Source organism: Mixophyes fleayi, chromosome 8 (genome assembly GCF_038048845.1).
Source record: "Mixophyes fleayi isolate aMixFle1 chromosome 8, aMixFle1.hap1, whole genome shotgun sequence".
In the NCBI taxonomy this organism is placed as follows: Eukaryota; Metazoa; Chordata; class Amphibia; order Anura; family Limnodynastidae; genus Mixophyes; species Mixophyes fleayi.
Genome location: NC_134409.1, coordinates 13127655 through 13404242, shown reverse-complemented (window position 1 = coordinate 13404242; position 276588 = coordinate 13127655). Strand labels below are relative to the sequence as shown.

The 276588-nt window shown below is 39.7% G+C and overlaps 3 protein-coding genes across 7 annotated transcripts; 2 read left to right on the top strand and 1 right to left on the bottom strand.

Annotated features, from left to right (window-relative positions):
- Nucleotides 1-159965: 159965 nt before the first annotated feature.
- Nucleotides 159966-170479, bottom strand: TYW3 (tRNA-yW synthesizing protein 3 homolog). Of its 3 annotated transcripts, none has more exons than XM_075181917.1 (7): nucleotides 169991-170479; nucleotides 168729-169147; nucleotides 165483-165563; nucleotides 163913-164011; nucleotides 163570-163641; nucleotides 162401-162534; nucleotides 159966-161508 (listed from the first exon to the last, which is right to left on the bottom strand). In XM_075181917.1, the coding sequence occupies exons 2-7, from the start codon at nucleotides 169023-169025 to the stop codon at nucleotides 161307-161309; spliced, it is 885 nt and encodes a 294-aa protein (XP_075038018.1). In that variant the 5' UTR covers nucleotides 169026-169147; nucleotides 169991-170479; the 3' UTR covers nucleotides 159966-161306. The 3 variants fall into 3 exon arrangements, with proteins under 3 accessions (XP_075038018.1, XP_075038017.1, XP_075038016.1); XM_075181916.1 differs by having other exon boundaries at nucleotides 170043-170479; XM_075181915.1 differs by having other exon boundaries at nucleotides 168729-170479.
- Nucleotides 170480-170557: 78 nt separating this feature from the next.
- Nucleotides 170558-178601, top strand: CRYZ (crystallin zeta). Of its 2 annotated transcripts, none has more exons than XM_075181914.1 (9): nucleotides 170558-170664; nucleotides 172162-172278; nucleotides 173990-174142; nucleotides 174504-174667; nucleotides 175900-175951; nucleotides 176355-176504; nucleotides 176628-176729; nucleotides 176905-177000; nucleotides 178244-178601. In XM_075181914.1, exons 2-9 carry the CDS (start codon nucleotides 172168-172170, stop codon nucleotides 178403-178405), a joined length of 990 nt encoding a protein of 329 aa, XP_075038015.1. In that variant the 5' UTR covers nucleotides 170558-170664; nucleotides 172162-172167; the 3' UTR covers nucleotides 178406-178601. The 2 variants fall into 2 exon arrangements, with proteins under 2 accessions (XP_075038015.1, XP_075038014.1); XM_075181913.1 differs by lacking the exon at nucleotides 170558-170664 and adding an exon at nucleotides 171103-171188.
- A 2973-nt stretch (nucleotides 178602-181574) lies between these two features.
- Nucleotides 181575-255108, top strand: ERICH3 (glutamate rich 3). Of its 2 annotated transcripts, XM_075181911.1 has the most exons (15): nucleotides 181575-181762; nucleotides 196757-196850; nucleotides 197708-197833; nucleotides 201975-202046; nucleotides 203267-203392; nucleotides 207654-207815; nucleotides 210435-210638; nucleotides 212059-212239; nucleotides 213856-214042; nucleotides 215714-215988; nucleotides 217798-218034; nucleotides 225877-226338; nucleotides 248083-248214; nucleotides 249352-252413; nucleotides 254460-255108. In XM_075181911.1, exons 1-14 carry the CDS (start codon nucleotides 181743-181745, stop codon nucleotides 252372-252374), a joined length of 5301 nt encoding a protein of 1766 aa, XP_075038012.1. In that variant the 5' UTR covers nucleotides 181575-181742; the 3' UTR covers nucleotides 252375-252413; nucleotides 254460-255108. The 2 variants fall into 2 exon arrangements, with proteins under 2 accessions (XP_075038012.1, XP_075038013.1); XM_075181912.1 differs by lacking the exon at nucleotides 225877-226338.
- Nucleotides 255109-276588: the final 21480 nt, after the last annotated feature.

The following is a 276588-nucleotide window of genomic DNA, read 5'->3' as shown; positions in this document are numbered from 1 at the left end:
ACACACACACACACACACACACACACACACACACGTCAATTTTTGTTAGCAGCCAATTAACCTACCAGTATGTTTTTGGAGTGTGGGAGGAAACCGGAGCAGTCAGAGTGACAACATTTATGTGTTCTCTATTCTTAGTTCTCTTCAGTCAATAGGGGATGTTATTTCTCTGCTAAAGGGCACTCGAGCGAATCATAGAGAAATAAATTCTTCGAGTCCTCCTTCCAACCAGCAGAACAGAAGGGTTCCTTCTGGGGGGACTTCAGCAATGATGGGATCTCCCACCAGACCTCTAGTCACCGGTCATATTTGCCAAAGCACTTGAGCAATAGTGAAATCAATGTATATGGGATATCCAGTGGCGGATCCAGAGGGGGGCGATCGGGGCATTCGCAAAAAGCTAGGTCCCAGCCGCCGATTAAAATGGGAGGGGCTAAATGTGGGCCAGCCAATCAGAGTGGTCCCAGCCGGCGACCACAACGGGAGGGGGCGGGGCCAATCACGGGCGGAAGGCGGGGTTAACGCAGGCCAGCCAATCAGAGCAAAGGAGGGGCGTGATTATGCAAAATCGCCCCCCCTAAACATAAAGTCTAGATCCGCCCCTGGGGATATCTGCACATTATATAACAGGAGCAATAACATGACTACTACAGCTAAATACATACAACAATATCTCTGCAGATATCAACAAATTGGCCAGACAACACTGCGTGTGATCACCTTTGAGCACACCTATATATCAGTTCATCAGATGACTGTCATCCGCTTATGTGCCCCATGTTATCGCATGGCCTGCCCACAAAGCAGTGGCTCTATACCTGTTGCTTGTGCCTACGCTAGTGGGCCCAGGTGTCAGTCTGCGCTGAATGTACCCCTTGTACCCCAGTAGCTGCGTGGAGAGTTGTAGTGTTATCTGTTTGCTGTATTGTATTGTTATAACATGTATTGTTGTTTGCCCTCTGTACGGCGCTCCGGATCTCATGTGGCCCCTATAAATAAAGGTGAATATTAATAATAATATTAATTCTAATAATAATAATAATAATAATAATAAGTTATCTTATTAAGCCACAGTTGTCAATTGTCTTGGAGCATCCAAGTGGCAAGTTCAATATCATGGGACAGTATTCTATAGATAAGGTCAAAACCTTGCTGTATATCTCCTCCGCAGCGGCCTCTGATATTAAGATCCAATCAACTGTATCAGCTACTAGTACCAGAAAGCTGCAAGTAAAGTTCCTGATTGCTATATTCTTTTTTATTACTTATTAATTTTTTTTATTGAACTCAAAGTATATACAACATCTATTAAAAACATACACATTCCATGGTATTGTCATAAAACAAAAAAAAAAGAGAAAAGAAGAAAGAAAAAAACAACAATACAATCTAAATATATCAAACTTGTATCAACATTCCCACATGCACCTTATCCCTATATTATTATAAATTATAAATCTTTATAGATGTCAAATATCCATACTCCAACGTTGCCCTCCATCCAACTACGGTCTCGCCAATCAATAGGCACTGATTTCTATTTCTATACTTTCTATACTTTAATTATACAATGGCGTGACCCTTTTTAAAATACATATCATTAAAGAAACCCGCCGAATCGCACACAGTTGCTAGATTTGTGGGAGAGTTGACGTTGTTAATTTGTGATCTACTAATCTAGTACAATGAGCGGTCTTGCGTTTTATTATATACCAGATAGCCAGTAATTACAGAGGTGCTTGATGTGACGATTCGAGTCTATCGTATGAATAACTTGGAAGTTTCTTGTTGAAGGGTCACCGAGAAATCTGACTTCTCCACGACACTCTGGGAGTTTTCACCTGGTAATGGATAAATGTAATTACAAGCCGAGGAACCATCAATCATAAAGAACAAAGAAGGGAAAACAGGAGAGAGTCAGAAGTGCCCCTGAAATGGTCCATCCGGCTGCGGTGAAGCGACCTGTGGAACGGGGCAGCTGCCCTACAAGATGATTGAGACCTTTATGTGACAAGATCAAACTTCACTTCCACTTGCAGTTCTGGAGCAACTTATGTATGAAGATCTACGCTCAGGGTTGAAAGATTAAGTTGGTCGCACTTGGGGACAAAGTGATTTAAATGTGTGTTGCACGTGCAGCAGTTCAGGTTTCTACAATTACAGTGTTTATTTTTGAACAGTGTGTGTGTTACATGATACTTTGTGACACATGGAAAATAAAATTCTGTTTTTTTTTTTTTATCAATTTTTTTTTTTCAGCAAAACATTTTATTTATTCTTGAAGATTTTCAAATGTTTTTTTATTTTTTTTTTATTTTTTGTTCAGGTAAAATGATTAATACAACTCAATTTTTATTATCATTTCACAACTTGCATCTCTTCATGTGATAGTTTTTTTTTTCTTTTTTTAAGTTTTCTACACAAAATTTCTTTTGATACATAAGCATATATAGACCCAGGGAAGTATAGCCATTCATCAGAGATCTCTTTTTAATACGGGTAATTTATGAACTGGAAGAAGTGTGGACCCCTTATGCTTTTTTCTTATGTGTGTAACATCATCATCATAATGACCATTTATTTACATAGCGCCAACATATTCCGTACATGCCCAATTTGCAGCCTTAAGACTACTCTATGAAACCAATCTGTGCCTGGCTTTGCCGATCCACCTGGAAATGTGCACAGTGAAATGAGTTAAATGTCCTTTCAAAATTCAGCGTACCCCCACTTCAGGACCAGCTACTTAATAATCGCATTGGGTCATTCGCTCCATTCCAATTTTTGGGCAATTCCCACGTTTATATTTGTGTAAAAACTCATTAGAAATTTGTCAGTCATTTGGGTATATTTACTAAACTGCGGGTTTGTGAAAAAGTGGAGATGTTGCCTATAGGAACCAATCAGATTCCAACTGTCATTTTGTAGAATGTACTAAATAAATGATAACTAGAATCTGATTGGTTGCTATAGGCAACATCTCCACTTTTTCAGCCCAGCAGGTTTGTAAATATATCCCATTGACTCCACTATTTCATTCTATCATGTTGCCGCTGAGTTTAAAATTTTCTAATTGGCAAAACCTATTTCTCAAGAGCTAGCAGTACAGTGATTGTATTGGTGAAAGCACAACACCTGACAAACACGTGGGGAAATACACTAAAATGCAGCTAAAGCGCTTTTTAGTTTTTAGGCTTTTTGACCTATTTTACCTATGTGTGAATATGATAGCTAGAATCTGATTGGTTGCTATAGAAACATCTCCACTTTTTCAAACCCGCAATATACCTCTTAGACTTTTCAGTTTTGCTCCTAATACTGCTGAGTTCAGATTCCGTTATGGCCTAATCTAATCATGAGAACAAGGGGACACCAGGTGGTATATTGATCAAGCTGAGAGTTTTCTGGCGGGTTTGAAAAACCAATCAGATTCTAGCTATCATTTATTTAGTACATTGTACAAAATGACAGCTGGAATCTGATTGGTTGCTATAGGCAACATCTCCACTTTTCAAACCCGCCGGAAAACTCTCAGCTTGATGCATTTGCGGCTTGGACTGTCCTTTATTACATCTATATTGATGGAACTGCCACTAGAGATTTACATTCCAACAGATGTGCAATATGAAAGTGCAAAAAGCAGCCAATTTAAACTATAAGAGGAGACACCATTTGCTTTTCCTCTGAGGTGATGGAAAAATCAAGGGGTAGATTTGCTAAAACTTCCTAAAAGTGGGTGTGTTGCCCATAGCAACCAATCAGATTCTAGCTATCATTTTCTAGAATGTACTAGATAAATGATAGATAGAATGTGATTGGTTGCTATGGGCAACACCTTTATCCTTTTAGGAAGGTTTTGTAAGTCTACCCCATGTGTTGATGTGGGTGCGTGCCCTCCTGCAGAGCACCAAACACCCCTATAAATGCGCCCTCTTCACTTTTTTTGCCCTTGTTACTAATTCTACACTACATAACAATCTTATTTTTGCATGTTGGCCTAAACCAGTGTTGGCTAACCTGTGACACTCCAGGTGTTGTGAAACTACAAGCCCCAGCATGCTTTGCCAGTAGATAACTAGCAACTTGCTGGCAAAGCATGCTGGGGCTTGCAGTTTCACAGCACCTGGAGTGTCACAGGTTAGCCAACACTGGCCCAAACAGTAGGTGACACTAATCCACGCCTAATCCTTACTAAGGACAGAATGTCCCTCTTCAGCAAAAGTACTCACATTGAGCTGTGTAAAATTTTGTAGCCCCATAGAGGCAGACACCTCGTCCCACAAATCCATGCGTTGCCCCGAATAACCAGGAGCAAGTGTTCAAAAGTCGGCACAGGAGCAGTTGTGCAGCAGGTTTCTACTTAGGACCCTTCTTTTGTAAGTTGCATTAGATCTAACAAAGCTAATTGGTTGTTTGGTTGCTATGGGTAACGAGACACTGAAATTTTTGCACCGATATTAATATATAACCCGCAGTGTACGACATCTCCTCCGTTCCCACTCTCCTGGGTTGACAATCGTTACTTAATGTTGTTCTAGCGATCTAGGCAGCCTGTAAAGGTTGTCTTTTTATAACGACCGCGCAAGGCAAATAAAATGTTAATTTCCTCCTTCTAAATAAAGTTTGTGATCTACTTCATCCCTTCACCTACTAGTGAGTGAGCTGAGCCGTAGTGCTCATATATCTATTAATGTGAAAATAATGAAAAACATTACAACATTGATCTCATTCCTCCGTGTTTTCTTCAGGCCTCTTACAGTAGAACCTAAAAGTTGTCTTTGCTTATTTGTGCTCAGCACAGGGATATGTATGGTATTTGCTGGTCATAACACTGCTCTGTGCAGACTATGAGCAAACTCAGGGGATTGTATCTGCAACCTCTATGCCTGTTCTCTGTCAGACCATACCCCAAAGTCTGTGTGTGCCAAGTGTGTGCATTTTAATTTAAACTTATTTGTTTTTGCTTAGAAGTCAGGGGTGGGCACAGGAGTGTGGGTGCACAAGTCAGAGGAGGGCACAGGAGTGTGCGTGCACAAGTCAGAGGAGGGCACAGGAGTGTGCGTGCACAAGTCAGAGGAGGGCACAGGAGTGTGGGTGCACAAGTCAGAGGAGGGCACAGGAGTGTGGGTGCACAAGTCGGGGAGGACACAGGAGTGTGGGTGCACAAGTTGGGGAGGACACAGGAGTGTGGGTGCACAAGTCGGGGAGGGCACAGGAGTGTTGGTGCACAAGACGGGGGAGGGCACAGGAGTGGGGGTGCACAAGTCGGGGGAGGGCACAGGAGTGTGAGTGCACAAGTCGGGGAGGGCACAGGAGTGTGGGTGCACAAGTCGGGGAGGGCACAGGAGTGTGGGTGCACAAGTCAGAGGAGGGCACAGGAGTGTGGGTGCACAAGTCGGGGAGGACACAGGAGTGTGGGTGCACAAGTCGGGGAGGACACAGGAGTGTGGGTGCACAAGTCGGGGAGGACACAGGAGTGTGGGTGCACAAGTCGGGGAGGGCACAGGAGTGTTGGTGCACAAGACGGGGGAGGGCACAGGAGTGTGGGTGCACAAGTCGGGGGAGGGCACAGGAGTGTGAGTGCACAAGTCGGGGAGGGCACAGGAGGGTGGGTGCACAAGTCGGGGAGGGCACAGGAGTGTGGGTGCACAAGTCAGGGAGAGCACAGGAGTGTGGGTGCACAAGTCGGGGAGGGCACAGGAGTGTGGGTGCACAAGTCAGGGAGAGCACAGGAGTGTGGGTGCACAAGTGATATTCCCCAGACTACAATATAGTGATTTATAATATATTGTTATTATTTTGTCTTCTGTCTTCCAGTGGAAGCAAATAGTTCATCCGCATGTGCGGAACTGAGCTGTCTTTGGGACCTCCAGACTTGTTAAAGACAAGAAAAAAGGCTCATATATATAAAATAAAAATATGTTTTTCACCTATCTACTTGTGAGCTGGTGGGTCTAGTTGACATCCAGCAACTACATTTGAAAAACACGTACTAGGGTTTTTACATGCCCCTGTCAAGCAGGGCATGCTGGGATGTGTAGTACTACAATAGCTGGACGGCCACTGACTGGTCAAACCTGTTATGATGAATATGTTAAATAACAGCAAAATACAAGGAGACAAAAAGTCCAAATGATATACAACTCAACACAAAAGTATACCTTTACATCCAAACGTCAACAAACACCCTGCCAGTCGTCTCTCACCCCCCCCCAGATATCTGCTGCGGTTGTCCCATTCAGCTGCACCTTACAGTCTGCAGCAGAGAAGGACACCCGAAAGCTCTCTTTATTTTGTTATCTCTGAATACACCCCCCCTCCCCTGTGCCAGCCAAAGACAACACTGTGAGGGTCACTAGTATTTTGCCACATTCCTTCAGGCCTGACACACAGCCTTGACAGTTTCTCCGTATTGTTGGTTTTACTCTCTCTGGTTGGAGATGACACAATGGGGCAGCTGTTTGAGGCTCTGTTACCTCTGCTAGCGGTGGAATGTATGTAACCAGCTTCTGAAAACCAAGTCACAATCAGGAACTTCAGCTAAATAAACCTGGAAGGACATCAGCAAACTCCCAGCGGGACGTCATATTTCTGTGTTTTTTTTAATGTATTTCTACATTTTGCTTTCATTTTAATTGTTTTGCATACTTCTGCTTTGATGTTGCTCTACAAAACAAAATACACTTTTTTATGTAATTTCAAGGCTGTTGAGGTATAGAAGTGGATTGGATATGAAATGTCGACAGTCAAAATGTCGACACAATGATAAAGTCTTCATGCATAATGTGTATATGTTCATAACGTTGACAAAGTTAAAATGTCGATATGTAAAATGTGGACAGGGTTGTAAAGTAGACATTCAAAATGTTGACATAAATGAACAGATTTAAAACAGCAATACATGTGAAAAAAACCCAAAATGGCACTAGACACCTACTTAAACAACCAGCCAAGGCTCTTACTAGCAAAATCGTGGAGAAGAAAAGCAGGTGCCCCCGATTTTACTATTACCAGCATTAGACTGTGCCAGCCTGGGCTGGTGGCACTACAGCAAGGAAACCTACAGTGTGGGGTCCCCCTGCCATAATGCCAAACCAGCCCCAGGACGGGCAGTATGGGACTGGATGCCCCAGACCAGTGTTGGCTAACCTGTGACACTCCAGGTGTTGTGAAACTACAAGTCCCAGCATACCCTTCCAGCAATAAGCTGCTATATATTGGCAAAGCATGCTGGGACTTGTAGTTTCACAAACACCTGGAGTGTCACATGTTAGCCAGCACTGCCCTAGGGAGAGCAGGTCCGCAAAAGAAAATGCACTAGGGCTCTTCCCACACCCCTGGGGCAGTGGGTGTGGGGGTAATAATGATAAATTAAATGTATAAGTCCATTTTGTCCCTGGTGCACTACAGATCTCAGCATGCCCAGGCTGCCTTTAAGTGTTTGGGCATGCTGGCACTTATAGTGCACCAAAAAAAATGTAAATGAAAGGCAGACACAAGTGTAAAAAAAATAATTTAACTTAAATAAAAATACTCCTACACTACCCTCATTCATCTTCTTTATTTCTCACCTAGATCCAGGCTCTTCATCTATAATACATCCAGGGATCCTGGGTTTGGCGATATAAAAAACCCCTCATACGCGACGCAATACTAGCTCCTAAGTGCTCCTGGTGCAAAATGAGCTGTTAGCGTCAGTAGTCATATATATAACATGGTTGAGTTCAAGCCGTGGGGAATCCCAATGTTATATATATGACAAATGATGCTAAGAGCACATTTTGCAATGGAGCTCCACGATTTATCACCTTCTTCTGTCATCTAAACCCCCATCTAAAGATTCTCATGAGCTAGCATGTGAGGGAGATATGGGGGGAGACCCTCGAACTGGAAGCCTGGCCACACATCAGGACTAATATTACTACATCTTCCGCTTGAATACGCATCACGGAAAATACCACTAACATTTATCTTCCTTGGTGGCTTGTCCCATCGAGGATACACAAAATCTTCCCAGACTCCTCAAAACGTTGTTGGTGAAGCTGCGGACAAGAGTCTACCCTGACCAAGATACGGTGGACTTGCCCAAGAACAACGCTGTTGTGGAACGCATTTCACTGCCTCATTTTTAATATTACAGGTGTTGTAATGGTGCGATCCCTCTCCTATCTTCTCTTCCGCTGCCTGTACCCGACACCCAAAACATACGCCAAGGATAATATCGCATATCGTGAACGTTACCAGTTGTCAAATAACTTCAAGACGGAAAAAAAACTGATCCTCCCTCCATGTCTACCCTAGTACAGAGCGCCGAGTTTGTATATAAAATGGAACTTTTAGTTTAACTACTTTTGTTTACCTTTTTCTCTTTATATACCCCCTTCTCGCACATCTTTACTTGAAAATTCAATAAAAATTTTATAAAAAAAATAATAATAATAATAGAAAAAAAAATACTTTTTTTTTCAATAATATTGTATTCACAGTAATTAATGATGTAATCACTTTAGTATTTATTAGTAACACTTATATATTACAACTGACAATATTTACGAGGAATAATATAAAACATAATATACACTATAAGAGTATTAGAAATTACCCAGGAGTTCAGTTTGGAGCGTGAGACCCCCAAACAGGATTTCTTATTATTAATTTTATTATTATTAATATTATTATTACTATTATATTTTATTTGTTTAGAGCTGGCCTACAATATTATGCAGCACTCTACATTAAGGGGATCATGAATCCTACTAATTGCATGCAATGATATAAAACAGAAGGTAAAGATGGCCCTGCCCACATGAGCTTACAATCTAAGAGGAAAACACAGTATGGGAAATGAGCCCACGTCAATGACTTGGGGGGAAAGCTGCTTATTTAGACATATGACATAAAGCATTGCTGTAAAACAAATGGAAGCAAAAAATGTTGGTGTAAACTGAGCTAACAACTAGAGAAAGAGCAAAATTGCAGATCACAATGTACTATAACTACAACATATAAAAATATACATAATATATATATGGGCAGCACGGTGGCTAAGTGGCTAGCACTTCTGCCTTACAGCACTGGGGTCATGAGTTCAATTCCCGACCATGGCCTTATCTGTGTGGAGTTTGTATGTCCTCCCTGTTTGCACGTGGGTTTCCTCCGGGTGCTCCGGTTTCCTCCCACACTCCAAAAACATACTGGTAGGTGAATTGGTTGCTATCAAATTGACCCTAGTCTCTCTCTCTGTCTGTGTGTGTGTTAGGGAATTTAGATTGTAAGCTCCGATGGGACAGGGACCGATGTGAGTTCTCTGTACAGCGCTGCGGAATTAGTGGCGCTATATAAATAGCTGATGATGATGATATATATATATACTGTATATATTTTTCCAAAATTTCTTTTACTACGTTTGTATTTTCAGGTCCTTTGTAACAGTCTGAGCATTTCAGCTTCTGTTCTGTTCTTCCTACAGGCTTGCAGGGTATAATAAGGTTATTCCTAAGAAGTTTATGTTCTTTAAACACGGTTTTAAACACACATCCTGAAAAGTATTTAATTTGGCGTTGCTAGTCTACTTGTTTAAAGATGTACAGGATCAACAGTCAGATCTTTGGACCTGGTTTACTTAGGCATTAACACACTCCTTCACATTGTACGAAATATAGGAACACAAAATAGTACAAACAAACTTATGTTACACTGAGCTTTGTGTTAGCTGATCTGTCATTACCCTGAAAACAGCTCTGTTAGAGCGTAGTGTATTAATGTTGTGTTGAAGAGCTGCCTGGGTGAGTGTAGATACCATTGCAGATTAGAAGGCCAGGGATCACCAGGTAAATGCTTGGACAGCGATGGTCTTATCCGTCACACCAAGATATCCGTTTATTAATAACAACTTTTGGATGTATGAACTTAGTTTAATAAAGGAGTTAGTTTGACACTACAATCTTCCAGCATCATTGTCTTGTTGGAGAACCCTGTACCTTTCACTATATAACTCTCAGCTTGCGACTTCCTGTCAGCCACATTTCTCTGTCACATGAAGCCTTGTCCTCATGTGTTGCTTGATATATTGCAATGTTAACTCTCTTAAACCAAGTTTGGGACATAAAGTGGGAGATCTCTCAAAGGTCATTTTTTTGCAGAAGTTAAAATCTCCATGAATAATTCTCCCAAACTCTCCAATCAATTACAAATCAATTTATTTTACATTCAGGCTATTTGGAGTAATTTTCTAAGCAAAATCGCCACTTTTTACAATTAATTTAAATAGGCAATACATTTCAATGGGACAGAAAGCCAATTGAAATGTATTGCCCAAAGAAATGAAAGGGAAAATCCCAGCCAACCATAAACAAGGTTTGTATGCTGACTTCTTGTGATTGGCTGAGCAGGTGTTGACCTCCAGCTCCATTGAAAATAGCGACGAGTGTTCCACAATCATGTTCAAGCAGTGGCTTTCAGGAGCATTCTGCCATTCATTTCCATCAACAATGCGCTTTTATTGAAGTGAATAGGAAATCTCACTCATCTCATTAGTTTTTGGGGAGTCAAGATTGTTGGAAACCAATGAGATTATTTTGGTGACTTTGCCCTTTAATAGAATCCTCTTGCTCTACACTTCACAATGCAGAAATCAATTATTTATGTGATTGTCACATGTATACCTATTTTGTTGTGATTTACATGGCGATGTGGCGACCAATACGATTCTAGCTATCATTTTCTAGTATGTACTTCATAGAGGATAGCTAGAATCTAATTGGTCCTTCATTACTGTATAACAGCCAATCACAATACATTTAAAAACTAGGATGTGTCAGCATCTACACCATAGAGATCACTGGCAATGGACAACTGAAATCCAGAGAAATATTCAGCAGCGTGAACAATGAATTTGGGTTAATTCAGATATCATGAATTATGGTTCTGCAACTCATAATAATTTGTAAAGTTGTTTGGGTAGAAGTTTGGAATTATTTTGACTTGGGTGTCACAGGTTGTAGAAACTGATCAAGTGGAATGGACAGAACTTCTAAATGTCCTTGGTGAAACAGAGTCCTACTAAAAACTCTACCCACCAACCTTCTGCCTTGGGGCCAGTGCTCCTTTTATGTGTGTTTAATTAAGACAGTTTAGTTTTGTTGAAGTTTGCATGCTTTTCTAAATAGACAGTTGTATTTTACTACGAAGCACCAGGAAATAAGAATTGGGTTCTTGGTGGGTGTTGAAAACACAATGATGGTATCGACCAGGATACAGGAAGCGTAGTGGAAGTCAGAATAGGACATGGGAGTCATGTCTACCAGAAGCCCGTTATCTGAAGCGCCAATTTCCATTCATTTCAAGATTTCAATCGAAAAAAGCATGGATTGTAATCTGCACTTAGTAAAGTTAATTGATCGCAGCTTCAGAGGTGTTGACTAATATTTTCCTTGTGCCGTTTCAAGATTATCCCTCCCAAGAAGAAGTACAATTCAAACAATAGGTCACTGGTGAAAGCTTAGCCAGGGGTTTCAGCCATTTGGAAATGTTCAAAGACGAAAACTTCACAGATCTGATGCTCTTAAAACATGGAATTTTCTTTTGATTTTTTTTCATTCCAGTTAACACATTTCCCCTGTAAACTTGGAAGCTACACAATGGTTGAGGAACGGATGAAAATCGGATGCAAGTTTGCTTTTATCCCACACAGGCTGCAGAAAAGGAACATTCAAAACAAACATCTAAACATGGATAGTGCAGAGATCACAGGGGTAATTGCATGTACTGTGTACGGTTTCTTGGTTTTGAGATAAGTGCGGTAATGTATAATGATATTTGAATTTTGTGGTTCCATTTGGATTTGAGAAATATTTTCATAAAGGGTAACCACACGCATAACAAACAGACCCATTCATTGTTACAATATATGTGCATATCTTATTCCGACACCAGCCGTCTTATGTATATAACTGCAATTTGTTTTTTTTCATCTCTGAAATAAGAATTTGGGCAGCAGCCATTATGTTTGACAATACATCTCAATTGATGCTAACTGCATGAGTAGAGATGAGAGAATCTCCTGTACTTTGGTGTCAGGTACAAGGGCTCTTGTTATTAAAATGTGGAGATAAGGGTAATTTTCTAACCCTTACACTTATTTGGAGTAGTAAGTGTCAACTTACCGATACGCCGAGCCAGATTGTTCCCCCTATTTCAGAAAGGCGCGGATCTCAAGATACAGGGGCAAATGCACGATTTGTAGCTGGGGTTTCCACACCACACCACCAGTGGGCGTGATCAGCATGCATGGAGGCGTAGCTATAATTTTAGACAGTGCTTGGCTACTCTCCAACTCTCCCTATCCCCATAATACACATCGGCAATGCTGCGTGGGCTACTGTTAGGTGCACGCAGCTCTCCCTTTTCGAGCAGAGCCGTGTGAATCTGGGGCAGGGTCCATCCACCTCAATTATATAGTGCCCCAGGCTTGGAGGGGGGTTTCCAGGCACTAGGAACCCCCCCCCCCCCCCCTCGGTTTGCCTATGTGGTGATATCTATGCAGTAGATGGCTGGCAATGGGAATATTTGTGGAATATATATGTGGCAGTGAGGGTATCTCTGTGCAATACAGTGCAGGGATATAGGTCTGTGAAATAAATAAATGACTGTGTAATATATGACTGGCAGTGAGTGCTATCTCTGCAAGTCATGGCTGGCATTGGACGATCTCTGTACAATATATGTCTAGCAATAGGGATTATCTTTGAGCAATCTATAGCCGGGCAATGGGGGATCTCTGTATAACGTATGGCTGGCAATCAGTATATGCCCTCTGCATTGCTTAGTCATAGGATAGATCCTCATATTCCTAGACTAGGAATATAGCTATATTTATAGAGTTGGTATATACCTGGGATATCAAGTCATCATACTGTGTGGTTCTGCATGACATACCGGTGTCAATGTGATGGAGCTCTTCTTAGTACACTTATCACCAGATTATGGGTCTCTATAGTATACTGGTCACCAGATGTTAGGGCCCTGTGTAGTATACTGGTCACCAGATGTTGGGTCCCCTTGTGGTATACTGGTCACCAGATGTTGGGGCCCCGTGTGGTATACTGGTCACCAGATGTTGGGGCCCCATGTGGTATACTGGTCACCAGATGTTGGGGCCCTGTGTGGTATACTGGTAACCAGATGTTGGGGCCCTGTGTGGTATACTCGTCACCAGATATTGGGGTCCTGTGTGGTATACTGGTCACCAGATGTTGGGGCCCCGTGTAGTATACTGGTCACCAGATGTTGGGGCCCCGTGTGGTATACTGGTCACCAGATGTTGGGGCCCTGTGTGGTATACTCGTCACCAGATATTGGGGTCCTGTGTGGTATACTGGTCACCAGATGTTGGGGCCCCGTGTAGTATACTGGTCACCAGATGTTGGGGCCCCGTGTGGTATACTGGTCACCAGATGTTGGGGCCCGTGTGGTATACTGGTCACCAGATGGTGGAGGTGCATAGTATGTTTTCCACAAGATTATGGGTCTCTACCAAGTTTGCGGAAACCAGATAATGATGTTGCATTGTATACTGTTTTCTTGGTACTAAGTTGCTTTTGGTTGTAGCTATTTGAACTGGTCTTACATTCATTTCACTTGGTGTGCAAATATCACGCCATCTTCTCATCCATACTGTTTTTGTTCATAACACTTTATTTTATGTTCTAAACATAATTACATCCAGAAATTGAAAAAGGAGAGAAAAGACGAATTTATCATGGGCTCTCTATGCTCAGTGTTATCAGTGGAGGGCATCTTGTACCCTGGTCATCTGGCTATCTAGTCAATGGGACAATGCTTTAAAATAACTGAGTTCAGATGTCTCAACCAAATTTTAAGCAAAAGCAGGGAGTGAGGTTTCCACTACAATACAACCTGTTTTTTAACCTAAGAGAAAATAAATTTAAGTAACTGTCTTTCAGCTCCAGTTAGCTCCACTTCCCCCACCAGGCCACCTAGCAGACGTCATGGATCTACATTGAGCGGAATACAAAGGAGACCAGTCACACCCATTCTTGGTTGCTATATGCAATAGACCTTCGCCATTCTCGGCTCCAAGCCCTTAATCCGGCACTGGACGTTCATGTAACAGACCCTTTTCCTTAAACAAAGTTCATACATCTGTCTTTGAAGCTGGAGATAGAAAAACCTATAGCTACGAAAATCATCATAATGCTAACAGTAGCACAGAGTATTTCAGGCACACGTGTGCTAATCTTTATCTATTCACTCATGTGATTGTGTAATAGGGTTGCTTGTGAGGCCACGGCTGTGTACACACTACAGAAAACTTCAATGATTAATGATTGATTTTTACCAACGGCTGAGAAAAAAAAAAAAGTCCTGATCAGCAGCCGATTCCTGTGTACACACTGTACACGTTTTACACGATTTACCTTCAGATCTGTGCTCTTCATCTGTCATAACCATCGGCTGAAAAGATGGTGACTCTGCACACTCCATAGAGATCTACGGACACTGCCGGTCCTGAGCGCATACACGCTGCAGGATTGGAACACCATCGTTCCATCGTTCAATGAGATTTTTAGTTCGGTTTTGAAAAATCAAATGAAACGATACGGTGAACTTTGTAACAATACTCATTCATCATTGGAGCGTACACACTAATGCGATATCGGGCCGAACGGTTGTTCACCATCCGATTGGCCCTATAATCGTCTGAAAACCCTGTAGTGTGTACTTAGTCTAACAGCATCATAATGTGTATTATCACAAAAGAAACTGAAGATACCGCTATTGCAATACCAAAAGGAATATATTGAGCCAACTTAATTACACCTAGGCATTCTGCTAAGAAAATTGTTTCAGAAATAACTATTTGGGATAACTTGAGATACTAATTTGGGATAACTCTGGTTCCATCTATTTATCAGTCAATGCCTATGTCAGTCATGTATACAGCTATCCAACAAACTGATTCTCAACTGGATACATATGTAAACAATAATAGAGTATTCCAAATATTATCCCATATGGCTGTTGACAGACATAAATCGATCTATAGGTATATAATCAGCAAATATCATATGTATGGGAAAACTCTCAAATAATTCCACAATTTGAACAGATCCGCAACCAAACGGATTGATATATGGTTGTTTCTTGATATTGTGAACACAGATTCCGTTCCAAGTTGTTATTCTTCCAGTGGATTAGTTTGCTAGTTCTGATAATAATATTCCATAAAACAGATATATTGATGCATAAATTCGCACATGTTTTGCATATTTCTGTTTTGTAAACTAGTCATGCGATGTAAGCATATGCAGCTCATCCGCTGTATAGAAGGTTAGTGCGGCTAATATAGTAATCACCACTCTATCGGTCATAGATAAAAATGTAGAGCTTACCCGCCTCAAGAAAGATATAGATCCTGGACACCTATCCGGTGGTATAAGCAGCTTGTTAAAGTCCGGGCTGTGCCTGGGTATGGGCTTGTCTCCGACCGCATAAGCGGCTTTCTGATCCAGGCTGTGCCTGTGTGTGGTGTACATACTTTTTTATATATAAACATCATCTGCGCAATCTGTCTTTTGTATTATATGTGTGTTTTTAGAGGATTGGCATTTCCTCTATTGATCTGCTGCATTTGTTGTTTGTTTTATTTGTTCATATACCAATTAGCGCCGGAGACTCCATATATTTTACTAGTCATGTATACAGCCCTTTACATTCAACAAGTTGTTTCTGTGATGTTTTCTTTAATGATAGACAAAGCTGTCTGGAGAAAATGATATATATTACTTTAAGAGGATTAAGTCAATTTTATTTTCACGACTGAAGAACCTTGCCAACTTTTCTGCCGTTACCAGTTACAATGCGGTCTTTGATGACTTAGTACTTCTTCCAATGGAAGATTCTAGGTGTGCTGGGTACATGATTAAGACTTAAAGGGTTGTTTGTGTCATGATACGCTTGCTGAGTGACGAAGTTTCGGGTCCCCGGGAGCCTCATATGGGAATCATGATGTGTACTTTCAATAGAACCATTCATTAAAGTGTGTCGTTTGTCCTTGTGTGTAATTCGGAACCTAAGATCGACACTTGGTGTGATAGATTTGTGTTATGCTTGGATCAGCATCAACCGGTTCGCTGATTGTAACCGTTGTACTTGTGAGGGTGGTGTAATGTGTAATTGTTTGTGTTCATGCTGAAGCTCGGTGATTTAGACACCTGGAGGGAAGGAGCTGATTTGCTCAGACTGTCACTAGCTGTCTGCCTCCCAAAATCGACATCTCCCTCCACACTTTGCATTTGCAAATCATGCTCCCTTTTACAGTACACCTTCCTTAAATATTTTTTTCCACTGACTCATTCCTTATCCCTCAAATCCATTAGGAAGACAGAGATGACACAGAGCAGGCTGTGTGTATTCTCAGCAAGCGGTATGTAGTGTTACTAGGACTAATCATTGCAGTGTATGCTTACTGCTTATGCTTACTGCTATCCACTGACCCAAGGCTGGAGATGACATTCCTAGTACACCACCTCAACTTCGTGTACGCGGTATAACAACAGTTATTATCTTGTTACAATGGCACCTGTCAAGGAATAAATTAGGCAGCAAGTCAACAGTCAGTTCTTGAAGAATATCTGTTGGAAGCAGGAAAAATAGGCAAGCATAGGGACCTGAGCGACTTTGACAAGGGCCAAATTATGATGTCTAGTCAACTGGGTCAGAGCATCTCCAAAACGGCAGCTGTTGTGGATGTTTCCAGGGTGCAGTGGTTAGTACCTACCAAAAGTGGTCCAAGGAAGGACAACCGGTGAACCGGTGACAGGGTCATGGGCACCCAAGGCTCATTGATGCACATGGTGAGCGAAGACTAGCCCGTCTGGTTCAATCCCACAGAAGAGCTACTGTAGCACAAATTGCTAAAAAGTTAATGCTAATTTTTGATAGAACGGTGTCAGAACACACAGTGCATCGCAGCCTGCTGCGTAGCCACAGACCGGTCAGAGTGCACATGCTGGCCCCTGTCCACCGCCAAAGGTGCCTACAAAGGGCACATGAGCGCCAGAACTGAACCATGCAGCAAAGGAAGAAGGTTGCCTGGTCTGACAATCATGTTTTCTTTTACATCATGTAGACAGCCGGGTGCATGTCCGTTATTTACCTGGGGAAGAGGTAGCACCAGGGTGCACTATGGGAAGAAGGCAAGACGACGGAGGCAGTGTGATGCTCTGGGTAATGTTCTGCTGGGAAACCTTGGGTCCTGGCATTCATGTGGATGTTACTTTGACACGTACCACCTACCTAAACATTGTTACAGACCAAATACACCCTTCATGGCAACAGTATTCCCTGATGGCGCTGCAGAATAAGTGGCGCCATATAAATAAATGGTGATGATGATGATGATGGCAGTGGCCTCTTTCAGCAGGATAATGTACCCTGTCACAATGCAAAAATTGATCAGGAATGGTTTGAGGAACATGACAAAGAATTCTAGGTGTTGACTTGGACTCTAAATTCTCCAGATCTCAATCTGATCGAGCATCTGTGGGATGTGCTGGAAAAATAAGTCTGAGCTATTGAGGCCCCACCTCGCCACTTACAGGACTTAAAAGATCTGCTGTTAACGTCTTGGTGCCAGATACCAGAGGACACCTTCAGAGGTCTTGTGGAGTCCATGCCTCGACGGGTCGGAGCTGTTTTGGCAGCACAAGGGACCTATACAATATTGGGCAGGTAGTTTTAATGCTGTGGCTGACTGGTGTATCCTCTTAGTGTTTTTACTATGCCAAAGGAAACGAATAATGATGATCATCATCGTTTATTTATTTGGCACCGGACAATTTGCATACAGATACATGAATACAACATAAATGCATGAATACACATAAGTATAATAAAAATACAATTCAGCATAATAGCAGACGTGGTACAAAACCTAAGTATGAGTAATGTTTGAGCAATTACACAAAAGTCTGAATTCAGTGTGTATGAGTAAACAACCATCCTAGCGGTCACACAAAGTATTCAGGGTATGACATCACTGCAGCAAACGAGGTAGACAGACATAAGACATAGGGTAGAGAATGTGGGTGTTCCTTTTATCCACAAAACCCAAAGAATCTCCTGCGTAAAACACAAATGACAAATGATTAGGAACTAACAGAGAGGTGGACGATATTACCTCTTAATGAAGAATAAGACATGACGATATAATGCTATGGTGTCCCAGGATATCCAATTTTTTTCCGCCCAAAATTCCAATTTTTCAATCATTATAACTGTTTTACTGTATTTGTAACCTAAAAGATAGTATGGGGCAGATGTTATGGTCTGAACAAGCTTCTTATCACATGACTGTCCCAGTTTTTCTTATTAAAAATTTTGGGAGCCCTATGATCGTGTCAATTTGCCAGTTATAACACTGTGGTTAGTCTCCTACGTTGCTCAGAGCAAAGATTTATCCTGCTTACTGCGCCCGCATTAAACTGCTTAACACCTTTCTAATCCCAAATAATTATTCCATTTATGCCATAACAATGGTAATATCGAAATAACCACACACTATTGTAAACAGACAAAATACCCACCCATTGGCTCCAGCATTCTTTCTGTATTATCCATTCCCACACATTTTACAAATTCCCTGTTTTCCTTTTAAACCTCTTCTTCTTCCCTTCATTTCCCTCTCCAAAACTGCCCCGATGTCCCTCTAAAACATCTCTATATACTTTATCAGGCAACATAAGGATATAGCCCATTGGAGAAATTTAAGGATAGCCGTCACAGTCACCATATATATCCCTTTTTTTCAAGTTTATTTTTCACCAAACGTTCGGCTGTGGGAATCGATTATATGTGTTCTTCCCCAAGCAAGGACAGCCGATAAGAACTCTATTTGCCCTCGGCACTATGTAAAAACCATATTAACTCAAAAGCGACAAACCTTCTTTTAAATACTAACAAGTGGCAAGCATGGCCCTGTATATATACACTTGTAACTCCTCTGGCCGGAGAAGTAAATCATAGGCACACATCACCTATGAATTGTGTAAGAGGACGGTGACTGATTATGATGACAGAGTGATAGGAATCTGTCTAGTGCTATTTACCATTATTACTGTCTCATTAGGGAATCAATTTATCAAAATGCAATGTTGAAGCAGATTTTTTTAACGCCACCTACCAATACTCAGTTGCTCAGGCGATACTGGCCTGGAGTGGCGTGAGATGGCGATATCAGAACAAATATTGCAGTGCTTCAAGTACTGCAGAGATGCTTGTTAAATAAGCTTCCCAATGTGAAGGCATAGGGAAGTTTTTACCTGCAAAATCCGGGGAATCTTACTGATAAGCCTATAATGCATAGGACGAAGCCTTTCATATATATGCCCCCAGATCTCTGTAGAGATCTTGGCAAGAAGAGACCCTAGTCCTCCTAACCAGGGCCGGAGCCTAACCACCCCCTAACCAGCGGCGCCTTGGGTAACCGCCTAGGTTTGCCTAGTGATTGCGGAGGCCCGTCCTCCAGCTAGCACACTGTCCCTTAATTGTCAACCTTCATCTTGACCCTGCCCCTGGTTGTCCTACTAACAGTTTATATTGATGAAATGCCTGTGCAGGGGCAAACGCAGGATTTGTAGAGAGGGGTTTCCATGCCACACCGCCGGTGGGCGTGGCCAGCATGCATGGGGGTGTGGCTATAATTTTAGACAGTGCTTGGCTGCTCTCCAACTTTTCCTATCCCCATCATATACACGGGCAATGCTGCGTGCACTACTGTTAGGTTCACGCAGCTCTCCCTTTTCGAGCAGAGCCGTGTGAAGCAGGACATACCTCCCAACTATCAATACAATCAGGACAAAGTCCTGACTGAGTGTGTCAGAACAGTTAGCAGACTGTCCTGCTCTCTCCTACCTGTTCTTGCTGCTTTCAATACTTGTTAGGGAGAGATGGCTGTGAACAGTGCAGATAGAAACAATCTGCACACAAGCTGCAAAGTGGCTGGTCCCGGGGCAGGTTCCAGCCACATCAAGCATACAGTACCCCAGGCTGGGAGGGGGGTTTCCAGACACTAGGAAACCCCTCCTCTGTTTGCCTATACTGTGGTAAGTTCTAACAGCAAAATCAACACAATGCTGCCTTGTCGTTACTGTATACTAGAATGACAAAGTCCCTAATGGACGGAAAGCCTATTGAAGTCATAGCTCACATAATTAATTCTTGCTTTCTGATTGGCTCTTTTTTCCTGCTATTTGTTTTTGCGCCCCCTATTTTCATCGACTATGAACCATTAATATTCACTGAAACCGAGACGCTATTGAAGCATGTGCTCATCTCTATATAACATAAAATCTTAATTAATATAAGATTTGCAACAGCTTTTAACATGGTCAAGAAAAAGCATTGGTCTGCTTGGCTTTTACCAGCTTTGGGCTCAGACAAAAAGCATTTCCTAGTAATTGGAATATTTTGTAATATTTTGTACTCCTGTAATAAATCATATACATAGTTATATTAACTCTTTATTTGAAATTATGAGCCACAAGTATCAGAAGGGGGGTACACTCAGCATCTGTAACTGTTTGAGTTATCCATGGGTTGTATTGTATCACTTCCATTGTTTATAGTTTGATGTTTACAACCAAGTAAAGAGCTGTTTGAGTTGTGACCATGGCGACATCTTAAATCGAGTTATCCGTTGGTTCTATCCTATGGCTGTGGCTTTCTCGGGAGCTAAGATTAAGTGAATGATAAGTGTTCTGGAACATGTTTCAACAAAGCAAAAAGTTAAATGCATTACAGGGTATTTTTTTTTCCTTCTTTTATCTGTGATTTGCTCTCTGTAAACTTTTTTTCATCTGCTAACTTCTACAGAAGCAGAATGACTTTATCACAGTAAATATAAATTTAATTGTCATACAATTTGCCAGTTTTTTTAACTAATGTATAAAGTTTACAAACAGAATTTCTCCCCATTAAAAAGTGTATTATTATCTGATATGTTCAGTTATGTATTATTGTACAGAGTTACAGAACATTGTATTAATAAATAAAATACAGTATATTATTATCGTTATTAGAAGTAGGAATATATAGGATTTTCTTCTTAATATTAGTGTATTATTATTACTATTATTATTATTATTATTATTATTATTATTATCAGCAGTAATATTATTAATAAGCACATTGTTAATACTATTGTTATTAGTAGTAATAGTAATTAGGATATTATTATATATTTTATTATTAGTGCTAGTAATAATTAGTATAATGTTTTTACTATAGTTATTAGTATTACTATTAATAAGAATAATAATTAGGATATTAGTATGATTAATTTTAGCAGTACTGATATTAATAATTAGGATATCATTTTTATTTTTGGTAGTAATAATTCTAATAATAATAATGTATTAATAAAATGTATAATTTATTATTAGCTTTAAATTTTGACTTTATGTTATTTAAATTCTACAGATATGCTATGAAAATTCACATGTACAAATATGTATTTATTATATATGCTAATTTTCCTGGTTTTCAATATTTTAAATTTTTTAGTTTAGGGTCTTTCTTTTAAGGTAAATAAAAAAAAACCATATGAAATTTCCCTTGGGACTGTAATGGGTTTAGTCTGTGGGATTTCCTCCCCAGTGACATTATCAGGAGAAATTAGCCTGTATCATTACGAGTGGTCAATGAGGTTTGACAGGCCTCTTTTCTCCCTACGTTGCCTATACAAAGAGGTTGCACGCGATTTTTTGGAACAGGAAAGTGTTGTCTAGACTAGAACCTTTGAAGTCCGCTTTAGCTCCATCCTCAAGTCCAATGACTTGCTCGCTTTGTACTTCCCCCCGTTAGCCGGTGAAGCTGTTGGTGCACTTATTATAAGTATTTACTGTACTGCTCGGCACTTGTGGAAAGGAAACTGCTGTATGGACCTGGAATTTTAAGTGTAATGAGCTCCATTCAAAACATGGGTGGCCTGAGCTTGAGGTTTGACTCAATCAGAATGGAATTATGCAGACTGTTAGGGGCAGGGATTCAAAACATTTCTCATACTAGTACATGGAATTTTTAGGTTTTCGAGCAGCACAAAAACACAGCTTTTCATTTGTGATTGGAGCTAGTTTTGGATTTGCTAGCACAAATTCTGCACCAGATCTCCTTAGACCATCATCAGCAGCAAAGAACGGAAACTTGAGGCTATCCAGTTATTGTGGAACTACAAGTTTCATCATAGTTTGGATAGCTATATGTTGCCTAACCCTGGACTGATGAATAAGGACGTGAGAGTCTGGACCAAGACAATGCACTTTAAGTCTAACTTTGAAAAATAAATTAAGTATTTAGAATAATGCAATAGACTCTGCACCTTTTTGTACTAAAAGTGCATTATCAGGTGTTTAATAAAAGTGCCATTGTAATCCAAAATTGTTTAAATAGAGGTGCACATGTAAAATAAAAATATTGCTGGCGGCCCAAATTCAAAAAAATACAATCAGGTGACGGATATTGCCTTTAAACTCCATTAACACTTAAACGTGTTGATAAGTACAACTGGATGAAAAACACATGGAGGAAGTTAACATTTTCAATTTTCAATTTCCTGTCATAGAAATATCTGTTATACCTTAAAATCCAGCAACCTTTAATTAAAGAATTGCCATGAAAAAATAAGAAACAGCATAATAACTTTATTACAGCACACTAATATATTCTGAAAAGTGGCCATTATCTAATATCATAAATGGAAAAATATAAATAAGACTTTACTACAAACTCATATTCTGTCATATATAATTTTACAATTCTGATTAGGCAGTTGCTGGAGTCAGATTTTATGAACTCTTACACCAGCAACTGCTTAGTTGGAATTCTACTTAGAAGTATGCGTAGGGCTTTAATAAATGTTACATAAAAAAACAGACACCTATATGATTTGAAGTTAGCTCAGGCCAATACATCCACTAAATTATTAATTTCAAGTCCCAAATAGGGGTAAACAGTAATATGAATCCATGTCTACTTATCATCTACTTATCAAAAAGTAGGTTCATCAGATGTTTAAGTTATGAAAAAATGTAAGTTAAACATTTTAGGTTATAAAAGGGAACTATTCTGGAACATATGGGTATGCTGAATGTTGAGGGATTGAATTTTTTGAAAACTCTAATTATAATATCTTCTTTTCATATATTATATTAAATAATCACTAGGAGGCTATTTGTTTACTAAAATCTAGTGAAAAGAGCTGCTCTTTTATTATAACTATATATTTGCATGCCAAATAATGCTGATAAAATTGTGTCGTTTTTGGGGAAGCTAGAGGTTCTTGGTGTTTCCCCTTTTATAAATAGTTTCATAATGTAATCGTGTCTTAGTCTGATAGGTTTGCATGAGTAAATTATTACGTTGAGTTAAAAATTTATTTTATAAAAAGCTATTTTTTTAAAAATAATATACACTTTAGAAAGTTCTGCCTGAGTTAAAAATGGCTCAATCACAACCGAAAGATCAAGCAAAATGGCATTACCGCAAATGCCCGATGGCGTAGTGTAATGTTATTATATCTAAAATGGTTAAAGAAATATTTATTAATTTAAAAACTAAATAAATATTTTTTTTTTATATATAAACATATATGAAAAAATACAATTTAGCCCCTTAACAGAAAAAGTAACAATAGTGACACCAACAGGCTACAAAACAGACTAACCAAAAACTGCTAAAGAGGACCATAACAGCAACCAAAGTAATATAATGGACATATGTAATTTTCTTTAAAAACAAACAAAAAAGTTCAATTGTATTTAATTGGCACAACTTATTAAAATTGCTTTTTCTTCATTATATTTTTTTCCTATAATGGGCAAACAGATTTTGTTGAAAGCCTTTTATTTAAATATCTAATCAATATAATAGTTGCATTTTGCGGAATGCAGCAATGGTCTGGAGGAGGTCTATGTATGGTACAGCTTTGAAGAAAGATGAATCCAATTGAAATTCTGAAATGCTGTAGTAATTTTATTGGGGCCTATAGTGAGAGGAAATACTCAATGTAGAGCTCACTTCACTAACTCATCTGGTAGTGATTTGTCACTCACCGTGTTTCAGGCTTGTTGCCAGGGCATCTGCTGCCAAAACGAAGAGAGACAGGGGAATACAATGATTATCGGGAAGAGTCAAGGAAATTTAGTGAATGAAATAAACCAAGAGCGGCTCAAACTAAGGTTACTGTACGGGGTACATCTACAAACAACACATTGGGGGAGGGGGGCATTGTCTTAAGGAATTCTATCTCTTGAATGCTATTTGAAAGTTATTTTAATTTAATTTTTGGGGTGCAATGTATATACTTTTTTTTTTAAGATATTATCAGACATATGTAAACTTGCCATTGCTATAATGTATGCAAATTCATGGAAGGCAAAAAAAAATAAAAATTTATCCTAGTAATTTTCATACTTACGAAATAACCTCATAATAAGGTTATAGCAAGCGTATGGAAGCCCAGAAGATTCCTTGTTTCATGCTGTGAGTTCTTTTTAAGCATTGCATGAATTTAAAGTATTTAAATTGCAAATGGCTCCTAATTACAGAGGAAAATTAAACTTTCTTTTATATGTGTGTGTGGCATATGACGGGGGGGAAAAAATATCCCCTCTATTTTTCTGCTGTGAACTCATATTTCAGTTAAAAAAAAAAAACAAACCACAAAAAAAAACCAAGACATTAATTGTAAAACATAATAAAAAATGACCTTGATTAAAATATGTGCTACACTTTCTGTCAACTGATATTATAAAATAGGTGTACAACATGTACGACCAATATTGTAAAAGCAAAAAAAAATAATCCTGTTTATGAAAGAGATTTTCTTAACTACACCAAGCAGAGAAAATTAAAGAACATTCCTACCTACCGAACAGACCCCATTTCCATGTCCAAAAGGTGGGACTTTGTTATTTGGGAAGATGGTTTGCGCAGATTTGGGCTAGTCTAAGCTGATTGATGGAGGTGTGACCAATAAGGGGCTAGAGGTGGGGGCACTGGGCAGTGCCAATGTATCCTCCTGCATATGTAGGGGCATGGCAACATTCTTGATTCTCTGTGGTCCAGCGGCACTGCACAACGTGGGGGGGGGGGGATTAGGCTAACAGGCATGACAAATTGCTAGTGAAGTAGGCAGGGTCCAGGAGGCTACTGCTTCTCAGTCCTGTGCACTTTTGGTCTTATCACATATTTATTTAATGTCTGATGATTAAAAACAATCAGCGAGCAATAAAAAAACAAGGGTGTCATAGTTGAAAGAGGGGACATCTCTCTTTCAAACAAGGGTACTCCCAGCTTTCTAAGTGCTAGTGATAAGGAGAGAGGCTCTGCAAGTACCTCCCCCAATTCCCAGAGACATTAATTGACTGTGGCATTGCATGATGCTAACGGAGGAAAGGAAACCCCATAGATCACGATGGCAAGAGATCTGTGGGTTTTATTAACCCCTTCATCATCATCAACATTTATTTATTTATATAACGCCAGTAAATTTCGTAGCGCTTTGCAACTGGGATAACACCTTAAATGCAGAGGACGAGTGGGACTCATCCTTAGTACTTAAGGAGGTGGTGTATTTTCCCTTTGCATTTTTCTAATGTAAAAAGGGATAAATGTATGCACAAATGTATGCATTATTATGCTTAGAGAACGTTACCTATTTTGTATTTAGTACAGCTCCATTGTTTTTCTTCTCTTACCCTGAATCCTTTTTTCTCTTCTCAGAGCTCTCCTGTCAGTCTTATTGATATGTGATTATCCGCACAGTAGCATGACTTCCTTAGGGTTTGGACATGATATCATTGGGGCTTCGTTAGGACTGGAAAGGTCTGAGTAGGCAGTTACAAATTTGCTTATAGTTTACACAAAGGGATAACATAAAATATATATATAGCATATACAATCAGCTCGGCACACATAAACAATGACCATTTTTGAGGTTATAGCCCCTTTTAGTTTAAATGGAAAATTATAATATTTTTTTACTTTACTTGATTCAGTAGTAACTAAGAATTCCTCATTTTTAATTGTAGTAGTTTTCAATTGTCTTTTTTTCAATTTCAATTGTCTTTAGTTTTCAATTGCCAAGACCTGTCAGGTCTGAAGGGGTAAATAGCACGCAGTCAGCTGAATATTCCTGAGATCAGTAGTGTCCTTTCAGTTTTGGAAAGCCTAGCTGTGGGTTTGGCAGATACTTCAGAAAAAATGCCACAGGATTAGTCAATGTGTTTTTTCTGCACATTAAAATAGTCCATGATTTGAGAAGTGAAGATCACAACATATTTATGCTTCTCTGTCATCACACAGATCATGAAAAATTAGTCTTTAAAAGGAAACTTTTCCTCGTCAGGCCTAAGGGCTCCGTAAATGTTTTACTTGTGTTCCAATGACCTCCCCATAACTTGTCATGTTGGGCTTGATTCAGTTTAGGACATAAGTACATTTGCGCGCCGTGTCTTGAGTGAAATAGCTAAAAAATGGGTCGTACGCCAATGAATGCAACAGCGGGCAAGTCGTGTCCGAACACAAATGACACAACTGCCTACGATTTGAAGGGTAGAACGAGAAAGATGTGGATAAACGGAGGCGATGTACACTAAGGGCGAGCCAATTCAGATGCAGCCGATTCAAGTCCTGGGTTTCTCATATGTGTTTTCTAGCTGTATCATTGCACCAGCTCCCGGGCAGGTGTAAGTTGCCGACTGATGGTGATGCCTGGCACGGTATAGTCTTTGGATTAAAAACTACACGTATGTACACCGCTAGATAGCAAAGCACATTTGTATGCAATTAAGAGAGCTTATAATAATATTGTACTGTCTATACAGTACACATAAAGAACATCCAGATGTATGTATTTAATGTAAATAATAATATTTTTTTTTATTAAAACACATTTTTATTAATGATTAAAGTATTATTATGAGTTGTTAATTTATTTTATAGAATTATTTTTTTTGCATGTGATCCTGCACTGTGCTCTGATCAAATTGAAACGTATATTGAGATCTGGTTGTATTTTAATATGGCTGGAAATACGCTCAAGTTCCATGGTCATTTTTTGAAAGCAAGTTTCGCACATGTTGCGTCCGAAGATTGATCAAGCCCATCATGTTTAGGACACAGTGAACACCAGGGGCCTGATTAATCTGCTGATTTTGAGCATATCACAGGCAAAATCACTCTGCCCATGTCCATAAATATGTCAATGAATGTAGCCATGTCCTCTGCGTCTTCAAACACTAAGGACACTTACTACAGCCTACTATTTCAGAGAGTTAATGTTGCGGGGAAGGAGGGTTTTGCCATAGTTAATTTACAGTAAGGGCATGCCAAATTCAAGCTCATGTAGGAGAACTTGCCATCACATTAGCCCATAAATTCATGGGGTGGCTGTGAAGTATTCCTGGAAATTGGCCAGAGATGAGAACTGCTCCCGTTACAACCTGGGCAGAACACCAAGACTCCCCCTGCTCTGTTGGGCCTGCTTGACATTCCTTCTGCAGCTCATCTCTTCTGGGAACTCCTGAAGTGGGTCATCTCCAGAAATGCCTCAAGCTGGTCTCCTCCAGGAACTTTTGAAGAGGGCTTCCTCTAAGAACTCCTGAAGCTGGCCTCCTCCAGGAACGCCTGAAGCTGGTCTCCCCCAGCAACTCCTGAAGAAGGCCTCCTCTAGGAACTCCTGAAGCTGACCTCCTCCAGGAACTCCTGAAGCTGGTCTCCTCCAGCAACTCCTGAAGCAGGCCTCCTCTAGGAACTCCTGAAGCTGGTCTCCTCCAGCAACTCCTGAAGCTGGCCTCCTCTAGAAACTCTTGAAGCTGGTCTTCTCCAGCAACTCCTGAAGCAGGCCTCCTCCAGCAACTCCTCAAGCTGGTCTCCTCCAGGAACTCCTGTCTCCTCTAGAAACTCTATGAAATAATACTTACCTGACATAAATGACAGGCGAGTCCATCCATCGCTGCATTAACCCAAGTTGCGGTTGGTGATGACGTCATTTTCAACAGTCGGCAAGAGAGCGAGTCGTGATATGAAGCAATCTCCATTCCGGTAAGTAGTTGTTTTTACAGGTTGGTGCCCTATGATCGGACTCCTCATGTCGTTGTCTTCTCTGTCGGGATAGTCAGTACCGTGAAACTGACTACCATCGGCCCCAAGTAGGGTGCACAAGTGCAGCACAGTATTGCTGAAACATCCTGGGTGTTTAGTAATCTCCACACTACATGAAGTTTAATACAGAGTGCAAAGAGTTAAAATGAATCTGGTGCTGGGTTTAATCTGGATTTATGAGCTTCACTTAGGTTACATTTATTCCAGAGGGCAGTTCTCTGGGGAGCGACTCTCAGACAGTGTACATCAACAGCTAACCAGGGACTTGTGGACGATGCCAAAATATCTCTGTAACATCCCTGCATAAACGTCTGTTTATTTTAATGTTCACTTTCTGAGAGGAAGGAACGTCTCCTGTCACTGCGCCTTCTCACTGCTTGTTTCCAAAAAGCGCATTTCTTAATTGTTTACTTAGCAAACTGGTTCTATTCATCTGCTATTTTCTCATGTCAACATTTTTTTACTTACAAATGAAAAGACGGTCGTGGACCTTTAGAACGGGGACAGTCGTCGGCTTTAGAGGTTTGTTCCTGGTAATTTATATCCCGGGAAATGTCTCTCTATTTCGATATTGACAAATTGCACAATAACATTTTTCTTTTGTTACCTCTTAGGTGAAATTCTTACCATCTGTCCTTATTTTCCAGGCTCTGTAAGTTGATATTTATCGAAAAGGACTATTTAAAATGCAAAAAGTATGTTACAATCAAATGCAGTAAATATGACATGGTAGGCATGAAAGTTCTCCAAGGTCTACAAGGATAGTTTTGTGCATGATCTGTAGCGCCCCCTGTGGTGTGAGTGAGCGTCGCATCCCTTATTGTGAGTGATGAGTGTGTCGCCTTAAGGGTGTTGAGAGCCAAGTGTTTAAAAGGTGTGTAGTAACCCTACCTACTGGACAAACCTTTCTCCCTTATTTTTATTGCCCAGGTTGATGACTACACAAAACGAAACTTTGTTGGACGTATGAGGGTGAATATGTGTGTCCTTATTTTAATAATGAATGTTGACAGAGCTGCATCTAAAAATCAAACCCATTCTATTCTATTCTATTTGGGATGCTCTTTAATCCATCCGTGCATTCAAAGCAAGTGACTGCGCTTGGAAAAGTCCATTCATCTCTATAGGAGCATATTGTATATTTGCCCACTAGGATTTTACAAAAATGGTTACAATGAACCATTCATTTCAATAGGAGCTTGTGCATTTCCTGTAGAAACCCCATTGAAATGAATATGCCATTGAAATGAGGGTGACAAGCGATAGAATATATTATTTCAATAAAAGTTGGTTTAACAATCGTGTCTGTGTTTTATATATTTTAGTATAATGAACAGAGATCTTAGACTTAGCTCCTACCATTATATTGGGACCACTGAGACGGCAAAGTTGCCACTCTAGGGGTCCTGATATTACTTATTACCCTTGTCCTCACAGCCAAGGGGAGCCAGGAAAAGCGATTTTCCGTGCGGAGCTGGTAATCTATGGGAGAAGGTCTATGCCTTTTTTTGCAGGCTCTCTCCCAACAGAGACCCCAGCCCTACGCTGACCAGCCTGGGACTGATGCCCGCTATGACGGGGGACCTCAAACTGCAAGAAGCAGCATAGACTGTCAGGCTTGGGGCTAGTTATCACTATAGCGGAGGGGAGATGCAACGCCAGTGGGTAAGGGTCCTTAGGCTGCTTGGGACACCACCTGAAATAACAAATAACAAAACTATCATAAACATTTTTATACCAGTAGTGTGCATTGTAAAATACAATTATTGACACTGTAAACATTATTAGATATGCCAAAAAGGTAGAACCTGCTCATTTTCACCTTAGGTCACCACGTTTTACTGCCTGAGATATCTGCTATAAGTTTCTTTATTAGAGGCACACCCTAATGGGAGAGGGAAATCGAACGCCTCTCTACTACAGCTGCTGTGTACAGAGCACATTTGCATAGTAAAATGTCAGTTTGACATTTGGAAAAGCCTTGAGATAAAAATCAAGAGCTATGAATTTCCTCACCACTTATTCTGAGCTAACGGGCAGCAACTGCGGACGTGGTAAAATTCTGGCACAAAGAAAAGTGAGGATCCCAAGTTACTAAATAAACGAGAGTAAAGTGACTGTCTGTATCAATGTTAAACAATTGTGGTTGGTTTAGCTATGCAGGTATTTAGGTATAAAACCAAACCCAAAACTGTTCTACATTTATTCTTCAACTAAAGATAACGTATATCACCAGCTGACTGCCAATCAATCAGCACGATACAAGGATAATGAAATGCTGGACAACACACAGATTCAGGTAATAACGTCAGAGCAATGGTAATGATTTTGGTAAGACAACATTAAACAAAAGGCACCGGTACTTCATCAAATATTATTTGCATAATGAAAAACTTTTCAATACTTCATAAATATTGCAACACATGTTTGTTTAAATAAATAGAACACTGACTAATCGCTTATGGTGGGAAAAGGTTGGAGGCGGCTTAATAACGTTTAAATCTAAACAACTAATAATGTACCAATACTCTTGTGTTGCAAGCAAAGGTTGAATGCCTGCTACCTTTAACTTTATTCATTGTCCGTGTTCTGCCTTCAAGGTTATGAAGAGTGATAGGTAACATGAAGCAGCAGGGCCTTGTTTAGTTTTAAGCTAGATACACACTACAGGAAAAGCCTAATGTTTAGCGATTTTACCAACAACGGGAAACAAGCAATCCCGATAGTCATGCCCATTCATGTGTACTCACTACACCCGATTACCTTCAGATCTGTGCTCTTCACCTGTCATAACCATCTGCTGAGGGAGGAAGGAGAGTGCTGCTGCTTATCTAAATTGTCGTTCCAATTCTGCAGAGTGCATACACACTGCAGAATTGGAACGTCATCGTTCCATCGTTGACCGAGATATTTAGTTCAGTTTAACAATCTCGTTCAATAATATTATGTGCTTTGGAATGATACTCGTTCCTCGCTGCAGGTTGCACACTACTGTGCTATCGGGCCAATCAGTGGTTGATTGTCTGAATGTCAGCATTGTGATTGCCGACAGTGAAAAAACAGTCAGTCACAATGCCGACATTAAATTGGCAATGCCAGCGGGTCCAACGGCTGTGCATGGCAGTAAACAGTCTTAAAAATAAATACATAAATAAATGATAAAAAAGTGCCTCCCCTCCCCCAGTCATATTATCCCTAGTGCCGCAAGCCTAGTGATGGTTGGAGAAGAATCAAGGGGACAAACAGCATGGGCCCCCCCGACTCTCCTTCAACCAACCCTAGGCTTAGCCGTCCGGGGCTGGTGGCACTATAGCAGAGAAACCTGCAGCAGAGAGTCCCCCTGACATGATGCCAACCATCCCCAAGCTGGTCAGCACGGCCCTGGATTCCCCAGGGAGTTGGGGTCAACAAAATAGTGCTGACAGCACAAAGCTTCTCCCGCACCCCTGATTTAGTTTAGACAAATATACTGAATTTTCATTCGTTCTCCAATGCCAGTGTAATTTAATTAATTTAATATCACTGTGGATACAGAATGATAACTGTCTGCTAGACCAAAATGGACTGCTGGTTTTACCATCTACTAATATTAAAAAGTTAGTATAAAAACCCTGCATGCTGATTATCATCCACATTTGTTCTCAATGCTGTGCGCTTTGAATACTTGCATCTGCCAAAAACAGAAATAGACATTTAGTTCTTCACAGCTGTCCAAAAAAATGAGCCAGAGTTGAAATACTTTACAATATGCAACACAGCGTCCATAGCTTGTGCTTAGCAGTCACTTACCCTAGTACCCTAGGGGGGAATTCAATTGACCGCAAGATATTTTTTAACACCGTGTTAAGTCTTTTTAACGCTGTTTTTTTTTTATCATTTTCGAGCGGGTTAACTTTACCCGCGATTCATTTCCATTTTTAACGCTCAGTTTTCTTTACATGAAACGGTCCTCTTGCGCTCCAGTAGAAGGTCTATTGAAAGAATAGGGTGGTTGAGAGCCTGCCGCATTAAAAGCTATTCAATTGTTTTTTAACGTGGCGCGTTAAACAGGCCAATATGCTGTATTATCTCGCACCTCTTTGGGGTGTGCTAAAAATAAAAAAACCTATGACAACTATTTGAAATCATGTAATAATGAAAAAAAAAAAAGATAAACTCTGTTTATAAGTAATGCATAACATGTAAAAGTTGATTTTCTTGTGAAAAAATAATGGAAAAAAAAAACACATTAAAAGAATAAATAAATACAAATCACTAATTAAATATATTTATGTAAGTTTTTGGTACAAATATGTACTAATGTATTTTGACATGGTACAGATGATTCTATAGTAAAAAACAGTGAAAATAAAAAAATATGCTAAAGAAAGTACTGTAATGTAGATATTATCAAATAAATAGGTTGTTTAATGCAATTTTATGTATGAAAATGTATGGCAATCCTTTTTTTGTGTTATACATGACCAGTGGCGGATCTAGGGGGGGGCTGACGGCTGCACACTGTGCAGGTCCGTTCAGCATTGACAGTGTGCTGCCCGGCTGCTCTGATTGTGTTTTAAACACAATCAGAGCAGCGGGGCAGCACACTGTCACTGCCGAGCGGACCTTCACATACTGTGCAGCCGCCGGCAGCCTTAGAAATTAGAAAGGGGGTGGGGCCTAAATCGCCCCGCCCTAAAATCGCCCCTGGTAGAGCAGTTGCCTAGATCCGCCCCTGTACATCACCGCGTTAAAACTCCCCTTCACTCCCCCTCTTTTTCAATTGAATTGCACGAGTTTTCACGCTGCGTTAACTAAAAACGGTCACTACAGCAGTTAAAAACCCACGTGATTTTTTTTTTTTCTTTAACGCTGCAGGGAAAAAAAACAACTCGCGGTCAATTGAATACCCCTCAAAGTATATATCTTTTAGTGGCTATTGTTTCCATTAGATGTTCATAGTAATAAAGATACTGGTATCATTACACAGGTCCTTTATTTAATTAGGGGTTATTGATCATTTCAAATTCACAATATTCACATAGATATATTTCAACATTTTGTTTTACTTCAGCAGCTCATATGAGTTTAGGGGCTAGATTTACTAAACTGCGGGAAAAAAATGGAGATGTTGCCTATAGCAACCAATCAGATTCTAGGTGTCATTTATTTAGTACATTCTGCAAAATGACAGCTAGAATCTGATTGGTTGCTATAGGCAACATCTCCACTTTTTCAAGCCAGCAGTTTAGTAAATATACCCCTTGGGGTCTATAAAGGACGGGATGGGGATCAAGTGCCACTTTTTACCACTGCCTCTGGCTATCCATGGCCCTGCGCAATTCCCATCCAACCTTCCTAAAACGTAGAATAATTTCCTGATAACACTATGCGGAGGTTGCCAAATTTTTGCCTGCCAGACTCTGTTTACACAGCTTTTAAGAGAAAAAAGAACGTCAGACCACAGTCAACAAAACTGCTGAGAATGACTGTACAGGTAACACTACCTATTCACACTTTCAGTGTACATAGGGGAGGTAATCTGTTCTACGGTCAAATGATGTATAGAATTGTTGACAGGTGAAGGTAATCTTAGAAATACATCATTTCCCTAACTCTATAAAGTCAAACTCCTTCCAAGACTGAGCTGTGTTTATTTTTTGTCATGTTGCTAACAAAGGGTTGGTGGGTAGTTTTGTGCTATGATAACAGACTTCTGTGGACGGAACAGACATACAGTACTCCTAGAAACAATACGTTGCTTCGCCCATTTATCATTCTGACACAGAAATATATGAGAAATGTGTCTTTTCCAGTGTCCTCAATGAGAGGCAGTTGTTATTACGGTGTCAAGAGCACAGAGTCAAATGAATCTTTCACACACACAGGCGTTCCAGCTAAGTTACGTTTAATAACAAGACATTGTGACGTGACGTTTGGATCACACTGTAGAAACAGATTTCTTTCGCGAGTGAAGATGCATCAATCACTTAGGTTTTGTGTAGTTTGATGCTTGTTTTATTTTGATAGATTCACCCTGTGTGTTGTAGAATTCCAGGAACGACACCAGGCAGAGAGCGTGTTGAATGTAGTTATCAAACTTTAATCTTAGGTTTTCACATTATTCACTGGTAGGGAATTTAAGTGGATCTATCATTCTGAAATTGGTTTATTTAAAACCTCAAATCTACTTACAGAGTTTTTCACTTGTAGGTCCAAGGGTTGAGTGGCCGGCAGTGGTAGAACTACCGTCACTGTCCTGGGGGGTGGCCAATATGTGGTGTGGCTTTGAACAGAGCCATGAATTGGCGAGACTGTACTACTCTCCAGAGGCTCCTGCTCTGCTCTTCCTGCTCTCAGGCGCCGTCCCCGCACTGTGCATAGGTGCTGGGGACGGACGCCCTAGCAACCGGAAGTACTTCCGGGTCCGCCAGCCACGCATGCGCAGAAGGAGCAACTGGACACTTCTTTCCTCAGGTTTTGTCTGCAGTCAGGTGTTCCTGACTACCGCTATTATACTCCTCCAATTAAGGGCCTGGTTAGGGTGTATAAGGCACCTCCTCCCACATGTCTGCGCCAGAGTGTTGGTTTCACCTACTTCAGAGTGCTTTCTCCTTCTCCCTTGCTCCTGTTATTGTCCATTGGTTCCTGACTCCTGGCTCGTTCCTGACCACTCTCTCTCTGTCCTGCGATTTGGCTCCGTTGTTTCCTGGATTCCGACCTCGGCTCGTTTTCTGACTTTCCCTCTGGGTCACCCCCGTGTACTGCGCTTTTCTTGCTCTCTCCCGCTGCACTGTTAACTAGCTGGGAGAACTGCGACCTGCGCACCTCATGCAGCCAAGCCCCAAACCTCCTTGCGGGGGCCCTTGGTGAATACCGGGGGTGCGTTAGACTCTGCGCCTCCCTGTCTAGTAGTGTCAATATCAGTCAGCGGCATCCTCAAAGTCATATTGTGACACCTGCCCTCATCCAAATTTTGCTCTGGGGTCTATCAATGCCGTATTGTGGGAGACTAGTGAAGGCTGCTGATATGCTGTTATATTTAGGAATGGACATTATCCTTTTACTAAAGCATCTCACCTATTGAAAAGCATTCTACCTAATTATGGGTCATTATTGACCATGTGTCATTATGAATTTTCATTTTTGCTTCCAAAGTCAATCTGGGTCACCGACGATCTTTCAAAAGGGGCAATCCCAAAATGTAAACGCTGTTTTATAATTTTACACACCTACTTTTGAGAGAAAATACCCGTGTTTGAGAGTGTCTACGAGGGGGGGTTGTACTGGTTGATTTGAGGAGTTGGGCTAATTGAGGGCATTGCTTTCTAAGTGTGGATTAGGTGCACAAGTGCTCTTAGATTTGCACTGAAGTAGAAAAACTAGATTTCATTTTGAGGGACAAGATCATTTAATTTTGTTAAAGGGTAGGAGAGGGTGCATTTAGGGTGGAGCTGCTTTAGGAGGACGCACAGCCTTTACCTCTTTGCAAAAGGTCTTTAATTTTTACTTTGTACTTATACTTGGACGTACTTTTTCCTTTCCAGTTACTGTTCGATGGGAAAGTGAATTTCAAGAAGCAATTCGACCAAGGTAAAGAAATACCTTCAAACACACAAATGTGACACATGTACAATAGACAGTGCAGATGTCCCTTCAGTCATATAAATAATCAAACATTAGTCTGATCTGAGCAGTAGTCTATGAGAAAAACTAAAAGTAGAAGTTGAGTAGACTTAAATGCGTCATTTTTACCGCCATACACATTTTCTGGAGCATCCACAAACTCAAATATGTAGATTTATTTTACAGGGGTGTGTTCAAAGACCATAAGGTGAGTATGCCCCTTAAAATGCTGTAGGTGTGCAAGTAGGCAAAAAAAACAGCCTTACTGTGTCAATAAAGCTTTTCCTCTTTAAGTTTAAGACCTGGGGGTAAGTGTATCAAGCTGAGAGTTTTCCGGTGGGTTTGAAAAGTGGAGATGTTGCCTATAGCAACCAATCAGATTCTAGCTGTCATTTTGTAGAATGTACTAAATAAAAGATAGCTAGAATCTGATTGGTTTTTAAAACCCAATGGAAAACTCTCAGCTTGATACATTTACCCCCTGGTCTGTTATAGGCAAGGTTGGCTCTCCAGCGCCCCCTGCCCTTCACTGAAGCCTTCAGTACGCATATTGGCTGCGGTGCATGCAGACCGCTGGGATGTCCCGATAAGCACGGCGTCATCCCGCAACGCTTACCGGGCTTACAATGTTCCCCCGGCCTTTGTTATAGGTCTACTTCTGTCTAATCTCATAGGCAGGAGATCCACCTGATGTAAGAAGGAGAGAAGAGCCTATCGGGAAGGAAGAGTCTTAACATCTCCTGCCACCTGGGACTTGCAGGTAGGTCCACAATGACCGGACATTTACGTATTGTCTACTTCTGGTCTAAATCGGACTAAACTATGCTGTTTGCACCTGTACGATGAGGCTCCATGATGAAGGGTCTCTCCGATCTGTCAACGGACGTGACCACGGTTGAACCCGTTTACCTCCTAAAATTTAGAACCATCTTAAGCAATCAAAAATGTAAGAAATTCCATGAAATTTTCACATTTTTCTACCCAACCGCTTTGAGAAATGATTAGCAGATGGTTTGACCATCTCTAGTTAAGGCTTAAAGTTCCACAACAACTGGACTGTCACCGATTGCCTGAGACCGCTCTGTGTAGGAGATCAAAAGTACAACTCAAGGTGGACATTAGTATATACTGACAAAGGCACCAAGGAGGGATTATTAAAGGACAGACTTTCCTTTAGACAGACTTTGCATAGTTAGAGTCAGAAAAAAAAGATACCGGACCATCAAGTTCAACCATTCAAAAATTCTAATTGTGTTCATCTAGAGTAAGACAAAACAAAACCCCAGTGTGACAGAGGTAAATTTTTCCATGATCTAGGGCATTTCAGCTAAAAATGGGTAAATTCCCTTGTTCATTTTTACCCCATCATATCCTTTTACTCATTATAGCTACATATCCAATCCATTTTTAAATTCAGTTAATGTAAGGAATTCCACAGCTTAACTACCCTTACAGTAAAGAACCCTTTCCTATGCCGATACTGAGATAAATAGCTAATTTACTTGTATATTGTTTGTACATATTCTCCTGCTCCTAAACTTTCTATGTGCTCTGTGCTATAGCTAAGGTCAACAAAACCAAATAAAAGCAATTCATTTAGTAAAAAGTTCCAAGAGAGCATGTATGATCTAAAAAAAATACCTTAAACTATTATATACAGTTATCACCAGACCTTATAATACGGTCCCTTGTGCTATTGTACCGATGGAGCAGGGTTTCTTGCACCATGGTACCCAATTAGGTGCATGGTACAGAATGTTTTTTTACACTTAAGTCAAATATTCTGAGTTACTTACTAGTTAACTAATCAAAATACGGCCACAAGATATTAGACAATCTATTTTAATCTTTGCAATAATGCACTGTTGACTGTAATAAAGTCTCCTTCATCTGTATAATGTCACATTTTTTTTGTATTGTTATGTTATGTTCTAACGTCAATTTAGAGAGAACTTTCCAAGTACTTGATGACAGGAATATAAGTAGTAGAAGTGTTAGAATATCTACAAGAGATAATGGATTGTATATTTGTGGAACATTAGAAATCAACTATCAAGAACATTTTCGTGCTAACATCAACATTCTAAAACATTATAAATAGCATAAACAAATCAGAGCAACTGGAAACACATAGGAGAGACCAAGGGAGAGGCATTCACTGCTATTATGTTTATATGTATAACTGCACAGGGAAATAAGTGCAAATTATAATGTTTTTTCAATAAAATGTATTATATATTCTTCTATCTACACCTCTTTTATCAACATACATCGGGGGGTAAATGTATCAAGGTCCGATTTTTTCAGCGTTTTGGCCCCCAAGTCGCCAGATGTATTAAACTGCGATATTTACTCTGATCTTAAAAGTCGCTGGTCATCTCTTTGCTGCGATGTCAAACACTCCCGTGTTTAGCTAACGCTCCCGTGTTGTCCTTATCTAGCTGCGTGATTAGTAAACACATCACTGTTACACTGCCCTATCTATACAGCCAGAAGTCCGGCGGCTGTTAAAAGTGTAAAAATAGATAAAAACGAAAAAAAAAAAAAACATAGGGTCCCCCTTCCCAAGCACTATTAACCTTAGTGCTGCCAGACTACTGCTGGGTACATGAAAATTGGGGAAAATTTTTCATGGGGTCCCCACGATTTTCACATAACCACCACTAGGCAAACCAGCCGGGGTTGGCGGCACTATAGCAGGGGGACACTCGGCAGGGGTCCCTCTCCCATAATGACTAACCAATCCCAGGCTGTTCAGCGCTGGGCTGGATTCCCTAGGGAGTGGGGTCCGCCAAAAAAACAAGCGGGCCCCCCCTCTAGGAATAACCAGCCCAGTGCTGAAAGCACTGACACCGATGGCTGGCTGAGACATGTAGTACCACAAAACAAAATGTTTACAAAACCACTACACCCTCATTAAAACCACATACTTTTATTAAAAATAATAAATCCCCAATAAATACCCCAATAAATACAGTAAACACATCCTTTTCTGTACTGCAGTGGCCTAGCTCCGCCCCCTCAGTGACATCATTACACACCCGCGTAATGATGTCATCATTCTGCTGTTTCCTCAGCCGGCCCCTCCCAAGCTTATATGTATGATTTTCACCTATTTGAACTCCTCTCTTGTATTTTCACCAGTCGATTCCTAGTCGTCCTTAGCAGTGACAGGCTGAGAATTTAAGAAAATATGAATGAGGAACTTGTTTTGTCTTCAGCTAAGAAACAATTATCTAGATGATTGAGATGCAAATTGGTATCACAACCTGGCACTATGAAATATTTACCTATCTTTTATTTAGGAGAGGAGATAACTTTCATTTTAAATCAAACGACAAAAAATGAGGCGACATGTACGGGAGGGAGTGAATAGCAGGAGAATGTCGCTGTTTGTTTAGACCTCATAAAAGCTGTGAAATAGACAGCGGGGAAGTGTTGACAGTAATCTGGGGAATTATGTTCACGGTTAGGATAACAGGAAGGTGCTGAGACATCCCTGGCAGTTTACCTGTGGCTCTAACCTGAAACAGCTTCTAACAGTTTTCCCCAGTTCAACGCCAATGTTTAGAGAAGAATAACAGAGCGTGAGCTCTTTTGTGGCAAGGCTTCCAGGTAGAACCTTAATGACATCACCGCTTGTATTCTAACTGACAAATAGCTCTGTTCCCTTCAATTGAAAGCAGTTTCTCCAGTGAGTGATTTTCAGAAATGTGGAGAGTGTGAAAAGGCGATTTCAGGTTATGTGTTCTGCAGGTAGCGTGTGTAGAGCCTCACAGCTATGCGGACAAACGTCTCTTTTACCCACCGCCACCAATGCGGCCGCGGATAAACCCATCATTTTGTTCCTGTGGCTTTTAATTCATATGCTTATTTTATGATGGATACAAATTTCTGACACGTTGAAAGGTTTTGAAGGAAAGAAAAAAAAAAAAAAAAGCACTTTTTTTTTCCCCATTTTATTTAAACAGTTTTCACATATTGTGGAAAAAGAAATCAAGAAAAAATATGCCATGGTGTGTTATACGTAGGTAATACACAAAGTACTGACAGCGAAATAGTAATATACAATACATTTATAATCGAGAGACCAGCGCATAATCCATTGTACTTCAATTAATTCAGCGGTTTCGTACAGTCAGATGGTGATTTTGAAAGAAATGTAAATGATTACTGAGGATAATTAGTACTGATAAATGTGCCACTTCCATACGCATATAAACGGACGTAGCGCACAAATGAGGTTTTGCTTGTCGATATTAAAAAGGGGTGGAATCGTACTCCTCCATTTCACACTGGAGCATAACGTTTGGGCCAAGTTCTTAATAACAACTCTGAGATGGTCTCAGAGGGATGCACAGGCAGACATGGCAAAATTAAATCAATGTATTCAGGGGCAAACGCAGGATTTGTAGAGGGGGGGTTTCCACACCACGCCGCCAGTGGGCGTGACCAGCATGCACGTGGGCGTGGCTACTGTTAGGTGCACGCAGCTCTCCCTTTTCACACAGAGCCATGTGAAGCAGGAGCAGGGTCCAGCCACCTCAATTATACAGTGTCCCAGGCTTGGAGGGGGGTTTCCAGGCACTAGGAAACCCCCCTCTGTTTGCCTATGACATCACCGAAACCACGGCCAGGTCCATCCAAGCAATGCCTACTTTGAACGAGACAAACATCATAATTTATTTATAAAGTATCTCCAAATATGCAGCGCTGTACAGAGAATATTTGTAATTCGCATCAGAGAATATTTGTCATTCCCATGGAGCTTACACTCTAAATTCCCTAACAGGCATACAGACAGACTACGGTATATTGGATGGGGTGTACCCCCCACCCAAAACATATTTATTTCAGGAACTGAGTGTCAGATCTAGACTTAAGCATTTTTCAAAGCAAACCCCAAATGTTTAAATCACAATACTTATTTTCCCATAATTCAATTCCCCAAAGAACCCAAATTAGCATGACACGATAAATTAGGTTCATTTAACTATTTAACTTTATTGTGGACCTAAAAATGATAATGTGGTCGATTTAGGATGACATCACTGATGCACTTTCTGCTAGACTGGGGGTGATATCATTAATTCCTACTGAAAACAATGGCTGCCTCCTTAATTTGTGATGTCCAAGATGACAGCCCCCACTGAGTATAAGTTACGGGAGCTCTTATAAAAGTGCAATTTGACTTTTGGCAGCGGCAGCAAGCCATACAACAGCACAGGCAACATGTTAAACACATTTGGAAATCTTTGTGGACATAAAGTGACAATCGTTAAATAAAAGCAACTGAACTGCAATAATGACATAGTCTATATTTACCTTTTAATATACAAATCCTGGAAACCACACATATTTACTTAATACTGTTGATATTCCAAATGCAAACGATCAAAAACCAATAAATGATGACTCATAACGATGTACGTTGACACTTAGTAGTTTAGCATGCTGGTAGCTCTTTTATTCCCTTGCTATATACAAAGATGTCACATAAAATTGTAAATCATTTAACGAGCCAGTAAAGTCATCAATGAACAAATGCAGTGTTTCTAATTAATTTGGCTTTCCTGCTATCAGTTCCTTCCGTTGTTGAAAGCAAACCTGTTTAAATACCAGCTTGAAAGGGTAGAGTTTCTTTATCTGGCATCTCTTTGGGCAGAAGCCTGCTCTGCACACACACAAGGGTATGGCTGGTGATATCATAACAAATGTATCTGACTTGTTGTGCTTTGCCATTTAAGACTTTTGCCCTATGTCATTACGCTGTAAGCAGTTTCTGGAGTGCCGTGGGATACGTCTATTGTTTGCGATTGAGGCAGGAGGAAATACGCCATCACCTTATATTTTATAAAGCAAATTTCTTCTGGTTGGTAAAAGAAATATTAACAATACTTGGACAATAGTATTTTCATTTAATCAAACACAGACATTTAGTTCCTGCCTTAAACAAAAATGGTTCAGAAAATAATTATTTGTTCAATTTAATATTTCTGATACGTTTTGTAGAAGTTTTGTTGTTTAATTACATTCTAAACTACAGCTTTTTGCAATTCCCCTTATAAGACCAGTAAAAACAAAATGAATTGTTTTTGTTCCAATTTTCCCATCCCTCATCTTAAATTATATTTTCCTGTTTCCTTTCCTCTGTTGTGCCGAATCCATGTAGGTATTCCCGTTTTCAGGGCTGCACAATGAGAGAATTTGGCACTAGGGTTTGAGATTGGAGTGGGAGACTGGGGACTGGGGTTAAGGATGAAGTGTTGAGGTCAGGGATAGGACACTCAAGGTCAGGATTTGGGATAAAGAATTTGGAACTGGGAATTGGGGTTATAAATTAAGCACTTGACCCAGGATTGGGTTGAAGACAAGGAATCGAGCTCTGTGATTCTGGGATAAGGGGTTTCGGTTAGGAATCGAGGTCTGGGATGAGAGTTTTCGGTTCCAAATCGAACTCTGGCATGAGAGTTTCCGGTTACGAATCGAGCTCTGGGATGAGAAGTTTCAGATAAGACTCAAGCTCTGGGATGAGGGGATTTGGTTAGGAGTCGAGCTCTGGGATAAAGGGTTTGGTTTAGAAATCAAGCTCTGGGACGAGGGGCTTGGTTCAGGAATCGAGCTCTGGGATGAAGGGTTTGGTTTAGGAATCAAGCTCTGGGATGAAGTGTTTGGTTTAGGAATCGGGCTCTGGGATGAGTGGTTTGGTTTAGGAATCGAGCATTGGGATGAAGGGTTTGGTTTAGGAATCGAGCATTGGGATGAAGGGTTTAGGAATCGAGCTCTGGGATGAGGAATTTGGTTTAGGAATCGAGCTCTGGGATGAAGGGTTTGGTTTAGGAATCGAGCTCTGGGATGAAGGGTTCCAGTTAGGAATTGGGAAGTAAGGGATAATGTAAAGTATTGGTGACTGGGGCTAGGGATTGGGTTAAGAATATTAAAACAATACAAATACTTGGGCACCATATTTAAATATATAATCTACTCTGTTTGTGGAAAATAGGTCAAACATCTAGGGCCTGATTCATTAAGGATCTTAACTTGAGAAACGTCTTATTTCAGTCTCCTGGACAAAACCATGTTACAATGCAAGGGGTGCAAATTAGTATTCTGTTTTGCACATAAGTTAAATACTGAGTGTTTTTTCATGTAGCACAAAATACTTGATAGCTTATTTGTACACTGAAATTTAAAGTTGATATAAGACAGCAGGGTGGCAGGAAGGTATTCGGTGTAGGAAACAAGAGACCCAGCATCCACTGGGGGGAAAATATATAGGGAAGCTTAGGACCCACCCTGTGGATCTTATAGGCTGGGTATGCAGACGACTTAACCTCGACGTTCACATAAACACATGATTTTAAGTGTGTTTGGCTTATGGCCTCTCTTGTCATTAAAATCCTAGGGCCTGAGTCATTAAGAAGAGTAAAGCATAAAAAAGGAGTAATTTTGCACCTGGGTAAAACCATGTTGCATTGGAGGGGGAGCTAAATTTAAAATGTGGGGAGAGATTTATAGCTGGGGTAGGGTATGTCCTAGACCAACGTTGAATTTCAGAGTAAAAATAAATCTATCAAGTATTTGTGTGCTACATGAAAAAACAGCCAGTATTTAATTTATGTGCAAAATAAACTAATTTGCACCCCTTGCATTGTAACATGGTTTGTCCCGGAGAACATTTACTCTTTTTTTTGCCTTACTTTCCTTAATGACTCAGACCCCTAGAGGTTAATTAGTCAGATGGATCATATTTGCTGTTAATAGAGCAGGTTAAATATTTTGCTACATTGAATCTATATAGATGCCTGTCCCATCCTAAGAAGGTCATCAATGTAACTGCTGTGTTCTTAGCTGTGATTGTTGGCATCTGGTTAACATGTAACTAGACACAAGGGAAAAGGGACCTCATAGATCTGACCACTTATATGTGTCACCGCTGTGACGTTTTCTGCATCAGCGGGGAGATCTGTGTCTATGACATCCCAACTATAGGGGGTGCAGGGGTTAACCTTCTGATTTCATTTTTGAATCAATAGTGCTGTTCGGACATTGAAATAAAAGTAAAACTGGACAGTCCATCCTCTAACACAGCATATTTGATTTTGTTGTAGTTTTAGCGACATTTTAAAACCTATGTTTACCCCTTAGCACCAGAAACGCATTTTTGTCCCGCAGCATCTGACAAAGCCTACGTAGCTGTAGGTCGTAGTGGCCGGAATGTGTCAAACCAAAATTTAAAAAAAGCCTCAATCTTAAAGCAAGAAATTCTCTTCCAGTTCTCTTGACTATTAGTATTCAAATAGCAGTGTGATTTTTTTATTTTTTTTTAACCAGCGGAGATCCTTGGGGAGTAATTCAGTCTCGGATGGATGTGAAAATCCAGATTAATATTTACAAGTTCATGAACCAAAAACTCGCTAACCATCCCATTAGAGGAGCATATTAATCTGTTCCCTTGTCTACTCTAGCCCGAGGTACAGAAGTTAAAGTGGATGATTTTCATAAAATTAACTTGACATTCAAAGCAAGAAAAATAAATAAAATAAAATAAATAAAATTCTGAACAATTACAGAATTTTGAGTGACAAGTTAATAGGTATTTTGGCACAGTTAATCCTGTATGCAGACTTTTCTCTTGAAAGGCACATGCATTTTCACATTTTTAACTAATGTTATTATTAAGGGAGGAATATACAGTGATATTTTTGGTCCACTATTTTACCTACGTTCTACAAAGGTATTACTAACTCTAGTCAAGCTAAACTCTGCAAGCACAATACCACTGTTTTATAACTATCCCATAATCCTCTTATTCTCCTCTCAAAGACCTCCTGTGTATTTTATTAATGTGTGATAAACCTCTCACAATGCAGCACATTAACGCTGTTTGCCTTTATTTCACATCTGCTACAAACGAGTAAAGCTGGGTACACACTACAGAAATTTCGACCAACTTTTTATGCCGAGCGATTTTACATGCGACCGATGGTCCGATCGCTCGGTCCATGGACTGCATACACACTAGCCTTGTTTAGGACGATAAAGGGAAGAGCGGACGTCCCTTTAGCGACTTTTTACAGCCATGTTGTCGTGAGCAATGACTGTAATTTCGTACTCACTGTTGTGGATCGGTCGGAAACTTATACACACTACACAACGGAAACGAGTTTGTAACGAAAATATTTAACAGTAGGACCAACCAAATGAGGCGACAATCGTCCATTTGGGCAGACTTTCGACCTTCGTGTCACAACACACACTGACCCGACTTTTGAACGAGCGGTCGTATGTCGGCTGATTGAGCCGATTATTGGATGAAAACCGTGTAGTGTGTACCTAGCTTTACTGTACAGAGGGATAACTTAAAGCTGTGTCTAATATATGCACTAACATTGATAATTAAGTAAACTACATCTTTGGAGGCAGAAACCCTTTCTGTACCATCTAGGTGATGACATCTTTGTTCAAATGTTGATGACCGATCCTGATTCATACGGTTTGTGTTCTGCTCCCTGTGGTGTGTGAATCGTCACCATCATTTATTTATATAGCGCCACCAATTCCGAAGCGCTGTACAGAGAACTCATTCACATCAGTCTCTGCCCCATACACTCTAAATTCCCTAACACACAGAGACTAGGATTAATTTAGACAGCAGCCTATTAACCTACCAGTATGTTTTTGGAGTGTGGTAGGAAAACCGGAGCACCTGAAACAAACTCACATGAACACGGGGAGAACAGAAACTTTTATCAAAGTTCTGTTGCATTCAGTTGAATGGATGTATAAAGAACCTGTTATTGTAGAGTGACAAAGGGATCATAAATCCCTACCAAGCACAAAGCCAGCGCACACTGTTTTAGTAAACACAGATTCTGGACACTTCGTAGATCTTTTCGTCGTTGTTTCATGATCACAGTCCATTGTAATCTAGACTGTATGTTTCAGTTTATTACGCCGCATGGAAATTCTTCGTTACAGGAAAAATTATGATGCGTTATTAGTTACAGGCAAAAATATGTTGCAAAGCCATTTAGATGGGATTATAATGATGCTTAATAGCACACTATTATGTGTATTTTAGCATTGTGTGTGGTAGATTGAATTATTAATAGGAAATACATTACCATTTCAAAACTAAGCCATGAGTCGTAAAGTGGACTCTTCGGAAAATTCAAAGCCCCCGATGGGTAATAAAGTAATTTGCATTGTATTGTTAATGCCGTCCTATTAGAGGAGCATATTATTTGTACTCTTTCTACTCTTACTCGAAGGTACGGAAGTTAAAGTAGAGGCTTTTCATAAAATTAAGTTGACGTTCACAGCCAAAAAAGATGAATATAATTTCGAACAGCTACAGGATTTTGGGTAGGACTGTATTTCTGGTACAAAATAAGTATTTTCCAAAGTTGTTGTAGTTTTAAAGAATCGTAGACTGAGCTCTCTCGCTCCCCTCCATTCCATATTTACTGCGACAGAACTTGGCAAACATGTAAAACTATCGTTACAGTTTACATTGTTACAACAATGTTGTGGCTCTCAGTAAAGCATACACATGTACTGACGCAGAGAATTTATTATTAATAGTCATTTTTAACCATAAGGGAGACTAATTGGAGATTGCAAAATAAAATAAGTTGGTGTGACGAACTGAGTTTGATAACACTTTAACCAGCCTGTCCCTTGTTTCTCACATAATGTGGATTATAGCAAGTACTTTTTATAGCCCCTGCTTTTGTTCCCCAGCTCAACAGAGTACAACTGCAGTGTCTAATTGCATGTGGATAAGGGGACATTGTAGATCATTGCAAATAAGTATATTGTTTATTGTATATTGTTGATGTGGCAGTGAGGGTGTTATTCATTGTCCTTAAATTGAAGCCAGGTGGGTTATGGGTAGGGATCAGGTCGCAAGATACTGATGAGAGTAAAGGCTAATTAGTATCCATTGTTCTCACAAGACTACTCCAGATGTTTGGTCTACAATCTGGCAGGAGAGTTTCTGTGGAAGTACAGCTCATCTCCACTCCCCTCTCCAACTCCCTAGTCCAGGAATCACCAATGTTTAACAAGGAGAGACTCATAGGTTTGCCCAGAGAAGGGAAAAGACTGTGAAAATTTGACCCGAGATATAAGGAGCCACTCCAGGGGGGCGGAGGTGATGTTCTATCTGGGAATTGATGGCTGGAAGCTGCAGGGTGGCTGGTGGCTCTACCAGTGAAATACATCGACAGATAATGGGTTGTCAAGTCTGGACAGTCAGATTACTGTAACGCCTTAAACTAGTGGGGTAAGGGACAGGTGATGTGGTAAACCTGCTTGGCATTTATTTACTGTATGTTCATAATATTCTAGTGTTTTTTAGTGTTTTTGTTACAAATAATGTACTGTTGTACTTTTCTTACTGCATTTGCCTGAGTGACTAATAAGAACCTTAGAAGGTACTGGGTAGGCTTCCCTGGCCTAGAAAGGCAGCCGTGGGTGACCAGCCAGACTGAATTGGATAGAATTGGGCCAGAAAACCCGGAATCTTCACAGTTGGATGTATCAGTAACTGAAGGAGAATTGAATCTCAGAACAGGTACTAATATAAATGGACAGGATGGGTAGGTTGGGAGAGTGTTTATGCCTTGAGGACACTGGAAGACTGATATACTAACCAAGGAAATGAGTGACAACCAGAGACTAGCCAGATAAGGCAGACTCAGGCCAGAGCAGGCAGTCATATATCTAAGGCTTAAACTGAAACAGGTTGTAAGTCAGGAGTCACTATCAGGAGTAATAAAAATAAATAGGACACAGACACAGGATATCAAACAAGACTTGGAGCTGGATTAACACTAGTATGGGGAAGGAGGAGGACTTGTCAGCCAAACCACTACTGAAGAACATCATTCTGGTCACATGGGGCTCTTGGGCCTATAGTAGTCACCTTTTCCCTAAGGACTGCCCTCATGTACACAGATGGCCACAGAACATGTGGACTCCAGTTGGGGAAATGGAAGGTGACAGGACCAGGACAGAGAAATATGGGAAGGTAGTAACAAAAGCCAGAACAACGTAGACACAAGAAAGAGAAAACAGGATATACAAACACAAAGTGTAACAAAGACAGAAAAGGACAGCCAAGGACACAAGCTGTTCTGTAAACTGGGACAAGACACACAATTCTCCACCCATCTCCTCCGCACTAAAAGGCCTTATATACTCCTGGGGGTAAATGTATCAAGCTGAGAGTTTTCCGGCGGGTTTGAAAAGTGGAGATGTTGCCTATCAGATTCTAGCTATTATTTTGTAGAATGTACTAAATAAATTATAGCTAGAATCTGATTGGCTTTTCAAACCCGTCGGAAAACTCTCAGCTTGATACATTTATCCCCTGGAGTTTATACCACAGAACTTGCGCCAATGGACCAGAGGTTAATGGCCAAGTACTGAAGCGCAGAGATCCTGCTCTTAAATCCCAACACGATCCTACATGCAGTCCTGTCCTCACTAACATAATTGGAATAGCTCAGCACACTCATCTCCTTAAATACTCCCTACTGCTGTGAAGAGAACTGCCCCGATTGACTATAGGTTGTTCTATCCCCACACGCTTCAATACTGAAAACATTGTAGACATGCCGAAGCTAAAGGTTGAATAAAATAAGGTGCTCAGACACTAGGCAAATGCCCCTTAAATTTGAGTGAACATCTATAACTTAAAGGCCACCTCGATTTCCATAAAAAAATATATTTTCCTAAAATGTTTGGATCCTATAGGTAATTGCTAAAAATTACAAATAAAAGCAGATTATCATTATTGGCGCTGAGTGCTTGAAGACAAACAGTTGACTATCCAATCACTGTAAGCAATGAAGGGAAGGTTAGCCCTTTAGATAGATTCTTAAAGAGAATGGATCTAGTGAATGAAAGGAGACTTGCAAGACATTTGCAAAAAATGACTCTTAGGGTGTAGGTATCGTGAATAAATATATTCAAAGAAACATGACATTGGCCTTCAGTCCTCGCGTAAAAGATTAGAAATATCACCTCATATTTATGAAAAATGCAATTTATTTGTAATATTGCTAACAGCATTTAAAGAAAGTGAATCATTCAAGGTGAAATATTCTGAAAGAACCCTCAGGGGCTGAGTCATTAAGACACACATACTGAGCCCGCCGTGAAACTGCGCGTACATCGACTCTGTGTAGTACCAAAGTCAACAAGGAACGGATCTAAAGATACTTGACTATGACTGTGGGTGTAGGTCTACACTTAGGGATGAGCGCGCTCGGATTTCTGAAATCCGAGCCCACCCGAACGTTGCGGATCCGAGTCGGATCCGAGACAGATCCGGGTATTGGCGCCAAATTCAAAAGTGAAACTGAGGCTCTGACTCATAATCCCGTTGTCGGATCTCGCGATACTCGGATCCTATAAATTCCCCGCTAGTCGCCGCCATCTTCACTCGGGCATTGATCAGGGTAGAGGGAGGGTGTGTTAGGTGGTCCTCTGTGCTGTTTAGTTCTGTGCTGTTTAGTTCTGTGCTGTTTAGTGCTGTGCTGTTTAGTGCTGTGCTGTGCTGTGCTGTGCTGTGTTCTGCAGTATCAGTCCAGTGGTGCTGTGTGCTGTGCTCTGTCCTTCTGAGGTCAGTGGTGCTGCTGGGTCCTGTGCTGTGTCCTGTTCAGTCCAGTGGTGCTGTGTCCTGTGCTCTGTGCTTCTAAGGGCATAGTTATTTCCCCAATATTCCCCTGTGTTTAAAAAAATAAAAAAAAGTTTTTTTTATAAAATACCAAAAACTACTTTAATATTTTTTAATTACCACAAAATTTTCACAACCAATCCTGCAGTATAAGCCCATTGGTACTGCAATATTACCAAGTTCACACATTCAGCAGTAAAAGTCCAGTGGTACTGCAATATTACAAAGTTTACACATTCTGCAGTATCAGTCCAGTGGTGCTGTGTCCTGTGCTCTGTCCTGCTGAGTTCCGTAGTGCTGCTGGGTCCTGTGCCGTGTCCTGTTCAGTCCAGTGGTGCTGTGTCCTGTGCTCTGTGCTTCTAAGGGCATAGTTATTTCCCCATTATTCCCAAGTTTGTAAAAAATAAAAAAAAAGTAAAAAAAAATAAAAAATTAAAAAAAAAAAAAATATATATAATAATTATAACCAAATTTGCAAAACCAATCCAGCATTATAAGTCCATTGGTACTGCAATATTACCAAGTTCACACATTCAGCAGTAAAAGTCCAGTGGTACTGCAATATTACAAAGTTTACACATTCTGCAGTATCAGTCCAGTGGTGCTGTGTCCTGTGCTCTGTCCTGCTGAGTTCCGTAGTGCTGCTGGGTCCTGTGCCGTGTCCTGTTCAGTCCAGTGGTGCTGTGTCCTGTGCTCTGTGCTTCTAAGGGCATAGTTATTTCCCCATTATTCCCAAGTTTGTAAAAAATAAAAAAAAAGTAAAAAAAAATAAAAAATTAAAAAAAAAAAAAATATATATAATAATTATAACCAAATTTGCAAAACCAATCCAGCATTATAAGTCCATTGGTACTGCAATATTACCAAGTTCACACATTCAGCAGTAAAAGTCCAGTGGTACTGCAATATTACAAAGTTTACACATTCTGCAGTATCAGTCCAGTGGTGCTGTGTCCTGTGCTCTGTCCTGCTGAGTTCCGTAGTGCTGCTGGGTCCTGTGCCGTGTCCTGTTCAGTCCAGTGGTGCTGTGTCCTGTGCTCTGTGCTTCTAAGGGCATAGTTATTTCCCCATTATTCCCAAGTTTGTAAAAAATAAAAAAAAAGTAAAAAAAAATAAAAAATTTAAAAAAAAAAAAATATATATAATAATTATAACCAAATTTGCAAAACCAATCCAGCATTATAAGTCCATTGGTACTGCAATATTACCAAGTTCACACATTCTGCAGTATCTTGTGCTACATATAATGGAGACCAAAAATTTGGAGGATAAAGTAGGGAAAGATCAAGACCCACTTCCTCCTAATGCTGAAGCTGCTGCCACTAGTCATGACATAGACGATGAAATGCCATCAACGTCGTCTTCCAAGCCCGATGCCCAATCTCGTAGTACCGGGCATGTAAAATCCAAAAAGCCCAAGTTAAGAAAAAGTAGCAAAAAGAGAAACTTAAAATCATCTGAGGAGAAACGTAAAGTTGCCAATATGCCATTTACGACACGGAGTGGCAAGGAACGGCTTAGGCCCTGGCCCGTGTTCATGACTAGTGGTTCAGCTTCACCCACGGATCTTAGCCCTCCTCCTCCTCCCCCCCCCTACAAAAAATTGAAGAGAGTTATGCTGTCAGCAACAAAACAGCAAACAACTCTGCCTTCTAAAGAGAAATTATCACAAATCCCCAAGGCGAGTCCAAGCGTGTTGGTGGTTGTCAAGCCTGACCTTCCCATCACTGTACGGGAAGAGGTGGCTCGGGAGGAGGCTATTGATGATGTAGCTGGCGCTGTGGAGGAACTTGATGATGAGGATGGTGATGTGGTTATTGTAAATGAGGCACCAGGGGGGGAAACAGCTGATGTCCATGGGATGAAAAAGCCCATCGTCATGCCTGGTCAGAAGACCAAAAAATGCACCTCTTCGGTCTGGAGTTATTTTTATCCAAATCCAGACAACCAATGTATGGCAATATGTAGCTTATGTAAAGCTCAAATAAGCAGGGGTAAGGATCTTGCCCACCTAGGAACATCCTCCCTTATACGTCACCTGAATAACCTTCATAGTTCAGTGGTTAGTTCAGGAACTGGGGCTAGGACCCTCATCGGTACAGGGACACCTAAATCCCGTGGTCCAGTTGGATACACACCAGCAACACCCTCCTCGTCAACTTCCTCCACAATCTCCATCAGATTCAGTCCTGCAGCCCAAGTCACCAGCCAGACTGAGTCCTCCTCAATACGGGATTCATCCGAGGAATCCTGCAGCGGTACGCCTACTACTGCCACTGCTGCTGTTGCTGCTGTTAGTCGGTCATCTTCCCAGAGGGGAAGTCGTAAGACCGCTAAGTCTTTCACCAAACAATTGACCGTCCAACAGTCGTTTGCCATGACCACCAAATACGATAGTAGTCACCCTATTGCAAAGCGTATAACTGCGGCTGTAACTGCAATGTTGGTGTTAGACGTGCGCCCGGTGTCCGCCATCAGTGGAGTGGGATTTAGAGGGTTGATGGAGGTATTGTGTCCCCGGTACCAAATCCCCTCGAGATTCCACTTCACTAGGCAGGCGATACCAAAAATGTACAGAGAAGTACGATCAAGTGTCCTCAGTGCTCTTAAAAATGCGGTTGTACCCACTGTCCACTTAACCACGGACATGTGGACAAGTGGTTCTGGGCAAACGAAGGACTATATGACTGTGACAGCCCACTGGGTAGATGCATCCCCTTCCGCAGCAACAGCAACAGCTGCATCAGTAGCAGCATCTACAAAATGGCTGCTCATGCAAAGGCAGGCAACATTGTGCATTACAGGCTTTAATAAGAGGCACAACGCTGCCAACATATTAGAGAAAATGAGGGAAATTATCTCCCAGTGGCTTACCCCACTTAGACTCTCATGGGGATTTGTGGTGTCAGACAATGCCAGTAACATTGTGCGGGCATTAAATATGGGCAATTTCCAGCACGTCCCATGTTTTGCCCACACCATTAATTTGGTGGTGCAGCATTACCTCAAGAGTGACAGGGGTGTGCAGGAGATGCTTGCGGTGGCCCGCAAAATTGCTGGACACTTTCGGCATTCAGCCAGTGCCTACCGCAGACTAGAGGCACATCAGAAAAGCTTGAACCTGCCCTGCCATCACCTCAAACAAGAGGTTGTGACGCGCTGGAACTCCACCCTCTATATGCTGCAGAGGATGGAGGAGCAGCAAAAGGCCATTCAGGCCTACACAGCCACCTACGACATAGGCAAAGGAGTGGGGATGCGCCTGAGTCAAGCGCAGTGGAGACTGATTTCCGTGTTGTGCAAGGTTCTGCAGCCATTTGAACTTGCCACACGAGAAGTCAGTTCCGACACTGCCAGCTTGAGTCAGGTCATTCCCCTGATCAGGCTGTTGCAGAAGCAGCTGGAGAAAGTGAGGGAGGAGCTGGTAAGCCATTGCGATTACAGCAAGCATGTAGCTCTTGTGGATGTAGCCCTTCGTACGCTTTGCCAGGATCCGAGGGTGGTCACTCTTTTAAAGTCAGAGGAATACATTCTGGCCACCGTGCTCGATCCTCGGTTTAAAGCGTATGTTGTGTCTCTGTTTCCGGCGGACACAAATCTACAGCGGTGCAAAGACCTGCTGGTCAGGAGATTGTCCTCTGAAGAGGACCGTGACATGCCAACAGCTCCACCCTCATTTTCTTCCACATCTATGGCTGCGAGGAAAAAGCTCAGTTTTCCCAAAAGAGGCACTGGCGGGGATGCTGATAACATCTGGTCCGGACTGAAGGACCTGCCAACCATTGCAGACATGTCTACTCTCGCTGCATTGGATGCTGTCACAATAGAAAAAATTGTGGATCATTACTTTGCTGACACCATCCAAGTAGACATGTCAGACAGTCCATATTGTTACTGGCAGGAAAAAAAGGCAGTTTGGAAGCCCCTGTACAAACTGGCTCTATTTTACCTGAGTTGTCCCCCCTCCAGTGTGTACTCGGAAAGAGTTTTTAGTGCAGCGGGGAACCTGGTCAGTGAGCGGCGAAGGAGGTTGCTTCCTCACAACGTTGAAAAAATGATGTTTATAAAAATGAATAATCAATTCCTCAATGAAGTACAGCACTGCCCTCCAGATACTACAGAGGGACCTGTGGTTGTGGAGTCCAGCGGGGACGAATTGATAATGTGTGATGAGGAGGAAGTAGACACTGTAGGGGGAGAGGAATCAGAGGTTGAGGATGAGGACGACATCTTGCCTCAGTAGAGCCTGTTTAGTCTGTACAGGGAGAGATGAATAGCTTTTTTGGTGTGGGGGCCCAAACAAACCAATCATTTCAGTCAAAGTTGTTTGGTAGGCCCTGTCGCTGAAATGATTGGTTTGTTAAAGTGTGCATGTCCTATTTCAACAGCAGACCTCTCAACTGCAGCTCATCCCTCCTCTGCGGGGATAATGTCTCCTGTGCTCTGACACGTCACTCTGTGTACTCTCAGCCTCAGGATCTGACACTACAGCTACCATGCCTCTTGTAGCAGCCCTCACTCCAGGGCCTCTTCCATGTGCAGTGTCCCCCTCTCTCTTGGGTTCACTATAGTGGCATGGAGTTCTCCCCCTCATCCAGGGCACACATTCCTTGCCCTGGCTCAGTCACCACGCTCAGACTTCCAGGCAATGCTGGGGGAGCCTGGGAGCTTCCACCCCAGGTCCCCAGCTACAACTCTCCTCTCCTGTGTCTTCTCTCTCTTTCTGACACTTGAAAGATCGTGCCTTTAAATGAAAAAGTCAGTCTTGATTGCACGACTATGTGCAAGTGCAACAGGGACATTTTTTTGGGTTTACAAAGTCAAACAGTAACACTACGACCCTGTCTGTCTGGGGTCTGTCAATGACGAATTGTCTGGAGCATGTTTTGAGGAGGTATTGTGGCCCCGGTATCAAATTGGGTACCGGGGCCACCCCACTATGCAGTCCAGATACTTGTTTGGTGGAATTCCGACACGTGGAGGGTTTTTTAATTATATTGTGGCCTCGGTACCAAATTGTGTACCGGGGCCACCACACTACGCAGTCAAGATACTTGTTTGGTGGAATTCAGACCAGTTGAGGGTTTTATTATTATATTGTGTGGACCACTCTATCTATACCACACTACAACTCTATACCACTCTATTTCCTACTTTAATTCTATTTAATTCTATTTCCTACTTTAATTCTATTACTAATTAATTAACATAAAGAGGAACCAAAAAAACCAATTTTACCAAAAGTATAATATGACTTAGACTTACAAACACTACACTTGAAAGATCGTGCCTTTAAATGAAAAAGTAAGTCTTCATTGCACGACTATGTGCAACAGGGACAGTTTTTTTCTTTACAAAGTCAACTAATAACACTTGGACCCTGTCTGTCTTTAACATACTTAATGGGATCTCAATGACGAATTGTCTGTAGCATGTTTGGAGGAGGTATTGTGGCCCCGGTATCAAGTTGGGTACCGGGGCCACCCCACTACGCAGTCCAGATACTTGTTTGGTGGAATTCTGACACGTGGAGGGTGTATTTATTTTATTGTGGCCCCGGTATCAAGTTGGGTACCGGGGCCACCCCACTACGCAGTCCAGATACTTGTTTGGTGGAATTCTGACACGTGGAGGGTGTATTTATTTTATTGTGGCCCCGGTATCAAGTTGGGTACCGGGGCCACCCCACTACGCAGTCCAGATACTTGTTTGGTGGAATTCTGACACGTGGAGGGTGTATTTATTTTATTGTGGCCCCGGTATCAAGTTGGGTACCGGGGCCACCCCACTACGCAGTCCAGATACTTGTTTGGTGGAATTCTGACACGTGGAGGGTGTATTTATTTTATTGTGGCCCCGGTATCAAGTTGGGTACCGGGGCCACCCCACTACGCAGTCCAGATACTTGTTTGGTGGAATTCTGACACGTGGAGGGTGTATTTATTTTATTGTGGCCCCGGTATCAAGTTGGGTACCGGGGCCACCCCACTACGCAGTCCAGATACTTGTTTGGTGGAATTCTGACACGTGGAGGGTGTATTTATTTTATTGTGGCCCCGGTACCAAATTGTGTACCGGGGCCACCACACTACGCAGTCAAGATAGATAGATGCGTATCATAGATAAAGTACATTCAGTGGTGTGGGGCAAATTGAAAAATATTCAAAATGCACTGACATTATCAAAAACAAGAGGTTGTCACATGCTAAAACTCCAACATGTATATGATGGAGAGGATGGAGGAGCAGCCGTATGTGTAGTGTAATGCAGACCTGTTGAAGGTTTTTTATATATTTTATTGTGGTGCCCAGTGCCCACTCCTCTACGCAGTCCAGGTACATTTATTGGTGCGAATCAAACAAGTTGATGGTTTTCTTATTATATATATTGTGGTGACCCACTCCTCTACGCAGTCCAGGTACATTTATTGGTGCGAATCAAACAAGTTGATGGTTTTCTTATTATATATATTGTGGTGACCCACTCCTCTACGCAGTCCAGGTACATTTATTGGTGCGATTCATAAAAGTTCAGGGTTTTTAAGATATTGTGGTGACCCACTCCTCTACGCAGTCCAGGTACATTTATTGGTGCGATTCATAAAAGTTCAGGGTTTTTAAGATATTGTGGTGACCCACTCCTCTACGCAGTCCAGGTACATTTATTGGTGCGAATCAAACAAGTTGATGGTTTTCTTATTATATATATTGTGGTGACCCACTCCTCTACGCAGTCCAGGTACATTTATTGGTGCGATTCATAAAAGTTCAGGGTTTTTAAGATATTGTGGTGACCCACTCCTCTACGCAGTCCAGGTACATTTATTGGTGCGAATCAAACAAGTTGATGGTTTTCTTATTATATATATTGTGGTGACCCACTCCTCTACGCAGTCCAGGTACATTTATTGGTGCGATTCATAAAAGTTCAGGGTTTTTAATATATTGTGGTGACCCACTCCTCTACGCAGTCCAGGTACATTTATTGGTGCGAATCAAACCAGTTGATGGTTTTCTTATTATATATATTGTGGTGACCCACTCCTCTACGCAGTCCAGGTACATTTATTGGTGCGATTCATAAAAGTTCAGGGTTTTTAATATATTGTGGTGACCCACTCCTCTACGCAGTCCAGGTACATTTATTGGTGCGAATCAAACAAGTTGATGGTTTTCTTATTATATATATTGTGGTGACCCACTCCTCTACGCAGTCCAGGTACATTTATTGGTGCGATTCATAAAAGTTCAGGGTTTTTAAGATATTGTGGTGACCCACTCCTCTACGCAGTCCAGGTACATTTATTGGTGCGAATCAAACAAGTTGATGGTTTTCTTATTATATATATTGTGGTGACCCACTCCTCTACGCAGTCCAGGTACATTTATTGGTGCGATTCATAAAAGTTCAGGGTTTTTAATATATTGTGGTGACCCACTCCTCTACGCAGTCCAGGTACATTTATTGGTGCGAATCAAACCAGTTGATGGTTTTCTTATTATATATATTGTGGTGACCCACTCCTCTACGCAGTCCAGGTACATTTATTGGTGCGATTCATAAAAGTTCAGGGTTTTTAATATATTGTGGTGACCCACTCCTCTACGCAGTCCAGGTACAATTATTGGTGCGAATCATAAAAGTTCAGGGTTTTTAATATATATTGTGGTGACCCACTCCTCTACGCAGTCCAGAAAGATACCTTGTTGCAACGTTTTGGACTAATAACTATATTGTGAGGTGTTCAGAATACACTGTAAATTAGTGGAAATGCTTGTTATTGAATGTTATTGAGGTTAATAATAGCCTAGGAGTGAAAATAAGCCCAAAAACTTGATTTTTAAACTTTTTATGTTTTTTTCAAAAAAAATCCGAATCCAATACCTTAAATCCGAACCGAGACCTTTCGTCAAGTGTTTTGCGAGACAAATCCGAACCTCAAAAATAACGAAAATCCGGATCCAAAACACAAAACACGAGACCTCAAAAGTCGCCGGTGCACATCCCTAGTCTACACATGGACATTTAAAAAAAAAAATTGTTTTGTTTTCTAGAAAAACATTTATTAGAGTGTTCTTTATGTCTACTGTACATAGCAGACATTTTTACTGATTGCGAACACTTGTTTTAGAAGGCACACTCAGCTGTCATAACTAGTGTTCGGGACGTTCCTTAATGTCTCAGAAGCTCTGAGTGTCCATAATAATAATGATTTGAAGTTATCTTTGTTTGGAAATGTAAAGAAAGTGACACAAAGGTACTCTCTCTTACCTCTCTGTCTGTATGTATTACCCAGTATTGTCTTATCAGTGTTTGTTCCCAATTGTAAAGCGCTACGGAATTTGCTGGCGCTATATAAATAAATGTTGATGATGATGAAAATATTACTATGCATGCCCATCAAAATAAATGAAATAGAAAAACCGGCCGCAGCCAAAGGGAAGTGAAAATCCCTCGTTCTCTCTCTCAAGATCTGCATTCAATTCTCCACTTAAACTGTGCTTTCCTGGAAGCTGCAGAACAAGCCCAGCACTGAACAAGTTAAATGAGTAAATATTGAAAATGTTTTCACGTTTTGCTGAAATGTAATGCCCTTACAGCGAACAAGTTGTACCTCGCATGGGGCCCCATAATTATTTCATCATGGTACAGGAAACCCTGGTTGGTCGTATATAAACAGCTCAAGGCAGAGACCTCTTCATCGGATAGAGCATGACATCTGACATCTGTGCAGCCCGCCGCTCACATGCCACAATTAACCAGACCGCTCTTGTACCGACTAATGCAAGGATGGCTGTGTGTGCGGGTCGGCCCCGAATGCCCCAGAGGTCTTCCTTAATCCCAGACATTTCAAGAAGATAAATAAAAATTGCAACACATCACTGTCCTTCATTAAAAAGCAATGTGTTAACCTATTTAAGGTTAAGAAAATAAATAAGCGGCATTGTTATTTCTTGGGCAAACGTGGCTTTAGCCACGGGCCAGGCCTAGCCCTTGCTTTTAACTCCCCCCATGCCGAGGAATACGACTCTAATCTACATTCACGGCAAGTCGTGGAAAGAAAAAGTTTGCTGTGAATTTTAATAAGCGGGACATTTATATTCATGGGCTTTCCGACATGTAAATTGAGCACCGTTTTCTAAAAAGAGGGGAAATGCTTCCAGAAGATTAGAGGCCAGAATCTCCTGAACGGTGTTTCACTGCCGAGTTTGAGGGGTGTAAGTTTATGGCAGCTCAGATGTGCCTAAACGGAAATAAGAGTTAATTACAGTTATTATAAACTTAAGGATTATAAGCAGATGTTATAATAGACTTTAGAAGTAAGACAGAGATTGACTTTTGCTCTCGCTGATATTAGAGGATAACAGGAATTCTTTGGTGGTCGCTACAATATTAATGAGACTCAGTAAAGTCATGTTTTTAAAGCATGCATTTTAATCCAGTTTTTGACCCTCATCAAATTTGATAAATTCAATAAACCTGTATTGCTTCTCGTCTTTTTGGCTATGAACATGTGTAATTTCTGTCCTAAGGGTACTTGGAAACCCATCTGATCATTCCTAGGTCCTGTAGCTGGTAGACTGGCAGCAGGAAAGCCTGGGGTACAATGTGCCACCAGAGTCATTGCTGACGCTATCATGCTTGTGCCCTAGGCGGTTTCCTAGGGCACAAGCGTGTAGGAAGCACCGATTTAATGCCTTGACACTGAGCGCCAATCACCGACATAGAGGCCCAGCAGCTGACAGCTTCATACCTGAGAAGATATTGGTCTTCCGTGTTTGTAAAGGGCTCCCAAGAATAGAAAATGTTGAGGCAGCGCTGAGGGGTGAGCGGTCAGGGCGGCTCCAGACAGGTGAGGGCATCTTGGGAGCCCAGAAGTCATTCATCCGCCCTGCCCAGAGTAGCAACCCAAGTCTGAGACACAGTGGTGGCTCAACAGTGGTGACCCAACATCCTCCAATTCATTGCTATAGTCCTGGACTTCTGGCTGAGCAGGAATACTGTAATAATTCCAGCCACAGGCTGTGGCCCTGTGTCATAGCACTTATTTGTTTATTATGTCTTTCACTGTTTGCCCCGTTTGTACTTTTTTTGTGTATTTTTTTCCATTAATGGGTGCGGTTGACATTGATGGCATCCATCCCCCAAATCTAGGGGAGATTCGGTAGCCCTGAGGCTCCCACTTCCCTGCCCCCTTTTGATGTTTTCCCGTTGGGGGTGCTGAGGATACCTGGGTGAGGCTTTGATGGATCCCAGGGTACAGGGACCCCCCTAGCTTGCAGTAAAAGGGGACTTTGGTTGAGCCTTCTGGCCCCAAGGGTTTGGAGGCTGTCCTGTATGACAGCACCCTTGTGCATTTACTACTGTTCATACAGGCACCAACACAACAAATTCACACAACCGGTCATGTCACTACCAGTCGCAAGATCAGCACGCCCATATCATTAAATACTCTGTGCTGCTTTCAACATTCTGATGATCTCACTCAAAAAGTAGGGTATATATGGACGAGAAGAAGAATTTAACAAAACTCTGCTGTTACCCTAGTCATAGACAAAGAGAGAGCAAGGTGTAGAACAAGAGGGTGTCTAGATAAAAGGAGTGAGGTTACACAAGAAAGAAGTGTTGAAATCCGTTTGCAATATATTAGTATGCTAAATGCAATTATTAATGACAACAATAATACAAATAATTTTTATGTGTCATTTACGGCATGGATATCCCAAATTGGATTACATCTAGTCCTGTTCACCAATTGCCAAGACTGTTTGAACCCAAGTCTGGAGTCTTATAATATGGGCGCTTATAAATTCACTATGAACCAGTGACGTCACTGGTTCATAGTGAATTTGCATAGGTCACATTCTGCTAAGCCGCTATTGGTCAATTTTGGTTATACCGTCTCCAGTGGAGTCTAATTGTCATCAAAATGCATCCCACAGGCAGCAATTGCCCAAATGACAACCGCAGGCTCTAAAAAAATAATACAATATTTCTCAAACTGATAAAATATATTTAAAGAGGCGATTGTATTTGGGTTTTTTAACTATGCATTTTTGCTTCTAGTCTGTTGCTGTTGTTGATATTGACTATGAAGAAGCTGAAACGGAGCAAGTGAACTGGGGGACCATAAAAATGAAATAACACGTATTATATAAAAATACATTTAATGGCACAAATACCAAATTCAATTATATTTCATTTTAAACTATATAGTAAAATGTTTGCATTTAGCTGACAGTTCTCTGAAGATTGGACTTAAGTCTAAGTGGTAGCAGCAAAACAAAAAAAAAAAAATCAAAACAAAATAAACAAAACTGCAGCTAATGTTTCTTTAATGGTACAAACCAAGTCAACCGAACTGTCTTTTTCTATATAAATAATAACAAAAATATGTGGGCAAGCGGCTTGGTAATGGCACGTCTGACATAGGAAAATGTTGTGTTTTTCAACGCTATTCCTGGTAAATGGATTTCTGCGCTCCGTAACCATTACTTATAATATGATCTGAAAATTACACAGAGCGAGTCCTTTCAGGGGAACGGCTCTATGTTTATGTTATCTGTTATCTATAATGAACTTACTGACCGCTGGAAATCTGAGCTGCTTCATCATTCAATGTAGACTCACCGAACATCAAGGCCATCGGTCTACCTAGGTACTGCGTGTGCATATGGGCATAGCGAGATGTAAAGCCAACTACAGATGTAACCAATAAAACATTGGACAAATATTTATTATACCAAAGCCCTTTACTCAACAAAGAGGGTCAAATGATTGTTAGTTTAGGGGATGGTACTTTAAGGAAACAAACTCATAGCAGAAAAAAAAAGACAGTTTTTTTTTTAAAGTTTCAGTTGCTTTTCTGTTTTTGTATTTTTTTATTATTTTGTATTTGAATAATTGCTTGTTTTTTTAAATTACTTTTTTTTTTTTTATATATATGTTTATACTAATTATAGTATAGGCAGAGCTGGATTAATAGGGAAGCTGTTGGTGGAATGGATCTAGAACCTACTCCCAAATTAATTTCCTGGGAGGAAAATGATCCTTTTTGTTTGCAGAAGATCTCTGCCCAAAACTAAAGGAGAACTCTGCCCAAAACTAAAGGAGAACTCTGCCCAATACTAAAAGAGAACTCTGCCCAAAACTAAAGAACTAGTTTTGGGTGGAGCTCAAGGAATTAATTTACAAAGCCCATTCCGCCCTCCAATGTCTTCATACCTATCAGCCTGCTGAGTGGGAGTCAATACCCCAAAATTCCCGTTCGCATGGAATGTTGATATGGACAGGCATGGACAACTGCTTGGGCTGTTTGAAATAGGCTGAGCGTTAAGAAGAGAGGAGTATTATACATTATAGTTACCAGGTTGATGCTTTTTTTTTGAATAGGTGTAAAATGAAAACAGGCATGTGATATTCATAATAGTCATTGCAAATAATAGTAATAATAATAATAATAATAATAATAATAATAATAATAATAAAAAAATATAATATAATAAAATCATGTACCCATCTGTCAAACACCCACATCAAGGGACAAATGGTGATATTTGTTCTTTGCATTTAACTTAAACAAATGACCCCCATCGTATACTCTACACATATGCACACACATGAAACCCAACTGTGCACTCATATGCAACTTACATAGCATGAAACAGCCCCTATCTAGAGCCACGTAGCCCAGAATATTACTCCCTGTGTTCTCCTAACCTGCCACCGGGGCCTCAATCAGGCGAGGGTCCAACATCAGCACTGTGATTGGCTGGAGTACTCTCCTTGCGCCAGGATAGAAATTGCTTTCCTTATTGTGCCGTCGGGATTATCAGCAACTGGATGTCACCGTGTGCAGAGCTCCTGTCACTGTGAGTCCATGTAACTGTGATCGTGTAGGGTCACATGTCAGGTTGCTATGGGTTACAGCAATGTATTACTTCGCAAACAACATATGCGCAGGTAACATCTGGATCCTGCATTTATAAACTGCAGGAAGAGGGGGTTGAAGTAAATGTTTTAAAGGTTTTTTTTTTGTTTCTTTTAAGAAAAACAAAACAAAAACTTTCTTGTCTAGGGTAGTTACAATATGTCCTTTTTTCTTTCTTTCTTTACTTCAACATGGTGAATGGATGAAGAGGTTAAGACTGAAGGAGATTAGTGACAGAAGGAGTTGAGGAAGGAAATATCTGAAAAAAATTGTGTTGATTACTTCCACCTCGACCTTGCAACAATTAGCCCATTGCTCAAGGTGGAACGTGACACACGGTGGAAAGAGAGAGAGAGAGAGAGAGAGATGGGGGAATGGGACTGAGAGACAAACAGCTCAGATTCACAGTGAGAATGACTTGTATGCCCATAGTATGGCAAATAGTAGGTTTGATCAATAATAATAGTGAATATGATACTACTAACATCTATCTATCTATCTATCTCATATCTATCTATCTATCTATCTCATATCTATCTATCTATCTATCTATCTATCTATCTATCTATCTATCTCAGATATATCTATCCATCTCATATCTATCTATCTATCTATCTATCTATCTATCTATCTATCTATCTATCTCATATCTATCTATCTATCTATCTATCTATCTATCTATCTCAGATATATCTATCTATCTCATATCTATCTATCTATCTATCTCATATCTATCTATCTATCTCATATCTATCTATCTATCTATCTATCTATCTCAGATATATCTATCCATCTCATATCTATCTATCTATCTATCTATCTATCTATCTATCTCATATCTATCTATCTATCTATCTATCCATCTATCTATCTCATATCTATCTATCTATCTATCTATCTATCTATCTATCTATCTATCTATCTCATATCTATCTATCCATCTATCTATCTATCTATCTATCTATCTCATATCTATCTATCTATCTCATATCTATCTATCTATCTCATATCTATCTATCTATCTGTCTCATATCTATCTATCTATCTATCTATCTATCTATCTATCTCATATCTATCTATCTATCTATCTATCTCATATCTATCTATCTATCTATCTATCTATCTATCTCATATCTATCTATCTATCTCATATCTATCTATCTATCTATCTATCTATCTATCTATCTCATATCTATCTATCTATCTATCTATCTCATATCTATCTATCTATCTATCTATCTATCTCATATCTATCTATCTATCTCATATCTATCTATCTATCTATCTATCTATCTATCTATCTCATATCTATCTATCTATCTCATATCTATCTATCTATCTATCTATCTATCTATCTATCTATCTCATATCTATCTATCTATCTATCTATCTCAGATATATCTATCTATCTCATATCTATCTATCTCATATCTATCTATCTCATATCTATCTATCTATCTATCTATCTATCTCAGATATATCTATCTATCTCATATCTATCTATCTCATATCTATCTATCTCATATCTATCTATCTATCTATCTATCTATCTATCTATCTATCTATCTATCTATCTATCTATCTCATATCTATCTATCTATCTATCTATCTCATATCTATCTATCTATCTATCTCATATCTATCTATCTATCTATCTATCTCATATCTATCTATCTCATATCTATCTATCTCATATCTATCTATCTATCTATCTATCTATCTATCTATCTCATATCTATCTATCTATCTATCTATCTCATATCTATCTATCTATCTATCTCATATCTATCTATCTATCTATCTATCTCATATCTATCTATCTCATATCTATCTATCTCATATCTATCTATCTATCTATCTATCTATCTATCTATCTATCTATCTATCTCATATCTATCTATCTATCTATCTATCCATCTATCTATCTCATATCTATCTATCTATCTATCTCATATCTATCTATCTATCTATCTATCCATCTATCTATCTCATATCTATCTATCTATCTATCTCATATCTATCTATCTATCTATCTATCTCATATCTATCTATCCATCTATCTATCTATCTATCTCATATCTATCTATCTATCTATCTATCTATCTATCTATCTATCTATCTATCTATCTATCTCATATCTATCTATCTATCTCATATCTATCTATCTATCTCCTATCTATCTATCTATCTATCTATCTATCTATCTCATATCTATCTATCTATCTATCTATCTATCTCATATCTATCTATCTATCTATCTATCCATCTATCTATCTCATATCTATCTATCTATCTATCTCATATCTATCTATCTATCTATCTATCTATCTCATATCTATCTATCCATCTATCTATCTATCTATCTCATATCTATCTATCTATCTATCTATCTATCTATCTATCTATCTATCTATCTATCTCATATCTATCTATCTATCTCATATCTATCTATCTATCTCCTATCTATCTATCTATCCATCTATCTATCTCATATCTATCTATCTATCTATCTATCTCATATCTATCTATCTATCTCATATCTATCTATCTATCTCATATCTATCTATCTATCTCCTATCTATCTATCTATCTATCTATCTATCTCATATCTATCTATCTATCTATCTCATATCTATCTATCTATCTCATATCTATCTATCTATCTCATATCTATCTATCTATCTATCTATCTCATATCTATCTATCTATCTCATATCTATCTATCTATCTATCTATCTCATATCTATCTATCTATCTATCTATCTATCTATCTATCTATCTCATATCTATCTATCCATCTATCTATCTCATATCTATCTATCTCATATCTATCCATCTATCTATCTCATATCTATCTATCTATCTATCTATCTCATATCTATCTATCTATCTATCTATCTATCTATCTATCTCATATCTATCTATCTATCTATCTATCTCATATCTATCTATCTATCTATCTATCTCATATCTATCTATTTATCTATCTCATATCTATCTATCTATCTATCTATCTCATATCTATCTATTTATCTATCTCATATCTATCTATTTATCTATCTCATATCTATCTATCTATCTATCTATCTATCTATCTATCTATCTCATATCTATCTATTTCATATCTATCTATCTATCTATCTATCTATCTATCTATCTCTCATATCTATCTATTTATCTATCTCATATCTATCTATCTATCTATCTATCTATCTATCTATCTATCTATCTATCTCATATCTATCTATCTATCTATCTATCTATCTATCTATCTATCTCATATCTATCTATTTCATATCTATCTATCTATCTCATATCTATCTATCTATCTATCTATCTATCTATCTATCTATCTATCTATCTATCTATCGAGAGACAGAAGAGAGAGAGAAAAGAGAGAAAGAGAGAGAAAGAAGAGAGTGAAAGAGAGAGGACAGAGAAAGAGAGAGAAAGAAGAGAGAGAAGGACAGAGAAAGAGAGAGAAAGAAGAGAGAAGGACAGAGAAAGAGAGAGAAAGGAGAGAGAGAAAGAGAGAGAAGGACAGAGAAAGAGAGATTAAGAAGAGAGAAGGACAGAGAAAGAGAGAGAAAGGAGAGAGAGAAAGAGAGAGAAGGACAGAGAAAGAGAGAGAAAGAAAAGAGAGAAAGAGAGAGAAGGACAGAGAAAGAGAGAGAAAGGGAGAGAAGGACAGAGAAAGTGAGAGAAAGAAGAGAAAAGGACAGAGAAAGAAGAGAGAGAAAGAGAGCGAAGGACAGAGAAAGAGAGAGAAAGAAGAGAGAAGGACAGAGAAAGAGAGAGAAAGGAGAGAGAGAAAGAGAGAGAAGGACAGAGAAAGAGAGAGAAAGAAGAGAGAGAACGAGAGAGAAGGACAGAGAAAGAGAGAGAGAAAAATAGAGAGAAAGAAGAGAAGGAAAGAGAGAGAGAGATAAAGGGAGAAAAAGAGAGAGAAAGAATAGATAAAAAAGAGAGAGAGAAAGAAGAGAAAGAGATAGAAAGAGAGAGAAAGACAGAAAAAGAGAGAAAGACAGATAAAGAGACAGACAGAGAAAGACAGAGAAAGAAGAGAGCGAGAGAGTCAATATAGCTGTTTTTACCTGGTAATAGGTTATAGAGAATTTTAGGCAACAATTAAATGCAATTAAATGAAATAAACTTGATAGCAACAGCACCAGTAAAATAGAAGCCCTCACTTAATTTTCTTTTATGGTTCTTTTCGTTTTTGGGGGTATTTTTCGACAGGGATGGGAGTGATCAGGGATAGAAGGCTCCTTTTTTGTATTAGTTTTTATTTGTTTTTGTTATGGATGTTTATTGTTGTCAATTTTTCCTGCTCTCTTCTTTTGTGCTTGATTGTAAAAATATATTTAAACAAGTTATTTATTACCTACTGTTGTCATTCCTATTAATTATTATTATTATTATTACTATTCCATCATTTAATATTTCTAGTGATTTTGGTAGTATTTTTATATTTTTGCATATTATTCATATTTATTAATAATATAAAGAGAAAGTCATAACAAATTCTTGTTTTACATTTTGGGATTAAAATATGTTTAGAGAAGAATAACAAAACGCTTAACAGTCTCTGAGCTGTGTGAATGTCGATGTGAATATTTTGTGGACAATGTACAGTTCTTTCTGGTTCAGTCTAATTATCACCCCAGAAACGTGTGGAATCTCGCCAAACCTTCGGAACTCACAAGGTTTTAAGTTTCACACCTTAGGTAGTGCCAACCAGTCAAAAAGTCATCTTGCAAAACATATTAGCTGACATGATTTGTTAATCACAAATGCTTAGGGATATTTAATACGTGAAGGATTAAGCATTGGTTTCAAAATAATGCATTAACTCATCGCATGCAAACAGAGGAAACCACACATCTCCCGTCTGATAGATACGATTAGAAGTACATAAGGGCTATGGGGCGAGACCACAGCCAAGAATGTGACAAAACAGTTGCTTTACCCAACATTTCCCGTTAATGTTTAAATAAATATTCTTCATGTAATTGTAAATATGACAATAAACAATCAGAAATGTGGGTCCTTAAGTTCCCCAAACCTCAAAATCCCCTGTGTTAAATCAACATTTTTCCAGTGCTATGGACAATATCTATTGAGATTTCTGTGTATGGGTCGATTGAATGAATATAACATTTTTAAATAATGTTTCCTTACTACATATGTGGTGTTAGGGCATCACTTGTATGGAACGGAAACATGGCCCATGGTGTGCCTATATTTTGTAATATTGGGAGTTATGCCACTGTGGAATCGGAAAGTATATATTTTATAAATCACATATATTATGCCACAATACATATGGGATATTAAACTTCTACATAATATATGAGGGTATTAGATGTCACCAACAGGAGGATATTATAAGTTACCAATAGGAGGACATTAGAAGTCACCGATATGAGGATATTTGATGTAACCAATAGGAGGATATTAGAAGTCACCAGTAGGAGAAAATTAAAAGTTACCAATAGGAGAATATTACAAGTCACCAATAGGAGGATATTTGATGTAACCAAAAGGAGGATATTAGAAGTCACCAATAGGAGGATATTAAAAGTCACCAATATGATGATATTAGAAGTCACCAATATGATGATATTAGAAGTCACCAATAGGAGGATATTTGATGTAACCAAAAGGAGGATATTAAAAGTCACCAATATGAGGCTATTTTTTGTAACCAAAAGGAGGATATTAGAAATTACCGATAGGATATTTGATGTAACCAATAGGAGGATATTAGAAGTCACCAATAGGAGGATATTAGAAGTTATCAATATAAGGATATTACCCATAGATTGTAAGCTTGCGAGCAGGGCCCTCTTACCTCTCTGTCTGTATGTATTACCCAGTATTGTTTTAATAATGTTTGTTCCCCATCGTAAAGCGCTACGGAATTAGCTGGCGCTAAATAAATAAATGACGATGGTGATGATGATGATATTATTAGTCACAAATAGAAGGATATTAGAAGTCACTAAGGAATTCCATAATTGATTTAACACAGGCTTTCTAAAAATGTGCATTGGATTACCCATTCACAAGTGGCAAACTAAGCCACAATTTGCAGACAGAAACTAAACGTCTGCTAATCATGTGTAAATACAACAATCTGTAGGGAGCATGTGTTGCCTAGAAGACTGCAAGCCAATCATTCAGTAATATAGCGCTCTAAGCTTCAGTGCACTGCCTCTTCTGACCTTCCCCACCCCAGAATGAATCCGGGAGCACACAGCCTGTATTTCAGAAAACATTATTTTGCCCAGAATGCATCAAACAGGGCTGTGATTTCATGTCTGTAAATTGTGTTATACAGTCGAGGCATTTTGGTCAGTGTGTAGAAGAGAACTGATAACCTAAAATTGTATCCTTAGGAACATGTTCTTGTTCAGGGAGTCAGTGAATTGCTGCCACATGTTACAAAGAGCATGAACGTGCCCTAGGAAAATGATACATTGTATATACTGTTACCCGCAGCACAGGCAGTATATCCATAAGATAGCTGTGAATTTGACAAGCTATAGTGTGTCTAGATACAATTTTATATATGTAGGTTTTCAGTTTCAGATATTATTATTTAACCCATATAGACAATAAAATCCAACTTATTCAGAGTTAGCTACCGAGACACATTCATTATCCCATTTGACCAGTACTAAACATTTTCTACCAGTAATTAATAAGACCGTGGAGGTAGTCACATGCGCCCCAACACTCTCCACTCCCAGAATATAGGCAGATACATAGCAAGACAAAGTAAAACAAATGTAATTACATAATACTGGTGGGAAATTAAATGAAGCCTACATTTTCTGCTAGTTGAAACCAGTCCCAATACACCAGGGGAACGCCCAGCTAATGCTTTGTAATAATGTATAAACTTTCTACTTCACATGAGTATTTTTTATAGACATCTTTGTACATACTTTTATTTAGTACTAGCTGAAGTACCCAGCGTTGCCCGGGTTTAAATCTTCAAGTTATTAAGTTATCAACGAGTTGGATGTAACTGTCAACATTTTAAAAATAATTAGCAGCTAAGATGTCATCCAAATCCATCCAGTGGAAGGCCCAGAACAGACTCCCTGTGTCAAAGTTCTGCCCAGCGTACACCAATGGGAAGTCTGACCTGGACCCCCAACCCCAACCCCTCCATTAGGCATCCCAGACCAATCGTCAACTCTCTGTGAAGTTTTCATCCAAATCCATCCAGTGGAAGGGTCAAAGTTCTGCCCAGCATACAGCAAAGGGGTCCAACTGGACCACCTCGCATTGGTTTCATCCCAATTGGTGCTCGGATGTCCGAATACAGAACCGAAAAGACACAAAATAAACAAACAGACCAATGATTATTATATATAAGATAAGTAAAAGTCATCCCTTTCACTTAGTTTCACTAGTGCTAGTAGTAATGCAATATATATATATATATATATATATATATATATATATATATATATACACACAATCTATGGACAAATGTATTCGGACGCTTGACCATTACACCAACAGGGACTGTAATGACATTGTATTCAAATACATATACATTAATATGGAGTTGGTCCCCCTTTTGCAGTGATAACAGCTCCCACTCTTCTTGGAAGGCTCCACAAGATGTTGGAGTGTTTCTGTGGGAATTTGTGCCCATTCATTCTGTACAGCATTCATGAGGTCATATATATATATATATATATATATATATATATATATATATATATACACACACACACACACACACATATAACTTGTTTGCTTTCATCGGGCATTACCCTGAGACACTACATGTTCTTAAAATAAAAAATCTACTCCCCATGATTTATAGAACTGTTCTTATTAATTAAAACAAGGCTCTTTGGGACAATGGCCCGGTGGATACTGTATAATGCTGCTCGTAGCGCTGGGACCTCAGGCGGATTCCAGCTATGACGTTATCTGCACGGAGTTAGTATGTTCTTTCCAGTCTTGTGTGCTTTACTTTCAGGTGCTCTGGATTTCCTCCATGACCCAAAATCACATTGGTAGGTTAACTGGCAAGAGTGCGCATGCATGCGCCTACGACTGGGAAATTAGAGTGTAAGCTCCATTGTGCAGGGATTGACAAAGCTGAATAAAGTTGAATCTGATTGTACAATTGTGTAATACATATTAGTGCTTTATAAAATAATAACAATAAATAAAGTTTTATTGCTCCATTGTTTTTGTTTGATAAAATATTCCCTATTATGAGTTTGATTATTTGGGCTCGTTTAATCAGAGTCTGTGGATGATATTTAATTTCAGTAGTTAATATGGCCCCTGATCATGTGAAGACACCCCTGCTGTCTACACACGATTGTGGGAGCCATTTTGTGGGCTGAGAGATGAATATGGAGTCTGCGTCAGGAATTGTCACCTTGTCTCAGGGTAGGCCTGCTGGCCTGAGACAAGGTGCCATTACCTCTGGCACTCCATACGAAGTCACCTGCCCTGGTTCTGTGAAGGAAACAATCTTCATATTCATTCCTCCCATGTGGAGCCTGAAGATGGTGAGTTAAATAGGATTTTATTTGGAACAATCCAGGGTACCATAAAACCACCACTGGTCTTACATGTCTGTCAAGATATTCACTGTTTAACATAAAAAAATGCAGTTTTACCATTTTTACAGAGTAGGATCTCTTTACTAACAAAGTGCAAAATACAGTAACCCATAGCAACCAGTAACCAATTAAATTTAATAAATCTAGTTCTAGTAGGACAATGAAATCAACGGTCTGGTTGCTTAAGGTTACCTGACATTAAACCTTTGCTAGTAAATAACTCCCAACCTGTTTCCCTTTGCAATGTTCTGACATGTATTGTTCAAATATATTGTTTTAATAAGTATAACGACAAATGTCCACCTTAGCATGGAATTACCATAGAATTTGATGATAGAGTGATCATTAACCATGGCAATCCTGTGTCTTTTTCAGAAGAACGACCATAGTACTTTTTCTTATAGCTCCTGGTCCATGAGAACATCCATCATATTAGAATTGTACAGTATGTGGGGAAAACTACGCATTCATTGGGTTCTATTGCATGGAACGTGTTCATTTCTGACAGCTGACGAATAAAGTTTTGTTTGTTATGTTTTGGAATCCTCATGAAGTTGTTTTAAGAAAATGTTAATATTCACTTTTGCCTATTTTACCCCCCCCCCCCCCCACTACCACCACCATAATTTTCCTTTTAAACTTCTTACCAACTGTATGCAAACATCCTGTCAGATTTAAGCGACGTCTGACAGGACATTTATAAATATCCTGTCATGGTTGTGTCCCTTTCCCTCAATCGTCGGACCCGGGCTGTCACTGACAACTTCCAGTTCCACAGCTCAGACCAGGAACCATCTAATTCTATTCCTGGGCACGAGAGAAGCAGAATACAACTGAAACGGCATTGAGTCCTTTCTTGCAAAACCTTTGAATATGAGAGTCACAAAAAAAATCATAATTATTCTGGGGAAAACATTAAGCCCCACCCACTTTTACTATGGATTAAAAAAAAAAATCTGTGATAAGATATTAAGAAAACATTTGGACTTTTCATATTAATATATTAAAATATTTTTTGTTCTTCATTACATCTGTCACTTGAATTCGGCAACATACTTCTTGAGAAGGAGACAGTGGTGTCTTAATCCAAATATTTGGCCCACCGGCTATATTAAATTAATTCTTTTTTTCCAATAAGGTTCCGCTTTTTGACTTTTGATTACATTCAGGAGAGTATTGAGATATATAAGTAGTAATATTTTTTTTTGTCCAGTTTGGAATAGGACCTTATCAGCTCGATAGACGATGCAGCCTAAGGTTTTGGGATAATGGGTGCTGACACTTCCAATCTCTGTTTACATCGCTCCATGTGGTAAAACACCACTGCGCTCAATTTTGGAGACCATCAATTCCTATCTAACACACACCTTCAGTAACGATAGGTTTCAAGTAAATAAAGGATATATTGCTAACGACAGAAAATCGTGCCTGTTGTATTCTTGTTCCGTCCTGGTTGTGCCAACACAATAACTGACAAAATATTGGCTAACTGGAAGACTCTGTTCACACGTTTCATATATTTGATATTTGTGTACCCTGTGATCTATTTTACATATGAATCGATAATAGAAGGATTGGCTACAGTAAGCTGGTTACACACCTATGCAATCTTACTTCAGATGCGATTTCTATAACGTTTTTACAGACGATTGATGATGATGCCGATTCCTGTGTACACACCTACACGATTTACCTTCAGACCTGTGACCTTTATCTCTCATAACCATCTGCTGAAAAGATTGTGACTCTGCACCCTCTACAGATATCTGCCTACACTGCTGGTCGTGAGTGCGTGCACACTGCCACATTTGCCCGACATCGTTTCAGCGTTGATAGTGTTTTTTAGGAGATTTAGAAAATCGAATCAAACGATATGATGTTCTTTGGTACGGTAAAACATGATTGTGGGAGCCAGGAGCAGGTTGGGCTGGGGGGCAGGGGGGGGTATCTGCCCTCCGTGCGGTATCCCATAGTGGGTCATAGGGCCACCTTGCATTTTTTTCTCTTCAAAATGTTCCTATAGGCAGCTCTGTCGCGTCTTGCCCCCAAGCTAAAATTTGCCAGCCCTCCCCTGGCGGGAGCATACACACTCCAAATTATCCATTTATCGTATGATCTACCCAGCTTTAATCTGCGGTCACTTAGAGGTGAATGCAACAATCATAAGACAGAGAAATAGCATCCGTGTGCCTGGTCCCTATATGGCTAACATTGCTAAACACTTGCGGATCTATTAGTCTTATTAGTTGATAGCTCAGATTTAGGACATTTCAGTTTAACTTCACCACCATCACTTATTTGTAAGGCGCCACAGAACTCTGCAGCGTTAGAATCCAAATCATACAAGATACAAATCATATTCTAGTTATCATTCATTTAGAACATTCTACCAAATGATAACTAGAATCTGATTGGTTGCTATAGGCAACATCTCCACTTTTCAAACCCGCTGGAAAACTCTCAGCTTGATGCATTTATCCCCAGGTCTGGTTCTGATAAAGTGTGTGCGGCCTTGTTTAGTGCCGCTGGCTTAAGTTCTCTCCATCCAGCCGCTGTGTAGACACCTGCTCTGCGTGATGTCTGGCTAATGCAGCCCTTTATTTGAATCTATTTGTGTAATGATTTGCACAGTACTTACATGTATCTGCAATATGAATCTATTTCTTCATATTCCCATTAGACGCGCTCTGCTAATCCCACGCAGTCAACCACAGCCAGTACTTTGTCCAACACGATCCCATGTAATTTCAAGCTACAATTGCTACAAAATGTTTTCAATGCTGTGGCTAAATTATCTCCTGATCGCACAACAGTACAAATCTATTTTACACGCCTACTACATCTGTGCAAAATCTCTCTCAATGGTACATGCTTATTCCTTACCAACGGTTATAATCATCATTCATTATGGTGTCGACCATATAAATGTCGATCATGTAACTACATATGTATCACACCCATTCTAAGTATTTGTCTACGCTGGTATAAGCAACCTGTGATAATCAGTTTGAACTACAACTCCCAGAATGCTTCACCTTTACACCCAACTAACTTCAAGAGACCACACTGTCCTCTGCACAGAAAGTGAATCCAGATTTCTGGCACAGAGATTTCAGAGTAATGGCACGCAGAAAACTGTTAAACAGCCTTTGATGGAGATGTTGGTTTATTAGTCTTAAAATTGTGCTCCCAGGCCAAAAGAGAGGGACCTCTTAAGAACTTGGGATATTAAATAATAGCTGCCTAAAAGAGATGTAGAAAAAGATAATCAAATTAACGTTGAGTGCTCAGCTGCTAAAGAGAAAGAGGTACATGTTATGATTTATACAGAAGTGGAAGTTGCTCAATCAATTTATAGGCTCATAGCAGGTGCTTGAAAGGGTGGGGTTATCCTGAAATGAACAAACACAGAGAAAAATCCCCCAGCACACTGCTATAGCCAGCAAAGGAGCTGGCAGTTCTACTTGTACATAAAAATGCAAAAGTCTCAGTTGCACACATTTGCAAATGTATGGTAAGCCACCCGCCACTCCACGGCACTTTTGCTAATAGGGTGGTCCTAACTCTAAACAGTGAGAGTCCCATATATTTGGGCCATACATATATGGGTTTTTAAATTGAGAGCTAACTTACCAAGAGGTGCCCCAGAAGTCCTCAAATGGCAATACAGAGCCAGCACTCCCCCTCAGCTACTGACACCAACATGCTTCTCAGACAAATACAGAAGTGGAAGTTGCTCAATCAATTTATAGGCTCATAGCAGGTGCTTGGAAGGGCGGGGTTATCCTTAAAGGAGCAAACACAGAGAAAAATCCCCCAGCAAACTGTGTGTTTGTACATTTTATGATTTAGTCAGATACCACTACCAAAAAGTATACCATATTTATTTTACCCTGAAAGAGCCTACAGCACACTGCAGGGATTAAATGAATAAATTTGGTTCAGGGGCGTAGGAATGAAAATTTTCATGATGGGCAAAAGGCCAAGGACCACTATAGGGCTTGAAGCTCCTTTTTCTCGTGTTTGGTATCTCATTTTATGACAATTGTAACAGTGTCTGTAGATATACAAAGACTCCCAATCCTATGTTAATTTATGTCAGTGTTCCAGGGCTTGGCCAAAAATGTATTTATACATTATTAAATAAATAAATAATATTATTTATTACCAATTAGTACAATTGCTGTTAGAAAGATAGATACATTCAATTGTTCACCTTAAAAATTTACATTTTTCATAGTCATTAACCTAGTTTTTTTTTCAGATTTCGTTGACAGCCTAATCTCATTTGATTGGGAGTATTAATAAAATGGTTTCCAACTCCAGTCCTCAAGCCCCCCCTAACACTCCAGGTTTTAAGAATGTCCATACTTGAGCACTGGTGCTTGTATCCAAATGATGGAGGCACAAGTTAAGTCACCTGTACTTAAGCATGAATATCCTTAAAACCTGGAGTGTTAGGGGATCTAGATAGTTGAGAAACACTGTTTTAATATTGAAACTGACTATGGGCCTGATTCATTAAGAATCTTAACTTGAGAAACTTCTTATTTCAGTCTCCTGGTCAAAACCATGTTACAATGCAAGGGGTGCAAATTAGTTTTCTGTTTTGCACATAAGTTAAATACTGACTGTTTTTTCATGTAGCACACAAATACTTGATAGCTTATTTGTACACTGAAATTTAAAGTTGATATGTGTGTGCTACATAAAAAAACAGTCAGTATTTAATTTATGTGCAAAACAGAATACTAATTTACACCCCTTGTATTGTAACATGGTTTTGTCCAGGTGACTGAAATAATAAGTTTCTTAAGTTAAGATCCTTAATGAATTATTCCCTATGTACCTAGTGCATATGAGCTTCACATCTAGGGCCTCATTCATCGAGTTACATATCTGCTTATTTTGAGCATATTGTCCGCAAAATCACTCTGAGTATGTCCAGGACCGGGAGATACATCCGTGAACACAGCCCTGTCCGTTCCGCCTCCGAAAGCAAAGGACAATTACTTCAGTCTACGATTTTGGGGAATGAACCGGGCGAGGAAGCGGGTGTTTTGCCGTAGTAAATATACAGTAGGGGTGTGCCATGCACGAATCCAGCTCTGTGGGTCTCAAAGTTACTTCTTTTTCTGCCGTACCTCTTGCTCCAGCTACAGGACTAGTCTAAGACCTGATCAGGAGTGATGAGAGCCGCGTATGCATGCTATAACATGTGTTTGCAATCAGGAGTAAGTAAAAAAATGTATTTTATATTCAAAAGATATTAATAACATCCTAATAAATGTTGTTCATGAATTAAATTTTTTTGAAAAAAAATTCCAAAACCTTATTTCTTACTGCTTGATCATTAATGCCTTTTTTTTTTTTAAACAGGTGACATATATATATATATATATATATATATATATATATATGTATATACATATATATATATATATATATATATATATATATATAGTCAATCACTGTACACACACCCACACACGTCAGTTGTATAACGAAACATTAACAGGCACCGCCCACAGTAAGCGCTCAGCGCATGACCACACGACCAATCACAAGCTGAGCAGCGCCACAAGCCGAGCAGTGTCATCACAACCAGCGCGGACAAAGTACACCTGCATCGGATTCGACACAAGCTTTATATTCCACATAGGTATTAGATGTATCCTGCAGTGTCTTGTGCTACTGGGTTCCTACTTCTATCCTTTATTCTACTTTTTGTTTCATTTACTTTTTATTTAAAAATGTTTTTTAATACTGAAATTGTCTTTTAAGTTTAAAATATAATGTTCAAGTATTGTACACTATTAATTTGTCCCCTCTAATGTCTTATATTATGGAGAATAGACCACCCTACAAGAGGGTATTATTACTATTTATATAAAAAGCAGAGTAATATTTAGACCCTACGAGTGACAAGCTGATTTGTGTTACATCCGAAATTTTTCCAGTGGAATTGTTAAAATGTAACATTCCCTCTGTCGCTGGACTGAATACTGTATGTACAAGGTACAAATAACAAGCTAGGATCTGCCTGATTTCTCTGGATCATTAAAGGTGAAATTCTTTCTAGATAGTCAACTAACGTTCCCAAAGAACATAAGCCATTGAAGTCAGTATATACACACAACATGCGGTCGTTTGTGTAGGGATTTGTAACTGTTGTAAAGAAGTGTTGTTATTAAATGGGGGATTTGTAGCAATTTGTAACACACTATCGCAGAAAGACTTTGAGGATAGACAAAAATCTTTAAAACAAATCACAAGAGATGCAAAAGCGTCTCTCTACAGGCCTTTATTTCAAGCATGTTGGTCAGCTTAGCGTGTATTGTTTTTAATAAATAGTACATCTTGTAGTTGCTATAATAGCATAACAAATGTCTTATATGAGGGATTTATTCTTAAAATCTACTAAATGCAATTTGACGCTAAGGGGTAAATGTATCAAAAGGCGGTTACATAAAACCACCGATTCTCTGTCGTTTGCCATCATTTCTTAAGCCAGCAATTTTATTAATGGAAAAGTTCATCAGTTTCTGTCTTTAATAAAATTGCTGTAAAAACAAGATGGCAGACTGCAGAGAATCAGCGGTTTTAAGTAGCCGACTTTTAATACAGTTAACTATAAGGGGTAAATGTATCAAGCTGCAAGTTACCGGATGGTTTGAAAAGTGGAGACGTTGCCTATAGCAACCAATCAGATTCTACCTGTCATTTTGTAGAATGCGCTAAATTAACGATAACTAGAATCTGATTGGTTGCTATAGGCAACATCTCCACTTTTCAAACCCGCCGGAAACTCGCAGCTCAGAAACGGTTATCTAGCTCTAGCAGAGCAAAGTCAATCAATTTACACTTTGCAGACAGGTGTACGGTCAATTCTGCATCCAGCCCACTGTCAGCGAATGCCCCTGTACACACAAACTGTTGGAATAATTTCCTTTGCGCCATTTTTAACGTTGCCTGCAGCACTCAGAAGCGCCATTGCTCCTTGGAAGCGCTCATTGGGTGCACAGTACAGTGTCGCGTGATACTTTGAGACACGTTAATGAATGCGCTGTTTAAAGCTGAGGCAAACAACAAGGTTATCTCCACACGGGTAACTAACTGTGTTTTTTCCATGCTCATGGGTGTGCACGGGCCTGAAAAACGTTAGACGTTGAAGGGAACATTTATCGGTTTTGCCAGGAATAAAGTTCAGGAATTCAGAGTGAACGTTGATTTATTCAAAACTACTTTCTCCTGTATGTGTGTGGAAAGGTCTGATTAACACAAAACACGCTGCAGGCACATAACTGCCCCTCTGTATTGTGCTAGCATTGCTCCAATCTTACACGCTTCTCTCCTCAATTATACCTATAATGACTCCATCTGGTGCTTAAACCCAGTCCACTTCTACTGTGTGTCAAGAATGGCAGAACAAGCTAAAAAGCTTTCAAATGTCACTCAAGTGAACACTTCCCAGCCTGTGTAATTTTATGAAGTGTTTGTGCCGTAAATCCCTGGCTCAGGATTTATACTATGTGATCCCACATCCATGTGAGAGCGAGGGAGTCGTCTATCGTACCAAGTGTCCTTGTGGCTTAGAGGATGTCGGACAGACAGGTGGTAAGATGAAAACCTGATTGTCCCAACATAAAACTAAAATCAGAAATGATGAACCTGAATCAACTAAAGATGAATTATTAATTTGGTTCTAAACATACAGGGCCTGATTCATTAAGAAAAGTAAAGCAAAAAAATGAGTAACTTTGCAACTTGGCAAAACCATGTTTCATTGGAGGAGGGGGGGGGGGGGGGGTTAAATTTAAAATGTGATGGCAGATTATTAGTTGGGGCAGGGCATGTCCTAGATCATCTTTAAATTTCAGTGTAAACATAAAGCTATCCATTATTTGTGTGCTGGATGAAAAAACAGACATTATTTTCCTTATGTGCAAAATAATAAACTCATTTGCACCCTTTACACTGTAACATGGTTTTGTCCAGAAAATTTGAGTAAGAAAACGTACTCAATTTTTTGCTTAACTTTCCTTAATGAATCAGGCCCGGCAATGAAAAAACAGCCAGTATTTAATTTACGTGCAAAATAATATACTGATTTGCACCCTTTGCATTGTAAAATGGTTTGTCCAGTAGAAAACTTTTTTGCCTTACTTTCCTTAAGGAATTAGACCAACATTGACTCATTTATGATGTCAGATCGTTGGGGAAATTCAGATAGAGGGGTGGACAAAAACATAATCATCTTCAGATCTGAAGGCAAATGGGTTTATAGATTAGGTAAAATGTTCTCCAGAGGTTTCCTCCAACAATTTGGTTTGAGCTGTTTCTTTAAACCATTCTCTTTCTAACACAGGGGTGGGATAATGGGATTAATGCCAAACACATTGGTGAATGTTTCATACATTACTATTTTACCTTTATAGACAAAGTTACATCGGAATCATTGACTGTGGTCTGAACAATAATTCACATATTTCTTAGATTAATAACCTGCCCCTACTGTTGCCTCTGTCTGGTTATTACAACTAGCATGAACCTTGTTACCTGATGTAATACATAATTGTTTTTGCATGCTGTTAATTTCACAGGTCTCCAGATGAAGTGATGTTTAATCACAATCTTCAACTCACGGATTTTGATATCCAAGTGCTAAATTTATATGTAAAATGATACCTATCTCTTATATTATGTATTTTTAAGTAGATGGTTACATATGATGAACTATTCTCAGAGGACAGCTGTAAAATATTAGCCCAGGGGGCGAGGCTCCACTCAGCAGCCTATCAGGAACATTTTAAAGGAAAAAAATGCATGTGGCCCAGTGACCCAGTCCAAGGTAGCCCACTATGGGACCGGCCTGGCTATACTCTTGAATATATTATATTACAAGCTGTTCTGATTGGCCCTTAAAGATCATGGGCTAGATTTACTAAGCTGTGGGTTTGAAAAAGTGGTGATGTTGCCTATAGCAACCAATCAGATTCTAGCTGTCATTTTGTAGAACGTACTAAATAAATGAAAGCTTGAATCTGATTGGTCACTACAGGCAACATCCCCACTTTTTCAAACCCGCAGCTTAGTAAATCTAGCCCCATGTGTTAATTGATGAATGGGAAGTTTGACTGGGGCGGTACATCTGTCATAGCGTAGCGCAGGTGTTCTATTGCGAGCTCAGTGGGGCAGAAACCTCCCGTGGAACAGAAGGGCAGATAATCCAATAAATAGGTCCAAAAACGTTTTAATAGTATTAAACTAATATGTTAATTTCTAAAAAAAAAAGCACGTACAACTCTGTGAAATTCATATTATGAGCGATGCAATTCACTGATACTTTCGATCAATGGCTTTATGATTCCTTTCCACATTCTCCAGACTCTTGGGCCTGATTCATTAAGGATCTTAACTTGAGAAACTTCTTATTTCAGTCTCCTGGACAAAACCATGTTACAATGCAAGGGGTGCAAAATACTGCCTGTTTTTTCATGTAGCACACAAATATCAACTTTAAATTTCAGTGTACAAATAAGCTATCAAGTATTTGTGTACTACATGAAAAAACAGGCAGTATTTAACTTATGTGCAAAACAGAATACTAATTTGCACCCCTTGCATTGTAACATGGTTTTGTCCAGGAGACTGAAATAAGAAGTTTCTCAAGTTAAGATCCTTAATGAATCAGGCCCCTTGACTTTTATTCATTGCGAAACACTGTGCTGCTTGGAATTTTCCGATTGCAAGGCATCTATATAATGTTTTCGCAACATGTAACTGCTAGGGTACTTGTTAATTATAGGGGTGCCAGTTGAATTTGTCTACCTGTCATTGGGTTATCTTGAGTGCAAGTGAGGACCTAACATTGCAGATGCAGTCACCCCTCGCTCCTTCTCAATCTTCCCCCCTTACCCCCACCCCATTCTCACTGAGAGCCCTGCCACTGCCAACTAGCTGTTTAAAGCCATTGTGAAAGAGGTGGACGGTGTGAGGGAGGAGGAAGAGGTAGGGGTGAGGAAGTTCAGAGAGGAGCAACAGAGGAGCTCACACTCCATGGTGCGCCCGTAGTCGATAAACTGAAATAAAGACAAAGGGCCTGACTTGTGTTTGGCCCTTTTGCGTAGTGCATCATGTGTGAAATAGCTCTACCTATGCTCAGAAACGGACCTTACGGCGAAGCATGCAATTCATGTATGGGCACAAATTATACTTACAACGGCCTACGACTTGGAGGACGAAACGAGTGGGAAGAGGAGGATGATAAAGGCAATGTACATTAAGGGCGTTCTGATGCAGATGCGGCTGATTCAAGTCCTGTGTTTCTCATTAGTACACCTGGCTTCAGCCATATCACTTGCACCAGCTACAGTACAGGTGTAAGTGCCGACTGCTAGTGATGATTGACAGGGCATAGTCTTTCTTTCACAAACTATACATATGCGTGCCACAAGCTATCATTAAACATATATATGCAATTAAGATAGACCACAAAAATGCATTGCATGTACAGTATGCATTAAAAGAATCTTGAACTATGTATTTAATGTAAAAATATATTAAATTGTATTTATGATTATATTGTTTATAGTTGTTTGTTTATGATATTATATAAATTTTTTGTTATATATTCTAATGTGATCTTTTATTGTACATACCCTTGTGCGTACATTGCCGTCTGCATTGTCTGTCTACATACAGCAAGAAATTTTTCAGAAGAGCATACTTGGACTCTGATTCAAATCGAAATGCATCTTCAAATCCACTTTGATTCGAATAAAGGCGGAACTCCTCTCAGGCTCCGTGCTCATTTTTAAAATGCAAGTTGTATGCAAGGGCATCTTATGTCCTGGTCGTCGCCAGGAGCCCATATTTCAAGTGGTGCCTGTATAATTGACAAGTACCATTACTAGCACATGATGAAGGGCTAGGACTGCTTTACAATAAATATGATCTGAAATAGAGCTTGGATAACATCCCTGAGTGTGCGGAGAGGTTTCCAGCATCTGACGTGAAGCCCAGAGGTGCTAGCACTGTTGATGTACACTGGGGTCCACGAATACCCCACGTTTATATACATGATGCTAAAACACAAAATATACTTTGCTGACAAACTCATAATGTAGTTGTTTGAAGACACAATGACACTATGCAGAAAGCTCAGGCAGCCTATGGCTCAGCTGTTGTGGAACTACAGGTCCCAGCATGCCCTATCATTTCCTGCTATGCAGAATGTTTGCTTTTAACAATGGGAAGTTTGAAAGGGGCAGCTGGTATGTAGTACCCTAATCCTTATTTTAGTGGTTGCCCTTCGTATGAGATATAAGGTCAAACTAAGGGAAAATAAATTGCTGTAGCTAGAGGTGATGGATAAACTGACGGGTTACACTTCACATAATAATTGGCAGCATTGGCCCAGTAGTTTAGATTTTGGGGAACCTATATTTTGTTTTTTGGCTCATCTGTTTAATGAGCGACGTTTGAGCTGCAACGTCAAATTTCCGACATCACTTTCCTTTGCCTGTGTGTGCGACCCCCTCAGTGTTTGTGGCAAGGTTTTACAACAAACCCACGAGGACAAGTCAGTACTTTGATATGTGCTTATTACAGTGCACCTGTACTATGCAGTCTTCATAAAAATCTATCATTAACAATACAGCCTGGATGTAAGATTAATAGTACAGCCTGAATCTAACAATAATAGTACAGCCTGAATCTAACAATAATAGTACAGAACGGATCTAACAATAATAGTACAGCCTGAATCTAACAATAATAGTACAGCCTGAATCTAACAATAATAGTACAGCCTGAATCTATCTATAACAGTACAGCCTGAATCTATCTATAATAGTACAGCCTGAATCTAACAATAATAGTACAGCCTGAATCTAACAATAATAGTACAGAACGGATCTAACAATAATAGTACAGCCTGAATCTAACAATAATAGTACAGCCTGAATCTAACAATAATAGTACAGCCTGAATCTATCTATAATAGTACAGCCTGAATCTATCTATAATAGTACAACCTGAATCTAGCAATAATAGTACAACCTGAATCTAGCAATAATAGCACAGTCTAGATCTATCATTAATAGTACAACCTGAATCTAGCAATAATAGCACAGTCTAGATCTATCATTAATAGTACAACCTGAATCTAACATTAATAGAACAGCCTGGATTTAACAATAATAGTACAGGCTTACACAGTGATGGAGAGGGGGGTAGGATGGCACAGTGATGGAGAGGGGGGGGGGGCAGGATGGCACAGTGATGGAGAGGGGGGGCAGGATGGCACAGTGATGGAGAGGGGGGCACAGGATGGCACAGTGATGAAAGAGAGGGAGGGCAGCATGGCACAGTGGTGAAGGAGAGGTTGGCAGGATGGCACAGTGTGATGAAAGGGGGCCAGGTGAAGGGGAAAAGCAGCATGGAGGGCGCAGTGTGATCATAAAGGGGCACAAGATGGTGATGAAGGGGCACAGTAATGTGTGTGTGATGGTACAGGGGGCTTGTGGCAATGTAGTGTGAGGTGGGTGGTGGCTAATTACTGGGTGCAATTTTGTTTGTGGGGTAATGGTTGGGCAATTTTATAGTGTTGGCTATTAATTTAAGATGGGGTGGTTTGGGGGCTACTGAATGTGGGGAAGAATGAGGTCTCTTTATTAAATGTGCCTATGAATTATTTAATGTCAGTAATGGTTGCGGGAAATAGGTATATTTCTGAAATGTAAATACTATTAATTTATTGCTGGGGCTGTTTGTAGGGAGGGAAATAGGTTTATTTTTTAAATGTGGATACTATTATTTTAATGTTGGGGCTGGAGGAAGGCCTAATTATTAATCGTGGGTGCTATTGATTTAACACCGAGGCTGGCTGTAATTTTCGAAATGTACCCATTTTTTTTTTTCAAAATAGGGCCCCCAACATTCCAGGATCCAAACAAGCCGCAACTATGGAAACCTGCAGCCACAGGTGGTGAAAGTGAGAAGAACAGGTAGGATAGAGCAGGAGAGTCTGTGAAATGCTGTGATTCTAGTGGGACAATCCAAATTTTTGGTGAACGTTCAATGGTGTACATAACAATGCAAGTTTGTTTTCTGTAAGATGGTTTCCTGGGCACGCTAAGTGATTCATAGCCAGGCGCACATTTTTGTGGGTGTGGTTGTACAAATTTTTTGTGCCGCACAAAATTTTTGGGGTCGTACCAATCTTTTTTGTATTTTTTTTTGTGCCACATAAAACTTTTTTGGCCGCTTAGCGGCGGCACAATTTTTTTTTATTCTCAGCTATAAGGGAGGCGCCATCAAGTTGTTGTACTGGGGCCCTGAATTCCTCTTGGGAGCCCTGGCAATAAGTAATGTCTTCACCATTATTTAAATTAGCATATCTAAGAAACAAAACTTGGGATAAAATAGGCTTCACCCAAATTTGCCCAGATTCAGCAAACCACACCCACATTTTCATGAAGCCACGCCCACTGTTTAGATCATATTTGCCTACTCTTCCAGAATCTCCGAAAGGCTCCCAAATTTCAGGCAGTCATCCCGGGCTCCCAGAAAAGCAGTGCTCTATGTAGTCCTCTATAGCCAAAGAATTATGTTACAAGAAATGTGCTTCAAACATTTAAAAAAAGCAAAATCAGATCTGACAAACCCTTGCCCCCATCTGCCTGACCAAGCGCTCGCTCAATCTCCAGCAGGTCGACAACCGTCGTATGAACTGACAGTCAGGACAATCCCACCACAATCAGAACTAACGGGAGGTATGAAGAAATTGGACACTGGACAAGTAAGCTAACAATCTAAGGTAAACTTAAGAGATGTTCACATAAAAGCATTTTTAACAATAAACTCCCCTGACCCTAAATATTAATATTAAAACAGAATGGGTTCGCTGTTAGGTGCTCCGGCCCCACCTCTGAGATCTCTCGGAGATGCAATATTTAGCATTGTGACCTCACAGCGCTGGGGTCATGGGTTCAATTCTCACCTATCTCCTATCTGTGTGGCGTGTTTATACTGTCTCAGTATTTGCTTGAGTTTCCTCCGGGTGCTTCAGTTTCCTCCTGCACTGCCTAAAAACATACTGGCAAGTTAATTGGCTTCTGACAAAAATGGACCCTAGCGCGTGTGTTTGTTTGCTAGGGAATTTAGACTGTAAGCTCCTACGGCACAGGGAGTAATGTTAGGGATTCCATAGAATAGCAGTTGAGTGGGTCCAAGATGGCTGCCTCATCCTCTGCAACAATGTAGAGTGTTTTGCATCTTATTAGGGGAAAAGGTGCTATATTAATAAAGAAGTATTATTGTCACCCTCTCACAGAGGGACCAATCAGAGCTCTCTGCTATGTGCGGGTAGAGCTGAATTTTGAAAGTCGGCGGCAGAAGGCTTAGTCCTTATAGAGACGATGAGGAATGAAAATAAGGTCATATGAATGGAGTCCGAGGTGTGAAACACGTACCATTCTGATATTGGGAGAGTTGAGTTTACTATAACAATATGTCTAGCAGTGGACAACTCATTGAATGTACAAATAAATAGAGTGTAATATATATAAAAAATGCATTAAAAACACCTTGTAGACATATAAGCTTATGAACTATGTACGTTGAATAGACGACGGGCAATCTGACTCGTCAGCAAACCAACATTTGTTTTCCATTTCAAGGATGAAACATTTCTAAATGCATTCCACAAAGGCTTCCACTGCCTGTGCGTCTCTCCTTTTAAATGTTGTATCATTATTCAGGCGCTCATCCTGAGGAAAAAATACATCCACATGTGGAGGAAAGAGAAGACGCCCAATCTCATCTCATATGGCATTGTGTAGGTCTTTTCAGCTGAAAGACTGCATTGAACTCCCCCCACCCTTCACAGAGGAACATTACAAAGGCCACGGCACATCTTATGCAAACATTTGTATTTATTAGAGACTTAAACCAGCATTGTCGATTTTCCTCCTATAGGGACGATTGATGAAGGAGACTTCCTCTGTTTTGATCCGACTTAGCTTTTAACCTTGGTGGTGATGCCGTGACCCCAAGTCTTGTTGGAAAGACATTAAAAACAACAAATAAAGACGTCTTCACTTGAAAACTTTGAAAGTTCTTTTTTTCCTCCAAGCAGGAGAACATCTCAACCTTTTTTTTCCTTCTCTCTATAAATAAACCCTAGCAAGCAGAAACAACGCTGATTGCGGGAAAGGAATCTGAACAAGCAGCAGGCACTACAGTAGAGTAAATGGCATTGTGCCAAGGGCCTCATCAAACGAGTAATGGCTCCCACTTGACAATCAGTAAAGTACCTCTTCTCCCGTGGATTTAGCTCTTAATGATGATTAGAGAGGATGGGCCCTAAAAAATCTCTGCTCAAAATGACCTCTTATTAATTTCTTTTGCTAGAAATGATGAATTTCAAAGTGGCTTTATAGCTAAAACCTAAAGAAAAAAAAAGAAATTCTGTACAACGGTAGTAACAGTACTTAGAGCGTCATTGATGGAATAAGACTTTTCAATTTCTTCTTTTCAAAAAAAAAAAAATATGTTTTATGTTAAAGTGTACCCATCACTTGCACACAGTGGAGGCAGCCATTTTGTGGGCAAGGAGGAGCCAATAACGTGAATGAGGCGTGAGGCACTGATATCACTTATAGTAAACGGATAGGATGAATTCTGGTGGATACACCTACAAATTAGCTTCTCCATTGTGGTTAGGCCACAGATATATAACTCCATGTAGAAATACAAGCTTTTAAGATATGCTGGAATCAGGTGTGTGTGTGGGGGGGATGGGGGTGAAATCTGCATTGCTGGTGAAGATAGCGAAGTTGGTATAGGGACCCTGCGATGGGGACCTATCCCAAGCATGGCTTGGCCTTGGGCTATATTCAATCAGAACTGTGGCCTTGGGCTATTTTCAGAGCAGAGCGGTGGCCTTGGGCACTTTTCAGAGTAGAGAGGTGGCCTTGGGCTCTTTTCAGAGCAGAGCGGTGGCCTTGGGCTCTTTTCAGAGCAGAGCGGTGGCCTTGGGCTCTTTTTAGAGTAGAGAGGTGACATTGGGCTCTTTTCAGAGCAGAGCAGTGGCTTTAGGTCCTCTGGGCCCCTAGCGGCTGCTCCCCTGCACCCATGGTAGTTACAACACTGATTGGAATTAAGATCCTCCAATCATTGCCGCCTTGTCCTGAGAACAGATTTCTTACAGTACAATTGCTATCTGCTATAGAGATCGTGTGTTACGTCAGGAAGGGGAGAACAGATCACAGTATAAGAACAATGTGGATGAGTTTACATGGTGTCATATGTACCACAATTATGCTTATAATTTACATTGGGGTCCTTTGTGTCTTCTCTGCATCTGCTTTCTGTAGGTGCAGTGGTGTAGTGAAGGCCATTGAGGTTTGGTGCAAAATCTAAGCATAGAAACTAGAGATATTCATTGACCCCCGTGTTCTGGTTTTGGTTTTGGTTTCGAATCTAGGTTAACTTTGTGTTTTGGTTTTGGATCCCTATTTATTTTCTAAAATCCCTATTTTTTTTCCTAAAATCACATAATTTGGCTCTTTTTTGTTCCTACATTATTATTAACCTCAATAACATTAATTTCCAGTCATTTCAGGTCAATTTTTGTCAAGTGACAAGAACACTGCTACCCCTCCTGTTTCTGTATGAGCAATGGCACTGGAGACTGGAGAGTGACAAGAACACTGCTACCCCTCCTGTTTCTGTATGAGCAATGGCACTGAGCAATGTCACTGGAGACTGGAGAGTGACAAGAACACTGCTACCCCTCCTGTTTCTGTGTGAGCAATCGCACTGAGCAATGACTGCACGCATCACACTTACCTCATCCTCGGATGTTTTAACAATGCTGCCTGGCTTTCTAAGGACTCTCTAAAACATTTGTCTGTCCCCCAATGTCTCCTGATTGGCCCTTCTTTGTGCGCTTCGTGTTGTCATCATCATGTTGCGTTTCCGATTCAGTGTATTATCTCATCTGTTTTGTATTGTTTTATGTTTTAACCCCTTCGGGATCGGAAATGTTTTGTCCTATGTGACCAAACTGATTTTCCCATTTTATCTATAGGTCACATTCAATGGCAATAACTTTTCTTAATTTCGTAGTCCATCTCTGTGACTTTTACAAAAAAAAAATCCAAGCAGTATATTAGCAGCACATTGGGATATATATTTTACCATGGCTATTACAAGGAAAAATAGAGGCAAAATGGACTTAGTCATAGGTATTTTTATGCAGTTTGTGTGACCCCCACACAAATATTTTGGTAGATTTTATTGTAGAGATACAGAACATTTGTATAATCAGATTATGTTCACTAATGCCACTATAAATGTTATATAATCTATATAGATTATATTTATGTTAACTTTGTTCTATTTTTTTTACCCGTTTTATTTATTTATACATTTATAGAAAGAGCAACCAAAGACATAAACTCTGACGTCAATGACAACTAAGGCTGGCTGGATACACAGACGATCAGACGATAAAAGACTGATTGGCCCAATATCAAAGTAGTGTGTACCCTGGAACGATGAACGATTAGCGTTGATCGAGATTTTCACTGAACTGAAAATCTTGCTCAACGATGGAACAATGTCGTTCCAATTCAGCAGTGTGTATGCACTCAGCGCAATGCTGGAGCATATTAACACATGCATGTATATAGAGAGACTCTCTGGGTCTTATGAGACTGGGGTATCTGTCTGGGTGTTATTAGACTGGTGGGGGGGGGGGCCCTTCCTTATCTCTGGAAACTCTGGCAATGATATCACTGAAGTTTACAAAGGGGAAAGTAGAGAATGAACTACGATTACAGCATTATAAATAGAATGCTGGGTGGTCGATCTAATTAATAGGGACAACTTGTTATGGATTCCAGCTGATACCAAGTAGCCAGGGGCTCTCGGTCGACGGAGCACCTATGTACCGCGAAGCACTTTACGTTCTATAGAACAGAGAACTGCTAAAGGTGACAATTGCATATGCCTGAATCTATCTTTACAAATTTCTTCTGGAAACTATATAAGGGTCCAGCAGTTGTTTGTCTCAGTTGAATATTCCTCCGAATGGGCCTGGAGCTGAATAATTATAATACACTTATTCTGGCCTTGTTTCTCTTCATTTTTCCATGTTTTAATAAATTATTTCTATAAGAATTCATGAATAAATTCCACTCTCATCTAGAGATGTGAAAGGCTGGGGGAAAAAATGGAAACACATTTTTTTCAGTTTCTTTACATTACTGCTTTGTTTTAGTCCCCAAAAAGTAAAAAAAAAAAAAAAAAGTAAATTGTCTTTGGAAAGATAAAAAAAAGTTTTTAAGACAAAGGAATAAAAGTATCAATCAGCGATTATCTAAACCAGACGATTTTCTGCACTTTTCTCGTGTTATTTTAAACAGCATTTTTCTTATAGGCAATGGGGCTTTAGACTTTAATATAATTGCCATTTTAAATACCAATGGCAAGTCACAGAAAATTGGTGATTTTAGATAACCAACAATTGATACATTTGCGCCAAAATGTTCATATATTGCTTCCCTTTATTTTCCCAAAAATCTTTATAAGTAATAACAATGTGACAGAAACACAAGATCACAATTCCTATACTCTGTGGACATGCAGTACAGTACAACAGTCAAACATAGGAGCAAGATTCATTCTGCCACTAGGGGGTGCCACCACTTTTTACCAACAATTTTGTTCCTGTAGAGATTAGAAATAATTTTTGCCATTCATGCAGTAAATCTGCAGGCCTTGGAGTTGGAGTTGGAGCTTATATCCGCCTGGCCCTGTATGCTTCAGACGCAAAAAATACAGAAGCAGGAGCTGAAAGAGTTTAATTGTGTTTGAATTCAGGGTTAAAATAAATTTTAGCCACATTGCTATATTCTATACCATGTATTATTGATAATGGGATAATCTAACCTTAGCAGTGAAATGAGACATACTTGGCAACTTTCTGACTCTGTCCACCTGGAGGACAGGTCATGTGACAGGGTTAGGTGGGGGTATGGTGACGTCTTTGCGTCACCATAGCTCCGGCCCCACTATAAATTACCGAAATTCACAGCAATGAATAGCGGGGATGGGGCTCAATGATGCTATTAATCCCCGCCCCCCAATATTTAATGCTGTGAATTTTCGGCATTTTTTAGGATCTGGGAGGTTTGCCTACTCTTCCGGGAGTCCGGGAGGACTCCCTGAAATTTGGGAGCCTCCCGGAAATTCCAGGAGAGAAGACAGTATGAGTCAGACCTGCAGGGAAGTATAGTTATTCTCAGCAGAGTATTTCAGTAGTAATATATGTAAAGTTCCAGAGAAGATTGGGAGTGATAACATACTTGCTTTGCTAACTGACAATACAAGTAATATGAATGCAGCATGGGAGGTAATAATGAACAAATATCCACATACTCAGTGATAGGATGCATTCCATCTCCTTAATCTGATTTTTAATGACCACATTATGACTGCAAAAGATTGATAGGCAGCAAACTAAAGGATCAAACATATAAAATATACTGATATTGTAGGTGCAGTAAGAAATTAATAAAATATTGACTCTCAAACTCCAGTAAAACTAGATGAGTGCAGTGATGATTTCATATAACCGTTTACTGAAGAACAAGGAAGCTGTAATAACTGAGGATCCCATAGTACCATGCACAGTAATTCATGTCTTCTGGGATCAGCCGCAGAACTCCCTGAATATTATCTCACCAATGTTTCAGCAATCACTGTATGTGAATCAGACAGGCTCTTATGTTGACCATTCTTTGCCGTATGGTCCAGATAAAATCAGCTCTTATTGAGAAGCTAAGTGCATCTCCACTTACAAGTACAGAAGAAGCAAAAGTTAAAGACTTTATTAACAGACGGGAACAATTTTGTTGACAATCAACTCATGCTGCTGCAAATCTGCTGGATTCAAAGGGAGAAATGTTAGTGATGATGGCGTTGCTGCTACATCTCTCTTTATTACAATACAAGCGACACTCTTAGCACTTAATGCTGGAAAGGTCATTTAAAATATTGCAGACTGCATAGGTCTTTGGTCCAGGAATGTAGTCTGCGATTCTGTCGCGTTTATCCCCTACTGTAACATGGTGGCCCGAGCCTTGCACAATGCAGCCTCTAACACCTCTCGCCTGCTTCACATTAATCCGTCTTCTGTAGCATGTGAAAGAAACTTGTCTATGTTTGGAAGTAGACTAACATGTAATGCTAGACAGGCATGTCTCATGCCAGGAAAACCTTCAGTTTTCCAGAAACTGCTGGTGGTGATAGTATTATGATGTAGCAATAAATTAGTCATTTCCCATTTATTATTGTTATTATTATTATTATAATTATTATTGATACATGTCGCCATAATTAGCAAAAATGTATGTACATTTTTTTTAAAAGTAACAATATATAGATACGTATGTGATAATAGTACATGTTTAAATGTAATACATATTCCAAATACTAATATCTTGTAAGCCAACCAAGATATATATAAATATAAAGTCACTGGATTAGTGTATGATGGCAGGTATATTTCACCTAGGTTCATAATCAACTTGTTTTAATGCCCCAGAGAATTGTTGTTGTATGTAAGCTGCTGAAGGGCTATAGGCCTGTTGAAAAGCCGGAATAGGGTCCTGGGGTTATGGATGGAGAGTGAGGGCGGGCTCCATATACTAGGCCTATTAACCAGGTACTAGTGATTTTGCTGAGGGCTGAGTGGTGGTCTGGAAAAAGGCTTCAGCTCAGCTTAGTCAGTCTGTCACTGCCCGGGGACAGGAGCTGTAGTGTCACGGTGAGAGAAGCCTGATATCTGCCTGTAAGTTACTGTGCTGAAACTTCTTTTTGTTTTTTCTTAGTTTGTTAGTCAGGAGTGACCGGTGTTTAGTTAGAGCTGGATGGCAAGGTGTTTATTTTGGAGTTTTCTTTTGTTTACCTACTGAATGAAACTGACTGAGGCAGTTGCACTAAACTTTTGGACTTGTGTGAAATCTCTCGGCTGATATAAACACCACCTACCCAAGGAGATGGTACTGGGCCCACACTATATGTATGTACATATAGTGCATACTTGCCAACTCTCCCGCATTGTCCGGGAGACTCCCGCATTTTGCGAGAGTCTCCCGGACGAGTGTGGCAATCTCCCTGATAGGAAGGGGGAAAAATTTAGTTTAAACGCCGCGATTCACCCGGAATCGCGGCGTTTAGCCCCGCCCCCACTGTAAAATGCCGCGATTTGCGTCATTCCGTCATGGGGGCGGGGCCAAAATGACGCGATTTCGCAGCCCCGCCCCCTGCATGCCCACGTCCCAGCCGGCATCTCCCGGAAAAAGAAAAAAAAATGTTGGCAAGTATGATATAGTGGGAAGGAAACCCCCCCTTAAAAATCCTCTGTGCGCCCCTGACCATCTCTATTTCATCTACTGTCATTTCTGGGAACACCATACAATTCACAGCACTTTATGTCAAACTTACTCTGAGAATGACAGACACGATCAAGTGCAGAGACAGAATCCCATCTACAGAGAGACTCTTCAACCCTTTTTGGGGCTCAGCAGTGTAAGGTAGACATTGTGGGCATGATTCATTAAGGCACACAAAAGGAACGTATTGTGAGTTTTTAAAAAAAATAGAAACAGAATTTTGGCACACGCACATCGGCATTCAACAAGCAGCAGATGTAAAGATTCGGCTACTGATGAATACGGGTTTAGGTCCGCTCTCCGCTAAAAGACAGTACACTGCAGGATACGATCAATACATATATGGAATATAAAGTCCCAGCAGACAGCACAGGGAAAAAAAATATTCAATTAATGTCACCTGTTAATAATATAGTCATTAATATCAAAACATTAAAAATAAAAAAGTGTATTTTTATCCCCTCCCCCATAAAATACATTTATCAGGATTTTATTAATGTCTACTGTACATGTCTAAAGTACATTTTTACAGTTGTTCCTGATTGCAAACACATGTTCTAGCATGAATACGAGACCGTCATCACTATCACTCAGCACTTACACCTGACCTGTAGCTGGTGCAAGAGATACGTCTGAAAAACGCGTGTCTGAGAGATGCCCAAAGCTAGAATCGGACGCTGCTGTGTGCGTTTGAGCATGGCACACCCTTACTGTACATTGACTACATGCGAACACCCAGTCCCCTCCCTGTTCTGCCCACGGAGAATGAATTAGAAATTGCTGCTTTCTCTGGCGTATGGTTTGTATCTGGGCATGTGCAGAGTGATTTTACGCAAAATACGGCACATCTCGGCATGTACGCTCCTGAATGTATCAGACCCCGTCTATTCAGCACTTGTATAAGTGGCCACAAGGACTGGAATGGCCGCCCCCCGAAGTAGAGGTTACAAGTACATCAACCCCTTAAGTCTAAGCAAGGGTCCCTTTTTATGGATTAGGTACGAAATGTCAACAATGGAAATGTTGGCAGTTATCCTGGCTAAATGCCGATACATCCATTCTGGTGACAGCTTCAGAATGTTGACAGTGTGATTGTCGACATTCATAACGTTTGTTCTTTCACATTCGTCTCTGCCACAGTGGAGCTTACAATCGAATTTCCCTACCACAATAGCACAAAAGCACCCCACACCCGTTACCTTTATGTCTTTGGACTGTCGGAGGAAACCTCACCGAGAGAAAATCCAAGTGAACATGAGGAGAACATGTAAACTCCAAGCAGATAGCACGCCTGTTTTGAATAGCATGCAGTGCCCCGGTGCTGCAAGGCAGCGATGCTGACCACTGTGCTAACCAGATAATAATCATCTCATAACAATTATATGTCACCCTCTTTGTAATGCCACCCTCCTTATAGCACCTAGGTAGCAAAATAAATACTGAATATGTATGTGGTATAAGAAGGGAACTCGGTAACAGTAAAATAATAATATTATGACACAGTAAAGAAAACCGTTATGTAAATAGATCCTTCGACAGAAAACAACCTGGGCCAATAACAAGCTGTTTACCCTCCTATTATCTACGTTATTTGGCTCTCTAGCTGTTGTGGAACTACAAATCTCAGCATCTCCTGACAACAAGCAATATATTTATCATGGTCCTTTTAAAGATAGGGGACATTCTGTGTAATGTTGTGGAATTTTATGTTGATGTGTTAAAGGTGTAATCCCTCATAGACCCCCCCACCCCCACCCCAAAACTATTTATTAAAGCATCACAAGCAATACAACTGAAGGTTACATTATCACAATTGTGAAAAACTATCATTGTAGATATCTCCGGCATTAGGCTAAGGGGTAGATTCAATTGGCCGCAATGCTCTTCAGAACATGGCGGGCACGCTTTATTACTATGGTAAAAAGTAACGCAGATTTTTTTTGCTTTCACCTCTAGGGGGTATGAACAGAAATCAGCGTTACTTCTGTCAAAAATTATCCGCGCAAGGCTTCTCGCGGCCGTTCCTTGAGGCACCTTGTGCGCATATTTTCGGCATTGAATCGGCCCCTAAGTCTTTCGCTAAATATGTTGTTAGCCGTTCTACCCTACGGGGAGAGTATTGCGGTAGAGGGATCTTCGGATTTTTTTTTAGAAGGACCTTCCCGCTCTCCCTTCCGGTTACTATTGCAAAGTGGCTTTGCACGTGTGTGACCTTAGGACGGGGAGATTGGATGTCATCGCTGAGATGACAGATGATAATGAACGGGACAAAACCCTGTTAATTAATAAATAGGAACCTTAGACTTATACCTTGGTAACTTGAAGCTCATTTTCATTGATGTTCTCCCATAATTAAGTTGTCCATTTGCAAAATCTGTGATCTGTGTGGCAGATTTAGATGACACTGCAAAAATCAAACATACACATGGGGTTATATCTACTAAACTGTGGGTTTGAAAAAGTGGAGATGTTGCCTATAGCAACCAATCAGATTCTAGCTGTCATTTTGTAGAATGCACTAAATAAATGATAACTAGGGGCCTGATTCATTAGTGATCTTATCTGCCGTTTTTTGCTTATCTTAAGCAAATCCACTCTGTGCATGCTCAAAAAAGGGAGATAAGAAGCAAAATCCACTGCGTAAGAGAAGAATTTCCTAAGTTAAGATGAAAATCCATCTTAACTTCACTCTTATCTCCCTGTTTCTGCTTAAAAATAAGCATCTTAACTTTTGCACAAGATAAGATCACTAATGAATCAGGCCGTAGAATCTGATTGGTTGCTATAGGCAACATCTCCACTGGAATCATTGGTTTACGCTTCTTCCCCAGAGTGTCACCTGGTATTATCATGAGAAACAATTGTTAGTAGCAGCTTGTATTACAGGTAACTTGATGGATGTATGTATTTGTCGATGAGGTCCATTAGCAAACTGTTATCTCAAAAAGCTCTAGTATTGAAAATGGCACATATCTTATGTGCTTAGGTATAAATACAGACAATTTCAGAATAAATACATGTTGTGTATTAGGTGCTGTGCTACAGCAGGTCTGTACAACCTGTGGCTCTCCAGGTGTTGTGAAACTACAAGTACCAGCATAAACTGCCAGCTACGGACTGGCTATCGGCTGGCAAAGCATGCTGGGAATTGTAGTTTCACCTGGATTGTCCAGGCCTGAGCTACAGGATAAGAGCTAATGGAAAACTATACTTGTCCAACATTGCTGTTGTTGAACTACAGTTACCACATACTTGCCAACTCTCCCGGAATGTCCGGGAGACTCCCGCATTTTGTGAGAGTCTCCCGGACTCCCGGGCGAGTGTGGCAATCTCCCGAATTCTGCCCACTTCACTAGGAAGTGCCCCACTTCCTAGTGAAGTGGGCAGAATTAGATCCCAAACGCCGCGATTCACCGGGAATCGCGGCGTTTGGCCCCGCCCCCGCTGTCAAATGACGCAATTTGCGTCATGACGTCACAGGGGGCGGGGCCGAAATGACGCGATTTCGGCCACCCCGCCCCTTCACGCCCCCCTCCACTGGCTGGCTCCCGGAAGGGAGCTGAAGAAAGTAGGTAAGTATGAGTTACCAGCATTCCCTACATGTATTATACCAAATTCAACATTATACCAGATTCCTGCTCTGTCAGGAAACAAAGACACAAGTTATGCCTCTCCCAAGAAATTAATAAATTATACATCTCATGAACGCCACACAATCCATAACTCTCCCTTAGTCTTTACCGTTCATGCAGAGCCCATTGCCTGGCTTGTCAAAACACTGAAGAAAAATATATTCTGGAACCAGGATAAAATAATCCTGTCATGAGGGGTGAAAATCACAGAATAAAAATATGAAAAAGGTTATTTATTACAGTGTACGCCGGGCAGCCAGTTGAAGAAGGTTTCCCTCTCATGCATGCTGCATTTCTTGGCTAAGCCCTTACAAAATGCTTAAAATAACAGAACCTCTGTTCTCGGGCCCCCACGCACGTTGTTTTAACAGCAATAAAATGGTGTGTTTAGTGGGCCTCGTGTCTTCCATGCAGAACCTCTTTCACACTGTATGCACACGCTCTCTTCATACCGCTCCATCAGTGTCAAGAGAGAGCGCTGAGATGGCTCCAGCATCGAACACATTAGCCGTGATATGTGATGACAGACCCCACTTTCTGCAAGTTTATATTTATATATATATATTTAGGGATTGCATTCCCACCCTGAAACTAATCTTTCAGGTTGTAGAAACAAAATCCATCAGATTTATAGCAATAATATTCTGTTCGTTGTGGGTTTCATTCACCGTGTACGTTCCATATCTGTCCTACCGCAGAATTCTAAGTGGGTGGTGAACCGTCACATGGCAGTAAGAAAACTTTGCTATCTCGTTCTGAATGGATAGTTTGTACCACGTACTATGTGTGCTACTTTATGCTACGTCGGTGTGGTTTTTAATGATGTTTTTTCAGAATTATATATATATATTTCAGTTATATTTATACATTTTTAGGTTCAGTATATTATTTTTTTTTGTTGAAAGTATAACTTCAAAAAATGCTTCACAGACAATATAGGACATCCCCGATATATTATAGACTTTCCCTCTTAAGTATCTCTCCAGCCCCTCTGATTGCAATCGAGCCATTTTGGACGGAGTCCAATAATTACATAGTAAATGTCAAGCTTAGCTATAAATGTGATATTCATCTGAGGAAAACATAAGCATGTGTTCTGTGAGTATTTCAAACACTTTTCCTGTAAAGCGCACAGTACAGCAGGCTACAAAAAAAAGAAGAAGAGATTTGTGTGTAGACGTTATGTTGTTGAAAAGGTCTGAGAAGCGAAACTGCCCTATAGCCGATCACTAGAGACTGAAGAGACTGAAGCATGTTTTTATTTAAATTTAATATAATTGGACTTTGCAATGTATTTATTTAAAATATATATATTACTGTATGTTTATTGTTTTATCTTGAAGGACCGCTAAATCCCAAATGTGTTATCCCATTGCAGACAGCTGAAGCTCCTCCCACATCTCTAGTTCAATGTCCTGATTGGATGGGATTTTTTTAGTTACTGTTACATCACTGGCCCCACCCCTTAGCTATGATTCCACCAATCCACACATTGCATTTCTGCAATGTGTGGATTGTTATAGCTTGTATTGTTCACTGACCCCCGTGTTTTGGTTTTGGTTCTGGTTTTGGATCTGGATTAACTTCGTGTTTTGGTTTTGGTTTTGGCAAAACCGCCCTTCTGTGTTTTGGTTTTGGATCCCTATTTTTCTAAAATCCCTATTTTTTCCTAAAAGCCCATAATTTGGCTCTTTTTTTGTTCCTACATTATTATTAACCCCAATAACATTAATTTCTAGTCATTTCCAGTCAATTTTTGTCAAGTGACAATAACACTGCTATCCCTGTTACTGTATGAGCAATGGCACTGAGCAATGGCACTGGAGAACGGAGAGTGACAAGAACATTGCTACCTCTCCTGTTTCTGTATGAGCAATGGCACTGGAGACCGGAGACTGACAAGAACACTGCTACCTCTGTCTCTGTGTGAGCAATAGCACTGAGGTATGTCATTGGAGACTGGAGAGTGACAAGAACACTGCTACCCCTGTTTTTGTGTGAGCAATAGCACTGAGCAATGTCACTGGAGAATGGAGAGTGACAAGAACACTGCTACCCCTCCTGTTTCTGTGTGAGCAATGGCACTGAGCAATGGCACTGGAGACTGGAGACTGACAAGAACACTGCTACCTCTGTTTCTGTGTGAGTAATAACACTGAGGTATGTCACTGGAGACTGGAGAGTGACAAGAACACTGCTGCCCCTGTTTCTGTGTGAGCAATAGCGCTGGAGACTGGAGAGTGACAAGAACACTGCTACCAAGCATGCGGCCCCTGAAGTATTTGAATCGCCTATCACTGCTTTATGGAAAACAGTACTTTTAATGACTGGAAGCTCTTTATTATACTTAAAATGAGGACTGCTGTAATATCTTTACAAAACCATTTTTTTTCGAGATTTAAATTAAATGTAAGGATCATTATAACATCTCCAATTACACGTAAAAACATTATTTAATTTGTTAATTAGCTTTACAAATGTTCCTCAGTCTCTTCTTTGGAAAGTCAGAAGTGTCTGACACAGAGTCAGTACTATTCACCTTTACTAAAAAGGGGCAGTTTGTTGAATATTGTTTTACGTAGAGGTGTGTGCAGTAACTGACACTGGCCAGTAGGGAGCAGTGTTTATCACAACAGAACGAGGGTGGATAGGGGTGTGATTTGTTGAGAATAGGGGGAGTGACCTAATTTGTCCTGATTTTCCATGCAGTAAAGGTTGTGAAGCGAACACAAGAACCTGAGTGCGCAGGATCCCAGGCCATCGTCCGCAAGCGGCACCATTATCTGACTAAAAAGTTGTCTATACTACAACGTGTTAAAATCATCTGAACCAGATTCATCCAAAATATGGCCTCTTCCATATGTACACAGCGGTATACCTACAAATACTAAGAGAGCACGTTATAAACTATGATCTTTTCAAGGGAGACTATGGATAAAGGGAGACTATTCTTCCTTGTATGCAGTCAGGCAAAGTATAAAGAAACTATTATTAATATGGCTGTATGGCAGTAAGGAGCGATTTAGAAGTGTTTTTAATTAACTAAAACAAAAATCGCACTTCTTTATAACTTGCACAATAATGTAGGGTTTGTTCGAAGGTCAATGGGGGGCTTTATTTTATACTGTACTGGTTCCAATATAAGACAAAACCATCGATCTCAGCCTTAATGCAAAGATTGTTTGAAAAATTGCTGGTTTATAATGGTAATACGAACGCAGGATTGTGAGCTGCACTTTTAGATATTATAAGATGCAGCGTTTACAGCTAAAACTTATTTTAGATAATGCAGTAAAGGCAGGGGTGGGACTGGGGATAGCGGGGCACCAGAGCTAAGTTTGGGTAGAGACCCAGTAATGCCTCTTTATCCTCCCGCTATGCGATCAGGGCATGTGCGAAAAGTGTAACGCTCTGCTCTTTTTAGAGCTTGAGAGTTGATGTGGGGGCCCTGGGAGTGCGAGGACCTATGCAAGGTAACACATAGTCTCGCACCTCTCGCCTCCGAGCCCCATAGTACACAGAGTGAGCTGGATAAGTATCTCCATGACGTGATTCAGGACAAATTGTGCTATTTTTGCCCCCACAGCAAAATGACACAATTGCGCTAATGCATTGCGAGGGGCAGGGCCACAGTTAAGCAATTCACAATGCCCCGCCCCTTCCTGAGTTGCACCTCACCTCCCTTCTGTCGGCAAGTATGTTATAGGAGACAATTTCTATGTTGACTATGGCTCTATCACCAGCGGTGTTCCGACACTTAGACCGCATCCAGTCTTGTTCCGCCACTGGTGTGCGAAAAGTGTTCTTAATGTAGTTATTATTTATAATGCATAAGTGATGTTATAGTGATATCTGTATAAATAGTGAGTGCTGATCGCTTATAACCGGGTGAGTTCTTATGTCATTACTCCCGTGTTCATTAGACACTACCCAGTGCTGCAAGGCACCAATCCTAACTGTAAAATACTGGGCTGTCCGCGCCCGGGAAAATTGGCAAAATGTGCTTGGTGAGCATTAGTTACTTATATGTAAATAAAAACTTTAAAAGAAGATGTACTTTCTTTTTCAAAAAGCTGTATATGGGATAATACAACCCCTACTGTAAGTTTTATAGATAGAATTTACCAAGGAATACCGTGACCATATAAAAAACCGAGGCCAAAGGTCACAGAACTCCACGGTCACATCTAATACCTGTAATAATTTAATTATTCTAGAAAATAAATCTATTTCACAGAGCGGTCAGCCAGGACCAGCTATAGCTGCACAAACTTCATAAATTATTATTTTGTTGGTATACGAACCCTACAAGACTACACAACATTTAAGGAAGAATCCCTTAGCAGTGTTGAAAGGATTGTCCTAATCTCCCAAATATGGTCTGTAGTACTATTGTACTGTTACGTATACAGAGGAATGTATACATCTGGGCCCCTGCATACCGAGAATTTGCTCAATAAGGTACTTGTTGTATACATTCCACTATAGAGTGTATCTAACTAACGATTAGAAATAGGAAACTCATTATATTTGTAAGAATAATCCTTACTTCTTTTTTGTTAAATTAAACCCACAATAAAAAGGTGGATGACTCCTGAGGAAGTATCAGAACTTCTACAATGATGAATGCTACAAAATATGCCTTTATTTTAGGCTTAGTGGCCCTTTAAAGCAGCAAGCAGAAATCAGATTATAGCGTGTGGCCTTAAAACCCGAACGTCCCATGTGGATTGTTTGCCGTTAATTTTAGCCTGAATAAAATAATCAAACCATTGACATGGAATTATAAGGCTGTCAAGTGTCTCATCCCAGTGGTGCCGTTCAGATCATTTCTATCAGACTGAAAATTAGACTGCGGTCGGAAAAATATCTAAGTATTAAAATATAAAAAAAAAATTAAAAGTAATAAGCTCTCGGGGAGTGTTCTGCTCCTTCATGGTATAATACGGAAGGTAATCAGAATGGCTGCGGATAATTCTTATGCTTCTTAAGTGTTTAATTCAAGTACTTTATATAATAATCCGGGGTTAAGGGCCTTATTCTATAAGGAGTTAAGGGGATCTAGCTGTGTTATGCTATTAACTCTCACTGATGTGAACAGTATATCTATGGGAGAGGGAATAACTTGTACAATGTAACCACAGGGTATAAGAAACTTTATTGTATTTTTCAAATGTGTCTGGTGTTATGACAAGCAAATACTGTTTTATTTAAAGGGGTTGCTTACTTTTGGATATCCATTACTTAAGATAACATATCCGTCCTGGTATAAAAATTAGGGTCCCCGTCACCATGCATCTATAGCTTGTCAACAGACCTTTATGGAGATCTATTGATAGAACTTTGGATTTTTGGGTACCTCCAGTACTATGAGCTCTCATTATGTTATAATAAAAGCGCAAAACCTGCGCCATCACCCACACACGGCGAAGCTCATTTCACGCCATGCTTTGTTTTTGCACTAATGCCCCTCAGTTTACGTGCACGCTCCCCTCTCCGCACTAAGGAAAAGCCCCGGTACATTGACTGAAGCTGCGCAGAGGAGGATTTCCAAAGTTGAATTCATGCCCCAACGAATTCATGTTTTTAGGTCAAATAGGGGAGCAACTCCAAACTAGATAGCTCATAATTTCAACGCTGAATGCAAAGGCTTAGTCTATTAAATGATAATGAAATAAGGATGATCACTTTTATTGCTAGTAATAAAATAAAGAACTTATAGCAGTTAATATAATGCATAACACAAATCAATCTGGATAAAGTTGCAATTACATCCCGCCCAGAAACACGCTGAACATGCAAACATACAAGAAAATAAGGTTAGATTTTAGTTTCCTTCCCAAATGTGGTTTTTATGTATACGTTGGATCTGGTCCGACTCTAAAATATCCTGTTTAGATAAATGATTTTTTTCTTTTAAACATATTTTTGGCAGAATTTTCAAATTTTGTTGAAATTCTTCCATAAAAGAAACAGAACTTGTTCACATTTCCCAGATTCATTATCACAATAACTTGAAGTGACTGCAATGAATGAGATACAGTAGTAAAAGTGGTGACAACAGTTGATTGAGAACCTTGTAACAGTCGCCATAATTCCGTACAACTTAGAAATCGACCAAAAGCTTTGCCACTTTTAAAGATACCTAAGCCTGTGTCTGCTATATAAGCATATTAGGCACATACGTAGGGCAGCACTATGCAGGAGCCAGCAAGAACACATTATATAGTCAATTCATTTACTTTCTTCCATTTTGACATTTTTTTTATACTTATGCTTATACTATAGATTTATAGGTCGCCCATAGCAACCAATCAGATCATAGCTAGCATTTATCAAGTGCAATCTAGAAAGTGACAGCTAGAATCTGATTGGTTGCTATGGGCAACACCTCCACTTGTACACTTTAGAAGATTTGATAAATCTACTCGTTAATCTTTGCCAACTATCAATTTCTCCCAATAAGAAATAATGGAGCAGGGTTGTTGGATAGAGGTGCATGAAACTCCAGAAATTAGGTTCACCAAGATTTTTCCCCAAATTAAATTTACTACAAAAATTATGTTTCACGCCAATTCACTGGTTTCTGATGCTGATTTGCCTGCTCACTTCTTATCAGTCTTTTACAATCTCTGTTGAAGCAGTAGAGAGAAAGCTTGGGGTGCGTAAAAGGTATTATTTGTGGGCAGCAGAGTGGCTCAGTGGTTAGCACTTCTGCATCGCAGCACTGGAGTCATGAGTTTGATTCCCGACCATGGCTTTATCTGTGTGGAGTTTGTATGTTCTCCCCGTGTTTGCGTGGGTTTCCTCCGGGTGCTCCGGTTTCCTCCCACACTCCAAAAACATACTGGTAGGTTAATTGGCTGCTATTAAATTGCTCTTAGTCTCTCTCTGTCTGTGTACATTAGGGGATTTTGATTGTAAGCTCCAGTGGGGCAGGGACTGATGTGAATGAGTTATTTTTGCAGAGCTGCGGAATTAGAGGCGCTATATAAATAGATGATGATTATTTTGATTTTGTTTGTATGTATATATATGTTTTTTTGTTTTGTTTTATTAAGGTGAGTTATTAATTAATTTGTTAGTTTCTTTTTGGTAATTTTTCATTTAGATAGTTTAAATGTCATTTATTTTTTTTATTTACTTTTTTATAAGTTTCTTTTTTTTCCTTTTTTTTTTTAATAAGAATGAATTTTCTGCCATGTATAGATGTTTTTGTGATGCACGTTTCACTTCGGTGCTCGGACGTTGATAAAGCACCTAAACAAAAAACGTGATCAAATGCATAAGTCCGACGCAGGTTACACTTTGCCATTTTATAAATATTTATCTTAAAGCACCAAAGTAAAATGCGTGAGGCGTACATGTTGCTCATAGGTCTAGGTCGGGTGATTTCTTAAATGATGAAATGCAAATTGCATAATCAACTCAAAGTATCAAACAATTTATGAGAACGGAGGCAGCGGCGAAGGAAGGGGATACAGAGAGGCGATATATAAAGTAACAACTTTATAACTGAGCAGGACAAAGAATAACAACACTTACCATAGAGATAAATGCTATATATGAAAAGAATAACAAGATAAGGGAAAGATGGAAAAGAAATAATAAGCAACAATCTTAGCACTCGCAGTATATAACACAATGGAAGATTTTGTTATAAGTATGATAAGAATGTGAGAAAACATTAAGTTTAGCAAATATTCTAAAAAGGAAAAGTGGAAGTGTTGCCCATGGCAACCAGATTCCAAGATTCTCTTTCTAGAATGTGCTAGACAATGATAGATCATCTGATTAGTTGCTAAGGGCAACACCCCCATTTCTCCATTTTATATATATGTACCCTAAATGCATTAAACTCCACAGTGAAAAATTTGAAACTCCCTTTAAACCAAATTATTCCATATAAGGTTAAATCTATTAATAACTGAATAATATATATATATATATATATATATATATATATATATATATATATATATATATATATATATATATACATATATATATATATATATATATATATATATATATATATATATATATAGATATATATATATATATATAATAAATAAAATATATATATATATATATATCATTTATTTATATAGCGCCAACATATATATATATATATATATATATATATATATATATATATATATTTGACTTTAGTGACTTTTAAGAGAGAGCAAAGTCAAAAAGCAGATTATTGTTATAATTACAAGAATTAAAATATGAATATTCCCCAACCGCATTTTCAAACATTTTCTCATTCACATCAGTTATCTGTATTTTAAATATTTTGTTTACTCTTATTTGGTGAATAAATTTTCTTACCCTATAATTTTACATAATAAAATAAGAAATAAAACATATGAAATGATTTTAACGTATTAATCATCCACAACTGCACAGATAATTCTGTTCTCGTTTTTTATTTGTTAATAGTGTTATTAGGTATCAACTGTAACACCTAGGATTATACAATAGGGGTAAAAAAAATCTGTATATTTTTTTACTGGTCACAGAATAAAAAATTGAATTATAAATGTAAGGTAATAAGTTGAACTGAAAGTGGAAAATAATGCATGATTGAATATTTCAGAATGGGATAAGAATATTTTGAAAGAAAAATTCATGACATACTGGTGCTGAAGGAGAGGCAACATTCTTGTTGTCCATGACTAACCCCATGTAAAAAATAAACTGGTTTGATAAAATAATAAACTGCATACTAGCCTACATTATCTCAGATATCCTACCTAATTGTAGCTTCCACTGACTAGCTCCATAGGCTGATGTCAAAAGAAAGGTTTACTAGATACTTTCCTATTGAAATAAAACAAATGTCTAGACTATTTCAAACAAGCAGCTTTCCTGCTCTTAAAAAGCTGCATGCAGCAATTAGGTTCAGCAGGAAAACAACTGAAGCAAACAAGTGCTTAAGAGAAACCGGTGTTATTTGTCCTGCATCTGTCACACAAGCAATTAAACAGCTACAGATAATTGGTTCAGATATTAAATAGAGCTTTTCAGGCAGTGTTTCCTGCCAGCACAAAAATGCTCTGAAATATCAAATAAGTGTTTTTCCCATTTCACTGAGCAGGAAAACAGCTCATCGTCATCATTTATTTATATAGCGCCAGCAAATTCCGTAGATTATGTGACATTTCCCTTATTGATCATGCAAACGCTGAGTATATGCAAATCAATGAAATACCCAGTGTTATCTAAAGCGAATGCATACTCACTGTTACTGGTATCAGGGAGTAAAGCTGGGTACACACTACACTGTTTTCGTCCAATAATCGTCTCAACCAGCCGACATACGACCGCTCGTTCAAAAGTCGGGTCAGTGTGTGCAGTGACACGATGGTCAAAAGTTTGCCCAAATGGACGATTGTCGCCTCATTTGGTTGGTCGTACCGTTTAATACTTTCGTTCCAATCTCGTTTCCGCTGTGTAGTGTGTATAAACTTCCGACCGACCCACAACAGTGAGTACGAATTTACAGTCATTGCTCACGACAACATGGCTGTAAAAAGTCGCTAAAGGGGCGTCCGCTCTTCCCTTTATCGTCCTAAACAAGGCTAGTGTGTATGCAGTCCATGGACCGAGCGATCGGACAATCGATCGCATGTAAAATCGCTCGGCATAAAAAGTTGGTTAAAATTTCTGTAGTGTGTACCCAGCTTAAGTCTGAGTCTCATTCTGTTCTGAGACACATGTGATGTGAGAGGAGACAATGTCCCCACTTAACTCTTTTGCTCTGAGAGTAGGAGAGTCAGCTCATTAGAAAACAGGGAAGTTTCGTTTTTGAAGGAATTATGTAAATTAAATCAAAAAAGTGTACTTATTCATGCTCATGAGAATATTTGGTTCACCTGGCCCCCTGATGCCTCTGAGGTTTTGAAACTAATATAAGGGTTGTCGAAGCCCCTCCCAGTTGATATTCCAATTAATCTGCATGGTAAATTCACAGGTCAGGAGTTTCAACAACCCTGCTATCAGTTTAAAAAAAGCCAGTCCAAGAAGTATTGAATATATTCTGTTCTGCACCATCAGAGTTATCGCGGCACCAGCTGAAATGGGGGAACGGCGTAGTGAAGATTAGTGGGATTGTCAATAAATCTTACTTAATTTCACCCAAAACTAAATTTATAGGTGGAATTAGCATCTGAAGCTGTTATGGTGAGATATCCACAGTGGCTCAGTGGTTAGCACTTCTGCCTCAAAGCACTGAGGTCATGAGTTCGGTTCCTGACCATGGCCTTATCTGTGTGGAGTTTGTATGTTCTCCCCATGTTTGTGTGGGTTTCCTTCAGGTGCTCTGGTTTCCTCCCAAACTCCCAAAAAAACATACTAGTAGGTTAATTGCCTGCCATCAAATTGACCGTAGTGTGTGTGTGTGTTAGGGAATTTACACTGTAAGATCCAATGGTACAGGGATAGAGTTCTCTGTACAGCGCTGCGGAATTAGTAGCGCTATATAAATAGATGATGATGATATCCACCTTAAAAGATGGACAAAGCAATCACAATCTTGTTTAATAATAAATCCTCTTCAAAAAGCACTCTGCCAATAACTTGCAAAACAGAAAATCTACCGATCCACCTAATGTTCCAGGATTGTTTATGACACAACTTTTCCTGTTTCCAACAAATGGTCCACTCAGCCAGGATAAATATTTTTCTAAGCAAAGATTCTGATCAGTGTTTCGACATCACCCCCGACACCGCTATTAATGGCAATTGATGTATACAAACCACGTCAACAGAAAACGCACCGTTGTTGTTACTCAGAGTTCTGCTTACTGGGCTCACACACAATTATTGACAGAGATGATAACAAACAAATTTCCCTTTTGCCTCTGGTTGAAGATTTGTCAGTTGTATATTACTTTCAATTTATTAACATTGCATTTTTTGTAATTTTCTTGTCCTAACGTTTTACACACAGAGAATGAACCTGAGAAATTAAATAAGACATCGTAATAACATAAAATGTGTTGGATTGTAACAAATCTCCTCTTATATTTATCTTCTATGCTCAAATTCCACATGTCACGCTTGTTATATCCAGACATATTAAAGAGTACTCAGTTCTCCTATATAGAACAGGACAATGTAAACAGAGTCGGACTGGCCTGCCGGGACCTGAGCTATCCCCCGGTAGGCCCCGACCCTGAATACTATTACTTTAATGTTGGGGCTGGAGGAAGGCCTAAGTATTATTTGTGGGTCCTATTGATTTAACGCCGGGGCTGGTTTCAATTTTCTAAATGCACCCATATTTTTTCCCAAATAGGGCCCCCAACATTCCAGGATTCAGACAAGCTGCAACTAAAGAAACCAGCAGCCACAGGTGGTGAAAATGACAAGAACAGGTAGGACAGTCTGTCAAATGTTCTGCTTCTAGTGGGACAATCGCGATTTTTGGTGACTGTTCTGCCCAATCTAAGGGGCAGGTCAAGACTGTGTACTCTTTATATACACACTGCATTCTTTATATACTACACTATGGTGCTAGCTGTCCTTCGTGAGCTGACCACTCCCCCTCTAATGTCTGGTCTCGCCTCTATGGTGGCTGGCCACACCCCCTCTGGTGGGCCCCTAGCGTTGCAGTCCCCCGGTGGGCTCTTCATGCCTCAGTCCGACACTGAATGTAAATATGCTTCTTCTCAGAATCCTGCCTTAATATATTACAAAGTTAAGTATAACGTCCCCTCTGGAATTGTTATTCATACCTCACAGTGACTGAATATGTGGCCCCAGCAATAGGACCCAGAAGAGACACACCAGGAATGGTTGCTTATGCTGGTATGAGCTGATCAAAACCTGTGTGGTGAAAGAGTGACAGCCAGGGACCCGGGACGGAGGGGAGGAGGTAACGGGATTCCACAGCAATCTGGGGAGTGGGTCCACTGCCTGTTGCCATGAGGGGCCAAAGTACAACATGACAGAGAGAATGAGTGAAATGGGTCAGATTTGAGGGAGAAATTACCATATTACCTCAGAATATAGCGGTATGACTGAGAGACACAGCATCTGAGTGGGTGACTGCAGAAACATCCTGCTGAGAGAAGAGAGACCAAACATATGGTGTCAACCACACAGAGTAGGGGTGAGCAGGTCTGAGAGAACAGTAGCAAGTAAGCTTCATTGCCCAAATAAGTGAGTGATGTTACCCCCGAAGAGGGGTGAGTGAAACACTGCTGAGAGAGATAGGTGTGTGCTGAGGCTCCATGTTAAATGTGACTGTCCTATACACATGCATTCATGTTACCTGTTTAAGAACTGTTGTAAGGTGCCGTCTCCACACTGACACTTGGTGCAGGAGACAGACGCCTGCACCTACTCGGCAGCCGCGACCTGTTTCCTAGGAGCACCTGTTGGCAGTCAGCATGTCTGACCACCAAAATCTCCCTAACCCAATCAGGATGCACCTTATGGTATATAAAGCAGCCTATGACACATGTCTAGTGCCAGAGTATTGGTTCACTCCTCCTCCTCCAGTGGTTCCTGTACTTCTGATCCAGTGTTCTTCGTTTCTGACTCGGCTTCCTGTTACTATTCTCCTGTGTTGCATTTTGGTACCCCACTGCCCGGCTGGTTTGACTATTTGGCTTGACCTGACTTCTCTCTGGATCCTCCCTGTGTACTGCACCGCTCGGTTGTCTCTGACCTGGATTACCTGACTACGCCTGTCTACTACTGTCGCTAAATCGGTGACTGTCTTTGAGAACCGCAACCGACGTACCATCTGCAGCTAAGCCCAGACCCCCTTGCGGGGGTCCCTGGTGAATACCGGGGGTACGTTAGACTCCCCAGCTCCCTGTTCAGTTGCGCCAATACCGGTTAGCGGCCATCTCTGCAATTCCGTGACACCTGTGCAGGAGGAGACAGGAGATCAGTGATACACAAGTTGTATCAATGCTGAAGCTCGTTGTGTCTCAGTAATTTCACTACTCCCTGAATTCATAGGTTGCATTCTCATGAATTTATTATTATTTATTATTATTAGTTTTTGTAAGTCACTTGAGGATTATCAGAAAGTAGATTGGCAAAGGTACAGATAGAGCTGCATTCCTAGAACTCTCTCTCCTATTAGACCCAGCAGATCCATCTAAAATCATTTACTCTCTGCGGACATTCTCGGACAGGAAACCTGCAACAATATTCTCCCACTCTGCTCTGGGGAATAAAAAGATAATTTTGCTGGGATTTAAAATAAGGGATTTAAAATAATTATAAAATATTTAGGAGGAAGAAGATAAAAAGCAAGACATAAATACAGATCAAAAATATGTCTCATTAGGCAGCGAGTATAACACGTATGTTTGCTACATGTAGTTCGGACACCTGTAGCTAATTGGAAACTATGCCGTCACATGACTGCAGTGTTCGGTCTCGTTTTAAGATCTTGGGATGGGTCTGAACTTAAAATTGTCCTTGATTAACCATAGGGGACCTTACTAAATTATGTTGTGATTAGTGCTGTCCCAAACTACGGCTAAGGGCAAAAGCACGTGGCCCCGGGAAAGGCTGGCTGTAGGGCCACATTGTTTCTCATTACTCCCCTGATATAAAATCATTGACTTCAGTCGAAATGTGAGTATTATTAATAACATGTGAGAAGTGGGGGTATGATTTGTGTCCTAGTCCACCTGCAGTTTAGGACAATCAGGAAATATATTTTTAATGCATCTAACATAGATTACTTGGAGAGGGAACATAATGAGCCTGATTCATTAAGGCATGCAAAACTAACGTAACGTGTGTTGTCTTTTTATTTAAACGCACTTAAATTGAGCATACACTCGTCCGTGCTCAACTACAAGCGGATCTAAAGAAACGTCTCGAGACAGATACAACACAGCGCAGGCTACAAACAAAACATACGTGCAATATAAAGTCCCAGTAAAATGCACCAAAAAAAAAGTATTCAATTAGTGTTGCCTGCTATTAATATATTCACTAATGAAAATTTTTTAGTTCTTTTTTTTCAATGAAATACATTTATCAGGATTTTATTAATGTCTACTGTACATACAATACATTGTTACAGTTGCTCCTGGTTGCAAACACATGTTCTAGCATGCATGCACATGTTCTAGCATGCATACAGAGCCGTCATCACTATCATTCGGCACTTACACCTGACCTGTAGCTGAAGCAAGTGATACGACTGGAAAACACATACCTGAGAGATGCCTACAGCTTGAATTGGACGCTGCTGCACGCGCTCAACCTTGGCATGCCCTTACCATAGGCAAACCGGGGGGGGCGTTTCCTAGGGCCTGGAAACCCCCCTCCAAATGAGATGGCTGGACCCTACCCCTGCTTTACACTGCTCTGCTTGAAAAGGGAGAGCTGTGTGCACCTAACAGTAGTGCACGCAGCATTGCCCATGTATATTATAGGGATAGGAAGAGTTGGAGAACAGCCAGGCACTGTCTAATATTATAGTCCCGCCCCCATGCATGCTGGTCACGCCCACTGCTGGCGTGGTGTGGAAACCCCCCCTCTACAAATCCTGTGTTTGCTCCTGATCACTGTACAGTGACTACGGTGCACACATCCCATTCCTTACCCGTTCTGCCCATCAAATCATAGGCTGTCTGCTATGTAACTTACGTGTGAACATGAATTGCTTTATATTTTGCACATGTGCAGAGTGAAGAAATGCAAAATGCGCCACAGAAGTGGACTAACGTTTCCTAATGAATCAGATCCTATGTCAGGGGCAAACGCAGGATTTTTCCTCCCCACCCCCCCAAAAAAAAATAGAGAGAGAGAGAGAGCTGCTGCGCAAGCTGCCGCTCATGTGCAGCAGCTCCATTTTGGCGATGCTGTACTGTACAGCAGCCGCGGCGCTCTCAAAGAAGCGTCCGCGCCGCTGCTGTACAGTACAGTGCTGCTGGTAGGGACCCCTTTCGTTTGCGGAGGGGAGGGGTTTCTGGAGAACCATAAAACCTCCCTGCGTGCGCCCCTGGACGTATACACACATGTTTATGGTGTATTCACAGCATATAGTGCATTTACTTTTTAATGCTTTTTTCCCCCCATTCTCCATTGCTCATTTTTGCCATCCCAAAACACTGAGCAGCATTCAGAGGCGATACATGCTAATATCTATAATAAGCAGCGTTTCCTTTTGCCGGTTACACATTAGGGTTTCCCAGAATTATTTGCTTAATGCAAGAGAAGTCCGTCCCTGGTACTAATTGAATAGACCGTCCTTACATTCATATTTCATTGGGATTGTAATTAACTCCTTTGGTGTTCTTGGCCGGTTAACAGTAATGATATGGTAATCTCTCCAAGTAATCAGGGCTACGAAATGTCAGAGGCAGCTGACAAAATAGAGATTGCATGGCATTGGTTACAGGGGGGAGCAGAGGTCGTAGAAGACAAACGCTCAGACTACAGTTAGAGACATATTTGCTGTAGTAATTAATGCTGATTCCTCCGGCTCACATAAGCTACCACTTGAAACTAATGGTTCGGCCATCTCATTATCTGCCCGGCTCTCTGTGTGAAGTCAGTAGGTGGCATTCATTCATATCCTCGCTGGCAGGTGGACGCATAAAAGAAATGAAAAAAATTGGTCTTAACCAATACCTATTTGGCTGTCTAAAAAGAGATTGAGGACCCCAAAATGATCCGCTTTCTTTATGTGGCGACAGGCAGAGATTTTTAGGATGATGCGGAGGGGAGAGGGGACTTTTCTCACACTACGCTGTTCATTTATCTGACTGGTGAACAGGCAACGGGTCAACACTTAACATGAGTGAGAAAGGATTAGTAGAGGAAACCTCTCTCTGTGATGATGCTGCCTCTGCATTCACAAAGTAAACAGATAATTGAGGCTGTATCTAACATATATATAGTCCTAGGGATGCACAGATCGCACATAGTGATATAAGGCATATTTATACCATAATATATATATATTTTTATATATATATATATATATATATATATATATTGTCTGTATAATATATATGTGCATTGATATAAGGCTTATGTACACAATATCTTAGGACAGTATATATATATATATATACATTAACATAAGGTAAAATGACGTGATAACTTTGGGCAGTATATATACATTAGTATAAGACACATTTACATGATAGCTTAGGTCAGTGTATGTATTGTGTATATACATATAGTTATATATTTACATGGTAGCGTAAGGCATCTCTGTTTGGCTGCTAAGGAGAGTTATGTAAATTCCCGGTCACAGAACACATTGTACAGGTTCCTATATCCCTTTCGATAAATTACAGAAATCATGTTATTATTTATTTTATTATTCGCTTATTAACATTAACTAGTAGAATCAGCAGGTTCTAGGAGGCCTCCTCTATTGTCATCAATAATAGATTAAATGTAAGAATATTCTAATAAGAACTTCCAGGGCAGCTAATACTGAATCTGGTTATATGGTCTTTTTAGCTGATGCTTCTGTCCTGTTAGGGGCGTCCTGGTGATGTCAGCACTCTGCTGTCCTGGTGATGTCATTACACTGCCGTCCTGGTGATGTCATTACACTGCCGTCCTGGTGATGTCATTACACTGCCGTCCTGGTGATGTCATTACACTGCCGTCCTGGTGATGTCATTACACTGCCGTCCTGGTGATGTCATCACTCTGCTTTCCTGGTGATGTCATTACACTGCCGTCCTGGTGATGTCATTACACTGCCGTCCTGGTGATGTCATTACACTGCCGTCCTGGTGATGTCATCACTCTGCTGTCCTGGTGATGTCATTACACTGCCGTCCTGGTGATGTTATTACGCTGCCGTCCTGGTGATGTCATTACACTGCCGTCCTGGTGATGTCATCACTCTGCTGTCCTGGTGATGTCATTACTCTGCTGTCCTGGTGATGTTATTACACTGCCGTCCTGGTGATGTCATTACGCTGCCGTCCTGGTGATGTCATCACTCTGCTGTCCTGGTGATGTCATTACACTGCCGTCCTGGTGATGTCATTACGCTGCCGTCCTGGTGATGTCATCACTCTGCTGTCCTGGTGATGTTATTAAAATCATTAGTGTGGTAGTTATATGAAGTCACGGCCGTCTAGTCACCTTAATATTTCCAGTTGGACTGAGGCAGGAAAGAAGATTAATAAGATTAATAACAGTCAAGACACTATTGTCTGTTGTGTATATTACATATATTACATTATTTCATTGTGTACTAATAGGGTAATGTGTAAGTCCCACTGACCACCAACACTCTCAGGCCACATCTGTACGCTATCTGTACACTACAGGTAAATGCTGACAGATAATATAAGAGAATGGGTCTGTACACAGACTTTTTGATAAGTGTTCTATGGGAGAGCTCATTAAATATATCGTACACTATGCTGTAGGGAGGCTTCTTATTCTTTGTTAAGCGTCAGGACACAGTATAAGGTTTTCCTACACTTCTGTGTTGTTTTTCAACGTCCGTGTGTACAATCCCTGAGGCTGAGGTTTTATTGATATTGTTAATTAGAATTAATTTTCATTATTATCTCCTTTGTGCTATCATTTTTATAAAATTGCATCATTGAAGCTACTGATTATATCCACAAATATACATGTAACCAGGAAGATAAAGAAGTAGGTCATTTTTATTCCCGTCAGTGCCCTTCCACCCCCCCCTTGGGGAATTTGGAGAACATTGAACACAATGTGCCCCCCACCGCCCTCAGCACCTATGGAAGGACCCCAAGAAGCTGTTGTAAAAAACAGTCAGTATTTAACTTACGTGCAAAACAGAATACTAATTTGCACCCCTTGCATTGTAACATGGTTTTGTCCAGGAGACTGAAATAAGAAGTTTCTTAAGTCAAGATCCTTAATGAATCAGGCCCTAAATTATCACGTGGTCCCTAAATTACAGAGGGAACCATATACTTCTATAATAGTCTTTTTTTTATTTGAAATGCAATAAAAAAAATGAAAATGTGATCACATAAGCAAAGGTTTACATTAAAAAAATGCAATACATGAAGAGAACCTAAAATGCATAGATCTGAATTATAAACGTTTCAAATTGTTACAAAACTCATTTACATTAAATGAATCATTTCTATAAACTATTCCAAAAGAAATAAAATTAATAAACTGTTTTCTTCTCCTGACAATAAAAGAGGTTATAACGCTTAAAACTAAAATGTGCTGAATTGTCTGCTGCAATCTTAGAGTTTCTGGGTAACAATGAGGCCCATTTAAGCCCTGTATTACCGCATTAATGATATGTTACCATTCTGAAAGGCCTCCCAGCTTCCCCCACAATAGGGCAATTTCAATAATTACTGTTCAATTTCCATGTTTGTATAATGGTAATAGAAATACATTTTAGACCATTAGTCGTCTGGACCTGCAACAATATAGCCTCACAAAATGCAAAAAGAATAATAATTAATGTCAGTTAAAAACACAAAACAATCATTACTTATACTATATTAAAAACAGCAAAACCCCACCAGCGGTCAGCTCTTTTAAATGTATGTGATGGCAAAAGAAATATTTAAAGCAACTGATCGTAGCTTATAGCAAACAGAATATAATTTATGCAAGCAGAGTAAAATCCTGGCATTTCTTAATGCATTTCTGTAGAGTGGACCAAAGTAAACAACCTGAAGATATCCAGTTGCAGTGGAATTAGCATGCCAGTCAAAAGCATGCTGTGACTTGTAGTTCCACAGTTGCTGGTGAGACCTAGGTTGTCTGTATATACTTTATTCATTTACATCTGTGTCTGACCTAGTATTTTGAACATAAACTATTAATCGACAATATAAATTAGCAGGGATTCATTTTAATTTGAGATTCAGCTGTGTTTTTCCAATTAAAGTATTTTGAATCAATCAGAAATAAATTAATTTGAGTTGTGAGACAATTAATAATGTTGGACTCGTTCACATCACTGTGTTCCTTTTTGTGTGCATTCAGTGTGGTAGTTAGCACTGCACTGGTGTCACGCAAAACACTTTAAAAATTCAGTTGGTTCCATTGATAAGTTTGTCGCTGCCAGTCCCCTCAAAGTGCCTTAAGCTGCAATTTGCCAGGAACATTGATTGCTGCTCTCCCGGCCATTGAAGATTGAGATGTGGATAGGGGAAGTTGGAAGATTAAAAGTCAGCTATCTTGATACAGATACCCAAACTATTCAAGCCAGTTTGAAACTGAATTGTCTAAGTTTGTCTTGGTTTAAGCTTGAACATGTTTGAACCTGCATGAATTTAGCAAACATATTTTAGTCTGTCTAAAGTTTGAGGAACTTACGCAAATTTTCGAACCTGTTCGATGAATTGGTTCGAGAAGCCCTTTAACATTTGAAGGACCTGCATTTTGAAAGTGCTGTGCACCTAATCAGCACAGTAATGCCATATATCGCTCCGTATTCAGCTTCTTATTGAAAAGTGTGAATGCTGCTTTAAGCATTATTAAATAACTCATAGTTGCCAACTTTTAACGATTAACCTCCAGGAGTCTCGGTGTAGTGGTAGGCGTAAGGGGATGTGGCTCCGTAAATGGCGTCATTTTGGCCCTGCCCCCTGTGGCGTCATTTTAGCACGAGGGGCGAGCCAAAATGATGTGATTCCCAAAGAATTGCATCATAGAGACTTCAAATCTGCCCACTTCACTTGGAAATGGGCAGATGCGGGAGAATTGTCAGCTCTCCCGGGAGACCTACCCGGAATTCGGGAGTCTCCCAGGCATTCCGAGAGAGTTGGCAAGTATGAAGTAACTGTCAATGGAATAGGGTTTTGTATAACTGTCGGTATGGAAACAGGTACAATTAAATTGATGAGATCCTTTGAACATATTAAAGGGAAATAATGATTACACAGTACATAAAGATTATTTAAAAGAGGCTTAGGCAAAATGTGCTTCTCCAGTTATTGTGGAACTACTAGGATCAGCATGCCCTGCTATACAAAGGCTGTGTGGGCTGCCTAAATCGTGTCCGGGAGAATGACCAAATTTCTTTCCTTTAGCTGACTGCATAGCACACAAGACATTATGTGGTAAAGCCAAAACATAATGCGGGTGACAGGTCCATTGTAAGCAATTCAGCCTTTCTAGATAGATAGGACATAGATTTATTTGGCCAGGTTTAAAGTAAAATAAACCATACTGCTCTGCAGGGGAGGAGGCAAATTTAAGGCATTCAGACAGATTTAAGGGTCTATCCAACAAACTGCGGTAGCTGAAAAATCAGGAGAAAACAGATACTTTCTCTGGAGAATGGCTACCGCGGGACTTCACTCAATTCATGAAGGGGGTTAACACAATTGGACATTTCTCCTGCATTATCCCACTTTTCGTTTGTCACTGTACTCACCATATGGGGGCTGCGATGTTAGTGGTTTATCAATCAGAGAAAAAACATTGCTTTTTGCTGCTAACTAACACCATCTTAGGATGACATTACCTTACCTGTTCCTATGAGGTCCACTGGAGCCAGAAAGGCTTGTTTCGATTCCCCACTGGTTCAAATCCATTGGACTTAAGCTGCGCATGCGCATGCGCATATCACCTTCTGTGTTTGCCAGCAATGATTGGCTGTCGGTGAACAGTAAAAACAGTTAGAGTCAGATTGGGGTCTTCACTGGGGCTCCCTCCGGCATAATAAACTGCAGAGTAATGCATTATGTATCGCTGCAACTTGCAGAGATACATAATGAACATTACCGCCACAATTTATGGGACTTCTCTACACCCTCATTCAATAATAGACCCCTTAGGTTTGGGAGGTAAACACATCCCAGCTCTACTACAAGGCAGTGTAAATATAAAGCCGGACAATATTTGTTGGCTACACGCAGAAGTATTCAGTATTTTCCCTGCATGTAAAGAATATGTATTTAAACCTTTTGCAGCAACATGGTTTGGCCAGGGACAAATTTGTAGTGCTTAACTTGCTCTAAATGAGACCCATATTGGATGAATATACATTTATCCATCTAAAATATTTGGAATATATATGAATATTGAATAAATATTCCCATTTTATGGCGTCTGAAAACTTCCCTAATCAAACTTGGGATCATCCAATGGTATTTTTGGAGTTTTCAGATAAAATTAGTGGAAAATTATGGGCATCATTTCTACAACGTGGAAACGATTTATTGTTTTCAGAAACTTCTAAAACTGAGGGTGAACTAACGACATTTGTGCAAACTTAAATACTTATCTCTCATATCTATCTTGCCTCAATATTACTACCCTGTTTATTATTAAAATATGTAATGAATGCCTGTACTGGTTCACCAATCACAAACTTCCAAAGCGTATTAGTGATGTGATAGGCAACACAAATGACACGCAACAAGGCTCATTTAAGAACTGTAAAATCTGTGGACCAGCAATGCTGCTTTATGTAGACAAGTGTCTATCTGTAGACTAGCGCGTTTCACCTTCTATTTCTACTTCTCGTTTTTACTTTGGAAAAACTTGTAATATTTATCAGTGTCTAGTTTTGTGGATTGGCAGCTGCTATGGAAAATACGTAGGATGGGATCAGTAATAACATCAAAGTCAAATCTACTGCCATATAAGAACCCTCCGTTTTGTCCTACAATACTGCTTGGATTAGTTTAATTTATGCCTTGAAATAATTATTACAGTGAGAGGACTGTCTTTTATGTGTTTGAAGCTTTTTATTACATTTGCAAAATTCCACTGAAATATAGGGATTAAAGCCAAGCTAATCAGTTCATTTGGTCTTCAATACCACCCAGTGGTGAAACACAGCATCAAAGAGCAAAATTTGGGGTAGGGCTCTACAGTGCTTGTCCAGCCTTCGGAGGCCCCTGCTCTGCCCTTCTCTTATGCTGTTGGGGTTAAACTGCAAATCCGCCGCCCCCCCCACTTTGTCCCTCAAGTCTACATTGTCACCCTCTATTTCAATCACCATATCCAGTCTCTCTCCCAGACCTCCTCAACCTCCGCACCGTTACCAGAATGCGTTCTTTTGTTATGTTTGATGCTGCCAAAACTCTCATCTACTCACTCACCATCTTCGCCTTGACTATTATAACGTTATTATCCTGTAGCATTACTCTCACCCATCTATCCCGATTTCAATCCTTGTTTAACAATTTGGCATGACTCATTTTCCTGTCTCGCTGCTCCACTTCCAACTCACCACTCTGCCAATCGTTACATGGGATCCCCATCACCTCCAGAATTCAAATCAAACTTCTCTCACCCATCTACAAAGTCATCCATCCCCTTTAATATCTCTAGCCTCATCTGCCCACGCACTCTATTCTGAATCTGATCTATGCCTCAGCTTCTTACTGATAACCACCACCCCCAAGCCACTTCCAAGACTTCTCCCATGCTGCTCCACATTTATGGGACTTCTCTACACCCTCATTCAGACTCACCCCATGTTTAAAATGTCACTTAAAAACCTCTCTCTTCACCATCATCATGATCATCTATTTATTTATATAGCATCACTAATTCTGCAGCGCTCTACAGAGAACTTATTCACATCAGTCCCTGCCCCATTGGAACTTACAATCTAAATCCCCTAACATACACACAGACCGAGAGAGACTAAGGGCAATTTAATAGCAGCCAATTAACATTCCAGTATGTTTTTGGAGTGTGGGAGGAAACCGGAGCACCTAGAGGAAACCCACGCAAACACGGGGAGAACATACAAACTCCACACAGATAAGGCCATGGTTGGGAATTGAACTCATGATCCCAGTGCTGTGAGGCAGCAGTGCTAACCACTGAGCCACCGTGCTGCCCAAAGACTACTCCTCTCCCTCCTGAAACCTCTTTCACTGGCCCTGCCTGTTTTCTGTCCCACTCACACTTTGTGTCACACCCTCTTTCCTGACTCAGGACCCTCCCCTTTAGATTTTAAGCATTTAATAGCGGTATCCTCACCACTTTCACCCTCGGTCTTCTTGTCAATCTCCCACCACTTTTAGCCCATACTTCTTTGGGTTTACTTTGTGTGGTTTCTTTTATGTTTTACATTTGTTCTGCTTCCCCAGTGTCCAACACGGCAGATTTTGATGGTGCCCGCAAAATAAAGGTTAATAATAACAATATATATGTATTAAATTGTTGATTTTCAAACTCTAACTCCACAAGGGCCTATAAATTGTAGGCTCTACTTTTCAATGCTGTTTATTCCACAGACATATTTACAATGAACACATAATAGCCAAAATTGACTCCGCAGGCATGTTACTTCTTACAAATTTCAGGCTATAATTATTCGCCCAGGATGTTTAATCACTTTGTTTATGAACAAAGCTTTCAACTTACTGGTAAACGTACCTTACGGCAGAGAACACACTGATCTCAAATACTTCCCTTGGTTTTCAAAAAGTAAACTAAATGTCAACGATTAATACTACCATGAGCAGAACTTGAGTGCATGTACAGATTCTACGTTGAAAATTTTCAATTTGTTCCTACATAACATTTTGTAAAGTCAGCATATAATCACATACTGGGTCTCATGTAGAGTGTGACATACTTTATTGTGTAATATATGCATTTCTATGTGCCAACAAAACGCAGCGAGGTGGAATGGGGGAGGGAAAGGATTGACAAGCATAGGACAAGTATTGTATGAGTATGTTCACGCTATAGCAAGTCAATTGGATGTAGACCCATAATTGTTTTCCCCATAATTAATAAAATAAGTGTTGGCTTCCATAATTCACATAATAAATGTTGTCCCCATAATTCACATAATAAATGTTGGCCTCCATAAATCATATAATAAATGTTGTCCCCATAATTCATATAATAAATGTTGGCCTCCATAAATCATATAATATTGTCCCCATAAATCATATAATAAATGTTGTCCCCATAATTCACATAATACATGTTGGGCTCCATAATTAATATAATAAATGTTGTCCTCATAAAATATATAATAAATGTCGTCCCCATAATTCATATAATAAATGTTGGCCTCCATAAATCATATAATAAATGTCGTCCCCATAATTCATATAATAAATGTTGTCCCCATAATTCATATAATAAATGTTGTCCCCATAATTCATATAATAAAGGTTGGCCTTCATAAATCATATAATGTTGTAACCATAATTCATATAATAAATGTAGTCCCCATAATTAATTTAATAAATGTTGTCCTCAATAATTCCTATAATTAATGTAGTCCCCATAATTCATATAATAAATGTTGTCCCCATAAATCATATAATAAATGCTGGCCTTCATAATTAAGTGCATAAATAATTAACCCAAATAAGGAAGAATTAGTTTTGGCATCTTAAAAAAAAAAAAAAAAAAATTTACCTCACATCTTCATCCTGTCTTGGTCTGACATTGATATGGGAATAAGATAATCCAAATGGTAGATGACAAAAAAAGACCTATTGAAATGGCGAACCACTCCCGAGGAGCACACAGCGAAAAATGAGTTTATCTTCCATAAGCCCAGTTAGATAAAAGCTGGGCAGCCAATCAGGAGAGGTCTCTTACACCATTCAGCCAATCACAGAGAGCCTATCTCTGTCTAGGACTATATAAACCTGGTGAAACATCCAAATGGCAAACACATTATCCAGAGCTTTCCCACCCAAAAAGGTTGAATAAGAGAAATAGGACTTGAGGGAACAAGGTCATGGCATTATAGTACACCTATAGTACACTCCAATGACAAAATAACAAATAAATAGTCATTCAAAAGACAACATATGAGGAAGTGCTAAAGAATCCTATATAGACAATGCACTGGGATGGCCTTTATAGATAAAGACAGTGCATTCCATAACTTAGGATGGTTTGGATAGTGATTCCTGATTGTCTACACAGTGGAATATTGACAGAAATATATAATTGTTACCTGGGAACAGTGTTGACCAAGAGATGTACCAGCGATACAGTGTTCGGGTCACAAATAAATAAGGATATTGACATACAGAGAAAAATCCCCCAGCACACTGCTGTGAACCAGTAAAAGAGCAGCTATTCTACTTATAGCTAAAATGCAGAAATCTCAGTTGCACACATTTGCAAATGCATGATAAGCCACCCGCCACTTCACGGCGCTTCTGCTAATAGGGTGGTCCTAATTCTAAACAATTAGAGTCCCTATATACTGGGTCATATATTTATGTGGTTTTAAATTGAAAGCTAACTTAATAAGAGGTACCCCAGGAGCCTCAAAATAACAATACAGAGCAATATTCCCCCTCAGCTACTGTTACCAAACATGCCTCTCAGACAACAATACAGAAATGGAAGTTGCTCAATCAATTTATAGGTTCATAGCAGGTGCTAGAAAGGGCGGGGTTTTGAGATGTTTATGGCATATTATCAAACATGTCAAACAAATCAAAGGAGAAATGTCAAAGCACCGTCGATGCCTCAGGAAATCCCAGGCAAATTTTAGGATCGGTCCTGTCCGTTTGGAAAGAGAAGACTTCCCTAAATGTAGTGGAAAACACCAACGGATATTTTGCTACAAGTAGTTAAAGCGAGAGCAGTAAGATCACATCTCAAAGCACCACTGGCATAATGTGGTAGATGTGACGAGTTCATTGCAGACAGTGGCTCTCAGTATTCATACAAGCGCTCTGTGACTTCATGATAAAATGGGGAAGCAAACACACAACTTTTCCATAATAGTGGCTGAAAGCTACATAAGCGTATATATATATATATATATATATATATATATATATATATATATGTGTGTGTGTAGGGAGACACAAATGCACCAGAAGGCTCATGAAAAGTACTTCAATAAAACTGCCAGGCCATTGTCAGCACTTGACCCCTGACAAGAAGTCAGATGCAGAACAGATGGGGAAAATTGGCTACCGGCAACTGTGAAATGAATAGTATAAACAACGTGATCTTACTATCTCTGAATGCCAAATGGTAAACAGATAAGGAGAAATTGGATACATATGAAAAACAAAAGGACAGCCCACTACTGCTGCTTACAGCAGTGAAGTAAGTGAAGACAACTAGCTTAACCATTTGGCACAACAGATATAAGTGTACACACTGGCGGACTGCGCCTCTGCCCACCAAGGTGTAGTTACATCCTGGTGTAGTCTGGGTGGCTTATTGGGGGTTCCTGGCCCCATAACAAAGCTTGTTGGCCATCACATCGCTCCTGCAGAGCGTTCAGTTTAAAACCTTTGTGCCTGAGATGATGTAAGCATATTACTGATTATGAGCTGTTTTGGACAGAAGACAAGATTTCTCTGGGATTAGAAGTGTTCCAACAAGTGCACGTCTGTATAATTTAAAATATTTTGCAGAGGGATTTTTTTTCCCCCCCAATCAGATGGATAAAATATGGGGTACTGAAATGGCTTTATTTTTTTGCATTCTAAAAAAAGTTGAAAATCACGTAATGTACCTAAGTCATCTATTATATAATTAAGAGAGAATGTTTTTTATTATTGCATTTGCAAATCTCTCTAGTATTTTTCTTTTTTTCTTTTTACGAATGCAGTCATTTAAAGTGAGGTCTGGCCTCAATGAATGAGTTTTTGTTGAAGAGTGTGAAATTGTCATAACTAGACTTTAGCAACATGTGGTTCACCCGCTATTGTGGGACTACAAGTCCCAGGATACCCTGACCAGCCACAGACCTATTGACAGCTTGCCCGGTTTTCTTGAGACAATCCAACTTTCTTTCAAATTAAAGGGTGTGGTTCCCCAGAAAAAGGATGTAACATTGCTGGAAAAGAAGATGTGTGGGGAAATTGGGGCATGGCCTAATTTGTCCCTGATTCTAATAGAAAATGTTGGGAGATACACAGCCTATAAGGGCCTACCCAGATATTATATCCCAACCTAAAACTTTGCTCTAAACTCTCATACCCTATAGCCCAGGATCTTGGACCCCTAAAGAGGTGTGGCCTATCAGAATTGACCATGGCTTTGTGTGGCTGTGGGGATAAGTGGGTGGATCTAGGTAGGGTGTTGGAAGACCAAAGGGGCTTCTTTTACCCCAATTTTGCCTGGGAAGTATGAATTCTATACAGAGCCGGATTATCCATTAGGCAACCTAGTCTCTTACCTAGAACCTAGTGGGAACCAGAGGCCCAGAATAATCTAGCCTGTTTTTATGTGGGGTTTATTGATAAATGGAGGAGGGCATCATAGGCAAACCGAGGGTGGGGGGGGGGGGTGTTCTAGTGCCTGGAAACCCCCCTCCAAGCCTGGTGCACTGTATAATTGAGGTGGGGGGACCCTGTCCCCGCTTCACACGGCTCTACTTGAGAAGGGAGAGCTGCGTGCACCTAACGGCAGTGCACGCAGCATGGCCCATGTATATTATAGGAATAGGAAGAGTTGGAGAGCAGCCAAACACTGTCTCATGTTATAGCCACGCCCCCATGCATGCTGGTCACGCCCACTGGTGGCGTATTGTGGAAACCCCCCTCTACAAATCCTGTATTTGCCCCTGGGCATATTTGTATCGTGCCTCTGTGTTTATAAGCAGGCTCTGTCTCTGAATAAACCAGCCACTCAAAAGTGTGTCCCTAGCTACAGTATTTTCATTTCTACACCACTTGCTTTCCCTGTGCCAGCTGTGTAATGATCCTGTGTCTAGGTACAGTATTCTATAGCGTCATACAGCTGTCATCTACTACACATTCTATAATGACACATAAGTCTACACAATGTGTGCAGCCTACCGCTATATCACAGGTCTGCAGGACTGACCTGAGAGAAGAAGGTGGCTGGTGGCCATATAGGCTAATGCTGTGACAGCCCCCTGTGCCAGCATATACTGTATTTCCCCATGTATAAGACGCACCTTTTTCCCCCAAATTTTGGGTCTAAAAAAAGGGTGCGTCTAATACACTGCCAGCGCTACTTACCTGAATGAAGAAGATGATCCCTGGTGTGAGGGGATGAGAGAGGAGTCCCCGCTGAACAGATCTGTGCTTGCAGGACCTTCAGGACCTTCAGGCGCCTCCCACAGTCTCTGATGTCTCGGAGCTGTCAGTCACGTGACCGGCAGCTCCGCTGACCACCGATAATTGAGCCCAGATGACCCCTGTTGTGAGGGTATGAGAGAGGAGTCCCCGCTGAACAGATCTGCCAGTGTCAGGTAAAAAGACCATCAGGTCATTCAGGCGCCTCCCAGTCTCCGCTGACTGCCGATAATTTAGCCCAGAATGTAGTATGGTATGTACAGCGCTGTGCATAAGCACTGCCTTCCTGTAACTGAATGTGGGACTTTATTGTAAATTCTGCTCCTCTAGACCTAATGTGAGATCTCTCACTAAAATCACAACTAGACAAGCCTTCTGCTTCAGTAACTTATTGTAATACATCTTTATTTACATTTTGGGCCCCAAAATTGAGGTGCATCTTATACATGGGTGCGTCTTATACATGGGGAAATACGGTAATACTGGGGTACGGCTGTATTCATTATATAGGCAAAATAGGTACATGCCGGACAGATTTACTCTTTTTGCTTTTAAAGTTTGGGTTTAATTTCTGGTTTTTACCAACCCTCTAGTAACAGTAATAGAGGATGCAGTGTTGGAAAGAGGGTTATGAGTACGTGGGGGGCACAATGACTAGTTCAGGTTATATTTACTATATACTTGCCCACTTTCCCCGGAATGTCCGGGAAATTCCTCCCACACATTCCCATGGGGCTCCCATCCTGCCCACTTCCTTCTGAAGAGGGCAGGATGGGCGCCCCGTGACGGGATTCACCCTGTCCTTACAATTCACCTCCCCTGCGAGATCTCCCAGTTGTTATGCAACAAATCCTAAGTTTGGAATAAACAACCGCTGTTCTCCCGTGGGCATTGTGTCATTCGTTTACTATTGTTTTCACTTGTGACTTCCTCCTTACTTTATTTGGTTTATATCTGTGATTAGTCATTTATCATTTATAAGGAGAGTTTTGTAGTATTATAAATGAAATGTTTATAGCAATTCTAAATTGAGGTGTAAAAATAAAGCTGTACAATATTTGTGTGTAATATGCAAAAGCAGACAGTATTTTCTCTCCTTCCCAAAAACATAAATGTATTTGCACCTCTTGAATTGCAACAAGGTTATAACCCCAGGGGCAAATTTGAACATGTTTCTAAAGGAATGAAGAACTGTACTTTTCCCCTAACTGATAACAATGATGATTTGCAAACCATTGCATATATTTTATTTATTGTTGCTGTGTTTGGTCTAAATACAGCACACAGCCTATCAGTTCTCCATGTTTAATAGGGTTTGCTGGTTTTAAAAATGTATCAAACATTTTAAAAAGTATCCAGTATTTCAGAGGACATCTGCCTGCCCTTCTGCTGTAGTGAAGAGGGAGGGGAGGGGTATGTGAGACCCCAGGCTAGAGTCTTTTCAACGTCACTTGCTACAAGTCGGATGGCTTCTTCAGCTGATAATAAATACATTTAAATGTAACTTAAATATATGGACTAGAGCAGGGGTCAGGGAACTTTTTTACCTTTTACCCCCAAATATATTTAGATACGCCAACGTTACCCCCTTGATTTGAAAGGAAGGAAGGAAATCATATATTATGAATTATTGGAATTCAAAATTTTATTGAATCTATTCAAAATTTCTTTGAAAGCTTCAACTTCAAAACTTCAGGTTTTGGAGAAATGATGTTGCTTCATTTTTAAGACGAGAGCATCAATATTGGGGCATTTTGATGTCAGAGCAATTTGGATACAGTCTTCAGCATCCAATCCATTTCTCTGCTTTGTTTTTATGTTCGTTAGAGTGGAAAATCCTTGTTCGCAAAGGTAGATTGTTGCAAAAGGCAGCAAGTTTTTGACTGCCTCCTCATGTGCAATGAATGCCTTTGCAGCTGTTGACATCCAAAAATATGACAGATCTGCTTTGTTTTCAAATGCAATACGTGCTTCATTATTGCATCGAAGCTCAAGAAGTGCCTCTGCCAACCCTTGAGGCTCTTCTGGTACAACAGCAATTTCACATTTAAAGGGGTCTACAATCCAACTGACAGCATGTGAATCGGCAGTATTACCCCCAGGAATTTCATTTTTACCCCATTTGGGGTAATTTACCCCTGTTCCCTGACCACCGGACTAGAGCTTCAAAAACCAAATACAATTATTGATAAGTATTTTTTTATGACATGTTGGAAATGAAGTCTCAAGAAACAAATGTTGCGGGCAGAGAGGTATAGTCAGAATTCAGAACCAAGCTGGTAATGATACTGGGGAAAGTATCAAAGTTCATACTCTAAAACGACCACGTTAAGTCATAAAAAAGACGATTTGCATAATTGCAGAATGGGTAAAAGCTGATTTGGTAAAGTACTAAGTAGCCGATGAAAACAAACAGAGCCCCTGGGTCTGACTTTGAACCACGGGGTAGGTGAACAGGATGAGATCACTGTGACCCAGGTGCAGGAAAGAAAACAAACATCTTGAAATTCTCAATGCGTTCTGTTCTGTTCTGTTACACACGTTGGAAGTAACTTTATAATGTCACATGAAACCTGGCTGAGAATATCTCATCGTTCTCTAAGTGTATCAAGTCTTCCAGACCCTGCTACATACTGCAGACTCCGCTGACACTGAGCAGATTAATGAGCACAGTTATTGTATGATGGATTTAACACAATCTGTGCTCTCAGCTTCGCTGGGCACGTGGGGCAGGGATTTCCTGCCTGTAATTTCTATTTATTTACAGCTTGTTACATTTGCTACAAGTGCCTCTTACAAGAGAAATAACACTATACAGGAAAAGATATGTATTGGGGAAACACTATCTTAAAGGAAAGCTAAATAAAAAATGCTTAGGGGTATACTTACTTAACGGCGGGTTTGAAAAAGTGGAGATGTTGTCTATAGCAACCAATCAGATTCTAGCTGTCATTTTTTTAGTGCACTCTACAAAATGACAGCTAGAATGTGATTGGTTGCTATAGGCAACATCTCCACTTTTTCAAACCCGCAGTTTAGTAAATATACCGCTTAGTATATTTCTTCCTCGTGGGATGAGTGTCTACTATTTTATATATAAACCATATTCACCGACCTTGTGCAAAAACACTGGGATATAAAATTCTACAGTGACATAGGATCCCCTATAGCAGACCTATGGTGGCTCTCCATGTGTTGTGAAACTACAAGTCCCAGCATGCCTTGCCAGACATCAGCTGCTTAACTCCTGGCAAACCATGCTGGGGCTTGTAGTTTCACAACAACTGGAGAGCCGCAGGTCGGACAGACCTGCCCTATAGGACCCATCTGTATATGGTAATGGGCTGTCTGTTCTGTCACGCCCATGTTCCCGCCCCCAACAATCCACTCATCCAACCCCCAATCCAAAGCTGTCAGCATTACCCAATAACGGTGAGGAAGCTCACCTATAGGGTACAGATTGGGTGGTCTCAACAAGCCAAATGTGAGTGCAACAATTGGTTTTTATGCTTTTGCATTTTAAATTATACTTATTTCAAATCACTTAAAATATCTAAGATACTTTAGGTCACGACTTGATATTTAGTTTATTTCAGTACTTTCCTTACGATACATTATTTTAGTGAAATATAGTTTGTTTGTTTTTGCCCCTTGAAATATGATTTTACTAATCAAGTGTGCTTCTAGCACACAGAGAGAGAATTGTTACTAGGAATATGTCTATATGTACAGAACAAAAACAGGTACTGAGAATTACATCCAGCACACAGAAAGAAAAGAGGTTGTACTGTGCACCGCTCCAAGTGTGAAGATTAAGAACATGTGCTGAGGATTAAGCCCAGTGTGAAGAATTTGGGAAGCAACAATGTGGTCAATATCAAGAAGCAAAGACGAAACAGACCGTTTATGAGTGTGCCAAACCCCCAGGGAGGGCTGGCAAATATTGGCCATAGGGAGCGGGGCGAGACTCAGCTAAAGAAAATACAGGTAGCCCACTATGGGACTGGGCCGGGGGAGTATATACCCCCTTGCCCCCCAGCCCATCCAACCCCAGGAAACCCCTTCTCTCCATTTGCATCTACATTTACGCCAATGCAGCAGTTTTATTGGAGAAGCAGAAGGATTTGCAGGCTAATATTGCAGCATCTGGGGGAACATTTTGGGGAGCTGTGTGGATCAGGAGTGATCCTTGCTGAGTGCTGGATAGGCACATGATTCGACCTAGCTATGTAGCCTAATACAAAAACAGTTTTGCTTCTGGATGAAGAGATTTAAATGAGATTGAAGGGGTGATATAGACACATTTAGGGTGATGGCCCTGATTTTCAGCACTTAAACCAGGATGTCAGACATATATGTGCATTCGAATAAATAGTAAAGTTCTGCGCATTTCCACTTCCAGAACAACCATCTAAAAGCTGACATTGTCCCTACATTATTATTACCTTTTATTTATAACGCACTGACCTACTACGCAGTGCACTGAGGGGATCATGTCATAAAAAAAAAAATCACATACAATGTCATGAAACAGAAGGTATAGATGTACCTGAGCAAATGAGCTCGCGATCTAAGAGGTTTGGGGAACACATGATACATAAGGAAGCAGAATAACAATTGTAGCAGCTGGACGGGGAAGTGAGTGCTGTTATTACAAGGCAGCAGCATTATCAGCCACCGGTAATATAACAATCCTTGGCGGATGGCATTTCTGTGCAGCTGCCAAGTGGTGCATCATGGGTGAGACCTGGAGAGAGAGAGCGGAAGGTGGAGATACGAAACAAGAACCAGTCTCTGTTGACTTTGCATCATCAAGTCCCGCCTCCAAAACGGTTCGGAAGGACTCCCCGAAATTTGGGAGCCTTCTGGAAATTCGGGGAGAATAGACAAGTATGACTTTAGTATCATGCTCGCTGCTGGAAGCCGAGTCATGAATTGCGTTCCCCATGTGCGGTGGCAGCTACTGCTGCCTTCAAGGAGGCGGTGGAGACAATTTAATTATCCTTAAATACATGTGTAACCTCTTTACTATTTTATTCACCTCATTCAGTCACCTGACCCATTTTTAACGTTACCCAAATTCCCCTTAAAAAATCGTTCAGCCTCATTTCAATTAACCCCAACAATCCCTGTTTTTATTTTGAAAGTTGTGGCTAAACGGAGGGAAGCAGAGGCAAAAATGCCGGAGATTCTAGCAATGTTTACACCACTTATATACATATCGGCTTTGGATGGCTCTCTGCCCCCCATGACGTCATCTCCAGGTCTGTCTTCACTATGTGAGCATATCATAAATAGCATTACATCTGTTATGTGTCATATCAGCACAGAATACACAATGCCTAACATGCAACTCGAAGATCTCTTACAGATGTAAATCCCAGAGACTCTGCAGAAAACTACAGGGCTTAGAATACATTGTGTAAACAGAACACTCCAAATAGGATAGAGTCTATGAAACGTGATAATCCTTGTTATAAATGCCCTGCGCGGGACGCATTTTATCATGTCTGAAAAGGGGGATAATCCTAGACAGGAATAAAATACCAATCATGATGGTGTCATGGTTTCCGTAATGGTTCTGTATTGCATTTTCACGTCTTTGCTGGTATGAAAACCTGAGTGTAGGCCACCCACACATGCAGCAATTGGGCTTGACCGCTAGTCAACCAGGGTCACGTTGGTCATCGAGATTGGAAGTACCTGCTAGATTAACGCAACTGAACCACGAGGCACAGAGTCTAACACGCCCCCGGTGTTCATTAGAGACCCCCACAAGGAGGTATGGTCTTGGCTATGTGGAATTTGCAGATCGCGGCCCTCGTGGACAGCTCTATCGAGGTAGATGGTGAGAATCCGTGGAAGACAATGGACAAGATGGGTGAAAACCAGAGCGTGCAGAGCAGGTGCCGAAGGAGTAAGCAAGGAGTAGTCAGGAATAGACGAGGTCAAACCAGATGATGAGAATATAATCAAAATTGTTAAGAAAAAACGTAGTCACGGCAGAAGCTGGAGTCAAACCAGAAGTCAATCCAAGAGTAATAGAAGAACTGTGAGGATAATACATGGAGACAAATGATACTACTGTAGAAGTGCCAGAGTGAGGTATAAGTACTGCTCCTAATGAGGAGGGTTGGTTAGCGGGGTCAGCTGAGCGCTCTGTTTCCATCTTCCAGGCTGTGACCAGTTGTTTAGCAATGGGGCGCACTGAGATCGGGCCACAAGGCGCGTCCTGTTTCCGGGCAATGCGCAGGTCGGCTGGCGGAGGAATGCGTCCATCGATGCAAGTGCAAGGTAGGTGCCTGATAACCGGATCGGGGAGCAATTTAACCACACAAGTATCTGGGCAAGCTGTGCTGATCTGGTTGTTTAGCTCCACGTTAAACTGCCATCATTGGCGGGATTACTGCTAGTGCAAGGGGTGCGACTGCTATGAGGCCCAGAGGGTAGAGGGTCACCCTCCCAAGACCTCCCCCCTTACTCGCAAAAGAGCGAAACGGGGGCCTGGGTGGCTGGAATGGCACTCCCTTGGAGATGCCCGGTTCTTCCCCTGGCTGCCACCTCACGCCCACCTGTTCCTGTCTACATTTCATGATGGTGGAACAATGACCACATGACACTCGCTCAGCGTTGGAGCTAACAGGGTTTTACATCACATCCCACCCTCTTATGCATAACCTATGCTTACAACAAGAGAACATAACAGCTGGAAATTATTTTTTTGTTGTTGAATACATTGCTAAAAGTGTGAAATATTTACTGCAACATTTATTCAAATTGGAAACAGCTGGAGTTATGTTTCATAGTAATATGTCCACAAGGGGGAATGTTCTAACGAATAATAACTTTAGAATGTTTGAGTTGGCTGCAAAAAGTGGCAGCTCGTGTTAATAACTACAATTCTCTGTGCAGTATGACTTATTATCCTCGTGTTTTACTAATCACTTACAGAAAAATAAAGTAAAGATCGTTTATACAGTACAGGATGCAATGTGATGACACTTCCATAAAAAGTTTGAGAGGAATTCATACGTATAATCTCCTCCATGATCAGTTGATACTCTTATATAATACTTCAATAAATACATATTAATTTCTTGTCTTTGTCACTATTTGACATCACTAGTGATCCAAGATAGTAATATCCTTCACTACGATGACCATGATAAGATATACATCATCCAAGCCAGAGAGCCACCAAGAGAGCCATTCTATTGGGTGGCAAGTTGGCGTTTCTGGGCTGGTTGGTGCGGATCAAGCGGAGCTTACAGCTTACTTCCTCTCTTGGTAGTCTTTAAACAGATGCAAAGCCCAACACAACAGTGTTCCTCCATCGACCATGTATAAAGACAACTTTGACATTTTATGGTTCGTTAATATTCCAACTCCATCTAGTATGTAATGACTAGCCAGGTTTTCATTGACTATCTCTGATATATTGACAAGCCCAGTGTATACTAAAATGGCTCATATCTAGACTAATAAAACCCAGCATGAGCTACCTAGCTCACATGCTACATGTTAACAAGCTAAATAAAACACTTTCACAAACAAATTAGATGACTATATACAAAACAGCCCAAGGGTAAAGGACTGCGTCTGATTTGGCTGACTTGTCTCACCTCAAGTGTTGCGGCAGATACCATGTGCAGGTCTTAAGTCATCAATATATAAACTCATCTGTATACCTCCCTACATATAGACATGCAAAACCGGTCCACCCTGAAATTATCACTTTTTGGTGAAGCTCCACCCATTTAAAATATGCTCCACCCCGTTCTAAGTCCACAATTTGGCATTGTCCTGACGAGATTGGGACAGTTGGGTGGTCTGCACTGGGATGTGAGAGAGGTAAAGAAAGACCCTCCACTACAATGCAGTAAGAAATGTCTCAAAAGGGGGAGGGGTCCAACATCTGATGACTTATTTTATTGTCTTAGGTATATTCACAAAGGAAGTTAAGTTAAGTTACAGTCAGTTAAGCTGCTGTAACACTATTGGCAATGCCCCTGTGCTTGAATCCGCCAATCCACACATTGCATTCCTGCAAAGAAAGTAGGCACGTCTGTCATTCACAATCTGCCTAGTGAGTAAGAGAAACAGCGCTGTGGAATAGGTGGCGCTATAAAAATAAAAGGCGATAATGATATTTAAAATATACATATAATGCAATGACTTTATCATGAAGTTTAACGATATTTGATACACGTATCCCATTGATAACTTAATTCATCGTGAGTTTCAATGGTAACTTTAATGAGATGTTTTTGAACACAAGAACTGAATAAAACTTTTCACCAGTTATGATCATGAATATTTCGCTTGCATTTACGTATAAATAATATATTTTCCATATTATTCAGATAACAATATTCTTTTCTTATCTTCACCTCTTTTTTCTTTGGCAAAAAAAACCCATAGCCAAGCTTTATAATAGAAGCCACCTTGACTTTGCTATTTGGCTTTTCCGAAACTACGCTGAGAAAATAAAAAACCGTCTGTGTAACACTTGAAACTGTGAAGTCTGAATTCAGGGCAAGAGATTTAGAGCCAGCCAGATCTGTAAAGTGTCTTTTGCAAAGGACCAAAAATAAATTAGTGCGGGTCAAACTCTGTTTACACAGCGGACTGCCCTTGCAGCATTGGCTTCTTAACTTAATAGTTTCCTTTTGCTTGACATTGGTCTCAGAAAGAAGACAAATTGTCTAAAGGTTAGCCTGCAGATCAACTGGGAGTGTAGAAGGAAATTGCACTATATCAACGAAATTGCGCTAAGTCTAGATAGCTGCATTAGACAGCATGCTGGCACTCAGGCCCTGCTGAAAAAGTGCAGCCGGCTTTCTAAGATGCTCGGAAGATGGAAATTAGCGAGTACTTCTGGTTCCGTCTAGGTTATCTCAGCTGCTCTCTCTACCCTTGAACACAGCAACTTTTCAGTCTCAAAATTGAAATCCTAAGATTAAGAAAAGTTTAGTTTGGGGGAAAGTAAAAAAAAACAAAACATTGCTTAATTTTGTGCTTTATATAACACATAACAGCTGTACATCCTTCACAAAGGTTGCCATTAAAAACTGGGTCGCTCATTATAATTGCCAATTTTTTTCAATATGATATTTAATGTGGAGACGATAGGCTTGGATAATTGTTAGTTTATTTTGAAACATAGGACTTCATAAAATCACTGTTACAGTACTTCACAAAGGATACATAGGGGGGAATTGGCTGCGCTACTTGAAAAAGTAACACGGCCTGCGCACTATTACCGTTATTATGGTGATAGTGCGCGTAAATACCGTTATTATGGTAGTTTTAACGCCGGCTTTTTGCTCGCAGCTCCCTGAAAGCCGGGTTAATATTACCGTAATAACGGTTATACGTTTAATGCGGCGGTACTTCGGGGGGAATTGAGTTCCCCCATAACATCAGTACGAGAGTGTATATACAGTATACATACACACACAAAACCCAAAAGTAACAGTAAGTTTAGTAAATAAACTAACAGCTAATAACCATCAGCCAACCTACCTAAATTACCAGGGACAGTTTCAAATACCATTTGTAAAAAAAAAAAAAAACCAGGCATAAAAAAAAAACCAGGCATAAAACACAAACAAAAAAAGTATAATGTAAGAACACAAAGCTCTTAAAATTTTTATTAGGTTATATTATATAACAGAAGCCAACACATCATTTGATTTAGTTTATAGGAAGGTAAAGAAAAAAAAATCACCCTTTAACTCAGAATAATTTGTTTTGTAGAAGTATAGAATCTCTTATATGGAAAAACCGTTATCCCGAAAGTTCCAAAAAGTAAAAAATAAATGGAGTGTAGTAGCAATATAGAAATGTATATGTATATATATATATATATATATATATATATATTTGGCTGCATAGTATATATAGATTTTTCCATATTGATGATGTAATTTATATAAATAATCATCTATCTAGGAACGGAGTGTGTCTGTCACAATCTGAAATAAAAAACATCCGTCATTTTGGAGTGATTAACATTCTCCAGATGGTAAAATCCTCGGATTTCAGCAGTTCTGCTTTGTTGTGATAATGATATGGTATCCAGAATGAGAAATGTTTACTTTTTTTTCCGTATGGGTCAAACTTGGATTCCTCACAATCCTATTAAACCATGTAGCTCATTGTAATTGTGTGTACAGATGAAAGCACATTCAGTTATTATTTTTCCTAATTGTAAACCGATGCCGGGAGACTTACAGTAACTAAAAAAGAAAATACTGAAACAAAATAAAAGGAAAGAGGGGCACTTGAAAGGACCACCACTGGCTACTTATGTAATCAATTCATGTATGTCAAATTGTAGCAGAGATGGCTATCATTCTCTGTTAGCCACCCCGATGACATGCTACCACCCCTGTAGCTTCAGGAAATGGTACCAGTTTAGAAGATTGGCTTAATACTACAGTTGATCTCAACGGTAATTTCAAATGGCAGGCGGGTAACGTTACGTAGGGGTCAACGTTAAAGTCAGACATGACCTGTTATGTTTGGTGTTGCCGCTCAGTCTCAAGTTTGAGTAACAAAGTACGGTATTGCTTGTTTTCTGGTTATTAAATATAGAGTTATTCGAGTCTTGTGGTCAGCTTCATTCCAGCAGATCATATGTGGTTGTCGTATTGTAAATATTTAATCCATGTAGACTGTATTGAAATCAATTACACAAAAAAGATTTGAGTAGAGTGTATATAGCACTTACCTCTCCTGATATTGTCGGTGGGATGACCATACTTTATCTATTCCTCTATTGACAACCAGGTCGAACCACAGGGGATGCTTTGATGTTTCCGACAATGGAAATGTCGGCAGGCTAAATGTCGACACTTCCATTCTGGTGTCAGCATCAAAATGTTGACAGTGTGATTGTCGACATTCATAATGTCGATAGTCAAAATGCCGACATCAAAAGAGCAATGCCGGCGTGTCCGGCCGGCACAAAACAGATATAAAAAATAAAATATAAAAATAGCTAATAAAGTTTAACTGCTTTGTGCGGACCTGCCGGCGTTGCTAATGTCAACATTATGACTGTCTACAATCACAATGTCGACATTTGATGCTGTCAATACGATGGGCTTTGGAACTTTAATCATTGATCGTTGGAGCGCACACACTACTGTGGTTTGCCTGCTGACCGTCCGGCTGTGTGGAATTTGTGAATCCTTAGACATGATCATGATCGTGTATTTGTAAGGCGTCACAAATACCGCACAGCCAGACAGGATAACCGCATTATTTAAAGTGAAAATCACTGCAATCTCATTGGCCTAAAGAATAACTACACCCAAAGATTACGTTTTAACCAATGTTCCCACTTAGCTCAACCAGAAGACCCTTGGTCACATGCTAGGGCCCAAACAGCACTGGGTCAGCCTCTAATACCGTTGCAGCCTGTGCGGGGCTGTGATTCTGTCCAATCTATGTTAGTTTTAGATTATTTTTTTAAGTCAGCAACACAGAGAAGAAAACCATTGAGCCACTGACGGAGGTGAATATCCCCAAACTACAAATATCACATATGGAAACCAGCATCTATTCTAGTTGATGGGAGGGGTTGTATTGTGAATGGTAAAAACAAACTTTTAGCTGGAGCTCCACTTAAACTGTTGAGTTTGATCTTATAAAACTGATGCGGCTATGCTTTGACTGGCCACAGTTGTTATTCAGGTAACTGTAGTGATATTATAGCTGGGAGGACCAATGAACCAAGCTGGTGATAGAAGAGGAAGAAGTGTTCAATGAACCAAGCTGGTGATAGAAGAGGAAGAAGTGTTTAGAGTTTGTGGCATAAGGTTCTTGTAGGTATATGTGTTTATTGTCAGGTTTTTGTGCACGGCGTGTACCTCTCTGCCATCTAAGTCCATAACATTTGTTCCTCAATACCAACTGCATCCCTCCCAACATAGCGCTCCGCTGGAACCGGGACAAAAGGGCGTAGACAGTGGTTACATAGACACAACATGTGTGCCGATCCTCGGAAGCGCTAGGCCTGCCCTAGCTCCTCTCCCTAAACCAATTTTAATTTGCTGTGCCCACCAACAGCAGATGGCCACTGCCCTCGCTTACTATGGTGACATACAACCCAACTGGTCCGACTATTGGGATAGCAGGACGGCCTACTCAAGTCGGAACTGTGCCACCTAAGTCGACTAACTCACTTTGGACCTAGCTGCCCTTGTTATACACAGAACAAGGTGCCCTGCCAGACCAAAAATATACTCAATGATTTATAAATTTCACAAATAAACTGAGAACCAAATCTCTTCCTGTCCAGGTGCCAAAACCTAGTTCCAAATAATGGATTTCTAAACTTTATTTTTTTTTTCTTGTAATCTGTAAAAAGTTTACAAAGTATCAAAGCATGAAATATTATAAATTGACCTAATGCTATTAAGTACGAACACCAGCACTGTGCTGTGACCTTGTTTCATCTGCAACAGATGAGAATTATATTGTTTTTGGCAGCAGACCGCCACCCATCTGTTCCTCGCCGCAGTGCTAAGGCTATATAACAAAAGATAAATACACATCAGTACGTGCCATACAATTGGATAGCACAGTTGTGTGAGAATTACAAGCACATTTACTATAAACAACTTACCAGAAACAATTCTAGATCCCAGCTCTGTCATTTTCTGTCTGAAAATCAGAATTACTGTAGTTTATATGTCAAAATGTATATAGCTACTTACAGTGCAAAAACTGTTAAATTAAAGCAGATATGTCAGCCCTCTGGGATAGGGCGGGCTGATCCAGGGAATGTATCAATATTGATTATATACAGGAAATTTTGTTTTTTTATTAAGTATAAAATTAGGTCCTGTAAAAAAAATTGTCTTCTGTTTTTTTGTGGGGTGGGTGTATATATATATATATACATACAAGATAACCTGTGCATGATACTCATGCATTCTAGTCAAATCAAGCTACTTAAGGTGTTAAAAAGGTTCTTGTCATGCATTTGGGCCATAGCCCAGGCCTCAACCACCAACCACTCCACACTGTCACCCCCGGCAACCACCAACCACTCCCCACTGTCACCCCCGGCAACCACCAACCACTCCCAACTGTCACTTCTCCTTCAAGAAATATATATATATATTTTTTAAATCTTTATAAACACTTTTAATAAATTAACAAATTAAATTAACAAATTAAGAACATCTTAGTATACCAAATTTCAGCCCTTTCTGAATTTTTTTTTCCACACACACTAAGAATTTAGTAGGTCAGTGTATAACTCCGCCCAGCAGGTGGCGCTGCAACTTGGTTTTATTTTTTCCACACACACACACACACACACACAGACAGACAGACAGACTAACACACGCCACTAGACATTTATATTATAGATATATAAATAAAATTGAAAAACACATCCATCACATACAGACAGTGGAGGCAGCCTTGCTGTATCAGATGCAATTTTTATAATGATACAGTCTATCAATTCTTTGCCTCTCTTCATTACCTATCACCACCTCACACCCCCGCCTTCAGGACTTTGCCGGCGCTGCTCCGCCCATTTGGAACTCCCTGTCCTGCCCAATCAAACTGGTCCCCAACATAGAATCTTTTAAACGCTCCCTCAAAACTCAGCTTTTCACACTTACCTACCCGGTCTCATCCTAAGACAGTTCCCTCCTCACGCTCCACCTGCCCCTTTCACTCCACCTCTATCGTCTTCGTATACTACCCTAATCCTCTTAATGTTAACTCTCACGCGTTTCGCCTTCTACCTCCTTATCCGCTTTGCAATGTGTCATTTGCTCTAGTTGTGGCTTCTAATGTAATTGCCTTCTCTGTAATCTCTTGTATTGCTTTTCACTGATTCGATTGTTTCTCTTGCCCCTGACTTATCGGTATTTTCTCTGTTTATTTTTTGTTTGATTTCTCGGCACTGCGGATTCTGTGCCGCCATATAAATAAATAAAGATTATGGTGCTCAATTCTCTTAGCGCTAGTGACCTCGCTGAAGCTTGACTCACGGCCGCATGACTCAGTGATTATAGCATTGATGTACTGTCTGCACACGGATATTGCTTCAGGTCTCATAACAGCCGCCTTCGTTGTGTGTAGGTCCAATTTTATTTCATACAATATTTGTAATATTATTATTACCTTTGTATTGTTAAAGTGTCCCTTAGCATTGCATCAATTAAGACGACTTTTAGTCACTGACCAGTAAGATACATAGGATTAACACTAGATGGAAGAAATAGACAACTGCATTAAATAAGAATGCAGTATCCAAAATACTAAAGGGTCAATTAAAAGTCGACATTTTGCATGTTCAACTGCGTTTAATTTCAAAGTATAATTATTAAATGCACTAATATATCATACAATACTAATATATAGAAAAGTAAAAAAAAATGTTGCATCCTATTAAACAATAAAATAAGCATAGGATAAGTATAATAATGTGTATTTTTACACCTAATGATTACATAAGGGCCTCATTACACAGCCTATATCTATAAAGGTAATTACAGTGCCGTCACATAAGAATAGTCGGGTTTGCAAGGCAAACAGCTGTTGTTGATTTTTAGACCTCTGCAAAATGACTGACATGTTTTAAGATATTTACTGTACACTGTGCTTTTGTGACTAAAACCCCACAGTCCGACTGTCAAAATAAGTCAACACAAAGATTTTTTTTTTTCCCTCCCCAAGTCTAGTATTCATTTTCTGAAACCATTCCCTGATGTGTTTGCTATGAGTGAGATCACGGACGTTCCATAGACAGGTATGCAAGAATCAAATTTATATAATGGTTTGCAACGTCTTAAGCTCCAGTGTTTACAGAGAGGTTTTGGCATGGCTTGTGAATCGGACTGTTTGCTTAGGATGAGCTATCATAAGTATATTTCTGTATTGGTCATAGTGTCTCAGTTGCCGGTTGCTAGAACTGAAATCTTTCTTTTGTATCTACACAAGTTTTATTAAGTTTTCTTGTGTTATATTACATTATAGACCAGGGAAAAAAGTAGAGGGCAACATACATCCAAAGGAGCCACACAAAGGACCTCCTGAGCTGTGCAGAGGTCATGTGACGTGGAAATCGCTTGCCCCCGGTTGTGATAAGATCGGGAGCAGCCAGATAAGGGGGGGGGGGGGGGGGCGCAGGTGAAAGCTCCGTGGGCTGCCTGTTGCCCACCGCTATTATAGACCAACCTCACAGAGGATTGTATCAAACATAGAGGGAAAAAAAAAAAACCAAGAGCAGAATAAGGTAAAGTGGGCAAAAAAAGAAAATAGGTTAACATGGGGTATTGTAAGGTGTATGTGGACCCTTTAGTAACTTGTTTCCGTACCGAGGAGCTATAGGAGTCCAGCCAAGTTTGGTTCGTGCAGTTCCTTTAATAACTGTCCTTGGATATCTCTGTGGAGTGCAGAGCTGTCATTGGCAGCCAGGCTCCAAGCATGCAGCTGAATTCTCATACACCATGAAAACATGACCTGTATGAAAAAAAATATTCTATGGGACTCTCCACATAAGTAATTTATGCTTTCATTGTCCAAAGCAAATGTAAGGTGTACTTGTCAGTGAGAAATATATTCTAAATCAGGGATTCTTAATCTAGCCTTCAGACCTGGCCAGCAGTGCATGTTTTCTGGATCTACTTGTAGCATGAAAATGGAAAAACCGGCAATGGATGCACATGTGCTGTGGGTTCGGAAAGTTTTTCAGCACCACTGTTCACCCTTCGGTTTCCCAAAGTGTATAGGGACTACTAATAAGATCTTAGCGGTGCCCTGATCATAGAATATTTGTAGGGTGCAGGAGTTTTAAAGGTCCTCTGGTTCCAGAAGAAGGTCGATGTTGCTATCATTTACTTGTTTCATTACATGCAAATCAAAAAAGGTCATCTACAAACCATAAAGGTGCAGTTATGCTATGTGACATTGCACGCCTAATTGTGCACAAACGCGCCTGGCTTGCATCGTCTGACGGGTGGAGTTGAGTGGCACAAGGGCGTTATATAAAACAGATAATGTGGTAGAGAGTATACACGTTCTTTGCATGGCAAGAAGGCAAACAGCAAATTTCTCCCTGCAAAAGGGCTTCAGTAGCCAGAGTTTGGACCTCATTGTATACTTTATAATCTTCTATCTTCCAGTTGCGCTTCGGTGGGAATCAGCATTACTAGGCAACCTTTTCCGAAGGAATAAAAATCATCAAACAGACAAATTGTCGCTATGTCCCCTCAATCTCATGATTTAATTGATGACCTATATGATCCTGAGGCTGCTTGTACAAGGGGGGCTCAGAAGATGTTGATGTGGCGCAGGCTGCTTGTACAAGGGGGGCTCAGAAGACTTGAAGGAGGTTGGACGTTGATGTGGCGCAGGCTGCTTGTACAAGGGGGGCTCAGAAGACTTGGACCGAGGTGTGCACCTTGCAACGCACTTGGTTTACATAAAAAAGTGATCCATATTGGGTCTGCTGATACGAGTAGTGTAACATACATTAGAAAATCTGTACTTTGCTATTTACCAGTGGCCTCCCTTCATGAGAAAAGCGTACCCACTTGCAAAGATAAGATAATGCCCCGTGCCACTAGGGAAGCCCTGGCATGGCTATAGGGATATCATTGGGAATTTGTTTTTAATGCATTGGTTCTCCAGTCACCAGATCTCAATCCAGTCCACCTCATTGTCCAGCCTACTCAATCCAACCCAGTATCTGGGGGTTGGAAGACGTTATTCAATATAGAGATCCATCACCAGCTAATTGCCAGCGCTTATGGTACATATTGGCATGAACAATCAATTTACAATGCTTTCCACACCTTTACGCCATGCCCCTAAGGATCCAGACTTTGGAACTATTAAGATGATGTAGCTGAAAAGAAATGTCTACTTTCTTTGTTTCCAGAGACTTTTTTTTATTAATCTAATAAAACTATTTACCTCTAATGATTTAAAGAAAAAAGCCAATCAATGATGATCATTACAATTAATATGGAGTTCACTTTTGTCTTCTATACAGCACATTACAGCTCACAGACATCATCACGGCAAGTTACAGGTCACAGACATCATCACGGCAAGTTACAGCTCACAGACATCATCACGGCAAGTTACAGCTCACAGACATCACGGCAAGTTTCAGCTCACAGACATCATCACGGCAAGTTACAGCTCACAAACATCATCACGGCAAGTTTCAGCTCACAGACATCATCACGGCAAGTTACAGCCCACAGACATCATCACGGCAAGTTACAGCTCACAGAAATCATCACGACAAGTTCCAATTAACACAGACAGTGACTGAAGAACTGATGTATGTCACTATATATATAATGTAATGCTTTCATAGTCGTCCATAAAATATCTACCATTTAGATTTGTTTCACACAAATTCATACCTTTGAGATGTTTATGGATATTAGAAAATTGGGTGCCTGCAATATCAACAGCTCACTCCATTTACACCTTGATGATTAGTGCTTTGTAACGTAGGCACTTGATACCAACTTCCGGTGTTCTGTATTCAAACTACATTTTAAGTAATTAAATGCAAAATAAAGTAACAAAATCCCTCTTCTCAAAAAGTCATGCAAATGATTGCGCTAAGGCTGCGCATTATTTGTTTATTTGCCACACTGCCACTAGAATTTCCATTTTCTTGATTTAAGTAATAGGGAAAAACACATATTAAACATCCGCTTGGATGCAGTATCCATGACTGGAAAAATAATTGAAAGGTTGCATTATATTCTAGTAAGTAAAAATAATGTGTTGCGATTTCATTCTCCAATTTTGTTAATGTTTATTAATTTTAAAGACTTTAGGCTACAATATTAGGAATATAAAAGATTTAGATAAATTAGCTGCGTCACCTGACGTGTAGATGTAAGTTATCCAACAAACAGGGTTACTGAGTATTGGAAAAACAAATGAAAAGAAGATAGAATTCCCTCCCCCAGCACTCTACGTGTAAGCAATTATTCACCACGATATCTCCATTTGATTTGCGATAGTTAATTCATCAATATTCAGAGGGCTGCATTTTAACGCACGTGGCTCTATACAGGAAACAAAGGACACCTTTTAAAAATGTATTTAATGATGGAAGTTAAAAGGTGGCAGCTGCAACACCAAGTAGTGGACCCTAAATCGTTAAGTACGAGAAATAGTGAGGAAATCTCTGATTGCCTGGAATACAGTAGTGAATATGTTATTTCAACTGCAAATCAAGCTCGCTAAAAAAAGATACAATCAAGACTATAATGGCTTCCACTTCACAATCAGACAAGTGATTCTTACTTTAAAAATCCTACCATTGAAAGCTGATTGCTAACCCTGGCCCCATTTCTAATCTGAAGGGCGAGTAATAATTTGGAGAAGGAATTATAACAACTTCCCAACAATTTAGCAAATGGTTATTATTTTATGGGGCAGCGAGAGGCAATTCTGCTTGTGAGGCATTTCTCTCTATTCCATCGCGTATTCAGTACCTTGATTTTTTATATCATGGCACATTAAAAAATAAATTCAGGTAGGTGTTTAAAAAAAATGAGTGCAGGAACCTGGCTTTTTAGGTCCTGACCTGGCACAATTATAGAAAATATTTAAACTTGCTAGCAAGAAAATGGGATGATTAATTGTTTACACATCTGGTGGATTTTAAATAATTCACATTATCACTGCAATATTTACCCCCTATCTATACAGCAATTTTTTTTTTTATGTTCTATTCAAAATAAATGTTTTATTTTTTTTCTCAGGGACAAATAAAGAAAGAGAAATTCTATGCAAAATTCTAATTCATATTGAGACATAATCTAATTTGTTTCTTCAAAGTCAGACAGTCAGGAAATAATGCATCTGTGGTGACTGTTATCTGGTGAGTAACTTCTAACCTGTCTGTTTGCAATCCTTCCATTATGTCCCATTTCACTCTCTATACAATGTTCTGTTATCATTCTACTTGTTTACAGTAACCAGATAATCAACATCAACATTTATTTAGGCAAGTGGATTAACTAATGTGAAGATAAACCTTTTCCAGGTTACAGTGTTAAGAAATTAAGAAGGAAGAATAGAGGTGCAATATTGTATACTAAGTGACATGGGTCATGTTGAAAGACGAGCTGAAATGTTGACGATGATCTACGATTAAGCTGTTTACATACATTTTCTTTACAAAAAAAAAAAAGCTACACACTTTAATCAAAGAGAAGAATAGATGTATTTTAAAATAATGACTGTGACAAATTATACATACATTTAAAAATGATTCCCACATGATCAAACCCTTAAAAGCTTAATCATGTAATATTTACTACATGATTAATACAATAAAAACTGTCTGCTAGTAGTTAAGTACATGAATCATATTTAAAAGCTTAAAGATCTTATATTTGATTTTATATGTTTTATTCAATATTTTTATATACTTTATCTTTGTGCTTGTAGCTCTGAACATTTCATAGCAGGAAGATCATATGTTTAACTGTTACACACTGTATACAATTAAATGTCCTTTAAAATTTGCATTCACAGAATATATCATTAATATTGTAGCAATAAAGCTGTGTTGAAAGTTAAACATATGTAAAATAAATCACTAAACTCAATGTAATTAATCACAATTATCTGTAACAAAAATTTTGATAAAAACTAGATATAATTCATGTCTGTATTTTAATGTCAACTACTACCAAAATTGGATTGTGTTTTTTCTCTTTTTTTTTTTTTTTTTTAAATATAAACTTATATTAATATAAGAAAATATTTTCACTACTTTTTCTGCTGCCATTAGATTGCAAAAAAAATTGGTTTGTGCTTTTCCGATTTCTGGGGTTAAGTAAAGGAAGCCGCAGAAATTAGACAATTATTAGGCAGCCTTGTGTGACCTTGTCCACGTGTCTCGACCTCTGACCTTCCTCATGTCCCTTCATCACCCTGTGCCAGGAGAAACGCACAATGAACATTAAGTTCATAAAAAAAAGCAAAAAAACACAGAAAAAATTCTTGGCTTCAAAAATATATATATATATTTAACATAATATCATTTAAAACACTTCACAATATATATTTTTGCATGTTAAAGATATAAAATGTTAGGTTTAAAAAGTAAAGTTGGACGTTCTTAAAGAGGCGTCAAAATTCAAATATGCGAAAAAAACAACGTACAAATAAAGAAAAACTTAACGATGAAACTTATAATTGTGCAATAATTTTAATTATTACTTGAACATCATTTACAGCTCATCTTCGTAACACTTCATAAGTCTTGACTCGATAACAAGACTTCTCGTGTGTCATCCCAAAATTTCTGATGCATTGACACATTTTCCACAAACCCTCCAGATGAAATCATCGCTGTAACATTTTCTGAACTGATTTTATACAGACTGAGCAGAAGGTAAAAGTGGTCCCAGCAGAAACGGATTGAATTGGGTTGCACTGGAGGGGAACTGAGGGGTATTTAACTCTCCAGACACTGCAGTTTTAAAGCTTATTCCCACCTATCTGATTTGAACGTGATCTCCGTACGCTAATACGTGGATGACAAACGCAATCAAAATAGAACAAATTAGTTAATGGCGCCTTCCTTACCATTGTGTTCTAAAATTGTAATGCTGAGTTTAAAAATTCAGAATGCAGCACGCCCTATTTCTATCATTATCATCAATTTACATAGTGCCAGTAGATTCCGTAGCACGTTGCTATTGGAATTTCTATCGATAGATTGCACTGGTAACGGAGCAATGTATGAAAACCGATGGATAAACAGGTTAAAACTGAAAGGGGCCGATTCAATTCCTCGCGTTGTTCTTCAGAACAGTGCGGGACGTTAGTACGGTAATTTTAACACTGATTGTTGCTCGCGGGTCACAGCTGCAAGAAAAAAATCAGTGTAGAAATTACCGTATTAACAGTAATAATGTGCATCTATTACCGTAGTAACGGTAATAGTGCACGGACCGCGTTGTCCTTTAGAATTGAATTCCCCCCCAAAGAGTCTGCACATTTTTCCAGCGTATTTTTGGGAACAAGTCTTTAGAGTGATACAAAGGTTTTAGCTGGAGTAGATCACTGTTACTAGATAGAGTTATATTAGAAAAGAAGACTGATAACTTGAGAGACTTAAATCTCACTAATATCTTGCACAAATAACACCTGTTGCATTATAATAATAATAATCTGTGGTGACAACAGAAATAGAATAAAGAAGACTCCCCCCATATAAATAAATTAAACAATACAATTGTTTTTTAGGTTTAAAATGTACATTCCTTCTTTCCTTCTTGAACTCAGAATTGCGGGTTATATTGGCACTTTATATATATATAAAATATAATAATAATAATTTTCTTATGCTAGGTTTTTTGGAAGGGGGTGTATAATGTACTAACAGGAAAATATAATTGTGAAACGTGTGGTATAAAGCTCTGTATTTTTTCACATTGCAGATAACAACATAACTTCGAAGGTGTAAAATTTTGCAGATTCTCCTCACTTTTCACTAGGCTGGACTGTAATTTTTAATACCCAACAGATTTCACTGGTTCCGGTGAAATCAGTAAAGCGTTTTACTAATTTTACTTCCTTTTTGGAAGGTCTCGCTCAGGGCAGTGGGTGACTATACAACACTTGTCTTCCTGCCCCCTGGCATTAACACAGGGCCAGAAAGGTAACAAACTCCACAAGTGTTCAGACACCTGAAACATATTCCACAGCGATCAGCGATCATTATCATTTATCCAGTACATTCTAGAACATGAGAGCTAGAATCTGATTGGTTGCTATGGGCAACACCTGCACTTTTCGCTTTTAGAAGGTTCCATAAATCTACCCCTAGGACACAAAATAAATGCAAAACAACACTCTCAAAAGGAAGTGACAGAATTACTGTCACATCGGCCTATAGGTCTGCCATTTACCAAGACCCGCTTTCTCCAGCTGTGAAGTGCTGTTTTGTGTTTCCTAAATGCTAAATTTCGAACCATTGTTAACCTATTGTCACTACTTTTAGTAGAGCCCAAATAGGGGTGAGAAGTAAGTACGTGTAAAGTACTGGACTATGACACGTTTATTTGTTTGTGACTATATCATTATGTATTTTGATTCACAAGAACAGTTTAGTTAACTTACAGTGCATATTTTTGCAAGTCGACGTTACTAGACACAACCCCCCCCCCCCCCTCCTTCTTCCACCCCCAAGTAGTACAACCACAAATGTTTCATTCTCAGTCTTGATCAGTAATGGGCGGCCCTCTAACCTTGAAAAAGTCAGCGCATTACCTTAATCTCAGCAATAAGTTAAAGCAACACATTTAAAGAAAGAGACGCCTATCTGGTATAACATATCAGCAGACCTTTTAAACAAGTGTTACAAGCTATATCAAATCTGACAATAAAACAGGATGGAACCAGGGGGCCACAGGTGAGGCTCGGAGGGCCACCTGTTGGCCATCACTAGTCTAGACCCTTGTAGTTCCAGAAATACTTATTGTGCTGACATCTCAACTCAAAGCTCGTTGGCAACCAGAAACATCTCCGAGCCGGGCCATCGGCCACTAGGATGACCCACATTGGTCCCATATGGAACACACTGTTCTACTAAGGAAGAGAGACATGGAGGGGAGCGGGCTTACAGGTGCCCTCCTTGCCAACATGTTTTCTGTGTCAATGGTTTAAATCAATGGTGCTCATCCTATTTTAGTTATCACCCCAAGTGTCAGTGGTTCACTATTTTTCACACCCCCAAAAGAGGCCGTTCCCAATAGCACGCAGAGTGAGAAATTTATCAATAACCGAAAAACAGAAATAATCCACATTCAGCATTTTCTGAAATTCCCATGTAACACTTCGAATACAAAAATCTTTTACAATATTTGCTAGTGACCAATGAACTGTAGAAAAAGAACCATTCCCAGGGTCAAGCACATCCAAACTAATAAACTAGTAACATACTAACTAATAGACTAATAAACAAACTAATAGAACACAGTACTAACAGACTAATAAACTAATAATATACTAACTAACTAATAGATTAATAAACTAATAGAACACAGTACTAATAAAATAATAAACTAATAATAGACTAACAAACTAATAGAAAACAGTACTAACAGACTAATAAACTAAAAATAAACTAACTAATAGACTAATAAACAAACTAATAGAACACAGTACTAATAGAATAATAAACTAATAATATACTAAATAATAGACTAATAAACAAACTAATAGAACACAGTACTTACAGACTAATAAACTAATAATAGACTAACTAACGAATAGACTAATAAACAAACTAAAAGAATACAACAACAAAAAGTTTGGCATTTGTTTTGTTTTTTTATTAATATTTATTTATTGGAGTTGGCTTGAATTAGTTTGCTGACATTAACATGATTCTTGATATATGAATGTAAATACTTTTCTGACAAACCAAAACTCGATATTACATTTTTGGTGCTATGTGCTTAGAAAATAGCGGTAAATATTACTGACTCAGCAAATCCTCTTATTATTTAATTACAAGCCTGTCCTAAGAAAATATCAACTTTAAAATGCACTGGTCATCTAGTTACAGCATTAGGAGCTATTTTGTGGGCTAAACCAGTGTGTTGCAGCCTCAAGGAGCTCACTGAGATTTAGCGAATTGACAAACTACATTGTTTAATCATTTAAAAGTGATGTCATGTTGTGTACTACAGCTTCCTGGAATAATTCCTGATACTTGAACTAGGATTTGAAAGCCCCTAAAAGCGCCTGTTGAAGTCTCAGAAACATATAATTTACTACCATTTAACATTTGCAGACTGCACGGTCTTCATCGCTACAGATGTTGCTAAGGAAGGTCAGTTAGACACAACCTACCTACTGTACTAGAGCCTAGCCCATGTTGAATCTTTACTACTCACACTGGTACACACTCACTGCTGTCCTAGTCTCCACACTTGTCTCAGCTCTGCCCGGTTCCTACTAGACTGTAACCACTCATGAGCAAGGCCCTACCTAATCTTTGTTCCACAACTGCATGCACTTTGTCTACCTTGTATGTCCATGTTTTATGTATGCTCTGTGGAACAGTGCCGGACAGTGACAATAATAACAACAACCTGTCAAATGGCAGTAACATTATGTTTCTGAGGTTTTAACAGGCAATTTCATGCATAGATTCTATTTAAGTATTAGGATTTATTCCTTTAAGTTGCAATACACTACATAATGATAATAACTAAGTAAAATAATTTTTGAGCATAGTTAGCTTTTAAGATTTGTTTTTATTCACAGAGTATTGGTTTTTAATTCCTAAGACACTCATACTGTGTATTGGTCAGTGTTGTCATCTTTAGACCAAATTGGTCTGTGTAGCACCAGAACAATCTGATCTGATTTGATCAGCCAAATGAACAGATCTGCCCAATCTTGCCTTTAAAAAGCATGGTGAAATAGGCGGCAAATCTGGATGTTTAGGGCAATGATCCCTGAGAAATCTGTATCATAATAAGTTGATAATAGGATAGCAAAAGATCCAAGCCTGTAATTATGAAACGACAACAGATATCCAGACCACCCGGTGGGAAAAAAAAAATTGGACAGAGCTAATTGGCAAATACAAATTTTTGTAATGTGTGGAACTAAACAATGATTTCTAATATTGGTCAGAAATGCCAAAAGACTAGAATAAGACGTCTATTCTGCTTTTTTTTGGGCTGCGGTGAATGGATAGGGATAGTGGTGCAAAATGTTTGTCTTCTATGAATCTTATTTTATTGCACCATCTCTAAGGAAGAAATGTTGTCATCCTGTGTTTTACAAAGTAAACTGTAAATTGGAGGAGACAAAATAACAGGGAGAAAGCAGAGAAAATAACCACAGCAAACACTGCCAGAGTATCGAGCGAGGCAGCTGAGAACACCAGCCGTCACTAATCAGACCAGACTGAAATTAAGTGCAGCATTTAAACGGCAGTGACAAATAAATTGTGTAAACAGCGACAGCTCATCTGCTCGCCCAGGAATAAAAAGACTCCTAGTATTTATCCTAAATGCTTGGAATTGTCTGTAATAACTCAATGTGCCAGCAATATGCTGGGGATTTGAGACGAGGAAGGAGCTTAGTTGCTGCTAATTTCAGCCGAAGGCCTGCAGACGGCAACTATCGAACAGCGAGGAAATCTTGCAGTAAAGTGTCATATATTAGGAGGTACTCTGCTTACAGTGCTGGAAATAGGGAACGGACTTCTTGTGATCAAGATGGAATATTTAAAGGTCACTGAACGTATGCCGTTCCCTCTAATATAGTTACATAGTAAGGTTGGGAACAAAGATTGATCAACTTAAACAATTCATAAATTCTAATTACGGTGATCCAGACGAAGGCAAAACAAAACCCCCAATTTAGCCCCAAAATTGGGGGTTTCTTCCTGACCCCAAACATGGCAATCAGACAAATTCCCTGGATCAAACATTTCAATTATTGGAAAACAATACAGTACAAATTAGACTGCAAGTGATACACAAAGCAATGTAATGAAATGTCAACAGTAGATTAATTTTTATACATCTCTACTACTGTGCCGCGGTCCCTGCAGTTTAAGATATGCGCAAAATTTATAAATGGATTAATCAGCCAGTAGCTCTCTCTGTCTGCCGGAAAACCAAAAAATGCCAGCATGACCTGTGTCCTACAAAGGCTGGCAGTGCATTCTGGGACTTGTAGTTCCACCGCTGCTGGTGAGCCACAGATTTCCTACCTTTGAATCTTAGCATAATAATAGGTATATAATTTCTTTCCCTGGGAAAGAATTGCTAACTTTTTTAAAAGTATTTTTAATGACTACTATTAAAAATTTACTGACGCGCTGTCATTTATGACAAAGTGAAAATAGCAGTTTCTACGGGCAAAAAAGGACATATAGATGTTTTATAACACTATTCTGACCCAAAAGTGTGGTGTCATTCATTAGTGTCACTGTGTGACTCTTTAAATCTTACAAAACAGGTAAAAATGTGACTTATATTTTATGGTCAGTAAATTTGCTGATATTTGGAAACGTATCAGTGTCCAAAAAAACATTATGCACAGGGAAAAGTTTAAAGTACATCTTTGACAACAAGCACAGGTGACAATCTGATCACATGAAAATTAGAGGCAATGTTGATTTATTTAAACCCCTTTAATTTTGGTTATTAAAAAAAAAATGTTTTTTTACTGAACTTAAATCACAGTACATAAATATATTTTTTTCTGTGCTGTCTTTAAGTAATGTGTTTGCCATAAATGGTAATTTGCCTTCATATAAACAAAATATAACAGTACTAGTATATATATACCAGTTAATGCAGCTGACATTAATTTGCAACACAACGGTTTTGCCCATTGAATGGAATCACAAGGGATTAGTTATATTAATTTGCATAAAATCCAGCAGCACTAAAGTTTACTGGGAGTCTCAGATTAAAATGTGTTGCGTGTTTATAGTTGCAATATATATTTAAATTTTTCTGCTGTGAAATAGTATTTAATATTTTTACCAGGATAAAAAAAAAATATATTCAACTTACCGGACTTTCTAGTGAATAAAGAACACATCTGTCTTGTACATTTCCCCAAAAAAATCCCAAATTTGACTCCTCAATGAATAAAACAGCCACAAATCTAAATGAATTCTGTAGGGCATTCGTGCAATTAATGTACAGATTGTTCAATATATATCATTTTCTTAGTTCTAGAAAACAGCAACTCCATTGGCTTGGAATGAGAGATTAGCATGTTGCAGAGACATCTGTGAGACAAAATAGACTTTTCTACCTCTTTTTTTCTCTCTCTCTCTCTATATATATATATATATATATATATATATCAAATACTTCTCAACTCAAAATTGTGAAGGACCTGTTTAAAATACTGGAGCACAGCTGGATACCAACTCAGAGATAACTCAATTTCACTTTTCATATCTTTGAATCATTATTTAAATGTCTTTCTTTATTTTGGTTTTTTTTCGAGAACACGAAAAGGAATGGTTCTTTATATTAACCCTTAAAAGCAGAGTTTAAATAGTCATTGAGCCAGATTGCTGTAGATTTTCTTAAAATTTTAGGAAAATGGAAAAAAAAATACATTTTTTTGTGTGCTTGGGAAAATATTTACCAATATGAGGGTGAAACCAGAATTGGGTGTTTTTAATATTAAGTAAATAAAATATATCCTACATATAAATATAAATATGCATTAGGATAGAGTGAGAGGGTTCAGCTTTTCAGATAAATGGCTTAAAAATAAGAAATTGGTTATTAAAAATCATCAATGCTTTATTTTGGCATAGATCAATTTTTAACATTTCTCACTGTGATATAGGTTATAGAAACTAAATTGCCTGTAACACACGCAATATTGGCACCAAGCTAAACAAATAAAAATAAATAAAAAAAAAAAAAAAGAATAGTGAATATAATTTGCGTCTATTTTATAATAATATGCAATAAATAATTCTATAATATCGAGACATTTGCTGTGCACATCAAAGTGCCAATCAGCTAATTGCTAATTAGTTGCCTTAACTCGTTTTCGAGATTGATGTTCTCTGCTTATGTTAAGGGCAAAAAAATGGGTGTGTTTATTTAACGTCACAATAAGTCGTCTTATACAACAAGCATCATTAAACGCTATATAAAAAAAAGTTTCTATTAGAAATGAATAAAGATATGTTTTGATATTAATAAAAAAAAATGTAAAAAAAAATAAAAAACATTTTTATAACCCTTAAGACTTTCTAATAGAATATAGGAAAAAATGATAGTCATGTAGACCTTTTATAGGGAAACATTTCAGATTCCTCCACTTATATAGAAAATCCCGTATGTATAATCATCTATGGATAATTATATTTATATATAATAATATATATATATATATATATATATATATATATATATATATATATATATATATATATATACCAAAGCTGAATACAAGGCCCACATTAATCGCTCTATGTCTTAAGATAAATGAATAAAATACAAATAGGTCAGAGAAGGTGAATTAAATGGTGAATGGCCTATTAAACAAAACTTATCAGGAAACAGCAGTAGCTTAGTATGGACAGGGGGGAGAAAACAGTGATTTAATAGTGACATTCAAATATATCAGGGTTATTAGAGTCCACAAGGGAATCACAAGAGATACCTGGGGCAAGTGTGGGTATAATTTCGTGAGCAATAACAATTGTTGCCATTACTCACACAGGCACAGAGAACTTGAATAAGATATAATAATGATATCAAAAATCGAAACACTGCCAGAATGTGCCATGTGCCGTACTTTAAAACTCGCAACAATAATAGCATTATAACACGCCAAAGGTCGTGGTATTAGTCAGTAAATACGATACGCAGACATGATGATGAATGCAGATTGCCTGCCCATAACCAGTGTCATCACGTAACGTTTAATGTGCAGAATAAATTTTAAAAGCACATTGGCTTCAGGTTTCTGTCCTCCCGGCTCTCACCGCTTCCAAACCTTAAATCTCAAATTATTTTCTAGCAGGAGGAAATTTGACAAATTACCGTCCAGACAATATTGTCAGCAACCGTTTCCTCCTGAAAATGAAGGAAAAACAAACAAGGACACCTAGCCCCCCACCACCACTGGCCGAATGCATTTCTTGCTTCGTTACATTTTTATGTATTATTTTTTCTTAATGGCCCCTATCTAAGCTTTTCAAAACTGGCAGCGTCTCCCCCGCCCCCCCCTTTCTGAACAGGAGGCGGTCACAAACCAGCGAAAAAAAGGTCTACGTTAACCAGGGAGCCCTTAACTAAACTGAGAGATATAAAAGCAAATAAACATCTTGAGCAGACCACGAAACTAATCTGCAAACACTAAATAAATGTTAGTGTTCTGGGAATTTATCGTACAGGACTGCAGTTAAACAAAAAAATAAAATAAATATATATATATATATATATGTATATATATATATATACACATTCTATATATTCATGCTTTAGTGGTTCCAGATCCTGCTTAGGAGGAAACGTTCAGGTTGCAGATTTTTGGGGACGTCAGCTAAACAAAGATCCAACTACACATGTACTTTATTACTTAGTCATGTCTTAAAGAAACCATATTCTCCTGTACTCTGACAGCAGAAAATGCCCCACGCTAATTGGACATGTTAATCAAATGTTCCGTTATTAGATTTCATAACTTTAGGAGGTCACAACGGGCCCTATCCGCAGACGTGCATAGGAACACACGTGATCTGCATGATTAGGTCCATACAAACATATGGCGCTGGCATTCCTGGGCTATCGTATAGATCCCCCCCCCCCAAAAAAAAACACGCCGGCTATATTTAAGTTAAACACTTTCCCCTCTGTAACACTACACTGCGGCCTTGTATATGCATTCCAAATCTTTAATTTCATCAGTATATGCCGTAATACAAACAAGGCTGCCATTAAACATTTACTATGGCCAGCAAAGGCACACAGAGGACCAGCTGAGTTTTAGAGAGCTGGAAAAACAAAGTGTTAGATGGTGCCACCTAGTGGTACATGGAAGAAGTTGTGGTTGTGAACTTTGCAAAAAAACCTACACTAAGATCAACAGAAATATAAATGGTAAGAGGAATGTGTAACGGTGCAGGGAGATTGTCTTATAATGTTGCTGAAGATACAATAAACACTTATATTGGTGATTCATTATGAAAAAAATTTTTTTGTCATATTTACTGTCTTGTGGATTAACATCAACATTTAAAATGCTCAAGGGGCATATTTATCAACCTCCAAAGAGTTTAAAATCCTCCGAAAGTTGCAGTTTTTGGTGGATTACCGCATTAATTAGTAACAATGCTATTTATGATTATAGGACCACAGCAGATATCTCCGATAAACATTCACAAATCTACATAGGTGTCTATGGCAACTGCGATGATGCATTTATCAAGCTTCGAAATTCTGAAGATGGCGTTAGCACTTGTAGTCCATGGGGTGAACATCGCAGGAGAGGGATCCCTCCCGCGGAGGCTCAGTGCTCTACCCATTGCAAATTCTGCCTGGCCATGGGAAGCTTAAATCGCAATTGGGGATCACTTTGCTATAAACTATCTGGCGGGACAGGCTCCTATTGAAGCTGCTGTGCCGGCTGAATGAAGCTAATAAATAGGCATGTAATATAATTTCTTATTGCATTGATAAACTTACGTGAGAAAAATATGATGGGTCATAATTAGACCCCTGTTTTATAGGGAGTGCAGCAACATTGTTTCAACAATGGCAGGTCCCGCTGTTGTAGTGAACTGGAAAGAGCTCACGCGACAATAGTTTTAAATTGACTTGATATGTACTCACATGTAGATAGGTTAGAGGACGGACTGCATATGAAATTTAAGGAACAGTGTACGTTAATCCTTACAAATTATGACATACCCCCTTTACATCAATATTGAACATTCAGCCTAAAATATTCACTTAATAATTATAGTGAATCATTACCTAGTGCACAGTGCATGGATAGTCAGCAGTATGATAAATATTGGTTCAGGCCATAAAGCGCTGGCGTATAGGTGATGAGGTTTCAGGTACAGTGAGGAAAGTTTGAACACACGGATATCTGATCCTCCATGATCCAAAACAATCATTAGATCTCGACCATGGCCTTAGCTGTGTGGAGTTTGTATGTTCTCCCTGTGTTTGTGTGGGTTTCCTCCGGGTGCTTGGATTTCCTCCAACACTCCAAAAACATAGTAGTAGGTTGATTGGCTGCTAAAACTGTAAGCGCCAATGGGGCAGGGACTGGTGTGAGTTCTCTGTACAGCGCTGCAGAATTAGTGGTGCTATATAAATAGCTAATGATAATGATGATTAGATGGGTAGTAGTTAGTAATACAGAATGCACATTGCAATGATTTGTTCAACAAACATCAACAGAAATCCAATTACCTGGGGTGGAATAATGTTGCCCCCCCCCCCTCCCAGCTTTATCATCTACTAAGGTGATTACAATTTACATTGGGTGCACCAACACAGGTGGAACTGATTAACACATCCTTCAGTAGCTTGATGGGCCCAGAGTTACAGAAAGAAGACTTTGGACTAGGTTAGCCTTAAAAAAACAGACTGGTGGGAACACATGATACCAAGATCAATAGTCCCGATGGGGACCCTAGAAGGACTGTTGAAGCCCACACACTTGGGGGGGGGGGGGAGGGCTTATCAAACAATTCCCAAGGCAGTCATTCCACGGTATGATGGATTATATACTAGTGGAGAAAGCTCAAGGTTCCGGTAATCTACCAAACTATCCTACTACACACTGACCGAAAGATGCCCAAAGAAGTATCTGAACAGCTCAAGTTAACATCAAAGGATCTACAGGCATTGCTTATAGCAACCAATGTGCGTAGGTCAACCATCAAAGAGAGAGGAACAACCTCGATCTACCTGGAGGTCAGGAAAGTAGAAGCCTCTTGGACAATATAACTTTGCTGGAGGTCACCAGGGTGTAGATTAAGTCTTTTGGAACAATGTACTCTGGAGAAATGAGTAAAAGGCGGAGTTATTAAGCTCCAGGTTTGGTGCTAACCGAAAATTGTCTTTGAATAGAAGAACCTCCTACAAGATGTAAAGCAGGCCTGTCCAACCTGCGGCCCTCCAGGTGTTGTGAAACTACAAGTCCCAGCATGCCCTTCCAGCTATCAACTAGTTGTCTACCAGCAATGCATGCTGGGGCTTGTAGTTTCACAACATCTGGAGGGCCGCAGGTTGGACAGGCCTGATGTAAAGCATGGTGGTGGGAGTATCATGGTTTGGTGCTGCATTGCTGCTTGAGGTCACTGAACCAACCACAATTTCCATACTTGAGCAGACTATGAGGCCATGTGTGAAAAAGCTGATCCAAATAAAAATTGACCTTGAGCAAAACAATGATCCAAAACAATCCAGCAAATCTACAACGGGATGGTTGAAGATGGAGAAATAGGGTTTCAGAGAGAAGTCTAGTTCTGAATCCAATTGGAATCCCGGGAGACATGAAGGGACGTTGTACTGTAAGATAGCCGGGAGATTTATGTCTGTTCACGACTTTTAAATTGCTACAGAAGTGGGAGGACCAATCAGAAGCTGCAATCTTTCACACTACCTGGGAGTGCTGCTTTAAATGGAAGAAGCAGTCTTCAAATCTTCCAGCATTCTCTGAAAACCCAGACAAGCTTATAGTATTCCTTTACCACCCTCTTAATCTCCCTAGATTACCCTATTACCACCTTCTAAACAGCTAACACATGACAACAACCCTCTGACCAACATAGTTGTGTGACTGATCACACAGCCCTCTAAATACTTTGTAACCTTTGCATTCTAGCTGGACAAATATTCAATATGATGTAGCACTTACCCTTCTGTATCAAACCATTGTCCCATAGATTGTGTGGGAAGGGCCCTCTTACCTCTGTGTCTGTATGTATTACCCAGTATTCCTTTATAACTGTTTGATTCCAATTGTAAAGCGCTACGGAAACTGCTGGCGCTATATAAATAAACGTTGATGATGATGAAACATCACACAGTTGATGCGGTCTTCTGTGCACCAAAATTCATCGCTGTCCATATAAAAAGTCAGAGGTACAATTGAATATGGCCCTAGAAAATTGCAGTTTGGCAGATTTTTATTTAAGAATTTGCACAGTACATTTGTGTGTTATTAAATCACATTGATGCACATGAAACTGTGACTCTGTGGTTACTATGTATTTTCCTTTGGGTATCCAAAAGCACACTGGTAGGTCAATTAACCAAGTTCGCTTCTGTATATTTTTGTGCAAGAATTAGGAAAATAGAATCACAAGATCACAGTGATAGGACCGATGTGCCAAAATACAATTCTCTGGTTGTCCAGGACTGCGGAATATGCAGACGCTAGATAAATAATAATAGTGATACATTTAGGTAATGTTCTACTCTGCTTGTATTGCTGTATTACTTCTAGTATTTGTATATACAGCAGGTGAAATAAGTATTGAACACATCAACATCTTTCTCAGTAAATATATATTCAATGTGGCTATTGTAATGACATTTTTTTCACTCCTCTGTCGGAAATCTTGTAAGGTGGTCATGGCCGATTTATGGTGAAATGATGTTCTTTCTACTTCCGGTTTATGGCCCCCGAGAGTGCTCACTGGAACACTCAGCAGTTTAGAGATCCTTATGCAATCAGTGCCATCAGTATGTTTTACAACAATAAGGTAGCGAAGGTCTTGAGAGAGCTCTTTGCTTTTACCCATCATGAGATGTTTCTTGTGTGACACCTTTTTATAGGCCATCAGTTGTGGCTGAACCAGCTGGCAAGGATTGCTTTCTATTTACTGATAGATTTCAGCTGGTGCCTTGGCTTTCCATGCCTCTTTGCAATTCCCTTTTATTTATGTGTTCAATACTTTTTCCCTGTGTCATTTCACATTATTACACAAAACTTAAATGATGGACATCTATGGTTTGATTTCTTTGCATGTGTGGATTGCAAGGGTTGTTGCTGACATTTGGTGTACATTTCATTACAATAGTCACATTAAATATATATATATATATATATATATATATATATATATATATATATATATACACATACACTGAGAAAAATATTGATGTGTTCAATACTTATTTCACCCGCTCTATATAACCCTTACACTAAGGCAAATCCCATAGAATTGAAGATCCACAGTTCAAGTGACACGGTGGTAATTTCACAATTACCACCATTCCGGCACCGAGGAGTCCTACACCTAAAAGCCAATGTCTGAAAAAACTATTTTAATATAAGCAGACTTACCTCCAAACCGACGCTGTAGATCTCTCCGATCACAGCAGGATGCTGACCGCAAGTTATTCCGAATAGACAGGTGTCCGTCGCTAGACTTTCACGTCATCGCGACCTCTATCAATTTTAATTTAAAGCGGCAATGTTGGGGTAAAGTGTTTAAACACTTAACCTGCGGGGTCCTGACATTGCCGCTTTACATTACATTAAAATTCATAGAGGTCGGTTTTGAGGCAAGTCTGCTTATATTAAAAGTTTTTTCAGGCATTCGGATTTTAGGTGTGGGACTCCTCGGTGTCGGAATTTTCCGCACCGTTAAAGCGCACCCAACCCAAGTGACATCATAATAGAGGTAAGAAACAATGAGCGACCTTCTCTCTCTTTACCGTTATTGAAATATAACATAGGGATGAATTCCATAAAACACATGTACAACAGTGCCACCTGGTGGCCACAGTATGGTAATATTTATTTAGCATCCCCTAATAGAGACAGCTAGGGATAAACCATCTATATAGTCATTAATGTGGAGAATTTGTCAGGAAGGCAGAAAGGTGCTATTTGCTCACAAACAGGAGAATACTATCAGTTCAGCAACCCACACATAGTATGATCAGTACTGATGTCTAACAGGCTACATAACGTTAAGACGTAAAACTTTTTAAGGTATAATATAGGTAAAAAGTTGGATTAACACGCTGCTAAGCGATCCTGTGACAAGTGCCAACTACAGGCAAATTTGTGCACTTACAGACACCGTGAGAGCCTGTTCCAGAGTCCTCCATTGTTTTCTATACCACCAATACTGATTTTGAACGTATAAATAGCACTTAATACTACATATTTGGGCAGCACGGTGGCTTGGTGGTTAGCACTTCTGCCTTACAGCACTCGATTCCCAACCATGGACTTATCTGTGTGGAGTCTGTATGTTCTTCCCGTGTTTGCGTGGGCTTCCTCTGGGTGCTCCAGTTTCCTCCCACACTCCAAAATTATACTAGTAGGTTAATTGGCCGCTAACAAATTGACCCTAGTCTGTGTGTATTAGGGAATTTAGACTGTAAGCACCAATGGGGCAGGGACTGATGTGAGTGAGTTCTCTGTACTGCGCTGCGGAATTAGTGGCGCTATATAAATAAATGGTGATGATGATGATGATATAACGCCTTGTGCCGGCTATTCCTCCCAACCATAGTGCTGCTCCTACATCTGATGTTATCCGAGTACAAACACCGTCTAAAAGTCTCACTGCCCATTGCAAGTAAAAGAAAATCTGCATATTAAAATGGGGCAAATACGTAAGAGGGTCTTTCTTCCAATAACCTGAGATTGTTCCACATCAGACAATGCTCTCAGCTCACTGATTATGACTCACTAGCTGGCACTGCTGTACGTGTATTTTAAGGATTTCATCGCTATAGTATATTTCCTTACATAAGAGTAATGGTAAATAGAGATCCGCTCCTGGGTTGTTACCTCCATTATGATGTCGTTGTCCGTAAGCGAAGAGCGTTGTCTCATGTGAAACAATCTCAGGAGTGGCAATGATGATTGTTATTGTTTAATTATATAACGCCAGCAGAATGTCTGGGTCTTACTATATTCTGATAGGTTTATATTTTTACATTTATCACATTAAATCTGTCCAGTGTGCTACTTGTCCCCTCCAGGGCTTCTTTACATTGCATTATTTTCATGACTTAAAGAGTTCATCTTCCACGCTCTTAGGTAACCGAAGCGCTCGGCCAAGGCTGCAAATTTGTAGATCTACACACATGAACATGGCTAGTAAAATCCCAGCGAGCTTCGCTGTTTCAGCTTTTTGTCCTGTCTCAGCTTCTCTTTAGATACTATCGAAGAGCTGCAGGAAGTTGATGAAACACCACCGATACAAAATGACGTCTTGGCTGAATGAAACAATAACGTAACCAAGTATGTTAAATCTTTACAAGTATAACCAACCCCATTACCCCCTATGAGCAGCTACGTGGGAGAGGATCATCATGTATGGATGAGGTCTTACAACTAATCTACAAAACATAACCACATGCTACAGCCATACAATTAACTCTGGATACCATCATCAAATTTAATGATTAACTCTTGACATCATTGGATATTGGCAACAAGTCTTATTTGGCAAAATTGAGTTCTCTCCCCCAATACTTACATTTATTCTTGGTATTAAAAAAAAAAAAAACACTAAAAAATGCAGCGCTGTACACAAATTACACATACAGATTATATTAAAAACAGGTCAATTGTTTGCACGAATGTTGTGTGAATCAATCAACTGTAATTATAAACTATAAACGTCTTGCGAACCTCCATATATTATTTATAACAGGCTCTGGGCAGCCTACGTGTAATTAATATGGACAACACTTCCCCTGAAACGCTCTGTAAGGAATGAGCAGCAAACAGGACTATGTGGCTCCGTTACCATTCAGAGACTGGTCAGGTAAGACATTGGCATGAAGCTCTACAGACACATCCTGGGCTCTATTCAAACAAACAATCAAAATTTAACAGCACAAATCTGTGTCATAAAGTCGCCTACATTTCAGTTTTCCACTTTGCCGTGCCCAAGACAAAGGAGGAGTTTGGTAAAATCAGGAGGAGCTGACAAACGTCTTTGGGCTAACACAGTCCTTGTGCTGTTACTCTTTGCTTGTTTATTGCTATTTTAAAAGGAGCACTTGCAGCTCCGCGTGCTAAAAAGTTTTTTTCGGGGGCTCCTGTATTACAGCCCTGGAAAACCTGTGCGCCAGAGCTTTGCACATAGGATGTGGGGGTGTAACTCTTCAGAGAGTTTGTGGCTTCTTATTGGCCCAGAGGGTCACACCCCCATATGGCAGACACATTCGGCTGGCTAGCACATTTGCGGAGATATGAACAGGGGGGCCCTGAGAGGTCGTGGTTCAGGGGGCCCTGGGAGGACGTGGTTCAGGGGGACCCTGGGAGGACGTGGTTCAGGGGGCCCTGGGAGGACGTGGTTCAGGGGGCCCTGGGAGGACGTGGTTCAGGGGGCCCTGGGAGGACGTGGTTCAGGGGGCCCTGGGAGGACGTGGTTCAGGGGGCCCTGGGAGGACGTGGTTCAAGGGGGCCCGGGGAGGACGTGGTTCAGGGGGGCCCTGGGAGGACGTGGTTCAGGGGGGCCCGGGGAGGACGTGGTTCAGGGGGCCCTGGGAGGACGTGGTTCAGGGGGCCCTGGGAGGACGTGGTCCAGGGGGCCCTGGGAGGACGTGGTCCAGGGGGCCCTGGGAGGACGTGGTCCAGGGGGCCCTGGGAGGACGTGGTCCAGGGGGCCCTGGGAGGACGTGGTCCAGGTGGCAGGTCTTGGAGCAGTTCCTTGCACTTTAACCTATAACTGGGTGTTCTCCTTTAATATGCAATAAGACTATAGCAGAATATCATCATGATGGAATAAGATACTGGTCTCTGGATCGTCCTCTCCTTCACTTGGACCGCAGTCTGAACTCTTGTCCACGTCGTGTCTTCTCCTGCGTCGGGTGTAAACCGCACTGGGAGCCTCAGCCTCACGCTCAGCGCCACTCACACCGTTCCTCTTCTGTAAAGCAGTCTGGAGACAACAATAGAACCTGCACAGATACAAGGAAATAACACTGAACGATGGTACAGGTCACAAAAACCATGTTGTAACCAAATGTCTGCTTAGTTACTATAGGTTACAGCTCCTCTATTGCACCATAACCTGGACAACAGTTTTCCTAAATGTCCTAAAACGTTTTTCTTCTCACGTCAGGTCAGTTACTGTCCAGGAAATATTGTCTTCTATACCATGACATTAAAGAGGAACTCTACTCAACCTTTAGCTGCCTCCTCCCCGGTCAATCCATGCCACAGATCCTACTATTGGACAGTTATATGTCACACACTCCATCCACCTCGATGAAACATGTATGTGCAAAACACCTGATGGTAGGAGAACCTGACTTTGTCCCTTTATGGTGAACGGAACCTTGTTCCATTAATAGACACCTGTTAATCATTTAGCGGTGACTGTTATCTCTTCTCTGTGATTATTTACAACATTACAGTCTTCAATACAGCAAAATAAAGTTACAATACAGATCTGGGTTTCCCATCATCACCCTTTGTGTTCGGGATAAACTCACTTTGGTGTAGACATTTGTATAGGTCTTAGGGAAGGAAATCAACACAGACAGTGCCTCCTTGTGGACAGCACCGGTACATTACAATAATATTACATAGTGCACGATTGGGATTCAGGACTGTGCATTTCATAAGTTTATGGATTTATACAATTCTATACCGACAATGAAAAATGTAAAAACATATATATAGCAACTGGGCCCACATAGCGCATGCCTCAGGGATAACAATAGGAACTAGTGAAACAATATAGGTTCAGTGAATAAAATGAATGTCTTTGTGGGAACATTTCTCATTACTTAATAACTTCTAGGTCTGTCAGAGGACATGGAGCATAAAGCACTTTATGTTACAAACCTGGCAATCCTCTTCTTGTTTTCTTCCATCTTCTGATTTGCGATTTGCACTAAGAAATCCATATATTGGTTGCTCACCATACACTGTCCCTTGTGACTCAGAGGCACTTCCAGGCAGTGAGTGCTTCGTACTGCCTGTAATACACAAATACATAAACACTATAAGATTGAAAAATAAAATATATATTTTGCTTTATTTTCCCTTTGTTTAATGTAAATCGTAAGAGATGAATATACAAGAATATTCTTGCTAGAGGACTTCATCTTGTTTCTCTGTTGGAGATAGTATGTTTGTTTGCAAAGCTCACCAATCACTACAGTGGCTGTTGTTTGACTTCTCTTCCCCATGATGCCATTGTTGCAGACACAATGGGCCTCAATAAGAGGAGAAAATCCAACCAGAAAGTGCCGTTTTGCACCTTGGCAAAACAATGATTAACTTTAAATCTGACCGCCCATTTTGATTTGGTTGGGGACTCCACTTTACACATTTTATATTTTTCCCACTGCAGCATAAAATGGTTTTGGACAAAGTAGATGTAAGTTAAGCCCTTGTGGGTGTCTGTGTTTGTGCAATCACTGTTCAATAAAGTTCTTCTTACTCAGACAATTGACCAAGTGAAACGCTCTTCTCCTTGGTCTCTCCTGTCAATCTTATGGACATGTGTTAATCATCTCACACTACAATAGACCGGGTGCTACGTTCTGACAGCAGCAAAGGGCAAGACGACATTATGGACAGAACAGCCCTCAGACATCAGCAGAATACACGTCGTCTCCTGGCGATCATCACACCACTTAAAAATATTGAACAGGATGAGAGCACTGCTAATAGTAATACAATATGCCACTTTTATTTAACCATTCATTTAGAAAACCCTTATTTAAGTGTGACGACGATTTCTTTAGAGGATATCTCCCGACGCACGGACCGGACCTTCACTATACAGCTAGTAAAGAGGCAGAGGAACATTTTCCAATATTTAAAAATGGCAAAATTGTCTTTTTAACACCAAGATGTTGTACAAATAGGCAGGGCCTGTTTCTTGTGTACAGACAGACCCTGGAGTTGTTAATGCAGTCCCAGTTATACCTATAAAGTAATGCCATTTATCCCTGTTTTTCTTTCAGTCTGAGGATTATTCATAAAGAGGATTGAGACATAATTACCATAATAATTTTGCCTTTCTTCCCAACAGTGATGCCGGAGTTCCTGAAACCTGAATTTATGGCAACATTGTGCTGCAGGATAGAAGAGACAGAGATTACGAATGTTACAGGTGGGAAATTGTAAGAAAAATCTATATAACTTCACAATGCTCATAAACCACTATCCAGCTAATGAACGAGTACCCAGCAAATCTAAGGGCTGGTTGTAATCTCCACTGTATATCAAGACTGCAAAACGATTAAACTGAAAGAGCAATGACGAGAAACGAAGAGAAGTTATGTAAGAGAACTGAAGCCAGTTATAGTCAGTCCTTCAATAAATGCAGACAGAACGTGGTCTTACCAGCAGCTGTGCATCCTCCAATGTGCGACACTGGACATGCAGGACGAAGGGTTCAAATTTCATCACTGCATCTCCAGAGGCTTTCTGAAGGGCTGCAAACTGAAGGGAAAAATTAATTAAAATAACAATAAGCTTGGTTGCGGAGGTGCGCATACAAGGAACCCAAAAAGGAACTATGGAGTTTGGTGCTGAACACAAGGGGCCTGATTTATTAAGGTAAGAAAAGAAAAAAAAAGGAGCAAATTTGCACCTTGGCAAAACCATGTTGCATTGGAGGGGGAGGTAAACTTAAAATCTGGGGACAGATTTACAGTTGGGGTAAGGCATATCCTAGATCAGTGTTGGCTAACCTGTGACACTCCAGGTGTTGTGAAACTACAAGTCCCAGCATACCCTTCCAGCAATAAGCTGCTATATATATTGGCAAAGCATGCTGGGACTTGTAGCTTCACAACACCTGGAGTGTCACAGGTTAGCCGACACCGTCCTAGATCAACTTTGAAATTTCAGTGTAAAAATAAAGTAAAGTATGAAAAGGCAGCCAGTATTTTCCTTCCGTGCAAAATGATAAACAAATCGCACCCCTTGCATTGTAACATGGTTTATCCAGGAGCAAATTTATTCTTTTTTTGCTTTGCTTGCCTTAAGGAATCAGCCCAAGATGTCATCTAACCTGAAAAAGTGTTAATGAAGGAGAACGATGGGTTATTGGTCAATCACAGAACAGGATAAATATTTAAAGAGCTAGTAAAGTTCCTATGTTTTTATAATTATATATATATATAATATATATATATATATATATATATATATATATATTAAACACACACACACACATATCTATCTATATATCTCTATATGTGTAGGACGAGGCTGGATAGTATATATCTATATAAAGTAACTGAAGTGTTTATATATAGCTAAATATATAATAATACATTTTATCCGTTTTCAACATTTTAGCCCATAAAGTGGGATGTACTTCTCTTTATGAGCCAGCAGGTATTGACTGACAGACTTGCAGACCTGCTCTGCAGAAATGCACTGTGATCATTGGTGTATTCAAACACATGGGCAGGGCCAGTGATGTCACAGCAGCTTAAATACTCCACACCCTGTCCTTGAATTGAGCTCCACATCATTGCTGGGGTGAGATCCCACCTGTACAAAAGAGGGCACCATTGACAAGTCAGCTGCAGCTAAGCCCTGCCTCGGCCTCTCCTCTTACAGAGTCACCACATTGCTTCAATTGTCTGATAAAATTTAGGTTTCAAAGTTCCAACAAGAGAACAATCAGCAGTGGGAGGTCAGCAGTATAACACAGGCTGACTTAGCTCTCCGCTGTGACCAACCTGCACATCAGGAGGGACTCCATACAGGAAAGGAGGAATATTTTCCTCTTACAGTCCCAGTCGAAAAACCGTCCATTCACGGGTTCTAGTCACAGGTTTATATCATTGGGAATAACAATATTATTACAGAAGGGGAGGTGATGTGCCAGGGATAGGGAGCAGATCAGTGCTCGTTATAGCTATTAACACGATTATTAGCGGTCACTGTGCTCACTCACCACATCGTCACTTCCGCAGAACTCATGCGTTACAAAAAGCCACAAGCAGTTCTGTTTCTGTACAATGGACAGATCAAGATTCTGGAAGAAAAACATAAGAGGATATATGTGTAATGAGCACATTATTAGGAAACATCAGTATGAACAACACCATTTCTGCCTTATCAGTAAAATATTAATAAACCAAAAATTCTTCATTCTCCATTCTCAGTGTGCAGGAGGAAGCTACAGTTTATGACAGAACAGCATTGTCGAATTGCAGAAGAATTGCAAAGAATGATTCACATGGAGGAGCAGCCTCACTTACCCAGTGAGAAGAGATTTAGGGATAAATGTATCAAGTTGTGGGTTTAAAAAAGTGGAGACGTTGCCTATAGCGACCAATCAGATTCTAGTTATTTATTTAGTACATGCTACAAAATAACAGATAGAATCTGATAGGGTTGCTATAGGCAACAACTCCACTGTTTTCAAATCTGCAGATTGATAAATTGACACCCTAGAGTGCAACATGTGTATAACAATACATCATTTTTCAGTGCAATACAGACAAAAAGAACTGTTTTATGGGGATTACATAGGAGTAAACAAACAAAAAACATGTAACATTTCAGGATAACATCTCCAAACAATGGCAGTGTCTGAATGTGGGTTATGTTTTATGTTTTCAAGATTCTAAACCTTCAATCTTCAGGTTATTGGGCACAGAGCACATACAGATACTGTGCTCTACAGAGAAATTTGAAGGACACACCTGGTTCCTTGGATAAATATGTAGAGACAATACAAAATAATAAGAATAACAAAAGAGTATCGCATGATGATATAAACACCTGCAAATACACACATTGCTGATCAATTTTTTATTACATGAAAACGGTCGGTAAAAATAAGCAATGTGAGCAAAACTTTAAAGTCAAACTGGTCCGTGGGGGCTGTCATCTGCCGGAATTCATTATTTCACACAAGTGGAGCCTCTATCTAAACTGTTCTACATCGCAAGAATCTACGTCGATGAATTTATTTTCTGCAGTTGGGCTGCTAGTTCTGTGAATGTTGTGTGGTAGCTTTATTTATTATTGGGCTTGAATTGTAGTTTATTACTATTGGAAGTGTCCCTTTCCATGTAATTATATACTTTAAAATCATCAATAAACTCTGTTCTCGTCAGACTGTCCTCTCTATCACTCACTCTGCCACCATTGTCTCCTACCCTCCTGTAACTGTGCGCGAGATCCTCTCCTCTTATGCTTCTACGACCTGTCTTCTTGATCCTGGCCCCTCCCAAGGTCCTCTGCTCCCTCTTTTCCGATGACTGTTGTCACCTCGCTCACCTCTTTAACCTCTATCTCTCCGCTAGTATCTACGCTTCATGCTCTCATCTCCCCTATTCTTAAGAAACCTTCCCTCGACCCATCCTCTCTTCAGCTATCGCCCCCATATCTCTGTTTCCCTTTCCTTCAAAAATTCTCGAGTGACTTGTCTTCAATCGTCTGACTCACTCTCTCTCTTCCCACTCTCTTTTGCCCCTCAGCAGTCTGGCTTCTGTCCCCTTCACTCAACTGAAACCGCCCTCACTAAAGTAACAAACGACTTACTCTCAGCTAAGTCCAAAGGTCACTTCTCCCTTCTCGTACTCCTTGACCTCTCTGCTGCTTTTGACACCGATCATTCTCTTCTTCTCACCACCCTTCACTCCGTAGGTCTTCGCAAAACAGTTCTCTCCTGGATTGTCTCCTACCTCTCTGGCCGCTCTTCTAGTGTGTCTGCTTCTGCCCCCCCCCCCCCCCTTCTTCCCCTTTCTATTGGAGTCCCACAAGGCTCTGTCCTTGGCCCTCTGCTCTTCTCTCTCTACACCACCTCTCTCGGTGAACTCATTCAATCATTTTAACTCCAATACCATCTCTATGCTGACGACATGCAAATCTATCTTTCCTCCCTTGACCTCTCTCAGGCCTTCCTAACCCAGGTATCTAGCTGTCTCTCAACTGTAACTACCTGGATGTCACAGCTCTTCCTAAAATTCAACATTTCCAAATCCAAGCTCATCTTTCCCCCTTCTATTGTTGCTATCCCTCCCAATATCTCCCTTTTTGTTGACAACATCACTCTTTCTCCTGTCACCCCAGCCCGCTGCCTTGTAGTCACCATTGACTCAGCCCTTAGCTTTGCCCCTCATATCCAGTCTCTCACCAAATTCTGCCACTTCCTCCTTCGCAGCATCACGAAAATCCGTCTCTTCCTCTCTCAGGTAGCAACCAAACTCCTGGTCCATTCACTCAGCATTTCTCGTCTCGACTATTGCAACCTCCTTCTCACTGGTCTTACTGTCTCTCACATTTCAATCCATACAGAATTCTCTGACTAGGTTCATCTTCCTCTCCCATCACTCTGCTCTGCGTAAATCCTCTCTATCCGTTTCAGAATTCAGTTCACTCAAAACTCACCTTTTCAAGATTGCCTATCCTACCACCACCTAACCATTCTATCCATCACCTCCTCTTCCATCTCCATTTTCTCCAAGCTGGTCTTACTGTCTCTCACCACCCCTCCCTCTAGGCTCTGGCGGGCAGGGTCCTCTCTACCTATTGTCCCAAGTCTTTCTACTGTTCCATTCCCTCACTCGTCCAATCACGACTTTTGCTACAGTCTGTGCGAGTCCCCAGAGCATTACTCACACTCATCTGTGCTACGTATATGTATTACCTCATCTATTGGTTACTTGCTTCTATATCCAGTGATATGGAATCTGTGGTGCCTTATAAATAAATAAATAAATAAATAATAATAATAATAATAATAATAATAATAAACATACTACAAAGTCTAATACTCGCTTCAAGGGTGTTTTAGTTCAGTCATTAATAGTAATAATTCAGATCTCAGAGTTTCTCCCACTCAGTATTGCTCTTAGTGTTTTTATCGCACAACTTCTGTTGTAAAGGAAATGTTCCCTTCTGTTAGCTGAAGATATATTATTATTATCTCTATACACCAATATTGCTCTGACGAAGTCCTGGATCCATGCTCTTGCATGTGAAAATGGGCCATTGGCTGAAAGTCAATATTACAAATCTCCCTTGAGACTTGTAATATTGATTACATGAATGACAAACTATCCCCATATAGTAGAATCACAGAACATATAAGAACCTCCTAGTGACAATAAGATGTAGTAGTAGTAGTAGTAAAATATATCTTCCATCATTTGCAACAAACACTACAGCGTTATTATTACATTTTTACCTCATCAATGAGGATGATCCGCCCTGAGCAGGAGCTAGTGGTGAAGTAACAATCCTGGAGGTTGATGTCCCTCACGGTGTCTTCTATGTCCTTGTCCACACTGCCCTTCTTACTAAGGTCTGTCCTGCGGGACGACTGCAGCTTCCAGTGGGAAAACAACCCAGAGGGCTCCGAGGTGGAGGATATCGTCTGTGGCTTCAGTGGGCTGCAAGGAGGAATGTTGTTCTTTGGGGTCTCCAGACTGCAGGGGCCACTCTGGTTCTGTGATTCCTGGAGATTACAGGGAGAGGTCTCCATGCTGCAGCAGGCACTCTCCTCCTGGGGGATCACAGAGCTGAAGATGTTCTCCTGGTTCTCTGGGGTTCCAGACTGAAAGGGGGTTCCGGCGGTCAGTGCCTACACCCAGCTCCAGGAGGGGTCTGCAGGTATAAACAGTGGAAAGAGGATTCAGTAGGTACATCCAGCTCAAGTAGAGGTTCCTGTGTCTGAGTATAAATAGGTGAACATGGGTTCCCTGGGTCTGTGTCTACACCCGGCTCAACGCAAGGTGCCCTGGGTCTGTGGCTACACCCGGCTGAATGTAGGGTGCCCCGGGTCTGTGGCTACACCCAACTGAACGTAGGGTGCCCTGGGTCTGTGGCTACACCCGGCTGAATGTAGGGTGCCCTGGGTCTGTGGCTACACCCGGCTGAATGTAGGGTGCCCCGGGTCTGTGGCTACACCAGGCTGAATGTAGGGTGCCCCGGGGCTGTGGCTACACCCGGCTGAATGTAGGGTGCCCCGGGGCTGTGGCTACACCCGGCTGAATGTAGGGTGCCCCGGGTCTGTGGCTACACCTGGCCGAATGTAGGGTGCCCCGGGTCTGTGGCTACACCAGGCTGAATGTAGGGTGCCCTGGGTCTGTGGCCACACCCGGCTGAATGTAGGGTGCCCTGGGTCTGTGGCTACACCCGACTGAATGTAGGGTGCCCCGGGTCTGAGGCTACACCCGACTGAATGTAGGGTGCCCCGGGTCTGAGGCTACACCCGACTGAATGTAGGGTGCCCCGGGTCTGAGGCTACACCCGACTGAATGTAGGGTGCCCCGGGTCTGAGGCTACACCCGACTGAATGTAGGGTGCCCCGGGTCTGAGGCTACACCCGACTGAATGTAGGGTGCCCCGGGTCTGAGGCTACACCCGACTGAATGTAGGGTGCCCTGGGTCTGTGGCCACACCCGGCTGAATGTAGGGCCTGTAGGCATAAACAGCTGAAGAGGTTACCCGGATCTGTGGGTACACCTGGATAAAGGAGATTCCCTGGGTTTGTGGGTACCTTGGACTGAATAGAGGGTTCCCTGGGTCTATGGCTACACCCGGCTGAAGGTGCAGGTTTCCTGAATGTGAAGCTCACTGCACTGCAGCTGGTACCCTGGTTGTCAGAATGGGGTACCCTGGTTGTCGGAATGGGGTGCCCTGGTTGTCAGAATGGGGTGCCCTGGACATGAGGGTGCACCAGGCTCAGGGACTTCTCTGGAATGGTCATCAAACATTTAAAGTTTTGGGTACATTGTCCAGAGCTCTGGGGCTCACAGTCTGTGCCAGAGCTTTTGGTTTCCGGGTCTCTCTGTCTTCCTGGGGTGCTGTGGTTCTCTATACAGCATTCATCTTCCATTCACGTTAGACACTCTGGAGGCCGCCATCTTGTGTACGGAAAGTCCAGCGAGACAAAGCAATTCTACGATGAGTTCGCGAAAGAACTATGTATGAATCCGGCGGCCACGTTTAATACTGGCAATACATCTGTGTTTATAGAAACCTACATTAGCTGAGTTTCCCTTAACAAACATGGCGGCCGCTGTGCTCAATATGACGCCGGTCAGTGCCGCCCCCTGGTGGCTGAGTACAAGTAGAGGACAGACTGACTGCAGCGGGATCTGGGTGCTGACAGCTGGAGGGTGAGATATAGGACGGTTTCATGGACTGTGATCATAGAGTTCTGTATAATTATATGTTACATAGCTGGGTCCATCATGTCTGACTGTCAGTGCATGCTGAAACTTGTAGTTCCACATAAACTGGAGTTAAAGCTTCCTGACTTTGATACAGGAATGTAATGATACAACTGCATTGGTTGCATCTGTCTCTTATTGAGCTGTGCAGTCAATCATGATGCAACTGAAATGCACTATTAGCTGCGTTCCAGACTTACTTCTCTGCATATTAGTCACAGTTTTATTTCACTTGTATTCCTGTAACTAATATTTTAGATAAGCTCAGGATTTAATTTGTCAGAAATCACTATGTGAGAGAGTTCACCAGGTACATATTAGGGGCGTCACAGGAGCAGAGCAAAGATCATTTGTCCAACCTGCCTCACATACCACTGTGTGCAGAGATTAACTCTTTCACTAATTATTCTGGAATACAAATGACATGTTCAACAGCTCAAACCACTGTGTATACTGGTTGTATATATGCAGTAAATAGCTTTTGAATGTCCAAATAACTCAATGTGTGTCACATGCTTTCCAAGCAAGTTTCACTAACCATTAATTAATCTTGTATTTATGTTTTTGCTTGTGAAAACGATTTGGTTCTGGGGCAGATGAGCATGTCATTTCAGCTTAGGACTTCTGATGAGCATTGCTGATTCATATGGTCAAAACAATGGAGATTGGGTAATTTACAGGAAGAGTCTGGGAGGGGGCATCTGCCGGTCCCCTATTGGGCTACCTTGGACTGGGTCACTGGACTACTTGTATTTTTTTTAAAAAAAAAAAATGTTCCTAATGGGTTGCTGAGCAAAGTCTTGCACCCCTGGCTGCAACTTGCCAGCCAGCCCCTGTGTACAGGACATGGTCCTTCAACCAGATTGTCCAGTCAGCACTCAGATGTATAATCCATGTGCTGACAGCAATTTATATACTATTTAAACTCCAGTAGACCATAGAAAGACTCTGGGACTGTCATATGTTTGAATGGTTAATACCGCATGTTTATTGAGAAAAAATGCTGTATCTTCTCTGCCCTTTAAATGGACATATTATTTAATGTTCACCTTTTATCTAGTGATCATACACTCTGCAGCAATGTACAATTGAATATTTTTATTCTGACACTTCATTCCATGTCCAAGTGGAGCTTCCAATATAATTGTCTTACTACACGTGCACATTTAGTGGGAATCCCTTTAACCAGCCATGCCTTTGGACTGTGGTTTGAAACCCGAAGCATTCAGAGAAAACCCGCATAGACACATGGGAGGGTCCTTAAACAGTGACTCTGTTTGAGTTGTGGGCACCCAGAGCTTTAAATCTCCTGTATTCATCTAGACAGTCGGTGACATCCAGCTTGATGAGTGAATATTGGTTGTACTGTTCAGTTCGCCTCCTCTTATGCTAAATATACATTTAAATATGATCAAGAGCTTATATTCTTCATGTGTGTTTCAGACTAATATGGCATCAGTGGGAAAATTCATGCGTGCTATTCGGGTCCTGGAATTCGGGAAGCCTGAAGTTCTAAAACTCCGTACAGATGTCCCCCTGCCTTCACCAGGAGACAACCAGGTACAGACTTTGTGCTTAAGAGTTACTGCAGGGAATATCGTATTAAAAGGGGGTGTCTACATTTAAAATAAAGTAGGGGAATTTACACATGTTTTATTTGACTGTTTGGCATAGCCACGCCCCTCCTTCACTCTGATTGGCCCTCTCAGCTGCTATTGTAAGGTATGTGAATTACTGCTGAGGGGAGTGGGCAATTGCCACAATTCCCCCCCCCCCCCCCCCTCTGGATCCGCCACTGCCTTTGGAATCCGTACTGTTTGTAAAATACAGTCCCACCTCCAAGCCTAGTCACTAAATTACATTGCATCCTGGGACTGTGAGAGGTAAGAGGGGAAAAATAGGTTATTTTTTTTTTTTATTGAGGTGCACTATATTAGAAATTAAAATAAATCCTCTTTATTGGTCTACATTAAAAATTCCTGTGATTCCTTTCTGCCCCACCCACTTTCGGTGATTATATTTTATATGTGCATTTCATATATGCAATGCAAAGACCTTTTTAGTAGTTTAAAAACAAAAAGTAGCACAAAAGTGTTTAGCATAAAAAATATGACACATTGTACAGTCATTTGTCCCCAACTACCAAACAATGACCATTGTCACAATAATGTCCCTTTAATGGAGTTGCATTTGCTCAACATTATTCTATTTTGTATAAGTAATATGTACCATTGTAGTTGATGATATACACTGCACCATTATGAAATTTGGAATAAAGCCTATCCTGATGTTGCCTTACTTGCATGAGTTATGTTTAAATATGCCTACATTTGGGGAAAAATGGGTAAAATTTCAGTACAGTAAGGAGGGTGATCCAACCTGGTGTACACACGTCTGAGCAAAGTGACAAATATATTGCTCATTGGAGTGTAACAAAATAAATGAAGTAGTGCGGCACTATTACTTGCCTTAAGCCTCTCCTTTGCAGTCAGGTGGGCCCCTCTACACTTGCAGCGTCATTAAGGGTGCAGCTACACTGTACAAATCATTGTGCGGGAGAGCAGAGTGTAGGCGCAGTGTGGGTCCCACCCCCCCTAGAATAAGGGGTGTTGCCCTGAGACTTGCAGATCCCACCAGGGGACCCCCTGACTCTTGGTGAGTCCTCTGCGACGCCCCTCTCCCCACCCACCTTTTTACATCCACAGGATCTGGCTTTATATTAGCAGACAGGTGTGTGCAACTGACAAAGATGAACAAGCGCAGCAATGTCTACTGCTGCACGTGAGGACTGTCTGGGCTGATGGCCATCACCGACTGTATTGCAGAGCTAAAATGTGTGAAATCCTGCGTTTGCCCCTGCTGATTTGCTGTACAACTGGGAAGGCTTAATTTAGAAGGGGTTGCACACAATTACCTTTCATAATTTTTTTTATGCCCTGTATTTAATGGTTTTTCCTTAGGCCAGTCATAAATTGCTGTCGAACGGTGAATGCAGCATTAATTGAGCTAAGCACAGGGCATCTGTGCACATGGACATTGCAGAAAATGATCAATGATTGTAGCGCGCACTCTTCTCTTCCATCCATAGTTTGCCGTCCGTAGTCTTCTGTTATTAGGAATCAATGATTCCACTTCTCGCTCAGTGACTGATGCTGTTCTGATGGGGACAGTTAATTTTTGGTAGTACTTATTTTGGCTGCAATTCCCAACCGATTATAACATGATGGTTTCTGCTGTCATAACAGTCATGCTTGTTTTTGCTTTCTTACAGGTTTTAATCAGAGTTCACGCGTGTGGGATCAATCCAGTGGAGACTTATATCCGAGCCGGTGTCTATGCCCGTAAGCCAAACCTGCCGTACACGCCCGGCTCTGACGTAGCTGGAGTCGTGGATGCAGTGGGGAACAATGTAACCTCATTTAAGGTAACTGATGAATTACAGTGTTGTGCTAATTATCTTTAATATTGATATTAAATACTGAATCTTTTCTGCTAACCTTAAACTTAGGACCTGCCTGTTTCATTTTATTTGTAGCGTTAGCCCATGAAAGCAATAATTTCCTGCATCCTAAAAACTGAGATATCAGCGTTTGTATTTGGTTGGCCAAATCCTTGTAATTCCCCCAAATATGACTCTTGGTTACAAAAGAAACAGACCCTTATTATTTTTGCTTATCTGAAACTAAACACTGGATTTGGGGTGTTCCTGATGTTCATTTAATTTGACAAGTTGTGTAACAAAGCTGTACTGCTGTAAACCTACTATAATATTTTGTGTTGTACAGAAAGGCGATCGTGTGTTCACCTCGAGTACCATCACCGGGGGTTACGCGGAGTACACAGTGGCGTCTGTAGACACCGTTTTCCCTCTGCCTGAGAAACTGAACTTCAAGCAAGGAGCAGCCATATCTGTTCCGTACTTTACTGCCTACCGGGCGCTGTTTAACAGGTCAGTTATAGAAGTGTTTAATTGCTCTGTTTCTGGCTCTGTTTCTGGCTATCTTCGTGTTCTTTTTTAACTTGTGCATAAACTACAATGTCTTATCCGGCAGTTCAGCCTGAAATGTGACCGGAAATGTGGCCCTATCTGTGTGGAGTTTGTATGTTCTCCCCGTGTCTGTGTGGGTTCCTCCGGGTGCTCTGGTTTCCTCCCACATTCCAAAAACATACTGGTAGGTTAATTGGCTGCTTTCAAATTGACCCTAAGTCTGTCTGTCTGTCTTTGTGTGTGTTAGGGAATTTAGACTGTAAGCCCCAATGGGGCAGGGACGAGATGTGAATGAGCTCTCTGTACAGAGCTGTGGAATTATTGGCGCTATATAAATAAATGATGATGATGATATTTGGCCTTACATATTCGGATTCATCAGCTGGCTCCGGTTTCCTCCCACACTCCAAAAACATACTAGTAGGTTAATTGGCTGCTTTCAAATTGACCCTAAGTCTGTCTGTCTGTCTTTGTGTGTGTTAGGGAATTTAGACTGTAAGCCCCAATGGGGCAGGGACGAGATGTGAATGAGTTCTCTGTACAGCGCTGCAGAATTAGTAGCGCTATATAAATAGCTGATGATGATGATGATGATCAGCCCAATCACTGAACCACCAGATAGGTGACAGAACGATGATCTGTTTTCGCTGGTTGCCCGACGCCTGATAGATCCCAATCTAGTTGGTTGGTTAAGATCAGCAAGTGGGCCCTTACTCTTTGATTTACTACCCATTAAGTCTAAAAATGACATTTTCCATCCGTATGAGATGTATGGACACCGTAAATGAAAAACTACAGAGATAAGGATTACAGCTTTATTATCTTTTATTTATAAAGCCCATAATACATACTGCATAGTACTGCACAGGAGATAAACAAATCACATGCAATGACATGACACGCAAGGTACAGACAGGGCCTGACCAAATGAGCTTACAATCTAGGATGTGGAGGGGGCACTTGATACATAAGGTAGAGGAGTAACAATTGTAGTTGGTGATGGGAAAGGTGTATGTGTGACTACTCTAAGGCAGCGTTCTCAGTCTTGGATAATAAAGTAGTCTAGAAATATATTTTCAGAGAAAATAACTTGTGTATAACATTCTTATATTAATTTTTTTACTGTATGTATATAGATAGGGGTATAGATATATTTCTTCACTATCTATTGTTTTGTATTTTTTGTTGTATAGAGCGCATGGCAGACCTGGGGAGGTGGTTCTAGTACACGGTGCAAGCGGGGGCGTAAGTAACACAGTAGGATGTTGTGTACATTATCTTACTGAGTAATATAGATCAAATTTCCCCCACATTGATGTTACTTTTTTGTTTATATTTACTATTATATTACATACTATTTACTTAAAGTAGCTTCAGTCTCTTTGTAAAAATTAGATTATAATCTCCAGTAAATACATATGTAATGTTCACATAGTGGAGGCTGCCCTTTTAGGCGCTTAACCAATAATCAAGATGATGCAGAGACATCACTGAGAATGCAGACTATCCAATCACTAGGAAGCAATGACATCACTGAATCATATGCTATGCAGGCAGCCATTTTGTGTGTGGGCATCTACTGCATGTAAGCAACTGTCTGCACTTTGGCAGGTTTGTGTGGTTACCCTCTGTCACTCCTTTCTTACAGGTGGGGATAGCAGCGTGTCAGATCGCCAGAGCCTATGGTTTCAAAGTGTTTGGGACTGCAGGGTCCGCCGAGGGATTAAATTTAGTGTTGCAGAATGGGGCACACAAAGCGTTCAACCACAGAGATAAAGATTATATTGAGAAGATCGAGGTAATGTCCTTCTGGCACCATATTTTATAATAAAACAATCCTACTTGACCTAGTAACCACTGTCTTGGCAAAACGTTGTCTTTACATTTAGCTATATAACTAATTGTGTTTTATTATATGCAGGAGGCCGCAGGTGGAGAAGGAGTTAATATTATCTTGGAGATGTTGTCCAATGTTAACCTTAGTAATGACCTGAAACTATTGGCAAGAGAAGGCAGAGTGATTGTAAGTACTGATGCCCCCCTGCCCTCAGGTTATGGTCTCATCCGATGCCCCCCCCCCTACAAATATAGACATGTCCAGTAGTGATTTAATTAGATTATCAGCAGATGCTGCAATATTGGGCCAGTTGTTACCCCTCATCCCTTTATTACTTCTTATGTTGTCTCCTTTACACCAGATTATTGGCTGCAGAGGTCCTATTGAAATAAACCCGAGAGATACAATGGCTAAAGAATCCAGTATAATCGGAGTTTCACTCTTCAGCTCAACTAAGGTAATACAGTATAACAGGGGAGGTAAAATAAAGCCCTAAAGACTTGGTCATATCCGTTTCATCTGTTGTTGCCTTGTTTCCATGTATGTGTTTTGTTTTTTAGGGGGTTTTTTTTATTGCAAAAATGATAACCCACAAAAATATTATTGGCTAAGGAAAGTGAGCTATACAGAGTGGTAATTATACATAGACGCATGGCCTTTTGGCTGCAGATAAAGACCGGCCTAGGTATCTTAGAGGGATTTCTGTGTCTATCTTAATCCCTCCGCTGTCTCTTGGTCTCCTTACTTCTGCCTACAGTATGACTTGTATATGAATAGATCACAAAATCCTACAAGCGCTCAAATGCATAAAATAGCTGCCAAATTACTTGAATAGGAGTACACAAACCTATAACTTATGAACCTCAATCAAATAACAAAATACAAGATATTCAGATACTTAAAGGTCTAAAGAACATGTTAAAAACTAATACATTATCACCAAATTACTTTTAATAGTCCAAAAAAAGTTCATAGTATATAATCCTCTTTGATGCGGAGAATTAGGTGATTATGGAAGGAATATAATTATGTGTGACTCACACCTCCCCATCACTGCAGGATATAAGTGAGAAATGGATTCCTACCAGAGACTGTTAGATCATAAGCTTTTAAAGCACTCTTCCTCCTTCCTCTCCTTTCCGATAGGTAGTGGATGGGAAATCATGGATAATCAAATGGATCACTTATTTCTGTATATTATCCTTCACTCAGCCAATGAGGACGTTTATGGTCATAGAAATAAAAAAAAAAAATCGATCTAGCGTGATATTGTTACAATAAAAATGTAATGTATCCCATACAAATACAAGGCATATATAAAAAAACATATTCCAACAGTTAAAATCACGATAAAGTATATGGGAATACTCCTACCAGAAAGCCAGACCAAAAGCGCATGTAATGGATCCAATAGCAGTGAAGGTATTCAATCTCAGTTCATGTCCATCGGTGTATTCCAAATATTTATAAGTCAATCTCAAGCCCAAACGCGTTTCAACCGTTACAGCGGTCTTCTCAAGATCAGCCACTTGGCTCCTATAACTTAGTATCCTGGATTTGACAGAAATCATTGAGAGAACATATGAGAATGGAGAATAGTAATGTAGGTTTTTTTTCATCATTGAAATTTCAGAGAGAATTTAATAGCCGTTTCTGCCGTTTATGATATTTTTGGAGATTAATTTAATCTCTATCTTTAGGATGACTGGAAGGAGGCTGGAGCAGCGCTCTTTGGGGGCATGGAAGCTGGCTGGCTAAATCCACTGGTCGGGCCTGAATATCCCTTGGAGAAAGCGCCCCAGGCCCATGAGGACATTATACAGACTAGTGGAGCCACCGGCAAGATGATCTTTGTGATCTAAGTGGACATTGGATCCTGACTGCTGCTGTGGTGGCGTTTAACTAATAAATAAGAGCACTTAAGATGAGTAAACACTGGGACTGTAGGAAGTAATCTGGTGTTTGTACATTAATGTCGGTGAATGTTTCGTTACGTCACAATTCTTGGATCTCTGATTAAATCAAACTCTTGAGAATAAATGAAAATCCATTCTTAAATGTTTTTGATTTTTATTCTAAATGTATTCTTCACATCAATACTGTAACATTAGCAAATATAACTCTGCTTTGTTTATATGTAGCACCTTAATGCCACCATATTGCTCCGCCTTATGTCTGTGTATAGTGTCATTCTGTCACTTCATGTCGGCTCTTTACGTTTTTGGAGTGTGGGAGAAAACCAGAGCATGCGGAGGAAACCCACGCAAACATGGGAAGAACATACAAACTCCATACATCCACTCATGACCCCAGCGCTGTGAGGTAGAGGTGTTAACCACTGAGCCACTGTGCTGGCTATCTGGCACAACATATTTAGAAGCAAAGCATTTTACTGCAGATAAGAACCACTTGGTTCATCTATTTTTTTTATTTTTGTTTTTATCCCTAGGGCTCAGAAATGGAGGATATTGTCTGTGGCTTTAATGGGCTGCAAGGAGAGTTGTTGTTCTTTGGGGGCTCCAGACCGCAGGGGCCACTGTGTGAATACCTCAATACCGTCTCCAATACCTTCACAATTTTGGTGACTATTGCTGACCCAGGAGGTCAAAATAGCATTTTAGTAGGTTCTGTGTCTTGAAACTCAAACTGTAGTATAGTTTGTGTTTAATCAAATAGAACTCTGTAGAATGCTGGAAATGTGAATGACACCAGTGTACCCCGATATTCTGAGCACAACAGACTGGAAGGGGAGTAGTAACAATTTTGTCTTTAAACACAGTGGAGATTGGGTAATGAGCTGGAATGTTGCAATCTCTAGACATGACATGCTGCTGCTTGTCCAGTCTGCACACAAATCAATGTAAGGCAGAGATCTATAGGCTATACTCTAGTAGACCGTAGAAAGACTCTTGGGGCTAGATTTACTAAGCTGCAGGTTTGAAAAAGTGGGGATGTTGCCTATAGCAACAAATCAGATTCTAGCTTTCATTTATTTAGTACCTTCTACAAAATGACAGCTAAGCCACCGTGCTGCCCTATGGATTTAATATAGAACAGTGTTGGCTAACCTGGGACACTCCAGGTGTTGTGAAGCTACAAGTCCCAGCATGCTTTGCCAATATATATATAGCAGCTTAGTGCTTTAAAGGTATGCTGGGACTTGTAGTTTCACAACACCTGGAGTGTCACAGGTTAGCCAACACTGATATAGAACATGTTGCATATCTCACCCAGGTTAATCACCTGTTGAAATCTGCTACAAGTCATGTGATCAGGGCCAGTTTTTGAGGAGCAGAGAGGTGACCAGGGAGAGTCACAGGATGAGGGGGTTTACCAATGATTAATGACAATATCTACGCCCTGTCTATGGATGACCCCACAAGGCCCCGCTTTTGCAAAGACCACCTCTCCATGTGATTGGTGCAAATCTCTTACCAAAAAACTACTGCGAGTAGATGACATTATATATAATACATACAGCTGTCTCTGTGTTACTGGTTTTCACATCTCCTGTATACATTTTATACAAAAGTGACTTGAATCTAACTCAGTACTGTTCCTCTATTTAAATGACAGGGAGAAACAATAATATTATAATTTATAGAACACTAACATTCATCATGGTATTGTACATTCATAAATATTTAATCTTTTCCCCCAAAAATGTATATATAAATAAATTTAAATATATAAATGTAAATATATATATATATATATATATATATATATACTCACACACAAAGTTATATTCATTTATTATCAATAATAAATGTTAATCACCATATTATAAACATCATTACAACACTATGTTGCTAGCAAGGGCTGGTGAATTTGTATTACATAAAGGTTGCTAGTCTATCAGTATATTTACACAGTACAAGCAACAACTATTACTGGAAACTGGTCAGAAGTAGCTGTCAATCAGGAATTACAGCATCTGAAGTTACTGATACAAACCCTCTTAGTACTAGAGATTCTCAGGCTCAGTTCCTTGAGAACCGAACACACCCGAACTTAGGGGATCTGGGTACCAGGTTGAGCCGGCTCGGTACTCTCGCGCGCCCCCGGAATCGAAAACGACGCAAAACGTCATCGTTACGTCGTCGGATCTCGCAAATTTTTAATTCCTTTTTAAGATCCAACATAGCGAGGGGTGGGAGGGAGGGCGGACCCCCATTTTTCTTTTCTGCAACTGCTGTGTGCCAATGTGTCCTAGATGTGCTAGAAACTGCCGTGTGTTTGTGTCATTGCTCTGTCGCTTACCATCCAGCCAGGTCGCTGCAGTCTTTGTCCGAAAGTGTATGAAAATAATATTGTGACCTTTGAGGTGGTCAAAATTTATTGCGAATTACTTGAAATTAGTGTTATTGAAGTTAATAATAATGTAGGAACAAAAAGTGAGCAAATATATGTGATTTTAGCATATTTTAGGATTTTTCCTAAAAAACCCCAAAACCAAAACCAAAAACACACGAGGGCGGTTTTGTCAAAACCAAAACCAAAACACGAAGCTAATGCAGATCCAAAACCAGTTCACAGGGGTCAGTGAGCATCTCTACTTAGTACAAGTTTCTTAACTCCCCCCTTTAATTACAGACACATACATTGACGAGGTTCTATGGCTATTTGAGAGCAGTCCTGGTTTTAGTCAGTCACACAATCTGACACATGTAAGTAAATGATTAAGGGGTGAAGTGATAACCCTTCTAGTACATGTGAACACTATACTTGCAGTGGGTATCTAATACCCCAGTCACTTGCCCCCCTGCCTTCCTAATGGCAGATCCAGCTGGACTGTAAATAGTGCATTGTTGTGTGTGTGACTAAACAGCTCCAAGGGAACAGCAGCAGCAGATCGGTGACACAAGGAACAAGATCTCAGCCCTGTGCTGGGGGAGCTGCCTGCAGATTGGACACAGACACAATGAGAGAAGGGAGAGGCAGGTTCTTTGTGTGATTGGTTACACAGTCTTCAGCCCACCTTGTGCAAAAGCATCATGATGTGTCTCATCCTAGCAACCAGTGTGCCCTCAGCACAGAGAGAGGAGCTGGGAGACGTATAGGGGAGTCCTAGCAGTAGGATCCACCTGGAGGGGAATTGCATTTATTTTATTTTATTTTATTATTAGCAAACAGCACCTTTTTAGCCCACCTCTTCACCTGGCTGGGTCTTTGCAGCCCTGGAGGCAAATTGAAAACATGAGTCACCCATATATCGGGTAAGTGATCGGGGCTACTGACCTGGAAGTTGTATTGACACTGCAGAAAGGACATGTTATTTAGCAAACAGTGCACAGGATTGGACCCTTTAGCTGCCTGTCCTGATTTAATCTGCTTCAATAGAGCTCCCATGTATTTGGTGCCTCTATGACTCAGAATGCTGATTTTACTACATATCCGATGTATTACTCTGGGATTAACATCATTAATGCAAATAGTTTTTTTGTTAGTTAAACTGCAGCCACCTATGAGTGACTCTCCAACTGTTGTGGAACTATAAGTACCAGCATGCAGCCTGTGGCTATCTAGTTATTGTGAAATTACAAGTCCCAGCATGAAGCTTGTAGTTCTCCTGCAGTTGTGGAACTATAAGTCCCAACCTGTTGCTTTCCATCTGTTGTGGAGTATGGGCATGCTTCTAAAGCAACAGATTGCCCAACTCTGCTGTGATTTATTAGGTTTCATGTATTGTTAAAATGAATCAAATCTTTGCAACTTGTAGCTCTTAAGCTGCTGTGGAAATGCACGTTGGAAATGCTGGGACTTGTAGTTTCACAACTGCTAAATAATCTAAGGGTGTTTTGCTTGTGCTTTAGTTAAGCATTTTAATGTTTTTGTCACCTTATTTGAAGCATAACTTGATTTTAATTTTCTCTTTACAAAATTGATGAGAACTAAACATTATTTTTGTTTAAAATAGTGATCATTATCTAGAATTAATGTTGAAAAATAGATCTCATTTAAAAAAACAAAAAAGAGTAAACAATTTCTGTTGGAGTCCATTGCAGATAAATATCTCGCATTAGAGATATTAAAGACAAACTATGAGTATAGGGCCTGATTCATTAAGGAAAGTTAAGCACAAAATTGAGTAAGTTTTCTTACTCAAGTTTTCTGGACAAAACCATGTTGCAATGCAAGGGGTGCAAATGAGTTTATTCTTTTGCACATAAGTTAAATACTGTCTGTTTTTTTATGTAGCACACAAATACTTGATAGCTTTATTTGTACACTGAAATTTAAAGTTGATCTAGGACATCTCCTACCCCAACTATAAATCTGTCCCCACATTTTAAATTTACCTCCCCTCCAATGCAACATGGTTTTGCCACGGTGCAAAGTTACTCATTTTTTTAGCTTTACTTTCCTTAATGAATCAGGCCCTCTGCGCAACGAGCGCTTGTTTAAAAACGCATGTAAGTCAGCTCTAAGTACTCCCAAATTCAACACTGGTGATTTCGGGTGTTGGTTGGCCGTGCTCTAGTACACCAGACACTGCAGGAACGCCCAATACCTGTGTTTATTCTAAACTCGCAAAAGGACGCAGAGAAAAACAAAATATTGAATTAATGTCACCAGTTAATAATAAATGCATTATCAAACAGTAAAAAAAAAAATTCCCTTTTAATCCCCCACAATTTATTAGGATGTTCTCAATGTCTACTGAACATAAAAATCATTGTTACAGTTGCGCCTGATTGCAAACACATGTTATAGCATGTATACGATACTGACATCACTACTGATCAGGAGTTAGACTTAGCCCTGTAGCTGGAGCAAGAGATACGGCAGAAACACAAGTAACTTTGCGTTGCCCAGAGCGTGCCCAGAGTGGACGTGGTTGCGTGGGCTTGAAGTTGGCACGCCCCTACTGTAAATTGACTACTGTAATACGCCCTCTTTATACCCCATTCACTCCCCTAAATTGTAGGCTGTAGTAAGTGACTATAGGACGGGAGGGGGTGGGACGTGGCTAAACTCTTCACTTTGGCCCTGTCCCCGCGCCAGTAATGCCGCTCTGTCGTGGGGGCGGGGCCAAAATGACGCGATTCACTGCAAATCGCGTCTTTTAGGCTAGGCAGTTGTGGGATGCGGGAGACTTGCCTGCTCTCCCGGGAGTCTGTGAGACCGACCCGAATTTCGGCAGTCTCCCGAACATTCCGGGAGAGTTGGCAAGTATGGTGAAGGTTGACCTACGCTCGTCTCCATCTTTGCCTCTCCTACTCGCTTTTCCTCAAGTGTCCGTTCGAGGATATCTCATTGTGTTCAGCCTCTACCATGAGAAAACCTCAGGATTAAAACCTTACTACATTTTTCTTTCATGTTTTCTTTTTACCTTGGAGAACATATATTCTCTCACATTTTAAAATTAATTTCAGATTATACCTTTCACCATCACAATTTTGCCCCCTCCAAAAACCCACAAAAACATGTACAGTACATACGTGTACAAGGTCATGTGGGGATTTAACAATTTTTTTTCCTTTGCTTGCAATGTTTTCTGTACAAATATCGCACAAAAAAACTTTATACTTTGTATTAAATCATTTGTGTTGTACTCACAAGCAATGTTACCAAATTTTCATTAAAGGCCCAACTATGTCCACCTGCGGGACCACTAGTCCATTAAATTTGTGCTGATTATTGAAGAGGAACCAAATCTAGAACATCATTTTCAATAATGTGTAAAAGAGGTGGAATTCTACTGCTTTAATTTGTTTTGAATATCAGGACAACAGTCCTCACTATGAAAATCATTTAAAAAATTGGTTACTAAGGGTCTGATTCAAATCAAAACATAATTCGCACATAAGATGTGGTTTAAAAAACAGCATGAAACATAAGCGTAGTTCCTACCGTATCCAAATCTATGCGGATCTCATGCTCCGATTTGAATCTGAGTGTAAGTCATACTTGCCAACTCTCCCGGAATGTTCGGGAGACTCCCGAAATCCAGGTAGGTCTCCCAGACTCCCGGGAGAGCAGGCAAGTATCCCGCATACTGGAATTTACTTTGCCCCCGCAACAAAATTACGTTTTTGTCGTGGGGGTAGGACCAAAATGACGCGATTGACTGCGCCCCGCCCCCTCCTGCCCTCCAACCACGCCCTCTGCCCGGGATCTCCCGGAATTCTCTTTTCTAAGGTTGGCAAGTATGGTCTAAGTACACTCTTCCTAAACATTACTTACTGTCAGTTAATAGACAGAACAGCCTGCAGTATACGCACAAGCATATAAGTCACATCAGAACGCATAAAAAATTATATTATAAAATAAATGAACAACTCTAAACAGTATAGTCATTATTAAAAATATGGTTGGTTTAAAAAAAAATATTGTTTTATTATTTTTTTTGCATTAAATACTTAAATCAAGATGTTATTAATGTGTACTGTACATACAATGCATTTTTTTAGCATAGTTACCTACTCTCCCGGAATGTCCGGGAGACTCCCATATCTTTGGGAGTTCTCCCGCGCTCCCGGAAGAGCAGGGCAACCTCCCACATTCTGCCATCTTCGTTGGTGAAGTTGGTGCTACAATAGGACGAAATTGCTATGGTGTAGCAGAGGGGCGGGGCCTAAAGACACAATTCATGTGGTCACGCCCCAAGATCTCTGCTTGGAGATCTCTCTTCCTGGAAGGGAGATCTCCAAAATAGGGAAGTATCTATCTTATGTGCATACACATGTTCTGTGTTATCTAGTGGCACGCATACACCCGCTTCCCGTGCCCCAAGTCATATGCAGTAGTTAGTGTCATTTGCGTATAGACGTGGATTGCATGCAATTGCGTTCATTGGCGAAATGTCCTTTTCCGGAGCATGTGCAGAGCCATTTGACGCAAGAACTGGCACACAAATGTACTTACATTCAAACATGAATCAGGCCCTGTATGCTTCTATATTTCTGTGCCACATGCCAAATCGTAAACTTTGATCTAGAATTAAACTCCCTTAAAATGTCCTTGTTAGAATGAATGTTTGTATTATATAGGGGTGCATTTGACACCCAATATTTCTGCACAAATCTGACAGGAGGATCACATTACTATTCCCTGCTTAACACATATATATTGACTATATGCTGATTTAGCTCCTCCTACTTCACGGTTGCCTACATATTTGACAGGGAGCAATTGGCTTTCAGTGACAGAACCAGAATATAAGCAGGGCAGCCAATCCATGTTGGTTAGGATACTCTGCTGCTAACATTCTATTACAATGATTGGCTACAGTTTGTTCTAGCCCCACCCACGTTTGTCTCTTGCGAATCCGTGTGTCTCCTGTATAGATGAATGAATACAATAGGTGCTCTGGCCTTAGTCAAACACACCTAAATACATAAGATTTCTTCATTGGTCCCATAGGTGGTGGAACTTAAACAGCGTGTACTATATGTAACTTTTCTAAAATGTTTCAGTACCTTTGGCTTGTACTTTTTATAGGTGAGCTATGTTAGTCGTTGGAAAGGATTTCATTTGAACAGATCGACTCACACCAGTCACGCTGAGTCTCAAGTATCTTGTAAATATTGATTGCCTTTGTAACACTATCTTGTGCTATAGCTAATAAATAAATCAAAATTTGCAAATGTATCAGATAGAGTGTATGTCGGGGTCAGTAGAGAGGGCCAGGGCTCTAGGAAACACTGACAAACATTTTATTCCAGAAACTTATTCTTTACTTGATAATGACTATTTCCTGTGGACTGTGTGTGCAGTGTCTGTAGGGGACAAAGGAGGTGTGTGCAGCGACTGTGGGGGACGAGGGAGGTGTGTGCAGTGACTGTAGGGGACAAGGGAGGTGTGTGCAGTGACTGTAGGGGACAAGGGAGGTGTGTGCAGTGACTGTGGGGGACGAGGGAGGTGTGTGCAGTGACTGTGGGGGACGAGGGAGGTGTGTGCAGAGACTGTAAGGGACGAGGGAGGTGTGTGCAGTGACTGTAGGGGACGAGGGAGGTGTGTGCAGTGACTGTAGGGGACAAGGGAGGTGTGTGCAGTGACTGTGGGGGACGAGGGAGGTGTGTGCAGTGACTGTAGGGGACCAGGGAGGTGTGTGCAGTGTCTGTAGGGGACAAGGGAGGTGTGTGCAGTGACTGTGGGGGACGAGGGAGGTGTGTGCAGTGACTGTAGGGGACAAGGGAGGTGTGTGCAGTGACTGTAGGGGACGAGGGAGGTGTGTGCAGTGACTGTAGGGGACGAGGGAGGTGTGTGCAGTGACTGTAGGGGACAAGGGAGGTGTGTGCAGGGACTGTAGGGGACAAGGGAGGTGTGTGCAGTGACTGTAGGGGACGATGGAGGTGTGTGCAGTGACTGTGGGGGACAAGGGAGGTGTGTGCAGTGACTGTGGGGGACGAGGGAGGTGTGTGCAGTGACTGTGGGGGACGAGGGAGGTGTGTGCAGTGACTGTGGGGGACAAGGGAGGTGTGTGCAGTGACTGTGGGGGACAAGGGAGGTGTGTGCAGTGTCTGTAGGGGACAAGGGAGGTGTGTGTGCAGTGACTGTGGGGGACAAGGGAGGTGTGTGCAGTGTCTGTGGGGGACAAGGGAGGTGTGTGCAGTGTCTGTAGGGGACAAGGGAGGTGTGTGCAGTGACTGTGGGGGACAAGGGAGGTGTGTGCAGTGTCTGTAGGGGACAAGGGAGGTGTGTGTGCAGTGACTGTGGGGGACAAGGGAGGTGTGTGCAGTGTCTGTGGGGGACAAGGGAGGTGTGTGCAGTGACTGTGGGGGACAAGGGAGGTGTGTGCAGTGTCTGTGGGGGACAAGGGAGGTGTGTGCAGTGACTGTGGGGGACAAGGGAGGTGTGTGCAGTGACTGTGGGGGACAAGGGAGGTGTGTGCAGTGACTGTGGGGGACGATGGAGGTGTGTGCAGTGACTGTGGGGGACGAGGGAGGTGTGTGCAGTGACTGTGGGGGACGAGGGAGGTGTGTGCAGTGACTGTAGGGGACAAGGGAGGTGTGTGCAGTGACTGTAGGGGACGAGGGAGGTGTGTGCAGTGACTGTAGGGGACGAGGGAGGTGTGTGCAGTGACTGTGGGGGACGAGGGAGGTGTGTGTAGTGACTGTGGGGGACGAGGGAGGTGTGTGCAGAGACTGTAGGGGGCGAGGGAGGTGTGTGCAGTGCCTGTAGGGGACGAGGGAGGTGTGTGCAGTGACTGTGGGGGACGAGGGAGGTGTGTGTAGTGACTGTGGGGGACGAGGGAGGTGTGTGCAGAGACTGTAGGGGGCGAGGGAGGTGTGTGCAGTGACTGTAGGGGACGAGGGAGGTGTGTGCAGTGACTGTAGGGGACGAGGGAGGTGTGTGCAGTGACTGTAGGGGACAAGGGAGGTGTGTGCAGGGACTGTAGGGGACAAGGGAGGTGTGTGCAGTGACTGTAGGGGACGATGGAGGTGTGTGCAGTGACTGTGGGGGACGAGGGAGGTGTGTGCAGTGACTGTGGGGGACGAGGGAGGTGTGTGCAGTGACTGTGGGGGACGAGGGAGGTGTGTGCAGTGACTGTGGGGGACAAGGGAGGTGTGTGCAGTGACTGTGGGGGACAAGGGAGGTGTGTGCAGTGTCTGTAGGGGACAAGGGAGGTGTGTGTGCAGTGACTGTGGGGGACAAGGGAGGTGTGTGCAGTGTCTGTGGGGGACAAGGGAGGTGTGTGCAGTGTCTGTAGGGGACAAGGGAGGTGTGTGCAGTGACTGTGGGGGACAAGGGAGGTGTGTGCAGTGTCTGTAGGGGACAAGGGAGGTGTGTGTGCAGTGACTGTGGGGGACAAGGGAGGTGTGTGCAGTGTCTGTGGGGGACAAGGGAGGTGTGTGCAGTGTCTGTAGGGGACAAGGGAGGTGTGTGCAGTGACTGTGGGGGACAAGGGAGGTGTGTGCAGTGTCTGTGGGGGACAAGGGAGGTGTGTGCAGTGACTGTGGGGGACAAGGGAGGTGTGTGCAGTGACTGTGGGGGACAAGGGAGGTGTGTGCAGTGACTGTGGGGGACGATGGAGGTGTGTGCAGTGACTGTGGGGGATGAGGGAGGTGTGTGCAGTGACTGTGGGGGACGATGGAGATGTGTGCAGTGACTGGGGGACAAGGGAGGTGTGTGCAGTGACTGTGGGGGACGAGGGAGGTGTGTGCAGTGACTGTAGGGGATGAGGGAGGTGTGTGCAGTGACTGTAGGGGACGAGGGAGGTGTGTGCAGTGACTGTGGGGGATGAGGGAGGTGTGTGCAGTGACTGTGGGGGACGATGGAGGTGTGTGCAGTGACTGTGGGGGACGAGGGAGGTGTGTGCAGTGTCTGTAGGGGACAAGAGAGGTGTGTGCAGTGACTGTAGGGGACAAGAGAGGTGTGTGCAGTGTCTGTAGGGGACAAGAGAGATGTGTGCAGTGTCTGTAGGGGACAAGAGAGGTGTGTGCAGTGTCTGTAGGGGACAAGAGAGGTGTGTGCAGTGACTGTGGGGGACAAGGGAGGTGTGTGCAGTGACTGTAGGGGACAAGAGAGGTGTGTGCAGTGACTGTGGGGGACGATGGAGGTGTGTGCAGTGACTGTGGGGGATGAGGGAGGTGTGTGCAGTGACTGTGGGGGACGATGGAGGTGTGTGCAGAGACTGTAGGGGATGAGGGTGGTGTGTGCAGTGACTGTGGGGGACGAGGGAGATGTGTGCAGTGTCTGTAGGGGACAAGAGAGGTGTGTGCAGTGACTGTAGGGGACAAGAGAGGTGTGTGCAGTGTCTGTAGGGGACAAGAGAGATGTGTGCAGTGTCTGTAGGGGACAAGAGAGGTGTGTGCAGTGTCTGTAGGGGACAAGAGAGGTGTGTGCAGTGACTGTGGGGGACAAGGGAGGTGTGTGCAGTGACTGTAGGGGACAAGAGAGGTGTGTGCAGTGACTGTGGGGGACGATGGAGGTGTGTGCAGTGACTGTGGGGGATGAGGGAGGTGTGTGCAGTGACTGTGGGGGACGATGGAGGTGTGTTCAGAGACTGTAGGGGATGAGGGTGGTGTGTGCAGTGACTGTGGGGGACGAGGGAGATGTGTGCAGTGTCTGTAGGGGACAAGAGAGGTGTGTGCAGTGACTGTAGGGGACAAGAGAGGTGTGTGCAGTGACTGTAGGGGACAATAGAGGTGTGTGCAGTGACTGTGGGGGACAAGGGAGGTGTGTGCAGTGACTGTAGGGGACGATGGAGGAGTGTGCAGTGACTGTAGGGGACGAGGGAGGTGTGTGCAGTGTCTGTAGGTGAAAAGGGAGGTGTGTGCAGTGTCTGTAGGTGACAAGGGAGGTGTGTGCAGTGACTGTAGGGGACAAGGGAGGTGTGTGCAGTGTCTGTAGGGGACAAGAGAGGTGTGTGCAGTGACTGTGGGGGACAAGGGAGGTGTGAGCAGTGTCTGTAGGGGACAAGAGAGGTGTGTGCAGTGTCTGTAGGGGACAAGGGAGGTGTGTGCAGTGTCTGTAGGGGACCAGGGAGGTGTGTGTGCAGTGACTGTGGGGGACAAGGGAGGTGTGTGCAGTGACTGTAGGGGACAAGGGAGGTGTGTGCAGTGACTGTGGGGGACGAGGGAGGTGTGTGCAGTGACTGTGGGGGGACAAGAGAGGTGTGTGTGCAGTGACTGTGGGGGACAAGGGAGGTGTGTGCAGTGACTGTGGGGGACAAGGGAGGTGTGTGCAGTGTCTGTAGGGGACCAGGGAGGTGTGTGTGCAGTGACTGTGGGGGACAAGGGAGGTGTGTGCAGTGACTGTAGGGGACAAGGGAGGTGTGTGCAGTGACTGTAGGGAACAAGGGAGGTGTGTGCAGTGTCTGTAGGGGACAAGGGAGGTGTGTGCAGTGACTGTGGGGGACAAGGGAGGTGTGTGCAGTGACTGTAGGGGACAAGGGAGGTGTGTGCAGTGACTGTGGGGGACGAGGGAGGTGTGTGCAGTGACTGTGGGGGGACAAGGGAGGTGTGTGCAGTGACTGTAGGGGACAAGGGAGGTGTGTGCAGTGACTGTGGGGGACGAGGGAGGTGTGCGCAGTGACTGTAGGTGACAAGGGAGGTGTGTGTGCAGTGACTGTGGGGGGACAAGGGAGATGTGTACCAGTGATGGAAATACCTCCACTGCAGGGGTTGTGGTCAGTATGGAGCCAAGAGATGAGGAGGGCCCAACAAAGCCGGGTCATCTTCCTATGCCTCCCGCTCTGCTGTCACAAGGCCGCCACTAACTATGTGCCGGTCCAACCTCACTATATTCTTATTTTTTCTGTTTGCTTACCCTCATTTATGTATTAAACTAATCATGACGGTGATTAGACATCGGTACAGCCTTTATTACATGTCACTTTTGTATGTAATTGCTTTTCTTTTACATTTGCAAGAAGGCTGTGGGCCAAACACTAACTAGGGGAAAGCTTCTTTAAATTCCTGACACACCCCCACCAGCTCATTAAAAAAATTCCATCCTGCAAAATAAAATATAACATTTTCCTCTTAAGTGCAGAACTCAGTGCTCTTAATTCACCATGCAAAGTAAGCCCAAATCTGCTGAACTCCACTCATTGTAAAGTGCAAATATCAGCACCTCTTCAGACACCACATATTGGCCACAAATCCTTACACCTACCTGTAAAAAAGGGGGGCGTTGATGTTACCATGCTCTTTGCCTTTTGTGAATAACCCTAGCAGACTAAGTTGTATCGGTGGAAATGTGTTTACTAGCAAGAAAACGCTACATTCTGTTATTGTGATACAGTCACAAGTTACTCCTTGGATTTCAGAGAGAGGATTTGGGGGCCAATTATAGACAGTTCTGGTCAACATTATTGGCAGTCTTGAATTTTTTGTCTAACCTGTATAATATTTTTTAGAAATAAATGGAAGTGTACTAACTTCGTATCATCAGAATATTTTAATAGGATGTCCAAAGTTATGAACTCAACAAACTTTCCTTTTCAAATTACATGTAGTAATAAGACGAAACATAAGATATGACCGGGACAGTATTAAAGGCACCCTTCCTTAATGTTTGGTTGCACACCCTTTGGCAACAATGACTGACTGCATCCAAACATTTCTTGTAGTCATCTATAAGCTTCTTGCACCTGTCTGCTGGTAGTTACTTCCACTCTTCTATTGCTATTTGTTGAAACTCTTGAATGTTATCAGGATTCCTTTTCCCATTGGCAGATTTAAGCGCTCTCCATGTTTAATTGGATTGAGATTTCTTTTGATCCCTTCCTTTGTGTGTGTTTTGGGCCTTTATCGTGCTGGAGGACCCACGTTCTTCGACCCAAACCTAGTTTTCTTACACTGGGTAGCACATTGTGCTTCAAAATACCTTGATAATCCTCTGATTTCACAGTCAATACCTCCAGCACCAGAGGCAGAAAAGCAGCCCCACAACATTATGTGTCCTCCACGTAGGTGCGATGTTCCTCTCCTTAAACGCTTCATTTTGTCGCTTATAAACAAATCACTGGTCTGTATTGCCAACGAGCTCTATTTTGGTTTGTTCTGTCCACAGAACATTTGCCCAGAAGGATTGTGGTTTATGAATGTACGTTTTGGCAAAGATCAGTTGTTCCTTTTTATGTCTTCTTTTCAGCAGTGGGGTCCTCCTTGGCCTTAGCCCATAAAGCCCTTCTTGGTTTAGTGTAGTTATGGTACGGGTTGAAACCTTAACTCCAGGTTGTTCCAGGTCTTCACCTCTTTGGATATTTTACGTGGTGTTTTCTCCACAGTTTGTACCAACCTTCGATGACTTCTCTTATTGATTTTTCTTCTTTTCCCCATATCCAGGGAAGTCCTTCACAGTTCCATGAGTAGCAGACTTTTTAATAACATTGTGCACTGTTGAAACTGGGATTCCAAGGTCTTTGGAGATTGTCTTGTACCCTTTAGAGGTCTTGTGTTTGGTGATAGTAGAACTTCTGATGCTCTTAGACAGCTCTCTTGTCCTCACCATTGTAACAAAGTAACAAGGAATAAAAAGTGGCCTTTTTAAACATTAAAGCGATCATTCATTGGTTAATTCAAGTCATATGAGCACTGACAATTTGTGGCAGGTGTCTCTAAATTTCCATACTTGAGTCTAATCTACCTATTTTTTTTTTCAAATTCATTTGAATTGCTCAAAAGGCTGCCAATAATTGTGTTATGGCAATCTTTAAATTTGTATAGTTTTTCCTACTATTGCTTTTTAAAGTTGTTATTGGTTTTGCCACAGCCGTTCTGTGCCAAAAAAGAGTGCCTGTAGTCCAAAGCTGTTTCACAACGTTCCTTTTGTCAGGATATACTGAACATGATGTACTTAATATTCAGGGGTGCCAAAAATGTTAACATATGTATAAAATGTCACAGAGTTCAGTTAATGTGACCACAAAGCTGAAAGTATGGAACGTGGGACACTAAATTATTACTGCAAAGCCATAAGCCTATATGGTTGTTTACATTTAAGGGATTTTCTAAAAACAGTTATAATGTTTAGAAGAGACTAAAAGCAACTAGTCTGCCAGTTGAGAGAATGGAAGATTATACTGATATTATCTATGGTTCATCCCGTCCTCAAACAATGGATTAGTGTCCCTGGTGATACCTGTTACAGCAGTTTATGGAATGTGGCAGGTATACTGATCATACATTGTGTTCATGGAATCAGTCCTCACCGCACTATTAAAGGATTATGGTGAGTGGATCCATGCAAGTTAGAGCCATCTAAAAATAAAACAGAAGTGGAAGTTGCTCAACCAAGTTCATGGCAGGTGCCTGAAAGGGTGGGGTTATCCAGCACAGAGATAAATCCCCCAGCACACTGCTATAACTGCAAAGGAGCTGATATTTAAATATATCTAAAGATATACTGAAGATATTGTTGGGTAGATGTGAGAACTATATATCTCTGTCTCTCTGCCCAGTATATTGTTGCCAACACACTCTTATATTGTTATTTACAGCGATACAAGATGACGGTTGTCTCTTCATATGACATATCCATGTCTACCGTGTAATTCTACCACGCCTGTCATACACATTATTAATGCCTGAATTACCTGCAGAGCTGGGACTGTCCTGAACTTGATATCTTGAATGTCCCTGTTTTTCAAAGTTGCCCAACTGCTTAGTACATTTTTCGCTCTATGGATAGAAAGCACAGAGAAAAAATAGATAACATTTGTTGGAGAGGAGTACAGTATTGTCATTATGTCCATGTCACGATGGGGATTGTACTACAGAAGAGTCCATTTAGGCAGAACTACACGTTGTATGCTTAGATGCCTCCACTCAGCAGCAAATTGCCCCTGGAAATTTGTTTAAACTGTTGGTGACTATGGCGTATAGTCATTACATCAGAGTATTTACACAAAGGAGTGCACATATGGTATATATTATATAAGTTCTATTTGTCTATCATGGTGTAACATGCAAGAGTGTTCAAGATAACATGACCCCTAGTAGGCGCACTCTGGAATATTTATACACTATTGTGACCAGAGGAAGGCATAAAATGGGAAGTCCATACAAAGGGTCGCTGTTTATTCTTAATCTAACCTGACAGAGATCACAACTACCTGGAACACTGAACTCAACAGACAAGACACAATCACCCATCGACACTTGATCTCCCCATTTAAAGAGAAATGCAATGCCAATGTCCTCAGTATTTTAATTATACTCTCTTTTCGCATAGTGTTGTTGAGTGTATTCTAGTAGGGTCATTAAACTTATAGTAGGGGAAATTGTTGCATATGCTTAGGCTAATGTAAATGTAAAATATGGTTATTAAAGGGAATTTCATCCAAAAAGAAAAAAACACATATAATAATTTAGGTTTGCAGAAGCCGTGTTTTGTCCTTTCTTCATGGAAAAACACAAATATTTTGGGAGAGATTATAGAGTCTCTGTAGGAATTTGTTCAATGGCAGGACCTAAACTCCAGATTTGTTTACCCAGAAGAGGGGTAACAACTACTTATAAGTCCAAGGACTCAGGACAAGTAAGATGGGAGTAGACAATAGACGAAACAGACTGCACATGGAGGTGGCTCTGGATGGAGCAGGTGTAGTGGATTTTAGTAATGGGGAAGGGAACTGAGGTCTAAGGACTTTTAGCTACGGACTTTTAAGAGGTTGTACACCAGTTTTATTTTCAGTTTTGTTTTGTTTGATTTTCTTTAACACAAAACCTCCATCGAAGTAGCAGAAGTATATTACTAAACTAAAGATCCTATATATATATATATATATATATAAATATATATAAATAACTCCTGTTACTATTGAATAAAACATGATTGACAGGTGCACATTAAAGATCTTATTCACCTTCCCAGAGTGGAGCCAGATTGCTGCAACAGTTGGGCTGTGGAAGCTTTATAAGGGGTAGGTGTGACCTCTTAGGATACAGAAGCATGGGATTGGACCACAGCTGGGGCTAGCCAATCACATGTCACCTTACCCAGGAGTCAGCATCCCTCCTTTTTTTTAAAAAAATCCGCCACAGCCAAATACAGTGATCTGGTTTTCCGTTCATCACTAGCAATTGGACAGTCTGACAATAGTGTTTAATACCAGCCCTGACTGCAGAGCCCCTAGTGGCTGGACAGGAGCTATGGATCGTGACTGGAGTAAGATGTCATGTGTGGGAGCGATGTGACTGCTTCTAATGATACATAGTTTACTCAGCACTGTGTAAAGGTTACATTGAAGCTATAGAAACAGTGTTTCCTTGGCAGGCATCTGTTTGTGAGCTACCAGGAACTGCACAACCTGTTTACTCTGTGACTGTTTAATAGGGATATAAATCTAGCGCTTTATAGCTTTCTGTTTGTTTATTTGTGTTTTCAATGATCATAGTATATGATTTATCTTTACATTGTCCCCACTGTAATCTTCCCACTGTATCCTCACATCCATTAAGAAGATAAAACAGAATAACATTGTTCAGTGTCAGAGCCACAAAATATAATACTTCATATCATTGTGTCACCGGTAGTGATTATTTGCAGAGCTGTAACTAGGGCGGTGCGAGAGGGGCGACCACAGAGGACGCAACGCTGAAGAGAGACGCAGTTTATGAATATTTTAAGTTCATTTGGTTAAAATTGAGGTCTACGGGGGCGCCAGTTTTGCTTCTCGTCCCAGGCGCAAAAATTTAAAGTTACGGCTGTAGTTATTTACTAACATCAATATTCGCGGACATGCCGCACATTTAGTTTAGCAGGAATGCGCTTACCTGACGCATTTTGGGTAGTGCCTCTGTGTATCCACATTGCGCTGCCAGTTGCAGGTTTGTGGGGCAGATGACAATGTGTTTGGTGGCCTGGTATCATTTTTAAATCAAGCCCTTAATTAATTGCCACTTTTTTTCTCTTAAAATACTACCTGGTAGAGTCACAGGGCCGGATTCATTAAGGAAAGTTAAGTAAAAGTAAGTAAGTAAGGCAAAACCATGTTGCATTGGAGGGGGGGGGGGGATTTAAAATTTGATGGTAAATTTATATTTGGGGTAGGGCATGTCCTAAATCGACTTTAAATTTCAATGTACAAATAAACTATCAAGTGTTTGTATGTTACATGAAAAAACAGGCAGTATTTTTCTTATGTACAAAATAATAAACTAATTTGCACCCCTTGCATTGTAACATGGTTTTGTCCAGAAAACTTGAAAACTTGAGTAAGAAAACTTACTCAATATTTTGCTTAACTTTCCGTAATGAATCAGGCCCATATACAGTATATTAATAAAGTGGAACAGCAATTGGACACCTTGTTTTACTTTTATAGCTGTATTTATTAAAGATTGTATTCCACAGATTGGTTATAAAGCTGCTTTCATGTATAAAGTGCACCTGGCATGCAGAAGATGTGCTATGGACACCAGCATTGGAGCACCCCTTTAAATACATGCTAACCACCACTTTAAGGTCATTGTAACTTCTCCTCAACATGAAATCTTGTTTCTGTATATGCTGCAACACCAGATGCATGAATACACTTAGCCCACTTTAAACTAGGCCAATCCGTCAAACTGTTCCAATTAGAAAAACAAACTCCTGCACCCTGCAGATGCCAACGTCTTGACGCACTAAACTATGGATTTTCTATAAAAACTGGAGCATTCACACAGAAATAAGTGCACGATGCTACAAAAAGACATTTGCTTTGTGCGACCGGATTTGTATTTAAAACAGGATATTAGTGGCTACAGAGAGTGTGTTGCTGCTGCTTTGGTAGTATATATAACAATCTGTTTTGGTGTTTTGTTTTGCAGACCCCTGTCGGCTTACAACAGCCTCACAGACAAACACCTGAAGGGATATTTTAACAATACCCGTATTAGAAGACATCTTAAGAGCGCCGGTCTGGTAAGGGCATCTATGTGATATAGTCCAATTCTTCTGATTTTTAAAAACTCTAAATGGATCATCACCTGTTAATTTCCTACACCGCGGATTAGGTTAATTGTATTTATTTTTCCTTATAGCTGTTTTCAAGACTGTAGTTATTAATATTAATTGTTAGAACTGCTTTTGCAGAATAACATTATGGTACCACCATGTCTGATTTTGTTCAAAAGTTACTGTTATGTAAAGTTGTTCTCCCACCCTTCACCACTGGGGGCAGTGTTTCAATGGCCTCTATACCAGTAAGCCGTATGACAGTTCCTATGGGAATGTGTAAAGGAATTATTTTCACTGTGCAGAGTAAATGCCATTTGTTTTATTGATATTAATAGAAAAGGAAAATTAAAATAAACCTGTTTATACATAGGTAAGTTTTGTTTGCTCTTATAGTTACTGGTATACACCTTCTATAAGCTCTCTTAATCATGTTGCATGTATGATCTTCGAATTAAGGTGTGTTGTACTACATCTCACTATGGCAGGAACCTGACTTAATAACTCTGTTTCTGGGACAATGCTGCTTCCACTATGTATTTGTAACTCTAAGTTTGCGGATTCATGCATTCCTCCAACCCCCTCCTCACATCATGACACATGGAGGCATGGTTAGCACAATACAATGCCGCAAATAGACAGGTCGCAAGACCACCACACCGACTTAAATAATCTGTGCTGCTGTGAACGCTCACACAGTGTGCCTGTTGTTGTAAAAATTCCAGTGACGTTTAAAACTGAGAACATTGTAAGAGATAAAAGTTGAATACAATAATGTGCTCTAGCCCCATAAAAGTGAGGTATTTTATGTGTTTATATTTCAGATCACAAGAAGCGGCAGGATACTGACCGAGAAAGAATACAGAATTAACGCTATGAAACGAGATCATCATAAATACATCCGGGAATGTCTGGCCCAGGCCATATTTCACAAGGTCCTTGATATGGAGGTAAAAACTGCACTAATTTAATTACAAGTATATACTGTACTTGCCCACACTCTCGGAATGTTTAGGAGACTGCGGAATTCTGGGTAGGTCTCCTGGAGTCCCGGGAAATCCGGCCATTCTTCCGTATCCTACAGGGCGGGGGCCTCGTTGACTCGATTCACAATGAATGGTGGAGAGTCCTCCCTCCCCCCAGCAATGGAATGACGCATTTTCAAGCATGATTTATACCATACAAGTGTGATATATACCATACAAGCGTGATATATATCATACAAGTGTGATATATACCATACAAGCGTGATATATACCATACAAGCGTGATATATACCATACAAGCGTGTTAAATACCATACAAGTGTGATATATACCATACAAGCGTGATATATACCATACAAGCTTGATATATACCATACAAGCGTGATATATACCATACAAGTGTGATATATACCATACAAGCATGATATATACACTACAAATGGGATATATACCACACAAGCGTGATATATACCCTACAAATGTGATATATACCATACCAGCGTGATATATATCATACAAGCGTGATATATACCATACAAGCGTGTTAAATACCATACAAGTGTGATATATACCATACAAGCGTGATATATACCATACAAGAGTGATATATACCATACAAGCGTGATATATACCATACAAGTGTGATATATACCATACAAGTGTGATATATACCCTACAAGTGTGATATATACCATACAAGCGTGATATATACCATACAAGTGTGATATATACCATACAAGTGTGATATATACCATACAAGCGTGATATATACCATACAAGTGTGATATATACCATACAAGCGTGATATATACCATACAAGTGCGATATATACCATACAAGCGTGATATATACCCTACAAGCGTGATATATACGCTACAGATGTGATATATATCTACAATCGCAAAAAAAAAATCAGACACACGTGATCATTCAACTGATAGACATAATAAAAAACAAAAAATTTAAATAGTATTTTTTGGGGAAATAATACAATATGCGTAGCCCATACCCTTGATCAGTAAACTTTGCTCCCAAATCATGACGACCCTGCCAAAATCCATGTGCCACGCCCCTTTCAACAGTTATACATAATAGTATTACTCTCAGGTGCTCCTCTGACTGCTAATATATCTAATATTACACATCAGCAGGACTTTTACAGAATCAGATTCTCCAGTCACTAAGTGTCATACTGTAAAAGAGGTACTTACTCTACGTTGGCCTATATAATTCCAGTGTGGTTGGGGGGGTGAGTGTGGGGTGATAGTGGTCAAGCTTATTTTTTTTGTCCTATCAAAAATTTTGTTTTGTTTGAGCTAAATTGAATTTGAATATGTCTATTATTATTGATATTAATCTGGTGGTTCCTATATGCATTTACGAAAGTAAATAAACAGAAACAGAGCCTATCAATTCGCTAGCAACTAGTGACATCACTGAAGCACAATGGGAGCAGACATTTTGTGTTCTGAAGCCTGTAAGTTCATTATAAACCAGTGACTTCACTTAGGCACCTTATGACTAAAATGGCTGCCTCCACAGTGTCCTCTGGACAGGTTCTATTTAAATAAAAATAATTAAAATAAATTCTACTTTCATATTGTAATTATTTTACCATGAATACAAGTAAACATGGTATAAAGTCAAGCACATATTTTTTTATTTTTTTATTTATCTGTGCTATGGCCTCTGTGGACACAATATTTTAGGAGTCAAATTCAAAGGGGACTGTGCATGTAGAACTGTATCTATTAATACTACACGCTTCAACTTAGAATACACACAGCCTTAGTGATAGCTAAGAAGTGGTTGGTTTTGAATCCCCAGGTAGAAGAGTTTGCAGTTTGTGTTGTGAGACAGGAGCGAGATGTAACTTTATTCCCCTGTTGAAGGTGACACGGAGAGAGGAGCCTTTGTGACACTTCCATCAGTCCCTGTTCGTCTCTACTTTCTGAAAACAGGGTCCCATTGTCTTGACAAACATCCATTGTTGGATAGTTAATAATACATTAGCACCAGCCAACATACAACTCGTCTTTTATATTCTGGCTTTGCCTGTCTATTTATAAAGATAATTCCTATGTAAATCCTGGCCCTAAAGGGTTACTTGCCTTGGGTCTGATATTAAGGCTCCCTGGTAGGTCCCCTGACAAACTGATGCCCACTCCCGGTGGTAGCGTGTTGTTGTCTAGGCAGGAGTGAGACTAGTGCCACAGATATCACCGGATTCTTATCAGATTGATGTTGGTTATCTAGACATTTTCTAATGTACAAAAAAAAGCTGAAATGGCAAAGCATAACATGACAGTTGTGTTTGCTGTGATATCACTGGCGAACTCGCCAGTCTCTACAGGACATTTCTGTTTTCTAATAATTTGCAACACTGTTACTTGTACATCTGTAAAAAGATGTATTGTGTAACAAATATTTATTGCCTGATTTCATCAAATGAACTCAATAGACTTCAATTTAAATAGTAGGGTTACTTGCTCTTTTACACAATGTTTTTCCCATGGTAACATGAGCATGGTAAGAGGCTAAGATGAATACTAGCATATTTAGCCAAAGTTAACCAGTCTCCTTCCGATTCACATATTTACCCCCAGAGAACAAATGGAATTAGAAGAAATCTTTGGTGTCTTTGGGTGGTTCTTCTATTCCATATATGCATTCTTGGTTACCGAAACATACAAAGACCTGGTACAGCAGAGGTGGCGATGTACCCTATTGCACTTAACACTTTATTGTAATGTGGGCTTTACTGAGTAAACTCCACTATGTTGTAACTACAGAGGACCTGAATTTAAAGTAGTACATCATACATTAATTTGGACTTCTATAGAAGTTTTGGGAGAAAAAGTACTTGAATTGGATAAACAAATAATTTCAAGAACTTTTTCAGTAATCTTCTGTTCCCAATTCCTTTTTTAATAGATTTGTACAACGGAGGCATGCCTACCTGGTTAATAAAAATATTACACTACATTTCCATAAAAAACATATTTCTATACAGAGATTGTCCAAAAATGTTGATAAGATTTGTTAAAAATGTTTAGAATCCCTAACTATTCCAATACATAAAGCCCCCCATTCATCTTCTTATCTAACCTGCCCTATAGAAACTTTTCAAATAAAGTTGTCAGCTTTATAGGCCAGTGTTTGGTAAAATACAGATTATAATAAAATATTATTATTATAATTATTAATAATATTTTACGAACATTTTCAGATTCTTCCCCGTGTTGAATTTAAAAAAGAAAACAAACAACAACACTGTATTTTAGAGAGATGCCCTTATTGGTTGTGATTATATGCCATGCCGGAGGTAGGTGACCCTAAAGGGGCCCTGCTATACCCACATCAACTTACATTCCTGTTTTAAAAAAAACAAACCCAAAAAACAATTAGGATTGTATGGAGATGACTGTGTTTTAAAACAGAAAGGAGTAGAAGCAGTTATATTTGAGGTGAGGACTGCACGGTGGCTCAGTGGTTAGCACCTCTGCCTTACAGCGCTGGGGTCATGAGTTCAGTTCCCGACCATGGCCTTATCTGTGTGGAGTTTGTATGTTCTCCCCATGTTTCCGTCGGTTTCCTCCGGGTGCTCCGGTTTCCTCCCACACTCCAAAAACATACTAGTAGGTTAATTGGCTGCTATCAAAATTGACCCTAGTCTGTGTGTGTGTGTTGGGGAATTTAGACTGTAAGCTCCAATGGGGCAGGGACTGATGTGAGTGAGTTCTCTGTACAGAGCTGCGGAATCAGTGGCGCTATATAAATAACTAATGATGATGATGATAATTGGAGGGACTGGGAGATAGTGGCGGGGATTACAAGTGTTGCTTTTGGGGGCAGAGACCATCTTTTAACTACAACACTCTCTTTTCCTATTTGCATATTAGAACCACAGCTGTTAGACAGAAAATAACTGCAGAAAAAGAGACAAATTAAAAAATAAGAGAAATATCTTAATACATTTCCAGAACAAATAACAAGCATTATTTATAGGCAGGTTTTGTTGTAAAAATATATATTTATCTATTTCTATAGAAAGAAGAAATGATAATGGTAACAGTCTGAATAACTGTATTATTTTATTTGCCAGCGGCGCCACCAAATTGAAATAAAACGAAGGCTGGAAATGTTTGCCAGAAAAGAACGGGTGCACAGAACTAAGGTAAAGCTCCATTCTATACTCTACACTACACGTGTGTCAGATGAGGCTTAGGGCCAAGTTCAGAGGGCGTTATTTAGCGAGGGCCACATTAGTTTCATGACAGATGGCACATACTCCATTGGGAATTGCAATTGCTACTTTAAAGGTTCAGAAAATCATTACAAATTTCTGTAAATATATATATATATATATATATATTTGTTTACATATTCTGGTGACTGCATTTGTAATTTTGATTCATACATGTTTCTACAGTTTTATGGGAGCTTCTGACAGCCCATGTTTTGGGCTGTACCAGTCTGACACTTGCTTTAGGCGCTGGGGCACTGTACTGTTACTGAGGGTCTTTTACTAGCACTGCTCATCTGACACTAGCCTCAGGCAAAAGAGGGTGCTGTACTCTTACTGAGGGTCTTTTACTAACACTGCTCGTCTGACACTAGCCTCAGGCAAACTAGGGTGCTGCACACTTACTGAGGGTCTTTTACTAACACTGCTCGTCTGACACTAGCCTCAGGCAAACTAGGGTGCTGTACTCTTACTGAGGATCATTTACTAGCACTGGTCGTCTGACACTAACCTCGGGCAAACTAGGGTGCTGTACTCTTACTGAGGATCATTTACTAACACTGCTCCTCTGGCACCAACCTCAGGCAAACTAGGGTGCTGTACTCTTACTGAGGATCATTTACTAACACTGCTCGTTTGACACTAACCTCAGGCAAAATAGGATGCTGTACTCTTACTGAGGGTCATTTACTAGCATTGCCCGTCTGACAGTAACTTCAGGCAAACTAGGGTGCTGTACTCTTACTGAGGATCATTTGCTAACTCTGCTCGTCTGGCACTAACCACAGGCAAACTAGGGTGCTGTACTCTTACTGAGGGTCTTTTACTAACACTGCTCGCCTGACACTAACCTCAGGCAAACTAGGGTGCTGTACTCTTACTGAGGATCGTTTACTAACACTGCTCATCCGACACTAGCCTCAGGCAAACTAGGGTGCTGTACTCTTACTGAGGATCATTTACTAGTACTGCTCATCTGACACTAACCCCAGGCAAACTAGGGTGCTGTACCCTTACTGAGGATCGTTTACTAAAATTGCTGGTAGGCAAACTAGAATACTGAACATTTAGCGAGGGTTATTTATTAACATTGCTCATCTGACAATAGGCAAACGAGGGTGCTGTACACTTAAAATGAGTTTATATTACAGGTTGATCATCCCAACAGGGCTGAAGAAGAAACTTTTCCACCATTTTCTCCTCGTCCCCCCACAGGACCTAAAAGTGGGAACAACCGGCGTCTGGGAAACCAGGAACATTCTGATTCATCCGAATCTGTGAGTGCTGAAATAATGAGTCGCTTTTGTGTTTGTGACCAAAGTAACTTGGAAAAAGTCTGGTAAAAATGTATCAGTGACGCTTCATATAGTTACAAGTGGAGAGATAGATAGATAGATAGATAGCGCTAGGGAATATGTTGGCGCTATATAAATAAATGATGATTATGGTAGATAGATAGATAGATAGATAGATAGATAGCGCTACGGAATATGTTGGCGCTATATAAATAAATGATGATTATGGTAGATAGATAGATAGCGCTACGGAATATGTTGGCGCTATATAAATAAATGATGATTATGGTAGATAGATAGATAGATAGCGCTACGGAATATGTTGGCGCTATATAAATAAATGATGATTATGGTAGATAGATAGATAGCGCTACGGAATATGTTGGCGCTATATAAATCAATGATGATGATGGTAGATAGATATATAGATAGATAGATAGCGCTACGGAATATGTTGGCGCTATATAAATAAATGATGATTATGGTAGATAGATAGATAGATAGCGCTACGGAATATGTTGGCGCTATATAAATCAATGATGATGATGGTAGATAGATAGATAGCGCTACGGAATATGTTGGCGCTATATAAATAGATGATGATGATAGATAGATAGATAGATATGAGAGAGTTAGATAGATAGCGCTACGGAATATGTTGGCGCTATATAAATAAATGATGATGATAGATAGATAGATAGATATGAGAGAGATAGATAGATAGCGCTACGGAATATGTTGGCGCTATATAAATAAATGATGATAGATAGATAGATAGATAGATTGGGTTGGTCAAATATTCATGAGAACACAGCCTATCAATGGAATTCATTTAATTTAATTGAATTAATCATATCAACCTATTAGTTAAATGGGAACATGTGTCACCCACAGAGGCACATTGTTTTTGTAGGTAGGAGATAGATGCATTAGGTTGTGATTGTGATAGTTTGAAGATTATGTAGGATTTCTCTGACATCGAACTGATAGAAAGGGAAAAGTTTATGTATGAAAAAAACACTAGTTTTAATCATACTTACCAACTCTCCCGGAATGTCCGGGAGACTCCCGCATTTCAGGTGGGTCTCCCGGACTCCCGGGAGAGTGTGGCAATCTCCCGCATCTGCCCGAATTAGGGCCAAAATGCTGCGATTCCCGGAGAATGGCATCATTTTGGCCCTGCCCCCGCTGCAAAATGATGCGGGGCCAAAATGACGTGATTTCGGAGCCCCGCCCCCCGCACACCCACCTGCCCCTGAAAGGCAAGTTGGTAAGACTGAAAAAAGTATGGTTTTAATATATGTCTTCCAGGTTTGAGATTTATTTTTTTTAGAGTTTGTGATTTCGATTTTTGTGTTATCCCCATGCACTGACGAGTCCAGAGAGGGGCGATCGAGGCAATTGCTTCCCTAGCAGCAATCTTCTTACCTTAAAATTACTGCTGAGAGGTGTTATATTTGGGAGGGAAGGAAAGGGCCAACCAATCAACGTGAAGGAGGGGGTGTGGCTATGCAAATTCCTCCCATGCCCCCCTCTAGGTCTCCCCCTGTCTCCATGTGACTTTTTACATAAGTGCAGCTTCCACGTTGTTGTTTTTTAAAATAAGTTTGTGGTTCTTTCTGAAGAATTTAATCAGCTAGCCGTGTGCACACGTTAAGTTCTGTATAAACAGCCACAATCTGCTGGTGACTAATGTCTTTCACTTTGCTATGTTAACATGCTACATAGATAACAGCAATTCAATAAATATTTACAGTCAGACAATAAAAAGAATGTAATGTTTTGTCAATATCTTACTGTTTGGCAAAACGTTTTTCTTTTCACCTCAGATAAATGGTTAGTAATTCTGTCTTCCTTGTCAATGTGCACTAAATAGAGCTGAACTAACATAAGTTCAGTTAAACAATATATTAGGTTTACAGTGATACCAGGATACATATTCTTTATCCCAATGAATTGAAACAGGAGTACACAATGTCTGTGACAAGGTTCTTTCATATTCTCCGATCGATGTAAACAGTGTTAGACAATGTTATAACAGTTTTCTGCTTGAACCAGTGTCATGACTCGTGACGTTTAACAATAGTTTTAATAAACAACTTGAATATTGAACGTGTTACAATCTTTGTGTTGTTGGATACCGCATACCAGTAATAAAGTCTACCTGTCAATCAATTTTTTTTTTAAAATAAATATTTTTAATAGTATATGCTGAATTAAATGTACAATTATTAATACACATACCGTTATTAGTGCAGTGGTAGTCAGTTTAATGATACTGACTACCCTGATAGCGAATACAATGACCTGGTAATTCCGAAGACTACTCCCCCGACATGAAAAAAAACTGACTTACCATGACACAGATGAAGTGATGTGACGACCCAATGTGTTACCGACTAAGAAAATGGCTTCACGTCAAAACGCGACTACTTTTAAAGCGCTGATCGACGGACCCGGCTGCCATTCATCCAATGTAAGTATTATTTTAGGGGTTAGGAGTTAGGGTTAAGGGTTAGGAGTTAGGGTTAAGGGTTAGGAGTTAGGGTTAGGAGTTAGGATTAAGGGTTAGGAGTTAGGGTTAAGGGTTAGGAGTTAGGGTTAGGAGTTAGGATTAAGGGTTAGGAGTTAGGGTTAAGGGTTAGGAGTTAGGGTTAGGAGTTAGGATTAAGGGTTAGGAGTTAGGGTTAAGGGTTAGGAATTAGGGTTAGGAGTTAGGATTAAGGGTTAGGAGTTAGGGTTAAGGGTTAGGGTTAAGGGTTAGGAGAGTTAGGGTTAGGAGTTAAGGTTAGGGTTAAGGGTTAGGAGTTAGGGTTAGGAGTTAGGGTTAAGGGTTAGGCGTTAGGGTTAAGGGTTAGGAGTTAAGGTTAGGGTTAGGAGTAAGGGTTAGGGATAGAAGTTAGGGTTTGGACTTAGGAGTTAGGGTTAGGAGTTAGGGTTAGGAGTTAGGGTTAAGGGTTAGGAGTTAGGGTTAAGGGTTAGGAGTTAGGGTTAGGAGTTAGGATTAAGGGTTAGGAGTTAGGGTTAAGGGTTAGGAATTAGGGTTAGGAGTTAGGATTAAGGGTTAGGAGTTAGGGTTAAGGGTTAGGGTTAAGGGTTAGGAGAGTTAGGGTTAGGAGTTAGGGTTAAGGGTTAGGAGTTAGGGTTAGGAGTTAGGGTTAAGGGTTAGGAGTTAGGGTTAAGGGTTAGGAGTTAAGGTTAGGGTTAGGAGTAAGGGTTAGGGATAGAAGTTAGGGTTTGGACTTAGGAGTTAGGGTTAGGAGTTAAGGTTAGGGTTAGGAGTTAGGGTTAGGGTTAGAAGTTAGGGTTAGGGTTAACCTTACCTTTACAAGTCAGGTCCCTCCATCGGCATTTTAAGAGGAGTCACGTTTTGATGTGCCGTCATCTTCCTCAGTCGGCAACACATCGGGTCATCTCATCACTTCATCTGTGTCATGGTAAGTCGTTTTTTTTCATGTCGAGGTAGTAATGTTCGGAATTGCCATGTCGTTGTAGTCGCTGTCGGGGTAGTGAGTATCGTTAAATGGTACTACACCCTATTGGAGAGACCATCTATGATCCCTCCCTTTATTGTACTTCCTGTTAAACTGGTTTATGTAACAAATGGAAAGGCAGAATGTTGCTTATTTGACTAACATGTACTTTATTTGCAGATTATTGTTAAACATAATATGCATTTAAATTGTTAGGGGCATATTCAATTGTCACGGATTTCCGCGGCGTTAAAACTACTACCGTTATTACGGTAGTAGTTAGCTGGATTTCAGCTCGCGGCTCAGGGAGCTGCGAGCTGAAATCCAGCGAGAAAATTACGGTAATAAAGTTTTTTCCCCGCACACTATTACCGTAATAACTAAATTTTCTGCGTTTCTGTCGACAATTGAATATGCCCCTTATAATATATTCTGACAATTTATAATACTATTGACAGATTAGAAAAGTTTATGGTAAAAGAGTTAACATTTGTAATATAGGTCTAAAAAAAGTTTTTGGTTTTTCAGACACTCATTTCCTCATGTGCATATATTGCCCCCTAGTGTTTGCAACTGGAAATAACAAAAAATTCCATTTGTACATTTTCTAATGTTTCATTAACCCTCATTTATAATTTTTTGATGTGTCAGTGTAGAACATTGCATCATGTATTATGTGTCGTTGTAATTTTGTAATAAAAATGTACACAGCTGTAGTAAAATGTTCGTGCTAATTTAGAAAATATTATTTTGATTTTTAAATACTAAAGGCTTCTTCACCTCGACCAAAGACTGCACCAGGAAATATGCAGCGACCAGCGCGGCTACAGCCGCTGCCAGTAAACCCTTCATCTGGAAATGTACCGAAAATATCCACAGGTACGCGGCAGAATCACTTTGCTGATGAGGACGAACATCGATTCGCCATTGTGGTGAGATTAATATATTACATAATTTTTATTATTATATAATCTTCATTTATTTTCAAACATAGACAAAATGTAATTTAATTATTTTATTAATTATTAGCATTATTATTATTATTATATTCTATTATTATAAATGTTGCAAACACAAACAGAACATTTTTGTACCAGAACCAAAATTGTCACTAAACAATGTTTGAACATTTTTTATGATTACAAATTAATTTTTATGGAAAATTATTTAGCATTATATATAGTTGGTGGAAGTTGATGCACAGTAACCCAAGACAACCAACAATTAATCTTCATTGAATATCTTGTCGGCAAACACTTATTTTTCATTTATGTTTGAATTGTGAAACTTTTTAATATTTAAAGATTATTAAAGCAGCTATCGCATGAAAAAATGAGATGGGTTTTTATTATAACACAAATCACTGTGGCAGGATCTAAGAAAAATCTTAGTATTTACTATTTTCCTTGGTTTGTTTCTTCAGGCTGCTATTAATGGTTTAAAATTCTGTACGGTGTCATGCGACTACCATGGCAACCACAGTCACATGGCACACGATGTAGGGAGCAGAGAGGCTTTGAAATGCCTCTCTGACCTCTGCCTGCACTTCACGTCCACTCATGTTTGAATTAGGTTAATGAAAAAGGGTGAGTTCCCTTCCCCACTACAAACATGAGGTTTGTAAATCCTGTATTTACCTGAGTAGCAGCTCAAGATTTGCATATCAAATGCTGTGAGCTACTTCCTGTAGAAGGTTAACTCTACCCAGAGGAAAGGCTTGATCTCGTGTAACAAGAGGAAGAGAAACCCTCTTGCTTCCCTGCTTCCACCCTGATAGGAAATGCAGACACAGCTTCTAGCTGAACATGCTGGAAACTGTAAATTGAATGCAATGGAGGTTTGTGTATATCTGAAGTGACCTGGAAGGCAATTTATAGTAGAGGCTGGCTATGGATTATAATGGAGTTTGAATGGATTGAATGGAAGGTGGTTGAATTTGGATATATATAGTTTTGTGATCAGTTATCTTTGGTTTGCAGATGTTTATAATGTGTATCTGCTTGTTAGGTTTTGTAAGACAATGTGATGTTGTAGTTTTGATGAATATTGAAGATTATTATGGGACTGTGTGGACTGATGTTTCATGGATAGGAATTGTATACATTTGAGGTAGCACTGTGATGAAGCAGAGTCGCTAGATGTAGTGGTAAGATGGCTGACAATGTCTTAGCTGTGCAGTTGTGGTACGGTGCTGTATATTCGATTTGGGAGATGCAATGAAAATGGATTGTGGTGTTTGAGTATAAAAAGTATTGTACCCTTTGTCTTTGGTCTGAGCTGTGAGTCTTAGAGTTCATGTGATGTTTGGAATGGATTGTGGAATTAGTTTTTAATGTGAATTTTGAAATAATGTGATTTATTGCTGGAGAAATTGAAGTTGTTAATATGGCAGCAAAGTGATATACAATGTGTTTAGAGCAGGCTGAGTTTCAGACAATAGAGAAAATGAAGGTTGATCTAATCTAATGCTTGCAAAATGGCTGCCATTGTAAACTAATATGATCATCATGATTAGGCAAAATGGCCCCTGTGTGAGGTTAATAATGTGATGCTAGAAGTTTCCATGTGAATGGAATGTGGATAGTGAGTAATGGCCAAATAAATTATAGAAGTTTATATGTTAGATAAATACAAGTTTATAGTGTGAGATATGGTTAAATGGACGGAAGAGTGAAATGTGGTCTGAATGCTTAAAATGGAGTCTAACCTAAGGGTCTATCTCTCTCTTCCCCCAACAGCCCCCCCTCACACAATACAGTCACACACTGTTAACAATAGGTGAAGCTGGCCCACACACACCCTTACACCACACAGCTGATCAATACACACACACACAGTGATTTGTATATTTATAAAACAGGCAATGAATGTAATGTATTGTACGAACATCTATGCTATACCACTCATGTTAATAGAGCAAACAAAACCTGTTGAGTTTATATAATATACTCTGGTATACACTTTTATAGTATATATGAGTTTTACAATTAGAATGTTAATTAGGAATACAAAACATTTTAAATAAAGCTACCTCTTGTGAGCAGTTTTTCTTGAAGATATAAGTACAAGTTATTTTATAAATATTTAGGAAGAATAAGAACTATATTGCTTAGGTTAAATGAGAACTACCTTTGCGAGGAGTTGGTTGACATTAATAGTCATAAATAAGTTTATTAAATGGTCTCTATACATTTGCCAGACTATTAGGACCCATACATATGCCACCAAAATAGATACCTTTGTCCTCTCCCCCCTGTCTGTCTTTGTGCTCAATGTGCCAGGTTAACAATAACCTCCTTCTATGGCTGGGAACGTATATTCTCATTGATACATTCAATTCTTTTCTTTTTTTTTTTTTTGGCTTAGAGTTATGTTGTTATGATGTTATAAATCTCTTTATCACCCGCCATCCAAAACGAATACTGCTGAAAGTACATTTATATAACCTGTATTTGTTGTTAAACCTCAATAAAAACTTATTTTTTTAAAAAGAAAAATAGATACCTTTTTACACTTACAAATCCATAACTAATGTTTATCTGTGTTTCCAGACCGAAAAAGATATAATAAGAATAATGAGCACAAAGGATCATTCTGTGGGAATATCACCTTATCGTCTTCCCATCATTAACAACTTTGTCATGCCTGTTCCGCCACCACCCCAGAAACACCCTAAGCAGACAATGACAACTTCGTCCAGAGGAAGGCGCTTCCGTCCCACCACGGCTCCTAATGGGCTTGAGATCCCCGCTAAGGTATATTTCCTCATACATAGTGAATCAGTGTTTATAGCCTGTTGATACATATTTACATATAGTATCTGTAACAATTTTAAGGTGCTAAGGTCAACGCCCCAGTTTGTTATAAATCTCCTTCTCCGGCAATATTTTTCCATGGATTTGAAGCATATATCAGGAGCTGAGTGTGATGATCTGATGGCAGACAGTGACCTACCCATTTATATAATCCTTTAAATGAGGACAGGGCCTTTTGCCAATGCTGTCTGTGATCGGGCCCTGCAATACGGCTGCACCAGGGCTCTGGTCCTGGCGGCTAGTGCAAAAAGTAGGTCCCGGTTCGAGTGGCTAGTATAGAAAGGAGAAACGCGTTGAATGGGAAACTACCTGATTGAAGCAAACTCTCTACAGCCGGACTTGGAAAGAGATTTCTTTTATACACTTCAGCGGAGGATCCCAGGACTTAAAGTGCTGACATCCCCAACATCTTCTGGTAGGAGTAAAGTTACTTTAACCAATAAGGATTTTTATATGCAATATGAGTAATGTGTTAACGTGGGTGTGGTTTTAACTTTTTAATAAAAGGCTTTGTAAAAAGGATAGTATGCCAGATTTGGCTATTTCTTATCTTTTACATTATATCGAGTCCAGTCCAGACCACTCATACTTGCGTGTCCCACAGCGCCTCTCTGTTCTTCTTCTTAGGCTCCCTAATGCAGATTGGAGAGCTGTCATTGGTGATAAACTGTATCGAGGACAAACTGTGTACAGTCACCAATACTAGAGCCAAATGACAATGACTGTACAGAGCTATTGTATCTGAGACTGAGAAATGTATCAGGGGTACCCAGCAGCTGAGGAAACCATTTGAAGACAGGGACTGTCCATAGAAATCAGGGAAATCCTAACCTATGGGACTAGCTTTAGTTAAACTTGTGAAGGTGTTTCTATTTTAAAATAGGGTAGTTTATTGGAGCATTGTACCTTTATAAATAATGTTCTCAGGTTACACTCATATGACACTGGTGATAACTAGAATGCACATACTACATACATCATTAGAGATTAGAATGGTTTAGAACAGGTTTAAGGAACCCATGGCTTTCCAATTGACAAGGCATGCTGTAACTTGTAGTTCCACACAAACAGCTGGAGAGCAACAAATCTCCTACCTCAAGTGTACGATGGGCTCATTCAAAGATCATCTCCAGAGCACCCTGATTCCTTGTTAATATCTCAGACTGGTAAACAGTTGCAGCATTGTTTCCATAAATCATGTACCCTGTATGACAAGAGCTGAATGAGATTATTAAAGTTCCCTAAAGCCAGTGATCTGAGACAGTGGTAAACCTGGTTTGTGACACAGATATTTTATGGTGATATTCACTACTGTTTTGATTTACTGGTAGGACATATTGATTTATTTCCTTTACTTTAGGATACTGGAAAGTTTCATAAAACATCCATGCACAGTAACGTCAAGATCACCATGGCTTACCTAGGGAAAAATGTGCATTTATCACATGATGATGATGACTACAGAGATGAAATAAAAATCTTCCAGCAGCATTGTGGTGGGGAAAACCTTTGTATTTTTAAAGGAAGACTCCTGGAAGAAGGTGAGGAACCACGTAGACATGATACATTTCTCTTTAAAGACCAAGTCATGCCAATATGTGACATCAATATATGTCTGTATAACACTGAGCAAAATATATATATGCAAAATAACTATAGTGTTTTTAGTTAACTAATTAAGTTCACCAAGCTCTATTTCACTCCTATGTAGCAGATTGCGATATTAGGAGGAAAGGGGTTCCCTAACATAACAGACACAGTGTGACTGATAAATTGACACACTTGGCAGAAATGTAAAAAGTAGAAAAAAGTAGTATAATTGTACTAAATATAAATGACAAGGTGTGATGAGGAAGAGATAAAAACAAAACCAATAACTGATTAAAATCACTTTGATTATCAGCTCTTGTGCCCAGATTATTTGAGTTTGTGTTAGAATTCAAGTAAGCATAATGTATTTAATATTCTCTCTGATACAATCTTGTTTGCTTATTTGTGAAGGTCAAGAAACATATTTAAGAATTCCTGCCTGGTAACAGTCTCTAGTTATCTATTTAATATCTATAGAAAGACTGCTGGTCCGGAAGATTGGAATTCTGTATAGTATTTCATACTGCTGTGTCACAATAATATAATAATATTTTTATTTGAACTAAGTCTAACAATTAGGGTAAGGTGTAAATTTTCAGCAAGCGATTCTGCAATAAACAAAGATAAAAATGAGTAAAATGTTAACTTTTTATATCCATGTACATAGGGAATTTAATCCGTCGACTTGGTAATTGTGTATATGATTTAATTGTTTGGTTGATTTTAGTGAATTTCATTTGCTGTCACTAATTTGATAGTTATACTAATGTGCTTAATGAATATGTGTAATATTGTATTGCAACAAGTACAATAGGAAATGTTTTGTATAATGCTAAGAGTGTGTTCTATAGATTGTATGTATCTCTTATTACAGGAACATATTATTATTATTAATATTTATTTATAAGGCGCCACAAGGCGTCCGCAGCGCCGTACAGAGACAAACAAAATTACAATACAATGGGAGACAGCACAGTACAGTAAACAGTAAGCACAGTAACTCAGTAAGCTCAATGCACAGCTAGGGGGGCGGGGAAGGGGGAGGGAGGATCCGCAAACGACGGGGCCCAAGAAGGAGGGCGCGGAAGACAGGGAGACCCCCAGGGGGGAGGAGGGAGCGAGAGTGGACGTGGGGAGGAGGACCCTCGAGAAAGGAGGGCTAAGCAGCTGGAGAGCAGAGTTAGAAGTGGTGGAAACAGGAGGAGAGATGGCCCTGCTCAGAGGAGCGTACAAACTAAGGGGAGGGGTGGACAGACAGAGAGACGCAGGGGAGAGAGGGAGAGTAGGGGGATGGAGGCAGAAGATAAGGTAGGAAGTTAAGTGGGAGACAGAAAGGCTTTAAGAAAAAGGTGGGTTTTTAGGGCCCGTTTGAAACTGGACAGATTAGGGGAAGTTCTGATGGAGGGAGGGAGCTTGTTCCAGTGGAGGGGGGCAGCGCGGGCGAAGTCTTGGATACGCGCGTGCGAGGAAGTTATAAGGGGGGGAAGAGAGGCGACGGTCAGAGGCAGAACGGAGAGGGCGGGATGAAGCATGAACATATACTGACAATGTTCCTGTTCTGTTTCAGAGTGTTTTAATTTAGTCTCCAGACGGCACCGTGGGTATCCATTCAGCCTCACCTTTTACATCAATGGGATCCAGGTGGAGCGCTTGAGTTCTTGCTGTGAATACAAACATCGCAAAGGAGCGAGACTCGGGGGCAAAAATGGATATTTTGGACTCATCAACATCGAGGGAGCTTCTCCTTGTTACAGGTACAGTATGATAAATACAATTCTCGGTATCGAAGGGTTACTTACTAACAAACTACAAATGTGCACCAAAAAAAACCTCAGCAATTTGCATTGATCAATGTAGCGCAAGTTATATAATGAAGGCAAATGTTGGATCGGTCAATACCGACTTCTGCACCTTTGCATTTGGTTATTATGTTACTCTCAGTATTACTCTACTTGCTTTGTATTGTAAGAAATAGAAATATAGTTTCATTTTTTTTTAAAATAAAAATGGAATGTTAACCCACAAGAGATTAGATTTGGCACCATGAAAGTGTTGGAAGCAACAACCTTTTGAGAAAGTGGGTGTCTTGCTGCTATGCCAAAATGCAGAAAAGCAGGAAACAGGTAACTGTGGATGAAACACCCATAAGTAGAAGACATGGGGCCTGATTCATTAACGATATTCACTTAAGAAACTTCTTATTTAGGTCTGCTGGACAAAACCATGTTACAATGCAAGGGGTGCAAATTAGTATTCTGTTTTGCACATAAGTTAAATACTGACTGTTTTTTCAAGTAACACACAAATACTTGATACCTTATTTGTACAGTGAAATTTAAAGTTGATATGTGTGTGCTACATAAAGAAACAGTCAGTATTTAACTTATGTGCAAAACAGAATACTAATTTGCACCCCTTGCATTGTAACATGGTTTTGTCCAGGAGACTTAAATAAGAAGTTTCTTAAGTTAAGATCCTTAATGAATCAGGCCCCAGAAGACCAAAACCTCATCTGCACTTGGGGAATACAGCGTCAGAGAGCCAGAGTTTCCTCTGCACAAGGTACACAATTGTGGATCTACACTAGCTATGGCTTGACCCACACTCTGACTTCATTAAGGTGCAGTGCTAGAATTTTTTTTAACGTATGTTAACGTTGCTTTGGAGAAGTACAAAAGACCTGATATCCTCCACAATTTATTAATGTGGCCCTAATTGTTGTACTGTTCAAAAAGCTTGAATATACAAAAAGGGTATAGGCCAACAATTGGAACAAATTAGGCCATCTCCCCCGATTCACCCACCCCTGGCTAGAACTTGTCCTTTTTTGTGATGGTTCAGAAAACCTGTGCTGTTGTCAGGGATGGAGAATTTGCAGGCTGACACTGCTACTGTTTTTTGCTGTCGTTGAACTCTGAAGAACAATTAACCCTTTGCGTGACATACAAGAGTTTTTCGAACAGGACACAGCAGGAAATATGTACAGAAGGTGTGCGGCTCATCTTATCAAATGGAAATGTGAATCAATAAAAAAAATTGTGGATAGTAATGTCCTTCACCCTTCGTTGTGCCCAAATGTGTAAATTTGGAGTAATAATCGCAAGCAGAAAAATTTACATCAGTTATTTAAGTCCTTTAAGTCTATGGGTTTAGCGCCTTGTTCCAGTTGACTATATTTATTGTATTTACTATCTATGCTACTTTATTTTATTGTGTATCTCTGTTGCTAACTATTTATTATACCTTTCAGAATTCTAATAGCAGTAACATGTTTATGTTGTGATGTGTACTGCAGATAAATGAACAATTAGCACTAAATTGTTTGCTTTATAAACACATATTTTTGGAGGAGGACATACTTCTTCTGCAACAGCTCCAGCATGTGCCCTCCAAGTACAACTTAATCATTACGTCTTTCCTGTTAGGTGCATCATTGCAATGGGCCTGGATAAAAAACCATCTCCTCCACCAAAGAATAAGACAAAAGATAAAGACGACAAGGATGATGAGGTTTCTGAAACAATATACTATGATGAAGTTGATGGTAAATTAGCACAGACCATCTCAGTCCACGAGGATGATGATGAGAAAATAGAAGATAAATCAAACATGGACTATGAAGAGTATGGAGAGGAAGAAGATGAAGGAAAGAATGACTGCAAGACGGACGAGTATGAAGCAGACGATGAAGCTAAGGAAGGTACATTTTATATATATATATATATATATATGGAACAGTGCATCTTGGGCAACATGTTGATAGGGGTTTCGGCAATGACGTTCTTGACTCTCGGCCCCCCAACCCAATAGAAGGCCTCAACTGAGCATGAGTGGTCCAGCTTTTGTGGGCAGAGCAGTGGCTTAGGGGGGCTCGGAGCAAGGGTACCATATTGGCCACATACATTTAGGAAGGCACTCCCATTTGATGATCTTGGGCCTGATTCATTAAGGATCTTAAATGAAGAGGTATCTTATTTCAGTCTCCTGGACAAAACCATGTTACAATGCAAGGGGTGCAAATTACTTTTCTGTTTTGCACTTAAGTTACATACTGACTGTTTTTTCATGTAGCACACAAATACTTGATATCCTATTTGTACACTGAAATTTAAAGTTGATATTTGTGTGCTACATGAAAAAACAGTCAGTATGTAACTTAAGTGCAAAACAGAATACTAATTTGCACCCCTTGCATTGTAACATGGTTTTGTCCAGGAGACTGAAATAAGATACCTCTTCATTTAAGATCCTTAATGAATCAGGCCCCTGTTTCTCGGGCCTGGATGCAGAAATTCCAAATGTAAGGGAATACAACAAAAGAGCAAGCGGGAGGCACTCACTGGTGGTTAAAGTTTGTTATTCTTTAACAAATAATTGGACTCCAATTAGCCCTTTATCAAGATAGTTTATAACCAAATAGTGCTGTTAAAATTAAAATTCTATTTTTCTTTTTTTAGAATATGGCGTTAATTTACCTCCATTTTTTTAGAATGCCAATGACCAAGTCAATTGGGTAAAAGTACCCTGTATGGTGGGCAAAGCATTGTGATACCCTGCAGATAGAGATATTTGATTTTCTTATTGCATTAAAATAAACATAATGAAAATGTAAAGTTAATATTAAGAAAAAGAAAATGCCTTGACTGGACTTATTGTTTTGCAGTGGAGCCTCATAATGTCCTGCAGGTGGCAGTATCACCATAGCTTTTTATACAGTCATTTATTTGTTTTTTCAATTAAATAAAACGTCTGCCTCTCTCCTATTCAAAATCCTAACATTTAATTCCACTATTTAATTCCACCTACCTGTGTTAATCCCAGTCATTAGACCACATTACATAATTACATTACTCTATAATGCATAACTGTTGTTTAATGCAGTTTATAGTCATGTAGCCTGGATCTAGACTACCAGAACAATTTTTGTTACAGGCTGGCATATTGTTAGGATTCTGTTGCACTGTACAGATGTATATCTGGCATGGAGCTGATTTGTGACTCCTAGGTCATTTTATGGGGAAAAGAATAGCAAAGGGAGTAACCTAAATCGGATTCTTTAAAGTTACTAGGGGATCTTCCTATGGGCCCCTAAATATTTAAGATAACCTAATTAAGTATGTTAATTGCTGTGCTAGGCAGAGTTTGCCACTCAGTCACATCCCTTCGCTGTTGTCCGACCAGCGTACAGAGCTGAAAGCACTGACTTGTAGTAGAAGGTGGCCATAAGTTGAGATAGATCGCTGCCCAGTAAATTAATTCCATAATGGACACGCTCGTTGCCAGCTTTTTGCATTAGGCTTCCATTAATATATAGATAATTAAATAACAAGTCCATATTGTAGACTATCGCGGTTTACAGTATATAATATCCTTGCTACATATTTATAACCGTTTACCCAGGTACTAGAATTCATACCACACCAAGCCGCTTTCTCTTTGAACTGAAATGAACTTCCAGTAATCTAAAGTATATGAGTTTTCTGAGTGCAGTTTGCGTGTCTTTCCACAGACTATGATGAAGATTTTGAAGTGGAGGAATACAAACCTGATGAGAAACATAATGAAGAAGGACAGGTTGATGATCAAGTGAATGAAAAGTCAAAGTCACCGTTGGATGATGAAAAAGATGATTTAAACCAGGAAGAGCGTCGTAACGCACCATCAAAAGCAGCACCAGAGGCTTCTGACAGCGAGAGAGATGAAACAGATGGGCGTTGTGACAGTGACTATGAAGAGGATAAACAAGGTTTGTTTTCTTTTTTTTCTTCTTTTCTTCTTGTCATTACCAAAGTGTTTTCAGGATTCTTTTTTGTTACACTGAGCATTGTGTTTTCCCAGAGATACCTATTGTATTGTGCTTAGAGTTTGCTAAAGAAAAATAATTGCATATATTCTACGTTGTACTTTTTTTCCCAGCAGTTAGGTCTTGCGGGTGGTAATGAACCAGATACTTCAATTAAACCTATCTACAATGTGTATTGTAACAAAGTATCACGGAGCAGCAAATATATCACAAATAACACAGTTTTCACTGATAAACATTTAAATGTTGGACATATATTATGATGGCATTCAAATGAATACATTGGCATTTAGTGCCTGCTTCTATCAATTTTTCAGTCTTTGATTACTGCAAACAGCAGTTTTCTCTGTCACTGACCATGGTATAGAAAATTGTGCAGTGGACCCGCGACTGTGTTGCTGGGAAGTGACGTATCTGTGTGAATTTAGGCCCTAGTGGAAGGACGGAGGTGGGGCCCACTTCACCAGCCACTACAAATAGGGGATCTTCACCTAGCAAAATAATTCAAAAGTGCTATGCAGTAATGATCTTTTGCAGCGCTGTGTGATATTTCATATTGTGGAAGCCGCTATCTGCTTAATGGTCACGCGTTTTCAATGTGAAAAATGCTTCCACGCTTCTGATTTTTACTAACATCATTCCTTATGACCTCTGTCTGCAGTGATTTCAGGGATCAGGGACCTTATGATACACCATTGTCACCAAGTATATATTGCTGGAAACTTGCCATTATTTAACCAAAATACCACCAGGTATGGCCTTGATTTAGTCATTGCTTGGTGATGGTTTCCTAAAAATTTAAACCGTTTCAGGATAATATCCACCTGTTTTATTGGAACTTATGGAAGGGCCATTATTATGTACAAGCTGAGCAAACTACATGGCATTACACGTTTTAGTAGGACCATTATATTGTTTTAAAGTGTACAGCACCGTTCTGCCTGATTGCTTAGCACTTTCAGTTACATTAGCATTATCATTCTTCCATTACCTAGTTACAAAGAAAAAAAGCTCCAAGGAAAAATAAAAGAGAAAAAGAAACTAACTGTCCCATACACTGAAGCTTCTAACGGGGCATCGGATAAATTAACCCCAGCCTCTTACTTGTATGGCAAATTTTCTCAAACACATGACAGAATTAACCAACAACTAACCTGTAACACCACATTATAAAATATCAATATAAGCATATAGCCTATAAAATGTGTTCAAATCCAACACTACCAAACAGAAAAAATACTTTTGGGTGCAACTAGGGGACCTGAAGTAAACTTTACAGGCTTTGTTTGGGTTGTCAAAGCTCCTTTCCCAGAAGTTGCACATTCATGTAAGTGAAAGTTCAATCACAGAAGAGGAGCTTTAATAACAGGGAACATCTTCTGCACAGACTGTTAGAACCATCATGGAATATAACAAATTGCAGTATCCATCATGCATCAGTAATTAAAACTATATTTTCAGGTCACCTAAGCTCAGTCAAAAATACATTTTTAGTTTCAAGTGGAATAAGCAGTTAACTATCCAAAATCACATTCATATAATTACATGGTATAGGTTACATGTTGTAGGAGCAATATAGGTTCCCATTACCGTTCCCTAAACTAGCCAGTAAAATCATAATTTATTTAATATGAGCTTAGATCAAAAGCTTTATAATATACATTTATTTTTATCTATTTATTTTTACATTTGCATTTTTGTATAAAATTCATTGCAATCCCCAAGGTTCGGTATTGATACATCATAATGATAAAGGGTTCACAGGCAGTTTTCTTTCATTACTTCCTTACATAAATTCTCTTTCCTTTGATCTTGGTAGCTTACTTTGATATTGTATTTTCCATATTGAATAGGCAAACATAGCGTAGCTGAAAAGGAAATGAACTCAGCTGCAAGAAAAATACAGATTCTTTATAGAGAACATAGAGTTCGGAAGCTGGACAGTCAGAGGAGAAAAACAGGTTTGATATCAGAAAATCAATAGCTGGAATATACCTTTAATTGTGTGCGCTAATTGACCTGACGTTTGGGGGCCAATCTCATCATTTTCTTAAATTTCAAATCCAAGCTGACTAAATCTGCATGTTCCACAATCAGCATTTCTCTGTGATTAAATCTGCTTTTTTTAATTATCCACTTAATTGAATGCCTAATCACGGCTGAAAATTGCATACAAAAAATAATTTTGTGAATTAACACTATTATGATGGGCACACTGTACAATGTGAGCTGTCTGAGTTTTGTAACAAAAAATAGTGCTTTTTCATTATATTTTTATTTCTTAAAATAAACTATGATCATCTAATATAACGTAGCATACTAAAACCTCCTCCAATGGAAGCCGCTACTATTTTCTGAGCATTTTATGCCTCTGTGATGTCACAGCATCCTAGTAAATTGATAGGTTGCTATCTCATGACAAAAAAATATTTTCACTGGAGGTTATTAGCTAAGCCCAAATCTGTCACTCGGCGGTGTCTGTCAGGGCACAGACGTTTACGGAGTTAGATGCCTGTGTTTGTGGAGGAGCAGAACTTTGCATAGGGAGACAGTAAGAGTTGGGTGAAGTGCAATTGTTCCTACTGAAGCATGGAGTAGACACTCTGATGCAACTCATTTGCAGAGCAGTGCAGAAACTAGATTTAATTTTGCAGAGCGATGGTACTGTAGTAAGATAAAGGGATGGAGAGGGTACTTTTTTAGGGGTGTTTTATTTGCACTCCTCAGTTTTTAAGCAGCTTAGAGATGTTGTTATTTGGATCTCATTTTATACTTTTACTCAGTGATGGATTTAAATTAATATGTGCAATTAAAGTTACACACACAAGCTTGCCAGGTAAAGAGATCACCAATGTAAGCAATCAGATTAAACTGAGCAGCCTTTTAAGTGAAAAGTAGAAACATTTATCTTATTGAAAAGGAATGGTATGAAAATGGCACGAGGTTGAGCCGTGATGTTTTAAGTACAGTACAGTGCACCCCTCAAAATGTTCCGTCTCTTCACACACCTAGGTGCACTTCTAGATTGTAGAGTCATTTCCCGAGCACACAGGATAGACAAGCACCTTGAAGCGTGCTGGGTAAACCATTTTGGCGTACTGGTGCGTAACAAATGTGCTTTGCAGTGTTCATCAGGTGTGCCTACTAAGTTACCTCCTTTGTGCAGTCCAGCAGTTTTCAGTCTTTTCATTTAACTGGGACCCAAGTTTTCAGCATGCCATTGCCAAAAAAGAGAGTTACCAATATAATAAGTGGACTGAAAACCAAGATGCCACACCAATCCCCATTGAGACGGGTCCATAAGGTCCATCGCACCCCATCAATCCAAAGTAAAAAAAAAAAATAGACATAAAAAAGTTGAAAGTGACACGTAAAAAATAAATAGTTCCATGTGTATATGGCCCCAGCCTTTGGCTGAAATATAAAAATGTTCCTGCCTATCCAGAAGACCAGGACATACCAAATGTCTGTAGGGCAGTGCCACACTCATCACCGTGGGGTCACCACTCCCAGGTGATTATCAGACTTTGTCAGGTCGCCAAGACAGACACATAGCACCTCGACTTTCTCCACTGTGGGTCCTCTGGTCAGAGGACCAAGTCGACTGACCATGGATAGATCGCCATCTCTCCTTGGACAGTATAAAACTTGATTTTAATTAAAAAAAAGCTGAAAATCGATGTATTCCATATCTCACAATCAGGGGAACCACAAATAGATTCTGGAGCACTAACCCAGACCTGAGAGTTGGGTGATAGGTACACTTTAACTTTATCTGCTCCTAGAAATAATTACATAATTTAATTACACAGAGACAGAGTTAAGTGTCTGAGATAAAAAATGCTGTGAAAAAAAAATCAAACCGAGCCTAATTTGTATTTTAAGCAGAAGAAGCTTAATTAATGTAGCTGTACTTTTAGATCCTGAAAGCTATAATTCTGTGTTATCTGCACAACAGTCATTAGAAAATCAAGATTTGGGTGATCAAAACTTAGAGTTGTCATAGGAGTCTAAGAACTCCCATCATTTAAAAATGAAAAACTAGGACTCGTGTGGGACCTGCAGTATTCTCAGGTCATAAAATCCACTCACAAATTTATATTTTTAGCTACATTTTTGGATATCTTTTTTAACGTGACTGAATGTCCTAACTTTATGGTTTCTGACATCATTTAGTGAGGCCTTGTATCACATAGTACAGCCTGGAGTCCTGCTGTAAAGGTTAGTGTACATTGTCAGGCTTCTTTAAATATTGGACCCATTAATGAAAACGGGTGCAAAGGAAATAAAGGACGAGTTGCTCATAACAACATCAGAGGTTTTGTCTTTTCTAAACTGCACTAAAATAATGATGACATTTGGTGCTCTAGATAACGCTATCTCTTGGCCCACTCTTCATAAATGCCAACCACTGTGGACCTTCAAAGTTACAGATAGGGCAGAATGTATTTATTTTTGCTCATACAACTCCCCAATTAGTACCAATGAAATATATGTATGATGTATGATGACAATTTGATGACAATTTGCAACATTTAGGCTTTACTCTGTTTGTTTGGGATAGATTTAGAAGAAAAGATGCATGAACTCATTAAACTACTTATTACCACATTATTTATGTTAACTAAAGTAGTAATTGTCAGGAAATGGATGGCCCAGGAAGCTCCCACATTGAATGAATGGATATCCCTTGTGAATGAAACTATGAAAGATTTCTGTATACTAGACGTAATCTAATCACCAAATACAAAATAATTTGGTATTAATGGAGAACTTCCCCTTACGTAGTTAAGGAACTGCGAGAAATAGACTTCCGGGTACCCAGCCACTTACTAACTACTTAATGATTTCATATAATCAATAATCACTCATAAGTATTTATATAAAAATGCTGCACTTTTATTATTAACAATTTTCTGAATTGTTTAAATCAATAATTTAATATATAGTCATTCTCATGACACTGCGAAAGTCCCTACACGGGCTAATTAGAATGTTTACTTAAGATGTATAACTTTGCAAAATTAAAATAAAAAATGTTTGAATTGAAAAAAATAATAGCAATATAGGCTGGGTAAACTAATAAAATATTAAGGGCTTAATATAAACTATTAGATATCACTCACTGAGTGATATACAAGTTAGAAAGATGTAGATGGCTACCTGTCACATTTTCCGGCAAGTGATGACATTGTCATTAATTGAAGATAGCGTGAAAGCTGTATAATTTTGTTATCTTGCTGGGAGCTTTATATATATACATGTTGTAGTGTTTAATTGAAAACTGACTTTTATGCAGATACATTGCTCCTCATCCTCTTGATGTGGCATCACCCACTTCATATCACTGTGATATTAACTCCTGATTGTATCACCATCCTTTCTATACTTCCATCAGTATAGTAAATAAGCACTGTTCACCACTATATTTATCCTTATATTTAGTACAAAGCTTCTCTGTCCTCACTAAAACTGCTCATCTTCCATTCCCCCACATGAACAGCTGAACTCCGCATAATCAATAACTGACTTGGCTCATGTCGTCTCCTTCCTCCTCTTCTCCCCCAAAGCATGTTGGGAGTTGTAGTTCTTCAGTGGCCTATGACGCCTGCACAGTCATAGTGCTGCCACCAAATTACATGTAATATTTAGACAACATTGATGCATGTTTTTTTCATCAGTGTTATCAATTACTATTTCAGCATGGTTAACTTAGAGTATAGAGTATTTATACTACAGTTTATCATTAATATTATCACTTTCATGAACAGGTGAACGGTCATAAGAGCCACCACTAAGTTATGTTTTTGAAATATCCCTTTTGTCCTATATTGATGCAGACTCACATTCCGTGAGGCCATAGTCAATTTGCCATTCAGATAAAATGTAGATGTGATAAATGATAGAATATTTTAACATGTATCAAGGATACATATTTCAGGACAACGAAAAACAGAACCTCTTTCCCAGTTACTTATATGGCTACAATAAAATATACTAGTTATTATTTAATATTTCGATGGAGCTTTTATATTTTCTATCAGTACTACTATAGGGCAGAAGCAACTTTTTTCGATCTTTGAAACGCTCATATGACACTTTTAATCACCCTCTCTGGAATTCATAGTGTTACATATTTAACAGTCATCACTGTTATGATAAAGAAATCTATGACACCCGTGAAGAATCCTAGGCGTAGTGTTAGCGGAGGTGGCTTTCTGATGTCACTAAAACAACACACTTAGATGTGCAGCATTTGGTATAGACAAGTAAAACGTGTCAGTCATTGCAAGAAGCAGCTGACACAGGGTAGGAAGCAGTGACTGGCTTAATATGATGCATCTGCCACCTCTCTGAAAAGGCCGCTTGAGGCGAGGGATTTACCTTTCTCGTGCCTGGCACTGACCTGGTGACAATTGTGTGACTTGATGTTTGTTGCCTTTTGTCTATAACAGTGCAGTAACACAATGATGTCCAATAATCACATTAAAATTGTTTTATGGAACTATTTGAAATATTAGGAATTCTTCATTAAAGACTTTAGTTGTTGAAAATCAGGACTGTCCTGCAGAAATTGGGACTTGTGACCTAATTATTATAGACGTTTCTGTGGGCACGGCTGCAAGGCTGGTAATTAGCGCTGTCATAACGTCAAACCAGCAGCTTACATTATCTATACAAGGTGTTCTTTATCTGAATAACTATTGGATACTTGAATGTATATTGTAACCAAAGATGTGACTGAATGACAAATTTGGAGAAACAAAAGCATAGCTTGCAACATGGCCAATTTCATCACAGTTGTATATCATCATCATCACCATTTATTTATATAGCGCCCCTAATTCCGCAGCGCTGTACAGAGAACTCACTCACATCAGTGCCTGCCCCATTGGAGCTTACAGTCTAAATTCCCTAACATACACACACACACACACACACACACACACACACACACACACACACACACACACGCAGACTAGGGTCAATTTGTTAGCAGCCAATTAACCTACCAATATGTTTTTGGAGTGTGGGAGGAAACCGGAGCACCTGGAGGAAACCCACGCAAACACGGGGAGAACATACATACAAACTTCACACAGATAAGGCCATGGTCAGGAATCGAACTCATGACCCCAGTGCTGTAAGAATATATATGCTATATATGGTTTTATGTTATCATTCTGTGCAGACAGTGAGAAAGTTCAAGGTAACGTATCTGCCACCTCTATGTCATGTTTTGGGTCCTACCTTGATCTGACCATGCCTCATATTCGCTAATGATTTCACAAATTGTTTTACACTAAGCCACACAGCACCCCCATTTCACACAATAAGATCAGTAAGGTTAACTACAGAGTCCTGGGAGAAGATAAAGTGATTTTGAGTGAAAGAAGGTAAAAAATTGAACTGTCAGACAGTTGTTGTCAGCTCTTACCCTTAACACTGCATATCTGTGTGTATCTAGCAAAATGAAAACATAAGGTATTGGTTCATATTTTGATCAAAACATTTATGACTGCATCCCAGCATCACGGGTACTTCAATGTATGCAGGTCCTACACTGACATATATTCTTTAAACACCATTAAAATGCAGTTAAAATCAGATGCACTCACCTCCCAGGTGCAATTGAACTGTATTAAACAATAAGCTTCGCAAGACCACTTAGCACCATGAATAGCAAGAATAATTGTAAACATCCCTCAATATATACGTGTCAATTTACATATTTCAAATAATTGAAATGCAAATTAAGATTTCATAATTTTTTCCCCATTGTAGATAGGAAACACACGGAATCCTTTTCATCCAACAGTTCAGTAGCTAGTAGCTCAAGTGAAGATGGCTCAGATAGTGATGGTGATAATGAAAAAGTTGCCAATCATGAAACAGTGGGTGGCAAGAGAACGAAATCAAAGAATAAGCCCAAAGAATCAGATGATCATTCTGAAGCACATGCCCAAGCTGATTTAGAGAAGGATCCTGAGGCTGAGGAGGCCCCAGATGAGAGAAACAAGCTTCTGGAGACACAAGCTGAGAACAATGACCTAACAGTTGATAAGGATGTTGAAGATGACACAGATGAGGTGTCAGTGAGAACAAAAGTTTACAGGGAAACAGACTGTGTGAGTCCAGGAGAAAATGAGCAAGTGAATGAGAGTGAACCTTTAGATCACATGGACGAGGACAAGCCTGAGATAGAAGAGGCTTTAGATAATAAACATGACAGTGAAGAGGAAGGTGGTGAGTATAGGCTGTGATTGGCAATGTTCCTCTCTGGATTGGTGCATGCTGCCAGTGTGTTGTGTTCAGTGTGTTTATCCAACAGAGCATGCACTATATACTTTATCAATGTTTCATATGCATCATCATCATCATTTATTTATATAGCTCCAACATATTCAGTAGTGCTTTACAATTGGGGACAAACATAGTAAACTAATAAACAATCTGGGTAAAACAGACAAAGAGGTGAGAAGGCCCTGCTCGCAAGCTTACAATCTATCGGACAATGGGAGTTTGATACTTGAGGTTAAGTCTACATTTTGCATTTCGGCCCAGCCAGACTGCAAAGGTAAAAGTGTCTCATAAGCTAAATGATCCTGTCACACAACAATGTTGGTCAGGGGGTAGTTGTCTTGTGTGAATTTGTGTAACGGGTGGTAATATTGTAAGGTAGTGAGGTTAAGAGGGTGGTTGAGGAATATTATAAGGTTGTCTGGAGAGGTGGGTTTTCAGAGAACACTTGTAAGTTTGTAGACCAGAGGAGAGTCTTATTGTGCGAGGGAGAGAATGCCATAGAGTGGGTGCAGCCCAAAAAAAGTCATGTAAACGGGAATGGGAGGATGTAATAAGTGTGGATGAGAGACGCAGATCTTGTGCAGAACGGAGTTGCAGAGTTGGGAGATATTTTGAGACGAGAGAAGATGTATCTTGGTGCAACTTTGTTGATGGCCTTGTAGGTTAGTAAAATATTTTATATTGGATTCGGTAGAAAACAGGCAACCAGTGTAGAGACATACAGAGTGATTCAACTTTGTAAGGAAAATCAATCTTGACGCATCGTGCAAAATAGATAAGGAGGGAATTGCAATAGTCAATGCGGGAAATGATAAGTGCATGAATTAAGTTTTTTGCAGTGTCTTGCGTGAGATATGTGCGAATTCTGGAAATGTTTTTTAGATGTATGTAACATGATTTAGATATAGAGTCAATGTGGGGAACAAAGGATAGGTGTGAGTCAAGGATTACACCTAGGCAGCGAGCTTGTGGGGTGGGATTTATGGTCATGTTATCAACAGAGATAGAAATGTCAGGTATGCTCTTGTTGGTGGGTGGGAATATTTTTAACTCTGTTTTAGAAAGATTAAGTTTGAGTTTGCGAGAGGACATCTAAGATGAAATGACAGACCATCATGTGCTATAAATCCACTCATCTGATGGTGTTGTGGATAAAGTCCAATCCAAATGTAAACAGATGATCATCATCATCAGCTATTTATATAGCGGCACTAATTCCGCAGCGCTGTAGAGAGAGCTCACTCACATCATTCCCTGCCCCAATGGAGCTTACAGTCTAAATTCCCTAACATACACACACAGATAGACATACAGACAGACTAGGGTCAATTTGATAGCAGCCAATTAACCTACCAGTATGTATTTGGAGTGTGGTAGGAAACCGGAGCACCCGGAGGAAACCCACACTAACACAGGGAGAACATACAAACTCCACACAGATAAGGCCATGGTTGGGAATTGAACTCATGACCCCAGTGCTGTAAGGCAGAAGTGCTAACCACTAAACCACCGTGCTGCCCAATGATATCCTTATTGCTGTGTATTTTATTTATACACTATATTAATTATATTCGTTGGACTCTAAACACCCAATAGGGTCTAGGCTTAAAACTTGAGGTGTAGTTTGAAACAAATAGGTGTTCCTCTTATAAATATAAATAGGTTGATAGTCTGATATTTATAAGAGGAACACCTATGACATTCGTTTCAAACTACACCTCAAGTTTTAAGCAACTAGACCCTATTGTGTGTTTAGAGTCCAACGAATTTAATTAATACAAGTTAACCCGTGCATGATACTCATGCATTCTAGTCAAATCAAGCTACTTAAGGTGTTAAAAAGGTTCTTGTCATGCATTTGGGCCATAGCCCAGGCCTCCTCAGGGGAAGAGCGTTACTTCCCGACGCAAGCGCCCTTTTTTAACGTGGTTTTGTCCACATGTCACCACCTCATCATTTTTCTCCATAACCTCATCCTTCATCTTTATCGCCACATCTATCCAGATGTCTATCCAGACACAGGGATCTCTCTCAGCGGTCCTGAGTATCACACTACTCTCACTCTGTCACCCCCGGCAACCACCAACCACTCCCCACTGTCACCCCCGGCAACCACCAACCACTCCCCACTGTCACCCCCGGCAACCACCAACCACTCCCAACTGTCACTTCTCCTTCAAGAAATATATATATATTTTTTTAAAATCTTTATAAACACTTTTAACAATTAACAAATTAAATTAACAAATTAAAAACATCTTAGTATACCAAATGTCAGCCCTTTCTGAGTTTTTTTTTCCACACACACTAAGAATTTAGTAGGTCAGTGTATAACTTCGCCCAGCAGGTGGCGCTGCAGCTTGGTTTTTTTTTTTTTCACACACACACACACACACACACACACACACACACACACACACACACACACACACACAGACTAACACACGCCACTAGGCTTTTATATTATAGATAGTGTATAAATAAAATACACAGCAAGAAGGATATTATCTGTTTACATTAGGGTTGGACTTTATCCACAACACCATCAGATGAGTGGATTTAGAATATGAGTACTATAAGACCAGCGATGCAGCCAAGTAATATAACTACTTTTGTAACTGTTTACCTCATATTGGTTTGAACTTCATTAATACATTTTTAATATTTCGGTTTAAGTTGTTTTTAAGTGAAATTAATAAAGATTACAATGTTTATTTTTAAATTATCACATACAACACAGGAGTGCCCTTATACACAATGTCAGCTTCTCTACTTTATTGTTTCTCAGTGATACAATTTTGTGTGGGTGCAGCCCCCTCGTAAATCATTAGAGTGTTTGACTTGTTGACTTTGTACAATTTGAGGGACTGTTGTTTACTCTGTGCGGTGTAATTTGTTCTCTTACACTAATCTTTAGTGTGTTCTGTCACACTGCTTTCTTACACCAGCACGAGTAGTTACAATAATTACAAATAATTAATGAATAGTAATTGATTAGAACATAACTGATGGCGGCCTTTAGTATTGGCGGAGACCTATTCAAGAGACAGGAAAAGTGGCCGTCTAATGTTGAAATTGATTTCCTCTCAGACATTGTATTCAGAAAGGGTATAAAAAGGTATTGCAAGCAAGATCTTTTCAGATCTGAAGAATGTTATGTTTAAACAGACCACAAAATTGTGGAATAAAACAATGTTTAGCAATTATGTTAAACAAGGCATGATCCCAAGGGGGTTAAGACCAAAATTATACCTGGCCTTCGAATTGGCAAATAAAAATCTTAAGAGGGATTGGGAAACATCTTTGATCAAGTGCTCTAATGAATTGATCAGCATGTTGATCAGACATGATAGCTTAATACTTGAGCAATATACCCAGCAAATAACAACACTGGGAGACAAATTAAAGGTGTTTGAAGGATTAGAGACCTTTCAGAAATCATAAGAGAGGTTCAAAAGTGAGCTGGATCATTTTGAAAAAATGGTCATTGAGAAGAAACGTAATAAATTAACTGGAGATAGAAATGATAATTTTAATAATTCCTGATTTATTAAGGAAAGTACTATTTTTTTTACTTAAATTTTCTACTGGACAAAACCATGTTACAATGCAAGGGGTGCAAATTAGTTTTTTAATTTTGCACATAAGTTAAATACTGTTTTTTGTTCCTTGATCAATTTTACATTTCAGAGTACAAATAAGCTATCAAGTATTTATGTGTTATATGAAAAAACAGCCAGTATTTAACTTATGTGCAAAATAAAAAAACTAATTTGCACCCCTTGAATTGCAACATGGTTTTGTCCAGAAAACTTAAGTAAGAAAACTTACTCAATTTCTTGCTTAACTTCCTTACTCAATCAGGCCCAAAGTCTTTAAATGGAATTCAATTAAACAATCAAGGAAATTAACACCTATTTACAGTAGTTCAGAGATGGACTCATCAGAGGGAGAGGTTTCAGATTATTCAACCACCAATAGAGAAGATATCCCACCAACTAGGGATTTTTTAGGGCCACGTACAAGAAACAGAGGAGGGGTGGCTATACCCAGTTCAGACAGATATGCGGGGGGAGGGGGGACCAAGAGAAATAAAAAGGAATCACATGGAAGAGCAAGAAATCTTACACTCCTCTTGGAAGGACTACAAACGGACACGTTTTTAGAAGACAATCTATGGGTAGTTTATTTATCTGATAAACCATTGAATTCTTTCCATATCAAGTTGCTCAGCAGATATATATCCTTTTCCCCAACACAGCAATTCATTAGATTTGAATGGAAAATGGACCTTATGTTGTTTTCGATAAAATTATTATTACATTTTTTTTGTAATAAACAAAAAGATAAGAACCTTATAATTGAATTTCATGAACATAAGGATAAGAACTTAGTAATATTTGAAACTGAAGTGGAAGGAAACGCTCTTCAGATACTCGAAGAATTGGATGTATCTAATCAATTGAACCCGTTGGATTATAATTCCTCCACTGTTGATATACCAAATTTTAGGAAAAAATCTACCTTTCTTCCGGATATTTCTATTTGCCCCCAAATGAAAACCTTTAAGAACCTCATATCCAGGGGTTTAGATATACTCCTTTCCCAATCCAAGATGACAAGTAAGTTAACTGGTAATTTAAGTAAGGAGGAAGTGTTGGCACTCAAGGAAATCCAAAGTTGTGATGATATCATCATAAAACCGTCCAATAAGGGGGAAACATTGTTCTCTGGCCCTGAGCTCAGTACCTCAAAGAGGTCTATTGCCATCTCAATAACATGGATTGTTACAAGAGATTGATATTCAGTCCGACTGCTAATTTCTTGTCAATGTATAATAGGATCATTAAACGAGCATTGGAGGCAGAAGTTATATCAAAGATGGATCATGAATTTTTGATAGTGAATAACCCAATGATCCCAACAAAATATATGCTGCAAAAGATCCATAAGAACAAATCTAACCCCCCAGGAAGACCAATTGTGTCCAGGGTTGGCAGCTTGACAGAGAATGCTAACAAATTTGTGGATTTACAGCTACGTAAACATGTCATTAGCTTGGATTCACACACAAGAGATACGTTGGATGTTTTGTCAAAGTCAAATAATATTACGGTCAATCCATCTACCAAATTAGCTTCGTATGACATGGAGTCATTGTATACAAATATTTCACATCAGCAAGGCATCCATGCGGTTTGGTACTTTTTGAATATGATGAGGTCCAACAGCTTTAATGACTTCATTTTGACATTGTTACAATTTGTGTTAAAGAACTATTTTGTATTTGAGGAGATTTTTTTTTCTTCAGCTACGTGGAACTGCGATGGGGACAGCTTGTGCCCCCATGTATGTTAACTTGTTCTTGGGTTGGTAGGGAAAAGAAATTGTATTTATCCAGCATAATGACCGATATACCACATAATTTTGTGGCTACGATATATAGATGACATCCTCATACTTTGGGATGGTGAGGATAATTTATTTCATGAGTTTACTTAGATATTAAATGTCATCGAATGGAATTTCAGATTAACTTCTAAAATACACGGTTCTGAGATCAACTTTCTAGATCTAACCATCTCAAAGACAGTTGATGGTAAATTGAATACCGATATGTATCGAAAGAAGACAGCTACCAATATTCTTTTACATTTCTCTAGCTCTCATTTCTCCCCACTCATCAAGGGTGTCCCCAAAGGGGAATTATTAACAACTAAAAGGAGCTGTTCTGACAAGAAAACATATATACAAAGATCTTGTGAGCTAAAAAAGTTATGTAAAAGTTACAACAAAAAAGTACAGAGAGTACTTATCTATACTCCCCCCAGGAATAAATTAGTCAAACCTAATATGAGATTGGAACATTTTGCTCGGAATGGCAGGCAATAACTAAAAAAAACCTGAGAAACACTTATATAATCTGATACTTGATGAAGATTTGAAAACAGCATTTTATGATAAAATCTCCATTACATGGTGATGCTCCAGGAATCTAAATCACAACTTGTTGCATAGCTCTCTACCATCAGAGAAGAGAATAGACCAACTGGATTCTTTAAATGTAGGATATGCAAAACCTGTCGATATATGGTTCAGACCAAAGAATACAGAGATTCATTTTTTAAAAAAATGAAAGATCCACCAGTTCTTAAACTGTACAGTCATGGGCAAAAGTTTTGAGAATGACACAAATATTATTTTTCACAAAGTCTGCTGCCTCAGTTTTTATAATTGCAATTTGCATATACTCCAGAATGTTATGAAGAGTGGTCAGATGAATTGCAATTAATTTCAAAGTCCCTCTTTGCCATGACAATGAACTTTATTCCAAAAGCAACATTTCCACTGCATTTCAGCCCTACCACAAAAGGACCAGCTGACATCAGGTCAGTGATTCTCTCGTTAACACAGGTGAAAGTGTTGACGAAGACAAGGACGGAGATCACTCTGTCATGCTGATTGAGTTAGAATAACAGACTGAAAGCTTTAAAAGGAGGGTGGTGCTTGAAATCATTGTTCTTCCTTTGTTAACCATAGTTACCTGAAAGGGAACATGTGCAGTTATCATTGCTTTGGACAAAAAAGGGCTTCACAGGCAAGGATATTGCTGCTAGTAAGGCGGGAGGACAAACAAAAACCTACAATTTCTGGCAAACTCCAAGCATTGATTAGACAAGAATGGGCAGCCATCAGTCAGTATGTGGCCCAGAAGTTGATTGTCAGCATGCCAGGGCAAATTGCAGGGGTATTCAAAAAGAAGGGTCAACACTGCAAATATTGACTCTTTGGATAAACTTTATGTAATTGTCAATAAAAGCCTTTGACACTTATGAAATGCTTGTAATTTTACTTCAGTATACCATAGCAACATCTGACAAAAAGGTCTAAAAACACTGAAGCAGCAAACTTTGTGAAAACCAATACTTGTGTCATTCTCAAAACTGTTGGCCATGACTGTAATTCTCCCAATGTTATACATTATCAATCTTGCCCTTGCATCCTTAAGTATGTCGGGATGACTAGCAGACTGTTTAAAAAGAGGGTTTTAGAACACGTAGGCAATATTAGAAATACTATCAGGGACAATGCTAACTTCAAACAATTAACTACAATAGCCAGACACTTTATAAAACATCATAATAACAATCCAAGAACCTTAACAGCATATGCCATAGAACAAGTCCATTTAGGCCTAAGAGGAGGGGATCTGCAGCAAGAACTTTTAAGATGGGAGACAAAACTTCCTTATGGATAGCCTAACCCTGCATCGCCTTAATGATTACAACAACTGCATGGCATTTCTCTAAGAATCTCTGATGTCCTAATACCGTGCTAATAAATAATACTATAGGCTAACCTTGGATTAATAAAGTCATTCCAATGGACAGGCAATTATTACATTTAATTTAGAGCCATTGCCTTATAAAATCTCTTTGGAGATCTTGTAGATTTTTTTTACTTACCAGAATACCCATGACTTCACTAAATAGCAAGTACAATTTAGGAAGATATTTTATGACCAATCAAATCACATCATGGATATATGGCTCAATTATTGTTATAGAAATATAATTGTACTTAGATTGATATTTTTTTCATCTATAGATACATAAGGTCCATTTCACTTTATTATGTTTCTTAGAGAGTTTGTTATTTGTATAGTGGATAATAATCAAATGTATTCACAAATCACATTATTTTAATAGGATTTCTTTTCTTTTATCAATTTTAGCCCCAGTAATTTTATTGGTTTATCTTTACTCCCACTTATCGCTATCATAAGATATGTAAACAATATTTCGGGTTACAATGGGATCTAATCAATCAATACTTTCTTTCCACTTCACGTTTTTAGTATTTCCTCACTCAGTAACAGCCAATTCACTTCACCCATTAATGTAAGGCAATCATTCTTGGCAATGATAAGACTTTGTTACATTAGTAATTCATGAGTTAATTATATATCAGTGTAACATGTTTTAATATTTTTCAGATCAATTGTAGTCACTATGAACCCTTTTACAATTAAATGAATTATATATGTTTTGCTAGTTATGGGTCAAGTTAGAAAATATATTAGTACACTATGATTTTCTATTGGTTCTTTTACAATGACATATAAAGATTTATATTTACGGATGTGATCTAGGATTTGAAGATATTGACTGTTAAGTTATTATCTTATTAACATTAACTATTTCCATCGATTATTAAAGAATATCCCATGATGACCTGCAGATGCTGCTAGTTATTGACTGCTATTGGAAATACATTGTTTGCCGATATGTGGGACTTATAATATATAAGTACCCATGGGGATGGAAATGGTAATACCTGTTAAGCCTCCCTGATTAAACCGATCATCGGCATTCTTTATGTGAGATTACGAATAATAGTCTATGTATTTGGATTTGGAGTAAGTTACTCATTTTAGCTACAACGGACTAATTGTTATACTTACCTTATTATATCTAAATAATGTGTCTTTCTATTTGATGGATCGTGGTTGATATAAATGTTTATTTACTTGATCGAGCTCCAACCAATCACGATATAGAATGGGCGGAACCTATGATCCTATTGGTGATTGATAATACCATTCACCAAGTATCGACAAAGGTTGCTAATACACATTACTAGGGAAGACGCATCACTTATATAAAACCTATCATCTCAATTACCATGTTAAGGGTCATCTAGGGATATATGATACCAATATCTTCGTTGAGATATATGAGGATTATTTATCCATTAGCATTTGAGGTTTAGGAATTGGAATCAGTGACTATCTCAATAATCATTCCATAGTGTTCATTAATAGCCAGCTCACATGCAGGGAAAGAACAGGACTTAATCCGTTTTACACTGTGGCTCAGTACATAGTCCATATTGCGTATCAGCAACCAGCTTATATATAGGAAACTAAAGAGACTGCAACATACTATATCCCCAGGGAGGTTATGATTTACTAAGAGGACATAATATGCAGATAGCTTTGATGGTCAGTCTGAATAACTATTACAACTAGTGATTTAACAATACTAAATGTGCTTTATTAGCTGCAGAGTTGATGGCAGTCTAGCATGGTCTATGACTGCTGGGGCTGTGTATTGGGCTGCAGATCTCAGCGGCATTCACACCATTGTTAAACAGTTAAACATCAACACTGACCCTAACATCTACGACTTAATGATGTCAATAGTATCAGTGTAATAGGTTGATAATCTGATATTTATAAGAGAAACACCTATTACATTCATTTCAAACCACACCTCAAGTTTGAACCAACAAGAACCCTCTTGTATGTTTAGAGTCCAACGAATATAATTACTATAGTGTATAAATAAAATATACAACAATAAGGATATTATCTGTTTACATTAGGATTGGACTTTATCCACAACACCATCAGATGAGTGGATTTATAACACATGAGTACTATTAGACCAGCGATGCAGCCAAGTAATATAACTACTTTTGTAACTGTTTACCTCATATTGGTTTGAACTTCATTAATACATTTTTAATATTTCGGTTTAAGTTGTTTTTAAGTGAAATTAATAAAGATTACAATGTTTATTTTTAAATTATCACATACAACACAGGAGTGCCCTTATACACAATGTCAGCTTCTCTACTTTATTGTTTCTCAGTGATACAATTTTGTGTGGGTGCAGCCCCCTCGTAAATCATTAGAGTGTTTGACTTGTTGACTTTGTACAATTTGAGGGACTGTTGTTTACTCTGTGCGGTGTAATTTGTTCTCTTACACTAATCTTTAGTGTGTTCTGTCACACTGCTTTCTTACACCAGCACGAGTAGTTACAATAATTACAAATAATTAATGAATAGTAATTGATTAGAACATAACTGATGGCGGCCTTTAGTATTGGCGGAGACCTATTCAAGAGACAGGAAAAGTGGCCGTCTAATGTTGAAATTGATTTCCTCTCAGACATTGTATTCAGAAAGGGTATAAAAAGGTATTGCAAGCAAGATCTTTTCAGATCTGAAGAATGTTATGTTTAAACAGACCACAAAATTGTGGAATAAAACAATGTTTAGCAATTATGTTAAACAAGGCATGATCCCAAGGGGGTTAAGACCAAAATTATACCTGGCCTTCGAATTGGCAAATAAAAATCTTAAGAGGGATTGGGAAACATCTTTGATCAAGTGCTCTAATGAATTGATCAGCATGTTGATCAGACATGATAGCTTAATACTTGAGCAATATACCCAGCAAATAACAACACTGGGAGACAAATTAAAGGTGTTTGAAGGATTAGAGACCTTTCAGAAATCATAAGAGAGGTTCAAAAGTGAGCTGGATCATTTTGAAAAAATGGTCATTGAGAAGAAACGTAATAAATTTACTGGAGATAGAAATGATAATTTTAATAATTCCTGATTTATTAAGGAAAGTACTATTTTTTTACTTAAATTTTCTACTGGACAAAACCATGTTACAATGCAAGGGGTGCAAATTAGTTTTTTAATTTTGCACATAAGTTAAATACTGTTTTTTGTTCCTTGATCAATTTTACATTTCAGAGTACAAATAAGCTATCAAGTATTTATGTGTTATATGAAAAAACAGCCAGTATTTAACTTATGTGCAAAATAAAAAACTAATTTGCACCCCTTGAATTGCAACATGGTTTTGTCCAGAAAACTTAAGTAAGAAAACTTACTCAATTTCTTGCTTAACTTCCTTACTCAATCAGGCCCAAAGTCTTTAAATGGAATTCAATTAAACAATCGAGGAAATCAACACCTATTTACAGTACTTCAGAGACGGACTCATCAGAGGGAGAGGTTTCAGATTATTCAACCACCAATAGAGAAGATATCCCACCAACTAGGGATTTTTTAGGGCCACGTACAAGAAACAGAGGAGGGGTGGCTATACCCAGTTCAGACAGATATGCGGGGGGAGGGGGGACCAAGAGAAATAAAAAGGAATCACTTGGAAGAGCAAGAAATCTTACACTCCTCTTGGAAGGACTACAAACTGACACGTTTTTAGAAGACAATCTATGGGTAGTTTATTTATCTGATAAACCATTGAATTCTTTCCATATCAAGTTGCTCAGCAGATATATATCCTTTTCCCCAACACAGCAATTCATTAGATTTGAATGGAAAATGGACCTTATGTTGTTTTCGATAAAATTATTATTACATTTTTTTTTGTAATAAACAAAAAGATAAGAACCTTATAATTGAATTCCATGAACATAAGGATAAAAACGTAGTAATATTTGAAACTGAAGTGGAAGGAAACGCTCTTCAGATACTCGAAGAATTGGATGTATCTAATCAATTGAACTCGTTGGATTATAATTCCTCCACTGTTGATATACCAAATTTTAGGAAAAAAATCTACCTTTCTTCCGGATATTTCTATTTGCCCCCAAATGAAAACCTTTAAGAACCTCATATCCAGGGGTTTAGATATACTCCTTTCCCAATCCAAGATGACAAGTAAGTTAACTGGTAATTTAAGTAAGGAGGAAGTGTTGGCACTCAAGGAAATCCAAAGTTGTGATGATATCATCATAAAACCGTCCAATAAGGGGGAAACATTGTTCGCTGGCCCTGAGCTCAGTACCTCAAAGAGGTCTATTGCCATCTCAATAACATGGATTGTTACAAGAGATTGATATTTAGTCCGACTGCTAATTTCTTGTCAATGTATAATAGGATCATTAAACGAGCATTGGAGGCAGAAGTTATATCAAAGATGGATCATGAATTTTTGATAGTGAATAACCCAATGATCCCAACAAAATATATGCTGCAAAAGATCCATAAGAATAAATCTAACCCCCCAGGAAGACCAATTGTGTCCAGGGTTGGCAGCTTGACAGAGAATGCTAACAAATTTGTGGATTTACAGCTACGTAAACATGTCATTAGCTTGGATTCACACACAAGAGATACGTTGGATGTTTTGTCAAAGTCAAATAATATTACGGTCAATCCATCTACCAAATTAGCTTCGTATGACATGGAGTCATTGTATACGAATATTTCACATCAGCAAGGCATCCATGCGGTTTGGTACTTTTTGAATATGATGAGGTCCAAGAGCTTTAATGACTTTATTTTGACATTGTTACAATTTGTGTTAAAGAACTATTTTGTATTTGAGGAGAATTTTTTTCTTCAGCTACGTGGAACTGCGATGGGGACAGCTTGTGCCCCCATGTATGTTAACTTGTTCTTGGGTTGGTAGGGAAAAGAAATTGTATTTATCCAGCATAATGACCGATATACCACATCATTTTGTGGCTACGATATATAGATGACATCCTCATACTTTGGGATGGTGAGGATAATTTATTTCATGAGTTTACTTAGATATTAAATGTCATCGAATGGAATTTCAGATTAACTTCTAAAATACACGGTTCTGAGATCAACTTTCTAGATCTAACCATCTCAAAGACAGTTGATGGTAAATTGAATACCGATATGTATCGAAAGAAGACAGCTACCAATATTCTTTTACATTTCTCTAGCTCTCATTTCTCCCCACTCATCAAGGGTGTCCCCAAAGGGGAATTATTAACAACTAAAAGGAGCTGTTCTGACAAGAAAACATATATACAAAGATCTTGTGAGCTAAAAAAGTTATGTAAAAGTTACAACAAAAAAGTACAGAGAGTACTTATCTATACTCCCCCCAGGAATAAATTAGTCAAACCTAATATGAGATTGGAACATTTTGCTCGGAATGGCAGGCAATAACTAAAAAAAACCTGAGAAACACTTATATAATCTGATACTTGATGAAGATTTGAAAACAGCATTTTATGATAAAATCTCCATTACATGGTGATGCTCCAGGAATCTAAATCACAACTTGTTGCATAGCTCTCTACCATCAGAGAAGAGAATAGACCAACTGGATTCTTTAAATGTAGGATATGCAAAACCTGTCGATATATGGTTCAGACCAAAGAATACAGAGATTCATTTTTTAAAAAAATGAAAGATCCACCAGTTCTTAAACTGTACAGTCATGGGCAAAAGTTTTGAGAATGACACAAATATTATTTTTCACAAAGTCTGCTGCCTCAGTTTTTATAATTGCAATTTGCATATACTCCAGAATGTTATGAAGAGTGGTCAGATGAATTGCAATTAATTTCAAAGTCCCTCTTTGCCATGACAATGAACTTTATTCCAAAAACAACATTTCCACTGCATTTCAGCCCTACCACAAAAGGACCAGCTGACATCAGGTCAGTGATTCTCTCGTTAACACAGGTGAAAGTGTTGACGAAGACAAGGACGGAGATCACTCTGTCATGCTGATTGAGTTAGAATAACAGACTGAAAGCTTTAAAAGGAGGGTGGTGCTTGAAATCATTGTTCTTCCTTTGTTAACCATAGTTACCTGAAAGGGAACATGTGCAGTTATCATTGCTTTGGACAAAAAAGGGCTTCACAGGCAAGGATATTGCTGCTAGTAAGGCGGGAGGACAAACAAAAACCTACAATTTCTGGCAAACTCCAAGCATTGATTAGACAAGAATGGGCAGCCATCAGTCAGTATGTGGCCCAGAAGTTGATTGTCAGCATGCCAGGGCAAATTGCAGGGGTATTCAAAAAGAAGGGTCAACACTGCAAATATTGACTCTTTGGATAAACTTTATGTAATTGTCAATAAAAGCCTTTGACACTTATGAAATGCTTGTAATTTTACTTCAGTATACCATAGCAACATCTGACAAAAAGGTCTAAAAACACTGAAGCAGCAAACTTTGTGAAAACCAATACTTGTGTCATTCTCAAAACTGTTGGCCATGACTGTAATTCTCCCAATGTTATACATTATCAATCTTGCCCTTGCACCCTTAAGTATGTCGGGATGACTAGCAGACTGTTTAAAAAGAGGGTTTTAGAACACGTAGGCAATATTAGAAATACTATCAGGGACAATGCTAACTTCAAACAATTAACTACAATAGCCAGACACTTTATAAAACCTCATAATAACAATCCAAGAACCTTAACAGCATATGCCATAGAACAAGTCCATTTAGGCCTAAGAGGAGGGGATCTGCAGCAAGAACTTTTAAGACGGGAGACAAAACTTCCTTATGGATAGCCTAACCCTGCATCACCTTAATGATTACAACAACTGCATGGCATTTCTCTAAGAATCTCTGATGTCCTAATACCGTGCTAATAAATAATACTATAGGCTAACCTTGGATTAATAAAGTCATTCCAATGGACAGGCAATTATTACATTTAACTTAGAGCCATTGCCTTATAAAATCTCTTTGGAGATCTTGTAGATTTTTTTACTTACCAGAATACCCATGACTTCACTAAATAGCAAGTACAATTTAGGAAGATATTTTATGACCAATCAAATCACATCATGGATATATGGCTCAATTATTGTTATAGAAATATAATTGTACTTAGATTGATATTTTTTTTATCTATAGATACATAAGGTCCATTTCAGTTTATTATGTTTCTTAGAGAGTTTGTTATTTGTATAGTGGATAATAATCAAATGTATTCACAAATCACATTATTTTAATAGGATTTCTTTTCTTTTATCAATTTTAGCCCCAGTAATTTTATTGGTTTATCTTTACTCCCACTTATCGCTATCATAAGATATGTAAACACTATTTCAGGTTACAATGGGATCTAATCAATCAATACTTTCTTTCCACTTCACGTTTTTAGTATTTCCTCACTCAGTAACAGCCAATTCACTTCACCCATTAATGTAAGGCAATCATTCTTGGCAATGATAAGACTTTGTTACATTAGTAATTCATGAGTTAATTATATATCAGTGTAATATGTTTTAATATTTTTCAGATCAATTGTAGTCACTATGAACCCTTTTACAATTAAATGAATTATATATGTTTTGCTAGTTATGGGTCAAGTTAGAAAATATATTAGTACACTATGATTTTCTATTGGTTCTTTTACAATGACATATAAAGATTTATATTTACGGATGTGATCTAGGATTTGAAGATATTGACTGTTAAATTATTATCTTATTAACATTAACTATTTGCATCTATTATTAAAGGATATCCCATGATGACCTGCAGATGCTGCTAGTTATTGACTGCTATTGGAAATACATTGTTTGCCGATATGTGGGACTTATAATATATAAGTACCCATGGGGATGGAAATGGTAATACCTGTTAAGCCTCCCTGATTAAACCGATCATCGGCATTCTTTATGTGAGATTACGAATAATAGTCTATGTATTTGGATTTGGAGTAAGTTACTCATTTTAGCTACAACGGACTAATTGTTATACTTACCTTATTATATCTAAATAATGTGTCTTTCTATTTGATGGATCGTGGTTGATATAAATGTTTATTTACTTGATCGAGCTCCAACCAATCACGATACAGAATGGGCGGAACCTATGATCCTATTGGTGATTGATAATACCATTCACCAAGTATCGACAAAGGTTTCTAATACACATTACTAGGGAAGACGCATCACTTATATAAAACCTATCATCTCAATTACCATGTTAAGGGTCATCTAGGGATATATGATACCAATATCTTCGTTGAGATATATGAGGATTATTTTTCCATTAGCATTTGAGGTTTAGGAATTGGAATCAGTGACTATCTCAGTAATCATTCCATAGTGTTCATTAATAGCCAGCTCACATGCAGGGAAAGAACAGGACTTAATCCGTTTTACACTGTAGCTCAGTACATAGTCCATATTGCGTATCAGCAACCAGCTTATATATAGGAAACTAAAGAGACTGCAACATACTATATCCCCAGGGAGGTTATGATTTACTAAGAGGACATAATATGCAGATAGCTTTGATGGTCAGTCTGAATAACTATTGCAACTAGTGATTTAACAATACTAAATGTGCTTTATTAGCTGCAGAGTTGATGGCAGTCTAGCATGGTCTATGACTGCTGGGGCTGTGTATTGGGCTGCAGATCTCAGCGGCATTCACACCATTGTTAAACAGTTAAACATCAACACTGACCCTAACATCTACGACTTAATGATGTCAATAGTATCAGTGTAATAGGTTGATAATCTGATATTTATAAGAGAAACACCTATTACATTCATTTCAAACCACACCTCAAGTTTGAACCAACAAGATCCCTCTTGTATGTTTAGAGTCCAACGAATATAATTACTATAGTGTATAAATAAAATATACAACAATAAAGATATTATCTGTTTACATTAGGATTGGACTTTATCCACAACACCATCAGATGAGTGGATTTATAACACATGAGTACTATTAGACCAGCGATGCAGCCAAGTAATATAACTACTTTTTTAACTGTTTACCTCATATTGGTTTGAACTCCATTAATACATTTTTAATATTTCGGTTTCGGTTTAAGTTGTTTTTAAGTGAAATTAATAAACATTATTACTTTTATTTTCAAATTATCACGTACAACACAGGAGTGCCCCTTATACACCATTTCAGCTTCTCTACTTTATTGTTTCTCAGTGATACAATTTTGTGTGGGTGCAGCCCCCTCGTAAATCATTACAGTATTTAACTTGTTGTTTTTGTACATTTTGAGGGACTGTTGTTGACTCTCTGCAGTGTATTTTGTTCTCTTAGGGTCTGTTTCACTAAGGAAAGTAAGGCAAAAAAAGTAGTAAGTTTTCTCCTGGACAAACCATGTTACAATACAAGGGGTGCAAATTAGTTTATAATTTTGCACATAAGATAAATACTGGCTGTTTTTTCATGTAGCACACAAATACTTGATAGCTTTATTTTTACAGTGAAATATAAAGTTGATCTAGGATATGACCTATGCCAACTATAAATCTGAACATTGAAATCTTTAAACATTTTAAATTTGCCTCCCCCTCCAATGCAACATGGTTTTGCCAAGGTGCAAATTTACTCCTTTTTGTTCCTTAATGAATCACCCCCTTAGACTATAACTGCACAATACATTCCTGTCTGTCATTTTTTTACCTCTACATACCACTCAGAGTTTCAAACACTACATGATTTATTCATTAACATGGTGTAAAAAGGATGCAGCGAACAACTGAGTGTTTAATATGGGTTAAAATACATTTGTGCTATTTGTGCCATGTTATTAAATTAATTTTATTTTCTGCAACCACAAAAATTATTTTCAAATGCTGCAGTCCTGTTGTATCACATTTAAGTTGTTGTAACAGTGCATTGAATTAACTGAAAGACATAGTACTGATATACAAATAAAGCTTGCAGACACCATGCGATCTCCCCACTGTATTAAAACTTTACATTAGGAATAAACAGTAGATGCATATTAATAAAGTAACGTAAAATAAACAATGATTATTTGTTTTATATAAATTTTTATTTTCAATATGTGTAATTGTGTAACACCTGTACTAAATGCTAATAAAGATTTATACTATTATTAATTTTAAAAGGAAAGTTACCTGTGTCTACAAAATTGTTAATAACATATGATTTCGTAGCGTACCTTTTTAATTCAAGTATTAATATGAAAAAAAGATATATTTATTTTTTCACAAAACAATTAGTAATAAGCTAGGATTCATCATAATTTTAATATTGCATATTTAGGGTTACACTGTTGTCACAGATTATAACATGTTATGTAGTCAGTGGCTTTGTGTTGCTGTTATGTTTGCATGGTAACTTTGTTACTTTGTTGTATTGCTGTTCTATTGTTTGCTCTCATGTGTTCTATTGTTCTTTCAGCATGTTTGAAATAGGACAGCATGTATCAAATAAATCATTAAGTGTTGTGCCATTTTTCTTGCCATTCATTTTTCAGATTGCATCTTATATGTTCTGCTTTCCTATGTTTATTAGCAATGCAAAGACAATGTGTGAGGCTTTCATGGCTAAAAACCTGATTGCTTCTGGGATTTATGAAGATATATCTTCTAGAATACAACATAAAACTTTTACCATGACAAAAACAAACATTTAAGGATAAGATAAATCGCTAATTATAGTAATTCTGCCCAGGCATATCCCGTCTCGTTAAACTTGAAGTCTTGTCTTTACGATTGATTTCTTAGACACTTTTGTGTTGCAGAATTTACAGCTGATAAAAAACTAAAATAGACAGTTGAGATTTAAAAGGGAAATACCACCAGATTTTAAATTAAATATATTGTTGGTAATGTTAATTGGACCATTTTCTTAATTGGTGCGTATAAAAAAAGGTTGTTCTTTTAAAGGATACAGGTGTTTGTTTTCTGCAATATGGATACCTCATGCTTCAGTTGCCTGTCATCCTTTTATTATAGGTTTCATTGCAGGTGTAGAAATATACCAGAGGCATCAATTCACCTGTTTGACTGTTGAGAACAAGAATCACAACCTGTTATATATCTCTAGAAACGTCACAAAACCATTTGAAACTAGTAAATAAAGGGGGTATGTTAAGGTTTGGTAAAAAGGAAGTTTTTGTAACAATGCCTACAACATATTTAGGTATCCCCTTTAAATCATGTATACTGTACACCCCTTTCAGGCATTTTACCTATGTGTTACTATAGGTGGTAAAAGTACTAAATGAAATGCATGCATAATATTTACCTAAAACCTGTTGAGTAACAATTTTGCTAATTTTATAGCATAGCTGGGTTACCAACTAATTAACCTATGCAAGGGCTTAGGGCACAAAGGTACTTCATTATAGAGATTAATGTAAAATGCTGTTTTGAAGGAGTGCTCCAATAATTCGAGACGTTTTTACCTAAATCCCCCCCCCCCCCCGAAACAATAAGAGACTCACACTGATAGGATCCTGACTCCCTCTGTTCCAAGCACAATTTTAAAGTAAACATTTCAACCACCACTTATCAAATGCAATAATAAAACAAAACTGGGTATTAACAAATAGACAAAGAGGTAAAAAAATATATATATTTTTGCTCGCAAGTTTACAATCTATATAATATTACTGATTCCTAGTGAACTGACCGGCAGCATTTTAATGAATAACGGTCAGCCCCCAGAATTGGCTGCCTGCAGTGTTTGTAAGTGACGCATTCTCTTTATGTTCACGGTGAAAATGTAAACATATCAAGAATCATTTTATGTGAAAATAGAATAGGTAATTAAAAAAACAGGTTTGCCAACTGAGTTTGTCATTTTAAGTATTTTGTATTCCTTTACACAAATTAATATTAGTAATAATTCTAGTGTTTTAGGATTGTGAATTGAACAAAATGTCTAATAATAATTCCTGTCTTTATCAGTTTCTGACATGACATAAATATGTAACTTTTTCTACAAGGACTGAAGGCCATTATCATCATCATCACCATTTATTTATATAGCGCCACTAATTCCGCAGCGCTGTACAGAGAACTCACTCACATCAGTACCTGCCCCATTGTGGCTTACAGTCTAAATTCCCTAATACAGACACACAGACTAGGGTTAATTTGTTAGCAGCCAATTAACCTACCAGTATGTTTTTTGGTGTGTGGGAGGAAACCGGAGCACCCGGAGGAAACCCACGCAAACACGGGGAGAGCATACAAACTCCACACAGACAAGGCCATGGACAGGAATTGAACTCATGACCCCAGTGCTGTGAGGCAGAAGTGCTAACCACTGAGCCACCGTGCTGCCCCACGGTCTTGAATTTTGCATCAGCGCAGAGCTAGCGGTTTTCACATCTTCTCTTATACTTATAATGAGACCCATTTTTTGCCTCTGCGTTTTATTTTGCTGGAGAAAGGCATTTCTAGGTCCACTCGGATTAATGTAGTAAAAAGCTAAAAAACACACACAAACATGCCACATGTAAGAGACACAGTCCTTTATAAATGAGGCCAACAGATTACACAACACAATCCATCACTGGTAGAGATTAATATACTGAATTTTACCAACTTAAGTCAGCCCTCTGTGTTACTTGAATGTGCCTCACCTTTTCTAGAATAACTAAGCATATTAATTACACGGGGACCTTTATTAAAAGCAGGGCATAGCAGATATAAGGCAGAGACATTATATTGTAAAGGGATCAGCTTCCTTGCACCACTTTTATTAAAATGTAGAACATTTCTGTCTCTTGCTCTTTTTGACGTTTCCACCTCACGTAAGCAGGGTCAGGCTGAGCTGGGGGGCAGGGGACGGTCCCTTAGTGGGCTATCTTGGGCTGGGTGACCGGGCCACCTGCAATTTTTACTTTAAAATGTTCCTAATAGGCTTCTGAGTCGTGTCTTGCCCCCCAGACTAAAATTGTTGGCAGTGAGAAGTCCTCTCCAAGCCATGCCAGGAAAAAAAGTTGTGTTAGTCCAATGGAGGAAAGCAAAAGGCATCTTTAATCATAAATATGGTGCATGTTATGCATTACTCTGCTTGCACTTGTTTTCTGGACTCAAAGTCCTCTGTTTTCTGGACCTTTATTAAATGTCCCCCATTCTCTGGAGCTTTAATAAATGCTCCCATTTTTCTGCAATAAAGAAAATGTACGGTTCTCTGTGCTGCCACCTGCTGACAAGGACCAAGGGTGGTAGGTAGCTTGGTAGAAGTTTGTTTTCCTCCTCCCAGGAAAAAGCCTCATAGCATTCCCCATATACTTTCCAGGCACCAGTTCCATGCCCGCTCCTCAAAGCTTGACCCATACTTGCCAAATCTCCCTGAATGTCAGGGAGACTCACTGAAATAGGGGTGATCTCCCTCACTCCCTGAAGAGTCTGGCATTCTCCCTGATGCTGAGCCAGTATAAGACGTGGTTGGCTTCGCCATCTGTGGCATGATGACACAGTTCAGAAATTGTGTCCTATGTCCATGTATTGATGCCTATGGAGGTGGCCATTTTCATGTAGACCAAGATTCAATCAAAGACTGACAGGTAAGGCAACATGACTTCAGTAATGGAGAAATGTAAAAGACACTTCAGTCTCTAGAGATTCATTAGCTGCTTTTCTTTAACGCATAGAATATCCGATAGACTCCCACATTTCTGGGAGACCTCCATGGCTCCCGAGAGAGCAGGGCAACCTCCCGGTTCTCGCCCCCGCAATAGACAAGTGGTGGGGAGCAGGGCTTAATGACGCAAATATTGCGTTGTCTTAGCCCCGCCCCCTGCTGCAATTGGCCAAAATTATGCGATTCGTCAAGTCCCGCCCCGCACGCCCACCTCCCCGGGATCTCCCTGAAGCCAACGAGGAAATGTTGGCAAGTATGACTTGACCTTGAAAATTATTTTTTTTTACTCATAACCATATTGATTGTGACAAACTTAAAAAAACAAACAAAATTAAAATCACCCACTTTTGTCAGTTCCGAGAGTTAAACACTACCACATGTTTTTCACATGAAAAATTCTATAGAAGAGGGGGTGGGGGTCGACATTGCTTGATATCCCAAATATTTCTTGTTACAATTAAACTGCTGATTATTAAAATATATGTGTACATGAAGCAACAGCTCAACATGCAGAATACTGGGTGCAATTATCCAAGGAATTCTTCTGCATGGTTTGTGCATGACCTGGCTTTGCAACTTTCGCATCAATTTACCCTTCTGCTGCTTAATTGCTTCTGCCTGTGTGCGATAAGTATTTCAATGTCAAATTTACCCCTTACAACTTTTATTATTTTATTTTTATTTATTTTTTCCTTGCCATCCTTGTCATAATGCAATTTTTTTAAAGATTGCAAATCCATCCAGGAAAAAATAGCAGAGGCTATTGGCACTAAGCAACTTCTGGATTCCGATCCGGAACCTAGTGACTCGAGTACGGATGAAGAGGACAACTTGAAAAACATCTTCACTACACAGAAACGTAAGATTGATACACATATATTTTTAAAGAAAATTCAATTATTATTATTATTATTATTTTTTTATTAATAATAATAATAATTAATTAATTGGTGTGTACATATCTTGCTGTCATATTTAATATTTATTATTATATTTATTATTTTTATTGCTTTATATTTTCTGACCTACTTCTGTGTTTTGTCCTTTATATCTATATGGATGACCTGTGTGTTTTTGTTGCCATACACAGCCCAGCCCTATAAATTAAATATCATTGTATGCACACAGGAGTCTTATGTTATATGCATGAGAAACAAAAATAACTCTGGCTAGATGATATAAATGTTTTGCTGTAAAACACTAAAGGAAGAATTGCAAATTAATTAATACAGGTGGCAGGAGGGTTTTGTACAACTTAATAAATGTAAGTTGGCTGACAGCAGAAAACCCATTGGTAAAGTCCGTTGACATAGGACTAAATTTTGTTCTGAGCCATCATATAGTGTACATACAGCTATTCTATATAATGATTGCACGCTGCCTCGCATTGATCCATGGGTGAAATGGTTTTAGATAAGTGCCCGGGAGTTGTATTACCTGACTGTCAGCCACTCCATCATCACTGCACGGTGTGCCCTAAAACATGGTACAAGTAATGGCTGTTGCTGTACTATATAAGTTGGATAATCCCTTATGATGGCACCATCGTGAATCACCCACCAAAATAAAAAATAAATGATATCTTTTGGGAACAAACAAATGAAACAACGTTTGTAATTTACACTACTCTTTAAAAACTTTGTTGTTTTAAATTGAAGTTTTTTTTAAAAAAAAATATATGTCAGAAATGCATTGGTTTTATGATATATTAAAAAATAATTAAATTCTGACTTTTTGTCTAAATTTACCTATATAATCCAGATAATATTATTTTTATTTATTCCAAAATGATACTAAAAGAAGCTGTATCAAGTGAAAATAAATAAAATTCACTTGAACGATCTAAGAAACCCAGTAGTAGCACATGGTAAAATCTTAAGACCTTTGTAAAAAAAACAATGTTGGTGCAAACATTTTTTTATTATTAGATTTCGGATCAGTAGGTATTGACAGCTCTGTTTTTCTTCTTTCACATATATGTATTTTAATTTCACAGTTTTGGTTGAAAGTGCTTTACTAGATAAACTGGGTACGACAGACTTTGAAGACCATAAATCGGAGGGAAAGGGAGATGAACCAGAGACAAAGAATATGCTGGATCCATTAACACATGAAGGGCCATCGGGTTGTTCTACATCTGAGATAGTAGATGAAGTAAAAGATGGAGTAGGAGATTCAGATCAAATAATGGTCGAAGATGAGGAAGAATTTGAAATACGAAGTGAAGATCTGTCAAAAGAAGCAACAGAACTTGATTTACAAGCAGAAGATGTCAAATCAACTAACACAAATGAGGACAAAGATTTGGTAGATAATATGAGTTTAGAATCTGTCCCTGTGGAGAGGGAAGCAGATATAAATATCATTCAGGAAGTAGCAGGGTCTAAATGTGTGAGCAACAATGAGGTACCTACAGGTGAATCAGGTGATGTGAATGTGGAGGGTAAAGCTGAACCCGATGATGCAAATGTTGAGAATGAAGGTAAATCTGATGATGTAAATGATGAAAATGAAGGTGAGAATGATGATACACCTGGTGATGTGGATGCTGAGAATAAAGATACACCCGGTAAAGAGAATGTTGAGACTGAAGATACATCTCATGATGGGAATGTTGACAACGAAGATGCGCCTAGTGATATTAATGCAGAGTATGAAGGTGCACCCGCTGAAGTCAATCTGGAGAATGAACATGCTTCAGATGATACGGATGCTGAGAAAGAAGATGCACCTGGAGAACCAAATGTTGGGAAGGATGATACCCCTGTTGATGAAACTGTTGACAATGAGGGTGCAGCTGGCGATCTGACTATTGACAATGAAGAAGCACATGGTGATGAGACTGTTGAAGGTGACAATGCCCCTAGTGATGAGACTGTTGAAAATGAAAGAGAGCTTGGTGACGTAACTGCTGAAAGTAAACATGCCCCTGGTAATGGTAATGAAGATGCTCCTGACGATGTGAATGTTGAGAATGAAGGTGAACCTGGTGACATGAATCCTGAGAACAGAGATTTACCTGGTGATGTGAATAAAGATACATCTGGTGAAGGGAATGTTGAGAATGTAGATGCACCTGGGGATGAGATTGTTGAGAATGTAGATTCACCTGGGGAGGAGAATGCTGAGAATGTAGATGCACCTGGGGAGGAGAATGCTGAGAATGTAGATGCACCTGGTGATCTGGATGCTGAGAATAAAGATACATCTGGTGAAGGGAATGTTGACAATGTAGATGCACCTGGGGATGAGATTGTTGAGAATGTAGATTCACCTGGGGAGGAAAATGCTGAGAATAAAGATGCACCTGGTGATCTGGATGCTGGGAATAGATATACATCTGGTGAAGGGAATGTTGAGAATGTAGATGCACCTGGGGACGAGATTGTTGAGAATGAAGATGCACCTGGTGATCTGGATGCTGAGAATAAAGATACATCTGGTGAAGGGAATGTTGAGAATGTAGATGCACCTGGGGACGAGATTGTTGAGAATGAAGATGCACCTGGTGATCTGAATGCTGACAACAGAGATTTATCTGGTGATGTGAATTCTGAGAATAAAGATGCATCTGGTGATGTAAGTGCTGAGAATGTAGATGCACCTGGAGATGAGATTGTTGAGAACAAAGATGCACCTGGTGATCTGAATTGTGAGAACAAAGATAATTCTGGGGAAGAGAATGTTGAGAGTGTAGATGCACCTAGGGATGAGAATGTTGAGAATGGAGATGCACCTGGTGATCTGAATGCTGAGAATAAAGATAATTCTGGAGAAGAGAATGTTGAGAATGTAGCTGCACCTGGGGATGAGATTGTTGAGAATGAAGATGCACCTGGTGATCTGAATGCTGAGAATAATGAAAGTTCTGGTGAAGGGAATGTTGAGAATGTAGCTGCACCTGGGGATGAGAATGCTGAGAATGAAGATGCACATGATGATCTGGATGCTGAGAGTAAAGATACATCTGGTGAAGGGAATGTTGAGAATAAAGATGCACCTGTTGATGAAAATGCCGAGAATGAAGCTGCACCTGGAGATACAAATGGCGAGAATGAAGATGCACCTGGTGATGAAAATGCAGAGAAAGAAGATACACCTGTTGATACAAATGCCAAGAATGAAGATACACCAGTTGATACAAAGTCCGAGAATGAAGATGCACCTGGTGATACAAATGCCGAGAATGAAGATGCATCTGATGAAGTGAATCCTAAGAATGAAGACAGTTCAGGTGATGTGGATGCAGTGAAGGAAGATACCCCTGGAGAAGTGAATGTTGAGAACGAAGATGCACCTGATACATCTTGGAAAGAGAACGTTGAGAATGAAGCTACATCTCATATAGGGAATGTTGAAAATGAAGATGTGCATGATGATAGGAATGAAGGTGTACCTGGTGATAAGAATGAAGGTGTACCTGGTGATAAGAATGAAGGTGTACCTGGTGATAAGAATGAAGGTGTACCTGGTGATAAGAATGAAGGTGTACCTGGTGATAAGAATGAAGGTATACCTGGTGATAAGAATGAAGGTGTACCTGGTGAAATTAATCTGGAGAATGAAGATACTCCAGGAGATATGGAGGCTGAGACTACTAAATCTGGTGATGACAGTCAAAATACAGAAGATAGTGAGGTTGAGCACTTGGTCTCATCTGTGACACGTATAGATAATGATGATGATGATGCTAAAACAAAAAATGAAGCTCTTGATGTATATACTGAGGATGAATTAAAAAAGGAAGACGTTGTCCAAGAACCCATGGATATGGAAGAGGTTGATGCCAAGCATGAATTAGTTGAAATTTTTGATTTGGGGATGTCCAAAGATGAACTTACAGACGATGATCTGAAAAATGAGGAAATTGTGGATCAAGAAGTCACTTCAGTAACCGTAATGGAACAAGAGAAAACATTAAACAAAGAAGGAGACATTGATCTTAATGAGCTGGCGGAAACAACAAGTGTCCATGACATCGAAATACCTGTTGCCGTGACTGAAATAAGTAATGACTAGGCGCAGATTGATGGATAAGAATTCGTTAAAGAAGCCCATGTGAGTACCCAAATATTTTTACATTTTTAAATACTTTGTTACATGCTGTTTCTACTAAAGCTTTAATGCCAATATACATAATTGTCTATACAACATGGTACCAGTAATCTTTAGTTTAAGAAGCAGTGCAGATTTAAAACACTAGCTGCTCCAAACATGTTGCAGGCCACTTGGTGATTATATCCCAGAGGAGAGACATATTGCAATTTATGATTGTACCTCTAGTTCTATGTCACAATAAATGCACACAGAGCTTGACTTTGAAGGCTGCATTTTGAAAACATAGAAAGGTAAAAAAATATTACTCTGACTCTCAGAATCCCATACTTAGGGGCAAGTACAGGGGACATGATGATACGTTTGTGTTAGTGTGCAGTGGAGGGCAGGGTAATTCTCCAATCAGGCTGCACCTACCACAGCACTATGATGCCAATCGAATCTGCATACTGCGGAGGTGGGACCTGTTGACATGCATCAAGGCCCTATATTAAAAATTATCTTCTAACACATAATATTTATTCCTGAGCTCCAAAATAAATTAAATTGCTAGATTCACTATTGTGAGGTGGAGGTAATATAGGCTTTAGTGAATAGGTGAGTTCTAGAAAGCACTTGAAAGATTAAAGTTTGGGACAGAGTCTGGTGAAGTGGGGTAGGGAGTTTCATAAGTGGATAGAAGTCTTTGAGGCGAGAGTAAGAAGTAGTTATCAGGAGGTGAGGCACAGGTCAGAGACAGATCTTAGAGAATGTGAGAAATAATATCTTGTGATGAGGTTAGAGATGTATTAGTGGAGGTGTTCGTGAGGGTTTGTATTCCTTTCTGGAGGGTATGGGGAGCCATTACAGGAACTGACGGAATGGTGCAGAGATGTGAAGCAGCAAGAGAGAAAGATCAGTCTCACCATGGTATTTAGGAAAGATTGGAGTACGGATAGACGGTTGAGGGGAAGGAAAAATAGGATGAGTTTGCATTAGTTCAGGCCGGCGACAATCAGAGATTGGATACAAGTTTTGGTAACATCCAAAATGAGAAAGAGGTGCATGCTGGTGATATTTTGAAGGAACAGGTGACATTACAGTGTGAACGACTGGCGTATAGGTGGAATCAAGGATGACACCAAGACTTCGGCCATGGGGCACTGGGGAGAGCGTGATGTCAATGGTGAGGGAGGAATTAGAGCGGGTAGTAACATTGGGAGGAGGCAAGATGAGCTTGTATATGATAGCATTAGGACAAATAAGTATAGAGCGGAGAGCCAGTTGGACACATGAAATAATATGGTCTTATGGTTTCCACAAAGGAAATGTGTGAATCGTTCCTTTGTGGAAACAAAGGAACGAAGGGGCTTAATCAGTAGTCCTCGAACCAGTACTTATCGATGTGAAGGGGCTTAACCAGTAGTCCTCGATTCCTTGTGGAATCGAGGACTACTGATTAAGCCCCTGAAAAATATCATGTCCCCCACAAAGAGTATAACAAATTATATAATATGTTCTAGAAGTGTCAAGTTAGACCCAAGGAATTTCACCTCATTTTGAATAACGTCATACAGCTGATACAAGGGAGATACACAATAGGTAAGAGATGGTTGTCAGCACTGGACAAGAGTTTTAATGTAAGTATGATATTACTGTCTTATAGTAAAATCATTTACTCTGGAAAGGGGAGGACAAGCAAAAAATTAGAAGAGAACCCCTTTAAAAATAACAGGTAGGACAGAATCAATGATCTACAAAGAGGAGTCAGTTGAGATTAAAAAAGTAAAATAGTAAAATAGTTAAAAAAAAAAAGAAAGAAATGCTTTGACATCCCATGGCTGAACATAAATGAAGCATTTAACACAAGTGACAAATGTATTGCCAGACTCCTGTAAACGCGCACAGTAGTAAGAATTTTTCAATGTCAAATATATGACAGTTTAGAATTGAAATAGTTAGCACAATCTTCAGTTCCTTTCAAAGTTCCATGTAGTATAAACTGAAGGAAAAACAGTTAGAAGAAAATATATTTATGTGACCAATAATTTGATTATTTTGTATTTACAGTTTAATCAGCAAAACATCTGGATGAAGAAAAATAACAACAGAAGAATACAGTTTTTGGAGATTTATTTTTAGATATTTTTGTCAATATTATAAGGATTAACATGAAAAGTACAAAGGGCAAAATGTATTTTTTAAAAGTCTTTTTATAAACACATTTGCACTTTATATCCAGGGTTATACTTAATATATAATCATATTTGTATGATGATGTAAAAAAAAAAGTCTCTATATCAAATTGCAAATTTTACAAAAATGCACTTTCTAGCATCAAAATATCCATTGTTTACAAATGCCTATTTGTCATTCTAAATTAACCATTTATTTTTCATCAATTATTAAAGTTATGAGATATTCATTTAGATCATAGTAAACCCAGGACCTATGTAATACAATTAATACAAAATATGATTTATTTATTGTCATTGCAGACGTTTGATTATTCTGTATATTCTGTCATATTTATATACACACTATATTTATTTACATGATCTTTTAAATGGTATTAAGTAAATTGCTTTACTGTGGAACTTAAAATATAGCTTCAGAACCCCTGCATGTTGTTTATAAATAAGGAGGGACAGCAAAGACGAATATTGAATTCTTAGTGATGAAAGAACTGCAGGTTTATAATTAAAATGTAATATATTAACATTGCATTCAGTAGCATCATTGATTCGAATAGCACTATACACCACTGTCATAGGAATACTGATAAAATCCAGCAGAAGTGGATTTGAAAACTTAGAAGTGGCAAGAAGTGAAAAATGTAAGTGAATGTAATGTGATAGTTTTACAATGAAGGTAGTAGGAGAAGTATACCACTGTATACCGGCTTACTTCAAACACTATATATATATATATATATATATATATATATATATATATATATATACATATATATATATATATATATATATATATATATATATATATATGTATATATATATATATATATATATATATATATATATAATATTTTTTTTATTTGCGTATTGCTGAGCTTGATAATTTACATATTAGGAGGAAGCTGCTTTTCCAAATGAACAAGCAGAAAATGACTGACAGTCAGCCAGTCTTGCTTTGCAGAGATGCATAGTGTGGACAAGTTGATTCACACACACTGTCCTAAAGTTGGAATGTCAGGTTAACAACGAACAATATGTTTTACCTTCATGGTGAATTTCCAGGTGTACACATCACAATCTTTGAAAACTTTCCTGTTAAATAAGTCTGTACCTGCATTTGTGGGCTAGTTACTTTAGGAAATGCACATGTTGGTAATGGTGAAAATAAATCATCAAAATACAACCTGCTGTCATATTAAGACAACCCCTTTATTTATTTTTTTACTTTTACACTGTTCTCCTAAAATGTTGCTACTTTATGTCTTAAATTAATCGTGAGAGTCAAGCAACTTGGGGTCTTTATTATGTGTTCACTATATATGTGAAAGTGTACATTATATTGATAGAAGTTCACTTACAAATGTACGGGTTTTTTTTTGCAAAAAATCAACTGGTGCATAATGCATTTCATTATAAGCACAGGTAAATATTAGGGTCCCCTGCACTTCTGACCGGACGGAGGACTCAAATCTTTTTGTGGGAAGAAGCTGTGTGTATACCTGTAAATCAGGGAACACTTTCCTAGATGTGCATTTTCCACCACAGCCAGCTCATTTAAATAATCCCATCCTAGAAAATAAAATCTTGTTTTTCCACGTGAGTGTCATTTATCCCTGGTTAGGTATTTATTCAATACCTACTAACGCATTTCATTGCAGTTAGGTTAAGTCTTTAGAGGAATGCAAATGTTATCCTACTGATAGTGGTTCAACAATCATTTCCCTTCACGCTAGTGGGTCTTTTCAAGCACTAGCCAATTGTAATTACCCCACAGCTGTGCGCATAATATAAAATCAGATATTAAAGGTGCATTTCTAAACCTTTTCCACCGTGATCTATGAAATTCAGCTTGCGGAGGTCCATACCTTGTTTGTTTCTACATTAGTTATTATAACTTTTTATAATAATTATGACCTTAGTTATAACTTTTACATTAGTTATTATAACTTTTTACCATAAGATTAACAAAACAAGGCATTAATACTTATAAAAGGATGTAGTAACAATATATTTAAGATTCAGAAGGCAATCTTATATGACGCACAATAAAAAAAACAATTATCCGCAAATCAATCTCAAATCAATATCCAAATAGAAACTTGTTTGCTGTGATGAATATAAATCACTATCATCATACAACATACTTGCCAACTCTCCCGGATTGTCCGGGAGACTCCCGCATTTTGCGAGAGTCTCCCGGACGAGTGTGGCAATCTCCCTGATAGGACGTGGGAAAAATTCAGTTTAAACGCCGCGATTCACCCGGAATCGCGGCGTTTAGCTCCGCCCCCGCTGTAAAATGACGCGATTTGCGTCATTCCGTCACGGGGGCGGGGCCAAAATGACGTGATTTCGCCGCCCCGCCCCCTGCACGCCCACGTCCCAGCCGGCATCTCCCGGAATTAGAAAAAGAAATGTTGGCAAGTATGTCATACAAGTGTGTACATAAACACTAGCATGCTAGAGCATTTCTACATGATACCAATATACTTTTATTGAGAGCACACCCACAGATATAGGCCTCAGTAAGAGGCTCACTTACTAAAATGCATGTCAAGCCCGATCATCACAAGAATGTATACATACGTGTATATATACGTGCTTGCAGTAGTACATATATTATATAACTGTGTGCCTGCTATATATAAAGACAATATAAACTGCCAAGATCTAATTCATCAGTATAAAAATAATATAACCACATAGATCTCTATCTAACCTTATAAGTTTCACATAGCTTTCACTGTGGTGCACCTGATCAACTGGCACAGGAAGCAATGGCACACCTCATAAAAGGAAACAATGTTTCAAACTAAACAAAGCTTTAGCAATTCCTAACAGTGTTAATGTCTCACAAGCTGATCACCCTGCTGATACAGCATTAAACATTTCTTCCACATATTGGATGGTACATGTTACATTGTGATGTCCCTGCATCAGGGGCAAAATCTGTTGAATAATCCACCCAACTGTTCTGACACGCTGCAGGAAGAACAGATACCATTTGCTGCAACAAGTCAAAATGTCCATACCATATTTGTCAGTATTACATTTAAAATAGTACTGTAGTGGTGTTTGCTTTGATGAGTACAGGGCCCTCTCCAATTCCAGTGCTTCCTATACCTCCAACCTCATCTCCGTACATACTGCCTCCCGCTCTCTCCGGTCTCCCGCCGCTTCCCCCGTCCCTCTGGTAACCAGATCTCCTGTATCCAAAATTTCTCCTGTGCTGCCCCCCACCACTGGAACGATCATCCCTCGTTCCACCAGACTATCTCCTAGTCTGTATAGCTTCACATGGTCATTGTAAACCCATCTGTTTATAAAATCCTTCCAGTCCTCCATTTACCATCTCACCATCATCACCATTTATTTATATAGCGCCACTGATTCTGCAGCGCTGTACAGAGAACTAACTCACATCAGTCCCTGCCCAATTGGAGCTAACAGTCTAAATTCCCAAACAAACACACACACACACCGACAGACAGACAGAGAGAGACTAGGGTCAATTTTGATAGCAGCCAATTAACCTACCAGTATGTTTTTGGAGTGTGGAAGGAAACTGGAGCACCCGGAGGAAACCCAGGGACAACATACAAACTCCACACAGATAAGGCCATGAAAGGGAATTGAACTCATGACCCCAGCGCTGTGAGGCAGAAGTGCTAACCACTGAGCCACTGTGCTGCCCGCACCATGTAGTATACCTCACTCTGTTTCATCCTCCATCTCTACCAGTCTTCTTGCCCTAGATTCCCCTAACACTGGCTCACCCCAATGTGTCAACCATTTGTCTGCCCCTTTCCCTTTAGATTGTAAGCTCTTGTGAGCAGGGCCCTCTTCCCTCCTGTTCTCATCACCTATAACTTTTGCTCACCCCTACACTGCGCACCTCCTCCTCGGGCTCTCTGCCCATTGTCTCCACTCCTCCATTGTCTCTGCACCTCTTTTGGTGGGTCTAAACCTGTTAGTTGCACCCACGCTAATGGGCACAGGTATTACCCTGCACCCCAGTAACTGTGTTGAGAGTTGTAGTGTTATTTATTGACTGTATTGTACTGTTATACCATGTACTGTCTTGTTGTTTGTCCCCTGTAGATCGTTGCAGATCTCTTGTGGTGCCCTATAAATAAAGATTATTATTATTAATAATAATAATAATAATAATAATAATAATAATAATTAATAATGAGTAAAGCCAACCTTACCTTTATAGAGAGATCCTAACTGTTTGTGCCTACATACTGTGTATGTCTATGCAAAATAACTTATGTGCATTTTTATTGGAATGCCTCTGTGAGTCATTCTATCATTATAATATTATCTCATATTTCCTGCAGTCTGCACACCTATTACCTCTATTTAGCAGAGTGAGTGGCCCCTAGCTGACGATGATCTGCAGTGAAGTCACTGTAAGAATATATAATGTGAATATATAATTCACTGAAAGAATGTCTGTGACAGTCACAGGCGCCTGGAGTCTCTGGAGATAAGAAGTATGAATCAAAAACAACTAGTGAATTATTGTTGTCTGTCACATTAAAGTAACTAAAAATCTTTAAAGGTACTTTAATGCATAAAAAAAAAAAATCATATTAAGCTTGATAAAGGCAAATGAATCTCCGCCATTCTAGAAATGATTTTCCAGTGACTTACATACATTCCTCCTGACTCATTGCAAAGTATCTTCAAATCCAGCAGCGGCTGTTTTATTGTACGAGTATGTATTGTGCTGGGACTTTGCATGCAATGTTGGAATCACAACCTCTTTCTGATCTAGGAGTCTATTTATGACCACAGCGTGGTGACTATCAATATATATCGCTGTAAAACGCAAAAATACATCATGAATAACCACTGCAAGTTACCATGCCAGGGCTGCTCTCAGAGATGCAACTAGGAACCCCTTCCCAATGCAGCAGTATTTAATTTCACCGGCAGCCAATGCAAATGGAGAAATTGCTATTTGTATAGCGCTTTCTCCAGTGAGTGATCCAGCGAAGCCGCAATGAAAAATACAGCTAATGCCATTCTCAGGTGGTGTTACTTTGCTGTGAAAAATTTGTCTTTTTGTAGCCTAATAAATTGACTAAGGCTGCTGGCCCCATAGAGGTCTATAGGGACAGCGATAAGTGTCTGTGATTAGTTTAATGCTAGAAAAATCTCTGATTTCTCCAGCATTAACCCTTTGTTAAATAAGGAAAAGCGCTGAAAGAGCCATTTGCCGGCATTTACGCAGGCATTTTGGCTCTTGTTAAATAGAACCCCCTAGTTTGGAAAGTGCTCAGCCAAGTAGACTAGTTCTCAAATTATTGCAATATCCAGAATAAAGGTTCTGTTTGGGGCCTACACCTCTGATGCAGGGACATCAACATGTAAAATGTACCAGCTAGTATGTGGAAGAAATGTTTATTGTGATACTTGCCAACTCTCCCGAAATGTCCGGGAGGCTCCCGAAATTCGGGTAGGTCTCCTGGACTCCCAGGAGAGCAGGCAAGTAACCCGCAAACGGCAACTTGCTTTGCAAAATGACGCACTAAGAATTTAGTAGGTCAGTGTATAACTCCGCCCAGCACCTTAAGTAGCTTGATGAAGGATGTGGCGATGAAGATGAAGGATGAGGTGATGGAGAAAAATGATGAGGTGGTGACATGTGGACAAAACCACGTTAAAAAAAGGGCGCTTACGTCGGGATGTAACGCTCTTCCGCTGAGGAGGCCTGGCCTAGCCCCAAATGCATGACAAGAACCTTTTTAACACCTTAAATAGCTTGATTTGACTAGAATGCATGAGTATCATGCACGGGTTAACTTGTGTATATATATATATATATATATATATATATATATATATATATATATATATATATCACTTTTTTTCGAATCCCCCTATACTTACCTTTCAATTGCCCTGTTCAAAAAATCCTCTCTAGTTATTATACTATAATCACTTTTTGTATTGTTTCGATGCAATATCAATACAGTCCATTTAAGCCAGGCATTGTATATCAGGGTGCCCTGACCAGGCCTGCGGTACCTGACATATACACCACTGTGACCCCAAATTGTCACCTGTTTTGATAATTACACCACTATGTTAGTTAAGGGCAAACAACTTATAATGGGCCAAAGAGAATAATATATAATGCCCCATTATTCATACAAGTAGAAGTATGTAGCAGGGAGATAAGGTCCATGATGCTCCAGGACCAGGTGACTTTTATTCACTTGTCAGCGTCCCTTGAAATAATAAAAAAAATCCCCCTTAACTTACCTTTTAATCGGCTTGTTCTCCTGTCCTCTTCTCTTCTTTTCTCCAATTCTGTGCTGCTGATTGTTCTTCTCGCGCGGGTGTCTCCTCTGTGCTGCGCTCCGCAATGGATGTTGGGCGTGATGACATCACGCCCAACATTCACTGCGAGCACCGCACGGAGGAGGAGACAAGGGAGGGAGCCGGAGTACCAGCTGACGTGTCCGCGTGACCGCAAGGTAAGTATTTTCTTTTCTTTTTTTTTTTGCAGGATTTTTTTTTTCCATTAACAGCGCTGCCCCCTTGCCACAACCAAAACTCCTTCTGGGCCACATTTACAGGCGTGCTGTGCCGCATGCGGTCCGCGGGCCGCGGTTGGACAACCCTGATCTAGAGTATAAACTAGTTTAAAAGCCCTGGGCTAAATATTTGAACAATCATAGGAAATTCTTGGCATCCTGTTGTACAAACCAACTTCACTGCACATGGACAAACCATGCCCCACCCCCCCCCCCCCCCCACCCCAAAAAAAACCTCCCTATTTCTTTTCTTTGTCTCAAATTCTCACTGTCTTGGCCTCATCATGTTTCAGTTTTGTGTTCAATCTCAAGCTACAGAGAGACAGAGAGAGGGAACATATATTACTAAAAAAGTACTGATAGAAAATCAATAAATAAGACTTTGTGCTCTATTTATCAAACAGGAAAAACACTAAATTTGGGAAAAACTGGAATTTTAGCCAGATTTATGGCTTCTCCCTATGTTTGTGTGGGTTTCCTCTTGGTGCTCCGGTTTCCTCCCATACTCCAAAAGCATACTGCTGGAGCAATGGACTTCTGACAGAACGAACCCTAATATATTTGTGTGTATATATATATATATATATATATATATATATATATATATATATATATTCATTCATATTAGTGTTGTAAATGTCTGGTAAATAAAGTTTATTTTTTATAATTACTGTGTTAAATTGATAGATAACGTGTACTCTGAGAACATAGGAGGCCAGCAGGGGCAGATTGGGAACTTAAAGTGGCCCTTGAAAAAATTATTGAAGTGGTCTCATGTGGGCGGGACCAAAACAACTATAGGTGGGGCCAACACAAAAGTATGGTTTAGAACTACTGGAATTTGGTTGTAGTAACATTTAGGAAACCCTAGATGTGATGACTTAAGACACAGTGGGTCATTACTAAAGCAATTCAGGGCAAAAGCTGTGAATCTTGTGTTATAAAATGACATGAATTCTTTTGCATTATCTGCAACTGGTTTATGCCTCTGTGCTTAAACCTCTTTAATTGCCTATTAAGACATACTTCCAAAATTCCCTTTATAGAAACACATCTGACTTTGTTTAATAAGTTTAACTATTATGAAATATGTTGTCAGAAGCGTATTTGATCATTCTGCCAGAGCAGCATATGAACACCTCACGCACTGTTGCATCTTTCCCTGACGTCCTGAGATGCAAACTACCAGTGAAATCTCTCTCTATGTATAATATATAAATATGTGTACTGTGTTTCTAAAATGCATCAAGAATAATCCTTACAATAAAGGTAACAGTTTGCTAAAGAAATAATTGCCTGTATTCTACACTGTGAATTTATTCCAGCAGGTCTTGCGGGTGGTAATGATCAAGACACTTTGTTTAAACCAACTCGTACATTGTAACCAAGTAGTACTTAGCAGTAATTATGAATGAATATCAACATTGTTTTTACTGACATTTATTCTACAAATAGATGTTGAACATATATGTCGGATGCCTTTTTAGTTCCTATTTCTAACAGCTTAACTGCCTTTGATTACTTCAAGCAACAGGGGCCACTACCCCGGGTGTAGAAAACTGCATAATACACTTGCAACTAGCTGTTGAGCTGGGAACACTTTTCGGCATAATTTGGACACCTATGGAAGGTTCATTATTATGTCCAAGCTTTGCACACTACATGGCTTCTTCTGCTCAAGTGAACACATATATCTGCTGAAATATTTGGTTTCTTATGGGGTAATTATATTGTTTTAAAATGCACAACACCATTCTCTGTGCTTGCTTTGCAGTATCTGATAGCAATGTCATTCTCTGTTTGCTTATTTACAAAGAAAAGATAGAAAACTAAGAAAAATGAAATGTTAAAAGAGCTAACTGTTCCATACACTGAATTAAACCATACTTGCCAACTCTCCCGGAATGTCCGGGAGACTCCCGCATTTTGCGAGAGTCTCCTGGACTCCCAGGCGAGTGTGGCAATCTCCCGAATTCTGCCCACTTCACTAGGAAGTGCCCCACTTCCTAGTGAAGTGGGCAGAATTAGATCCCAAACGCCGCGATTCCTGGCGAATCGCAGTGTTTAGCCCCGCCCCCCGTGATTTACGTCATTACGTCGCAGGGGCGGGGCCAAAATGACGCGATTCCGGCGCCCCGCCCCCCGCACGCCCACCTGCTACAGAGAGTCTCCCGGACACCAACTTAAGAAAGTTGGTAAGTATGAATTAAACCCAGCCACTGACATGTGTAGGGCAGATTTTCAATATCAACATGAAGTGGACATACCTACTTTCACCAACAACGAAGGTACAACACCACATTGTAAAATATTAAGCATTCTCTTAGAGCATTAATTCCCCCAGCACTATGTGCGGGGTACACATTGGGGGCATATTCAATTGTTCGAATTTCCCGCAGTGTTAAAAGTATTACCGTTATTACGGTAATACTAAGCCGGATTTCAGCTCGCAGCTCCCTGAGCCGCGAGCTGAAATCCAGCGTGAAAGGTACCGTCATAACGGTATTTACACGCACTATTACCGCAATGATGGTAATAGTGCGCGCGCCACGTTACTTTTGCTAGTAACGCTAACAATTGAATATGCCCCATTATCTACTAATATATTTCAGTTCTTGGTGACAACTATGAGCATATTTCAATTAAGGAATAATTATAAATATTGAATCACTTTATTGTGTTTTCACTGTAATATATAAGCTGTTAAAATCTAACACTACCCAAAACTAAAAAGTATCTTTTGGCTGCAATTAGTGACTTAAAGTAGAAAGTTTTGTTTACCAGCACTTGGTCGGTCTGCTGATTCAGCGGTTCCACCGATAAGTCGAACAGTCAGAACAGAAGACCGTCCTGCTAAGACGGGCCTTGTGTTTCAGAATTTTAGACACATGAGCAACATGGATGATCTTTACCCCGGATAACTAGACGCATCAGGGGACCCAACAAAGTGCAGAATCCAATGAGTACTAGTAAGTAAAACTATACTTTATTTCCGGTCACCTAAATCTACTCAAAACTACATTTTTAATCTCAGGCAGAATTAGCCTTTAAACATTTCCTAATCACATTCATGAAATTACATAACATAGATTACATGGTGCAACAGCGATATAGGTGCCCATTACCGTTCCTTAAAACAACCAGCAAAAGCATAATTTATTTAGAATGAGTTTAGATAAAAAACCTGTATATTGTACAGGTATTTTTTTTATTTATTTTTTATATTTGCATCTTTTTATCATATTTATTGCTTTTCTGAAGACTTGGTATTGACTAATGATGACGAGTTCACAGACTATTCAGTTTTCTTTCATTACTTCTTGACATAAATTCACTTTCCTTTGATCTTGGTAGCTTACTTTGATATTATATTCTCCATATTGAATAGACAAACATAGCTTAGCTGAAAAGGAAATGAACTTGGCTGCAAAGAAAATCCAAATTCTTTATAAAGAACATAGAATTTGGAAGCTGAACAGTCAAAGGAAGAAAACAAATTTAATATAAAAAAAATCAATGCCTGGAATCTATCTTTAATTTCACTTGCTAATTGACCTAGAGTTTGGGAACCAATTTCATCATTTTCTTACATTTGTAATCCAAGCTGACTAAATCTGCATGTTCCACAATCAGCTCTTTTACTTATCCACTTAATTGAATGCCTAATCGTGGCTGGAAATTGTACAAGAAAAATGTTGACAAGTAACACTATTATGATGAGTGCACTATACATTGTGAACTGTCTGAATCCTGTAACAAAAAACAATGTTTTTTCATTATATTTTTGTTTATAAGACTATGATGGGCAGCACGGCTAAGTGGTTAGCACTTCTGCCTTACAGCACGGGGTCATGAGTTCAATTCCTGACCATGGCCTTATCTGTGAGGGGTTTGTATGTTCTCCCTATGTTTGCGGGGGTTTCCTCCAGGTGCTCCGGTTTCCTCCCACACTCCAAAAACATACTGGCAGGTTACTCGTCTGCTAATAAATTGACCCTAGTCTGAGTGTCTGTCTGCGTGTGTTTGTGTTAGGGAATTTAGACTGTAAGATCCAATGGGGCAGGGACTGATGTGACTGAGTTCTCTGTACAGCGCTACGGAATTAGTGGCGCTATATAAATAAAGAGTGGTGATGATGATGATGGGCACGTTCTTAGCTTTTATACTTTTTTGCCTCTGTGATGTCACTGAGCCCTCTTAAATTGATAGGCTTCCATCTGCTGAAAAAATGGCTTCACTAGTGGTTATTAACGAAGCCTGAATAGGCCGCTCGGCAATTTCCCTAGTTTTCCGCCAAGACGCATAGGTTTAGGGAGCAAGGTGAGTCAGGCCGAGCGGTAACAGGAGAGAGGAGCACATTATAGGTGGCCATTTTGTGAGCTGGAACAATATTCATGAGAATTAAGCCAGTCAAATAGAGACCAGTCACATCACTGAGGCACAAAATGCAGCAATTTTAAACGAGCCTTCAAATTAATCTTGTAACAGGGTTACCGACTTCGGTCAATATAACATAATTGGTGTATATGTAGTTTTCTGTAACTTTTACTGAATACTTTGCCCTATATTTTCTGGCCTCATTTCTTTTTCATATTTACTAGGGAAAGCTGTGTATTTATATAGCAATTGACAGGGTTCAGCCTTGTATATCGCATATCATTGTTAGTACACCGATGTTGTAATCGTTTCATTAAAATAACTCTGAGATGATGCCTAAATGAGACACAGATTTTGGGGTGTAAAACACTGAAGAAGGAAAGACTGTCAAAGAAATTAATAAAAGTCTCGGAAAGGGAACTCGGAACCCAGTAAATGCATTTGGCTGAAAGGAGAAAACCTTTTTGTAATATATAAATAAATAAATATATATCTATAATATAAATGTCTAGTGGCGTGTGTTAGTCTGTCTGTGTGTGTGTGGAATAAATAAAACCAAGCTGCAGCGCCACCTGCTGGGCGGAGTTATACACTGACCTACTAAATTCTTAGTGTGTGTGGAAAAAAAAATTCAGAAAGGGCTAAAATTTGGTATAATAAGGTGTTTTTAATTTGTTAATTTAATTTGTTAATTGTTAAAAGTGTTTATAAAGATTTAAAATATATATATATATATATTTCTTGAAGGAGAAGTGACAGTTGGGAGTGGTTGGTGGTTGCCGGGGGTGATAGTGGGGATGGGTTGGTGGTTGAGGCCTGGGCTATGGCCCAAATGCATGACAAGAACCTTTTTAACACCTTAAGTAGCTTGATTTGACTAGAATGCATGAGTATCATGCACAGGTTAACTAGTATATATATATATATATATATATATATATATATATATATATATGTATATAAACATATATATATATATCTATAAACATATATATCTATACACACACCTGCCAGAAATAAATAAACAAATAAAGTTACTTTTAGAATATAACCAGAGTTACACTACTATGTGAAGTCTTTATTTTAAAATGAAGCTTTAAAAATGTATCAACAACATGCAGATTTTGTAATATATTATTTAGAGAAAATAATAACATAATATATTTGTGACTCATAGAAAATATATTGTACCACTATTTTGTCTAATTGAACCTACATAACACAGATAATATTTTTTCACGTATTCCAAAACGTTACCAAAAGAAGCTTTATGATGTCAAAATATTATAAAGTTCACTTGAGCTTCCTAAAAAAAAAACAATAGTAACAAATAATACAATCCAGAGATGAAGACCAATTTTTTAAAGCAAATCAATGTTGGAGAAGGTAAATGTTTATTGCTGTACTTGAGATTGGTAGTTATTGACAGTTCTGTCTACTTTCTTTTTCAAATATGCTTTTTGATGTTGTAGTTTTGGTTGAATGTCCTTTATCAGTTTGTGTGATTGGATCGTGATATGTTATCACCAGCTTCACAGACTTAGATTGAGGTTTTAGAGGGGGTAGTAACACTGGGAGGAGGGAAGATGAGCTTGTATATATCGACCTTTAGATTGATGTTATTTATAAGTAAGAATGGACAGCAAAGACAAAAAATTGAAGCCTTTGTGAATTGAAAATTGTAACATGTTTAACATTGGTTTCAGTAACATCGCTGGTACAGGAAGCACCTTACACCATAGCCATAAGAATACTGTTAAAGTCCAATAACCCACCAGAAGTAGGATACACGTTAAGAGGATTTAAAGTTACTATTTGACAATCTATCTGTCTGTCTATCTATCTATCTATCTATCTATCTATCTGTCTGTCTGTCTGTCTGTCTGTCTGTCTGTCTGTCTGTCTGTCTGTCTATCTATCTGTCTGTCTGTCTGTCTGTCTGTCTGTCTATCTATCTATCTATCTATCTATCTATCTATCTATCTATCTATCTATCTATCTATCTATCTATCGATAGATATATAATACTCCAAAAACATACTGGTAGGTTAATTGACTGCTAACAAAATTGACCCTAGTCTGTCTGTGTGTGTGTATTAGGGAATTTAGACTGTAAGCCCCAATGGGGCAGGGACTGATGTGATTGAGTTCTCTGTACAGCGCTGCGGAATTAGTGTCGCTATATAAATAAATGGTGATGTAGATGATATATAGGCCGATCAGCCACAACATTAAAATGACCTGCCTAATATTGTTTAGGTACTCCTCATACCACCAAAACTGCCCTGACCCGTCGAGGCATGGACTCTACAAGACCTCTGAAGGTGGTATGTGGCACAGAGACATTAGCAGCAGACCCTTTAAGTCCTGTAAGATGCGAGTTGGGGCCTCCATGGCTCGGGCTTGTTTTTCCAGCACATCCCACAGATGCTAGATCAGATTGAGATCTGGGGAATTTGGTGGTCAACTTTCCTCAAACCATCCCTGAACAATTTTTGCAGTGGGGCAGTGCGCATTTTCCTGCTGGAAGAGGCCACTGCCATCAGGGAATACCGTTAGCATGAAGAGGTGTATTTGGACTGCTACAATGATTAGATAGGTGATACATATCAAAGTAACATTCACACTTGAATGCCAGGACCCAAGGATTATGTGTGTGTACTACGGAGGTGAATAATATATATAAGTTAAAAACGGAAGTGCTTCACTAAATGAACAAGCACACAGTGACTGACAGCCAATCAGAGCAGCTTTGTGGAAATGCACAGTGTGGATTGGTTGATCCATACACAGGAACGGACCAAGTTATTTCACATAAACTCATTCTCAGCTTTTTGATCTGTATGAAAGCCCATCAGCAGGACCTGATTATCCAATAGGCTGATTAGGCTGCAGCTTAGGGAGCAAGGTTTTAAAGGGGGTGCACAATTGTTACATGGAGCGATATAAACTGAAATTAATTGTAAAATATAAGAGAATAGTTGTTCTCCAAAGTAAAAAGAAAACATGAAAGTTAAATGAAGTTTTAGATTAAGGTCTAAATCTTGACGTATCCCTGTGATAAAGACTGAAGACAATGAGTCATCCTTGGTAAGCACTTGAAATGGAAGCGGAATGAGAGACAAAGATTGCCACAACACTTTTAAAAACTCAAGTGGAGTTGAATTTTAAAAAAGACGCAAATTTAAACAATACTGGGGAGGATAGAGGAAGCTGGATTTTAAATTAAGGACGAATGTATGTTTAACTACCGCATTTTTGGCCTGGCATGGAAGGTGAAGCGATGCTATGAGTGTATTAGCCTAGGGTGGTTTGAACCTTAATTAGGCCCTGACCATCATTACACTGACCTAAAGTTGAGATGTCAGGATAATACTGAACAATGTATTTTATCTACATGGCTCATACCTGAAAATTTACATATTTCGGCTTAGTGATCCTTTAACGCTCATTTACTAACTGCAAAAATTTGTGCGGGCCTGCACTGCTTCTTTATTTGCACAAAAACGCTTTCTCTAACACATAACCACTTCCTGGTCTTTGTAAGTACTCCTGTTAAATTAATCTCCCCTTACATTTGTGACTCAATAGTAGAGATGCTTGACATTGTTGAGCAACTGATAGGCCCGATATCACAGTAGTGTGTACCTGGGAACAATTGAGTGACTATCGTTTCAAAGCTCATCGTATCGTTTCGTTTGATTTTTAAACTGGACTAAAAATCTCGTTCAGCAATGGAACGATGACGTTCCAATCCTGGAAACACTGTAGTGTGTACTTAGCCTTAGTGAGGAGAGAGCAGCATGTGACAGGGGCAGTGTCATGAAGTTAGGAAGGTAATGGAGATAAGTAGGAGACCACAGACTGAGAGCTATATAGTAGAAGTAGCAGGGTCCTCCAGCAGCACAGAGTATATGAGGAGATGAGTGATGTGTTAGTGAGGACAGGGCTGCATGTGACAGGGGCAGTGACATGTTGTGAGGAGGGGAATGGAGGCAGCAGGAAGCCACAGACTGAGAGTTATATAGTGGGAGGAGCAGGGTCCCCCAGCAGCACAGAGTATATCAGGAGATGAGTGATGTGTTAGTGAGGACAGGGCTGCATGTGACAGGGGCAGTTACATGGTGTGAGGAGGGGAATGGAGGCAGCAGGAAGCCACAGACTGAGAGTTAGAGAGTGGAAGTAGCAGGGTCCCCCATTAGCACTGAAGTAATACAGGGCTGCTGGGGTGGGAAGATTGAACTATATGATACCAACTTGTTACATTCGCTGACGTGTATTTTTATCAGAGTATGAATTCTGCTTAATATTGTACAAAGTGACTGCTCAGGTGTATCATGGGAAAGTACAGTTTTATAAAATACTGGCTCTTATAAATAAAACAATCGCTGTTTTACTGTATTTTTTAGTATCGTAAATCCCCCTTACAGTCTAAAAGGAGAAGCAAAGTTTGAATGAAGTAACACAGCATGGGTACAATCAAAGTTAAATACCCCAGTGGGATAATATTATAAATGTAAAATGTTAGAATAACTTGTACTTATGTAAAATCTTAAAATAAACCATATTTCAGGTTGAATTATTCTTTGTTCCCTAACTACAATATTTATTATGCAATATTTAGTATTAGGATACTTATGTTATTTAATAATACAAACAGGCACTTCGCCCTGCTAAAACAAAATTATACTATAGAGAAAGTTTCTGCTTTCATTTTATATTATCCCACTTACCTTATCATAGATGAAATGCTGACCATCTGGCACCAGTCGCATGTTCTATATATATGTCCCACGCCCAGTTCCACAAAGGCACGCCCATTTTACAGGCTCCACCTCCTTTTGAAAATTGTGACTGACAGTTCTGAGGTATGTATACATAGTTCAATGTTACCTTGACTGCTCTGTTAAACTATAAAGTATTACCTCCTTACTCAGGTGTTGTCCCTCCCTTTAGAATGGTGTATAATCAGATTGGCAACAAGTGAAGAAAAAATATATAGGCAATTAAGCTGCTGTGACATCACTGTACATGAATCCACCAGTCTGAGGGCCTTCTTTATGATGACAGGGTGTTCCCTAGATTTTCTTTTGCTGCTATTTTCAGAAATTCAGATAAAAAAGTAAAAATAATAAAGTTTAATAAAAATATAGATCATACTTGCCAACCTTGTGTTGGCCGGATCCGGGAGTTTCTGGAGGGCACGAGGGCGAAGGGGGCGGGACTTCGTGAATTGTGTCATTTTGACTCTGCCTCCAGTGACGTAATGCTTGTTTGGGGTCTTTTTACAGTGGTAAAGAGACCCCAACCAAGCATTACATTACTGAGGACGGGGCCAAAATGACACGATTCGCGAAGCCCCGCCCCCTCAGCCCGCACATGTCGGCTCTAATTTAGTGAAGTGGGCAGATGCGGGAGAATCTCCAGCTCTCCCGGGATTCCGGGAGACCTACCCGGAATTCGTGAGTCTCCCGGACATTCCGGGAGAGTTGGCATGTATGATATAGATTTAAAAAATTAACATTATTAAAACTAACAAAAAAATGGTTTGTATTTGCTAATAAAGCATCTTTTACTCTGTTATTGCAATCCGGAGATAGCAATAGTAAAAGGAAGACAGTACTGCCACTATCCATGTTAAATACACATCCGCATGCTTTGCATGGGGAAGCTTAGCTGGATAGTGTTCATCGACCAGGGCACTTTGATAAATGTGAAAAATCCCTATATCCAGTAAAAACTCCCATCTTTTAATAAGAGACTCCCGACTTTTCACCTATTGATAAATAAACTCCTTAACCCCCACAGTGCTTTTCTGCAGAGTAAGTGGGCAAGCTTGTCACTCACACGCTGCTGGCTCAGTAAGAGAAGCACCTCTCTCCTAATATTGAAACCTTCTGTAAAAGAATGAGAAAGGGCTTGATGAATATATTAAGTTAGGTATAAACAATTCAGTCATTTCAGTTGTCTTACCCAGCTAACTTACACACCGTCTTTGATATATATTAATGTCAAACAGTGGATATATGTTTACTATTTTATATTATTGCATTAATCTTTAATAAAAATGAGCAACCGCTCACAGCTGCTGTACATCCCACTGAGCTTGTGAAGACTTTCTGGTGAAAATCTTTGAAACCAACCGAGACACAAAACTGATATGCAAATAGGTCTGTTCATGTGGAACGCTTCCAGATATTATTTTTGGAACTCCCATCGCTAAAGTTTGTCTTTTTGAGAATTGACCTTATATGACCTTGCTGAAGTGCAATAACTGAATGAGAGTTTATAACACTTGCTGATTATTTCCCTATTATATTAAACAAGCGTTTACTTGAATTGCCTTAGTATAGTTACATATGCAATAATGTTATATTATTTTTATCCCTGGCATATTCATAAGCAGCTGTCACTGTTATACATTTTGGGTTATGGCCAATGATATTTTGAATACTTTGTACAGTATGAATCTCAGAAGACACGAGGGAACTTTCTAAACTGCAAGTACCATTGGTTTTGAATACGTAATACGACTGAATATAATAGAAATGAAGCATGATAAGAGCCCTGAAGACAAGAACATAAGCCCAATTTTATTGTGTAGTAAATTGGCTTTAATGTCATGGATACTGGCTCATGATACTATTGCGTCCACCAATGTAAGGGACTATTACATTTTAATAAATAATATCATCTTCCATATTATTAAACTTTAAAAACATATCTTACAGAATCTAAGAAGGGTGGGGGTCTTGTCTCAGGGGAGTGGGTCTTGTCTCAGGGGAGTGGGGCTGGAGTTATGCAGCCAATACACATGGCAATTTCACAGCCAACACTAAGGATTTAGGGCTAGCGTTATCAAAAGTAGTGAAAAGGGAGAAATGGAGGTGTTGCCCATAGCAACCAATCAGATGTTTTGCTTTCTTTGTATAGAATGTACTAGATAATGATAGGTAGAATCTGATTGGCTGATATAGGCAACACCTCCATTTCTCCCTTTTCAATACTTTTCTAAATCTATCCCTTAAGGATTCGGAAAAATTTGTGTTGTCTCATAAAAATATGAAAGAAATTGATTGGATCATCAGGCTTGGTGGTAAATGCGTTTGAAAATGACCACTGTCATTAGATAGATAGATAGACATGCGATAAATATACATGTAACGCCTGTGGGGAAACAGACGAGACATACACAGATGTCTTACCTTGTTCACGATGGACCATCTACCATTGTCCGCTTCAGATCCACTCCAGCCTCTCTCCGTCTCAGCACTGTCTTCAGTAAGGGTCTGACTCCTGGATCCTACAGGGAAGTACACAAAATGAAACAGACAGGTGGCATAGAAAACAACATACAGTACATTACGGGCCAGCAACCACTTCACCAATGGTCAAAGGCCTACCTTTACTAACCTGGAAACTGACCGCTTCTGCTCACCTGTCCTGGGCCACCCGTGTCCGCCGGTACTATGTCGCTCTGCAGGACTTTGCCTGTCACCTGAAGCCCAGCTTTTAAGCCCACCTCTCTTGGGGATCAGGGCTTTGGGTGCCCGTCCGGACCGCAGAGGGGCCTCATATGCCACGCACAGCCTTCCTCTACATTACTCAAAAGGGGCCCAATGTCCCACTACCTAAAGGGCCGAGTCCCTTCCTAAACTATCAGGACCGAGTGTTCTCTTCACTGCATAGAGACTAGTGCCCACTAAACACCTGTCAAGGACCTAACACCCTTCTAACTATGCAGGGCCTACTACCCTCCTAATGACAAGGGCCTAACACCCTTCTAACCTATCAGGGCCTTGCGCCCACCTAGAACCTAAGGGCCTTGCACCATGCTAAAACTGAGGGCCTTGTGCCCTGCCTAAACTCGAGGGCCTGGTGCCCTTTTACTATCTATTGGGCCTTGCGCCCAGTCTAACTTTATGGGCCTTGCACCCAACAACTCCAGGGCTTGGGGCCCTACTGAACTTAAGGGCATAACGCCCACCTAACTTAATGGGCTTGATGCCCACCTAATCTATGGATCTTGTGCCCACCTAAACTACAAGGGGCCTGATGCCCCATATACTACAAAGGGGCTTTAGGCCCAACACAATGGGCCTAGTGCCCAAGAACTCTACCTACTCCTAACTGACCAGGGCCTTGTGTCCACTAAGTGCCCACGGGCCTTGTGCCCAACTTGACAAGGAGCAATTATACTTACCTGCTCCACGCAGGATGCTCAACTTGTGCCCAGTGTCTTTGGGTCTTCCACACCCTCCAGCCGGCAGCGTCTCTTCTCCTGTGTGTCACGCAAAATTAGGCTTTTCATAGAGGCTCACAGCCTGCCGACTTCCTAGTGTGGGAGGTAGATAGATAGATACATAGATAGTGGCGATAGATAGATAGATAGATAGATAGATAGATAGATAGATAGATAGATAGGCATGCGATAGATACATAGATAAAGTGGAGATAGATAGATAGATAGATAGATAGATAGATAGATAAATAGATAGATCATACTTGCCTACTTTAAGAAGGCGACGTACGGGAGAGGGGCGTGACTAATTGGAGGGAGGGGCGGGCCGCGTCGAATCGCGTTATTTTGGCCCCGCCCCCACAAACAAAATGACGTTTTGCCGCGGGGGCGGGGCCAAAATGATGCGATTCGCGTCATTTTAACCAGGGAATTCACGGATGCGGGAGAAATGCCAGCTCTAGCGGGAGCCCGGGAGACTGACCCGAATTTCGGGAGTCTCCCGGACTTTCTGGGAGAGTTGGCAACTGTGAGATAGATAGATAGATACATAGATAGATAGATAAACGTTTGATAGACAGACAGACAGACAGACAGACAGTATAGTATGTTGCTATTTAGAACCATTAAATAATTTAATTTGGGGGGGGGGGGGGCGAGAGGGAAACTTCAAATTGTTGTCTCCCTCCTATTTACTTAACTTTGGCCTGATAATACAATTTCACATAATCATTTACTGAATTTGAATAACTTTATGCTAATACATTTAATAATATCTTCTAACATTTAGTAATACATTACATGCAGATTATTATTAGACATAATATACATTTAAATTACTATAATATTTTATTAGAAAATGCATAGGTTGTGTAATAGATGTAACATTTGTAATATTGGCCTAAAAAAAAGTGTTTTTTTCCAGACATACTGCACATTCCCTCATGTGCATCTGTTGCCCTCTAGTGATAACAACTGGAAACTATAAACACCAAAAATTCCATTTATACATTCAAATGTAGAAAATTGTAATGTTTCATAGATGGATATTAATGAATAGGTTTCAAAACTCCTTAGCACAGTGGTCCTACTTCAGTGCGCCCACTTTCTTGTTAATGGTATAAGCATAATGCTCTTTCTAGTAGAAATATTCCAAGCACTGAGGATACCAGCATTGACAAAGGGTTAATTTAGATTCCTTTACAGAATTTAAATAAGCTTAGTACATAAAATGTACAGTTGTGGCCAAATATATTGACGCCCTTTTAGTTCTTTCAAATAAAGTACAATTCCTTCCCGAAAATTGTTGAAATGTAAAAATATTTTGGTATGCACATAGAGATGTGTTCTTATAAATTCATAAAGCAGAACATTTTACTAAGTCTTAGCTTATCCCACGCAGACATCCTTATATGACCCATGCAAAATTATTGGTACCTTTTAGAAGTAGTTAGAAAAAATTAGTTTTCCTTAGACTTGGAACTGAACTCACTTGTGAGGTGCCTGCAATAAAAAGCACTCATTAAATTAGTTTGAGAAAAAAGGACTCATTCTACTGTTTTATGTCGCTGTGTCTTCTGCAATAAGCATGAAGAAAAGAAGGAAGGTCATATAGAAAATTGTAGCCAAGCATTGACAATATCAAGGCTACAAATCAACATGCAGAAACCTTGATGTTTCCTTTCTCCCCGTATGTAATGTTATGTGGAAGTTTAAGTCCCATGGCTCAGTAGCCACCCGCCTTAGACATGGTCGCAAGAGACCACTTGATTGAAGATCTGAAGGAACTTATGTTCTTTGAAAAAGCTCTCATAGAACACAAACAGGCAGTAAAAGATGTTATTTTTCTCCTTCATATGGCTGAAATAGTGCAAAGGGCCGCTGCGATCCACGGCTCGCTTCCACTAGCTGCGTCCCAGCAATCACCATGGCAATGGCCGAGACGCCTTCTAATCAGCACCGCGTTCTGGCACTACAGGGCAGCCGGGCCCGTGCGCACTAGTTATAATAAAGCCTGCGGCTACTAGGCTTCAATAGTATTTATTAAGCAACACCTGGGGCTAAACAAATGATGCCCTATCTTGGTCCCTGCTTGGCTGCATTTAGTATTTAAGGCAGGGAGGGCTTAGCCTCCCTGCCGGTTACAGCGTTCACAGTCTGCGTTGTTTGCTGACCTGCGGTTTTGTCTCTTGACTTTGATTGACTTCCTGTTGTGACCCTTGCCTGCACTTTGGATCTTGCCCGTTTGCCTGTTGCCCTGACCTTTGCTTTAAATCTGGATTCCGCTTGTGACCCTGACCGCTGCTTGAATACCGAACTTGCTCGCTTGCTGCCGGCCCTGTCCCCTTGGCTTCACCCTGACTACTCTGCCCGCTACGGATCCCTGACCCCGGTCTGCCACTCACTTCAGTCTGGGCTACTGCCTCCGATTCCACCTTCGCTACGGCCACCATAGATGAGCTTTTACTACACCGAGCTTAAGGTCTGGGGGCATCAAAGTACTTGTAAGCACATAAAGTTCTACGGGACAGGTGGCTGTTAAAGGTGAATATAAGGATTTTCTTAAAATTAGGAGGCAAATGCCCTCAACATGAATTGTTGCCCCAGATAGACAGTCAGAAGAAGCTGTATTAGTAACACACAAATATTTTTATCCCTAGTGTGGCTCACTAAGCACCTGGAACCCCCAACAAGCAATATCCGCAAGAAGTCCCCAAAACAGTTACTTTCATCCAGGAGAGGAATGTATTAAAGTTATAACAGCTCCACTCACAGGCTCTGAGATTTCTCCAATGCTTCAGTGTATTCTTTAGGATGACCAACTAACACCTGGCCCA

Bases quoted from the DNA above. Each gene is read 5' to 3' on its own strand.
- TYW3 (XM_075181915.1), bottom strand. From the start codon at position 169,025: ATGGAGACCTCTCCCTGTAATCTCCAGGAATCACAGAACCAGAGTGGC. The intron at 165,564-168,728 runs GTAAAAATGTAA...TTTTTCTTCCAG, and splicing joins GGATCATCCTCATTGATGAG to AATCTTGATCTGTCCATTGT. The intron at 163,642-163,912 runs GTAAGACCACGT...TCTATCCTGCAG, and splicing joins TGGAGGATGCACAGCTGCTG to CACAATGTTGCCATAAATTC.
- CRYZ (XM_075181913.1), top strand. From the start codon at position 171,138: ATGACATGTTCAACAGCTCAAACCACTGTGTATACTGGTTGTATATAT. The intron at 174,143-174,503 runs GTAACTGATGAA...TGTGTTGTACAG, and splicing joins ACAATGTAACCTCATTTAAG to AAAGGCGATCGTGTGTTCAC. The intron at 176,730-176,904 runs GTAAGTACTGAT...CCTTTACACCAG, and splicing joins CAAGAGAAGGCAGAGTGATT to ATTATTGGCTGCAGAGGTCC.
- ERICH3 (XM_075181911.1), top strand. From the start codon at position 181,743: ATGAGTCACCCATATATCGG. The intron at 210,639-212,058 runs GTATATTTCCTC...CCTTTACTTTAG, and splicing joins GGCTTGAGATCCCCGCTAAG to GATACTGGAAAGTTTCATAA. The intron at 218,035-225,876 runs GTTTGTTTTCTT...TCCCCATTGTAG, and splicing joins CTATGAAGAGGATAAACAAG to ATAGGAAACACACGGAATCC.